The sequence below is a fragment of the Panthera onca genome, chromosome F2 (genome assembly GCF_046562875.1).
Source record: "Panthera onca isolate mPanOnc1 chromosome F2, mPanOnc1 haplotype 2, whole genome shotgun sequence".
Classification (NCBI taxonomy): domain Eukaryota; kingdom Metazoa; phylum Chordata; class Mammalia; order Carnivora; family Felidae; genus Panthera; species Panthera onca.
In genome coordinates, this window is record NC_138356.1 from 65,431,996 (window position 1) to 65,720,353 (window position 288,358).

At 38.5% G+C, this 288,358-nt stretch overlaps 1 long non-coding RNA gene, 1 other non-coding gene and 1 pseudogene across 2 annotated transcripts; all 3 read right to left on the reverse strand.

Moving 5' to 3' along the window:
• Positions 1-78,016: 78,016 nt before the first annotated feature.
• On the reverse strand, positions 78,017-178,239 carry LOC144615076 (uncharacterized). The gene is made up of 4 exons (XR_013553463.1): positions 178,181-178,239; positions 79,050-79,181; positions 78,497-78,590; positions 78,017-78,062 (listed from the first exon to the last, which is right to left on the reverse strand). It is a non-coding gene; the product is annotated as an uncharacterized LOC144615076 (long non-coding RNA).
• LOC132664674 (metalloendopeptidase OMA1, mitochondrial pseudogene) lies at positions 114,720-116,285 on the reverse strand (annotated as a pseudogene).
• A 3,664-nt stretch (positions 178,240-181,903) lies between the features above and the next one.
• LOC132664927 (U6 spliceosomal RNA) lies at positions 181,904-182,010 on the reverse strand. The gene has a single exon (XR_009603916.3). It is a non-coding gene; the product is annotated as a U6 spliceosomal RNA (small nuclear RNA).
• Positions 182,011-288,358: the final 106,348 nt, after the last annotated feature.

The window sequence follows — 288,358 nt, forward strand, 5'->3', positions numbered from 1 at the left end:
CACAGCATCCGCGTGTCAGTGTGTTCACTTTTACTTTACGTTTCTCTTACGTTGCCGTTAACTTTCAGCTGTTAAAATTCAACACACTTTTTATCCATGCATTCCAGCCTTTTTCCAAATATTATCCTTGCTTGTGGGCACTTTGAGAGCGCTGAAAAAGTCCACAGTTCTCTAACTCTGTCCACAGAAACAGCCCAGAATCAATGCATTCCTTTCCATAATGAGAAAAAATAAACGCATAGAATTTCCAGTTCAAATGAAAGATTATATAATCTTTAAGCTCTGCTTCTACATTTGTATCTCTTTTCTCTCCCACTGAAAATCTTTTCTTGATACATTAACTCACTTTTTATGTCTATGTGTGTTTCAAAATAACATTATCTATGTTATTACTAACAATGAGACTACTGAGTACAATGTATGACTCCTTTGTTGTATTTTTCTGTCCTTTAGATATACCTCATCAGAGATGTGCAGTCACATTGTCTTTTTAAATCACTATGATTATTTTTTATTTGGATATATGAGTAATTAGACATAAAATAAGTGGGCTTGCTTTGGGTTTTTTTTCTTTCAGTTTTCAGAGATAGATTTTTTTAATGTAAACTGTCTTTATTTAACTAGTAAAATATACCCATGTTTTCACAGTGAGCTATAAAACCAGATTAATTTAGAGAAGTGTATATTTCTTCCCTAGCCCTTCCTCTCTTTCCTATCTTCTCTAGTAGGTAACCATTTTTATAAAGTTTTGGTTTATTCTTCCATTGTTTCCTTTAAAAAATAAAAACAAATACATATGCATGTATATTTATATGAATATATATTTATGTTATATTTCCCCTTACATAAAAATTACTATATCATACATGCTCTTTGTGCCTTTTGTTTTCCCAAGAATGATATATGTTTGTGAAAATATAATAAAGGTATAATAAAAGGTATAATAAAATTTACCTTTTATTTCTTTATATAACAGAATATTATAGATGGTGGATATAACATAGTATATTCAGTTCGATTCATGATGAACATGTGGGTGATTTCCATTCTTTTGCAATTAGTGCTATAATTGCAACACGTATCCTTGGGCACACATCCTTTCATAGTTTGCCAAGGTATCTTTGGGATAGGTTCCAAGAAATGGAAATTCCCCGTCAGAATTTAAATACATATGGAATTCTTCTCGGCTGCTGGACTTGTGTCATTTTGCAATCCACCAGCAATGCATAAGTGTTCCTGTACTCTACTGCCTTGACAAATATTATATCTTCAAGATTTTAATTTTTTTTTTTGCCAGTGTGATGAGAAACAAATGGTGTCTCTATGTAGTTTTAACTGAATTTCTCTTTTTGTGAATAAAATAGAATTTTTTCAAATATTTGTGACCCACTTAGATGTCTTTCCTGTGAAATGTCTATTTATATCCTTTGCTCATTTTCTATCAGATTTTTGGGGTTTTTTTTCTCCTCAATATTTAGAAATAGCCTTTTATGTATTAGTGAAATAGCATTTTCTGATATGTTGCATATATTTATTCCCCTATTGACATTTTAAAACTTTTTTTAATTCATTTTTTTTCCATACAAAGTTAATTTTTAAATCTTGTGACTCAAATTTATCAAATGTTTCTTTATTATTTTTATTTATTTATTTATTTATTTTTGGGACAGAGAGAGACAGAGCATGAACGGGGATGGGCAGAGAGAGAGGGAGACACAGAATCGGAAACAGGCTCCAGGCTCCGAGCCATCAGCCCAGAGCCTGACGCGGGGCTCGAACTCACGGACCGCGAGATCGTGACCTGGCTGAAGTCGGACGCTTAACCGACTGCGCCACCCAGGCGCCCCTCAAATGTTTCTTTAGGGGAACTAGATTTTGGTCATACTAGATCTTTTTTCTACCTCCCAGATTTAAAGGAAATGATCAATGTTTTATTTGAGTATTTATGTAGCTTTTAGTTTTACATTCAAATATCTAAACCATTTTGAATTTATTCTGTTATATGGTATGAAACATTTACACATTTTTATGTTTATACTTATGGGTAACCAGTTGTCTGCCAAAGTTTTTAAAAGTTCTTATTTTTCCTCATTGGTTTGAAATCCTGTCTTTATCACCTACTAAATTTCCACACGTATTTTTATTCATTTTTGATTTTACATTCCATTTCATTAGTCTCCCTCCTTTTGAAAAATTCTTTTTATTTTAGATAGGGAGCGCACAAGTGGGGAGAGGAGCAGAGAGAGAGAGAGAGAGAGAGAGAGAGAGAGAAGCCCAAGCAGGCTCTGTGCTCAGCACAGAGCGCGATGCGAGGCTCCATCCCACAACCCTGGGATCATGACCTGGGCCGAAATGAAGAGTTGGATGCTCAACTCACTGAGCCACCCAGGCACCCTTCCTTTAATTCTTTCAACTGAATGTTGCAATCAATTTGTCTTTCTCCAGGGAGATAGGAGGGAACGTTATCATCAGGATCATATTACATTAAACAAGTAACATAAAGGGAATTGACATCTTTATTATACTGAGTCAGTCTAACAAAAAATATGAAATATTTTCCCATTTATTCAGCTTACCTCTATGTTTTTAAGCATGTGTGTAGGTGTTCTACTCTTTTTTTTTAAGTTTCTGCATGTGTTCTACTTCACTTTATTTTGCTATTGAAAATTAAGTTTGCTCTTCCATTATTTCCTCTGATTATGTTTGTATATATGTAAGTTATTTCTTTTGGCAAATTTTGTATCCTCTTCTTTACTAAATTGTCTTGTTCGTGACAGCTTTTATATTAAATTATTTAGGTTTTCCAGGTTTATAATTTTATAATTTATAAGCGAAAATGATTTTACCTTTGCTTTCACCTCTATTTGCTTTTTAGACTCTAACCACATTAGCTAAATCCTCCAATAAAATATTAAATAGTAGAGGAGATGATGGGCATTTTGGGCTTGTTCCATGATTTCTTGTGGTTTCATATCTTGTGGCTGCATCCCAACATAGCTTTGGAGGCAGCATGGTGAAACTAAAGGAACACAACATTTGTTGTCAAACAGCCATGGCTCTCACTTAGGCTTTTATCACTCACTGGCTGTGTGACTTTAGGCAAAGAGCTTAACCTTTATGAGTTTTAGTTTTCCCATCATAAAATAGGAATGGTAGCTTATTTTCTGTTATGAGATGAATTGCAACGATCAATATAATGACTGACGTGTGGTAAGAGTCAATAAATGTTTGCTCATTTTTTTCCCTTCTATTTTTAGGCTCTCTCTAAATGAGCACTCGATCACCTGAGGATTCCTTGAAGATGCAAGGACAAGTGGAGGGCCCTAGATGGAAGAAACTGCAGCACTCACAGTCATTGAGACTAGCATGTTGTGCAAATGGAGACCAAACACCCTGAGCTGAAATTTCTGGGTAGCAGGAGACAATTGCTTCAAGCAGCCAATAAATGTATCCAGTTTAGAAGTCTAGCTGTTACCTGTGCAGTGCCCTCTGGTGGTTAGGATATGTTTCTGTAGTTTAAAAAACTAGATCCTAAAACAGAATGTTAAATAAAAAGAGCCAATATTTAATCATCACTTTCCATCTTCCAGGCCCTTTGTCAAATAATTTTACATGTATTCTCTCATTTAATTCTAACAAAAGCCTATGGAGACACACATATGTTTGCCCTTTCTGCAAAGGAGGACACTGATACTTATGGAGGTTAATTAACTTAACCCAGATCACATACCTAGTTACTGGGCATGCTGGGATTCTGTATCAGATATGTTTGGTTCTTATCTGCTATATATACCTACAGTTATACATAAATGTGTAGCATATGAATGAAACATTGACTTATAAGGACCTTAGAGATCATCTAGTGCTCACCTATATTTGACAAATGAATAAGTAAAGACCCAGAGGGAGGGGTGCAAAGTTAGCTACTGAACAATCTCAGCTGAATTCCTGACTCCTAATTTCAGTTCTTTTGATTGCACAGAAGCTGCCTGGCCTTATTTGATTTAATTTGTCTCTCTTGTGATTGTTTGACATCTCCCCAGAATAGTAAGACGGCCCTACCTATCCTCAGAAGACAAAAAAGGGGTGGGTGGGTGGGTGGAGGGGTGGAATAATCTCTACCAAATTTGACAACTCATTAACTACACTTTATTAAAAAGATTTAATTGCTTGCCTTATATCCTGTTTTCGGCTTTCTTCTCCAGTAGCAAATATCAATTAAATTCCAATAACAAAGAGTCTTACTGCAGTTGACAAATAATCCTTTTTAGGAGAATTGCCCTCAGTGACTCTCCACAGGCAAAATTTACAATTCTTTCAACCACAATTCTTTGCTGCTGTTTCCTCTAACATCGGATGTGACAGGCCTGCCAGGACAAGAAACAGGCTTGCCCTTTGAGGGCATTTTCCCATATAATGAGGTGGCCCCTGCAGAAATCACTCTGCCAGCAGTGACAGGCCACTGTAACTCCTGAGGGCTGACCATACGGCTGCCTAGAATTTACTCGGCTGACTAGCATCCTGGGGGACCGATTTCCTAGGATGAGGTTCTGATGTTGCAGTTAAGTTGCTGCCAGTGGAACAGTTTATGAGTGACAAGGAGGAAAACTAGATGCCCTCAACAAAAGTCTCAGGGAAACCATTTTACCTCATTCTTACCACATACCTCATACCCCCACCTCTTTTGTAGTAACCAGAGCATATAAAAATGCTGCACACTTTTCAGAAGGCACTGGCTTCCTCCAATCATGGGGTATGTTCACATAGAATCTGATTTGCTAACTGGTCAGGATATGGTAGAAGTCACTCAATCAGTAAACTGACCAGATAATTTTCAAATTCTTTTTTCAAGCCCTACGGTATGAGCCTCCTTGATTTAATCACGTTTCCCACGAATGCCCTTTGCTCTTAATTTGCTCTTAGCAATAATGTGTGAGAGCTATATAGCCGTGGACCCCCAAAATTAGAAAAACAATGAATCACTGCCATTGAATGGGTAAACATAAACCAGATATGACCATTGGTGTTTGTGTGTGAATCACAAGGTCTTATAATTTTTGATCTTAGGTCAAGGACAGTAGTAGATATCATAGTTCCAGGGAGCTTACCTACATGATTATTAGCCAGACCACACGAGTTTCAGAGTGATATCAGAGACTCAATAGCTCTATGCAGATATTGATATGGAAAAAAGATATGGAAGAAAAGATATGGAAAAAATGTAGATGATTTCCAGTGTCTCTTTCAATTGTAGCCTTCTGGGAGTCTAGAAATGACTTTGAGGAGATCATCACTTGCTACCTAAGTGAACAAAGGTAACAATAAAACCTATACCAGATTAAGAGCTCAGATATCTGTGTTTAGTCTTGTGTTTATCCTATTCTATGTGGATATAAATTTTATATGCCTGTTTGGATTATATATCTAATTTGTTTATATTTGTATTTTTTAAGAGACCTAATTATATCATATGCAGAATAGTGGAATCAGCTGAAAATAAAGAGAAGATATAAGGATTACATAACAGGAGTCTTCAACTATAGAAAGGTCTATAAAGGTCTGTCATGTCAGGGAGACCCCCTTGTTTTATGTGATGCTAATAGATATGCGTTAGGAGAAAAAAAATCATGCCCATGTTACAAGCTCACTACCAAGTTGTTTAAGGACAGAATAATCTACCTCCCTTTTCAGTGAGTTCCATATCCCTGAAAGTTTCAAATGTACTCCTGATGCTGTTTGAACAGGATATTAAATAGGGAATTCAAGCATCATGTCCATTGCCATGTTGCAATTTCGTCATCCTATGAATCCAGTCCTACCATCCCATTCATGAAGTAGTATCGCTAAGTCCTTCTGAGGTCAATCAAATCCTTTCAGAAACATTCATGACTCTTAGAGGATCTCTACAAGCCAAACAGATTGGTCATGGTCTTATCTTTGGTAATTTGTAAACCTTCTTCTAGCTATCCCAGGTTGCAAAGAAAGCAATTTCCCTCAAGAAAGTCCCCTTGCAATTAAGTTCCACAAAACATGAGGCTTCACAGCCCGCAATCTTTAATTCACTCCTCCTGGGTAGAGTCAAACTTCATCATGCCACTAAGTGAAGGGATACCTACCACAGTCAGGAAACTAACTGGGAAAGTATATCTGTCAGAGCCTCTAGCCACCCAGAAGGAGCTCCAAGAATCTTAATCCTTAGTGAACCATGAAACTCTGGGGCAGGCAGCTTACAGCTGGGGATTTGTTTGCCTATGCAAATTCCATCATAAATCACCTCATCCTCGGCTAAAAGGCTAAGGCGAAGGCCAAGGCGCCTGTGCAGCACTATCATTGGGTGACACAGGTTCAGGATTTATGAGGCCAAATAGGCATAGATTGGTTCAGTCTTTCATTAAGTTAGTTACTTTAACTCCCATTTTCCGGATGAAGAAACCATGATCCCCCAGTATAATAGACTTTCCTTAGTCTCAACAGTTTGTTAAGACAGAAATCCTGCCATCTGGTGCTGTATTTCCTCTCCAACCAATCTGCTGAGATCAGTGACTTCAATTCCTGTTAATGTCTCAAAAGCTAACGATGGTGGGAAGCACGGTGACATTAGGTCAGTGGATAACCCATCACTGCCTCTAATCACTGACTGTGTAGTCATGTATGGCAGTTGCTAAACAGTCATAAGGCATTCCTCCACCCACGTCATCAATTCTGCGTTTCCTTGGTGAGGAGTCATAACATGTGTTTCTTGACAAAATGCTTTCAGTTTTCAGAGAATTTAACAGTTTCTCTCTTCTGGCTCTGAACAGTAATTACATTATAAGTGAAGGAAAAGAGATAGGTGATTTGAGCAGGGTTGGGGATAGTCCAAGGGAAGAAAGAGAAGGAAGGAGATAAAATGCAGAAGACACATAACTATAAATCCCAATGGTAACATTACAGCTCCGAATTTGTCTGGATGTGAATACAAATTTATGGGTGGATTTGGAGTTGGAAGGTTTGGGTTCTTTCTCTGTCTGTGATACACATTCACTCATTCAGCGGGTTTGAGAACACATCTGCCCTTCTGGAGGCTGAGTCTTCTTGAGAGCAGAAAAAGGATAACACCCCTGTCCCCCAACACACACACACACACACACACACACACACACACACACACACACACACACACTCTAGGTGCATGTGAAGACTGCATTAAATAAGACAGCATATGGAAAAGTTCTTCTGAAAATTATATAGTAACATATATGTAAAAGAGAAAATTATGTCTTTCTCAAGGCTGACCTTGACGTGGTAACAAATGCTTGGTTACGAGCAGTCACCTAATGGTAATTCTGGGGACTGTCACCACCTCAACCGAGGCCCACTGAGGTTCTAATCTTACCCCATGACTTTCTAGTTAAGTGGCACTGAACAGTTTATTTAAATCCCCCAAGGCTCATTTTCATCTTCTGTAATGGAGACAACAGTCCTTTCTCTATCTCTGTCCCAGGGATTTTGCAAGTCAAGGGTTGTGAAATAAAATGCTTTGAAACTTGAAACCCGTATTATGTCTACAATTAAAGAAATCTTATTACTGAAACTTAGGCTCCCAGGAAAGGCCTCTGGTTGGGGAAGGAAATCTGAAGACTAGGCAGGCCTCCTGAGAACGGCATGTTGTGCTGCATGTAACACAATAGAATGTGGTGATTAAGAGAAGGACCCCAGTGATACACTACTTGGATTTGAATTCTGACCCTGCCATTTGCCAGAGGTAGGACCCTAGGTAAACATTTTACCACTCTATGCCTCAGTTCCTTTGTCTACTACATTAAGATAAAACAAGTAAACTCATAGGGTGATTTTAAAGATTAACTGAGTTACTACATATAAAAAGCTTAGAGATATGCACAGCACATGGAGAGTAAGTACTCTCTAAGTACTAGCTACTGCTTCCCAGGCTCAGCCCAATTTGGACCCCCTTTCTAAGGATTAGCCTGAAAAAAAAAAAAAGATTCGCCTCTGGGACCAGGATATAGAAAGGCAGGTTAATATTTATCTCTTAGTTTGTCTGCCAGAATGTGCCTCATCTAAGGACTCTCCTTGGTCCTGGAAATTCAGAAGCTTATTGTTGCAAATTTTCCTAAGCCAGTTTGGCTGTTCTAAATTCTTGGGTTCTTTTCTTGGTTAGTAGCCTTTGGGGATATTAAGGTTGTGGGCCTTTTCTTCATGCTTTCACTACTAGGTTAAAATGAAAACAATCAAGTATGGGACCAAGTTTAGCTTTACATATTGCTATCTATTACCAAACAGCAGAAAGTTATATAACTTCTTATGAAAGTTCAATGGAATCCCAGTTCTCTGCTGTTTTGGTGTTCCAGCAGCATCTTGAATAAAAGGGTCACCTGAGGCAAGTGTGACCATATTCTCATTAATATATGGCAAGAAGTCTGGCTGGAGTCCCATGAATTGTCAAAACCAGAAGGTGGACAAGAATTTCTTAGAAATTAAACTTATGGTTCTATTCCTACAGGAATAGACATTTGGTTGAACAGATTCCTCACACTTTACCTCTGTATAAGAAGAGAGTGTTTCTATGGTGTTTCTAGCCCATTCACATGTATTCAACCCCATTAATGTTACTAATATTCATTTCTCACATCCATTATGTTTTGGTTTCACCAAATAAAGCTCCCCTTTAACATCTATGAGGTTAATTAATATAATCTTTGGTCTTGAATAGAGATGAAAATAGTTGACACCTTTGTGGGAGCTGCCTCTGAGGTCGAGTTTGTGGTCAAAGTCTGGGGTGTAAATTCCCAATTAGACTGAGTAATCAACCCTAGAGTAGAAATTAGAGAGTAACACACACACACACACAGACACACACACACACACACACACACGCTATTTAGGCTAAATTACAGACCACAAATCATTTATGGTGGGAACAGCTAATATATTTCAGAGATGGTAATGCACTTGAGTCATTCTGTCTAAGAATTTCTCAAAAAGCTTCTTTTGGCTTTTTGGCCTAATCATCATCAAAGAGACGCAGTTTGGAATAGATCCAAATTCCTTAGACAACTTCCTCTCACTCAAGAACTGAAGTCATTGTTCTTCAGGCACCATTAGCTTTAGCCAGACTGTTGCTCATATAAAACTGATGACTTCTCATTTTTTTAAAACTTTATCTTCACTGGTCCTTCTGTCTTGAATGCCCCTTTCCACTCATTAAATATGCTAATATTCATCCGTACTTTTAAGAAGTAATTCAATCCCCCCTTTGACAAAACTTCCCAGATTTTTCCAACATAAAACTCTCACTTCCATATGATGCTTCCTATTCTAATTGTGTATTTGCATCTACTAGACTGTAGATTCTTGAAGACAATAAATGTATCTGCTCCATCTCTATAGTCATCACAGCAAAAATGCCTTTCTTAGGTTGGCCAATCAACAACTACTTATGGAAAGGACCCATTCTCAGTGGAGTTGTAGAAAGAAGACCTGAATTACTAGAGTGCTATCTTGCCCACTTCTCAGATGAGTGACATCGTGAGAACCACTGGCTTTTTATCTATAAAATGCAAATAATTATGACTACCTGACTTATTTCAGGTTGTTTCAAGGATCAAATAAAGATGAAAATTTTTATTGTGAAAAATTACTGATTCATCCATTCAAAGGAGCCTCCATTTCATAGAATTTACAGATTTAAAGGCTATTTAGCAAACCATCACCATTTTACAGATGAAAACAAGGAGGTCCAGGAAAGAGAACTGACTTCAATTAAAACTACCCCACAGATTCCATGTCTCCCTACCTAATGGTATGCTTCCTACATTTTCTTCTTTTGATCTAACATTTCAAAAGTTTTTGGTATCCAGTGAGAGACCCAGAAGTTTCTAAGCAATCAACTAGATATTTTGTTTGTTTGTGGTGAATTTTAAGAAAAACATAGTTCATTCAAAATGAATCACTGAATGTGGGATATTCTGAAAGCTTACTTTCCATATTAAGTATTTTGAAAATGAAAGCGCTAACATAACAGTGGTGAAAAGCTTCCTCTTGATCAGATTATCTCCTTGACCATTTCTTTTCTCTTTCGTTCTAATATCAATGCTTAGGTACCACTGATCTCCACTGGTTTTCTTAGGGAGCTCATTCCAGATCCTTGCCATCCCTTTGGGTAAAGTCATATTCTGTGACTTCAAGAAAGCCAACCCTTTCTCACAGGGTCTCTGTGATAACTGAATGATGCATATAATAATTTTAGCAAGTGTGTGGTTTGGGATGAACATTTAATCAAGTGCCTAATGAAGATTTGTTAGAGCCTGGTGGTGGCTTTTCCAAACCAATAGGTTTTCTTTGTTTGTTAGTTTTTTTAGTGTTTTTTTTAAACATTTATTCATTTTTGAGTGACAGAGAGAAACAGAGTATGAGTGGTGGAGGGCAGAAAGAGAGAGAGAGAGAGAGAGAGAGAGACAGAATCTGAAGCAGGCTCCAGGCTCTGAGCTGTCAGCACAGAGCATGATGCGGGGCTTGAACCTGAGATCATGATCTGAGCTGAAATCAGACGCTTAACCAACTAAACCACCCAGGCACCCCTCCAGTCCAATGGGTTTGATTTGAATCCAGTATTCACCAGCTGTTGGCCTTAGGCAAATTAACTGCCTATTTCTCATCTTCCTCAGCATGAAAGTAGATTCAAAAATAAGACCTAATACTACTGTCTTGAGTACATATATATAGTTTCTAATACAGTTCCCATTGTATAGCAGGGCCTTCATAAATAGCAACTGATTTCATTTTTATTTTTTAAAATTTATTTATGTAAACTCTTCACCTCACATGGGGCTCGAACTCATGACCCTGAAATTAATGGTCACATGCTCTTCTGACTGAACCAGCCAGGTACCCCAAATAGTAACTGCTTTTTTAAAGTGCCATATTCTTGGGGCACCTGGGTGGCTCAGTCAGTTAAGCATCGGACTCTTGATTTTGGCTCAGGTCATGATCTTAGGATTCATGAGTTCGAGACCCTGTCAGGCTCTGTGCATACCATGTGGAGTCTGTGTGGGATTCTCTCTCTCCCTCTCTCTGCCCCTCCCTTGCTCTCTCTCTCTCGTCTCTCTCTCTCTCTCTCTCTAAATAAATAAATAAATAAATAAATAAATAAATAAATAAACATTTAAAAAATATTTATAAAATGCCATACTCTTGTGAGGGTCTTTCATTGCTATGTCTATACCTTGGCCAGCTATGAATGGGAAAAGGGATTTGAGCTCCCACATGTACTGCAGTATCTACATACAGTAGAACAGCATTGATATAACTGTGCTTAACAAATGTTTGGTGAACCAGTGGATGAAAAAGCAGCAGAGAGGCCTCATAAGAGAGGCCTTCTCTAACTCCTAGCCTGGTCTTCACATCTGAAATACATTGGTCCTGTGTGACTTTTCATGATGATAGTCTAGAGAGTGAGGCCATCTAAAATTTGAGCCTCTTTCTCCATCTTTTTTCCGTTTGCAGTGTTTTTATACAGATATTTTCTCATCTTAAATAAGCAGCCATATAAGATGTGATGGCAGTAAAGAAAACTAATATGTGCCTTGATGAACATGGAAATGATAGAGCTGCTATCTGAACCGGGTTGGAAACGGTAATGATGCTCTGAGTGTTACGAGCTGATTCACACAATTCTTATTTTTGCACCTCTTTTTTTTAAAATTTTTTACAATGTTTTTATTTATTTTTGAGACAGAGAGAGACAGAGCATGAGCAGGGGAGGGGCAGAGAGAGAGGCAGACACAGAATCCGAAGCAGGCTCCAGGCTCTGAGCTGTCAGCACAGAGCCCGACGCGGGGCTCGAACTCACGAACTGTGAGATCAAGACCTGAGCCCAAGTCAGACGCTTAACCGACTGAGCCACCCAGGCACCCCTTATTTTTGCACCTCTTAATGATGCCAGCTGTCTTTCTTCTATTTCTTGTCACCCTGAGTGACTCTCTTGTGTGGCCAGTTGGATCCTGAGGTATCAATTTATCTCATTTTAAAACCATAGGGCTCAGGACATTCTGCTCACAGCTAGAGATGGAACCGTCCTCCTCCGCCAGTCACGCTGTTAACCATTCAGGAGGGAGGTGATGATGACTGCATTGATGATTCTAAGGCGTAATCACTCCTAACCTCACCTAATATAAATGGTATCTATTTGTTTTCCATAGAGAAGTTTCCATAGCTTTTACATCAATTCTCCCAGAGTCTATATAACAAACTGTGAAGAGGTAGAAAAAGTATTATGTCATTATTTTAGAGATCAAGGAACTAAAGTCATGTAGGTATTACCATTTCAGAGTGGGCAACTTTATGGTCTCAATAAAACTTGGCCCTAATTCCATCTTTGGAATGAATTTATTGTTTGATGTTATGGCACTCGTGCTGTGTAGGTCTAGATTAGCTCCTCCATAAAGTGATTTTATGCTTAGAAGTCATCTTGGTTTCTTCCCAGATCTAAGATCCAATGATCCCTCATGATTCTTAACATCATTAGGGATAAAGAGTGACAGTGGCAGAACTAGAACCCAGGTCTTGAGTCCTAACCTCGTCTTTTTACAGACAGCTGTCAATGGCCAACATGAAGAGAGTCCTGCGTGTGTCCTTTATGCCAGAGGTTTCCAGGCCTGGATGCTCCTCAGATTCACCTGGCTTTGTTAAAAATGCAAACCATCTCAAAGATTCAGATTGCATAGGTCTGTTTTTCAGCCTGTTTTGGGAGCTAGCAACCTAGGTCGTGAAGTAGGATCCTGAATGTATTGGTTCCATGGCCTTTAGTGACAGCCAACACAGCTGTCTTTCGACTCCAATGCAGACCAGTTCAATGGCTGAAACAGGATATACTGGGGAGATTAGATGTAATCTTCAAATTTCATTTTCCCCCCAGGAAGTCTGACATCTAACTCACAGTTGTTGTCTTTCTCCCATTTAAGGCAAGGTCTTAGGGACAGAGAAAATAGGATGAATGAGTATGATATTTAAGACCCCAGAACCATCTCTAGAGGGGGAAATTTTACTGACTCATCTCCCCCAAGAACATCTTTCAGCAGGAATAAATTAATTTAATTGGCTGCTGGTAGCTAATTTCAAAGAACTGAATTTCAGACAATGACACATCATCTCCTCATTTTTCCCATGGGGAGAATGTGAAGGGTGGCCCCATGGCTCCTGCTGTTAAGTGGAACCTAAGTGGAAGAGAAGAGGGACCTTTGTTTCTGAGCTGATAATCAGCTAAAAGAAAAAAAAAAGCACTTAACAAAGTCTAGAAAGGATCTCAGTTGGGGTTTTTGTTAGGCTTAAAAATGTTCTGTTTCTAGGTCTTTATAGGTTATACACAATAATAAGTAAAGCTTGAGAAAATGAGACCAATCAAAGCCACTCATAGTATAAAATTTGGGATATATATATATATATATATATATATATATATATACGTGTGTGTGTGTGTATATATATATATATATATATATATATATATATATACATATGTGTGTGTATGTATATATATATATCTAAAGTTTATGTATTTATTTTGAGAGAGAGCACATATGCACAAGCAGGGGAGGAGCAGAGAGAGAGAGTCCCAAGTAGGCTTTGTGCTGTCAGCGCAGAGCCCAACACAGGGTTCAATTCCATGAACTGTGAGATCGTGACCCCGGCAGAAATCAAGAGTCTGATGCTTAACTGACTGAACCACCCAGGAGCCCCAGGTAATATTTTTTCATATATTTTAAGTCATATGCTAATGTACTTTTTCTTTAAAAAATATTTTTTTTACAAAATAAGCTAACAGAAAAGTCCAAAATAGCACAAGTCTCAAAGTAACTTTCTGGCCTGGCCACACGTGGAAAGGAAGTCAACAGCATCCATTCATAGTGAACTTTTGGTCATCAGGAAGTAGCATCTAACAGTGGAGAGTCAGGTGCATTAGGTTTGAAGGCTAACTCCGTCACTACTACGTATGTGACTTCGGGCATAATCACTAGCCACTTGAATTATGGTATTAAGATAAGCTTTCTAACAAGTTCCCTGCTTTTGTTGTTGCCCTTCAGTCTATTCTCGGCACAGCAGCCAAAGAGATCCAGTCAAAATGCAAGCCAGATTGTGCCACACTGAGGCCATGACCTCCCGTCTCCCCCAGAGTTAAAGCCAGAGTTCTTACACTGGTTCGCAATGCCCTTCATGATCTGAGGTCCCCCATTGTTTCTCCTAAAACCTCATTTTGTACCTCTCCTCCTTGTTTACTCTGCTCCAGCCTTGCTGGCCTCCACAGCATCCCCAAACATGCCAGGAACCCTCCCCACTTGGAGCTTTACAAGTGTTATTTTTTGCTGCCCAGATCATTCTTTGGCTATCTATGTGGCTCACTTCTTCATGTCCTTTAGGTTTTTACCCAAATGTTGCCTTCTTGGTGAAACATTTCTCAGTCCTTTAAAGATCACAACCTTTCCCCGCCACATGCTCCATCTCGTTCCATATTGACTTTTTCGCTTTCTCATCTTTTTTCACCATCTAACAGGCTATCTATTGCTTATCTAATTTATTATCCATCTCTAACCAGTAGAATATAAGCTTCATCAGGAGATGACAGGGAATTATATCAGTTATGTTCACTGATCAAGTCTTAGTATCTAGAATTAATGCCTAGCACATGGCAAACATTTGGTAAATATATAATGAATGAATGTGGGAGATAACGAATGAATTAAAGATATTAACATTCCCTAAGACTAGGGGTGCCTGGGTGGCTCAGTTGGTTAAGCAGCCGACTTCAGCTCAGGTCATGATCTCACGGCTTGTGTGTCTGAGCCCCACGTCGGGCTCTGTGGTGACAGCTTAGAGCCTGGAGCCTGCTTCGGATTCTGTGTCTCCCTCTCTCTGTGTCCCTCCTGCTCCCCATTTGCATTGTGTGTCTCTCTATCTCAAAAATAAACATTAAAAATTTTTAAAAAAGATTCCCTAAGACTTATTTCCTCATCTATGAAATGGAAATAATATTTCTTCACATAGACCTATTGCATCCTAGGTACATAAATCGTTGCAAATCACTTCTTTACATCTAGGCTTGTATAAAATTATTTTCTATCATTTATACCGCAAAGATAGAATAAAAATAAATTAGTTCTGGGGTGCCTGGGTGGCTCAGTCGGTTAAGTGTAGGACTCGGTTTTGGCTCGGGTCATGATCTCACGGTTTGTGAGTTCAAGCCGCACATTGGGCTCTGTGGTGACAGCTGTGGAGCCTGCTTGGGATTCTCTGTTTCCCTCTCTCTCTGCCCCTCCCCTGCTGTCTCTCTATCTCCCTCTCTCAAAAAGAAATAAACATTAATAAATAAATAAGTGAGTTCTTATAACACCAGAATTCCAATAGCACACTACCTTTATCAAGATTTCATTCCACAAATTAGTTTGACACATAGGTTATTTCCGATTAGTTCACACTCTTTTACAGAGTGGTGCCCAAAAAATATTAGTTTTCTTTTTGGCCCTCTCTGTTCATTTTTATGCACATAAACACTGTCTCAGCTTATTGGCTGACCTTATAAAGATGCTTTGCTTACCTTGGTAAAATGTGAGATACCACAATTCACAAATACTGAGCAGAGACACAGTAAATGTTGGTTTAAGTACCTTACTAACATTTTTCTCCTTCCAGAAATGTATATACTTAGGATTGCTTAGCTGGTCGTTCCCAGGCATGAGTTATTTTCAGGGCAAGTGTGAGCCCTGCTGGAACTACAATGATTTTGCCTTCGATACCTCCAGGTTGCTTACATCCCAGAGAGGCAGTGCACAAAGGCACGGCAGGCCCTGGGGCTGCTTTGGTTAGATTCTGCTTTCCACAGAGATCTTTTGGTGACCACATGCACACTTCAGTTTATTTATCTAAGCGCTCCTCCTGCAGGGCCAGACCAGAGTAAACGGGGAGGGTGCTGCCAGATGTGTTAAGGAAGGCAAGTGCCTGGAAAGCCTTGGATTGAGTTTCAGCTAGCAATTATAAAATGCTAAGTATAATCCAGGGCACTCTAGTTTCCCTTCCCAGACCACAGAGCCCTGGGGGAAAAGATACTATAACAAATAAAGGTGCCCTCTTAGCACATGGGGAAGTAGTCACAGATTTTCAGAGAATTTTTTATTCAAGAATCCAAACTGGAATTGGGTCGTGTGTGTGTGTGTGTGTGTGTGTGTGTGTGTGTGTGTCTGACATAACAATGGGTGATAAATACAATGGTTTATAAGATCCCAAGTTTGAGGCCTGAGTGATATTATCTACACTCTGCTCAGTATGGGGTCCTGTTTCCTTTAAACCCAATAGGGAAATTGTATAACATTGGCTATAAACTTCCTTCCTAAGATGTGATGAGGCTAAAAGCCCAGACTGAGCAGCCCGCAGGGAAAGAAATTTTCAAGGCATTATTAATATATAGAGAAGCAATGATTTGAATGATAACAAAGATAATGGATATTGTGAAGTAATTATTAAAGAAAAAAAAGCCTCGAGACACGTGTAAATAAAAATGAAGAACTAAAGACATGTAAAAATATTGGCAGTATATTACTGAAAAAGAATTAGCATTTTTTGAATCTCTATGTTTACTATATGGCTGGCCCTACATAGGGCATTCTATATACTTATCTCAACTAATCACAACAATAGTATTTTATGGTAGTTATTTTTCTATTTTACAACTGATGAAACTGAAAGCATAGAGGGCAAGTGACTTACCCAAGGTATTATAGTTACAGCTTATGAAACCTGACAATCTAGATTTGTCTGCCTCCAAAGTGCATAATCTATGTACTATGTTACACGGACTTACTAGTTAACAAATCTGAACCTTGAACCACTTAAAACCAGGGATCAGATAATTCTCTGGGGTTTGTTGCAAGAAAAAGCACATTTTATTTTTTTTTTTTTTTCTTTTTTTTTTTTTCTTTTTTTATTTTTTTTATTTTTTAATATATGAAATTTACTGTCAAATTGGTTTCCATACAACACCCAGTGCTCATCCCAAAAGGTGCCCTCCTCAATACCCATCACCCACCCTGCCCTCCCTCCCACTCTGCCCTCCCTCCCACCCCCCATCAACCCTCAGTTTGTTCTCAGTTTTTAACAGTCTCTAATGCTTTGGCTCTCTCCCACTCTAGCCTCTTTTTTTTTTTTTTTTTTTTTTTTTTTTTTTTTTTTCCTTCCCCTCCCCCATGGGTTTCTGTTATGTTTCTCAGGATCCACATAAGAGTGAAACCATATGGTATCTGTCTTTCTCTGTATGGCTTATTTCACTTAGCATCACACTCTCCAGTTCCATCCATGTTGCTACAAAAGGCCATATTTCATTTTTTCTCATTGCCACGTAGTATTCCATTGTGTATATAAACCACAATTTCTTTATCCATTCATCAGTTGATGGACATTTAGGCTCTTTCCATAATTTGGCTATTGTTGAGAGTGCCGCTATAAACATTGGGGTACAGGTGCCCCTATGCATCAGTACTCCTGTATCCCTTGGATAAATTCCTAGCAGTGCTATTGCTGGGTCATAGGGTAGGTCTATTTTTAATTTTCTGAGGAACCTCCACACTGCTTTCCAGAGCGGCTGCACCAATTTGCATTCCCACCAACAGTGCAAGAGGGTTCCTGTTTCTCCACATCCTCTCCAGCATCTATAGTCTCCTGATTTCTTCATTTTGGCCACTCTGACTGGCGTGAGGTGGTATCTGAGTGTGGTTTTGATTTGTATTTCCCTGATAAGGAGCGACGTTGAACATCTTTTCATGTGCCTGTTGGCCATCCGGATGTCTTCTTTAGAGAAGTGTCTATTCATGTTTTCTGCCCATTTCTTCACTGGGTTATTTGTTTTTCGGGTGTGGAGTTTGATGAGCTCTTTATAGATTTTGGATACTAGCCCTTTGTCCGATGTGTCATTTGCAAATATCTTTTCCCATTCCGTTGGTTGCCTTTTAGTTTTGTTGGTTGTTTCCTTTGCCGTGCAGAAGCTGAAAAAGCACATTTTAAATGACTACCAAATGTTAGTGAGTGTGAAATAAAATGAGCTTTCTTTTTTTAATTTTTAATGTTTATTTATTGTTGAGAGACAGAGAGAGACAGAGCATGAGCATGGGAGGGGCAGGAAGAGGGGGAGACACAGAATCTGAAGCAGGCTCCAGGATCTGAGCTGTCAGCACAGAGCCCGACGCGGGTCTCAAACTCACAAACCACAAGATCATGAACTGAGCCAAAGTCGGAGGCTTAACGGACTGAGCCAGCCACCCAGGCGACCCTAAAATGAGATTTCTTTACTGATGACAGTGATACTATTAAAATACCTTTTTGAGACTTCAGATTTGGGAGCAAATTGCCTAGACTCATTTCTCCCTGCTCCTCCTTGAAAAGTACAACTAAAAACATGGTAATGATGCAGCAGACAGCCATAGGAGAACTCGGAAGGTAGACAAGGAAGGTAGGCTGATTGGAGACACCAGGACTTGAGGAAAAGCTCAGTTTGTCTGATGTCTCCTGACTTTCCACCTGGTGGTGAAAGGTGGAACAGGTCTGGTATCTCCTAGTGCTTCACCCAGCGGGAGGAGGTGGCTCAGGTAGATGCCTGCCTCCCCTAACAACACCAGCAGACCAAGAGAGAGCCCTAGCAACACTTGACAGCCTGGAGAGCAAGCCAAGGGAAATGACATCTCAGCCCCCAAACAGCAGCCTAGGAGGTTCCTTCCTCACCCATGGGTGGCCCCAGCAGGGACCAAGCAGGAGCCCCACTAGCACCTGGCAGCCTGAAGAAAAGCTTTCTACTCACACTGGCCCACAGTCCTCTTTCAACCCCCCAAACTTGTGGTACCAGGTCCAAGGAAGCACATTCTATCCCTAGAGGCAACACCAGCAGAAACCAAGCCAGATCCCAAATGTCAGGTAGAAGAGCAGAACAGCACTTCAGGAACTCTGAAAACTAAATTGGCATTGGGACCACAGCCCACTGAAGCAGACAGGGACTTGTGTGCTAGACCTAAACAGAGTGACTGTTAAAATAGAAGATTTAAATAGGGTCCAGGGTCTCCTAGCATAATATCCAAAATGTCTGGGATACAATTAAACATCACTCCTTCTACTAAGAAATAGAAAAGTCACAACTCAAATGAGAAAAAGCAATCAAGAGATGTTGGAATTATTTGACAAGGATTTTAAAGCAACCATCATAAAAGTGCTTCAATGAGCAATTTCAAATACTCTTGGGGGGGAAAAAAGGAAAAAACAAAATCTTTCCAAAGAAGTAATAGGACACACACACACACACACACACACACACACACACACACACACACAAAATGGAAATTATAGAACTGAAAAATAGAATATAAATAAGTTTAAAAAATTTCACTGACTGGGCTTGATAGTAGAATGAATATGACAAAGAAAAGAATCGGTGAATTTGAAGAGAGAACAGTTATAAATTATCCAATCTGAGCAATGGAGAAAAAATGGAATAATAATAAAAATGAATAGAATCTCAGGGATCTGTAGAATGATAACAAATATCTAATATTCATACCATCGGTGTCCCTGAAGGAGGAGGAAGAATGTGGGGCTGAAAATGTATTTAAAAGTAATGATGACTGAAAACTTCCCAAATTTGGTATAAGACACAAGTTTACAGATTCAAAAAGCTGAGCTACCTACAAATAGAATAGACTCTAAAAATTTCTTATCAAGGCTGATCAAAATTAAACTTCTGAAAACTGAAGACAAAGAAAAATCTTTGCAGCCAGAGAAAAATGACTCTTTCTATAGGGAAACCCTAATTTGAATCCATAAATCTATATTTTAATCCACAACCATCATGGGCAGAAGGAAGTGGCGTGTTGAAAGAAAATAATTGTCAATTGAATCCTATATTCGGTGAGAGTATACTGTAAGTATGAGGAAGGAAAAACAATTTCCAGATAATGGAAAACTAAGAGAATTTGTTGTTCACATACATGACTATAAAGAATGGCTAAAGGTAGTTCTCTAAACAGAAAGAATAGTGATTAAAGAAGGCTTGGAATTTTAGAAAGGATAGAACAAAGAGATGGATAAAAATAGGGATAAGTATGATAAACTTTCTCCTCATGAGTTTTTTTTTTAACGTTTATTTATTTTTGAGACAGAGAGAGACAGAGTATGAATGGGGGAGGGGCAGAGAGAGAGAGAGACACAGAATCGGAAGCAGGCTCCAGGCTCTGAGCCATCAGCCCAGAGCCCGATGCGGGGCTCGAACTCACGGACCGTGAGATCGTGACCTGAGCTAAGTCGGACACTTAACTGACTGAGCCACCCAGGAGCCCCACTCCTCATGAGTTTTTAAAATCATATTTGATAATTAAAGCAAAAATTATAATGTGAAATGGTACTCAATGCTCATTGAAGATGTAGTTAAGACAATCGTATTAATTGTATTTTCTTTCTTTCTTTCTTTCTTTCTTTCTTTCTTTCTCTTTTTTTGAGAGTGAGAGAGCATGAGTTGGGGAGAGGGATTGAGGGAGAGAGAGAATCTTAAGCAGGCTCCACACAGCATGGATGGAGCTCGACATGGGGCTTGATCCCACAACCCTGGGATCATGACCTGAGCCAAAATCAAGAGTCGATGCTCAACTGACTGAGCCACCCATGTGCCCCAAGACAATTAGATTTCTTAAATGGAAAAGATAGAAGAACTAAGATGGAAGTAAGTTTTCACTACACTGTAAAATGTCAACACTAGTTGACTGTAATAAAGTATGTATGTATATTGTAATACCAAAAACAATGACTAAGAAAACTATACAAAGTGATATATTTAAAAATACTAAATAAACCAAAGTGGTATTCTAAATAATGTTCTTGTAACTCACAGGAAGCCATTAATAGAGAAACAGAAGAATGAGAAACAGTGAGAACAAACAGAAAACAAAAAAACAAAACAACAAGAGACTTAAGCCCTAAGCATTTCAATAATGACTTTAAATGCAAGTGTTCTGAATGTACCAATAAAAAGAGCTTGGCAGAGAGAATAAGCAAAGCCAAATAAAACAAAACAAGCCATGATCCAAGTGTTATGGATTGATGATTGTTTCCCAGCCAAAATTCATATGTTGAAGCCCTAACCCCAAACTGATAGTATTAGGGGGAACGCCTTTGGGAGAGATTAGGTTTAGATGAGGTTTTAGATGTGGAGCTCCAACATGGGATTAGTGAATTTACATGAAGAGGAAGAGATACCAGAGCTTCTTGTTTCAGTCATGTGAGCATATGAGGATACAGTGGGAAGGCTACCGTCTGCAAGCCATAAAATGAATCATCAAGAATTGAATCTGTGTGCACCTTGATCGTGGATTTCCCAGCCTCTAGAACGCTGAGAAATAAATGTCTGTCTCTTTAGCCACTTGTTGCATAGTATTTTTCTATAGCAGCCTGACCTTACTAAGATACCAACAATATTGTTTGCGTGAGGAATCCATTTCAAATAGAACATGAGAAGTTTAGAATTAAAAGGATGGAAAAAGATACATTGTGCAAACATTATTAAAAAGTAGGCAGAGTGACTACATTTATATCAGATAAACTAGAATGTAGCAAAACAATTACAAGGAACATTACGTAATGATACATTTTAATTCCTGACTTCAAGCAAGGAATCTTCCAATATTTATAGTGACAGTATGTATTAAATGAAATACACAGAACATTTGCTTTGTTATATGCCAGAGGAGTACACAGTTTATCATGAGGCTCTTTATACCACCTAGACACTTACACCAGTACTAATATTATTATTGTTTTTCCCCTGATTACCCCATTAATGCAAAAACAAACAACAATCCCACAAAATGGAGAAGCAACCCAGAGGCCTAGAGACCTAGCAGTCTTAGGTATAGTAAACATAAGTAAAGCCTATATGGCAGGAAGGAAGTTATCTGGATGAGTATTGAGAGAGAAGTTTAGAGCGCCACGCTGAGGCCAGACCAGAGTGGGGTTTGTAGGCCATGGCCAGGAGTTGGGCTTTTTATTCTAAAGGTAATGGGTGGGAGAACCGTAAGTGAAGTAGTGATATGTATGGTCAGTTTCATGATTCCATCACTGTTGGGGAGAAAGAGAACGTGAGTACAGTTTGGACAGTCGTAACTGAGATAAATGTGGAGCATCCAGGTGGAGACGCCTGGTCAAGAGCAGGTCAAGAGCAAAAGAGACTGTTGGAGTTATAGATGTGTGGAGTTATAGATGCCATAGAGTTGGCATCTAGGTGAACCAAAAGAAGACAAAGGAAGTCTCTTTGAAGGGACCAAAACATCAAGAAGAAACTACAGATAATGTTAATGTAGAAAGTGAAGGAGAGAGAGAGAGGATCTGAAGGAAGTCACCAACTGCACATATTTTTACATCTGGTTTTATTTCTAGACCCAGCCGGTCCCCTAATCTTGTGTTGTATCTTTTCCTATCCTGTGGAAATGGACTGAGAAATCCTTTGACCTCTGCAGTGCTTTATTTAATATAGATTTCTTAATCACTTTGTCATATAAAAAGTGGTCCTGGTGCCAGATAAGAGAAGGAACTAGGATTTAAAACATGCGGGGTTGTTTTGTTTGCATGAGTATATGGTGAAGAAAGCAAACTACCCACAGGCCATTTAATCTGGATTTCTATACTCCTGCACCTGTGATTGATAGTACTCATTCCAGAGTTAACACAAAGTCAGCCAAAGAAACGATACATTTTAACAGCCCCTTTCATCTCATATCTTGTTTTCAAATCAATGCATCTCACTTAAGGTTATGATGAGAAAGACCATCCCCTTCTTCTATCTCTGTGTTTCCATCTGTTTTATCTCTTGTTTACCATATTAAGAATAATTTTAAACTTGGAACCACTATTTAATGAAAAAAATGGAAGACTGAAAGTTGGGAATAAAAAAAAGTGCAAAGATAAAGGAAGTAAGATCAAGAGCCCCAGCAAAAGTTTTCTCATTTAATGAGTAGATTAGTGAGCAAATATTTAAGTTGAAGTTTCTCTTAACAAGATGCTGACTCGAATATCAAATTGATACATATACTGTCAACAATGTCTTCTAAGCTGAATGAGAAAAGCTATGGCTTAACGATAAGTATGTTTGTAACAAGAGAGACTCTTGACTTTGGCAAGAGAAAGGTGACTGACTCAGTGGGTCAGAGCCCACCATGAAGAGTGCGTGAAACCTGCAAGGAAACTGAGGCAGATGACCTACCACAATGATGCACATTTCAGGTCCCAGAACACCTGACTCTTAATCCTGCCACAGTTCACTTCTTTGGGTGCGTTCAATCTTAGAACTGTTGGGTTATTCCATTTAGCGCTATCTTAAAATTGAAGGCAGGTATTTTTTAAGTCCTTTACAATCAAATAAAGAGAGGTGACAAGAAACAAGCCCGAAGTCTCAAACAGTAGGCTGGCTCCTCTCTGTGGTGAAGGTGTATTAGAAAAGGTTTGGATTCTACTTCTAGCTATGTGGTCCTTGACCTGCAGTCTCCTTTAATCATGTATGTCATATGAAACAACTTGCCTCCTGTAAGATTTCAGATAATTCACTTAAATCACTTGTATGTAAAAAGTGGGCAAAAATGTTTATAATCATTGTTTATATCACACTTTGAGCAATCTCTTTAAAATCAAGAATAGCTATACATTTCTAAATCTCACCCACAGAATCTCATTACAAAGGTTTCTAATCTGAAAGACAGATTAAGAGGAGAAGAAAGCACAGTAGTCTGGGACCCAGGAGTCATGGGCTTATACTATTTATGCAATGGACTTGGACAGAACTCCCCACTACTCTGGCCTCTAGTTTCATAAGCTGGAAAATTTGTTTACTTGAAAATGTATTTGGTTGTCCCAGTTACCACACATTCAAGAGAAGTTTAGCTTGGCCATGGTAATAATAGTACTAGAATAATAATAATGGTGTTTATCAAATGCCGGGCTCTGTGCTAAGCTCTTTGCACATATCAACTAATGTAACACACGAACTGTATGTGATAAGCATTATTATTACTATTCTCATGTTTTATAGAAAAGGAACCAAGGCACAGAGAGGTTAAGCAATTGTCTTGATGTCACCACACGTGGTAAATTGCAAAAGGAAGGTTCACATGCAGGCACTCTGGAACTGCATTCCAGATCCCCAACCACCATGCATACTGCATGTTATGTGATGGGCACCTTTGGCCTTCTCCACTGTTGACATTTTCGAAGACGAAATTAGGACTCTTAAGACAGGTCTTCATGGATGGAAAGAAAGAGGGCACAAAATAATAGGCTAGAACTGGAGACCTCTACTCCAGTTCTCCAAGTATTAAGTCTTTCACTTTTTCTTTTCTTTTTCCTTTTTTTTTTTTTGAAATTAGTTAACATACAGTGCAATATTGGTTTCAGGAGCAGAATTCGGTGATTCATTAGTTTCATACAACACCCAGTACTCATCACAACAACTGCTCCCTTTAGTACCCATCACCCACCTCGCCCATCTCCCATCCGCCTCCCTCTGTCAACCCACAGTTTTTTCTCTATCATTGATGTGTTTCCCTCTCTCCTCTCCCCCTTACATCCAATATGTTCATCTGTTTTGTTTCTTAAATTCCATACATCAGTGAAATCATATGGTATCTTTCTCTGATTGATTTATTCTGCTTATCGTAATACATTCTAACTCCATCCATGTCATTGCAAATGGCAAGAGTTCATTCTTTTTGATGGCTGAGTATATTCCATGCCACATCTTTATCCATTCGTCATCCAATGGACATGTGGGCTCTCTCCATAGTTTGGCTATTGTTGATAATGCTGCTATAAACATTGGGGCACATGTACCCCTTCAAATATGTATTTTTATATCTTTTGGGTAAGTTCATAATAGTGCAATTGCTGTACCATAGGGTAGTTCTATTTTTAGTTTCTTGAGGAACCTCCATACTGTACAGTGACTGCACCAGTTTGCATTCCCACCAACAGTGCAAGAGGGTTCCCCCTCTCTCCGCATCCTCACCAACACCTGTTGTTTCTTGTGTTGTTAGTTAATGTTAGCCATTCTGACAGGTGTGAGGTGGTAACCCATCATGGTTTTGATTTGTATTTCCTTGATGATGAGTGATGTTGAGCATCTTTTCATGTGTCTGTTAGCCATCCAGATGTCTTCTTTGGAAAAGTGTCTACTCATATCTTTTTCTCATTTCTTAACTGGGTTATTTGTTTTTTGGGTGTTGAGTTTGATAAGTTTTTTATAGGTTTTGAACACTAACCCTTTATCTGATATGTCATTTGCAAATACCTTCTCCTATTCCGTTAGTTGCCTTTTAGTTTTTGTTGATTGTTTTCTTTGTTGTGCGGAAGGCTTTTTATCTTGATGAAGTCCCAATAGTTCACATTTGCTTTTGTTTCTCTTGCCTTTGGTGACGTGTCTAGTAAAAAGTTGCTATCACTGAGGTCAAAGAGGTTGCTGCTTGCTTTCTCCTCTAGGATTTTGATGGTACCTGTCTCACATTTAGGTCTTTTATCCATTTTGAATTTATTTTTGGGTATGGTGTAAGAAAGTGGTCTAGTTTCATTTTTCTGCAGGCTGTTGTCCAGTTTTCCCAAACCATTTGTTGAAGAGACTGTCATTTTTTCCATGGGGTATTCTTTCTTGCTTTGTTGAAGATTAGTTGACCATATAGTCGTGGGGCTTTCACATCTTTTGGGGGCATTGGTGGTTTGGAGAAGCTCCAAAGCTCGTGTCCATGAAACAAGCAAAAAAGGAGTTTGACGCTGAAGGCATGCCTAATATGCATGGCAGTTTCTTGCATATTTTACATTTTATTCCCCACTCCAGTCCTATCTGTGCTCTAATACATGCAACTCGAATTTTCTTCCTGATTCAGCTTGTGCACCACTCATTAACGTTGAACTTTGATGAAAGATGAGAGGCAAACACATCATCTTCCCCTACATGTTGCTCCCTTTTAATTTTCCGTTAAGTCTTCAATAACAGATTTTGCCCCAAGCAGTCAGAAGAGAATAAACAGTAAAGAGAAGGGAAGAGACATGTGATTTGGGCAATAATTCTTCCTTGCTTTACAAGTCCTAATTCATCTCCTAGATATGATATGAAATCCTGCCAGGACAGAGAAGGGAAGTGTTTTGGGGACGGGATTGGGGAGGCAGGGGAGAAGAATGTGTGTGGCCAGATGGGTTGGTGCTGAAGTAATCTTACCTGCTTTTAAAAAAAACATTTCAAATACTTTTTATAATGGTTAAACACTGTCTTAGCAATGGAAACCCTGAAATAAACACCACAGACTTTAATTTTTCTTCCTGGTTCACGCATGTCTAACTATGGGGGAGCTGGCCTTTGTTCACAGACCCAACATTGCCTTTTCTGAATCTCTCTTCTTCCATGTCGCTTGTCTGCTAAGGGATTATGGCCATTTCAGCATATGAAATTTTTCTTGCTCATTATTCCCTAATGGAGTTGTTGAAAACACACACAAGAGGAATTGTATCACTTCTAACTGAAAGGAAAATCCACTGCAGTAGAATCGCATAAATCAGAGAAGGCGTCCAGCTTGCTTTGGCTTTAGGTCTTCAGTGCTCCACTTCCCAGGGTCTTTTTCTTACCAGTGACCCCAGTGATGACTGGGTTTGTAATCCTAGGTTAATGAATGCAACCAAAATTGTGAGTTCAGAGATTAGTGCTTCAATGGTAAGATGAGATACGTATATAAAATTCACCTTTATATATATTTATGCATGTGTATCTATATGTATGTATGTGCATATGTGTGTGTGTGTGTGTGTGTGTGTGTGTGTGTGTGTGTGTGTGTATAATTCTTATTATCTTTAATTCTTAACCCCTCCAAATCCAAGTTTCTTGAGTTGGGTTTATAAGTTTTGAAAACTTCAAGTCTACCTTTTTCGGGGGGCGGGGGTGGTGAGTCTACCTTTTACAGTGAACCCTAAGCACATGTGTTACTTCTTCAAGTGTTCCAGTCCAGGTCACTCAATTGTCTGCTAAGGTTGAAGGTAAGTGTTGCAACTGCCACTTCAGAGGATGGGAAGTAACCAAGGCAAGTTGAAAGATTACTGGCAGTAATTATTATTGGACTAACACTGTCTTTAATTTTAAACTGAGTATAACACATTACTCATGGGGGGGGCAAATTTTCCAGTTATAATATGCCAGAATCAAGGCGCACACCACATAACCCCTCAAGATAAGCAATCTCCCATGTTTGCAAACAGTCCCCCCACCCTGCTCCACTGCCATGGCTTCCTCCTGCCTTTAACACAATGCACAGGCTTCTAAAGAATCCATTAGGATCAAGTCTTTAAAGGGGTTGACAACATTCCTGCCTATTCTGGCTCTTTTCTACCTGCCTACTAACCTGTAGACACGTTGACTTTGTTCATCCAATCCTCAAAACTCTTTCTCTCTTTAGGGCTTTTGGGCATGTTGTTCCTTCTTTGGCATGTTCCCACCCACGCCCACATAAAGCTCAATCTCTGTCTAGTTAATGCCACTAACTCTTAATAGCCTATGAGGTAAGTACTACTCCTCTGTCTTCAAGAGAAGCCCAAAGAAAAATCCCCAAAGCCACAGAAAGGGGCAGCAGGTAATCTGAACTCTGTTTTCTCTCATTTCTTGTTTCTTTTCTTCCTACCAAATAACATTATCTCCCTTTCCAATCCTCATACTCAAAGGCCTGAAATTATAATGAATGTTTTTTTTATTAAGGCTGCTTGTCAGAATGTTAAAAATTCAATTTCAAATTATGATACTCCTGTATGATATTTTGTGCTGTATACTCATTGTCTGAATGCTAGCTGACTCCTCATGGTGGTTTGGCATCGTTTGGTCTTTTGTCCCTTGATGATTCCAGCTTACACTATTCTCTCTCTTTGCTCAAGGTTCTACTCTTTAGCAATTAATCATGCAATGTCTTGCAACATCTTTTGAATCTGTCTGGCATATTTAACTCTTATATTGTTATTAAATTCTTGAATATGTATCTCTGAGTCCTCTAAGTGGGCTGTAAGTTCCTTGAGGTTAAGGGAAAACATTTTACAAATATTTGGTTATCATTATCATTTGTGTGCACATCACAGCATATAAAGTTCTTCAACACAACAGTTTTGTGAGAAGACAAGATAGTCATTCTGTAGGTGAGAACATGGAGATCAGAGACATAATTGACTTTTCTACCATACCATCAGTTTTAAGGAGCAAAACCAGCACTTTGAATTTCTGATTTAACATTTTGTGTTTTAATTTTTCCCACTACACCAAGCCGTCTTTCAAGCAGTGCCTACAATAGGGTCTCATAATAAAATAGATACATAATATTAGTTGCAGGTTGATTTCAGATTTTAAAGGAAACAAAGTAAGAATCATCAGAATCAATTTGCATGACAAACATGTGCATGAAAAGTAAATAAATGAACTCACTGCCTGGATTTTTCCAAAATGTCAGTGTTTCCTGTTGAGGAAACAAATCATTTTGCCTGCATTGACCTAGATTTTCCCTTTCTTCTTGAATATTTATGGTTTTAAGGGTAGAATACGGCTCAAATCTTGCACAAAATACAGAGAGTGCATGTAGGAATTAAAGTAACTTCTATAAGTTTCCATTTTTTCAGGACCGTGCATGCTCTGTGATTGTTGTAAAAGGAGTAAACAGCTCTCCTTGGCCTTCAGCTCATGGCCAGTGAAGGAGACGTGTGGTGTCTGTCTGGGAAGTCAGAAACATGTGGTGGCTCAGGATCTTGGGCAAAATAAGGTAAAAATAATAGTCATTTTTCATTTTCTAGTCCTTGGTGTCTAGAGGACTTCGGGGAATTTAACAAAATATACATAAAGCCCAATTCTGAAAACAAAGCAACACATCCCCCAGCCTCAACAAAGCAGGGCCTTAGGGAAAATAATAATAAACGCCTTCCTTCCTTTGCCTTTGCCACCAACATTACAAACCATCAGCAGTGACACGAGGGACAGAGAAGTCAGAGGTTATGCGAAGGGGAAAGGGCGAAAGTAGAGAAAAAATAGAAAAGAAAGCGAAGGCCGTTGATGTTTCTAGAAATTGCTTCTAGATGTAGGTAGACCACAAATTTGACATAAAAATATCAGCCACTCCATGGCCCCTCACACACACATAAAATATACACACACCCCCATCACCAATCACAAGAAAATCCCTCAAAGGGAGGCCTGTCAACATATAAGAAGAGGAAACAACTGCTATGGTCACAGGAACAGATAGATACTTGACTTGTTTAATAAGTGATGTAACATGTCTTAATAGTTGAAAGATGCTTGCAATGCCTTACTTAAAAAAGCAGATAATAATCAATATGTACACGTTTTTCTAGTTTTGAAGCAAATGTGGATATATATATGTGCAAACATATATATGCAAACATATACATGCAAACATGCGTGTTAGGAATGCATTAAAATACAAGCAATTTTTCCCCTTTTATGATGGTGAGAATATGGACATTTTTTTTTAACTCCATTCTTTAATTCCTTTCCATGCTTATCTGATTTTGATATTTGTCTGCAATGGCCATCTATTGCTTCTGTCATAAAAAGAAATATTTATTGAAAATTTAAAAATACCAGTAGTTAATGGCAAACCACACTCACATAGAAATCCTGAGACAAACGTGCAGAATCACTGTTTAGGAATTGGATGAATTGGGGCCATTGGGATTCATGGCTGAAGAAGAATTTCTAATTTGAAGAAAGGATACTTTATCAGGCATTTCCATAGTATTCTCACTGATGTACAACCCTGTCTCCTCTAACAGTTACTGTCTAATTCTGGCTCTGGATGTACCATCTATTTGACTTGGGCAGTTTGCTTAATCCTTCTCTGCCTATATTTCCTCATCTGCAAAATGGAGCTGGTAGAAACATTACCTTACCTTATTGAGCTTGTTGAGTATTAAATGGAACGGTCCATGTGAAATGCTTGGCACAGTGCCTGGCAAACTGCAGTCACTCATTACGTGTTATCTAATACTGTCGCACTTGTCAGAACCTGCATCCTCATCATCAGGGCCATTACTCTTTCATGAAAGGAACTCAATCTGAGGTGGTATTTCCTCTCTGTCCTCCAAATCCATGTATCTCAACAACTATTCAACATCCTGTTTTGAACATTCAATGGTCTTAAAAAACAGATACTTCAGGTGCACTGGGTAGCTCAGTTGATTAAGCCTCCAACTATTGATTTAGGCTCAGGTTTGTATGAACTCACAGTTGGTGAGATTAAGCCTCACATCAGGCTCTGTGCTGACAGCGTGGAGACTGCTTAGGGTCCTCTCTCTCCCTCTCTTTGCCTCTCCCCCGCTCACACACATGCACACACACACACACACACACACACACACACACACACACTCTCTCTCTCTCTCTCTCTCTCTCTCTCTCTCTCTCTCAAAATAAATAAATAAATAAATAAATAAATAAATAAATAAATAAATATTTCTTTTAAAAAAAGCACTTTAGACACAGTGCTTAACAAGTTTCTCTTCCTTAAACTAAGCTTCATGCAGGCATCTCTGCTTCTGTGAATGATAATACTATCCATCCAGCTGTACTGGCCAGAACCTTGGGAGACATCTTTTTTTGGAAGACATCAAACTCACAAACCATGAGATCATGACTTGAGCCAAAACCAAGAGTCGGATGCTTAAATGACTGAGCCACTCGGATGCCCCTTAGAAGAAGACATCCTTATAATCATCTCTCTCCTCTATCCTATTATCATTTTTTTAAAACCAAATTTTACCAATTTTACCACTGCACTATCCCTCAGTTCTCCAGTTTACCATCATCCTCCTGGATCATTCTAGCATCATCTGTCATGTGGACCACAGCAGGAGATTCCCAACTGGCCTTCCCACATTTCACTGTGCCCTCCCCAACAATGTATTTCTTCCTTGTAGGCAGAGTGATCATTTTAAAATGCATATATGATCATATCACCCTTGTGCCTAAAAACTCTCAATAGCTACTTACTGCTTTAACAGATAATGATCAAAATCCTCAACAGTGACATCCATCGAGTCTGTGCCTACCTTTCCTGCCTTGATTTATATCCTAGTAAGTTGTGCCTGTACCTTGATCAGTTGGGCTTTATTCACATGGGTTCCTCTGGTCTGACCTCTTCCCTCCATTGTGGGTTATTTATAATGTTCTTCTTCTCTCTACTGCCCTCACATGGCCCCAGTTAATTCCTTATTTTCCACCCTTCCACATAAACACTCTTTCTTATACCTTAGGGAGAAAATAAAAGCAAAAAGATGGGCTATATTCCTTCTTTTTTGTAGCCAAATATGCCAACTGGTCCACATCTGTACCTGAAGTCTTCAATTTCCTTCTTATTGCAATGTGTTTGAGACCAGGTCCACTAGGCCTGTGGTCTTTTAACTTCCTCAAGAAATTCCCTACAATTATCCTTCACACTATCAATTTCTCCCTTCATCTGGTTTAACTCAACAGCACACAAACATGCTCTATGGTCTCCTATCTAAACACATAATCTCACATTTTCTTCAGCTGCCACCCTAATTCTTTGTCTCTCTCTCTCTTTAAAATTTTTATTTTATTTTAGAGAAAAAGACCTGGGGACAGGGGCAGAGGGAGAGAGAATCTTTTGTTTTGTTTTTGTTCTTTATAAAATGTGACTTTATTTTGCCTTCATTTTATTTATTTATTTTTAGTTATTTATTTTTTAATTTAAATCCTAGTTAGTTAATGTATAATGTAATAATGATTTCAGGAATAGAATTTGGTGATTTATCACTTACATATAGCACCCAGTGTTCATCCCAACAAGTGCCCTCCTTAATGCCCCTTGCCCATTTAGCCCATCCCCCCACCCAACACCCCTTCAGCAACCCTGTTTGTTCTCTGTATTTAAGAATCTCTAATGGTTTGTCTCCCTCTCTGTTTTTATATTATTTTTGTTTCCCTTCCCTTATGTTCATCTGTTTTGTATCTTAAATTACACATATGGGTGAAATCATATGATACTTGTCTTTCTTTGATGGATTTATTTCACTTAGCATAATATACTCTAGGTCCACCCATTTTGTTGCAAATGGCAAGATTTCATTCTTTTTGATTGCTGAGTAATATTCCATTGTATGTATGTGTGTATGTATGTGTGTATATATATATATATATACATACACACACCACATCTTCTTTATCCATTCATCAGTCAATGGACATGTGGGCTCTTTCCATACTTGGGCTATTGTTGATAGCACTGCTATAAACATTGGGGATTGGGGGCACAGTCCTGTATCCTTTGGATAAATACCCAGTAGTGCAATTGCAGGGTCATAGGGCAGTTCTATTTTTAATTTTTTGTGAAACCTCCACACTGTTTTCCAGAGTGGCTCTACCAGTTTGTGTTCCCACCAGCAGTGTAAGAGGGTTCCTCTTTCTCCGCATCCTCTCCAACATCTGTTGTTGCCTGAGTTGTTCATTTTGGCTATTCTGACTGGTATGAGGTGGTATCTCATTGTGGTTCTGATTTATATCTCCCTGATGATGAGTGGCGTTAAGCATCTTTCCATGGGTCTGTTAGTCATCTTGATGTCTTCTGTGGAAAAGTGTCTATCCATGTCTTTTGCTCATTCTTCACTGGATTATTTGTTTTTTTGGGTGTTGAGTTTGATAAGTTCTTTACAGATTTTGGATACTAACACTTTATCTGATATATCATTTACAAATATCTGAGAGAGAATCTTTTTTTTTCATTTTTATTTTTTTTTATTTCTTATTTTTTAAATATGAAATTTATTGTCAAATTGGTTTCCATACAACACCCAGTGCTCATCCCAACAGGTGCCCTCCTCAATACTCATCATCCACCCTTCCCTCCCTCCCACCCCTCATCAACCCTCAGTTTGTTCTCAGTTTTTTAAGAGCCGAAAGAGAGAATCTTAAGCAGGCTCCATGCTCAGTGTGGAGCCTGACGTGGAGCTTGATCCCACCATCCTGTTATCATGACCTGGGCCAAAATTAAGAGTCAGATGCTCAATCAACTGAGCCAGCCAGATATCCTTATCTTTCTTCTTGAAAAGGAGAGTCTACTCTTTTATATACCACTGTCTAACTTTTTCCCATCCAGCTTCAGTCCCTTACACTCAACAGAAATGACCTGATCAAGTTACTGTGTATCTTCCTAATCTTTTTTGTATCTGTTCTCATCTTACTTGACATCTCAGAAGCAACTGTTATAGACAGATGCTCCCTCTACTCCCTCTGTTTTCTTTTTAATTTTTGTTTATGTTTTTGTTAATATACTGCCTTATTTTTTTTTTTTTCAGTGAATACATTCTGGTTTTTCTCCAAACTTACTGGACAGTCCATCTCAGTTTCCTTTCCCAGATCCTTCTCTCTTCAAATTCCTAGTGATGAAGCATTCCAGAGCTGGTGGTAGACATTCATTCTGTCTTCATTTATATCTAGCTATCCTCATTTTGTCCTATGACACCATGGTTCATGAAAGACATTTGGTGCACACTCAATGATAGTTCTCTTTCCCACTTCCCTTAATGCACATGTAGCTTGACTGATAAAAGCCTCAGAAATTTTGCTTACCAAAGAACTGAGGTGCCTCTAGGATGAGTAAATTGAGGATTGCTGAAAGAAAACCACATGGTTGTATGGGTTGGGAATAAATCTCAATATTCTGAGTTCTTGATTATTGAGTCTTGATTATTCTATCCCATTTTCTCATGAAAATAGACCTGGGATATTGGTCAGATTTTGCAGTCTCCAGTTGAAAGTAGGGACACCGTAACTGATTATGCAACAAGACTAATGAATCTTTATAAGTTTTGTGATAGGAAAGAAGGTGAAAAGTTGGAAGGCTCCTAAGAGAGAGTTGAAAAATTCAGAAATAAACACCGAATTGGCCTAAAATAACTTGGTAACATATTGTAATTTAAATGGTTGAAATATATATCCAGATCAGAACAAAAATGCCTAGAGTCTTTCGTAAAATCCTAAGCATTCAGGAAGGGTTGAGGATTCTCTAAATAGCTAGAAAAGTCAAAGGGTGTAAGAAAATTCTAGAGTTACCTAGTGAGTTATATGGAGCAAACGGATATAGGACTTTCTAACAGAAAAAGTTTATCCACCCAAGATTTACAGGTTATATTGAGACATTCTCCTTCTGGGATGTATAGGATACAAGGATTTCAGGGTCCAGAAGTTGCTGTAGTTTTCTTGGTGAAAAATAAGTAATAAGTGAAACATACTTCTTTTTCTTTTAATAAAATTTCCTTCTGATGCATTATGACTAGTGGGCATTCAAGTGGACAGACTTTCCCAGGTTGCTTGTGTTAGAGCCCAGTCAAATGAGCCATGTTATCACCATGATGTAAAAAAACAAAACAAAAACAAAAAATGAAGGCCTTTGTGCCAAGGACAGCTCTCTCTCTCTTTTTTTAAAAAATATAATTTATTATCAAATTGGTTTCCATTCAACACCCAGTGCTCATCCCAACAAGTATCTTCCTCAATGCCCATCACCCACTTTCCCCTCCCCCCAACCCCCATCAACCCTCAGTTTGTTCTCAGTATTTAAGAGTCTCTTATGGTTTGCCTACCTCCCTCTCTGTAACTTTTTTTCCCTTCCCCTCCCCCATGGTCTTCTGTTAAGTTTCTCAAGATCCACATATGAGTGAAAACATATGGTTTCTGTCTTTCTCTGACTTATTTCACTTAACATAATATCTTCCAGTTCCATCCACATTGCTGCAAATGGCCAGATTTCATCCTTTCTCATTGCTAAGTAGTATTCCATTGTATATAAAAACCACATCTGCTTTATCCATTCATCGGTTGATGGACATTTAGGCTCTTTCCATAAGTTGGCTATTGTTGAAAGTGCTGCTATAAACATTGGGATACACGTGCCCCTATGCATCAGTACTCCTGTATCCCTTGGGTAAATTCCTAGCAGTGCTATAGCTGGGTCATAGGGTAGATCTATTTTTAATTTTTTGAGGAACCTCCATACTGTTTTCCAGAGTGGCTGCACCAGTTTGCATTCCCACCAATAGTGCAAGAGGGTTCCCATTTCTCCACAACCTCACCAGCATCTGTAGTCTCCTGATTTGTTCATTTTAGCCACCTAACCAGCGTAAGGACACCTCAAATACCATGGGGGCTGAGATGTGGTTTGGACCACACAGATAAAGGGAAATGAGACACGTGAGTGTCAAAGGAAGTCCAAGTATCAACAGAACTTCCATCTATAATTTTAAACATGGAACCTACAGTTCAGTTAGTTTATGGGACTCTCATCTTTGCTTTCTTTGCTTGCCAACCTCATTCTTTCCTACTGCAGACAGATTTCTCCTTGTGGCAGGATACATGGCTACTGGCGTCCTCATTTTAGCATCCCTCGTAAAAATCCAGAACATAATTTCACCAGTATCTATATTAATCTCAGAGAAGGAGAATTACCAGCCCAGAATAAGTCAGTTCTACTTGCTTTGGAACCATTGCTGTTGCCAAGTATATCTAATACTATAATTGGGCTAAGCCTGGGACATGAACACAGAGAAGAAAATGGATGTGAAGCTTGCTGGGAAGATTAAAACAGGAATTGCCAACCACCACAGACTACTATATTCTACATAACCCCAAGAATTCTGACTGAAAAACAGGTCAGAAACTAAAGAGAACAAGACTTCAGCACGATGCTGTGTTACATGTCTTTTTTGTAAAAATAGTCAAAACTGTATTAAGACGTTGAAATAAGTGACTTTGTAGTGAGTTGTTTATATCTAAAGGTGTTCAAACAGAAGCCAGAATACAAGTTCGTAGTAACATTAGAAGAATATTTTTCAGTTGTGTTTCATTGAGCCTAGTGAGATATGGAGAAGGCACTCAGGGTTTACACAAGACAGTAGAAAGGGAGAACCTGTCTCTCACTGAGATTCAACTAGGGCATTTCTACTTGATCTATTTCACACGTTAGCCTTCCATATAAAGTTTTAGAAGCGGTTTCATCAACTAAAGATAAAAAGTTGAAATCTACTGTGATAACTGTGCCAGATATTCCTTAAATAGCAGATAAGATAGCCTTTAGGCTCTGAGATTTCCTATAATGCTACACATAAAAAGAGATCAAGAAAGATCATCAAAGTTCATTTTAATGATAAAGTGCTATGATTTTACAAGCCTTTTGAAAGTAAGGTGCTTCAGCCGCAGGGTGCTGGAAAATACAACACAAGTTTCAGAGTCTGGCTAGGATTGAAAGATCAACAAATGAACCTTCTGGAGCCTTCCCATGTTGGGTTCCCATGAAGCTAGCCTAAGCATGCTCCCTTAATAAGTGGTGTCTGGTGTTTCTTTCACATGTTCTGGCCCCACATTCCACTGGGTCCAACCCAAGTCAAGTTATTAAATTTAAACTATTATTTTTAAGAAAGCATGGGAGAGAAGGCATGCTATTCTCATGTATTTCCAAAACATGATTTGTTATCATCGCATCTAGGGAAGTCTGCAGAACAGCGCCTTAGGTTATGTGTTTTGTAGATGAAGACACTGAGTTAATAGGCTTGACTGAAATTTCACAGGCAGTTCGATCTCTGACAATTTAGTTTATTGACAGCTTTTATGGTTGAAGAAAGTCTGGATTTTAGAGGTAGAGAAAGAAATATGACATGGAAAGGGAAGATGAGTCAGTGAGCAGGTAGATCTGGGAGTGCTGAAATTTCATATTCTCAGGGATGGCAGCAAAAGGAGACCAGTTCCATTCATTGGTTCCACTAACACTTATCAAGTGTCTTCTCTGTATCAGACATTCAGTTAGATGCTGGGATACAAACATAAGATGGGCTTCTGTTTCCAGAAAATCATCTAGTGGGGGAGAGATGCTAAACATAAAAATAAATGGTGATATACATGTTCAAGCCTTTTGTGGGGAGGTCCTGGGACATAAAAGACAATTTCTATAATCAGAGAGCTTGAAATATATACAAACATATGTATTTGTGCTGGTAAATGTCTTAATCTTTCTTTAAAAAACACTTTTAATGTTTATTTTTTGAGAGAGAGAGCATGAGCAGGGGAGGGGCAGAGAGAGAGGGGGACACAAAATCTGAAGCAGGCTCCAGGCTCTGAGCTGTCAGCACAGCGCCTGACATAGGGCTCAAACCCACTAATGGTGAGATCATGACCTGAGCTGAAGTCAGATGCTCAATGGACTGAGCCACCCAGACGCCCCATAAATGTCTAAAGGCAAGGCATAAACTTCTAAAGGCAAGCGGTGGTAATGTGAAACAATAGTACTACAAATAGAATGTTCTGTGAGCATAAAGGACAGACTTTTTTCTCCTGGAAGGTCTGCGGAAAAGCCTCAGAAGCAGCAGAAGTGGTAATTAACATGGAGGGGGGAACAGGATTTTGCTGCATCATTTAAGAATGATTCTAGGGGTGCCTGGGTGGCTCAGTCTATTGAGTGTCAACTCTTGATACCGGCTCAAATCATGATCTCAAGATCTTGAGATCAAATTTTGAGCCAGGCTCTGTGACGACAGTGTGGAGCCTGCGTGGGATTCTCTCTCTCCCTCTCTCTCTGCCCCTCCCCTCCCCACTTGTGCTCTCTCTCTGAAAATAAATAAACATTAAAAAAAGAACAACTAGAACTTTTGACTTCCCTCGTTAAAATATCATCACTTAATGATGATCTTAGGCTAAAGTTCAAAGCCTTTCAAAAGCCTACAAGTGTCTGCATTGCCTGCCATCCATTCCTTTTCCTTATAGCCCTCCCTTAGTTACTCATAGTTTTAATAAAAAATGGCATCTGCCCTTTTCTGCCACGAACCTATGCAGGAGCTGCTCTCTACCTTCGGGATAGCCAACAACACATAGTCAGTTTTGAGTCTCAGATACAATGCCCCTGCCTTATGGACGATTTCTGAGTCTCCCTCTCTCCTTTAGCTCATGTGTCCTGTTACCCACTGTCTCTCACAGGAGACCCCAATTTTTCCCATTAGCACTTACAACTGTAAGCAGTTTGTTGTGAGTCTGTCTGTCTCCCTTCAAAAATATAAGGTGACAGGGACCCTGTCTGCTTGTTTACTGCCAAATCCCCAGTGCTCAGCTTCTTAATCCATTAATACCTGATGGCAGAATGGAGGAACGAGTGCAAAAGTAGGAATTTGTTCGAGTCTCAAAATGAGCAGTGGAGATTCTGAAACAATTTTACAGTTCCCTTCCATTTCAATGTTTCCTTTAAAAGAAAGTGTTTTGCATGCATAGTTATTTTGCATAGAGTGTTTAGGGGACGTTAAGGTGTCAAATCTAAAACAGTCATTTTGCTCTTTCTTACATTAGCAGGACAAGCAGGTAAAACAAAGAACTAAACGTATCCTTTAGGAGCATAGCTATGACTAGTACACATTTTATTTTTAAATTATTTTCATTCCTAGAAATCTCCTCTCCCCTACTCCTGCAGTGGTTTGACCAGTGGTATCATCTTTCCTTATGGATTCTGCTCATGCTTGTCTCATCAAATCAATCAGCTGGAGGTCTAAGCTGCTTGAAAACTTTTTACCAGACCTCCTCTTACTTCTCCACATCAAGGAAGAGGTGTGTCGCTGCAGGAGTGGTGCTGGAGGTCGTGTGGGTGTGGAAGTAGGGGGAGGCATTGCAAGTACAGTAGGTTCTTTGAAAGTTCTAAAGGCTTTTAGGGAAACCTGAGTCTCAGGCCCTCAGCTCAAGGTCCTCGGGCAGTTTGCATGGCTGTAGGTCAAACCAAGGAAATACAGAATTCTCCAGGCAGAACATCAAGAGGGTTTTGAGTTTCACATGAACACTTGAGAACCATCTCCCTCAGCACATGTGGATTTCCACACACTTCAGTTCAACACCGTCAGAGGCAAACTGAAATATTTTCTCTATTAACCTCTTCCTCTTCCCCTCTTATGATCTGACATTTCCTTCCCAGGTTGATTTTCTCCTATAGGCTTAGCATTGGGATTTTGAATTTCCAGCGTTGACTCTCGGGACGCACTTTTGCTTTGCTTCAGCTTTGTTTCAGAGCTGTCTCCTGTTTCCCCAACTACGGGGTGCTTCTTCAGGCCACGTGCCGTCCTCTGCCCCTTCACTGTATTTACAGCTTCCTCGGTTCGCTTCCTGTGTCTATAATCTCATTCACCCTTGCAGAGAGTGCCTGAGAGCTGAGCCTCCATTTCCGGAGTTGGGAGTATGGTTTCGATTAGAAAGCTCTGTTTTCCCCCTGGGCTTCACATACTGGCTTCCAGTATCCTTGTCCACTTTTCATTACTGTCTTCCTCTGGCCACAGTTTGCCTTGTTAAAGCATAATGATCTCATCTTCTCTTTAATGACTTGACCTCATTTCTTCCCCTGAACCGTATTACATGATGGGTGACATTATTTACGTTCTCCCTTTCGCCCCTGTGACATGCTTCAGGCTGTCCATTTTCCCCTGTGCTGGGTGAGAAAGCACAGGCCGCACGTTAGCACATCCTAAGTTAAGTCTTTCTTTCAAAATGACCCCTTTCAGGGTTCTACAGAAGCCCTCAAAACCTACATCTATGGAAATCATGAAGGATATCAACCAGGTAGGAAAACCTTGGGTTTGGAATCAAATTCCTATTTTTGGCTTAGAAAGGAAAACAAACTGTGGAGTCTTCTCCTCAGTAAAAGCAGGAGGAAGGGACTGAGGGGGTAGAGTAGGGTGACAGGGAGAAAAGTCTTGAGATAAGAGTCTTGCTTTTGTAATCCCATCTTGGGTCTTGCTTGAGTGACTTCTTCAGTCCTAAAGTTCATGTTTTGTCTTGTTTTTCATTAAAAAACAATGGATCTGATAATATTCCTCCTGTTTGCCACAGAATTAACCAAATAAGTCCAGGGTACTTAAAAATGTTTGGAATCAGGTGAGCCTGGGGTGGCTTAATTGGTTAAGCATCAGGCTACTGGTTGCAGCTCAGGTCATGATCTCATAGTTCATGAGTTCGTGCCCCACATCAGGCTCTGTGCTGACTGTGCGGAGCCTGCTTGGGATTCTCTCTCTCTCTCTCTCTCTCTCTCTCTCGCTCCCCTCTGCCCCATTCCGCCCCTGCTAGTGCTGTCTCTGTCTCTCTCAAAATAAATAAATAAACTTAAAAAAATGTTTGGAATCAGCAAGACAGTAGAGGTAGAGTTTAAGAGCATGGGCTTCTGAGACATACTTGATTACTAGAGTTTAGGTCTTGACCTTGAGTGAATTATTCAACGTCTATAAACCTCCATTTCTTTATCTAGAAAATGGGATGACAAAAGTTTTCACTTCAGAGATTTCTTAGGAGGGATAAAAGACATTAATTATTCTGTATAATTATTTCATGTGCTTAGTAAACATTGGGTGTTATTACTATTAACAATATCCGGTATCTTTACAACTTCTCAAGCAGTCTAAGAGAATGGAATTACATGGGATTACATTTGTTTATACATGTTTACTTCTCTCAGTCTGACTTTAGATTCCTTAGAACAGATATCGTGCCTTAACTTTTTTCCTTAGCACCAACCACAAGGCCTGAGACACAGAAACTCAATAAGGATGTATGAACTTTAACAGGAGAACGGTGACAACATCAGTGTTTCTGCATTTGAGCCTCTTCCTGCACAATCGCTGGGCAATATCAAGTCCCCTGTTTCATTTGCCAGAGTCCAAACATAGCTCATCTGTTATGCCCTGTGTCTCGGGATTAATCTTCCCTTTCTACTCTTAGGAGATTCTGCTGGTTACTTTTCTTCCCCTCCTTATTTTTTCTATAAAGTCCAATAAAAATTCTAACAACAAAAGTAATACACAGTCTCTCTAAAGTTCCAATTCAGGGCACCTGGGTAGCTCAGTCGCTTAAGCGGACGACTTCGGCTCAGGTCATGATCTCGCAGTTTGTGAGTTCGAGCCCCGCGTCGGGCTCTGTGCTGACAGCTCGGAGCCTGGAGCCTGTTTCGGATTCTGTGTCTCCTTCTCTCTGACCCTCCCCCATTCATGCTCTCTGTCTCAAAAATAAATAAACCTTAAAAAAAAATTTAAAGTTCCAATTCAAATGTAAAAAAAAAGTTAAAAATGAAAGTTACTACATCTTTTCTTCCTATTGGCAAATAATGTTGATAATCTGGCATGTACTTTTCCTACTTTTTCTTTGTAGAAACTTTTACATACATATTATATACAGTTTGTTGCTTTGTTTTAAAAATATTATACTATACATATTATTCTTGCCTTTTCCACCTGTATTGATAAATAATTTAATGAAACTACATAATTTGAAGAATATCCTGTACATCTGGGCATTAGGGTTACTGTCTTTTGAGTTCCACACTTCAAATAAGTATTTGATTATTGCCATCTTTTGATTCAGCAACTTTAAATATTAACTACCTCCAACTAAAAAAAGATGAGGTTTTAATTCCTCTCCTTTCTTTCCTGCCATTTTACCAATATGTGCACTTCATTTACTTATTTTAAAGTTTATTTATTTATTTTGAGAGAGAGAGAGAGAGAGAGAGAAAGAGAGAATCCCAAATAGGCTCAGCACCATCAGTATGGACCCTGATGGGCAGCTCACACTCACAAACCATGAGATCATGACCTGAGCCAAAGCAGGACGCTTAACTGACTGAGCCACCCATGTGCCCCAGTATATGCACTTTAAAGTATTGGTTAAATTTGTATTCCATAACTTTGTTACTCTGACTATATAAACATTTGTTTTTCACTGCTGAACCAAGTGGTTCCTAGGATAACATTTTCCCCCTCCTTGAATTGTTTCTCAAACTCCTTCTCCAATATTTATTATTGCATAATTTTCTCATTGTGTGAGCATTTGGCTAGATCTTCCAACATCTAAAATAAGCTCTAAACAGTGTCTCTCAATAGAAGTTGTCACAAAGTGCAAACCAGCTACATAATCTACCGGTTCCTTTTTTTTCCTGGAGGTATCTTCTGGAGTTCCCCTTAATCTGTTCCAAACTGGATTTGGTTTTGTCTATGCCTGCCATACTGCTGCTGTTTTCGGAATTCCCTCGAGTGTTTTAGGAAGAGCTTTCACTTTTAATCTGTTTTGGGTTTCCTGTAGAAACAGGCTCACGTGTTATTTTTTCTTTCTTTCTTGATTTATTCACTTATATATTGAGACATTTTCTTTGAGTAGATTCTTGAGAAAGAGTCAAATACGGTTATATTTTTGATATTTCACTCTTCTGAAAATATTTTTTCTTCTATCTTTACTCTTAGTTGTTAGTTTGGGTGGGTCTAGAATTCTAGGTGGAGATTTATTTTTAATCAGAACTTTGAAAGTATCTGTTCATCACCTTTCAGCTTCTGTTATCCTTCACATGATGCTGTTCTTATACAATATTCTTTGTTAATTCGTCAGACACTTTACATGTGATAAGGTTGTATTTATTTCCTTTCTGGAAGCTTTTGGAATCTCTTCTTTACCTTGTTTTTTAAAGTTCCCAATTAGTTGTCTCGGCCTGTCCTTTTAAAATTTTTATTTTGTTTTGCCTTATTCCCTAAGGTTTGAGTGGTTTCTGTGGGGGCAATCAGCTCCTTTCTCATTGGTATCCTACTCTGTTTCCACTTTCTCTGCTCTGAGTTATTCCCCATTCACGCTTTCAAATTCTGCTGAATCCTACTTAGGGATTCCATTTCATTAACAACTAAAGATGCTTTCTGTTTTCTTTGTAGGCTTAGTGGAGAAAAGGGCAAGAACATTTTTGGTAACTTTAGCTCTATTTTAACTGGTTGAGGTAAGGCGGGGTCATCAGTTTGAAAGTTTTTTATTAGATCTTGATGGCTTTCATTACTTAATTTTATAACCAATGTTACAATTTTTTTCTTCTTTTGTAATTTTTTTAATTGGTTGATTTCCTGACTCCTCTCTCATGTCAACTTTGGTGGAAAATAAGAAAGTAAATAAATAAATAAATAGCATAAAGTTCATGAGTAATATATTATGACCATGAAGAAATAAAAAAAATAACTTGAAATAAAACTAATTTTTTCCATATTTCATGACACTTAAGTTCGTTAAGACTTTTTCTTATTGCAGGATTTTCACTGTTTTTTTCACATTAATATTATAAATAAATTAATGGCATAAGATATTTTATAAAGTAAGAAAATACACAATCAAAACAGTGAAAGTAAAAGGCATAGGCTTAAAAAGTATAAAACTAGAAATAACAACTCCTCCCCCACACACCTATGGACAACAATGTTTTTATAATATATATTCCATTGTAGTCACATATATTAATTTTCATATGCATTTTGTTTGGGGCTTCTGTTGTATGAGTAATGATTCAGTGGATTTTACATTTTAATTGTTATTAAGAAAAAAATTTCAGTGAAAAAAGGCTGAAAAAATAAGATCCTCCACACCCCTACCTCCATTCAATTGCCTCATTCAATTTCATGTTGATACTAAGTGGTTCATACGTATCTCCTAAATAACACTTTTCTACTCATAATGATTCCCTATCCATCTGGAGGTACTCCCTGAGTATTAGGAGGTCTCTCCTACAACCTTACCTACTTGAGATTATTTGTTCCTGGCCTGACCCTGGGTTCCAACCATGTGCAGCTACAATCACTCCCAGATAACTTACAAAGGTATCTGCCAACTGACACCTTAATTTCTAGCCTAGGATATGGGAACTATCTGACGAACAGTTTAAGGACTTTCTCAGGCTTTTGATGACTTACTGATAAGGCTGTGCCACTATGGGGGTATAACCAAAGCAAAAATCCCCTGGATGAGCTATGATAGAGAACAAGGACTGGGAGATGGTTAGAACCTAATTTCACTTCGCGCTGTGCCACTCTCTGGTTAACTGATCTTGGAAAACAAGATCTTTGAGGTTATTTCCATAATCATCAAGATCCAGAGATTTTTCAAATAAGTGTCCAGTTCTTAGGAGGTACTCAGAAAATTGTACTGGTTGCTACTATTACTCTTAGATAAAGCAGAGAACTTCTGCAGAATATCTGCAGGGATATTTATGCAAAGAATAAAAGGAATTCCAAGAGGACTTCTGACCTAAATATTCCTTCCAAGGATTTCCCTTAGTGCTGGAAATACCTAGGGAACATAATTTGTCATACGTCTCAGCAACTGGGAAATCAATATGTGACAGTGATACTATATGATGGTCCTATGATAACTATAGAAAGCATTCTCAGATGCTTTCTGTATGAAACTGAGATATAAATAACTTTAACAAAACTATAGGCATGAGTTAGGGGACATGAAATTCCTGATACACGCATAAACTATTTGGCTATTAACATATTCAATATATTCAATATTAAATTTTAAAATATTTAAGTATATTTTAAATATAAAATTTAAAATATAAATTTTTTCCAAAGTCTATTGATCTGGATAATTATCTAACAAGACACCTCCCAATGCCATGAAGAAAGTAGACACAGAGAAGTCTTATTTTCTTTACTTTTTTAATGTTTATTTTATTTTTGAGAGAGAGAGAGGAAAAAGCATGAGTAGGGGAGGGCAGAGAGAGGGAAACAGAGGATCTGAAGCAGATTTGGTATGACAGTGGAGCTCGAACTCATGAACTGCGAGACCATGACCTGAGCTGAAGTTGGGCGCTTAACCAATTGAGCCACTCAGGTGTCCCAGAAAAGTCTGATTTTTCTAAGGGGTAAGTGGGTAGAAAACATGAAACGCAAAGTAGGCATGTTGAGGTGAGTTTCCTCACCTTCCTGGGACAAGATAAGGACATTCTGTTTCTGGGAGGGGGAGGGGGATTCTAATAGTAGGGTTAGGGGGCATATATCAGAATTTGGATGAGGCATTTAAAAATATTAGGCTAGTTTAAATTGTCATTGGTCAATAATCCAGCCAAGTCCACTTTCTCATGACTCATCCCACATTAGTGTCATATAGGTCACTTGGAAAAAAATCAGCTCTGTACTGAAAGTTATTTCCCCAGTATCTGCGATTACACTATCAAATTTCTCCCTTGAGCCAACTCCCTGTGTCACTTGGTTGAATGCATTTTTTAGGCCTCTCTACAGTGAGGAGAGAATGTTTTAATAGATCTTTTTTTTCCCATCTGGGTTGGCCCTAGAAATAAAGCCTATGTTCCTTGGAGTGATGATAAGGCTTAGGTGAGATCTGCTTGCAGCAACAGCAGAGCTTCTTGGAGGACTCCCACTGTGTCATCTTTGCTTACGTCTTCTGCCAAGAAAAGGACTTTCTTCAAGTTCTGGCTTCAACAGCTCTCACATCTTGGAATCGACTATCAAGTCTTATTGATTATTGCTGCACTGCTCAAAGATGTTTTGCATTTGTCTCTAAACTTTGATTTCAGCCCAAGTGTTTGGATGACTCAGAATTTTAGTTTGATGATAATAAATACTTTTTTGCAGTTTGGAAGGGGGGATGCTTGAATTTATATAGGAACATACTTAACCCAAGGCTTCCTTTAAATTTTTTCCACATACATCTTTGGTAAAATCTTTCAGTACAGAGATTTGGGAAAAACTAAAAAAAAAAACAAAAAACAAAACACAAAAAACCAAACGTGACATCTCTGCATTATTGTCAAGGTAAATTTTCTCCAGTTGTTTCCACTGCTTCATATCATGTTCAAATTAAATGAATTTACAAACTTGCTTTAATAACATTCTTATGCCTGCTTAGTAGGGTTCTTATAATAAAGCATTAAAGAAGAAATTAAACAAGAAAAGAAGAAAAGCGTTACAGAGAATCAAACCTGGGTAAGGTACTTGTTTTAGCACCTTTAAATCATGAAATTGCTTTTGAAGAAAACGAGAAGTTCAGACAGATGGCTCCTTAAAGGATAAGGAAGATTTTAGTGGTATGTACAATAGGAAATAGGCATTCTAGACACAGGAAACTTTATTAACAAAGGTAGGCAAGGTAGGGAAATAATTCAATGCCCTCAGTGATATTGGCTAAAATATCCATTATAATTTATAGACAATAGTAGCAGCATCTGTGAAAATTACTATTTAAGTACTATCATTTACTGACTTCCTGCTATGCATAGTCTTTTATATATTTTAATCTCATCTGACTCTAATTACAACAGCATTTTAGGTAAGTAATATTATGTTTTAATTTGTGAATGAGAAAGCTGAACCTCTCTGAAATTAAGTAATTTGCTAAACTAAGCAGTATAAGTAAAATTTAACTGAGCCAAACATTTCTTATATTTCCACAACACTATGAATTTGGGGACTAAATGTTATCTTCCTATTGGAGAATCATCAGAATCATTCATAATCTGGAGCCCCTCACCCACTGTATTGAAAGAGATAGGATCTTGAAAGGGTGGGGCTTTTCACAAAGAAAGAGGTTTGGTATACAGTGAACAAGAAAAATGGACCTCTTCCATTAAAACCCACCAAGGAAATAGAAATCCAGATCCAGGAGGCACAGAGAGCCCATAACAAAATCAACCCAAGGAAGGCCACACCAAGACACATAGCAATTAAAATGGCAAAAAGTAGTGGGAATTTTAAAAGCAGCAATAGAAAAGAAAATAGTTACATCCACGGGAAACCCCATAAGGCTATCAGCTGATTTTTCAGCAGAAACTTTGCAGGCCAGAAGGTAGTAGCATGATATACTCAAAGAGCTGAAAAAAATTGCAGTGAAGAATATCCAGCAAGGCTATCTATCATTGAGAATAGAAAGAGAGAAAAAGAGTTTCTCAGACGAACAAAAGTTAAAGGAATTCATCACTACTAGACCAGACTTATAAGGAACATTGAAGGGAACTTTTTGAGTGGAAAGGAAAGATCATAAGCAGGAGTAAGAAAAGTAGGAAGAACAAAAGCAGTAAAATTAAGTGTATCTATAAAATTCAGTGAAGGGATTCACAGAATAAAAGGATGTAAAGTATGACGCTATACACTTAAAACATGGCAGGGAGAAGAATAAAAATTTAGTGGTTTAAGAATGGTTTCTAACTTAAGGGGCCATCAAACTAATATAAACTGCTATATGCATAAGATGTTATATATAAGCTAATTGGTAATGACACATCAAAAACTGGTAATAGATATGCAAAAAATAAACAGAAAGGAATCCAAGTATATCACTAAAGAAAGGCAGTAAACTGTGGGAGAAGAGATCAAGACAAGAAAGGAAGAGAGAAGAAATACTAAAATAACCATAAAAAAGTAACAAATGGCAATAAATACATACTTATTAATAGTTACTTTGAATGTGAATGGACTAAACATTCCAATCAAAAGACATAGAGTGACTGAATGGATAAAAAAGCAAGACCCATATATATGCTGCCTATGAGACACTCATTTCAAACCTAAAGACACATGCAGATTGAAAATGAAGGGATAAAAAAAACATTTATCATGCAAATGGAAGTGAAAAGAAAGTTAGGGTGGCAATACTTACATCAGACAAAATAGATGTTAAAACAAAGACTGTAACAAGAGATGATGAAGGACACTATATAATCATAAGGGGAACAATCTCACAAGAAGATACAACAATTGTAAATATTTATGCTCCCAATATGAAAGCGCCCAAATACATAAAGCAGCTATTAACAAACATCAGGGAAGTAGCTGATTGTAATACAATAATAGTAGGGGACTTTAACAACCTACTTATATCAAGGGACAGATCATCCAAACAAAATTAACAAGGAAACAGTAGCTTTGAACGATACATTGGGCCAGATGGATCTAACAGATATATTCAGAACATCTCCTCTCAAAACAGTGGTACACACCATCGTTTCAAGAGCACATGGAATGTTCTCTAGAATTGTTCACATGTTAGGCCATAAAACAAGTCTCAACAAATTAAAAAAGACTGTAGTCATACTGTACATCTTTTCAGATCACAACACCATGAAACTAGAAATCAACTACAAGAAAAAAATCTGGAAAGAACACAAATACATGGAGGTTTATTTAACATAACATTTAACATGTTATTTACATGCTACTAAACAATGAATGGGTGAACCAAGAATCAAAGAGGATATCAAAAGAGACACAGAGACAAATAAAAACAAAAACACAATTGTCCAAAATCTTTGGGTGCAGCAAAAGCTGTTCTAAGAGGGAAGTTTATAGCAATATAGGACTACCTCAAGGAACTAACAAAATCTCAGCTATAACCACCTAACCTTATACCTAAAGGAGCTAGAAAAAGAAGGACAAACAAAACCCAAAACAGTACAAGAAAGGAAATAATAAAAATTAGAGCAGAAATAAATGAAAAAGAAACTAAAAAAACAATAGAACAGATCAATGAAATTATGAGCTGGTTCTTTGAAAAGATCAACAAAATTGATAAACTTTTACCATAGTTATCAAAAACAAACAAACAAAAAGGACTCAAATAAACAAAATCAGAAATGAAATGCAATAACAACCAGTACCACCCAACACCACAGAAGTATAAAGGGTTATAAGAGAATATTATGAACAATTTTATGCCAACAAAATGGACAGCTTAGAAGAAATGGATAAATTCCTAAAAACATGTAACTTCCCAAGATGGAATCAGGAAGAAATAGAAAATTTGAACAGACTAATTATCAGCAATGAAATTGAATCCATAATCAAAAAACTTCCCAACAAACAAAAGTCCAGGACCAGACAGCTTCACAGGTGAATTCTACCAATATTTAAAGCAGATTTAAATTCTTATCAACTATTTCAAAAATATAAGAGGAAGGAAAGCTTCCAAATTTATTCCATGAGACCAATATTAACCTAATATCAAAATCAGATAAACACACTACAAAAAAGAGAACTACAGGCCAATATCTTTGATGACCACATACGCAAAAATCCTCAACAAAATATTAGCAAACTGAGTCCAAGAATACATTCAAAAAAATCATTCACCATGATCAAGTGGGATTTATTCCCCAAAGAGCCAAAGACCTCGAATAACCAAAGGTTTTTTACAGCCTCACAAATAAAGATCAATCTCCCTTCTATGTCACCAATGACTTTCATGATTTTATAGTACAATATGCTTCATACTCTTATTCAAAAAACAAAACTGCTATTTCTTTCTCTAGAACCTGTAGTTTCAGATTTTCTCTTTGAAATTCTCTCAAATACTTTCTGGCATTTATTTCTTTAATCTAATAGGCAGAGTTATACATCTGTATTTTAACACTACTTACATTCTACTAAAATCATGTATTTTTTTCTTCCTCCCCTACTAGAGTATATGCTTCTTAAGGGCAGAAATAGTTGTCTTTTGTATCTTTAACCTCTGACTGAATGACTGTCAGCAAGGTATTTTTAAAGTTTATGTGAAATAAAGATTATGGGTTTTTTTTAAAGTTTGTTTATTCTGAGAAAGAGAGAAAGTGAGTGGGGGAGAAGCAGAGAGAGGGGGAAAGAGAGAGAATCCCAAGCAGGTTCCACACTGTCAGTGTGGCTGAACTTGTGAATGTTGAGATCATGACCTGAGATGATATCAAGAGTTCAGAGGCTTAACTGACTGATCCATCTAGGCAACCCAAGATTAACTTTATAAGCCAATTAAAACAGTATATTTCATTTGTCCATTGTTTCAAAAAAGTGGGAAAATTGTACAATCATGTCGGTTCTATAGAAACAGACCTCACATGATTCTCTTTCCTGCCCTTATCTCTTCATCTAGTACACCCAGTACAATCTCAACTCAGCTTGTATGAAGTCTTCCCTCCTCCAAGAATCGCTCACTGGCTGTCTGAGCCCAGTGATGAGAACACATCTGAAATTCTTCTGTACCTAGTGACTTTGATTTTCATTTTACTGTCAATTTTAAATAACATCCTAGTATCTTCTCACCCTGACTTCTAAATTTAATTCTCCACTATTGTATTGATAGTTTTCCATTTTTCCTTAAGTAGCTATTGGATTTTTTGAGGAAAAGTTGCATAGTCTCATCATTCTTTGTAACTCCCTATTGGGGCTTTTCCACAGCAGGTGCTCAATAAATGCTTCTTGATTATCTATCAGTAAGTGAAACATTCCCAAAGGGGTTGAAACCCAAGATTTAGTGCTTGGTCACTAAGGAGCCATAGTGTTAACTGATGAATTGTGGAGAGACTTCACGCTGAGTAACATGAAGAAAAATATCTTCAACTAAGACAGCAGTTTACCCAACACCCGTACTATGCTAATCAAGCTGTTCTCAATTCCCTTTCTGTGAGCTCCTGAACATATGGAGCTCGTTAAACTGCTGGTGCAGGGCAAGAAGAAACACTGAGCCACTGAGCCGTGCAATAGCCAAAAATCACACAACTCTCAACGCAGGAGCTGACAATGACCCAACTTATCAGGTATGTTTGTATGAGGAACAGCTTACCAGTAATTTTTTCTGCTTGTGGTTGTCAGGGTATCAATATGTGTGTAGAAGTGTTGGAAGATACAGGAGCAATCTAGCACAATAGGAGGCACCGTGATGTTGGAATAAGACATGGGGGTGTAAAATCCTAGTCATATTATTTACTTGCTTTTTGTGGCCTGGGAAAAGTTACTTAAACTGTTTGAGCAGCAACTTCCTTGTCTGGAAAATGGGTATAAGAATATTCAGCTCCTATGATTATTTTTAAAGAGTAGAAAGATATGTCGCACGGCAAGTGTGTTGGTTAGTACATTGGATAGCACATGAAAACATTTGAATTTTTATTGATCATATTGGATGCGGGGGAAAAAAACAGCCAAGAGCATACACATATAAGGAGAGTGGTAATCACTAATAAAAAGCTCCATGGGAGAATTGCTTTTCATGTGGGTGAAGAGCTGCTCCAGCCAAGCTTAGGTCTGGTTAGATGAGAAATGTTATGAATACCTTTTTGGAGTTGCTTTTTGATTTTTCTTAAAAACCAGTGCTACCACAATTCTTTATTTTGCTAACTGTAAGGGAAAACTATTGTGGACGAAAGCTAAGAATATGCCTCTCTTTCTGCCTTCTGGGACTTGGGAGTCTCTGCAGCTTTTTCATGCTTCTTGTCAATTCTTATTTCTTGCCACACATCAAAAATGCTTCATTATAACGGGTGAAACAGTAATAATGCAAGAAAGAGCAGAGCTCAATAAGCATATTGTTAGTTGTTAAGATTTCCAGAACATTTAAAAATATTGTATTACATATTTATTAAGTTTATTTATTTATTTTGAGACAGCAAGAGAGAGAGAGTGCATGCACACACGTGTGCACTAGTTGGGGAGGAGCAGAGAGTGAGAGTGAGAGTGAGAGAGAGAGAGAGAGAGAATCCGAACAAGTCTCCTCACTGCCAGTGCAGAGCTTGATGCGGGGCTTGAACCCATGAACCATGAGATCACGACCTGAGCCTGAGTTGGATAATCAACTGACTGCATCATCCAAGTGCCCCAATATTTGATATATTTAAACACACCCCAGCCACCCTCTCAAAAGTCTCTTCTAGGAGAGATGCAAAGAGACGTTGTCACTGATGATATAGCCCGGTGTTTTTGCACCCTGATGGATATATTCACAGAACCTTCTCATATTCACTCACTCACTCACTCACTCACTCACTCACTCACTCACTCACCCATGTATTCAACAAACATTTGGTTCCTTCTATGAGCTCATGGATATGAAGATATTGCAGTTGGAGATACCTACAGTTCTTCCGGTCTAAATGAATTTAAAGTTTAGCCTGATTCTCGGTACCTAATAGGAACTTAGCACAAAATTGTTGAATGAATAGATGACTTTGTAAGAACAAATGTCTCCTGGCATAGACCAGTAAATAAATGGATGCTGTCTCACCAGTTTGTGTGAATATGCTGGAGATTTGCCTGGATATCTAGCATGGGTTTTTTTGAAAGATGTAAAACTGAGGGCACCTGGGTGGCTCAGTTGGTTCAGTGTTTGACTCTTGATTTCCACTCAGGTCATGATCTCGCAATTCATGCTGGGCTCTGTGCTGACAGCGTGAGCCTGCTTGGGATTCTCTTCCTCTCTGCCGCTCCCCTGCTCGTGCTGTCTCCCTCTCAAAATAAATAAATAAATGTGTCCACAAAGTAAGAAAAAGATATAGAACTGTAATTTGTATTAATTTACTTCTTTTCATCTCATGAAGCCATTATACATTTTTTTCCCCTTAGAGCTGCTATCTCACTTGCTATTTTTTAGTGGATGCAAGTCTTAGAAACAAAAAGTACTTATAAAGCAGGTTATAAAGAAATCCCAAGGTGGATGGTATGTGGTGAGTGTGAAGAAGAAGTAACTCAGTTCCTTCCCTGAGCTACTGTGTGACTTTCACCAAGCCCCTCCCCCTCTGTGGGCATTTCATCTGTGATCTGAATGAGGAAATGAGGTTAGGTCAACTCTTAACGCTTTTATCGGCTCTAATATTTTCAGTGACATTGAAGTTCAAAGAATAGGAATATTGGGAAAGGCAGCCTCGTGTTGAGCAAAAAGCCAGGCAAGCATGGTTCAGAGTCTAGCTGTTGTGACAGCTGTGTGACTGGGGGCCAGTTGCTTAGAGAAACCTTAGAACAACACTGTGGTGTAGCGGATGAGAGCCTGGGCTTAGGCAGAGTTCAGACCCCAGTTTTGCCATTGAGTAACCCTGTGAATTGAGACAATTTATTTAACATCTTTTCACTTCCTTTGTCTCAAATTTAAAAATGCACTTAAGCCGCAAGTTTGGTGCAAAGATTAAATAAATGAACTTTGGAAAGCAGAGCAATATTTGAGTGTATATATATATATATATATATATATATATATACATATGAGCTAGCAGTTATACTATATAAGTATAAATATGTATGTGGATATGATTATTTACATGTACAGTATAATTTCTAAAAATTCTTATTAATATGTCTAGGCTCCACAATTCCTCATGTACAGTTAGGATAACAATGCACATGCTGTCGGTTTATGGTTTTCTGTAGAGTAATCGTGAAGAATGTGTAGGCACTTGTTCATGACCATGGCATCCACTTAACGACAGCTAAGGATATGTTAGACAATAGCCTGGCAACTGTATGGGTCATTATTGTTTCTAGAAAGTGGTGCATTTATAGAAGGCTTTACAGAGATGTGACCAGAACCAGATTGTAGAGGACTGTAAGATTCATAATACCATTCTCACTAGATATTTAGCATATTATTTTTTATCTTTTTAAATTTTTTTAGCATATTATTTTTTTTTTAATTTTTTTAATGTTTATTTATTTTTGAGACAGAGAGAGACAGAGCATGAATGGGGGAGGGGCAGACAGAGAGGGAGACACAGAATCTGAAGCAGGCTCCAGGCTCTGAGCTGTCAGCACAGAGCCCGACGCGGGGCTCGAACTCATGGACCGTGAGATCATGACCTGAGCCAAAGTCGGATGCTTAACCGACTGAGCCACCCAGGCGCCCCAGCATATTATTTTTTAAAAGCAAACTGTATGTGGTAGATACCATTCTAGGAAGGACATGAAGAAGACAAAGTAGCCACCATTTGTTTAGAATATATCCCAGAAAAAGACTTAGCCAATATAAATAGTTTTGTAGCAAACATTTCTATAAGGTAAATGAAGCAATGCTAGGGACTCATCACTGATGGGAGAGGGGATGAAATGCGATTTAGAAAACCGTTAGAGATAACATGTATGGGAACCGAAGATTCTTTTGCTGTTCTTAGCACATTAGTACAAAGATGAATAATACATTTTCTTTGGCTTATATTATTTTATAACCATTTTCCTTTGCTATTTAGCCTGAATCTTAAACGCCTGTGGCCTCTTTCTGCACAAGTTACTTCTCTGCTTCAGGTTCTCTGATAGGTGGATCATCCAAAATGTAATGAATCCACACCGGATTGAGTCTACACCGTGTCAGACAAGGGAGGCATTTGGCAATTTCTATTTGAATCAACAGTTTATTTTAGGTTTATATAGGCAGCACCATGGATGCTCGAAACACTTTTGGTTTTAAACTTCTGGCCAGAATTTGGAAGTCTCAGGTATGGTGCTTAATTCAGGACTTTGGGCAGGTGTGGTTGTAATCCATCCATCTTTTCTTCCATCTGTCTTTGACCACGTGAGCACTGACAAAAGAAATTCTTGTGAATCTTGGGAAGGGAAATTAAACAGCTGGGAAATGAGGCCAGGAGGTTAGCCTTGATGCTGGGCCTATCCCCTTTCTCGTCAAGAAACTTCAGATGGGGTGCATGTGAACACGTGAAGACACAGTATCAAAGTATAAGCGATGTGCAGGAAACCAAGGGACATTCAAGCCAAAACAACTACAGAACATCTGGTACCACTTTTGCATTTTACTTTAATTCTTTATCATTGGGGGTTATGGGAAGAAGAAAATAGATCTATTTAGAAGTCCTTCCCGTGGTGGGGATATGGAGAGAGGAACAGCACTACTTTTTACGGAGGAATGAACAAGAACTCATTTCCCTGGGAATTTCTATGTGCTAGACCTTACACACTCTGACAAGCTTTATCCCAAAATAAAACCGAACAATGGTGCTACTTAAATTCAACCAACAGCTCTCTATGTACAAAGATCATACCTGTTCATCAGTGTAACCCTAACCAATTTGGTTTTTAGGGATATAGTAGTTCCAACGCATGAGTTCTGGATCAGAATTGGTGGCTTCAAATCCTGACTTTGCAACTTTCTTGACATGGATTTTGAGGAATGTCTTTCTCTATATGCCACATTGTTTCCATTTGTAAAATAAGAATGAGGATATAGCATTGACTGCCTGTGAGGATTAAGTAAGTACTATCATAAGTATAAAGCACTGAAGGTAGGCCAGTGGCTGGCACATAGCAAGGATTCAGCAAACGCCACCTAGTATTATTGCTCTAATATTACAGTCTGGGAGGTGATTTTGGAAGATCAAGAATCTTATCCATGAGCATACAGATAGCAAGTGGCAGGATTTGACATTGGATCCTGATTCATTCTCCTATTTTTAAAATACACGTTGCATTTAATGGCCTATGATTAACATGGAGGAGAAAGACGAAAGGCATATTGCCTGCTCTTAAGACAATTTCCTGGTCTCTTCTTTCTTGAAGCAGAAGAGAACCCATGTCCTAAGATGCTATGGAAGAAAGAGTATTGGCCTCTATCTCACCTAGCACTTATTAGCCTTTACCCAAGAAATTCAGAAAGTATTGACTCAATATGTTCAAAAGTATTTAAAGACTTTCACCAGAGCTTCCAAAAGGTTACACTGAACAATGACTAAAATAGCATTAGTTGGTAGGTTTTAATTTGGGGAAATAGCAAATTCCAAAATACCCCATTGTATTGGGATAAGTAAATAATAGAATCATAGGTATTTTTACAAACTGAAGGTCGCTTGGCTACATGAAAGGAAAATAGTAACAGGGAGAGGGGCTAGTTTGGAATGGAGGAACAGTTGCAAGAACAAAGAAAAGGAGGTAAACAGAAATTTTCTCTTTATATAAGTCCGACTACATCACTCTCTCCCCAACACAATTAGGTGATTTCCATTGCCTAAAGGGTAAAATCCAAGATGCTTAAAAGGGACTGAAAGGCCTTCCAGGAAGTGAGCTTGCCTACCTCATTCCTATCTGTCTCCCACTCTTTCCTCTCAATGCTTGAGACACGCTCAACTGCTCAGCCCCACACTCTGATTCCACACGAGTCATTGTTCATCCGTTTCCACCACTTGCTATTCCTTTGAAATCAGTTTTTCTCCAGGCTGAGTTCTACTCATTCTTTAAATCTTAACTCAGGCTCATCCCTTCCAGGAAGACTTGGCCGATGGGGTTAGAAGTTCGTTCTCACCCACATGGCAGCTTCATCCCTGCTCTTATTTCATCATCCAAACGCAACCCTCTGTTTCTCTTTTCCCACACCACCTCTTCATTTGGGTTTTTAGACTCTTTCCTGGCAATTCGTCCTAACTTCCCCTTTTGTGGTAATGATCGGAGACTGCGTCTCTCTTGTTGTAAACAGCAGATCTCCGTGGCAGTGAGCAGAGCTAGGATCTACATTTCCTCACACATGTAGAAACTAATAGAGTGTCCCCTCGTCTCTCCTTATTGCCCCGAACCCCTTACCTGAACACAAGCATTAATCTTGGAAGATGAGATTTAGAAGGCAAGAAACTGCTTCCTTTTTTAAATCATTCAAAATGATGTTCTTTTGTCTTTATTATTATCAGGAAATCTCCAAAAGTCCCTGAAACATGAAGGTGCCGCATACTGAACTAAGCAGGCATCTCACTGTCCTGATTTTGGCTCAGTTTGTCTACGTGCAAACTTTCTAGGGATTCACCATTGAGTTTATTTTCCATAGACAATTCTCCCGTGGGTTAGAAACACACTGATTGCCAATTAATATCCTTAGACTTGGAACAAGAGGTCAATTTTGGGACTCACAGAAATCATAGACTTATTGAGTTTTACATTTGTAAAGTGATGGAGTTGCAAAAGCTTAGAATTTTCCACTTCCAGCCAAATGTAAATTCTCTGTGAGCAACAATGACATCACCTCATTCTCCCTCCTTCTCTTCCTTTCTCCTCCTCTTCCACATACTTCACCTTTTCCTCTTCCTTTGCTTCTCCTTCTCTCCCTCCTCCTCCTCCTCCTCCTCCTCCTCCTCCTCCTCCCTTCTCTTGCTCCTTTTTACATCTCATATTGCCTCTGTGGGTGCCCAAAGGTTTTAGAGATAAAGGATTTTGCCATTCCTTTATCCTTAGGACAGCTTTCATGTACGTGTACTCAAATAACATTCTCATTTCTATGGATTTATTTTCACATAAGAAAGAGGTTTACCTGACCATCTTCTATTCATTGTTAAAAATTCAGGGGCACCTGGGTGGCTCAGTTGGTTAAGTGTCCGTATCTTGATTTTGGCTCAGGTCATGATCTCACAGTTCATGAGTTTGAGCCCTTTGTCAGGCTCTGCACTGGCAGTAGAGAGCTTGCTTGGGATTCTCTCTCTCTCTCTCTCTCTCTCTCTCTCTCTCTCTCTTTCTCTCTCTCTCTCTCTCTCTCTCTCCCTCTCTCTCTGCCTCTCTCCTGCTCATGCTCAATCTCTGTCTCTCTCAAAATAAAATAAACAAAAAAAATTCAACTCATATTTCAGCTACACCAGAAAGCCATTTCTGAAGCCACACTTCAATGAAGTACCCTCATCCATGTTCTTTACAGCGGCATGTGGTGTGGTGATGAAAAGCACAGCTTCCAAATTCTACCTACATGGGTTCGAATCATGGACTTTCCCCTTTGGTCAAGATATTTAACTTCTCTGGCCTTAGTTTGCTTGTCTAAAAAAATAACAGATGAATGATGATAATAATAGTGTAACAGTTCCCTCTTAGGAGATGTATAAATTCAACATGCTTAACAGATATAAATATAATCTCTTATTACATATACCATATTGATGTTTATATAGTAAGTTATGTATTTGTATCAATTTCTTAAATTAGAGCTTCTAGGACAGTGCTAGCCAACTGAAATGTAATGTGAGCCAAAAATTTGAGTCATATATATTAATTTTTTAGTAGCCACTTTTAAAAAAGTAAAATAAAGAGGTAAATTAATTTAACAATCTATTGAAACACAATACACCCAGAATATTATTTCAAAAAGTAATCAAAATAAGCAATTAACATTTAATGTATTCTTTATTCTAGAAATCTGGTGTGTACATTGTACCTTTGGCACATTACAATATGGACCCATCACATTTCAAATGCTAAGTTTTCACATGTGCCTAGTGGCTACTGTATTATGCACATGGTATCTACACATGTGTGCACATGTATGTTTACCCAGGTCTAAAGGACAGGGACCACGCCACTCCATTTCTTTGTACTGCCAGTACAGAAAAAGAGGTCTTGTGGTAGAGAAGTACTTAAATACATATTTTTAATGATATGCTAACAAAACTTGAGAATAGAAGAGAATTTCATAAATATTAAGGATATGGATATATTTAAATAAGGAAACACAGTGATTTGTGATCAACATATTGATTTATGGTTTCCATAAACGTAGAAATAAGAAACATTCTGGTGCATGTATAGTATTTTCCAGTAGAGGGCAGAGATCTAACCTGTAACTAGACAGTGACTGTTTAATGGTATAAGATAGCTTTTTCAGAGTGGTTTATTCATACCTAAACTTTAGAAAGAAAAAAACAGTGTGGTTTCTCACAAGCAAATGATTTCATGGCACTGACTGCCCAGACAACTTAGCCAATGGGTGTACAGGGGAGGGATAGAGCTGTATTTCTTTCTCTTTCTGGTTTAAGCTGTCTTAATAAATATCTAATTATTTAATAGATGGACTACTATACGTAGGGCTCACAAACTCCAATAGGATAAAAGTTCACACAGGAAGTTGGTAAGTCTGCCCACATCCTTTCACTTAGAGATAATTTAAGAGACCATTTCATGTGTTGTTCTCTAAATTCCATAAATATTTTGACATAAACCTCCTTGTCAGTGCCTCGGTATTGGCAAAGGATTTCTCAATTTCCACTGCTTTCTCCTATTTTCTTCTCTCTCTTATTGTTCTTTGGCATTCCTTATAAAAGCACACAGAGGAAAATGAAAAATATATGGTATTCATATTTTATTTTATTTTGTTTTTAAATATTTTATTTATTTTTGAGGGACAGTGCAAGTTGGGAAAGGGAAGAGAGAGGGAGACTGGGGGTCCAAAGCGGCTCTGCGTGGACAGCAGCAAGCATCAGAGCCTGATGCGGGGTTCGAACTAACGAACCTTGAGATCATGACCTGAACCAAAGTTGGATGTTCAACCGACTGAGCCACCCAGGCGCCCCTATGGGATCCATATTTTAAAGTTCCAAGACTTTTCTGGAACAAGCAGGCCAGACCTTATGCATTTACATGAGTGTTGTTTCCCAAATTAGTCCTTCTAGAAAGCATTTTACGTATTTTCACAGTATTGTTGTGATAAAGATATTTTTGTGACTTCTAACGGCATTGATTTCAGTCAGATTTTAAGCAATTCCAAAATACCAGTAATTTCATTCGTACGCCTTATTTTCTTTTCAAAACACTGCATTACTTTGTTAATAACACATATGCATTCACGACACGAAAGTGTGGATAACTTTTGCCTGTTTTCAAAGTAATATTCACCTACAAAGAAAATTATTTTTCAAAGTTTTTAAAGGAAGTTCCTAAAAGACGTTGAGCAATCACAGCATTATTAGAATAAACCTTCAGTCTCCCAAAGGAACTGTTCTGAATATGATCTCTTGCTTATGGTTCATGTGTCACCATACAAAATTTAGACTCACCTCCAAGTAACTTCAAGGTACAAGATACTCTGCAGATAATCTTCTTATTTGCAACTCGATACTGTCTTCTGACAAAACCTGTGAAAAGTATATGACACAGAGAATGGAACCATAGTATTTCATATACTGTTACCACATAATTTCTACACTGCTCATAACAGCAGAACTTGCTAGACTGTGAGGTCTTACATCAAGACTGAGTTCACCTCAATCTACCTGCAAATCCTTTCCTGCCTAACTCTGTGAAGATGGTCTATATGTACCTCTACCCACTCTCTTTCCACCCAAGCTAGAGCTTATTTTTTGTATATTTCTTGTTCAGTTCAGTTCAAAATCCATTGCCTGAGCGCTCACTCTGCCAACTGGGACTCCAAACATGAATGGGATACCGTCCTGGAGCTCATGGAGCTTAAAGTTAGTTAAGGAGCCAGACACTTAAAGGGTTCATTTTAATTTCTCATAGTATTATGGTGGCGGGAGGCAGTGGTTTTTGTGAGAGGAGGTTATTTACTCACCAAATACTGAGTATACATGCACTGTGGGGCAAGTACTGATAACATGGGATGTCTGGATGGAGTTTAGCTCCTAGTTAAGGCTTACAGAGAAGTGGGACATGTAACAGATCTTAGTCACCAAGGAGAAAAGAACTCATATGATTCCCCAGAGTTTTCTCAGTTTGGATTGATGTACATTTTACAAAAAGCCTTGTGTCTCTGAAAATTGCTGTTTCTCTTGGTCCAAAGTTCTTGTGAACAGTTTAAACTGCCAAGTAATTCCATATTGTATTCATTGGATACTGACCTCTTTTGCTCTGCCTGTTCTTTTCCCCCTCATCCTGCTGCACATGGTTCTATTTTCCTCATTTACATACCTGAATCCTACGCTCATCTAGTGCACAAAGATTCTTACAAGTGAGCTTTGACTTTTGTGGACCTTTGACCTTTATAGACTACATGCGTCAGCATACAAATGGCATTCTGTGTGTGGGGAAGGAATATTAAAATTGTTTTCTGGCTGTTTGGCTATGAGTGTATCCCTCACAACCCAGAGATACAAATGGTCCTGTCTATATATGATTTTGCTTTCAAGAAGCACAATTTACATGGGGTGCCTGGGTGGCTCAGTTGGTTGAGCATCTGATTCTTGATTTCAGCTCAGCTCATGACCCCAGGGTCGTAGGATTGAGCCCCATGTCGGGCTCTGCTCTGAGCATGGAACCTGCTTAAGATTCTCTCTCTCTTCTCCCTCCGCCCCTCTACCCTGCTTACACGCACTTTCTCTCTCTCTCTCTCTCAAATAAAAAAAAGCACAATTTATAAGCTAAAACCAAAAAAGGGCAAAAGAAATTCCAAGCACTACTTGTGTTCCTTGTGAGAAATTAAAACATATCTAATCCACAACCTCAGCAATGTTTCTCACATCTTATTTTGTTTTCTATCCACGTTGTCACCCACAACACTTAAGAGACTCTCATTTATGACCCTCCTCACAAAAACTACAGTCAATATTTCTTTTCTAGTAAAAGCAACTTTTATTCTATCTCCAACTCTGGCTGTTCTCCCCTTCCCCCTACATATCACATAGATTGACATAACCTTCCATCCACTGTTTTGCTCATTTTTCAGCCTTGTTTGCTTTTACTCTGACTGCACGCATCATAAAAGAGTAACAGCTTGACTGACCAAGATTGAATCTTCTGGGTTAACAAGAGGGTTTGTGGGTTAGCAATAAGAGAGCTCTCTTTTGAGGGCTAGAGTAGTCAAAAAGTTTGCATATACTCCCATATTATTAATGTTCTTTCTTTATATGTGCATATTTATAGCTCTTACACACAATGAGATGAAACATTTTCTTAATCCAAAGTAAACTGAATCTAAGTTCTTCAAGCAAGCCATTGATTTCATGGTGGTTTTATATTAATAAACTCAGTGTAACTAGGTCTTATACTTTATTTACAGCTCCTATTGCCATAAATTGATGTCCAAAGGCTTAGAATCTTGTTTTTATTAAAATTAAAATCTGATGCTCTAGGAATGGGAGTTGTTAGATGTGGCTTTGCCCCCAACAATGCTTTCCAAATAATCTGTTGCAAATGTTGAAATAGGGTACCAGGGAGTAGTGTTCTGTAAGAATTTGGGCAATACAGATCTGTGTCTTGAATAACAAATCAGGACAATGACATGTACCGCTGGCTCCTATAGTCTTTAAGCTTCCTGATCTTCAGAAAAGGCTCTGGCTGTGTTTCAAGTTGGAAAGAGCCAGAAGGAAGAAAAACAAGTCCTCTTGTTGACTTGAACTTTGGTTTGTTTTCTAGGAAATGTGTTGTGTTATTTCACATTTTTGCTTCATTTTCTCCCCTAATTTCCAAAACAACTATACTATAGTTTAAACCATAATTTGATGATGCTCTTGTGTTTTTTCTTTTTATTTGTATTACCTTTGTGACCCTTAATGGCTTCTAAGATACAGAGAAAGAACTTCATCTCATGCTTGTCAAGTAGAGTTCCTAGATATACAGTGACTCCTCAGAAGATATACAAAGATGGAAAATTCTGAGGGAAGTAAACTAGAATGAATTGAGGGCTTCCTATGTTCCAGGTATTGTGGTTGTTATTTTGATGCATTATTCTTCACTGGAACCTCACAACAATGCACTGAAATCATTTTATTCTTATTTTTTTAATGAAGCTCTTGATATTCAGAGACTATTTTTATTAGTCTGATATTATACTCCTAGTAAGTAGCACATTTGAGACTTTTGCATTTTTTCCTGCTTTACTTTTAATTTCATAAAATACTTTGCCTGTCTTCATGTATTTATTCATGAAAAAATATATTTATTTTAAAATGTTGGAGCAAATAAAATAAAATAAAATAAAATAAAATGTTGGAGTCAGTTGAGTACAGATAGGAACAAATTTTTACAATTACTGCCCTCAGACCTGTTGTGTGAGTTTTCTGCTCCCTGCCTCTGATAGTCACCTGCCTCAGGTAGTCACAGCTAGTCAATCTCATCTTCAGTTTCCAATGAAACTCTGAGTTTCAAACTTTCTCCATCTCCCAGGTCAGACTGACCTTCAACTTCCACAGTTGAACAGTGGGAAAAGGGAATATGGTCTGTGCTTCATCTCCCACCCATCCACTTGCTTGCTCTTCCTGTCCTCCTTCAACCCCAGGGATGCTTCTGGATTCTCCAGGTTTAGGAAAGTCAAAATGGATGGAAGGATTGTACTGGTTTTGTTCTCCCTTAACTATTCAATGTCTTCTGTGTGCCAGATGCCAAAGATTCAGATGGCGGTGAAGACTGCAAAACGGGATAGTTTGTTAGATTCCTTTATTATAAAGAAGGACCTAGTTACTATGACCTTTTATTTAGAAAAGTCTGGAGAATAAATGTGAAATGACCCAGTTGAGAAATGGATTACAGTAGTAAGAAGCGAAAGTAATAAAGGAGGATTTCAATGGAGAAGACATTCAGAGAATTAGAATTGGTGAAAACACTCAAGTGAACTGAAAAAAAAAAGATTTATGAAATCCATGTAAGCATACTGATACAAATAAAATGGAGAAGACATGTGAAGTCAATTCTGGGTTGACAAAAGAGATAAAGGAGATACAGACTGAAAGACCATCTGTCTTTCATTTCCCAAGTACATGTTCATTGAAATTCTCATTCACAACATATGACGATTTGATGCAGGATTCTGTAATTGCTCAGACTCTATAAAGAGTTTTGGAATCAAGAAATAATAGGCAAACTCACAATGGGGCTTGTGTGTTGAAGGGTAAGGAAGGAATATAAAGAAAAATAATGAATATGTGCTTTCATTTAGAAAAAATACATAGTAAGGTTTACAAACCTATGGAAATTTAGTTTCTGAAGAGAGCTTCCCAATTTCCCATCACACTGAAGTTTAGGTAACTTGTCCTTTGAGAGCATCAGCATGTCAATTGCTTATTGTGTTGTGGCTTATTGTGTGGTCTACTTGCCTCTTGGAATCAGACCTGAAAACTTTTATCTCTGATCATATTTATTCAAAAATTATTCTTGAGTGGCTTTAGGTTTCACTGTAAGTGTTCACATAAGGAATGTAAGTGGTATTTTTCTAGTGATTTTAAAGAACATCATGAAAAATTAAATTTCTAAAAAACTGTTTATAACAGAGTATCTGTTTAGGTACAGAGTCTGTGGCAGCAGAAAGGCTCCCAAACTACAGTGTGAATATATTGCACTAATCTTGTTTTTTAAATTATTCAGATTTAAATATATCATAATTTTTAGATATCAATCCTCAGCCTTTGTCCTTTAAGTTTCAATAATAATAATAATAACAATAACAATCAGAATCAGAATCCATTGACTTTTTTCTCCAGTAGTTCAAAGGACATTAGTTGCCTTAAACATGAAATGCTCATTTACAGACATCCTTTCTCTCTCTCTCTCTTTTTCTTTCTCTCTCACACCCACCCCCCCAACACACATACACACACACACACACACACACACACACACTCACACACACTCGCATAACACACTACTGTTCACATCTCTGTAACTGCTATGTAGGGACTGTCTTATCCCACAATATAATAATCTTTAGGACACTTTCTAAATAAGAAAGTCTTTCCAGATGCGTATATTTGAAAACAATTATACATTCTCAACACCTGGCCAGGGACAGAATTAAGTCACAATATGAGGCAGTAGGGGGTGTGTTGGTCCTGTTAAGGGAGGAAGGGGACTGTATACCAAAAGAGTTGCAGAATGTAGCCAGTATGCTCCAGCAGGAGTTGGGAGAGGACAACAGGAGTGATTCTGAGGATGTTTAATCAGGGGCTGGAATGTAAGATTGAATAAGAGAGATTTTATCAATTTGAGAACACTCTCCTGATACGCAGAATTTAACATCTTGGCAAAAATATCAGGAGATGATTCCTGATGACTCCTAGAAGAATGGAGAGAACTATATTCAGAACTGCTGTCGCAGATGATGGAAGATGGTATCGATATTCTCAAAGATGTGGACATGCCAAAGTGGATATTCCATGTAAGGCTGGAGAACTCACCAGAGGACTATGTCCCATGGGAAGACAAAGAGGATACACCATTTACCAAAATAATAAAAAATAAGAAACTGCTGAGTGGGGCACCAAAATAATTTAGAAGTTCAATGGTAGCCCTGGATTGATAATAGGTGATGCTGTTTTAGAACTGGGTTCTGTAATGCAGGGCAGTTGATAGACCCCAAAACGACAGAGGCCAGATGGTTTTGCTTATCTGTCAGAAGCCACGTAGATAATATCATATGGATAGCAGGGATGTCTGACCATGAAGAGCTATAAAAATAGTTTATCGAATTTGGCATCTCCACCATAGATTGGTGGTCAACAAGATTACTACTTAATATGTACAGTCATAAGAAAACAGAGAGGGATGATCAGAATAAGGGCAATGGCCCTAATAAAAACCCAGGCCTTTTGCCCAGTTTTTGGAACTGAGCCTGTTTTTGGACTCAAAACCAAAATTTGATCGAAAGAGAAATAGGATCTATTACTACAGCAGGATTTGGCAAACTCAAGTCTTGATGTAATCCTCATTCCGTTCTTTGGGAGTAGCTCTGATGTTCAGTGTTCTCCCTGGCCCTTGGTTATGCCCTCTGGGAGATTCTTACCAGCCCATTATCCCCCATGATGACATCTGAAGAAGGTGTGGGGATCACGTCCTAATTGAGGGGTATACCACTTCCAAAGTTCATTTCTAATCGGAACAAGTGTGGAGTCTGAAAGTTGATTTAAGGCTTTAAAACATTTTTATCTTTATCCTAAGCTCTTTTTCAGTGGCAGTACAATTTGAAAGTTTATAATAAGTTTCCATTTGTTTATAGACAAATTCATGTGCTAATAACCACACTCATGTTATTGTTATTTTAGATTTATTATTTTATTTGTTCTCGAATCTGCTGTCTTTTCTTCCTTCTCCTTATGATTCTTTTTCAAATTTAATGATGGCTATTTTGAAGTTCCTTGGAATAACATACTTCGGTAGAAAAGCCACATGTCTAAGCTTTTCTTTGTTTCCAGTTTGAATGTTAATGAGAACTTTTGTTCTAAATCCTTTATAGACCTGTATCCGGTCACTTGGTGAGGTAGATAGAAAAATGTTCCCTCCTCCCCAAAGATGCCTGTGTTCCAAAACCTACCAATATGTTATGTGACATAGCAAAAGGGACTTTGAAAGTGTGATTACATTAAGGACTTGAGATGGAGAGATTGTCCTGGATTATCCAGATGGGCCCAATGAAATCAAGGGGTCCTTATAGGAGGAGGCATCAGAATCAGGGTCAGAGAAGATTTGCCATCAGAAGCAGAAGTCAGAGTGATATGAGGACAGGAGTCAAGGGATATGGGCAGCACCTAAATGCTAGAAAATTCGGGGTCTTTTACCCCATTCTTACTTCTTAAACACTTCAGTCTGGAAATGACATATGACATTTCCATTTCCATTCAATAGGTGATACTAGTCCCATGCCATCCAGAGATCTAAGAACAGACTGAGAATTGTAGAACTGTGGCCAGAAAGAAGAGTGAATAGATTTTACTGAACATGTAGAAGAAGTTCCCGTCACAGTCAGGCAAGGTCTTCTTGCGGAAGTGGTTTTCACCCTGCAATCTGAGTAGGAAACAACCAGATAAATAGGAAAGGGGCTGCTTGATTTTGAAGCACTTAATAAATGTAAGTTAAATAAATGCATGGATGGAAGAGAAGACACTGGGCAGAAATGAGTGTAGCGGTTTGAGACACAGAAGATCCTCGTGGGTGAAATTAAGTGAATAAGGTAAAAAGTATTTGATGGTGAGGATTTAAAAAAGGCAGGGGCCAAATCATACCTGATTTTGTAGATGCTGTTAATTTTAAGTTAGTTTATGTGTGATGAGATTCACTGAAGGATATTAAGAGTGGGGGCGGTACCAATGGTTTGCATGATTGGAAGCTGCTTACAGTACAGTGTGAAACAATGAATGGACAGAGGTATAGTGAATACAAGACACATTTGAGATTGTCATAGTAGTTTTGGTAGGAGAAGAGGCAATGACATTTTGATTTAAAGAAACCGAAGTGAAATTTGTGATACATTTTGGAATTGGTTTCTCTCCTTGGAGTCATTCTCTCTTCCAGTTTGAAATCATATACACACACATGCACACACACACAGACAAAGACACACCACAGAACTTTCTTTCTTTTCATCACTATCACTGATAAAATATTACTTAATATTTTTATTCCAAAGGAACACCTGCTGGTGGAAACATAAACGTGGAAAATGTACATTAAATTTAAACTCAGAAGGGTAAAGGGACTGCAAGGAGACTGGGCACCTATTTGAGCTGACTGAATTACAATGTGTTGAGAAGAATTCCACGCCAAATCTGAGTCACAAAGACTGCCATGACTGACCCTCTCTGTTGACTATGGGCACAGAGAAAAAGAAAGGAGAGGTGGCCTATGTGCCATATATTCATGTTAATATACTAGGTATGAGGCAAAAGTCCTATTTCCACTCTGCCTCCATTTTTAGATTGGGGAAGGCGGAAAAGGCACAAAAAGAGAAAGAACATGCCAAGAGGGGCCACTCAGGCCCTTGCAGCAGATGTTCGACAACAGGGAATTATAAAGGAAACATTAGCATAAGAGGGATACAATATATGTCTCGTGATTGCAAAACCATACTGAATTCCCTGTTCGTTTAAGTCATGTTTCACATCTGGTCCATATGTGTAATTGGAAATCTCAGAATTGCATTTTCATGAAGGAAGATAAAGATGCCAAATGCTTTACAGAGAGGATTTATTTGTTTGTGAGTAATACACATGGAAATGTGACAAAGGGAAAGCTATGCCTGGAGCTGGGATTTAGCACTGCGAAGTGAGAGAAACACTTCCTTTGTAAGGAGGTATATGAGCAATTGAAAACTTTGACTCAATTTAGCATAAATTAATAAATGAAGACTGAAACAAAGCATAGATGACATAAAGTCATAGACTCTTCTAGGAACCTTTATTAAGACCACACACACACACACACACACACACACACACACACACACACAACATGAGAGACAGTAAAGATTGAAAATCTAAATTACTAAAAGCACATTGCTCAAATTCAGGAGACAAATGCCTCCTTAACTCAACGCAGAACTTAATTGAATCTACATGATGCCCAAGCATCCCGATAGCCGGATAATTAGAGATAAGGCTAGAGTAACTTGATGAATGGTGGAATTTGTGACTTGTCATTTGGATGTTCTGACCCAATAATGAACAAACATTTTATCGCAGATGATAGTAATTTGGCTTCAACATGTTATGTAAAAAACATCAAAAAGATTACTTTTGTATACACCAAATATATCCTTTTGCAGCCTAGCTTTCATCCTTACGACGGTCAACAGTTCTGACATTTTCCACTACGAACATTTTGTTATCTTCATTGTTTCCTTGCCTTGAACAGGCAGGTGAAGCAAAACCATACTCTTATTCACTGGCCATAGGGTGTTCCTTGTGAGGGTCCCAGAAGAGGCAGGGGCTCTTGTAATGTGCTTCCCCCCAACCAAATATCTATGGCTCTGGCCAAACTGTTTGTTTTCACAGAGCCTCAGTTTTCTTCTCTTACGCATTAAAGGCATTAGAATTAAGAACTACAACAGGAATATTTTGACTGCAAATAAGAGAAACTGAAGTAATAGAAAACTAAGCAAATACGCGTTTATTTTTCTTACATAATAAGTAGTCTGGAGATTAGCGGTCCAACACACGGCTAGTGGTTCCATGACCCTCTCCTAGACTAAGATTTGTGCTCCACTACTCCTAGCTGTTTGCTTTCACATCATGGTCGTAATGGCAGCATTAGTTCCAAACGTTGTGTGTACCCTCAAGGTGGCAACAGGAATGACAAATGGTGTTGCCTTCTGTGGAGGCTCCTTACATTAGGAATACATAACTTTAAAAAAGAAAACCTTATCAGGGACTTTGTCTCACTTGTATCTAACCAAACACACGTCCCATGATCGCCTCTAGCTGAAAAAGGGAATGTAAAAGCAAATACAGATGTGGGTACATTTTCATTCCCAACCCAGAGTTTCCTACTAGCAAGGGGAAAATGGGGAGTGACTAGTTCAGAGGTATCTGTTTGTCTTGTAGGGATTCCTGAGGCCCCTTTCAGATTCAAAACTCTGTGATGGAGAAAGTTAGGATAGATAAGGTTCCATGGAATTGCCAAGCTGCTGTTGGAGATCTTTGTCCAGTTCCTATGACTGTTTGGAGGGTTGCCTGTAACTGAGAAGAACCCTTTGGATCTTCCCATTTATGATTACAAAATCTAACTTCCACCAAAAAAAATATATATTACGTGATTAAAAGAAGTAATTTATAACGAGAAGTACCAGGATGACTTCTAAGTTTTTTGGAAAGATTATCATATTACTTCTAGGATTCATGGGCTTTGTGAGAAAATTCCTGCACAACTTTCAATTAAATTAAGAGTCATCAAGATGTTGCCTTTTTAATATGGTAGCCAGATGAATCATTTTGGTCTGATTTTACTCATTCTTTTCCTGCCTTTCTGAAAATGGATATAAATCTGGGTTTTTATTTCACCAAATTCCCTCAGTCTTCTCTGTGTGTTGTGTGTGTGTATGTGTGTGTCTGATGGCCAAAAATAAAACTCCTTTGCCATAGAATTCTGAAAGATGAGCCCACAGAAACAAAACTTAGCTAGAGATTTGGAAGGGTTCCCATATCTTACCAGCTATTCTCTTTTGCTGAATTAATAGAATGAAAGAAGCTCACATTGATACAGAGAATGTTAGGGCATTCATCCATTCACTAAACAAATATTTATAGAACATTTACTATATGCTATATGACAGGCACTATTCTAGTCTGAGGAGGTAATAGCAATGAACAACGTGGAACAAATTCTTGCCTTCATGAAGTTCTTATTTTAGTGAAGATACAGAAGTGAAAAGTAATGTACATTTCATTCAGATAGAGCAATGGGAGAGGAAGTCATTAGGTGGGGTGGGGTGGGTGCAATTTAAGATAGGGCATTCAGCAAAGGCATTTCCTTTGAACTAAGGACCATTGTTACTTTCCTCTGTTTAATCCCATGTTCTTGACTCATTCTTCAACAAAATCCTTTATATGAGGTATCCCCCTTCAGATAATGGAGTAACTCATCATTTCCTCCATAATTCTTAGTGAATTAAGGGCAAAAAAAATTGTGTGAAATTTGATACATATTGACTTTGAGGGACACTCTTAAGGAAAAAAAATACAATTACAATTAGAAAATTAGATATAAATGCAAATACTTATTTATACTAGGAAAAAATAGAGTAACTTAAAAATTTTAAAAAGCTGACCAATTCCCAAAACATCTCAAAATCCAGAAAAGTAACAATATTTCTATTAACCAATTGATCAATTCCTTCTATAATCATTTCCTCTAAATTGTTATGGCTACATGGTTGTAATTAATTTGACATAACTCAACAACTTTGAAAAAAAATTCTATAAAGAAAATGAGAGAGATAATTTAGCCTTGCCTTTGGCGTAAGAGATTGGTTTTTTTAAATGTATATTTAGAATGCATGGGTCATATAAGCTCTCACAAAATGTATTTTAGTTTCACTTTAAGTTATAAATTGTGCTGCACATATAAAAAATTTTATTATGAACACTAAAAGAGAAGAAGTAGAGTGGAGAGCTTTAACTTGATTAGTTAAGAATTAACTAAATCTTCTCCACACAAATTTATACACTTGATAATTTGAAGAATTTTCTACAGAATACACTTGATATCAATGCTTGATAATTTGAAGAATTTTCCACAGAATAGCTTCTGGATCAGGATATTTCCATTTCTCCTCCCATTCCTAACCCACGTCTGGTGCCTGGTGCCATGGGGCATATTAATATATGTCTATATTAACACATAACCATTATCCATATTAACATTATCTAACAGATAAACATTAGTGGTCCAACTTCTGGCCCTGCACATCTGTGTTATAATGAGCCAATCCCATTCGGGACAGCCAGCAAGAAATATATCTATAAGTGATGTTTCAAAAATCACATAATTCTATTCCACCAAACCCAACTCAGTTTCCCATTAGTGATATCTCACAAATGCTGACTCCCACTCCAATGTCCCTTGAGATAAGGGGAATAGAGGTAGAGGGGAAAAGCAGTAGAGGTCTACTGATCTTACGATTTTTTCACTGAGCAGAGCCTTTCTATTGTGCTTATTTCAGACAGCAGAAAGTGATATCTCCATCTCTTTGGAGAGAGAGAGCTCTGGAAAAACTTAATATATCTGATTTAAATTTTGTAGGGGCTCCACTTGATACATACCTGACTCACTGGCATTCCATGTCACCCTCTTGTGAAGAGATGAACATTCCATCCATATTCTCTTGCCCTGGTAATTGAATAGAAAACAACCAATATCAATAAAGCAAATTACTTTCCATTTTTTATAAATTAGAACATCTAAAGATGTTATAGATTAGAACATCTAAAGATGTTAAAAAACAGAAATTTGAAATCAACTGGCTTAAAATTATAAAGAATTTGATTGGAATATGTATCTGAAAAGTAAGGGCACAAGGTGGCACAGTTTATTTGTACCAACTCCAGTTGTCAGTGACTCTCTTGGCTCTACCCTCTTTTGTATGTGGCTTCAATTTCAGCCAGTATCTTTCATGGTAGGAAAATTATAGAAGCTTCAAGTCTTACATCCCCAGATTGTCTAATCTCAGAGAAGAGATAACTTCTTTTAGGTCTTGTACTTATATTGTCACTGTATCCAGAGAAATATTTTGAATTAATTTTTTTAACTTAAAAATTTTTTTATTTTTGAGAGAGAGAGAGAGGACAAGCAGGGGAGGGGCAAAGAGAGAGGGAGACACAGAATCCGAAGCAGGCTCCAGGCTGTGAGCTGTCAGCCCAGAGCCTGACATGGGGCTCGAACTCACAAACCATGAGATCATGACCTGAGCCGAAGTCAGAAGCTTAACTGACTGAGCCACCCAGGTGCCCTTGAACTAATTTTCATAGGCCTGGGACAGGCTGATTCCCCCAACAGATACTTGAGGAAAGGGGGATTACAATTCAATTCCTCAGCTGGGCCAGGCTGTTTATGTCCCATGTTAGCTTCACAGAAGTGACAACTGGAATTGAATCTGGAGCTGGAAACCAGCCCCTACGTTTTCATAGAGCATTCCCAGGTGACAAGTACTTTCACATATACATACAACTTCCTTGAGGCAAATTTTCTATATGCAATTAAAAAGCTGAAAACTTAGATACTCTAATCTCCCGTAACTATGTGGATCTCTTCATGGAAGATTTAAAATGTTTTCCGGTTATATCAGTTTGAACAATGGACTAAAAGAGAATATGAAATGGCTTAAAAGAGGAAAGCGGAAGCAGGAAATTTATGGCCAAGCCTTGGTTGTATCTCTAGCTGTCTTATCTGCACAAGTCATACAGCTTACCTTCACCATCTTAAAACAAGAAGTAAGAAACTGCACTATGAAGTCTGTAAATTTCTAAAACTGGAGAAACACACATAACAATGTTGACTTCCTTTTTATGAGAATGTAGAGTGTGGTTGAGAAGGAAGGGAATCAGGAAATATAGGAAGGATGATGTATAAATAAGATTTTTAAATCCTTATGTACAACTTCCATTCTCCTCCTGTTTGTGAGGCCCAGGCTGGTAGGCCCCATCAGTATAGATCACCCAGCTCAGAGGTGGTTCTCAGAAAGCCTCACCCGGAGAGTTACTCCACCTGTAGCTAAAAAATGAGAGCAAAATTGCATCCATATGGACTGCCAAGGATTAAAATACGGAGAAGGATACATCAAAATTACAAAGGTTTAGCAACTCCTCATTTCCTGCTCTCCCTAGTCTCTGGCAACACCATTCTGTTCTTTGTTTCTATGAATTTGACTGTCTTAGATACCTCATCTATGTGGACCACAGTATTTGTCTTTCAGTGACAGTCTTTTTTTTTCACCTAGCACAATGGCCTCAAGATTCATCCATATTGTCATATTATAGGATTTCTTTCTTTCCTTTTTTAAGGCTGCATGGTATTTCACTAATATATACCACTGTGCGTATAAACAACAATTCTGTATTGTATGCTTGTACACTTAAAACTCTGTTGAGAGGGCAGATATTACATTGAGCATTCTTATAAAAATTTGTTTTAAGGAAAAAAGTAACATTGTTTTAATGAGACATCATAAGCTGGATAGATGAGGAATGGTAAAGCTGAGCAAAGCTGAGTAAAGCTGAGCTTGGTCAGCTAGGCTGAGCAAATGCAGTGGCATTTTGAATGGGCATTTCAAATCCATTTAGCACCTTGGGACATGGTATTATTTTGTAAATGAGAAAAATAGAGGTGTTAGTGTAGTCAGTGCTTAATTGGAATATTTTAATAGTTTGAATCATATTTTGTTTTTAATAGCATATCTTTCAAGAGGTGTGCAGAGGAATTTTCTACTGATTTTAATAAGGAAATTCATTTATGTTGGGTTTATAATAGGCATGCCTCCCCCCAAATACAGTAAAAAGCAATAATCATCTGTATAATTTTTAGACATTACATTAGAGAAAAACATTTGTTGAGTGATATGCACCGAGTTTAATCTTTGCTAATATTTTTGCTTATGGTAGGAATACAATAGGAAAAGATAGATGTATTTTTAAAAATTTTAACAGAGGCTTTTGCCTGCACACATTAAGCCATTTTAAAAGTGTGAAACCTGGGGTGCCTGGGTGGCTCAGTCAGTTGAGCGTCTCTTGATTTCGGCTCAAGTCAAGACTCCAGGGTCTTGGGATCAAGCCCTAAGTTGGGTCCCATACTGAGCACAGAGCCTGCTTAAGATTCTTTCTCTCTCTCCCTCTGCCCCTCTCCCTTACTTACACACACTCTCTCTCTAAGATAAACTTAAAAAATAAATAAAATTACTCCTACTTTAAAAAAAAGGTAAAAGTGTGAAATCTAATCAATCACTAAATATTTTGCAATCTTCCTAAAAATTACGTTTTGCTGAATTAGGCACATTTCCCCCCAAATTTCAGTTTTTAAAATTAATTTTTAAATATTTATTTATTTATTTATTTATTTATTTATTGTTTATTTATTTATTAATATATGAAATTTATTGTCAAATTGGTTTCCATACAACACCCAGTGCTCATCCCAAAAGATGCCCTCTTCAATGAATTTTTAAATTTTTAAATGGAGCCTTCGGAATCGTACATCAAGAGAGAAACATCACATTTTGCTCAACTTGTACTATTAGTTCATGGAGTGAACATTTTAGATTTAGATATTTGGTTTCTACTTGTCTGGTTGGTAGGGAACTCATTCATTAGCTCCTTTCATGTTTTTTATCAGTTACCTGAACAGCTGAAAAATATGAGAATGGCAGATTTTCTTCTAATTGTAATAGACTAGAATTCAATGAGATAAATTCACATATGATAGCTTGGGGTTATGTGTGTTTAAATCGGTAGTTGTGGAGGATGGAAAGTTAAGTCCAGTTGGGTGAACCTCCAGGCTACCGGAGGCAAGAGGCAGTGGTAGGGAGGCTGACCTGGCAAAGTAGTGTATCTGACACATAGGGAGGAGATCTCTTGTTTGAAAAATTACTTATAGTAGTTAAATATTTTATATTCAGTAAATGAGTAAAAGGTATTATTTTCATAATGAAGATTAAGGGAAAAATTCAACAAAAATGTTTGAGAATTACTAAATAGTCTGTTAAAACCACTCTAGGTTAATAGGCCCAAAAATCAAATATTATTAACAAATTTCTGGTAGCTTTTCCTCAATATCACCATAAAGACATTCCTCTGTCACTTGCCTCAGCATGGAGGGTTTATTTCTTTATTCTACATCTCTCTCCCACCATATTAGCAAGTTGCACTGGATGAAAATTGTGTTGGGCAAGAGAGTCATTAATCTCCTAGGGAGAACAAGTGCCCACCCACAGCAGAGTGGAAAAAAGTCAAATTGTGGAGTTAGAAAACTCTGGGTCAATATCACAAATCCACAATCACAATTTTATTGTGCTATCTTGGGTGAGTTACTGTCTACAAATTTTTAATTCAATATTAAAATAAGTTTGATAACCAAATCAAAGGTAATTTTTTGAGGCTCCATGAGAAAACTACTTGAAAAGAGGTATATGGAAGATCTATTTTCTTTGAAGCTTAAAAACGCATAATTATATTATCAGTAATAACAACAGTAATAGTATTATTACAGTAATAGAATAGCAATAAGTAGTAATGATAATTCTTGTTCTCCATGGTTAAAGTCACCCTTGACAATGACTGTTTGGGAATGGAAAAAATCATAAGAATAAACCAGTTAATCATGAAACTATGAAACAAATATGCAGTCTTTATTCTTGAGGTAGCCTTCAAGCAGCAAAGTAATCCATATTCTGGTACTCTGAAGTGAAATGTTAAATATCCTCTTCAAGAATATAATCTATTTCATTAATGTAAACAGAACCAGGGAGGGTTACAGTTTTTTCCTAAATCTTATTTTCTTTATTATCAAATACTTGTTTTTGTTTGTTTTGGGGGAGAGATGCGTATGTATGTGTAAGAGACAAACTCAGGGCCGGTCTTTCCTTCAAGACAGAAAAAAAAAAAAAAAAAAAAGAATGCTGGAAGGCTCCAGGAACCAGACTGTTATGCCTCACACATATTTAAGATCAAATTGCCCACTCTTTGAGATGTGTAATGGTGGCTCCTCCAATCGACTGTAAGATCCACAAGCACAAAGAACATGTTTGTTCTTATTTAAAAAAAATTTTTTTTAACGTTTATTTATTTTTGAGACAGAGAGAGACAGAGCATGAACGGGGGAGGGGCAGAGAGAGAGGGAGACACAGAATCGGAAGCAGGCTCCAGGCTCTGAGCCATCAGCCCAGAGCCCGACGTGGGGCTCGAACTCACGGACCGTGAGATCGTGACCTGAGCTGAAGTCGGACGCTCAACTGACTGAGCCACCCAGGCACCCCAAGATCATGTTTGTTCTTGTTTCATTTTGTTGTTATTGTTTATAATCTCAGAATACCTGCTATTTGGCACAATGGCTGGTACTGGAAATTATATCTGTTGAATAAATAGATGACATAATTTCAAATGAGTGAATATCCACCGGTGAATATACCTTGAGTAAATTGATGTTGCCTTCTACATTCAGACCTGGGGCAAAACTGAGCTGCTCCTGAGCTTGTGGAAGAAAGTTCTCTCATTTGGGGCTAAGAAGAAGTTGAATCTGGACCCCAACTAATAGAAATGAAAAGTGGCTTTATTACTGGGAATTAGTTTGTCTTTAGCTCACAGAACCAGCAGGGGTTGGGACGGGCCTATGAGGGTGGATTTGGTCTTTATTTCTTAAGAATATTCGTTTGTAATAGCAAAGTGTTCAACTAATGAATTATTCATCTGCTTTATATATGTGTATGAAAGTAGATAACTATATAGTTATATACAGTATATCTACACATAGAGTTATAGAATTATCTATGCTTCAAGCAATAATCTTAAGATTTAAAAAAATACAATAGCCTTGAATTAGTAGCAATTAACTGAAGGTATCAGTTTTTAGGTGCTTTTCAGAGAGTCAGCTCAAAGGAGAATGACCAATTGGAGAGACGAGTGAAATACAGGAAGAAATTACAGAGTGTAAACGTAGTTTTGAGGGGAAATATCAGAAGCTGCTCCGGGAGAGGAGCCTGGAAGAATAGAGGTTTGTATTTACTAAAGTTTAAGTATGTGTGAGAGGAAAATGTCACCTTGTTTCTAAATACAGGCTGGTGAGATCTGAGGATGCATCCATGACATACGTGGTGTTCCTAGAAAGACAGTGCCTGGCATGTAGCAGATCCTTCTATGGTGGTCATCATTGCCACTATTACTTTGTTTGTAATTATTAGTCTGATTGGTGTTATTATTTTTATGACTATTACTCTGATTCACCTTGTGTCTGGCCAGATAATACGTATAAAAGCACTTATTCAATATCCTGCACTTTTGTTGTTGTGATAGATGCTAAAGTTTGATAACACCTACAGTAAAACACGTAAATTCAGCCTTCCAGATAAGATACGTTCAGAAAAGATGTCATCAGCAAGGAAATAAAACAAATAATAAAAGAGAAGTTTATTTACTACTACATGCTAGGGAAGCTCATTCTGTTTCACCTAGTGCTCTTAAGTCATGACAAGTTCTGGAAAGATGCAGTCATGGGCTCCCAGAGAGAAGTCATCTTGTCTCCAGTTGAGGCTAAGACAAAAATCAGAAGATTTATCATAGTAGTTTTGCAGCCCACAGAACCTAAGGTTGAATGGACACTTATAGAGTGAGAAATGAGAGGCAGGATATGGATTTCAGGTCTTACTGTTTTGCCAAAGAAAACAAATGTCATTTCACTTCTTCTTCTTCTTCTGTGTGTGTGTGTGTGTGTGTGTGTGTGTGTGTGTGTGTCTGTCTGTCTGTCTGTGTTTTAACAGAGATATAAACAATTGTAAGGAAGCTGTTATTGCTGCGAAGGGATCCAGATAGTGAAAATTCATGGAAAAATGAGGCATCTTTTTCAAGGTCCATAAATTTCCAATTCCTTCCCCAAGAGTTGAGAACAAGTGTGGTTCTTCAATGTGCAGGGTGTCCTAATTAGGAAATGAGCTAACAATTTCCTTTTGAGTAGCCCTCTGTGTTGCTGACTATCTGAAGCAGAAATGTTCAGAGAGGCCAAATCTGTGTTCATATGCAATGTGGAATGACAACACAGGAGACAATATTTTGGCCAATAAATTCAGGCCAAACCATTTTTTTGGATGAATTATGCAAAGAGAACATAAATCTTCTGTTTTCCTTATATGTCGAGCCAGCATTCCTTGAAGAGAAGTATTTTATATCTTTCTTTTAAATCATAAACTTGTCAATGGAAAGGAGGAAGGGACTCTAGAGATATAAAGCTTAATATCTTTTCTCTCAGAAGATGTAATTAAAGGCTTATTAAGTGGTTTTTCCAAAGTCTTGTTTATGCTTATTACCGTCCTAGTATAAAAGGGAAAGATGAATTGACTTTCATAAGGAATGTTTTAGGAACAGCAAAACCCAAAACTGTAAGCTTTAGTTCATGTTTCCAAATGGAAAATGTATTCTTCTCTGGTTACTGAACAGGTGCTCACCATAAATGCTTACTACAAGCTAAAGAAATTACTTATATGGAACTGGAAATGGAAAAAGTGAGCTTAAGTATAAACTTTCAACTCTGAAGTAATTAAGTGGTGGGAAAAATTTTAAAGGTAATCAAATTAGAAATTTGTATAAGCAATCTGGAGAATAGTGAGCTTCGAAATGGGAAGGGTTTACTTAAGTAGTTAGTATGTGGAAAGTACACAATTTATAAAGAGGTTAATGCAAATATCAAAAAAGGAAAAATGTGGCTTACCATAGGGTAAAGAGAAAACTGAGAGTATATTATTAATTTATTTATTCACTCACCAAATATATCTTGGCACGCATCAGTACTTAAGACTGCCCGAGGTTCTAGAAAAAAAAAATAGTGTGCCAAAATGAAGGAAAATGACATTTAGAATTAACATCTGGGGGAAAATAAGCTTTCATAGACTTCCACATCTACCCAGGACCCCGACTGTGAAAACAAAATCTGATGAACACAAGAAGATGTGTTGTATAAAGGCTGTCTGCCCTTCTCTTTTAAATTGGTGAACTTCAGGATATATTTTATTTGCAGTTTTTAGGGTTTTGTGATTCTAAGGATCTCAGAAGAATGGATAAATCAAAGCTAAAATCTAGACCAGATGCAAAGGACAAGTGCTGTTTTCTCTTGGCCTAATGTATTGAAAGCATGCTATCGGGGATCTTTGACCTATTTCTGTCAATTCAGAGAACACAACTATCATAGAGGAAAACCCTCTATTATGTATCCTTCATAGCTACCCGAATATACTCCACATTACCTTATGGTTACAGGATTCTTGATCTTCTTCTACCGTTGTGTTGATTTTATTGTTACCAGATGTTTGGCCCTGTGCCTCGGGTTACCCAGGTTCACTGGCCCAACAAACAAAACAAAATTGGAATCATATTGAGTACATACATTTGGTGAAATAATGATATGTAAGAGAAATGAGAAGGATAGTGCCAAAGGGAGAAAAATTGAAGTGCTGCCTTATGAGGGCAGAAACACAAATGCCAAGAACATTTAAGAACCAAACTCAGCATTCTAAAGAAAGCTTTAATGTGTGAGCAAATTCCAGTGGCTACCAGGACAAACTATACTTTTTACGTGATTGGCAAAGCTTTGTTTTAAGGCACTGGGAGAAGAACGGACTGCGTAAGCGATGAAATGCGCATTCCCTTCACGTCCAAATACCCATCGCAGTGATATTTGTCCCAGCGCGTCTGCATGAAATTAGATTTTTAATACATTTTTATATTTATGTTAGATTGATCTTGGCAGATGGTTTTTAGTAAGTCATAACATTCAGTAAATCATACCAAACAACTTACCTTGCAGCATAGACTTCACTGTTGCTCAAATAAATGATAGCTGTGTGTTTGGTTACTCAAGAGAAGGATTTTCAGACTGTCCGTGCCAGCCCTACTGACTGCTCTTCATCTGGCCTCTTGAATTCCTACCTCCTGAAAGATGACAGGTAGGAGCCATCAATGACATATGTGGGGTCATGGAAAAGAATGTACCACTTGGAGCCAGAATACTACAGGTAGACTAATAGCTCTGCCATTTCCAAGCCATAGGACTTTAGCCATAGGACTTCCAAGGCATAGGACCAATACCTCCTTAAGTTTCAGTTCTAGTATTTTTATCTATGAAAAGGGGATTGTAATATACTCCTTATCTAACAAGGTAGGTGTGATGACCGAGTGAGAACATGTGTGGAGAAAACTTTGTAAATGAGGAAAGAGCTCACTACTGCAAACTGTTTGCAATGTGCAAAAATAACTTTTAAATTTGAAACTTGAAATCAAGTACCTCTGACAGTGTACTATTAATATTTCAATAAGTGTTTCAGAGACATTTAAACACATCCTGCCACTTGCTTCAATTTATTTTTGATTCCATTTGATTTGAGAGAAACTTGACTACTTGTTGTTATAATGCCCATTGAATTAAATATTCAGAAAATACCAGGGGCTAAGGATAAGTGTGAAGCTGCTCCATGTTTCCACTGAGATGAAATTCTGGGAGATAACAATTTATAACAACAGCCAGAATTATGGCCTTGGACTTCCCAATTACAGAGACAATCTTCTAGAACACAGAAAGGTGTTTAATCATTTGTGTGCATGTGTGTGTGTGTGTGTGTGCACGCACTTGCACTCGTGCGTGTAGCAAAAAACACATTATCTTAAATATACCATTTTAACTATTCTCAAGTATACAATTCAGTAGTGTTAAGTGTTGTCACATTGTCATGCAGATCTCTATAACTTTTTCATCTTGCAAAACTGAAACTGTATGTTTATGAAACACTGATTTTCCTTTTCCTCTCCCCACAGTCCTGTTTCTATGCTTCTGATTACTTTCGATACTTAATATGTGTGGAATCATATAGTATTTGCCCTCTCGTAGCTAGCTTATTTTGTTTAGCATAATGTCCTCAAGGTCCATCCATATGTAACATGGAACAGTATTTCCTTCTATTTTAAAGCTACATAATATACCGTTGAATGTATATTCCACATTTTCTTTATCCATCCGCCAATGAACATTTGGTTTGTTTCAATCTCTTGGCTATTGGAATAATGCAGCAGTGAACGTGGGTTGTGCAAATACCATTTTGACATCCTGCTTTTAGTTCATTGGTTGCATCGTCTGCTATTTCTATTTTTAAAGTTTTCAGGAACCTCCATGATGCTTTTCATAAAGGCTACACCATTTCTTATTCTCACCAATAGTGCACAAGGGTTCCAATTTCTCCACATCCTTGCCAACACATGTTATTTTCTGTTCTTTTGATAGTGGCCCTCCTAATGGATGTAAGGTAATATCTCATTTTGGTTTTGATTTGCATTACTCTTATGATTAGTAATGTTGAGCATCTATTCACATGCTTGTTATCATTTGTATATCTTCTTTGGAGAATTGTCTATTTAAGCCCTTTGCCCATTTTTTAGATTGAGTTATTTAGTTTTTGTTTTTGTGGAGTTTTTGTCTGTTTGGGGTTTTTTGGGGTTTTGTTTTTGTTTTTTGCTTTTGTTTTGTTTTGTTTTTGCTATTGAGTTGTATATGTTCCTTGTATATTTTGCGATATTAATCTGTTATCAAATATAAGATTTGCAAATATTTTCTCCCATTCCATAGGTTTATAGGTTAGCTTTTCACTCTATTGATTGTTTCTTTTTAACAAAATTTTTTTAACGTTTATTTGTTTTTGAGAGACAGAGACAGAGCACGAGTAAGGGAGGGGCAGAAAGAGAGGGAGACACAGAATCTGAAGCAGGTTCTAGGCTCTGAGCTGTCAGCAGACAGCCCAACGCAGGGCTCGAACTCACAAACTGAGAGATCATGACCTGAGCTGAAGTCGGACACCTAACCAACTGAGTCATTCAGGTGCCCTCAATTGTTTCTTTTGATGTACAGATGTTTCTAAGTTTGATATTGTTAAAATATCCATACTACCCAAAGTTACCTACAGATTCAATGCATCCATATCAAAATTTCAATGGTGTTCTTTGCAAAATTAGAAAAAAATATCCTAAAATTCATATGGAATCTCAAGGGAGCCTGAATAGCCAAAATAATCTTGAAAAAGAACAAAGTTGAAGGCCTCACACTTCCTGATTTCAAAACATCTTATACAGTAATCAAGACAGTGTGGTTTTGGCATAAAGACAGATATATAAACCAATGGAACAGAATAGCGAGTCCACAAATAAACTCTTACATATATGGCCAAATGATTTTCGACAGAGTGACAAGACTACACAATGGTGAAAGCATGATCTCTTTGACAAATGGTGTTGAGAAAACTGGATATTCACATGCAAAAGAAAGAAGTTGGACCTTCACTTTATACCATACACAAAAATTAACGCCAAATGCACTAAAACCCTAAATACAAGCCCTAAAACTATAAAAACCCTAGAAGAAAACAGAGGAAAGGTTTAGGACATCAGATTTGGCAATAATTGCTTGGATATGACACCAATAGCACAGGCAACAAAAGCAAAAACAGACAAATGGCACCATATCAAACTAATACACGTTTTAAATTCACAGAAGTACAGTGTCATGAAAATTATGGTATGAAACCTCCTAATATATCAAATAACCACAGTAGAATACACTCTAAGTTACATAGTGGCCTGTTGGCAAAGCACTGGGGGAAATGTTGGCTTTGGCTAAGTGAAGTCAGAAGGGGTGGACATGACCCGGACCCGTGTGTGATGGTGTAGAGACCCGAGACCATAAGATCCAAGTGAGGAGGTTGAAGTAATCGGATTTGGCTGGAGCACAGAAACATGTAAGTGAAAGAGATTGCAACCTGCCCTCCTTTCTAGGGGACGTCATATAGAGTTCTCATACCTTATCTCACAGATCATTACAGCCCAAAGTAAGTACACTTATTTCTGCTTAGTTCCTCTCTATCTTCATTTATGACACATAATATAAAATCTTTATTCATTTCCACATTTCATGAGTACTTGTTATATGGGAGAGGGCTAGGACTACACTGAGATATAAATTTTATAAAATCCATATTCCCTGTTGTCTATATTTTATTATATAAAAGCCTCTTTGAGTTCTTAAATCTAGTTCACTCGTAGATTTAGTGAGTTTCTGGTATCTATCAGGCCACATGAAAGGCACTGGGAGTACAAAGACAAATAAATTGAAGCTCTTTTTATTTCTACAGAAGTAGAATCTACAGATTCTACTTACAATGTTTTATCTTTTCTCTGAGTCAGGCTCCATCCTCCGTTATATGGCTCTGTATGAGATGCAATGCTCTTCTCAGTGTCTTACAAATGGAATTTACTACACATATTTATATGTGTTAAATTCAACAGACACCCACAGAGCAACTCTATGTGTGAGGCCTCAGTGCACACGAGACATGTGAAGGTAAAGAAGGTGTCACCTCTCCCCTTGAAATATGAAAGAATGAAATGATGGCATAGGAGTTTCTAGGGCTTGTCTTCCAAGAAACATCATTTTAAACAGCTACCTGCATGTGAAAATACGATCAGGAGGGCCAAGGATTCCAAATGAGAGATTATGGCACCTGAAAAAAGCATAGAAGTAAGAAAAAAGACCCACTGAAGAGGGTAAGAAAGATAAATTCCCACTAGTCCCGTCACCCCTACCCCAAGCCCAGGCAGCCCAATGCAGAGAGATACTCCCTTCCAGTGGGAGGAGACTGGAACGGGCACCTGACTTTACCATGGATCCCGGAGCTGGCCTGTCCCAGCACCAGGCTAACTCCTGTAGCCCGAGGTGGCTCCCTGCAGACTCCTGCAAAACCAGACTTCCGTCACCCAGTGCTTTCTGTCTCCAGTAGCATCAGGCAGCTTCTGGGACCCCAGTGATTCCCCCAAACGCACGCCCCCAGTTCACACTAGCACCTGCTGTCTCCAGTGGCCCCAGACAACTTTAACAGCCCCGACGGCTCCTATGGCACCAAGCTCCCAGTAGGCTCCTGTGAATCCAGGCTCCCCGGCAGTGACTGCCAACCGCAGTGGTCCCAGGAGGATCCTATAGCTTTCTCAGCAACAGGCTCCCAGAAACCCTCATGAACCTAGGCCCTCAACCCATCAGGGCACCAGACACCTTTAGTAGCCCCAGGAGTCTGGTGAAGCCCCAGGCAGCTTTGTGGGGAATCAGCTTAGAAATTCTCTGAGCTGGCACCAATGGGTTAACAAGGCATGAAGAATTGGAAAGCCATAGGATGAACATACCCAAGTTTGGGTAAAACAAGATTAGGTAAATAAGATTAGATAACCAGGGCAGAGGCCCCCAGTATAGGACAAATGGGGCAAAGGTCCCCGGTATAGGACAAACAGGGGAAAGGCCCCCAGTATAGGACAAAGGTATAGGACAACAGCAGAAAGCTGCTTTCACAGGAAGGAAGGACCAAATTAGGTAAACAGGTAAATAGGGCTATAGACCTCAGCGGGGAGAAGTTGCCCAGAAGGGAGCTAATTAGCAAAAGAAAGATGCCTTGTTGACCCCAATGTAGCATGCTCTCTCCTTCTTGTCCCCTAGACCAGTTTAGGTAAACAGAGGTGGGGCCTCATGTTTGTTGTAAACAACCTTCCACCCAGCACCAGAATATTGTTTTGTATTGACCCAAACCCCTGACACGGCATATCTTCAAAACCCCCTTTTCCCCCCACGCCCACGAGTTAATGTTCACGGTTTCATCGTCTCTGTGCATGCCCATCACACTTGTAAGCCTTCTGATCCTAATAAAAATGGAGCCAGGACCCTTACTCGGGGCTCTTGTCTCCTCCTGGACATTAGCCTCTCTCGCATTTTCAATCTTGTGTTCCGCTCTCTTGCTGGACAAGAGAGAACTCCAGACCCAGAGTCTATGACACAGCTTCCATGGCACCAGTCTCCAGCAGGCTTCCACAAACCCAGTTTCCTGGCCACTCAAGTGCCAGTCGGGCCCCAGGCCTACAGCAGCTTCTGTGATGCCAAGCTCCCAATAAGCCCCCACAAACTCAAGCTCTCAGCCAGGCCCAGCAGTAAGCCAATTACCATGGATAGAAGCTTTCAATGCACCCCAGTGCCAGGCTCACCCCATGGACTTAGATGTCAGACAGGCTCCTGCAGATCCAGGCTCCCACCTGCGTCACTACCACGTGAACCCTGTGGTCACAGCCTTCAGGTTGCCTCCCACAGACACAGGTTTCCACCACCCCAGTGCTAGATCAGCCCCTGCACACACAAGCTCCAGGTCGACCCCTGAGGCCTCAAGTTATAGGCCTCACTCTCATCATCTGTAACAGAAAGACAGTACAGAACATTCTTCTCTCAGATAATCTGGTTGTACAACCAGCTACTACATATAAAGATTGTTGAATGGTGCTTGGCACTGGTAAATGTTCAATAAATGTTGGCTGTTATCATTAATCTATCCTAAACGTGAAATGTGTTTTCTTTTTTTTTTTTTTTTTTTTTTCAAACTTAAACGCTTGCAAATGTGGGAGCGTGATTTGTAAAGAAATACATTTCCACTTTGTTTTTATTGCTGTCAGAGATTTAACAGCTCACCCCATTTTCTCTATGAGAATAATAAACTCTCCTGCTCTGCAGTGTGAGATTCCTTGGCCCAAAGGCAGAGTAATAGAACTTGGTGAAGACTGAATGTGAATGCTGAAACTCATCAGGTGTTGTGAACCATACTGTCTGAGAGGAGAATGTGTGGGCCATGGATATATGCTGATTCACTTAGAGGAGACAGAACCACATTCCCTGAATGAAACAGATGCTTGACCACAAAGGAGACTTTAACTCAAATCACGTGGCATAAGAACACCTGGGCATTGAACAGTTAGGTAGCGGGCCTTGGAAACTTCAAAGAAAGTTGTAATGGCCGAGTGGCATGGAGAAAGTGGCTTCCATGGGAAGCATAAAACTCACACGCTAATCCTGAAGTAGACTCCACAACCTTTGACAACACTGTTTCTATATGACTAGAACTGATAGAAAACTGTAAACTCTTTCCCCCCAAATGTTCTACATCGCATAAACTCCAGCATTTATATGTTCTGCTGTGAATCACAGAGACAGTTTGGATCCCCAACACATGGATGGACTCCTATTTCCTGCCAAATTTGAGAAATATTTATTTTGATAAGAATCAATAATGTGATTATTTTTTATATGAGAATCATAGAGCATAATTATACCCATTATATTTAACAACCTAAAGACCCTGGAAAAATACTCTGTCAGGCCCATGCCAATGTCATGTTATACAGCATGGCCGGCTTCACTTGGTGTGTCTGTTCTTTATTGTGATGTGATGTGTGATGGAAGAGATGAGTGGAAATGACACCAGTAACGTCAAATGTTTTGTTTTCCACAAACACCAAAAACGAAGATTCAGTAGGTTGGGACCACGTTGGGTCCAAGGTCATGCTTAATTAAAATGAAGGGAGCCCTGGAGCATGAGAAAGACCCCTGTTCAGACGACTAACTAAAAAATTAAATGGTCCCATGTGAAAAAAAAAAATGACAACACTAGCAACATGTAGTCATATTGCATCAGGAAAGCTTTACCAGCCAGGCTGAGTGAGAATTCCAGAGGTGACACAGTTACCTCGTGTACTAGTGGAGGATGTGTTGCCAAAAACCAGAATGCCAGCACGTGGTTGAGTTTGAATCCCAATTCTGTCATTTACTAGCTGCACATCTTTGGGTGAAATATTTTGTCATTCAGCTTTCATTTCGTTTATAGTAAAACTTGGGATAATAATGGTCAATTGGGCAGAATTATTATAAGAGTTATATTCATGTAAGAGTTAATTCACATATGAGAGTTCCTCACTCAGTACGTGGCCCATTTTAGGAACTCAAATTAATTTGGTTTCGTTCAGTTGAAAACATGCCAATCAGAAGTAATTTTTTAAAAAATGCTGATAAAACATTTGGTTGCTCTGGTGTTTTCTAGACGTGTTGGATTGACTCTTACTTTCCAACCAGATGTTGGGTGTTATGGATTATATGTTTAAGTGTGAAAGGACATACGAGGATTATATGTCTAACTGTGAAAGGACGGCCAATAATGCACTGTCCAAATAGATACACATGCAAAGACAAAAACAACAAATTGGACCTAAAGCATTATAGAAGCTCTGAATCTTTCTTGTACCTTTTGTTATGTGTTCTAGGAATTTTAGAACTCTGTGGAGAGGCTGAAGAGCATGAGTTTGATTTTTAAAGTTGCTTGTGTAACATGCAACTTGTTACACAGGAGCAATGAGGTCGGGCGGATGATCTGGAGGGAAGGACAAGGTGGAACTACCAAGTGCTAGTTGTGCATGTTAGACTAGTGATTTGAAAGAATAAAAAAACCTATCAGAGAGACTAGTATTTGGATGTGGGCTTCACAGAAGCCATTCAACAGCTGGGACAGAAGTACAAATAGCATCACATAAGTAAAATGTCATTTTATCTTTTCATCTCTTCTTTCTTTTTCCTGCTCCAGACTTAGAAGACCAGGGAAATGGGGTATGGAGAGTATAAAAAGGCCAGAGAAGAAATTAATCACATCCCGCTTTTCCACATCAGGTGACAAAGCTTGGGTCAGACACACACTGGAAGTAAAGGGGTTGAGGGTGGGGAGAACAAGAGGAAAAAAGAAAGGGAAAGAAATAAACTAAATAGGAGATTGAATTATAATGACTAGATCACAGTTTAATAGTAATATATTTCTTTTTTAATATATAAAATGGGGCTGTTATAATAACACAAAGTGCCCCAAATCTTATTACAGCTTCCTGATCTTCTAAACAGTGACAGGGATTAGGTCTGAAGGGCTGTGGTGAAATCTAAAACTATAGCTGATTAAACCTCACTAAGACTTGATACATCAATAAGCCCTTTACAAACATATGCCAGAAAATTTCTGAGAAAATTTCTACTATGTTCATGATTGTTGCCAAAGAACTAACATCTGCTCTCGACAACTTTGACACACAAACACTTACCTCTCTGTACTATGACATTAATTGATACAAGTGCAATGACACCTATAATATTTTTAGTAGTGAGCTGGAGCTGGCCCACATCAACTTGCAGGAACCAACTGTTAAATTTTCTGAAATGTTGTAAGCTAGTAGTTAAATTTAGTAAAAATTAGATTGTGTTAGGTATAAGCTTACAATCAAATAAACTATATTAAAAATAAAGGGGGGCGCCTGGGTGGCGCAGTCGGTTAAGCGTCCGACTTCAGCCAGGTCACGATCTCGCGGTCCGTGAGTTCGAGCCCCGCGTCAGGCTCTGGGCTGATGGCTCGGAGCCTGGAGCCTGTTTCCGATTCTGTGTCTCCCTCTCTCTCTGCCCCTCCCCCGTTCATGCTCTGTCTCTCTCTGTCCCAAAAATAAATAAAAAATGTTGAAAAAAAAATTAAAAAAAAAAATAAATAAATAAAGGTAGTAAACACTCAAAACTCATCACTTTCTACTTATTTTTACTACATATCACTATCATCTATACTCTTGAGTTTATTTACGAGTACTATATTTATACAGTAGAAATAGTTTATAAACACCATTATAATGCATCTCTTTCCAATTCCATGTTCATTGACATCATGTTGGTAGCTTGAAAGCAGTAAGACTATACCACAGATATCAGCAAATGCTAGAAAACAGGTTTCTTCATTTTCTGTTTTGTTTTGTTTGTTTGTTTGTTTTTTCCTGGAAAGCTAGTTTTTACATCACTCGTGATCCCTGATTGATTCTCTTTCAAGAGTTCTTTCATACCTCCACATTATTTTAGGAATTGCCTACACATTTTGTTCATTAAAAATCCTTACGTCTCTTTCCATTTCAACATACTGGATCTCAACATTCCCTCCAAGAAGTAGGTAAATATTCAGAAATTGTACTACCGTGAGGAAGTTTTGTGAACTAGCAATATTGTGCTATTCTAAAAATAGGCTTGAATGGTTCTTAAAAGAAAAAACTGACTTTTAATAAAAAAGGGATCTCTAGCCTATGAAACCTCATTGTGAAACAAAGAAAATGTTTAATGCTAAAGACTTTTGTTCATAATTCACTTGTGAAAATAGAATAGAGCATATATGTATATGTAGTATACATATATATCATTTTTATATTATTGTCAAATGACTTAAAGACAAATATAATTAGACAATCTTGAAGAAACAAGAAAATGATTATCAGAAAAAAATAAATAGCAGGCAAATATTCAATGAAATATTCAAAGTGCTAAAAAATACTATAAATCTAGAATTCTATATCCTGTATAATTATTTATATATTTATATAAATTTACATATATATTCATATATATGAATATAAATATGTATTCATAAATAGTTTCCTTCTTTTAATTTTTAATTTCATAAAGCAAAAATATATAATTTTGTCTGGTTTATTTTATACATAATGTAATATATATAAATACAAGAGCATTAAAGATCAAGGAGTTCGTGGGTTTGAGCCTGGCGCTGGGTTCTGCACTGACAGCTCAGAGCCTGAAACCTGCTTCAGATTCTGTGTCTCCCTCTCTCCCTCCATCCCTCTCTTGCTTGTGCTCTCTCTCTCTCTCAAATAAATAAACGATTTTTTTAAAAGAATGTTTAAATGCAAACAAAACTATGAAAAGGTTAGAGTGGCTATATTGATAACAAATTATATAGCCCTCAAGACTTGTCTATTTAGAGGTAAAAAGAGAACATTCATAATGAAAAAAAAGGGTCAATATACTAGGAAGATATAGCAATTATAAAGATGTGTGAACCTAATAGCAGAGCTTCAAAATACATGAAGCAAAAACTGACAGATAAAATGGGAGAAAGCTATCTCGTTAGCAGAAGACTGAGATTAAAAATCATGTGATTAGGAGACAGGTACAGAGGAACAGGTGCAAATGGGAATGGAGGTGTCACATCAAGTTTTCTGTACAATTGTCACTTTCACAGTGAAAATGATTTGATAATGATCCTGAGAGTCATTGATTTAGCAAATATTTCTTGAGCATTTATGTGTGGGGCAATAAAGTTAGGGTGATTCTATAGTGGGGAATAAAATAGACATAATACCCGCCAACATAGAATTTAATGTTTCTTTTGTAGGAAGTTGATTTATATAACGACTCCTCTTCAGAAAGAGGAATTCAAGTTGTCCTAGCCAAAAGAGAGGAGAAATGGAGGGATTGACACCAGGCTGGATGAGACCCTAAGAAACCACAAATAGGAAGAACATTGGATTATATGTGCCGGAGGACAGGGAGCAGGATAAAAATAAACGAGATATAATCTCGTTTAGCGAGGAAACGGCAATAAGATCAAGAAGACATGTGGTAGCACTATAAAGCCGTAAAAGTGATTGGTGCAATATGAATTACTAAATGGCTATAAAGCAGAGTAGAATTAATAAAAGAAATAGATTCACATAAGTACAAATATGTAATATAATACAGTACATGTAATATAAATGAAATAGCTATGTTTCAGAAATAGGCAAAGTTTTGAAAGCTGCTTAGAAGAAGAGATACAAGGCAGAAAGGCTTTTCTTGGCAAGCGTAGTTAGGTTGAGGGAAGACTATCACAAAGCAAGGCCATATGTAATTTGGGTAGAGCCCTCCCAAGGGGCAATGGTAGCAGATATGTTGGGCAGTGGCTCAGGGAACACAACAGGAAGTGCTGAGAAATGAGGAGAGAGGAGACAGGGGGCTAGGAAAGAATGCTGATGAATGCTTGAGAACCATGTTTTAAATGAAAAGTAGAAATACGAGCAAAAGAATAATTCAAATAAAAATGATATTGGAGAGAAATTATTTTTGCTGCCGTGTCACACATTTGGTAATGGATTATCATATCAATAAAAGTGGATCAAATAACATTTTTGGAGGAGTGAATTTCTCTCCCTTACAATGTTTTCATAGTGAGGGAGCTTCTAGTACTGCAACATTCTGGTCTCCTTATTCACTTTTCATGGAAAAGGAGATGACTTACTTGATCGGTGAGGTTTGTAAAAGTAACTGAGCACGCATGACAGAATTCCTTTCTCTCTTAGGTACCCAACTCCTTATAAGAATCCCCAGTTCATCTCTGATCTTCTATGCTATAAATTTTATGAAAGTATACCTCTAGGAAGGTATTTATGTGTGTGGGTATATGCCTATATTTTGGCTGTAATATCAAACTATTTTTACCATACTCCATCTGCTTGACTCTTGTGTTTCTCAATGTTTTTGAACTTGGATGGGGAAGAGGAGTATTATTTACTATGTCTATCAAGCCTTAGGATAATGAATTAAAAATAAAATACAGACAATTTCTTAAACTATTTCAGTTTTAGCTAAAGTATTGAATGTTTAATTATTAATTAGAGATACTCTGGAAACTGGTGAGCATTAGTTGTATAAATCTGGGATTCACCATTCTAAAGTAATATTTAAAGCTACAAGTGATTAAATTGTCTAGAAAAATAGAATGGAAAGTTAAAAGGGCCAAAGGAAGAACATTGTTGTTGAAGTCACGGACTATGAAAGTGAAGGAAGTGAAGGCAGAAAGGGGTCTATTGATAGAATGGAAGAAAAGTGGGATGCAAAGGTCATGAGTAGGAATAAGGAAGTGAGAGGAAAAAAAAAAAAGAAATATGAATAAGTTAGAAAAAGCAATCTAAGCATTTACATATTTAAGTCCAGAACAATTCAGAGCAATGCTTAGGCCATGGATGTGGACAAAGTAGTCACTAAAGTAGAGGAATGGTGGAAGCCACTAGTGCTGAGAAAGACAAGGAAAAAAAAGGACACTGTATTGACTAGTTATTTCCATCACATGCTACTAATTCAGGATGATGGCAGGTTTTTATGTAGAGTAGTTAGATTTCAGCTATATTCCATGTTCTTAAAGAATGAATACCACTCACCATATTTTACCAGGCACTATCTGAAGGCCCTGTTGATTCAACAAACAGGGTTGACAAGGCTATCGATTTCCTTGAGTTTACATTTTGAAGAAAGGATGAAATAATAAATGAATAAAGAAGAAACACATGGTGATGAGTTCCAAGCAGAGAGTTTAAATAGAGCAATGTGATATAGAATGACAGTCTGGCTTCTTTAAATTGGTTCTCAGAGAGAGGCCTCTGTGCATGTGAGGAAGTCCCTTAGGTTGATAAAAGATAGTGATTGGTTGGGCAGAGTGTGGCATGAGCCACAGAGGAAGCGGGGTTTTGGGTCCTCCAGCCCTGCTGTTCCAGGAATCATTCCAGGAAAAATGATTTGGTTCCTCCTTCTTGAGAAAGGAACCAGCAGATGCCTCTTAATTTGGTCTTACTTAGTTGCAAGATTATATATATGCCATTATGTCCCCAACCTCATGGAACTAGATCAAACACATTTAAGTCAGGAAGAGGCATAATTAATTACTCAATCTCTTTAGAATATTAGATGCCTACATCATAGCAAGTTACATAGCCTGAGTTGACTTTATTTTCCATTAACTTTAAGAAATGAGGAAATTGAGTCCCTGAAAAAAATGAGTCATTTAAAGCTACATGTTGATTCTGGGGCTCAGCCCAGGCCAAGGTTAAGCTTTCAGATTCTAGTTTAAAGCATTGGAATGGTCAAACTCCTCGAACTAAGCAGAAGTGACACTGCTGGCTATTGCATATTGAATGCCCATTTTGTAGTGGCCACTGAGTAGATTGACAAAGAGAAATTTGACAGGCTGTTAGAATATCCAATGACTGACTAACCGCTAAAATAGATTCAAGGAAAACAATGTCAAATACCCAGAAATACACAATTTGTGCTATATTTTAAAGGCACGTTGTGGGCACATCTCACAGAACCAAAATGGCAGTTCATCAAAAGCATACTTATTTGGGCTTTAGCCATTGAGACAATTCTAGATTCCAAAAGCAGTCACTCTAAGCACATATGGTTTTTTGTTTTTGGGGTTTTTTTTTCTCATTTCAAATCCTCTCTGCCTTCTGATTAGTTATCAAAAGTAGTCTCCACCAGCAAAATCAAGGGTGCAAATGTAGCCTTATGTAATAGAAAATGTCAGAATCATATTTTCCAGGTTATTTAGCAATAGTGAAGGCAAAAAATATCTGTTTTACCAAAGGTAATTAGTGCTTCAGCAAAATTCATGATTTTGGCTGGGAAAGTGACTTAATAATAATAATGATCTGAAAGTCTGGCAGAAACTTAGGTAATGATAGAAAGCATGAGCTCTTGATGTTTATTTATGCAGATTTCAAAGGGTCATTGTATGAGGATTTTTTATTTTTTATTTTTAAATGTTAGTTTATTTATTTATTCATTGAGTGAGTTAGTAAGCAGGGGAAAGGCAGAGAAAGGGAAAGAGAGAATCTCAAGCAGCTTTCATGCTGTCAGCACAGAGCCTGATGCAGAGCTTGAACTCACGAACTGTAAGATCATGACCTAAGCAGAAATCAAGAGTCGGATACTTAACTGACTAAGTCACCCAGGTGCCCCTGTATGAGGATTTTTTTTTATGTGCTTGAAACCAAAACAAAAAGTAAAAAACAAAAACAAGAACTTGAGCATTATGAAGAGTGCTTCATTGTTGAAGAGAAAGAATGACAGTTTTATTGATTTATTTTTACAAATGCATTTTCTTTTTATTAAATTTTTAATTTTTAATTCCAGTAGAGCTAACATAGAGTGTTATATTAGTTTCAGGTGTGCAATATAGTAATTCAACAATTCTATACACCATTACTCAGTTCTCAACATGATAAGTGTACTCTTAATCCCTTTCACCTATTTGTACCCATCCCCCCACCACCTCCCCTCTGAGATACTATTTCAACCAGTACCCTCAGTTATAGTTATTGTTTCTTTTTCAACAAGAACATTTTCTACTTGAAACATACTTCAGAATATATGGTTCTAAAAGATATATATATATATATATATATATATATATAACATTCCATCTATGAAATATAGAATACATATTTTCTTCATGTATCCCCTGGTTAATTTACATAGACATATATACAACAAATACTACAAATTTTAGAAGACTGATATCATACCAAGTATATTTTCCAATCACAATGGTACAAAACTAAAGATCAACAATAAATCAAAGCTGGAAAATCTACAATGTAAATATTTAATATGTAAATATTAAATAACACACTATTGCATAAGTAATGGGCCAAATAAGAAATCAAACGTCAAATAAAAATATGTCTCAAAACAAAAGAAAAAGAAAACACAGTATTTCAAAGCCTAGGGGATGCAACTAAAGCAGATGTTAAGTGAAATTTATGCTATAAATGATTGTATTAAGAAAAAAGTTCCTATAAACAATTAACATTACACCACAAGGAACTAGAAAAAGAAGAAACTTAGCTGAAATTTAGCAGAGGAAAGAAATAACAAAGAAAAATCAGAAATAAATAAAATAAAGACTAGAACAAAAAATAATATAACATTGAAAGTAATGACCACCTTCTCCAAGAAAAATAAACAAAATTGACAATGCTTTAACTATATTAACTAAGTTAATAGAAAAAGAAAAAGAAAGAAGTCTCAAAAACCAAAATGAGAAATGGAAGAAAAAAACAATATGACAAATAACCACAGAAATACATAGTGTGATAACAGATTACTATTAATAGTTATATACTAACAAATCAGATAACTTAGAAAAAAAACACAGATAATTCCTAAAAATGCACTAAAAATTTACTAAGATTGAATCATGAATCTTGGATGCAAGAAACAGGAAATCTTCTTAGACCAATAACAAGAATGAAAGTTGAATTAGGAATCAAAAATCTCCCAGCACAGAGAAGCCCACATGATTGCACTGGTGAATTCTACCAAATACTTAATAAAATAATCACAATCTTTATCAAAATCTTACAAATAATGGAATAGAAGGAATATATTCAAAATAATTCCATGAGGCCAGTACTACCCTGATATCAAGCAGGATAAAAACAATACAAGAATTAAAAAGTCTAGTTTATCTGATACACGTATTGCTACTTTTGTTTCTTTCTCAGTGAGGCTATATTTTATTTTATTTTTTAATTTAATTTTTTTAATTTACATCCAAATTAGAATACAGTGCAACAGTGATTTCAGGAGTAGATTCCTTAATGCCCCTTACCCATTTAGCCCATCCCCCCTCCCACAACTCCTCCAGCAACCCTCTGTTTGTTCTCTATATTTAAGAGTCTCTTATGTTTTGTCCCCCTCCCTGTTTTTATATTATTTTTGCTTCTCTTCCCTTATGTTCATCTGTTTTGTATCTTAAAGTCCTCATATGAGAGAAGTCATATGATATTTGTCTTTCTCTGACTTACTTCACTTAGCATAATACCTTCTAGTTCCATCCACGTAGTTGCAAATGGCAAGATTTCATTCTTTTTGATTGCCGGCTACTCTGACTTTCCTTAGACAACCAACCATTTCTGTGATAAGTGTTTCTTCACCCCCTCATTTTCAATCTGCAGGTGTCTTTAGGTCTAAAATGAGCCTCTTGTAGGCAGCATATAGATGGGTCTTATTTTTATATCCATTTTGATACCCTATGTCTTTTGATCGGAACATTTAGTCCATTTACATTCAAAGTAATTATCGATATGTGTTTATTGCCATTTTATTACCTGTTTTGTTGTTGAGAAATCTCCAGATAGCCTTACGGGTTTTCCATTTTAGATTAAGGATTTCTTCTGTCTTGTTGCTTTTAAGATTTTTTATCACTATATTTTGCAAATTTAATTACAATCTGTCTTGGTGTTGACAGGCTTTTGTTGATTCTGATGGGAGCTCTCTGTGCTCCCTGGATCTGGATATCTATTTCCTTCCCAGATTAGGGAAGTTTTCTGCCATTATTTCCCTAGAAATGGCTTTGTCCACTTTTCTCTTTCTTCTTCTTCTGGGACTCCCATAATACAAATGTTCTTATGCTTGATGGAGTCACTGAGTTCCCTAAGTCTATTCCTGTGTTGCATAATTCTTTCTTTGTTCAGCTTCATTATTTTCCATTATTTTGTCTTCTAAGTCACTAATTTGTTCCTTTGCTTCCTCTAGCTTGTTGTTCATTGCATCAAGCCTGTTTCCAATCTTTTTTATTTCATTCTTCATCCCTGATTCTTTTTTTACTCTTTTATCTCCATTGTAAGAGTCTCACTGATACCTTTTATTTTTTACTCAAACCCAGTGAGTATCCTTATGATGGTTGCTTTAAATTCTCCAACAGGCATGTTAGTTATACCTGTTTCTTAGCTCTCTGGGTGTGGTCTTATCTCATTATTTCATTTGGGATAAATTCCTCCATCTTGGCATTTTGTCTAAGTCTCTGCCTTCTTCTGTGTGTTAGAAAAGCCACTTATGTTTCCTGCTCATGAAAGTAATGGCCTTATGAGGAAGAGATCATGTAGTGTCCAGGGCCTGACATTTCGGGGAGTGTCTCCAGTGTGTGCTGAATGCAGCCTGCTATTGTGTTTTGGCTGCTCCATCCTTCAGACCAGTTGTCTGCAGAGGTTCTCCTTGCCTGCTGGGGGCAGTGTTTGGTCACTCACCTGAATATGTTGACTTTTAAGTAGGTGTTCTCTGGTCTGCTTGTGAAATGAGACCTGACATGAACTCCATCAGAACTGAGGTCCCACAGAACTCTCTGGTCAAGAGACATTGTCTTGCTCTTCTAGGGGAGGGGCCTGCCACGGTGGGACTGAGGAAAGTTGGACTGAGAAGGGCATTCCTACCAGGGCTTGGGGGGCTGGGGAGGGCTTGGTGTTAGCAAGTTAGGCAGCCAGTGACCCTGCTGAGAGGCATCTCCAAGAATGTTACTTCTCAGGGACTTGCTCCTAGAATAGGGAATAATCTCCCCACTGGGTGCCCCAGGCATTCTTCAGATCACTGTTTCCACACTGCCCAGGGTTGTTTGCCTGCCTGGAGGGCATTATCCCAGCCAGGCCTGCTGACCTTTAAAGCTCCAGGATTTCAGCCCTGCTGGTTACAAGAACTCATGAAATTCAGCCCCTCTCATTTTCCAAGCCAATGGCCTTTGGCCTTTGGTCATTCCCCTGTAGAATCCTATCTCTTTTGCCCTTCTTTGCTACTATGGCTCCCTCCCCTCCACAGCACCCGTGATCCATTTCTCCCCTAAACCATGTCTCTGCACTTCCTACCTATTTCAGTGTGGCCTTGTCTCTCCCTTTATTGTGGACTTTGCTCTGTCACTATTCAGCTGATTTCTGGGGATATTTAGGATGATTTGATAGTTAGGTAGTTGTGTTCATGAGACAACATAAGCCTAGGGTCTTCCTACTCTGCCCACCTTGGGGAAGCTCAAAGAGTGTGAGTTTTAAACTTAGGATATTGTGCTTGAATCAGAGAAGACATCTGATAACTCCAGCAAGAAGTATGCACATTCCCACTTTAAGCACCTGAAAGGGAAGGACTGGAAGAGGAGGTTGTCAGAAATTGTACAGGTGACCCTTGTTCAACATGGGGGTTAGGGGCACTGACACCTCATACAGTCCGAAATCTGTGTATAACTTTTGACTCCCCCCAAACTTAAATACTAATAGCCTACTACTGACCAGAATCCTTACTGACAACAATTAATATATATTTTGTATTTTATATGTATTATATACTATATTATTATAATAAAGCTAGAGAAAAGAAAATGTTATTAAGAAAAATCATAAGAAGAGTACTGTAAAAAATCTCTGTATAACTGGACCTGAACAATTCAGGTTGTTCACTGGTCATGTTGTTCAATGGTCAACTGTATATCTGGTGTCTACTCTGTGTTTATTTGAGGGCCTATAATAAGCTAAAACAAATTTGACTTGGTCTGTGCCCTTGGGAGGTTATAGCCAAAAGAGAAAGATGGACTCATAAGAAGATATTTTGGGGATGCTTGGGTGGCTCAGTGCAGAGCCTGACAGTATAGGGCCTGCTTGGGACTCTCTGTTTGTCCTCTCTCTGCCCCTCGTGTGCTCTTTCTTTCTCCCTCAAAACAAATCAATAGGAGCACCTATGTGGCTCAGTCGGTTAAGTGTCCAACTTCAGCTCAGGTCATGATTTTACAGTCTACGGGTTCGAGTCCCGAATAGGGCTCTATGCTGACAGCTCAGAGCCTGGAGCCTGCTTCACATTCTGTGTCTCCCTCTCTCTCTGCCCCTCCCCTGTTCACATTCTGTCTTTCTCTGTCTCTCCCTCTCTCTCTCAAAAATGAATAAACATTAAAAATTTTTAAAAATATATTTTTAAAAAAGAAGATATTTGAATCAAAATATGAACATGGGGCTAATAGAGGTTTTCTGGGGTTGTCAATGGAACACTAAGGGGGACACTTAATGCAGAGAAGTCAGGGAAGATTTCCTTGGGAAGCTATATTAGTAAGAGTTTGTTAATTTTTCCTCACTTGTTTTAATATATGTGATATAGTTAAAATGAAATCAATGTACCAATCAGTGTTTAGAATAGGAAAGAATCTTAAAAACCATGTATTATCTCCAGATACAGGCAGGTTTAATTCGTGATCCCAAGAAAGCCAGTGACAATAACCAAAATAAATTGAGGCATTCCATGGCATGTGAGGTTCCAAGCACATTTTCACACGTTCTAGAGGTTAACCAGACTAACTGCTTAGTAATGTATTTTGTTTGATTATTACATCACCATTATGAAAAGCCAGTAAAACTAGTAATGAGAGAACCATTTTTCCCCCAAGGGTTGGGCTTCAAATGTTTACTAGGACACTTTGCCTATTTTGAAAGAGTGTCTCTCTTATCCTCTCAAGACTGTCCCTGTCTGCAGCCCACCAAACTGGTTTCATTCAACTTCATTTATGTTAGTGCCTATTAAACTCTCCCAAGTCTATCAGTCAACAAATAATTCTTTGGCAGAGAAGAAGTGTCCTCAAATGATCTTTAATCTGGATAGAAAGGAAGGCTTTGCATGTTAGCTCCAAATCAATTAAAAATAGATATACATCCACCTACATATTCTCAGTCTATTAGTCCTCAGAGGATTATACAAATGTGTTTGGTACTCACATTCCAGAATGCATCTGGTATCTGTCTCCTCTTTATAGGAATAAATGAGCTCAAATGCTCAGTTACAACAGTTTGGTAAAATGATGTGCACTCAGGTACCTGAGCAGCCTACTTTGATGTCAGAGGTACATTTTTGGATTTTTAGCTAATTTTTGACTTCAGGAACAATCAAAGAAAAAAATCATTTTTACTACATTGTATTAGTTTCATATTGCTGCTGTAATGAATTAACCAAAAACTTAATGGCTTAAATCAACAAATTTATCCCACAGTTTGGAAGTCAGAAATCTGAAATGAGTCTTTCAGGGCTAAAATCAAAGTGTCAGATCAAGGTGTCTTCTGGAGGCTCCAGGAGAAAACAAATTCTCTTGCCTTTCCCACGTCCCGGCCTACATCTTTGACTCATGGCCTTTCTGCACTGCAAACTCTGCTTCAATTGTCACATCTCTGTCTCTGACTCTGCCCATACTACCTTCCTTTTATAAGGACTCTTGTGATTGCATTAAGCCCACCCAGACAATCTGGGATACTCTCCCAATCTCAATATCCTTAAATTAATCACATTTATAAAGTCCTTTTCCTTTTTTTTGCCATGAAATATAAAATATTGATAGGTTTTGGGGATTAGAATGTGGCCTTCTTTGGGGGCCCATTATTCAGACTATCACCCACACCAATAACTAAGTAAGAAAAAAATAAAATAACTTTCAAAAAAGAAATAACTTTGAAAACCATAGCTCTAAAGAATTTCTTCTGTTCCTTTTTTTCTCAAAAAAAAAAAAAAAAAAAAAAAAGAGCAAAGACATGAGTAGCTCTATAACACAATACGAGTTAAATACAAGATTTTAAGTTTCTTCCAGAAAGTAAATGACCTTTTGTCAAGTAAGGCATAGTTTTTAATTTCTTTTTTTTTTTTTTTTTTTTTTTTTTTTTTTTTCAACGTTTATTTTATTTTTGGGACAGAGAGAGACAGAGCATGAACGGGGGAGGGACAGAGAGAGAGGGAGACACAGAATCGGAAACAGGCTCCAGGCTCTGAGCCATCAGCCCAGAGCCCGACGCGGGGCTCGAACTCACGGACCGTGAGATCGTGACCTGGCTGAAGTCGGACGCTTAACCGACTGCGCCACCCAGGCGCCCCTAGTTTTTAATTTCTAGTGTTGTCAAGGACAAACAAAAAGTCGCTTTACTATATGAGAAAACTATTTAATACATACATAGGGAAGAACTTAGAAACACATTATCTGCCAAAATAAAATTGCAATTTTAACCTACCAACCTGAAATTACACAGAAATTCTAAAAGTAATTTAAAATCATAAGCTGGGAAGGATTACAGGCAACATAATATCCTAAATGTGCAAGACAGATGCTTATTTGTGCCAGAGGTCAATGCTCAATTGTACTCTGTGTGTCATCAGCTGAGCCAGACAAAGGGGGGGATGCTCCGGTGGGGAGAAATGGAAGGGAAGAAGAAGATCAGATATTAAGATACACACAAAAAGTGGGGGGGGGGGGGGATCAAATAAATTAAGAGGATCTCTCAAAGAAACCAAAGAGGAAGAGGAAGAAAACAAAACAAACTGCCAATCGTTTTCTACAGGGGCAATTCCTGAGGGTGTAAAAACAGGTAAGAGCCTGACATTTGTTGGGCATTCTACCATGCATGTGACACAAATCCTGCATCATTTGATTTAATTCTTTTGGAAATCCTGCGGGGTAGACCCACACGTACCCATTTTATATAGGAGAATCCTAGAGGACAATATTCTGATGGGATGAAGCTCACATAGCAAATTTGGCAGCACAGAAAAAATTCTAATTCTGGGTCCTTTGCTTCAAGACCACTTCTTTCATGTGCTACATCCTGCTGCCTTAAATTTTCTGGAAAAAAATATACTTCTTTCACATCAGAAGACACAATGAAGACATAATATTTTTCTCAAGGTAACCAAAGTGAATTTTTTGGACTACTGTTAGAGATGATGTTGTAGATATGAGTAGATGGGGTACACTATATGTTTAAAAAGCTGACTTTTTCAGGGTGCGTGGGTGGCTCAGTCGGTTAAGTGTCTGACTCTTGGTTTCATCTCACAGTTCATGGATTGAGCCCTGTGTTGGGCTCCATGCTGACAGTACAGAGCCTGCTTGGGATTCTCTCTCTCTTCCTCCCTCTCTCTCTCTCTCTCTCTCTCTCTCTCTGCCCTTCCCTTGCTCGCACGTGTCTTTGCACACATTCTCTCTCTCTCACAATAAATAAATAAACTGAAAAAAAATCTGACTCTCTTGTCTATATTCTCAGAACAAAACAAAAACTAGTCGGTAATAAAACAAATAAAAAGCCTCTACAAAGTGCTAGGCACTGTTCTAGAAGCTAGAAATCCAATGATGAACACAGTACAGAGTTCCTGCTCATGTGATGCTCATTGTTTAAGTGGGGAGCAAAGGCATTGATTATGTTAGAATTGATAATCAAGAGGGATGATTATTACAATTTTTGAATTGTAGTGGGTATACAGAGCAAGGGCATAGAGCTTAGTTTCTAGGGAATCAGAGATGGCTTCCAGAAGACATGGCATTTGGACTGAGACTCAAAAGATAGGCGTTAGTTAGGAGTCAAGGTACAGGTTTGCTAGGGGATATTATCTACTTAATGCCCATATATCCAAGCATCCTTAGTTGAGTGCCTAAAATATTTAGGTTTAACTTTCTTTTAAGTTTATTCATTTATTCTGAGGGAGACAATGACAGCATGAATGGGGGAGGGGCAGAGGGCTAATCCCAAGCAGGCTCCACGCTGCCGGCACAGGCGTGACTTGGGGCTTAATACCGCGAAATCATGAGATCGTGACCTAAGCCAAAACCAAGAGTTGGATGCTCGACCAAATGAGCCACTCAGGCGCCCCTAAAACGTTTAGTTTTAAATGATGAACACCATTCATGTGGGCAGGTAAGAGGGTATATAGTCACAAGCTACAAGGGTGTTGAAGCTGGGATGGGGGAAAAGCAAGGTTCCTTCCTGTGTCCTTGTATACCAGAGCTGGGGAGAGTGCACTATCAGAAACTCTGGGAAAAAAAACACCTGAAGTTTTTGTTTTTAATAGCATAAAGAAACTATGAACTTTGAGGCTCTCTAGCCCTTCAGCTCCATAAAACATATTTTCTTTCATTTTTATCCCCAGCGTGAAGCTCAGGGCTTAGCTAATGGTGCTATGGCTTTCTTGTAGTGTTCCCCAATTGAACTTGTTGCAACGATGGAAATGTTCTATAAATCTGTGCTGTTCAATAGAGGAGCCTCTGGCCATAGGTGGCAAATTGGACCTTTGAAAAGTGGCCAGTGTAAGAAGCTGGATTTTTATTTTTATTCCATTTTAAGAAATCTAAACAAAAATAGCCTGTGGAGCAGCACCAATCTACATCTACATCCCCACAGGGGATGACAGAACATGTCATTTCCAAGAAGAGGCTTAGGTTGAAACTATACGAGTGTTCAGATGAGTTCATGGTTTTATTATTAACATATTTGTGGTTGAAATGAAAAGAACTATCATGTTCTCTCATAATAGATTTTAAGGTGCTAGAGTCAAGGACAGACTGTTACCTGGGAGACCGAATATATGAGTCTTGTGGTAATTTATGAGGTCTAACACTTATCTAAGTGCCAGCAGCGTGGAGTCATCTTGGATTAATTGCCATCCAGACCCTCCACTTAGTATCCGTACGCTTATGGCAGGTCTTTCCATTTCTTTGTCAGTGCGCTAATCTGAAAGATGGGGATATTAATGAGCACAAAAAATAGCCTGTGTTACTGGATTAGTTCAGTATCTGTCATATACCACATGCTGCGGAGAAAGGAGTTGAGTATCCTTTCCAGAAGCATCTAACTCATTTGGCAGAAGAAGAAGTTGAACTCTGGGCCTCATGACACATTGAGGATTCATTTATGGGTACTCTCTGACAAGTCAATGAAACACACACAGGAGTGACTGTTAAGATCTCGACTGTGAGAAAGAACAAGACAACTGGTTAATTTCATACTGTCCTGAAGAGCCAAAACGGAATAGCTGCATTTATCTATTACACATCATGACGGAAGTTAAGCTGCTGCTAATCCTTGGAACTATTCAGACTTTCCAAAGTGGGTGGGAGAATAAAGAAAGAAAGAGAAAACCCACACGGCTCTAGGTAAATCTTTGCAACTGTTTACAAGACAAAAAGGAACTCTCTATAGAAACCAAATATAAACAGCATATGTTATTAAACTCAAAACACATGAAAGAATAAAAGAAAGTCACATATATTTTTTCAGTGTGACAGAGTCTGAGACAAGTTTTGGGGGAAGTTGAATAAGGCCACAAAAAAGGCCTTTGCTTCTTTCAAACATCATTAAAATACACTTCCCCTGCCGCCCCCAAAAAAGGATTTTGCCTCTTTAGTATGGATGCCACTCAGAAGCCCATAGAATACATTAAATTCTTAGAGCATACATCCATTGTCATGTGGTGGAAGGCAACTAGAGATGTATAATGTAAATTTATAACTGGATAATGAAGGTCTTTCCTGCTGAACCCCTGAAGCAGATGGGGGTTGTTCCCTGAAGTTACTGTTCCTTTTAAAGGTTTCATTACAGTCCCTTCAAAGAGGATAGTGAATTTCATTTATTTTAGAGTTAGTTCTTATAAAAAAAAGTTTGTCGTCCTATCTGTCTGTTTCCTACTGTTGGGTAACAAATCATCACAAATTTAGGGGTTGAAAACACACCCCCTTATTAGCTCACAGTTCGGTAGGGTTCTTTTTGCAATCTCACCAGGCTGCAGTTGGCTGACTGTATTCTCATCCGGGGTTTGAGATCCCCTCCAAGTTTATTGCTATTGTCGACAGAATTCAGCCCACAGCCATGTAGCTATGAGACTGAGTCTATTTGCTTACTGGTTGTCAGCTTAGAGCCTCTCCCAGTTTTTTAAAGTCACCCACATTCTTTCTCATGCGGTGCACTCTCTCCCACTTCCTACCAGCGCTGGTGGGGCGTATTCTTCTCAAGCTCTGAGTCTCTCTGACTTCCTCATTCCACCACTGGCCAGAGAAAACTGTCTGCTTTTAAAGCGGCTTGTATGATTAGATTAGGCCCACCCTCATCTTTAGGTCAGCTCTGCCATGTAACATATCGTCATTACCAGAAAGAGATCTCATCACGTTTATAGGTCCGAGGGATGAAGGCGTTGAACCTAGGGGGCCATTCCTGGAATTCCTCACCGCACTCTGTAAGGGACCCACAGGACATCTTCTGTTTCCTTCAAGTCATATCAGCAGCATTAAAATACTGCTTTTATTTAAATAAGCATTGCTAACATAACCCATTTTCCTGTCCCACACCATTCCCAGGAAGGTGAAGATTGGTTTCTGGGTTAGTTCCTCTGATTCTGAATATCCATTTAATAAAAATGTACTGAGCCACACTAGGTGCCAAGACATGTGCTGGGTTCTTTGGATCCCAGTGTAAAGACGACAAGTTCTACTGCCCATAAAGAAGCTGTATTTGAGGGCAGAGAATGGATAAACAAACCACTATGATGTATGACCACATGTGGTAAGTGTTGTGCTGAGGGCCTGGGTGAAGATCTATCCAGTGCAGCTGCTGGTAGGTAACAGCACCTTTGATGCAATGTGATAGAACGTAAAATGTATACTCCTTGGAGACCACAGAAGAGAGTCATAGATGGGTTTCACCACTTAGTAGTTACTCAACCTTGGGATATTTGCTTAACCTTTTAGAGCATCAATTTATTGAAATATTTAGTGGAAATAACCAAAGATACCTCATGAGTTTGTTGGAAGATTATAGGGAAAACAACATGAAAGCACACAAGTAGCTCTTAACATTTATGTGTCTGTTTCTCTTTCAGAGAAAGTTTTTATAACCTCTAACTCAATGTCAGCCACAGCAGTTCAGGCAGAAGGTGAGCCAAACAAGCAGCTTTATTTTCAGGCTTCTGAGAGTCATGGGGAGGATCTACCCCAGAAACTGTCCTATCACTTGGCCCCTCAGGCTTCCATATGTGGTATTTTGGCTAAGATTTAATGAAAGGTGCTATACGAACTGTTTTGCATATAGGTACAGAACAGTAAATACTCGCATTGTTTTGTCTTTCAGAAGCTTTCAGATTACTCACAGTTAATAAGCACCTAGCATGTGATGACAACAAAGTTGAAATAATAACATACCAATTAACAACACAGATCTCAGAAAAAGGCTTAACAACAGTTGGTCAGTTCTTGTCTGTCAGATATTTCCCTAGAACTCCTATTTGCACTGTTGCTCTGCTTATCAGATTTTTCTTCAAGGGGAGATTTAAAAAGATATGTTTCACACATAATGTCTGAATGACTCCAGATTCTACATTCATGGGGCCTCAATCAATAAGATATTCATCAGTGTACATGTTCTTTCAAGTACTTTTCACTTGGGTTCTTCGGGAAATTGCAGAATTCATTCTACGGAAACAGGTTCCGCGTTAGGCTTAATTCTGAGAATTATGAACTTCCTGTGTTTATAGTAAACACCGGGAATTTGAGACAACTGGGCTCTTTGTCAATCTCATAATGAGTGACTTTGAAAAGGTGAACAGATCCAAATGTAAGATAAAGCCAGAAGAGCTGGATCATGTGTCCCAGTTGCCTAAACTTTGTCAATCTGTAAGAGTTAACTATAAAGGTTATTCACAATTAACCACAGTGGGAAGCTCACAGTAACTTGTTGGTCATGGATTTAAAAACAACCTCAATCAGGGGGGAAAAAATCTAAGATTTCAATGTTTCCACTCTCTTTCTTGATCATATTTTTTAAAAATAGAATTTTTAAAGCACAATACACATTATACGTGAGCTTCACTATACATTTTCAAGGATCCCTGTAACTTCATAGTAATCCCACTGATCTCTTTTATTCTACTTAATAGATGCTGTATAACAGTTTAATAAAGAGCAGTTAAAGTAATCTGCCCTTCGTCTTTCCACAGAGAAGGTAGGATATCTATCTATCTATAATTATATATATATATATATATGCAACATATTTATACATATAATTATATGAGCTTTACCATATATCTAACTCCCTTGGAAATTTGCCCCAGATTATAGAAACACTTGGTTATAGCCACTCTGTTATCCGAGATTGAATATATCATTTGTGGTTTACATAGGTCAAGAACTTCCTACTTCCTTTGTTCAATCTCACAGATTAGAACCACTTCATTGATAGGTAGAACATTTTCCCATAAGTATCAGTACTAACTATGAATGTAAAATGGAAAAAGGTAAAATATTTTAGGAAGACAGTGCATCATACAGCAAAATGTACTAGGTAATTTATCTGTGATACAATTATTTAGCAATATCACAGATTTTTGATACAAACTGTATATGGACAACATTTTTCCTTACCCATAAAATATGCAATGATTGAGTTTTCTAATAGACTTCACATTAACTGCAGTTATATATTTAAATAATTTTCATTTTCAGAAAAAAAAACATGTCACAGCATTACTCTTCATCCTAAATCTTGGCAATTTCAACTCCTGTGTTTTTAAACAGTATCTCATAGCTTTATTTTCTATACTCCAGAAAAAAAAAAACCTATAATTATTCACAAAGCAGTTATAATAATCCTTTAGAGTAATTATTATTAATCTCCATTTTAGAGCTTATGCATGAAAGAAGTGTGATTCAAACATGTCTGTTTTATATTTCTTCCTCCTCTCTTTCCCCTATGCCAGCTAAACATGGCAATAGCTAAGTTACTAAGCTACTCAGAAATTAAGATCCCAGATATTTCAAACTTTGAAACCACATACATACACACTGCACACAAATCTTATTTTAGTTTCTTGGAGGAAGTGATTCCTGAGGTAGTTTTCAAAGTTTATATTCATGTTTAGATGGATTAAACATCTATCCACTAAAACTTTGAACTTTGTAGTTTGTCATATATTACTATGAGCATGTCAACATGTTCCAATTTGAATTCTTAATTTTTTTTAAATGTTTTATTTATTTATTTATTTATTTATTTATTTATTTATTTTTGAGAGAGAGAGAGAGAGAGAGAGAGAGAGAGAGAGAGAACAAGCGAGAGAGGGGCAGAGAGAGAGGGAGACACAGGATTGGAAGAAGGCTCCAGGCTCTGAGCTGTCAGCACAGAGCCCAATGCAGGGCTTGAACTCATGAACCCCGAGATCATCACAAGATCATCACCTGAGCCGAAGTCAGATGCTTAACCCACTGAGCCACCCAGGCGCCCCTGAATTCTTAATTTTTAATTTCCAAACTAATAACCTTTCAGTTACTCAGAGACACTGATGATCTAGAACTCCAAAAGGAAGAACATCAGTCAGTGTGTGCTATGCTTTGAAATGAAATAAACAGAAAAAATTCTTCATCAAAGTACCTGGGTCTTCATAGGGCCTTTTTGTTGCCATAGGACAGGAGACGAATCTTGTGGTTTCAAAGATGTGTGGGAGGTGGACTCATTGACTCCAGAAAGGGAGGTAGTAACGGTAGAGAAAGAACCTCTCCACCTCAAGTGGTTGAATTTTTTTTTAATGTTTTTATTTATTTCTGAGAGAGACACAGAGAGAGAGAGAGAGACAGAGAGACAGAGAGACAGAGAGACAGAGAGACAGAGAGACAGAGAGAAAGAGAGAGAGCATGAGTAGGGCAGGGGCAGAGAGACAGGGAGACAGAATCTGATGCAGACTCCAGGCTCTGAGCTGTGGGCAGCTGTGGGCACAGAGCCGGATGCAGGGCTCGAACCCGTGAACCGTGAGATCATCACCTGAGCTGAAGTCGGATGCTTAACTGATTGAGCCACCCAGACTCCCCTCAAGTGGTTGGCATTTTGTCAGTCCAGGTTGGGACTAGCCAACCTGGCTCTGAGAAGCTTCAGAGATGTGAGCAAGAAGAAATGGGCTTATTTTTAGTGGATAACTGTCCTCCAAGCAAAACAACTCCCCTGCAGGGTTAGGTGGAATAGTGGTTTGTGCCACAGATTTGGAACTTTGGGAACTCTTATTTTTAAATATTTGTGATTTTTATGATATTTATGAAATGAGTTGCCATATTCTTGAATCAATTATATGAGCTTTCTTACACAGCTTGCAGTGATTGAGCGTTGGGGGGGGGGGGGGGGAGGGGCTGCAACTGTTTCTCTCTTAACTCAGCCCAACTTCCCATTACTGATTTTTGAAAATGCCCTATGGACTCTCTAGTCATCAAATATTATTGAAACCCCATGTAAAATAACCAGAACATTTGTATTTACTTTCCATATGGATCATGCAGGGGTTTCCAAAATAATGCAAAATATATTTGGCTCGCTTGTTTTGCACTTTGTGAACCCAACGTTAAAACAAACCAACAAAAACTAACAATTTTTTCATAACATATAAACCTAGGACACAGCTGGCTTTGTCAATTAGGCCACTAATAAAGAAGAGATATGGAACCAAAAGCCCAAAGAACGGCTCTTCTTAGAAAACAAACAAAATGTTCACCGAGCAAGTGGAAAGATGCAGGTCAGCAAAGCACTTGTAAAACAACAGTGTGGTGACCAAGGCCCTGCCTGGGGTCAGACAGACTGGGGCCTCAGAACCGCTCCACCCTATACTAGACGTACCTCTGACAAATGATTTGTCCTTTCCAAGCCCCACTGCTATTTTTTTTCCATGTATAAAACAGTAATAATGGCAATTTTCATCCATTTACATTCCACATGTGTTGAGTGCCTATTATGAGCTACACCCTCTTCTGGTGCCAGGAAAACAGCAACGAATAGACAAGACTGTCTGTCCTTGTGAAAGTTACCTTTGAGTGGGGGTGAAAGAAAGATACACAAAAGAATCAAGTAGATGTATAATGTACTGAAAGATGAAAAAGAGTAAGATAGGGAGGACGAGGTAAAGATATTTTAGGTAATGTGGTCACAAAGAGCCTTAAGATTATGGTAACATTTGAGCAACTATTTTAAAGACCAGGGAGTATGTATACCTTTCCTGGGTGAAGATATTTGAGACAAAGAGAATGTGGATCCACGTTTGTGGCCCCCAGGCTGCTGTTCCTTAAAATAAGAACACTTTGCTCTCAAATGCCAAGTCCCATTAGGGTCAACGCCTCAGGGAGCCTGGATTTGAGGTTGTGTGTCCAGTAAGGGATAGGGCGGGGGGGGGGGGCTCTGTATGTCAAAAAGACAGCATGCGGGAGTTAGAAGAAAAATTCATGGCAGGTGACCAATAGCCATCATAGGCATCATAGCAGAAAAACAGTTTACAAATACTATTTCAGAAATGGAAAAATGGGATTTGAAATTCTCTGATTGGCAGTTCTCCTAAAGGATAAATCAGTCATGAGAACAGGAAAAAGAAGAAAAAAATGTTGTAATGTTATTCTAAATGAGTGTTTAAAATTACACAGAATCACAAACACTGGACACTGGTGATGCTTTTCCCAGGTTATACATATGCTAAGAAAGGTCACATTCTAGAATATCTAGTTTATGACTATTATGTTGAATATTAAGCTGATTATTAAATAGGCCTATATGATCTAGTCATGTTTCATTATTTACCTTCACTTTTAAAAAATGTTTATTTATTTATTTTGAGAGAGAGTGAGCATGAGTGGGGGAGGGGCAGAGAGGGAGAGAGAGAACCCCAAGCAGGCTCCACGTTGTCAGTGCAGAGCCCGATGTGGGGCTCAATCCCACAAACCACGAGATCATGACTTGAGCCAAAATCAAGAGTCAGTCACTCAACTGACTGAGATACCCAGGTGCCCCATACCTCCACTTTTGATATGTAGAGAAAGCTTACGAATTATGCCCTGCCTTACTTATAAGCATCTAATAAACTAATTTGGCTATTTCTCAACTGGTTATTTAATCGGAAACTTCTGTGAATCATTTGATAAAACAAATCAGTCTCAAGTCCTCTGAATACTTAGATATTTGTATATTGGATTTTTTTAGTATAGGGAAAACCTGTTTCTTCTCCAGCAGGAAGGACAACTCAGTGTCGCAGAAAAAGAAAGCTGGTCACTTTATTTCTTCCCTTCACTGTCTCCTGCCCAGCCTAAGCTTGCGTGGCCCATGGAGGAGCTAAGCTGAACGCTGTTAGAACACCTTGAGTATATCACCAGGGAAGTGAGGACTGATCTGCTGACCATTTCAGCCTTGTCACAAAGCCACCCTGCTGACACAGAGAGGATAGATAAGCAGCCCAAACTGACCATGACCCTGGGAACACAGAGGAAGGCTGCCCCACCTCTCCGTCACCCATGAATCTGTAGTTAACCTCTGTATATAAGTGTTGAAAGCTTGTGCTTTATGGAATTCACAGGCATCATTCTCCCAATTTCTCAGCAAATTCACTAGCTTTAGCGGGTGAGCTTTATGGTGAAATTAAGGCATTGGCAGACCATGTCATTACACCGCTGAAATCTTCTAAATATAGCTCTAAGATTTAAGAATAGCATTCATGCATAATTCTTATAACCTGGAATGATATAAATAAACAAAAACCAGAGTAATATCATAAAGACCAGGCTAATGAATGGAAGGTGGCCTCTCCACGGTGGCTCATTTAAGACCCAAAAGTGGCGTGGATGGATGCTATTATTAAATATACAAATCTGCTTATACAAATAATTGTTATCACATCTTTAATAACACCAGTATTATAGTTTTGCCCACGTCCTAAAGATGTGTATACTTATTTTTCCTCACTAACCAATATATGTCCCGATAAAAAATTAGAAACAAGGCCCTAATCCTGAATCTATTCATTGCTCTCAGCTCATCCTAAACATGGCCTCCCAAGGAAAAACTACAAATAATCATGTTGATCCTCAACATCCTCCATTAACATTATTTTCCTTCATTTCCTGTTGGTGCTTATACATATGCCTTTGGTCTTTGCGATGTGTCGTCTATCAAGAGGAATTTGCAAGCCATTCATGAAATTTAGTCAAAGATGTGTTAAAAATGTGACTAGTACCAGAAATAAAGATTTCAGAAAATATTGGGGAAACATAGGATAAAAGAGAGAGCACAGAGAAAAAGGTAGGTATCCACTTTTCTTTGCTTCTCTACATAGTTAGAAGAAACAAGTATTTTCCTGGAGTGACAATAGACAAAAGAACACTTTTCAATTATGTCATTTATGCCTTTTTCATAACTCTATTCATCACTTGGCTTTGTTTGTATGCATATGTGCATGTGTTTTCTCTTTTGAATAAATTAGGCCTAGAAAGCAAGGAGAAAGAGGGAGGCAGTGACACTGCCCAGGAAGGCGCAGAGAAAGTTTAATGGAGTAGGTGATGCTTGGGCTGGAATCTAAAAGACCAGTGCTCTAACCCCTGAGCTATGGCACCAACCACGCTTGGGCTGGAGTCTAAAAGATGATGCTTGTGGTTGGATGAAAATGGGGAAGGAAAATCAAGGCAGATGGAATAGAGGTTGCAGAGGCAAAAAAATATATATATATAGTGACATTCTAGGCTTGCCTCGAAAAGCCATATAAGTGGAGCCTTAAAGTATGGCTTTTAGCTTGGCAGTGAGGAGAGGGATAGCTTTCCATCTTGAGTTCCACCAAAGAAGATTCTGAGGCAAGGATAGTAGTGCATATGGTTTACTGGACAAGAGATCTCAGGAAAGTCATTTAAGGGAAGATGGGAGTAAACAGGGAAGGGGGGGTGGTGCACAGAAAGGTGAGGTATGTAGCCATTTATCGCTGTGGACAACTGGAATCCTGTGAGGGCACTTTGGAAGAGTATGTAGACTATACTTCAGAGTTTCCCAGGGCCTGAGCAAGCCGGGACATTCATTGCCTAATTCCTCTGTCATCATTGGAGGAAAGCACCAACTCCGGCTTGTTTTCTGCATGCGCTAAGTATTGTGCTGCCATCAAAAGAAGCCCTTGGTCGGAGTCATAGGGGCTTGTAGTGAGAAGAAGCTTTCTGTGGTTAGCAGTAACCCTGAGGTGATAAAAGGAGGGCACCAACTTTCTGCCCAGCCTTCTTTCCTACTCTCTTAATGCCATTCTCACATTATCCTCTCCATGCCAGCCTTCTCCATTACTTAGGAATGGCTCCATCAGGGCTCAGTTCTGCATCGTAACCCGAGATAAGAGATGTTCCCCTCAGCTCCTGGAATGAACTAGTCTCTTGGGGGAGAGGTGGAGAAAATAACAGTGTTATTTATATACTCTAAACCCCCAGTCCACAAATTCTTTTGACTTGATATCCTTCTACCAGATCCACCCAAAGATCTGTTGGTTGTTGAAGTATTAAAATATTTAGTGACTTAGAAACAAGTAGAATAAACTCTTCCCTTCCAGAAGAGCCCAGAGTCTGAGAACTTCCTTTCAATGAGGTTTTTGACAATCTTCTTCAAAACAATCGTGGTCAAACTCAGGAGCCCAGGTGTGTGGCCCACCTAAAGATGTAGGTATTTTATACTATTTTTAGATTAGAAAATGGCAGGGAGAATTTACGTTAGCTTCCAACATTTTTAAAAATTCTCCTTCCTAGTTAAAGTGGGTTTGGAAGATCCTGTCTCCATATTCCTTGACTAAAAAAACACTAAGCCTTTTTTTTTTTGCCCTGAGATATTTTTGCTTCAATAAATTACAGTTATTTGTTGAGTACCAATGGCTTCCTGTTACAGTTAAAGAAAATCTAAAATCTGGGGCACCTGGGTGGCTCAGTAGGTTAAGTGTCCAACTTTGGCTCAGCTTATGATCTCACAGTTCATGGGTTTGAGCCCCGTGTCGGGCTCTGTGCTATCAGCTCGGAGCCTATGGCTTGCTTCGGGTTCTGTGTCTTCCTCTCTGCTCCCCACCACCTCATACTCTATCTCTCTCAAAAATAAATAATAAACATTAAAAGAAAGAAAGAAAATCTAAAATCTAAAATGACCTGCAAAGCTCTGGCCCTTCCTGCTTGTCTGGCCTCATCTCAAGTTAGGCCAATATGAGCTTACTCTGGTCTGGCCACGCTGTTCCCTTAACATGGCAAAGTCCTTAGGGATTTAGATGTTCACTTTGCTATACTTGAAATCTCCCCACATTTCCGCTTGTCTAACTTTCTCATTTTATTTACATCTCTGGTTAGATGTTACTTTATCTGAGATGTTTCCTAACCTTCCTTTTTGAAATGTCACCATGCTTTATCTTTATCCCCTTAGACTGCTTCCTGGTTTGGTCACTTTATTTTTGTTCACAGATTCATCCCTAGTGCCTGGTACACAGAAGGTGCTCAATGAACATATGCCAAATGAATAAATGCCTTGGGGTCACAGGATTGTCAGACACTTTTTTTTTTTTTTTTTTGTCCACAATATTTTAATGCTTTTCCACTTTTAAATACTGGTTCCAATTTTGTGATTGTAACATTTGGGATGACAGGCACTTTCATACAAATAAAATTTAAAGGAAAAAAGATCTTAGACGGATTGCAAGGATTATATTCTTATGGAGAAAAAATAGCATAATTTTCCTATCTGCAAGGAGAAAGTTGTTTTCATTAAGGAAGTCGAAATTTATAGGGAAAGGCTAAGGTTGTATTTATTTGAGGACTAGTGATTGACACAGTCATACTTTTCTATGTGCTTATTTTGTTTCCTTTTTTTGTGTTAAGTGTTTCCCTCTCACTCCAAGATATGGTATATAAGGTTATCCTGACTCCTAATGAGGGCAGGGCAAGGTATTAGTTTCACTTTGTTCAAGTTCTTGCCTTCAGGCAAGGATTTGACAGCATTCATTAAGGTAACAATCTTCTGAATCAGTGTGATTCATTTGGTGTTTTATTTGCCTGTTTTGTTTACCTGAACACAGTAAGAGCGGCTGATTAACACACAAAGAACTTTTTAATGTGTGGTTAGTAAGATAGTCTGAAATGATATTAAGACAAAAGAAAAAAAAAGCCTTTATATGGAGATTTTGTATATCCTCAGGGGTTATAATTTCAACTTTTGTGTGCCAGAAATATCAAATTGCCTTTATTAGCTTGCTTAAAGATAGCAAGAACCAATAAATATTGTTTACTTCTCCAGGTTTGGTCTGGCCTTCCTATCACTGCAGAGATACCTGTTTTTGTTTGTTTGTTTCAATTCTGAGATCCCCTAGCTTGTCTATGCTTCTGTCCTGAAAGAAGGAGACTATTTAACTTCCTGTAAAGCTGAGGTCCCTTTAATCATAGACCAGATAACAGACCAGTTACTGTGGAAGACTTTTTAGGTACCAAGTCTCACTTTCAATTTAGCTATGTTATCTAGAATTTCTAAAATAAACACGTTTCTCCTGCACATAGAAAACACACACACATTTATATATATATACAACACACACATATATATTAATTATAATATATATTATATATGTATATATATAATGCATATATATATATATATATATATATATATATATATATATATATATATAAAGAAAAGATGTAGGAATGATGTTTCCCCTTCTGGGCACAGCATTTGAGAGAGAACGGCTACCATCCATTGAAAAGTAATGCAGGAAGAATTGGCAAACAAAAGACATAAGGAAAAACAGGTTCTGTTACGAACTCCAATTAAATGATAAATATGGTGTCTGGAAGTAGTATGGTTTCAACGAGGTGGTCTGATAATTGATTAAAAGACTTGATCATAAATGTTTTCTTCAGTATCAAGCCAGTACCCCAAGGCATCTTCACTTTAATTCCATTTGTGCGCCACGCATATGGCATACTCCCCAGGGAGGCTAAGTGCGGAGCTGTTTGATTTTCACAGCCACTGAGAAACAGGATTTCTGCAAGAATGGGTGGCTTTCTGGTTCACTTTTCCCCACAGACTTAGCAAAATCACTCACACACAGTAGAGATGCAAGAATGATTTTTTTTTAAATGCATAATATGAATGTATTCTGTGATATTTTCCTCATTGAAGATATTTTAAAATGAACTAAAATAGCTGATGTTACATGAAGCAGAAATACCTACCAGAATTTAGATAATGGTCATATACATGATTTGACCCCCAAATATCCATTTTGGCTTTCATTTCAAACATCTGTTTTTTAAAAAAAGTAATATAAAAATGATAGATTGCTGCACTCCTTATATTTCCTTCATCTGAAAAATTTTAATTCAATTTCCAGTTATTTTCTCAACTAAATATGTTAACAGTATTTGCTCTTATTATTTTTTTTTAATTTTTAATGTTTATTTTTGAAAGGCGGTGGGGAAGGGCAGAGAGAGAGAGACAGAATCCGAAGCAGGCTCCAGGCTCCAAGCTGTCAGCACAGAGCCAACGGGGGGTCTCAAACTCATGAACGATGAGAACACGACCTGAGCCAAAGTCAGAGGCTCAAATGACTGAGCCACCTAGGCACCCTTGCTCCTATTTTTGAATGGGAAGAGTATCCATTTTCTGTTTCTTAATGGTAATATTTAGGTCTTCTTTCTCTGATTTTCCAAGAAAATGGTTCATGCTGAGTTCAAATAGTAATTGAGCCCCATCCAGAACGTAATGGGCAATTACAGATCTCTCTAATTTTGAGAGCCTGTGATATGAGTCTATCCAAGTGGTCAGCTCCATACCTACGAGAAGAGCGTGTGGATAACCATTCTGGCCACTTGGGACTACCCTGAAATCTATCTGCAAATTCCATCCCCTGCCCAAACACTAAAATGGCTCTGATGCCCACGTAGGCCTCTGGAGCAAGCTAGAATCCAATCTTGTCAGCTTCAGCCTCTGGTGTTCTGCTGTATGGTCTATCAAGCATACACTCAAGAAATTTAGACTGTCACTACTGTCCCCAATGTGCCAAACTATCTCAAGAACAAATGGCCCAAATCATTGTGAGAAAAATCATACTTAAATCCAGTAAATCAACCAAACGAGGCTTTTCTACAGCATGCCCAAGTACTGCGTGGCTATTTCAGGGCCCAGATGAAAAGCAAGTTGATGAATGTCAGTTACACTATTCAAAAGCCCAATGAAGTTAAACACTCGTCCATTTGGAATCACAAAGGCAATGCCCACTTCGCAGCACATATACTAAAATTGGAATCACAAAGGCATTTATATCCAAGAAATCAACCAGTTGAATAATCCAATAGATCTCAGAGACCCTGGGGTATCTTTATTATGGTCAATTACATAATAAACCACTTCTTTTTAACAGTCTGCCATTGGATATCTTTCTCAGTTTGCATATCATTTAAAAGTTCTTCCATCCATGCTTCGTATTCCAGTTCTGATAAAAGTCTGAAATGTTCTTTTCTCAAAAATAGTAGCTTGCCCTTGTGGACTCACTTCCAGGGGAGTAAAAGAAAACACTACAAATAGCAATCGAAAACTAGTCAACCCAAAGAATAACTTTCATTTTTCCCCCTTCCTTACACTTTCATTAAATAGTTCTTTCTCCTTAGGAGGGAGCGCTTACCACCATTTCCATACGCCCCAGCATGTTACAATGATCTCCAAGTAGTTTCTGCACTGGTTTAAGAATTATCAACAGGAGAGGAACCAGTACCACTGAAACGGTAAAGTGTAGAAACTCCTAATGTCTCTTAAGAGAGAACCCCTAGAGGACTCAACACTGATGAGCAGGAATGACTGAAACTTCTTTGATCAGTAGCTGCCCGGAAAAAGAGTCATTCCATGTTGTATGTTTTTGGGTAAACATCCAAATGTCCTTACTTTTGGTACTCCAGAGGCATCCTGTTCTTTTGTTATTGAAAGCCCTATAAAAATCAAAGTTTCCAGGCAGAAAAGCGAATCTGTCACACTGATTTGCTTCCAGGCCCTGACACTTATTTACTATGTGGTTAATTTGTATTTGATGATAGTCCAGTGAGGTTATGTACAGCTACTGTGTTACATTTTCTCCAGTTGGTCAGTGAGTTATATCAGGAAAAAATGCAATTCAGTAGCGGACTGCAGGCCATAGATGAAGGTCATCTTTGCTCGATTATCTAGTCGTGGCAAATTAAAGATGATTAGATGACTCCTTCCAATTAGTGAATGTGTTTCTTTGCTTGCTTTTCTGAGTTAGTAGGTATTGCAATTGCCTATATCCTTTTTCTTCCCAACTATAAACTCAATGAGAGAAAGGATTATGACTTGTTACTATTAGAACATCAACACCAGGGACAATACCTGCAAATAATAGATGCTCTGTAAATATGCTGAAGGAAAGAATACACGAGCCAGCAAAACTGTTTCTTAAATGCCCACTAGAGGGGCGCCTGGGTGGCGCAGTCGGTTAAGCGTCCGACTTCAGCCAGGTCACGATCTCACGGTCTGTGAGTTCGAGCCCCGCGTCAGGCTCTGGGCCGATGGCTCAGAGCCTGGAGCCTGTTTCCGATTCTGTGTCTCCCTCTCTCTCTGCCCCTCCCCCGTTCATGCTCTGTCTCTCTCTGTCCCAAAAATAAATAAAAAACGTTGAAAAAAAAAAAAAAAAATGCCCACTAGAACACCCTGGTGAAATCAATTAGCCTTGATCCAGAAATCAAAAAGTTCAAGGCACAATGCAGTTCACTTTCATTATCTATCCTTTCATATCTCTTGAACATGCTGAGCCTCAATTTCCCTGTCTGAAGAATGAGCAGAAATTAATCCAACAAGCCCTTCTGAGACTTGTGTGGTTCTCTTAAAATAATGTAGATGAAAGCGCTGTGAGTTATAAGCCGCTGCATAAATGTATGATCAGACATGGCATGTCCCCCTGACACGGATCAGGGAAATACTTTAGGAAGTGAGAGGGGGGTGTAAGAAGGTGGAGAATGCTTAATTTGCCAGAATTCTCTGGGGAGCATGGAATATGGTTGTAAGAAACATTTGATACATTACTTGAGGTACTGAGTGAGATCTTTTACCACTCCTACCCCAAGAGGCATGCTCCACTTTCAAATAATGCTGAATGAAGCTTTCTTCTAAGAATGAGCTCTCCACTTAACTGCAGATTTTTGAATACAGAGTGGGACAGAAGTATGGAGCCAGAGGGGCACTGCTTGAAGCACAGAGGATGATTTCCCTACGCCCAGCAAACTTCCCTGAAAATTAAAGAGACAATCATTTATTTCTTTAAGACTTTGAGATGATGATGCCTATCAAAGATAACAAAGCAAAAGCCTGTCTGGGATGTACACATATTGTACATCCAGCCGCATGTATAATCACATCAGAATCATATTGGACCTAGAGAAACTCCAGACTGTGTATCGTGAAGTCAGAATACATTAATGTAGGAGGGATCAAGCTCAATCTTAGCCAAAAAGTTAATCTCAAATAGCAATGTTGGGACAGACCTGGAGTCAGAACCCAATATTCTACCTCCTGGTGTACTAAACGTTTTACAAGTGATTATATTTTAAGCATTGATTCAAAACCATTGAACAGATTGGTGATTTGTGCCACATTTTCCCATTCTCTCTCTCCAAATGGATGGCCTACATTCAAACCAGGCAGATAAAAACTGGTAACAGCTTGCTAATGGATGTCAGAATCTTAACTCATTTTATTCAAGTGTTCCTTCATTTATTCCTTAATTCATCAAACATGTATTAGATGCCTAAATGGTCCAAGCATCTGGAGTTGCATAGGGAATTATAGTAAATACAAACAAACATTGTGTGTATGTGTGATCTGAAATGTTTACTAGTTGTGGTATGAGAGAAGAAACATACCATTAAAATAAAACATTTGGCTCTTGGGCTAATTGCCAAGATGTTCGAAAAAAAAAAACCAACCATGTCCATTTTCTGTGCTCCTCATCATGACTGTGTTAAATCAAGAATATAAAGCCGCCACCAGAGATTTGACTGCAGTATTTCATTTCTCTTATACAAATTAAATAGAATACTGACATTCAAATTATGCCTATTTTCACCTTAATGCTTTTGCAAGATTACCTGAAAACTTCAAAGCAGTTTGAAATAGACTCACCTATATATTAGTTAATTCGATAAACATGTATAATACGTCTCACGTTCCAGGCACAGTGAACACGTACTGGGGAGTACAGATATAAAACTGCTCCAAAAGAACTCGTCATTTGAAAACAAGTAGCGGTTGAATAAATAGCTTATAATTCAGCACGACAGTACAACTCATGCAAGATACAGAGAATGCACAGAGGTGCATGGAGGAGAGTGAGGTTCATTGGACTTGGGTGTTCAGAGGTTTCCTGGAGAATGCTAAGTTACATTTGGAAGGAAGGATAGGGGGTGAGGGTAGAGATGGGCATGTCAGAATGAAGGATCAACATTTGCTGAGGAACAGAAGCATACAACAAATTGTGTGCCCTGGGAAATACAACCAACTCATGACTACGGGAGCAAAATACACAAAACTAATTATGATAAAGTTGTTTTTTAGATATTACTAACTTCCATAAGACAAACCCTTGGGCTGTATTAGTTGAAATTTTTACAGTCTTCCACATTCTCTGTCTCTCCATCAGATTGTTACTTTTGTGATCATATAGTTATGATATGGAAAAATGGCCAGCCAAATGCACAACTGACTACATGATGGCAAAGACAGAATTGGGATGCCACTCTGAAATACCTTTCTACGGCCACTGAAAGATTTGTCTAAGGTCCGGATCCCTCCTTGCCATCTTCTCCCTAGCATCTTTTATTTTCTAGTAAGTTTTTCATCCCTTCTTCACTCTCCTTCCTTACCCTTCCCCCCTCCCCCTGTCCTCCTTCTCTTCTTCCTCTTCCTCCTCCTTCTATGAGTCTACAACCTCCTATGTCTATGACTGCATCCCAAACCTACACTTCCGTTTATAAAGTGCTTTTAAATCTATGTTTCCAGAATTCTTCAGAACATCCTGTGGAGAATCCTTGCGGAAGTCTGGGCCAGTGGCAATGCGGGCTTACTGTCTTCACAGATCTTTGCCAGATTCACATAGATCTGCTATTTAAATTCGGGCTTTGGGCAAGATTTCAGGTGAAAAAAGAGTTCTTATCCTTCTTTAAATTTTAAAATTACTCCCCTTCTAGTATGACTCTCCTCTTTTGAAGATAAACTGAGGCAAATAGAGGAGTAGTGACAGTATTGATACTGTGCAGCTATCTAGACAGAATGACACTCAAATATGGGTCTTTTATTCTCAGAGGCTCATCACATTAGATGGTTCCAGGCAAGGGGTCTTTTCTACCACCTCACCCACTGTAGGGAAAGAAATCCCTGTCTGGGAACTGTAACAAGAGGGTCACCGTGCTCCGTGTTTCTCCTTAAGTATAGACCTAACTGCCTCCTAACCTCCTTTTACTTTTCATCAGAAACCCTCTGTCCATAACTTTCCACATTTAATTCAGTGTGAAGACGTTAATTATGAATTTACTACATTTATTATGCTCAGTCTTGGAAATACAAGGTTAAAAGTATATGTGTAGTCTTTGAAATGGAGTTTCTCATCAACTTCTCTGGGGATGGGAGACACGGACATGCACACAGCAGAATCCTTCAATGAAGGAGGCATGTTGTTATGGGTTGAATTGTGTCCCTGAAAAGATATGTTGAAGTCCCAGTCCCCAGGGCTCCAGAAAGTGCCTTTGTTTGGAAATGAGATCGTTGCTGATGTGACTCGTTAAATTAACATGGAGTCACACTGGAATAGGGTGGGGCTCTAATCTCACATGATGTGCCCTTAGGAGAAGATGGCCACGTGAAGACACAGAGACACAGGGAAGGAGAGCACCATGTGACATGGAGGAGAGACTGGAGTGGCACATCCACAGCCCAAAGAACACCAAAGATTGCCAGCCATCATTAGTTGCTGGGAAAAAGGTATGGAACAGATTCTCCCTCAGAAACCTAAGGACTCAACCTGATTTCCATTCCCTGATTTCAGACTTTTAGCTTCCAGAACTATGAAACAATAAACTATTGCTTTAAGCCACCCGGCTTGTGGAACTTCATTATAACAGCCACAGGAAACCGATACAGCCGCATAAAGTTCACACGTGAACAAGTCATTTTCCAGTCAGCTGTGTGTGTGGCACACCTGTGGGAGTAGGTGACATTTTAGTTGGATGCTCAGGGGTAAGTTGGACTGGTCCGGAGGGAAAAGGGAGGGTAGGCGTCCACAGCAGAGGAGAAACAGAAGCAAAGGACAAGATTTGGAAAGATCTTTTGGCATCTGAACAACGCTGAGGAGTCCTGCACAGCCCCAGCGTGGAACATGAGGTGCTTTGGGCAAAGCTGTTGCAATGCCCTTTTGCAACAAGAGTTTACTTAAATAAATAAAAAAGAAACTTCAAGTTTTGAAATCACTGTGTGTTTGTGTGTGTGTGTGTGTGTGTGTGTGTGTACACGCGCATGCACGTGTGTGTGTGTTTAAATATGTATCTATCCCCAGATGGTTTTCCTTTCTTTCTTTTAATTTCTTTTTAATTATGGCAGCTATTCTCCAAACATGTTTTTGTTTATCTCAAACTAAGTATACAGTTTCAACATATGGAGCATATTTTGTTTTACTTCAGTTTATCTTAAGAAATCAGCTTTCCTAACTCTTGTTGGCAGTGAACCCAAATGATTTCTTACTTTTTATTTCCCCCTTTACTTTCTCCTCTTCTTTCTTTCCTTTCAATTATGATTTATCTGTATCTCCCTCCCTCTCATTTTCTCTCCCTTCCTCCTTCCCTTTTTTCCTTCCTTCCTTCCTTCCTTCCTTCCTTCCTTCCTTCCTTTTTCCTTCCCTCCTCCTTTCCTTTCCTTTCCTTTCCTTTCCTTTCCTTTCCTTTCCTTTCCTTTCCTTTCCTCCATGCCTCCCTTCCTCCCTTCCTTCCTCCCTCCTTCCCTTCCTTTCTTTTTCCTTCTGGAAAGTCACAAAAGGTATCTGATGTTGACGAACTGGCTCAATTAGTGGCAAAAACCAACTGTTCCTTGGCTTGTGGATATTTAGTCAGCCTAGAACCTACACAAATTAGAAATAATGTGAATAAACAAGCCAGCAGTAATATTTGCTCTTATGTTTATAGTACCATGAACCTGGTAGTCAAGTCTGTTCATAATCTCGACCCAAAGTTTCTTATCTGCCTTGTTGTGCATGATGCTTTTCCAACACTGTGTATTCGCCTTCTTTGTTCTTTCTTTCCTCAGAAAGCTCATTTTCATCTTCTCAGCCTATTGCACTCCACTACACCCTTCAAATTCCAGTGCATGTGTCCCTCCCTTTGACACATTTATGATGCTCCCTGACAGAATTAATCCTATTCTCCCCTGCATGCTCCCAGAGCTCTGTATATCCCTCTATCCTTGCTTTCTTGTGATTGGAATTTATTTTCATACCTGCCTCCTCCACTAAACTGTGATCAAAAAATGGTTTCTCATTGCTCTGAAGTCTTCAATCTAGCAGAGCAGAGGCACAGAGTAAGCACTCCGTAAGTTCTCACTGGAGACATGCTGGAGTGAAAAGGGATTGCAATCCTTCTACAAGGAGTAAAAAGCTTGTCTTTAATATCCTTGCGACTCCTCTGAAACCATCTGCACACTTCCCAATTTGAAGAGTGCTGGGAATGTCAGGAACTGGGCACTTGAGGCAGAAAGCCACCAGGAATGCTGAGCCTAAGACTCTAGGGAAACTGATCCTTTCTTGGTATGTACATTCGTGTAGCAGAAACTGGGCATTAAGTAGACTTCAAATGTAGTGTGGAAGCACAGTGATACAGTCATGAATGTTTCTGCAGTGACACTATACAAAAGAGTCTACCACTTAAGCCAACGCTAAAAACTATTGCTGAGATGGCTTCTGAGGGTAAGTGTGCGGTAATGACTTGTGAGGTCTGCTGGAAGCATGAAAAGAAGAAGTAATGGCACGTGTGAGGCATACTTAGCTTGCCTGTACTCCACTAAAACAAAGCCTATGTCTTTCATCTTAAGACCTCCAGAACCTTATTTGACACATTGAATATGATCTACATGGGGCTGTTGGAAGGAAGGAAGGAAGGAAGGAAGGAAGGAAGGAAGGAAGGAAGGAAGGAAGAGAGGGAGAGAGGGAGGGAGGGAGGGAGGGAGAGAGGGAGGGAGGGAGGGAGGGAGAGAGGGAGATCGTCTAACCTCATAAATAGCACACACAAGAAATTGCCAGCTTCATAGGTACAGGTCTATAATTCCTGCACCCCTCTATTATTATCAAGTCTTTTCAATGGCCTTGTGATATAAGAAACCTTAAAAATTACATTGCATGACCCCTAATTCCAGCAACTTAATTCTAGCAGTGACCTTATAAAAGCCTTTTATGTCCCTCAAGCACTGCTCAATGGAAATCTGTGCACCGAGTAGGGTTAGTGGCCCACGAACTAAGCACTGGTTCTATGTTGCTCACAGTGACTGCGGTCCCCTTTCTCTGACCACCTCCTTCTAACAAGGGGCTTGGAAGTCGCAGTAATATAAGGTGGTAAGGAGAAAAATGCAGAGAGGCTAAAATAGATAAGGTGGGTTGGGAACCCGGGGAGGGAGCTAGAATGCAGGTAGGTAGGGTGCCAAGCAGGTCTGGTCGGGGAGGAGGGGCAGAGGGCTATGGTGCTGTACAGGGACCCACTGTCATCAGGGGTCAGCCTCACTACAGTGCCCCCTTGGACCTAACTGTGTTCCTCCCTGATGTCCTCACCTTCACTTCTTATGGGCAAATCAAACAGCTTCTTGCCCTGTGGTAGTAGGACTTCAACATCTATATGTTCACCGGAGAGCCACAGCACTGGACCCCGGATTAGGGTATGTTTGTGCCACATCAGGACTACGGGACACTGTGACCTGGGAGAAATGCTAACGGGTCGTGTCCATCCGTATTACAAAGATGGTGTGTGAAGGACTGAGATGACAGATGATAATTACAGAACGTTAAATGCTACAGACACATGTCTGGACTATTGTCCTTATATTGTCCTTATGGTAGGATATTCCTTCCCAACTGAGGATACTCAATCCCAGGCCAAAAACCAGAGATTGAAAGAGCACATGGTTTATCAGCGGCAGAGTTCTAGAACCTCACTTTGTGACTTGGTTTTTGTTTCCCTCACCCTCATCTTCAGAAGCCAGGCTGCCTCTGCTAGGAAGTACTTGTGTTTTGTTCATCTGTTTTTTGTTTTGTTTTGTTTTGTTTTCATTACAAAAGGGCGACCTTCCTTATTACATTAGTATCATTTATGTACCTTGTTTCATTTTCATTTAAACTGAAAGTTGAACAATCTAAATAAGGAATTTATATTCATAGTTAGAAGGGAATTTTCTAGCTGAACATCTCACAGGTCTGGATCCTGAGGTTCTGGGAGTTTGATAAATTGCTTGCCTGGTGACAACTGAGCTAGAGTGGCAGAGTGGGAGTGACAGCCCTCACTGGTACATGTCTCCTGGCCCAGCCCTGCCTTTGAGAGCTGAGTGAATGAAGAGATAACGATCTTTCTAAGCAACATTCAGCATTTCAAGTGGTAGGGACAGTGGACTTATACACCACCCATGCCGTCAAGTCTGGGGTCTTAAGAGCTTTGCCACACCTCTGCGGTACCTGTATCTATCAGGCAATTGTTCTCAGGTGTCCTGAGTGAAAGAAGACGGTTTTTGATCCGGAAGGAGATGGGTCCCCATCCCCCGTCCCCTGCCATGTAGACAGGGTGTGGTCTGGTCCTCCTTAGGAAGCAAACCCAGAAGGCAGGTAGGCAGGACTCCCACATGAGAATTTGTAATGTTTTGCCACGGGGTCACCCAACTCCCACCCATCAGTCACCAGCTGACAGGTTTCCCTCTCCTGCTTTCCACTGTGGAAAACCCTCTTCTATTCTCTGTCCTGGGAGACAGCTGGGGTTTCTCAGGTTCTTCCCCTCTTCAGCCAAGAAGCACACACTTATGATTAATCAAACTATGAATGCATACGTCAGTCTGAGGGTGGCTTCTTTAGAAACAGCCAGGGGACTGTGTATTTAATGTTCTGAAGCACATTTTCGCCCCAGGAGTCAGGCTAACTTCTGTTGAGAATTGTCTCCAGCTCTGTCAATGATGAAACAGAAGCTCTTCTGTAAACCCCAATTTCATGCCACGAGAAGATTGCACTCTTCGCTAAGACTTTAAGAATGGTTTTGGGGAAATGTTGTAGACTTTTAAAATAGGAAACCGGCAAAACTCCCACAATCTTCACATTAACATCATGATTTCTAATTTACAAAGCACTTCCCAGTCAGTCTTTGACTTCAAACCACAGAACAACCACACTGGTTAGGAGGAGTTGGTTATGGAAATCTGCGTCCCTATGCTCCATCCAACTCCACTGACAACACTCGGGCCCTTGAAAAAGCCCTTCCCCTCCCGCCTTCAGCATCTGCTCCCACCATTTTCTCTGTCAGAACTTTCCAAGGGAATCCTGCCCATCTTCTCAGGGTCCATTTAGTTAACTTCCTCTTATCCTTCAGTTGTGAGCTCATATTAAGTTTTTCAGGGAAGTCTCCCTTCCCGGACCATCTCTCATCTTTTGTCATCCCAACATTCCTTAATAATCCTATTAGGCTACAGGTCATTTTTATGTTTGGCTTAACTATTTTATCCAGGGCACGTGTTCAGCATGTAACAGCCCCGTAAATACTGGAGAAGGGAGTGAGTGACTGCCACTCACCTTTCTTTTCGGCTGAGAAATCTGAAGCTTAAAGCAGCATGCCAAAGGTCATGTTTCTAATAAGAGTTTGAGGAGTCAGACTTGTAATTCCGAATTTCGGCATTGCCACCTGCTCACTTGGGTGATTTTTCTCTGAGTCTCTGGTTCTCTTTTCCTTTATTTGTTAAATTCAGATAATAGAAACAAAGGGAATAGTTAAGTACTATGTGAGATAAAGTATATACAGGGCTTCTGTACTCAGCATACTCTTAATAAATTCATTCACGTCTTTTAAGTCTGTTAGCTGGACTACTGATCCTAGTCTATAAAATTATCTCTATCTTGTTCAAAAACATCAGTGTCTTGGGGCACCTGGGTGGCTCAGTCAGTTAAGTGTCCGACTCTTGATTTTGGCTCAGGTCATTATCTCACCGTTTGTGAGTTTGAGGCGTGCATTGGGCTCTGCACTGACAGTGTGGAGCCCGCTTGGGACTCTCACTCTCCCCCTCTCTGCCCCTCCCCTACCCATGCTCTCTCTCTCCAAATAAATAAATAAGCTAAAAAAAAATCAGTGTCTCCTCCTATCCATGGGAAATCTGAAGCAAAAGGGAAGGAAGTGCTAAATGCAACTAGTTTTCTCTTTTCTCCTTTAGTTCATAATGCAGTGACAGAAGAGACTGCGGAATAAACTTTCCAAGGCAATATCAACAGGCAAAACTCATATTTATTTAGTTTATTTAACATCTTCCTAAATGCCTGGTATAATGTTTGTTGCCTTCATCTTTATTCCAATTAATAAGGACTGTTCGAAAGACAGGCTCAGGATGGAAATGCAAATGTTCTGGAGTAATTGAAATGAAAGGTTTCTCATGGTGAAACGAGGTTGAACTCATAGTGCTGGTACTGGTGGGTATGCTAAGGGATGGAGCTATGGCAGCAGCCAAGATGGTAGTTAAAGAAGTTGTCTGAAGAGAAGGCTTAAATGGTGAAAGAAAGAAAGAAAGAAAGAAAGAAAGAAAGAAAGAAAGAAGAAAAGAAAAAAAAAGAAAAAAGAAAAGAAAAAAGAAAAGAAATAGAGGAGAGAATAAGCATCAGATATCAAGAGATATTTCACTCAAGCTTCTTGACAATTAATCTTGTGTTTGATCCACCAGGTTACCTGGGGTGTTCTATAATGTTCCTATGTACAATGTATAATTTATATCCTCTGTATCATATTCCTAAGGTATTAAAGGCACAACACAGACCAAAGATATTTATAGAAATTATTGTACTATAATAGCAATGGAATATAAAAATACTATTCTTCAAGGATTCTATTTCAGGCTAAACATTTGAGAAGGATATTGGAAAACCCACACGTATATGACTTAATATGTATTATCTAATTCATTGAGCTTCAAAACTACTTTCAAATAGCTACATTAGAGGCAGTAATTACACATATTTAAAGCTGGCTAGAGAGAGCTGATCGAGAACACTGACATGGATAGCAAGATGTTTGTTTGTGTATGAGAACAGGCAAGGGAACGGCAGTAAAAACCCAGGTTCCAATTCTAGCTATGCCATTGTATGATGTCTGTGACATTAAGGTTTGGAAGTGAAATGTGGGGATAGTAATGCCTGCATCATAGGATAGATATGATTAAATAAGATTGAAAATAATAGGAGTATTGTCCATACACTAATACCTGTAGTATAGTCTACTTCATAAATTCTGTTTTTCTCCCTAAAGGCATTTGTTCTTTCTGACTCTGTTTTTCTTGATAGTTTTCTGCTTTTTAAACAGGAGAGAAAGAGAAAGTACCTTTGGATACTAAATTGTGTATGGTTGCCATACTGCCGGAAACCACAAAGTAACCATGCTTTGCCTACTGCAAGGGTGCCACTCTCACCCACTGTACCTCCTCTACCTTTCTCCTCCTCTACCTTTACCTTGGCTACTTTAAGGAAGAAAAAAACAATTAGGGGTGAGGCCAAGATCTCTCTTATTCTAAAGGGGACCAAAGTTCATACACATACATTTCCTGATCTTCAGGAAAGAAAAAGATTCAAGCCTTTTTTACTCTGCATATATATACAACCAAGTCACTTTCTTTTTCTTGACCTATTACACTGGCTAAACCCTCTAATACAGTATCAAATAAAAGTGATAAGACTGAGTATCCTTGCCTTGGTCCTGACTTTCAGGGGAAAGTATTTGGGTTTTTCACCATTAAAATATGGTGTGAACTGCAGGATTTTCATAAATGCCCTTTTTTAGATTAAGGAATGTGTCTCCTACTTGTAGGTTAATGAGGCTTAAAAACAATTAAAAAAATTTTTTTTAATGTTTATTTATTTTTGAGACAGAGAGACACATGGCATGAGCAGGGAAGGGGCAGAGAGAGAGGGAGACACAGAATGTGAAGCAGGCTCCAGGCTCTGAGCTGTCAGCACAGAGCCTGACGCGGGGCTTGAACTCACGAACTGTGAGATCATGACCTGAGCCGAAGTCGGACGCTTAACCGACTGAGCCACCCAGGCACCCCTAAAAAAATTTTTTTTAATGTCTATTTTTGAGAGAGAGAGACAGAGTGTGAGCAGGGGTGGGGTAGAGAGAGAGGGAGACACAGAATCCAAAGCAGGCTCTGGGCTCTGAACTGTCAGCACAGACCCCCACATGGGGCTTAAAGCCACAAACCATGAGATCATGACCTGAGCTGGTCAGATGCTTAACTGACAGTCACCCAGGTGCCCCGATGAGTCTTTTTATTCGGGAATGGATGTTGGATTTTGACAAATATTTTTCTACATTTTTGAGATGATCTTTTTTTTTTTTTTTAGCTTGTTACTATGGTTAATTAAAGTGATGAAGTTTAAATTGTAAGATAGTAAGCCAATCTTGCATTATTGAGATAAAATTATTTTGATCACGATGTATCATCCTTTTTATATACGATTTGAGTTAGGCAAAATCGTATTACAATTTTTGGATTTATATTTATGGAAGATATAAGGCTCTAGCTTATTTTTCTTCTTATTTCTTCATCTGGTTTTGATATCAGAAGAACACTGGACTCACAGACTGATTTGGGATGAGATCTTTCTTCAAATTTGTGGAAGAAGTTTTGCAAAATTGTGTTATTTCTTTCTTAAATACTCGGTGTAATTCACTATTAAAACAGCTTAACCTGGAGTTTTGTGGGAAAGCTTCTCACTACAACTCAACTTCTTGAATAAAAACAGGCTATACAACTTAACTATGTCTTCTTTCCTGATTGTATTTGTATTTATTGTTTTTCAAATAATTTTTCCATTTCATCTAAGTAGTCGAATTTATTGGCATAAAGTTGTACATAATATTCCATCAAATTTTTTTATATACATAACATCTGTATTGATGTTCCATCTGTCATTGTAATATTGGTAATATGGGTCTTCTCCCTTATATGTAATCTATCTAGCTAGAGATTTATCTAATTTATTGATATCCTTAAAGAACCCATTTTTTATTTTTTATTTGGTTTTGGATTTTTTTTCTATCATTTGCTATTTTTTTTTCTACTTCATTGATTTCCACTGTAGTCTTTATTATTTCCTTTATTGCTAACTTTAGATTTTATTTACTCTTCATTCTAATTCTTTAAAAAAAATTTGTTTAATGTTTTTATTTACTTTTGAGACAGAGAGAGACAGAGCATGAGCAGGGGAGGGGCAGACAGAGAGGGAGACACAGAATCTGAAGCAGGCTCCAGGCTCTGAGCTGTCAGCACAGAGCCCAACATGGGGCTCGAACTCACAGACTGTGAGATCGTGACCTGAGCTGCAGTCGGACGCCCAACCAACTGAGCCACCCAGGGACCCCGACTTCATTCTAATTCTTAAGATGGAAGCTGAGGTCACTGATTTGAGAACGTTTTTTCTTAATAATAGATATTTAAGGCTACAAATTAATCTCTAATTCTGCTTTTGCAATGTCCTGCACACTTTGACATTTGTTTTCACTGAGTTCAAAGTACTGAATTAAAAAAAAAATTCTTTTTTTCATCTTTTTTTGGCCCATAGGTTATTATTTGAAGTATATTATTTAATTTCCCGTGTTTAGAGATTTTTCACATATCTTTGTTATTGATTTCTAATTTGGTTTTATTGTGATGAAATAGCATAATTTTTTACTTGAATCACTTTCCATTTTTTGGGAAGAGGGGCCCAGATTATAGTCTATCTTGGCAAATGTTCCGTGTGCACATAAAAAGAAATTTTATCCTACTGTCATTAAGTAACGTGGTCTGTAAATGCCAATTAAGTTGGTTGATAGTACTGCCCCAGTGTTATGTATTTTACTGATTTGTTGTGTACATTTTCTATCAATTAATAAGGAAGTAATCTTGAAATCTCTGACTCCAATCGTGGATTTGTCTATGTCTTCTTTGAAGATCTGCTAATTTTTCCTTCAATATGTGGAATTTCTGTTGTTTGGGGGCATAAGTTTTAGGATTCTTCTGTCCTCCTGATGAATTGTTCCATTTATCATTATGAAATCCTCCCCCAACCATATCCTTAGCAGGGTTCTTTGTTTTGAAATCTTTTTTGTTTGAAGTTAATTAAGCTGCTCTGCTTCCTTGGATTAGTGTTAACATAATGTTTTCCATCTTTTTTTTTAACGTTTTTATTTATTTTTTTGTTCCTTTGTATATAATGTTTCTTTTTTTCTTTGGCTACATTAAGACTTCTTTTTATCACTGATTTTAAGCAATTTGATTGTAATTGACCACGTTACCATTTTCTTCATGCTTGTGGCATTTGTGTTCATTGAAATTCTTCAATATATAGACTAATTATTTTCAACAAATTTGGAATATTTTCAGCCATTATTTCTTCAAAAATTATTTCTCAGGTCACCAGGGTGGCTCAGTCGGTAAAGTGTCCAACTCTTGATTTGGGCTCGGGTCATGATCTCATAGTTTGTGAGTTTGAGCCCTGCACGAGGCTCTGTGCAGACAGCATGGAGCCTGCTTGGGATTCTCCCTCTCTGCCCCTCCCCAAATAATGTTCTCGCTCTCTCTCAAAGTAAATAAATAAACTTAAAAAATTATTTCTCTCTCCTATTTCCTTTCATTTGAGGACTCCTATTACTCCTATTACTAGGCCTCTTGAAGTTCCACAGTTCATTGATCCTCTCAATTTTTCTAGTCATTTCTTTTCGATGAGTTTCATTTATATAGTTTTTCCTCTTGTACCTCCAAGATCACTAATCTCTTTTCCTGCAGTGTCTAATATGCCATTAATCCCATCCAGGGTGTTCTTCATTTCAGACATTGTACTTTTCATCTATAAAAGTTCAATTTGGGTACTTTTTTGGTATTCTATGTCTCTCTATTATATTTTAAATATTTACTCTGAATTCTTAAACATACAGACTACCATTATAATGTCTTATTTAATGTCCTTGTCTACCAGTTTTATTCTGTGTTCATTTTGTATCAGTTTCAATTGATTGACTTTTTTCCCTCAGTATTGATTGTATTTTCCTGCTGCTTTTGTAAACTTTTAATTTTTTATTGGATGCCACAATTGTGAATTTGTTTTTGAGTATTGGATTTTTGCCTTTCTAAAAATATTCTGGAGCTTTATACTGAGATGTGGTTAGGTTATACAAAAATAACTTGGGGGTGCCTGGGTGGCTCAGTTGGTTAGGCGTCATCTCTTGGTTTCAGCTCAGGTCATGAACTCACAGTTCGTGGGTTCAAGCCCTGCCTGGGGCTCTGTGCTGACGGCTTGTGAAGCCTGCTTGGAATTCTGTCTCCCTCTCTCTCTGCCCCTCCCCCGCTCACTCTTTATCACTCTCTCAGAAATAATAAATAAACAGACATTTAAAAAAAAAAGAATTTGTTTCTTTGACTTTTCCTCTTTAAAGCTTGTTTGGCCAGAATAGGCAGTCTTTAATACAGGATTAATTTTCCCCACTATTGAAGCCTAATTATTCTGAGTATACTACCCAATGTCCAGTTTATTATGAGATTTTCTGCTCTGACTAGTTGGAACATGCACTATTAATGAATGGTACTATGTTACCTCTCAGTATGGTTCCTCCTAATTCTTTTAGTATTTTTTTCCCTCAACTTTGGGTACTTTTCTCGTGTGCTCGTGCTAATCAGTATCCAGCTGTGTACTCAAAGGAGGCTCTTCCCCAATCTCTAAGATTTTCTCTCTGTTAAGCTTTCTCCTCTCTGGTATTCTGCCCTGTGGACTCTTGCTATCTCATCTTTCTTGGACTTCCTGCTTCATTTCCTCAACTCAGGGAGACGGCAAGGCTCTGCCTGGGCCCCCTCTTCCTGCCCTACAGTCTGGAAACTCACTCCAGGTAATAATTTGAGACGATCGTAAGATTCATCACATTTGTTTCCCAGGTTTTGGTTGTCATTGTCCTTCAATGTGTGATGTCCAAAATACTGAGAACTACACTTTCACAAATTTTGACCAGTTTTTAAATTTTTTTTCATGGTGTTAAGGTAAATTACGTCCCTTTTATTCCATTTCTCAAGAGGTGGAAGTCATAAACCAGATCTAGTTTGTGGTTCCAGGTCTCTATACTTTACTTATTCTGAAAAGTCAGTAGCCAGACTAGATGTTTTATTGGTCCACATGGAGATGAAATACCTACTTTACTTTCAAAACTTTTTTTTTCAATCAGATATACCATTAGTGTGAGTGATTGGAACCAGTTGGCAGACAAATAATAATACTGTACTCTGATGATTCAATATATTTATTCTTTCTTCCCTTCTTTAGAAAGTTCAACCGCCTCAGAAAAATCATTTGCAACTTGAAAAAAAATGTACTATGCAAATGGTTTGATTTGAAATTAAAATTTAAATCTATGCTCATTTTTTTTTTGTCTTTATTTTCCTGGAGGGAAATCAGAGCAGCATACGGCGACAAGCCAACGACGGTAAAAAACTCTTTTTCCTGAGTGATGAGTCATGTTTCCTGTAGTTACTGTCCTTCATGTGAGAATCCTTAATTATCAAACATAAAAAGTGACTGTAAGAATCAAACTGAAAGGTTTTGAAGTTTTGCAAAGAAATGGATTATGCGACTTCACTGCCTAAATCATCCTAATACTTCCTATTTGAATTCAAATTTCATATGACTCATGTCATGCAGCCCTATTAATTATCTCCAGTTTGAAGTGCGCATGGTCCTTCATGATCTTATCTCTCTCCCCTTGGCACTTGGGCCTTCTGTTTCTTGTACCTACAAAGCTATCTCCTACAGCAAAGCCTTCATACAAGTTATTTCTTCTGCTGGAATATTTTTTCCATGATTATTATATGGCTGGCTTCTTTTCAACATTCAAGTTTCAACTCAAATATTACTGCCCTAAGAAGTGTTTCTTGACTATGCTAGTTAACGTTGTGGGCTTACCCACTGTGGCAGTGGTCAGAATTCTAAGATGACCCACAATTGCCTATAGCTTTGCATAATCTACTGTCTTTCAGTATGCACAAGACCTGTGAATAGGTTGGGGTATCACTGTTATCATTATGCTATGTTATTTGGCACAAGGAAGTATACAGATGTAATTGTGTCCTGAATAAGTTGACTATAAATTAATCTAAAGGGCAATTATCCTGGGTGGCCCTGAGCTAACCAGGCAAACTCTTTGAAAGCAGAGATATTCTACTGTTGTTGTGGAGGAAATAATTGTTCGGTGAGAGTCTATGGTGGGAGTCACCCGGCATGGACCTGAGGGCAGCCTCAACACATTACTTTCGGCCAAAAGACAACAAGAATATGAGGACCTTAGTCCTACGATTGCAAGGAACTGAATTCGACCACCAAGATGAATGCACTCAGAATAGTATCTCCTGATTGAGCACCACATGAGGCTCTAACTCCAGTTAACATTTTACTATCAGCCTGAGAAGACCTTGAGCAGATGGCTCAGTTAACTCATGCCCAGACTCCTGACCTAGGAAAACTGTGAGTTGATAAATTGCGCTGCTTTAAATTGCTAAATTTCTGGTAATCTGTTATGCAGAAACAGAAAATGAATACACCCAAATCACTTTCTATCACACTGCGCTGTTTTATTTTCTTCGTGGCTGAAAACCCTTTGAAGTTATCTTCTATGTATTTCTTGTTTATTTCAGTTATCTACCCCTAGAATATACATTCTACTAGAAAAGCAATTTTGGTTGTCATACTGCCAGGTTGATTCTGGCTATTCTGGCTATTTGGGAGGTAGATTGGAGAGAACTATAAATCTGTTTCTGTTTTGCTGTTTAAAAAAAGAGAGAGAGAGAGAAGCTAATATATACTGTATAATATTGAAATTTTCTCAGTGGGACAAAATAATCTTTCTTTGGTATTCTTCAATTTACTAAATAATTAAATATGAAAGAAAGACTAAAAATTCTTGAAAATGAGAAAAGCACCAAGCCAAAATTTCGCATAAATCAGAGGCACGCAGCTCTGTTATTTTTCAAATAATACAATTGTTTATGGAAGCCATGCAACATTTCAGCACAGAATCTTATTTTGCATAATGAATAATTTTTTTTTTTTTTTTTGGATTTCACCCTCTGTAGTTATTGTGACCACATGTGGTGCTGGTGCCAGAACATTCTTCCCTTGTGTGTTTCATGCCCAATATGATCCTCATACTCAGGGCTTCCAGCAGATTCTGTCTGTTCTGTGAATTCTTGCTATTGTTATCCTGAAAAGGTAATCAGCAACTGCCTGTGCCAAAGAGGAGGGAGAGAGAGCTACATGATTGTCTTTTGTTCTCCTACAGGAAGAAGAGAACTGTGGGGGCACTCTTTACTTTTTACTTTTATATATATACATACATATATGTACATGTATACATACATACATGTATGTATGTATGTATACATATGAAATTGTTTTTAATCATATTTACAGTAATATATTCCCTTGGGTAAAAATTCTTCAAGTCTAGAACTTTGTGGCCTGTTATACTCATGTTCGAAATCTCAGAACTAAACAAAGAAAGTTTGTTATCACCTTGAATTCAAATGTATTGCAACATCCAGCCTGTGCTCCTCATGACTGTCTAATGTGTGTGGCTGTTAGCAACTGTAAACTGTATAATATGCAGTCTCACCCTCAAACCATAGGTCTTTAAAATGTTACCTATTATTTTGGATTAACATGTTCTGCCTTTAGCTGGTCAGTCTGTTGATGAAAGCCCTAAACCCCAAACTCCTCATTTAAACCAATTTCAATAATATCGTCTGAATCCACTCCAAATTTCAAACCTGGCAAACAGCTTCAGACATATGTGTGGAAGTATTAATCAGTGTCTTTTTCAGATGAGTTAAAGGATTCTAGAAATCACCCTCTTCCAAATAAATATATTTCCCATTGATCTTCACTGGCACCTAAATTTTACCATTAAATTTAAAAAAATGTGCTCCAATTTACTGCTTACAAAATGATGCAGGTAATGTGCAAAATCTCTCATATATTGGATTTTATTCCCTGAAACACAAATCCAGTTTAACCTGGTTGGCAGAAAATCATATTGGGAAGGGAACAGACAGGTAGTCCTGATTTAAGTCTTGCCTCGATCTCTTCTTAAAACAATCTTGACTACTTCAAACTAACATTTGAGGATTCTCAAACGTTAAAACACTTATCTTACTTAGACGATCATGAATATATCAGGTAATATAAGAAAAAGACTAAAACAAAACATGATCATTAGTGCCTATTATTATTTAAAAATATTTATTTATTAATTTTAAGAGAGAGCATGCATGTGAGTGGGAGAGAGGCAGAGAGAGAGGGAGAGAAAATCCCAAGCAGGCTCCATGCTGTGCTGTCAGCACAAGGCCCAATGTGGGGCTTGATCCCACAAACCATCAGATCACGACCTGAGCAAAAATCAAGAGTCAGTCATTAACTGAATGAGCCACCCAGGCACCCCAGTAGCTATTATTGTTACTATTTTAGGTGAACTAAGGCATTTATTGAGTGCCTTCTATATGCAGTTTGCCAAAGATACACGGAAATGCGTTTGTTTTATGTGTCTTCCAGGACAAAATTAAGGATCAAATAAGTAAACTATGGGAAGAGACAAAGTTTGCTTCATTCCAAAGAAAAGAAAAAATAAATTACTATATATCTGTGAAAATTAATTCAGGGAAACCTCACTAAAATGGAGTTGGGAGGCTAGACAGGGGAACTCTCATGTCCTACCACTTGTCAATTGCAGATCTCAACAGGGAAACATACCTTGTAAATTGACACTACTTTACTCCCCCCAGATGGAGGAAGAAAGGTTTTCACTCCTGGCAGCAGTGCAGCTGAAGAGGAACTGTCACAACTCAGCTAAAGAAAAGCCACTACACTTCAAACTCTCATTTGCTTCCATGCCCTTTTTGTTTATAACAGTCACTCCCAAACTCTCTCTTTCCTCTGCAAGAGTGTTGCTCTCCTTTGTTCTTGGATTTCCTGATGGTTTTGCCATAGCTTGCTTATCCTAAACTGCAATTCTCTGCTATTACTGAATAAACTTTTTGCTGGTAAAATAACTGACAGTTTAATTAATTTATTTTAACGTTTATTTTTGAAAGAGAGAGCATGAGCGAGCTTGAGCAGGGGAGGGGCAGAGAAAGGGAGGGATAAATGATCTGAAGTGGGCTCTGTGCTGACAGCAGAGAGCCCGATGTGAGGCTCAAACCCACGAACCGTGAGATCATGGCCTGAGCCAATGTTGGACACTCAACTGACTGAGCAACCCAGGCGTACCGACAATTTTATTTTTAAGGTTCACAAATCACATTAGTATTGTTGTTGCTATTATTTATTGACTACTTCCTATAGGTAAGATATCATGCTACTTGATTTCACGTACTGTCTCATTAAATTTTCACAACCTAATATTCATTACTATTTTATGGCAAAACATACGGACCAAGCTCAAAAAGAGCTAAGAGCTATGATTTGACCTCAGTTATGTCAGATTACAAAAAGCATAACAATGGGACCTATTAGCTTGGCTGACTTGTAAATATGATTCTCAGTTAGATTTCATATCACTTTACTTAAATCGCTAAAGATTTATTAAAATACATAGAGCCTGGATTAGTTATCATGGAGGTCTTACCTGATACCACGACATTTATGCCACACTGACATTTGGAAAACTTTGAGGATGTCATGCTAGTCACATAGTTGTAAAATGTGAAAGTATTTTGGAATCTTATGATTTGTAATAAGAAATATAAATTTAGTTTTTGTCCCTTTTTCTGGCACAGAGCTCCCAAACCCTTAGAATTTCCTAAGTGATAAGAGCAATAAAGTATCTTTTGTTATGTTAATGAGGCGACTTTTGGAAAGCACCTGAGGATTGGGGCTGGTTGTCAGAGGTTCTAACTAAGGTCAGTGATTAAAGGTATGAATTTCCAGTCCCACTCTCTGCCCTCCAGAGAGGGGAGAGGGGCTGGTGATTCAATCAATTGCCATTGGCCTGTGATATAATCAACCCTGCCAGTGTAATGAAGCCTCCATAAAATCCGAAAAGGATGACGTTCAGAGAGCTTGAGTTGGTGAATACATGGAGATGGGAGAGAATATTGTGCCTGGAGAGGGGATGGCAGTTCAGTGCCCTTCCCCACACCTTGCCTTATGCATCTCTTCCAGCTGGCTGTTCCTGAGTTTCTTTCTTTTATAATAAACTGGTAATCTAGTAAATTACCTGTTTCTCTGAGTTCTGTGAGCCCCTCCAGCCAATTAATCCAACCTAAGGTGGGGGTAGGAGGGGGTCTTATAGGACCGAACCCTTAGCCTGTGGAATCTGGTGCCAGGCAGATAGTGTCAGAATTGAGCTGAATTCTCAAAAATGTTGCTGGTTTCTGAGAATTGCTTATTGGAGGTATTGGAAAACTCCCTTCCCTGTGTTGGAACTGGGCCTCAGACATCAAAAGAATTTGCAGAAATAATCAAAGACAATAAGAGAAGGACATAGTTGTGGATTAGAAGAAGACCACAGCACAGTTATGAATACATGTTCAACACCATCTTAAGCATCCCATGAGATTAGTTAAAATGATGTAGAAATGTATGAATGACTTACAAGAATTATACCCTCAATAAGCCTCTAATAGCTGCTGATGGTAGTGATAATGACCAATTTAAATCAGTATGACCCAATGAAATTAAATGTATTTATCTGCAAATCTATCTATCTATTGATCTATCTATCTATCTATCTATCTATCAAACATCTATCTATCCAATCATCATCTCAGGGTGCAGCAATCCTTTATGAATGCCGAAAATTAGGGCTGATACTGTCCAGCAAGTGTTTTAGTTAAGCCTCAGTCAAATTTTATCCACAGAGGCCAAGACATCACCCTGCAAGTTTCTTCTGTTACTCCAAATTTGACCTGCACAGTTCTGGCTATAAAGGTTGAACTTGAGTGACATGGCTTGGGTGCTTCTCTTGGTGGGTCTTGTGAATTTTTGCACACTGGATAGACTGGGCAACTGCTCAAGGTATATGACTTGAAGTACTCCAACATGAACCTATGTCCTGCAGAGAGCCTTCTGGTCTTCTGAAATGGTGGTGCTGGAATTATATCAATGGAACTTTAATTTTAAGGTCAAGGTGCTAATTCTTATAAAGACAGATGGGCTTGATTGTTCTTCTGGTTACAAACAGAGATTTCATTGTGAGTTTTTGTTCCTTTTCTAAAAACAAGTTTTCATGTGAAGAAATCAAAACTCTTTAGTGGGGAGAAGAGAATTGGAAGAAGGAAATTAGCACTTTCAGAATGTAGGTATCAGTTGCAAAACAGGAATGCAGTAGAAAGAAGATATTTGAATCAGGCAGCAATGGATTCAGTAGGGCTCAAATCCCTGAATAAAAAAAAAAAAACTTTTTAAAGTCTATTTATTTATTTTGAAAGAGACAGAGACAGCATGAGTGAGGAAGGGGTAGAGAGAGAAGGAGACAGAGAATCCCAAGCAGTCTTCATGCTGCCGGTGCAGAGCCCAACTCAGGGCTTGAACTCACAAAACTGGGAGATCATGATCTGAGTTGAAACCAGGAGTCAGATGCTTAACCGACTGAGCCACCCAGGTGCCTCTAAATCCCTCAAGTTTCACATTACTTTGAGCTAGATACAATCTACCAAAATGAAAATTTTCATACCTTTAAAATCAGTAATAATAACACACACTTTATTGAATTTGTGGAGATCAAATGAGATAGTTTATTAAAATTGTTTTCTAGAAACGTTGTTTACCCTACATTAACCAAGATAATTTCCTTCTCAAGTTTTTTTTTTAAGTTTATTTATTTATTTTGGGAAAGAGAGAGAGTGCGAGTGAACACAAGTGGGGAAAGGGCAGAGAGTGTAGGAGAGAGTGAATCCCATGTAGGCTTTGCACCATTAGTGCAGAGCCCCATGGGGAGCTCGAACCCATGAACTGTGAGATCATTACCTGAGCCAAAACCAAGAGTTGGACACTCAACCGACTGAGTCACCCAGGGTGCCAAAGTCCCAGAAATTATCTTTGTAGATCTTATATTCTTTTAAATGTAATTAATTTTAATAACATTATTGATTTTGTATTTATCATTGTTATAAATACATTTTCCTATGTTAAAATTATTTTATTTTTATTGCTATTATTTAATTAGTAAGCCTTTGTTGATTCCATTAGGGAGAACCAATAGGTATTATTGTAGTTGTGAGGTTAGACTGTGAGAATAGGACATTAAACAGTTGATGTTTTGGAAAAATGTGTTTTACTGTGATGATCAGATAGTGATAATAAATGAACAATCCTTTGAAAGCTTACATTGGATATTTAATGAAAAATGAATCTAACATGTGTTGTTCTTCCAGTATGACATTTTTTTTGTATGATCTGTGAAAATTAACATCATGTGATTTTAGAATTTAAATCTGAAAGACACTTGAGGAAACATTTAGTATAACCCCTCAATTTATAGGTGAAGAAACCGAGGCCCCATACTTACAGATACTGTCTGTTACCCAAGTTAGAAGACAGAATATGTAGTATGATGTGTACTTATACACAAATAATCATAGATAATAATCAGGAAGACAACACGCAACATGTTAGTTGACTACAAGTTTATCATCTGGAACATTCTTCTCCACTTCCCCCTTGTACTCTTAAACAATAAACCTCTTACTTAAAATTTCTGCTCAGTTGCTTTTCCTTAGAGAAGTTTCCTTGAACCTCCAGTGAATGCCTACTACCTACTCCCCTACATGGTCAAGTGAAATGAAATGTATATAGAATGTTTTTAGTGTTCAGTTCACACTTAAAAAAAATATATAGGGGCACGTGGGTGGCTCAGTTGGTTAACCGTCCGACTTCGGCTCAGGTCGTGATCTCACAGTTCATGGATTCAAGCCCCGCGTGGGGCTCTGTGCTGACAGCTCAGAGCCTGGAGCCTGCTTTGGATTCTGTGTTTTCCTCTCTCTCTCTGCCCCTCCCCCCACTCTCTCTCTCTCTCAAAAATAAACAAAACATATATATACATATACACATATACATATACATATATATATATATACACATATACATATATATATATATATATATATATATATATATATATATATATATAGTGGAAAGTTCATTTAACTGAAATCTACCCTCTTAGCAAATATTTAGGTGTACAATATATTATTATTTACTGTAGGTATAATGTACAGTAGGTCTCTAGAGCTTACTCATTTTTCTTCACTGCAACACTCTGCCCACAGATTACAGTTTCACTTTTGCATGCATTATTCTCTCATTAAAGTGTCTGCATCCTCACTAAGCCATGTATTCCAACAGAGCAAGGACACTCACTGCCAGATGTTTCCCATCACGGAGTTTCCAGTGCTGAACACAAATATTGGCTCATTATAGATGCTCAATAAATATTTATTGAATTAATAGTAAATAACAAGCAAAAGGCAATAAAATGCTATCTTGAAAATAATCCTAAAAAACCTAGAATTTTCAGGGAGAGTTTTCTGACTACATTTGTCATCCTGGTGGTCTTTAGAATCATGTCAGTCTCCAGTTTATTCCTAATCATAAATATTTCTGGAAGAATTCTTAGATACCTATTCTGCCTGTATAACAGAGCAACTCTATGTGTGTGTGTGTGTGTGTGTGTGTGTGTGTGTGTGTGTGTGTGTGTGTTGCATGTTGAGAGAGAAAGAAAGAGGGAGGGAGGGAAGGGAACGGAGAGAAAGAGATGACGGAGACAGGTAAATCATTATGAAAGAGACCAACTTGTTGCAAAGAAGGGGACAAATTCAATAAGAGAGAAAAATGAATATCATGTGCGGTGAAACCCTAATATTAAAGACATTAAAATGTAAAGTATGGGGGATATGCAGATAATAGCCATTTTAGCCTCATACTACATGACTTATATCTCATATGATAGAGAATGATAATACCACTTTTGTTTTTTCTTTTTTTTGAATGTTTATTTTTGAGAGAGAGAGAGAGAGAGAGAGCGAGCATGAACAGGGGAGGGGCAGAGAGAGAGAGGGAGACACAGAATCCGAAGCAGGCTCCAGGCTCTGAGCTGTCAGCACAGAGCCCGATGCGGGTCTCAAACTCACAAGCTGTGAGATCATGACCTGAGCTGAAGTTGGACGTTCAACCGACTGAGCCACCCAGACACCCCAATACCACTTTTCTAAATATAAAATTACAGTAACAACGCTATTCCTTTTTGAAGTTCACTCAGTGATATATGTCCATTCTCTGACTCAAATCTCTTTTCGTATTAACCCTATTTTAAAACAATAAAATGAGGTTAGTGATAACCTCATGTAGTGCTTACTACTTGTCAGGTTCTCTTGCTAAAGTATATATGTATATTAACCTACTCACAAAAAAACTCGTTATGTAGGTATTACTTCTTTTCATTATCCTGAAGTAGGAACTGAGTCTTAAGTCAATTTTTCTTAATGTCACAAAATGACTTAGCTGCTCACCCTAATTTTCCTGTCTGCCTCCCTCCTACCTACTGGGAAATGCAGAATTGGATCAACAGTTGAATCAGCCTCCTCGAATCCAGAAATACAAGCCACATTTCGAGAATGGCAGAGATTCTTTGGATAACCTTGTGGAGTGGATTACCTACATTTGACCAGCCACCTATTTTGGGGCTGTTCCATCTGAGGGAAAGAAATGTAATTAGGGGTGAATTTATTGCAGGACATTACCTTGTGCTCAACAACGAACAAACAAACAAATAAAACAAACATGGCTTCTACCCAGTATTTTGGGGGTAGGTAGAAACCAGGTAGAACTGAACAAAAGTTTCCGATAAAAGAAAAGCGTCATGAGCAATACCATGGTCTTGTCACAATAGCAAAATCATGGCTTATCGTTTCTGCAAAGGAAGAGATATATATTCTATTAAATGCACCATGTCTCAGAATCTCAATGTTGCAGGCCAATATATCTAATATTGTCATCACATGAACAGATCCATCTGCTGAGATAGATTAAAATGGACCAAGATCTTGAGCCCGATGTTTAAAAACAATGCCAATTTTTGAATTTACAATGAGAAATCATTGTCACACGAGCAGAGATAGTCAAGTTCATGTAACCAATTTATTTTCGTCATGTAGTCAAGATGAACGGGATGCCAAATTATAATCAGAAGCTACCGCACAGTTTTATGAGAACTGGATACGCTCAAAGCCTATATAATCAGCCCCCTGCGTCCCTGTAGGCAGATATACACAGGAAGCCAAATCTTAATCAGAGGTTGCTTCATGACCATGGAATCAGATGTGAGGAGTTTGATGATTCAGACGTCACATGGTGCATCTCACAACCGTGATTCTCTTGGCAATGGGAACAGATATGCTATTGTACATCTTTAGCTAAGATCACTGTCATAACGGTCAGTCATCTCTGCATTGCCAGATTTGGAGTGGCTTTATCATGAGGATCAGAGAAACTCAGAGTCGAAATAAACGCTAAGGATTCTGTCCACTTCTATCCTATTTGTTTCCATTTTGTGTGTTTGCCTCATTTGCCTATGATTCCTCTTCTGATCCATTTATTCTATTTTTAGGTGTGACTACACTACTTGGAACGAACTTGCCATACTTTTATTGCAGTCAAATTAGTTGATTTACTGCTCAGTTTTCAAAAGGCAATCTTGTTTCAATCATTTCTGCATTTTGAGGGTCCATAATTAGAGCTCTCAGCTACTATAATTAAAGAAGCTTTTTCTAAAGTTAATTTTTAAAAGAGAAATATTAAGATCAAGTGCTATAGATCACTGAAATTTTATCACTCCTTCTTTACCCTACTCTGAGATTCAACTTTGTCTCTTTTTAGCTTCTTATGGCATTGGACCATGTATTGCTTTATAATTTGATAATTTTTATACCTTTTTACAATTTGCAAAGTGGCTTAAGGGAAATAGCTATTTGCGATTCATCATTGTGGCCATTTCGGTACTTGGGACAATGTCTTACAAAGATAGGTTCAATTAGCCTTCGAATAATTGATTCAGCAAAAAAGTTAATGAGAGCAACTGACATGAAAAGTGGGTTAGGCTTTTCTGTCCATATCCCATAACTAGTGGGATTTGGTGAACACCACGGCGGCATTTCTCAGTCAATACACATCACTTTATATAAAACACTTTACATTCCTCAGAAGATAATAAATTCATGTGGTTATACATGACATCATCATATGCTAACATTACCCTCATGATAATGGCCTAAAATGCGCATTTTTTATTTATTTATTTTTTTAATTTTTTTTTTAGCATTTATTTATTTTTGAGACAGAGACAGAGCATGAACAGGGGAGGGTCAGAGAGAGAGGGAGACACAGAATCCGAAACAGGCTCCAGGCTCTGAGCTGTCAGCACAGAGCCCGACTCGGGGCTCGAACTCACGGACCACGAGATCAAGACCTGAGTTGAAGTCAGACGCTTAGCCGACTGAGCCACCCAGGCGCCCCTAAAATGCGCATTTAAAAGATGCATTATTTCAGTTATTTTCTTCAAATGTTTTGAGGTACTAGTAGTAGTTATTCCTCTTCTCAGAGAAACGAAGGCCTAGAAGTCACTCGCAGTCCCCTGTTATTTCTGAAGTCAAGATTCGTACCCAAACAGATGATAGAGCCTATGCTCCTCAGCCCGTGCTAGCCTGCCTTCTGGCTTTTTAGAGATGATCTAGTTTAATCTCCTCTCCCATAGATAGGAGAGAAATAATGGGAGATTTAAAAAAAAAATGATGGCATTCTCCCATAGTTCCGGTTGAAGTCAGGTATTCGGTGTTTTGTGGGGGTGGGGAGCTATCAGAGATTGGTTACAGGCAGCTCTTCTTTTCAGTCTTTGTATCATATTCCTCTACCTCTGCTCTGTCTGCTCTTTCTTATTCTGTTCTTACTCTGTTCTTTCTTGTAAAATAGCAGCATCCCCCATGGCTCAGTCCCTCATCACACGGGTCTACTTAACACAACTGCTTCTGTCTCACTCACCTGGTTTGTCTCTATAACTTTTTCTCTATTTCACCATCTTCGGTTTATTTAGCTCCTTGCTAGACACACACACGCACTTTCCATTACAAGGCCTTTGTGTAATCTCAATTTAAATTGCATTTTTCTCAGGAAGCTCTTTCTGATCCCTCCGGACCATATGATTGCTCAGCATTTTCTTTTTCACAGCACTTATTTCAATGTAATATAATACGATGTAACTATTTATTTACAGGTAAAAGAGATGCTAATTCCCTGGCACTGCCCAAGTCCTCTGGAATTATGGCATAATTTTCTGTAATATTTAAGTACAAATGGGTTGAATTTCCACTCCATACACATGGAAGTCCAGACTATTCTAAATGTTTTAGGAATGAATAGGGAACTTAAATTTCCCTTGATCACTTTTTTTTTTTTAATTTTTTTAAACGTTTTATTTATTTTTGAGACAGAGAGAGACAGAGCATGAACGGGGGAGGGGCAGAGAGAGAGGGAGACACAGAATTGGAAGCAGGCTCCAGGCTCTGAGCCATCAGCCCAGAGCCCGACGCGGGGCTCGAACTCACGAACCGCGAGATCGTGACCTGAGCCGAAGTCGGACGTTTAACCGACTGAGCCACCCAGGCGGCCCTTCCGTTGATCACTTCTACGTCCAAATCCCTACCACAGGGGCACACCAGTTATTCACATCTTGGACACGTGTTTACACCTCCTTGCTCCTCATACGAAATGACCTCTATTCTTTAACTGAACAGAGTACAAGTGTTTCAAACTTTCCTGAAAAGTTGGGGGGGGGGGTGGGTAGTAGTGGTAGGGTGGAGTGATTTCAGATTCTAGCACAGCAAATTAAACATGCTCTTGGAATCACCTATTAGAAACACTTAGTGAGCATGACAAAGATCCTGTTTGGGTCTCACCCAACGAATCAGAAGTTTTGGCAGTGGAGCTGAAGCATCAGTTTGTTTGTTTGTTAGTTTGTTTGTTTAATTTACCTATGTTATTTTAATATACAGCCAGGTTTGAGAAGCACTGAATAAATCCACTAAATCACTCTAAGCGCCTCATTTTTCATACTAAGAAAGTTCACCAAGACATTTTTCTAAATAAACAATTTCTCCACCAGGCAAATACCCTCTTCTGCTGACTCCTGGCTTTAATATAAAGCATTCTTTCTACCCTACTACGTGGATTCATTGTTTCATTTCTTTTTTTTTTTTTTTTTTTAACTCTAAATTTGTGATTTATTTATTTATTTATTTATTTATTTTTTTTTTTTTAATATATGAAATTTACTGTCAAATTGGTTTCCATACAACACCCAGTGCTCATCCCAAAAGGTGCCCTCCTCAATACCCATCACCCACCCTGCCCTCCCTCCCACCCCCCATCAACCCTCAGTTTGTTCTCAGTTTTTAACAGTCTCTTATGCTTTGGCTCTCTCCCACTCTAGCCTCTTTTTTTTTTTTTTTTTTTTCCTTCCCCTCCCCCATGGGTTTCTGTTATGTTTCTCAGGATCCACCTAAGAGTGAAACCATATGGTATCTGTCTTTCTCTGTATGGCTTATTTCACTTAGCATCACACTCTCCAGTTCCATCCATGTTGCTACAAAAGGCCATATTTCATTTTTTCTCATTGCCACGTAGTATTCCATTGTGTATATAAACCACAATTTCTTTATCCATTCATCAGTTGATGGACATTTAGGCTCTTTCCATAATTTGGCTATTGTTGAGAGTGCCGCTATAAACATTGGGGTACAGGTGCCCCTATGCATCAGTACTCCTGTATCCCTTGGGTAAATTCCTAGCAGTGCTATTGCTGGGTCATAGGGTAGGTCTATTTTTAATTTTCTGAGGAACCTCCACACTGCTTTCCAGAGCGGCTGCACCAATTTGCATTCCCACCAACAGTGCAAGAGGGTTCCTGTTTCTCCACATCCTCTCCAGCATCTGTAGTCTCCTGATTTCTTCATTTTGGCCACTCTGACTGGCGTGAGGTGATATCTGAGTGTGGTTTTGATTTGTATTTCCCTGATAAGGAGCGACGTTGAACATCTTTTCATGTGCCTGTTGGCCATCCGGATGTCTTCTTTAGAGAAGTGTCTATTCATGTTTTCTGCCCATTTCTTCACTGGGTTATTTGTTTTTCGGGTGTGGAGTTTGATGAGCTCTTTATAGATTTTGGATACTAGCCCTTTGTCCGATGTGTCATTTGCAAATATCTTTTCCCATTCCGTTGGTTGCCTTTTAGTTTTGTTGGTTGTTTCCTTTGCTGTGCAGAAGCTTTTTATCTTCATAAGGTCCCAGTAATTCACTTTTGCTTTTAATTCCCTTGCCTTTGGGGATGTGCCGAGTAAGAGATTGCTACGGCTGAGGTCAGAGAGGTCTTTTCCTGCTTTCTCCTCTAAGGTTTTGATGGTTTCCTGTCTCACATTCAGGTCCTTTATCCATTTTGAGTTTATTTTTGTGAATGGTGTGAGAAAGTGGTCTAGTTTCAACCTTCTGCATGTTGCTGTCCAGTTCTCCCAGCACCATTTGTTAAAGAGACTGTCTTTTTTCCATTGGATGTTCTTTCCTGCTTTGTCAAAGATGAGTTGGCCATACGTTTGTGGGTCTAGTTCTGGGGTTTCTATTCTATTCCATTGGTCTATGTGTCTGTTTTTATGCCAATACCATGCTGACTTGATGATGACAGCTTTGTAGTAGAGGCTAAAGTCTGGGATTGTGATGCCTCCTGCTTTGGTCTTCTTCTTCAAAATTACTTTGGCTATTCGGGGCCTTTTGTGGTTCCATATGAATTTTAGGATTGCTTGTTCTAGTTTCGAGAAGAATGCTGGTGCAATTTTGATTGGGATTGCATTGAATGTGTAGATAGCTTTGGGTAGTATTGACATTTTGACAATATTTATTCTTCCAATCCATGAGCAGGGAATGTCTTTCCATTTCTTTATATCTTCTTCAATTACCTGCATAAGCTTTCTATAGTTTTCAGCATACAGATCTTTTACATCTTTGGTTAGATTTATTCCTAGGTATTTTATGCTTCTTGGTGCAATTGTGAATGGGATCAGTTTCTTCATTTGTCTTTCTGTTGCTTCATTGTTAGTGTATAAGAATGCAACTGATTTCTGCACGTTGATTTTGTATCCTGCAACTTTGCTGAATTCATGTATCAGTTCTAGCAGACTTTTGGTGGAGTCTATCGGATTTTCCATGTATAATATCATGTCATCTGCAAAAAGCGAAAGCTTGACTTCATCTTTGCCAATTTTGATGCCTTTGATTTCCTTTTGTTGTCTGATTGCTGATGCTAGAACTTCCAGCACTATGTTAAACAAGAGCGGTGACAGTGGGCATCCCTGTCGTGTTCCTGATCTCAGGGAAAAAGCTCTCAGTTTTTCCCCGTTGAGGATGATGTTAGCTGTGGGCTTTTCATAAATGGCCTTTATGATCTTTAAGTATGTTCCTTCTATCCCGACTTTCTCAAGGGTTTTTATTAAGAAAGGGTGCTGGATTTTGTCAAAGGCCTTTTCTGCATCGATTGACAGGATCATATGGTTCTTCTCTTTTTTTTTGTTAATGTGATGTATCACGTTGATCGATTTGCGAATGTTGAACCAGCCCTGCATCCCAGGAATGAATCCCACTTGATCATGGTGAATAATTCTTTTTATATGCTGTTGAATTCGATTTGCTAGTATCTTATTAAGAATTTTTGCATCCATATTCATCAGGGATATTGGCCTGTAGTTCTCTTTTTTTACTGGGTCTCTGTCTGGTTTAGGAATCAAAGTAATACTGGCTTCATAGAATGAGTCTGGAAGTTTTCCTTCCCTTTCTATTTCTTGGAATAGCTTGAGAAGGATAGGTATTATCTCTGCTTTAAATGTCTCGTAGAACTCCCCTGGGAAGCCATCTGGTCCTGGACTCTTATTTGTTGGGAGATTTTTGATAACCGATTCAATTTCTTCGCTGGTTATGGGTCTGTTCAAGCTTTCTATTTCCTCCTGATTGAGTTTTGGAAGAGTGTGGGTGTTTAGAAATTTGTCCATTTCTTCCAGGTTGTCCAATTTGCTGGCATATAATTTTTCATAGTATTCCCTGATAATTGTTTGTATCTCTGAGGGATTGGTTGTAATCATTCCATTTTCATTCATGATTTTATCTATTTGGGTCATCTCCCTTTTCTTTTTGAGAAGCCTGGCTAGAGGTTTGTCAATTTTGTTTATTTTTTCAAAAAACCAACTCTTGGTTTCGTTGATCTGCTCTACAGTTTTTTTAGATTCTATATTGTTTATTTCTGCTCTGATCTTTATTATTTCTCTTCTTCTGCTGGGTTTAGGCTGCCTTTGCTGTTCTGCTTCTATTTCCTTTAGGTGTGCTGTTAGATTTTGTATTTGGGATTTTTCTTGTTTCTTGAGATAGGCCTGGATTGCAATGTATTTTCCTCTCAGGACTGCCTTCGCTGCATCCCAAAGCGTTTGGATTGTTGTATTTTCATTTTCGTTTGTTTCCATGTATATTTTAATTTCTTCTCTAATTGCCTGGTTGACCCACTCATTCGTTAGTAGGGTGTTCTTTAACCTCCATGCTTTTGGAGGTTTTCCAGACTTTTTCCTGTGGTTGATTTCAAGCTTCATAGCATTGTGGTCTGAAAGTATGCATGGTATAATTTCAATTCTTGTAAACTTATGAAGGGCTGTTTTGTGACCCAGTATATGATCTATCTTGGAGAATGTTCCATGTGCACTCGAGAAGAAAGTATATTCTGTTGCTTTGGGATGCAGAGTTCTAAATATATCTGTCAAGTCCATCTGATCCAATGTATCATTCAGGGCCCTTGTTTCTTTATTGACCGTGTGTCTAGATGATCTATCCATTTCTGTAAGTGGGGTGTTAAAGTCCCCTGCAATGACCACATTCTTATCAATAAGGTTGCTTATGTTTATGAGTAATTGTTTTATATATCTGGGGGCTCGGGTATTTGGCGCATAGACATTTATAATAGTTAGCTCTTCCTGGTGGATAGACCCTGTGATTATTATATAATGCCCTTCTTCATCTCTTGTTACAGCCTTTAATTTAAAGTCTAGTTTGTCTGATATAAGTATGGCTACTCCAGCTTTCTTTTGGCTTCCAGGAGCATGATAAATAGTTCTCCATCCCCTCACTCTCAATCTAAAGGTGTCCTCAGATCTAAAATGAGTCTCTTGTAGACAGCAAATAGATGGGTCTTGTTTTTTTATCCATTCTGATACCCTATGTCTTTTAGTTGGCGCATTTAATCCATTTACATTCAGTGTTATTATAGAAAGATATGGGTTTAGAGTCATTGTGATGTCTGTATGTTTTATGCTTGTAGTGATGTCTCTGATACTTTGTCTCATAGGATCCCCCTTAGGATCTCTTGTAGGGCTGGTTTCGTGGTGACAAATTCCTTCAGTTTTTGTTTGTTTGGGAAGACCTTTATCTCTCCTTCTATTCTAAATGACAGACTTGCTGGATAAAGGATTCTCGGCTGCATATTTTTTCTGTTTAGCACACTGTAGATATCGTGCCAAGCCTTTCTGGCCTGCCAAGTTTCAAAGGAGAGATCAGTCACGAGTCTTATAGGTCTCCCTTTATATGTGAGGGCACGTTTATCCCTTGCTGCTTTCAGAATTTTCTCTTTATCCTTGTATTTTGCCAGTTTCACTATGATATGTCGTGCAGAAGATCAAGTTACGTCTGAAGGGAGTTCTCTGTGCCTCTTGGATTTCAATGCCTTTTTCCTTCCCCAGTTCAGGGAAGTTCTCAGCTATAATTTGTTCAAGTACCCCTTCAGCACCTTTCCCTCTCTCTTCCTCCTCTGGGATACCAATTATGCGTATATTATTTTTTTTTAGTGTATCACTTAGTTCTCTAATTTTCCCCTCATACTCCTGGATTTTTTTATCTCTCTTTCTTTCAGCTTCCTCTTTCTCCATAACTTTATCTTCTAGTTCACCTATTCTCTCCTCTGCCTCTTCAAGCCGAGCCATCGTGGATTCCATTTTGTTTTGCATTTCGTTTAAAGCGTTTTTCAACTCCTCGTGACTGTTCCTTAGTCCCTCGATCTTTGTGGCAAGAGATTCTCTGCTGTCCTGTATACTGTTTTCAAGCCCAGCGATTAATTTTATGACTATTATTCTAAATTCACTTTCTGTTATATTATTTAAATCCTTTTTGATCAGTTCATTAGCTGTTGTTATTTCCTGGAGATTCTTCTGAGGGGAATTCTTCCGTTTGGTCATTTTGGAGAGTCCCTTGCGTGGTGAGGACCTGCAGTGCACTTCCCCTGTGCTGTGGTGTATAACTGGAGTTAGTGGGCGGGGCCGCAGTCCGACCCGATGTCTGCCCCCAGCCCACTGCTGGGGCCACAGTCAGACTGGTGTGTGCCTTCTCTTCCCCTCTCCTAGGGGCGGGATTCACTGTGGGGTGGCGTGTCCCGTCTGGGCTACTTGCACACTGCCAGGCTTGTGTTGCTGGGGATCTGGCGTATTAGCTGGGGTGGGTAGGCAAGGTGCACGGGGGCTGGAGGGGCAGGCTTAGCTCGCTTCTCCTTAGGTGATCCACTTCAGGAGGGGCCCTGTGGCAGCGGGAGGGAGTCAGATCCGCTGCCGGAGGTTTGGCTCCGCAGAAGCACAGAGTTGGGTGTTTGCGCGGAGCGAGCAAGTTCCCTGGCAGGAACCGGTTCCCTTTGGGATTTTGGCTGGGGGATGGGCGGGGGAGATGGCGCTGGCGCCTTTGTTCCCCGCCAAGCTGAGCTCTGCCGTCCGGGGGCTCAGCAGCTCTCCCTCCCTTTGTCCTCCAGCCTTCCCGCTTTCCGAGCAGAGCTGTTAACTTATGACCTCCCAGACGCTAAGTCGCGCTTGCTGTCGGAACACAGTCTGTCCGGCCCCTCCGCTTTTGCCAGCCAGACTCGGGGGCTCCGCTTGGCCGGCGAGCCGCCCCTCCGCCCCGGCTCCCTCCCGCCAGTCCGTGGAGCGCGCACCGCCTCGCCGCCCTTCCTACCCTCTTCCGTGGGCCTCTAGTCTGCGCTTGACTCCGGAGACTCCGTTCTGCTAATCCTCTGGCGGTTTTCTGGGTTCTTTAGGCAGGTGTAGGTGGAATCTAAGTGATCGGCCGGACGCGCTGTGAGCCCCGCGTCCTCCTACGCCGCCATCTTCCGGAACCTCTCTCATTGTTTCATTTCTATTTCTTTTGTTAGATTCTAAACTTAGTGAGGACAGGATTAAGATAATTGTCTTGTTCATTACTATTTCCCAGGGGGAGAAAAAACCTATAGTGCCTGAGACATATTTGTTACTCAGTAAACATTTGTTGAATGAGTCAATGAATTTACAGTTTTAGAAAATTTGTAACAAGAATATTTACGCATTTAAACATTGATGTTGAAAGAATAAGAAAAAGATATTTACTAATATATTAGTTAATATTTTTTATTAGAAAAATGGTTCCGGGGCGCCTGGGTGGCTCAGTTGGTTAAGTGTCCAACTTCGGCTCAGGTCATGATCTCGCGGTCCGTGAGTTTGAGCCCCGCGTTGGGCTCTGTGCTGACAGCTCAGAGCCTGGAGCCTGTTTCAGATTCTGTGTCTCCCTCTCTCTCTGGCCCTCCCCCGTTCATGCTCTGTCTCTCTCTGTCTCAAAAATAAATAGAAACGTTAAAAAAAAAAAAGAAAAATGGTTCCTTACAAATTTAAGAACATAAATTTCCATTATGAGTACCTTTGATTTCTCATAAAATTATCATACTAGATCAATAAATTTAATTGCAGGCAAGGAATCAGAGAAGACATAAACTGCCTTTAATCTTTCAGCCTTTCAAACATTGACTCTAATAGAGACTGGAATAAGAAAAAGAATTTCAGACAGCGGGGATATCATCAAATACATTTTGCCAAAAGGAAACAGGCAAACAGATTTGGGGACTTCAGCAGGAAGCCTCTAGCAGGGATTTGCTGCCATATGAGAACTGAGAAAGAGGGCAGTGGGCTAACCTTTGCCTGATATTTGTGTGGGTGTCCTTAAAAGGGGGAAAGGGAATGAACTTTTCCACAGCTGAATTCCAGATGTATCCAAAGGAATACATTTTATGTTCACTGATGTCAACTGTCTCCTGACTCTTTCACTAATTATTACAGATTGGACATTGTAAACCCATGTCATTTCAGGCAACGATTCTCAATGTTTTTGGTGTTTGGTGCCAGTCTGATCTCTGCTTCATAGCTTGATAATAGCAACAATAAAAAAATAGTGTCATGTAATGAGCACCTACTGTTTGGCATGTCTTTGCATACATTATCTGTTGTAACATCACAGCAAACCTGAAAAGGGCCATTACCATCTAATCTTTACAGATGAAGAAACTAAGGACCAGAAAATAAAAAAAGGCTGCTGGTGTTCAGAGTTAGTAAACAGTTCAATAGCTAGCCTCTCAAACTGAGGTTTTCTTGTAGCAATGTTTCCCGCCAAACCTAAGAAAGAAATCCTTAAAGAATGAAGTTGAGATTAAATGTGAGCAAGTTAATTTCAGCTCTTCTTTCCAGTTCCCGGGTCAACATAATGTCCAAATAAAAGCTCCATTCAGACCAGCCTTTGGACAAGTGAACTGCCCAATTAACTAAGTGAGCAACCCACAAATAAATGAATTGTCAGTTTGATCTTTTAGAATCAAAAACATATGATGTATTAAAAACACATTCACAGTTTTGTTGATCTCAGCATTGCAGTAGAGATACAATTATTAAATAAATTAGAGCTATAATGGCTTTTGTGTCCTCTAGATCTTATTTGGTCTACTTTATGGTATTTCAGAGATTTAACAGTTAAAAAAATATATTTATCTTGTCCAGCCAAAAACGTGTTTCCTAATCTACTATCTAAGAAAGGTTTCAGACATAAGGGGCAGGGAGATGGCCAATTCAAATCTTCTTCCAGATGTTTGGGTTTTGAGACAGCCAGTGCTATTTGCCAGCTGGAATGTAATTGGATTTGGGAAAGGATAATTTCTACCACGAAACTTGAATAACTCATTACTTTAGCCTTCAAGACAAGATCCCTGATAGAGACCTAATCCCAAAACTCCAGAAGAGGGGTGGGGGGACAACCCTCTCCTAAAAGGAAGCTAAGCTATAGAAGCTTTAGTACACTGCAGGTCTGATTTCTCAAAGACAGGATTCCAAAGGATGGAATCCTTATGCTATGATGGCTTATGCTATGATGGCTCTCTAAACAGAAAACGCCTTATGCTATGATGGCTCTCTAAACAGTGATGGACAATTGTTATTTTTTTCCCGTAATATCCACAATATGAATCTCTGCCTGGCCGCTAGTCTTTGCTCACCACTGCATCCCCAAAACACAACAATTTCAGTCTAACTTTCAGGACTGACCTGGGCCTAGTCTAGGGATCTTCCTTACTCAAGAGAGAGGGAATGTAACTAGTATTCTAGGATTCAGCCTCCAGTGCTGATTAGGTATCCAGTCAAATCTATTTCTGAGACATGGAATACATTTGTACCTCTTATTTGGTAATCAGATCCTTGTTTTGTTCCTTTTACTTGGCTTTTTTATTTTGGGTCCCATACCTCTAAAACTGGGATCCTGAATTACTCTTTTCAAGCCAGTTGCTACAAACTAAAGCTCTGGCCTTTATGCTTTGGCATTTTAACTCAATTGCAAAGTTTTGCTAATATCTATTAGCTACCTAGATGCCTATCACTTGCTCTGATTTCCCATCCCCTCCGTAAGCCTCTATATCTACTTCTTCCAACCCCTATCTCGTAATAAATGCTTCTGCAATACCATTTCTCCTCATCCTCCTTCACCTCCTCTCCCTCCTCCTCCTTCTTCTCTTTCTCCTTCTCTTCCTCCTTGTTGTTGTTTTGTATTACTATTATTTGCTTTGGGGGTTATGTAGATGGACTGGACTTATGTCTCGTACCTGTGGCTGCTTGCTCACTCATTTCTCCCAGAACATTTCCGTTTGCCCCATTTCATCGCATCACTAAACTTTGGGCAGACCTATGACATACAGGATCCCATAAATCCTAACTACTGAATATGCAGACTAATAGCCCATTCGGGTCAGTGTGTGGGATTGCATAACCCCACATGCCATATAGCACTGCTGGCACATTTTCTTGCAGGAACAATTCCTCTTCCTGGAAATAATCACAACCAGAAGTATTAAATTTTGCAACACCCTGGGAAACCACTTGAATTCTTCTGTGAGAATGAGGAAGATATCACGTGTCAGTTCTGGAATCAACTTTTGTTAGTACAAGAAAACTGTGTTTGTGCTATCTTGATCACAGCAATTTCTTCCTGAATATTTTGAAAAAAATACATATGCTTATATTGCTTTATACATTTAGGTACATGGTACCAACATTTCCCACTTCAAATTGTGAGAATATTCAAGCAATGGAGGTGCTTCTCCAGAAGTATTTAAAATTAAGATAGGTTCTGGCATCCAACTAGTAAACAGGCCCCACCCTGTTGGTGATGATGAGAAGGGGAACACTTTTACACTTTTGGTGGGAATGCAAACTGGTGTAGCCACTATGGAGAACAGTATGGAGGTTCCTAAAAAAAAAAAATGAGAAAAAAAACTACCCCATGAACCAGCAATTGTACTACTAGGTATTTAACCAAAGGATACAAAAATGCTGATTCCAAGAGACACATACACCCCAATGTTCATAGCAGCACCATCAACAATAGTCAAAGTATGGAAAGAGCCCAAATGTCCATTGACATACATATACATATATATATGCGCATATATATATATGCATATATATACATAAATATATATGCATATATATGTATATATATGCATATATATTTATATATATGCATATATATGCATATATATGTATATATAGGAATATTAGTGATCAAAAGAATGAAATCTTGTCATTTGCAACAATGTGAATGGAACTAGGGTGTCCCATACTAGGTGAAATAAGTCAGAGAAAGACAAATATCATTTGATTTCACTCATATATGGAACACAACAGATGAACACAGGGGAAGGGAAAGAAAAATAAGATAAAAACAGAGAGGGTGGCAAACCATAAGAGAGTCTTAAGTACAGAGAACAGACTGAGGGTTGCTGGAGGGGATTTTGGTGGGGGGATGGGCTAAATGAGTGATGGGCATTAAGGAAGACACTTGCTGGGATGAGCACTGGAGGTTATATGTAAGTGATGAATCACTGGGTTCTACTTCTGAAACAAATACTACACTGTCTGGTAACTAACTTCAATTTAAATTAAAAATTAATTACTTACTTAATTAAAGATAGGTTCTCAGTTATTTGGGATACAGCTCAAAAGCAAAACTCTACCCAAATTTCTGGTTCTATATCAAGCCCTGTATTTCTAGGCTGCATTTTGTGGTGTTCGTTTTGGCTTCTGAAGCCCTATTTTACATATAGTATTCATCATTAAAATTATAAGAATTATAAATAGGTAAATATATGTATATAGAGACACATGTATGTATACATCCATATGTGTATAGTCATGTGACAATTTTACAAAATTCATTTGCATGTAATGTTTCATTAAAAGTCTCAATATACACTGTACATTAAATACTATCTCCATTTTATGGATACAGAAGCATAAATCTTCACTGAGTTGATTAAAACCTCTAGCAAAACCATGAGCTGATTTTAGGTCCTGTGGTTCCAAATCTCCCACTTTTTCACTGGTTCAAATCTCTCACTTAGCAGTCATCACCCCTCCCTGGGTTGGGTGTCAGTATGGAGTATGTTATTCTTTGAAATGTATGCGATAAAAGGAAGACACGGACCACAATTTCAACAAAGCATCCAGTCTGGTAAATTGTAACATTTTATGTCATGTATCCTTGAGAAAAAATTATTGACTCCCTAGATAACCTAGGATGGAAAATTCTGTCATTTCCCATTAGCTAGAATGGGAGAGGAAGGTAGCAGAATCATCAAACATCTGTCCTTGAAAATCAAGCATTGATATTTCATTCCTTTATTCATTTAGTCAAACAACACATTTTGATTGAGCATCTACTAATTATCAGGCACCGTGATAGAAACTGAGAATGCAAAGATAAGAAAAAGAAAAAAAGTCTACTCTGAAGCTGTTCATAGTTTAGTGGTGAAGGCTATAAATAATTTTAACAGAGGTATCTGCAAAAGGTTATGCTGATTTAGAGAGGGAGACTCCGCTCTACTTTTGAAAGCATAAATAGCCTTATTGAGTAAAGAGTCACTTAAAGTAGGTATAGGAGAAAAATATACATCTGCTAAGTGAGGAAGTCAGATTGAGGTAAGTCTTAAGGCTTAAAATAATGAAATTATAAAGAATATTCTGGAATTAATGTGTTTTGGCGAGGGAAGGGTTATACATGAGTCTGGATGTTTAGCTTAGGACCATGCTAAGAAGAATCACATATGTCACTCTGAGATTTTTCTACTTATCCCATAGGCAGTGGGGAGCCCTCCAAGGTTTATGAATGAAAACATTGAAGGAGATCTTGAAACCTCCTGGCGAATTCCCTGAATTTGACTTCTCTCAAGAGCAGAGTCTGAGACAAAAGTTTTGGTGCAAATAAGATTTGGGGTGCAAACTCAGGAACCAAGGTGAGGGAATGGATAGGGGGATAGGGAAGGGAGAAAAGCCAGTAGTGGATGTCAAAATGAGTGGTTTATCACTGTGACGTCTAGGGCTCAAATCTGCTCGATTCACTAGAAGATGCAGAATACACCACAGTATTGCCCTACTGACTGTGGAGAATCTGGGGCATTCATCCACGCACTCTACTCTTCATCCGTGGAGGAGAAATCCTCGGGCAATAACTTCCCAGAACTTCTGGCTTGACCTAGACTGAGCACTCCCATGTGAGGAAAGCCTTTAGGTTGACAGATAAATACTAGCTCTTACGGAAGCCATGTGTAGGTGATCTCATAGGTGGGACTGGTTTTGTAGGACTAGAAAGAAAATCTTTTTTTCTCTACAAAGTTGTGAAACTAGCCTATTTTATCTGGGAGGCATCAGTGGAGACCCCCTTGAGGGGGCTATGAATTTTAAGTCATTAGGATTTTCTTCCCTGTCATCTCCTTCCATGGATCTGCCTCCACGGTAAATCCGAAACATGCCCAAGCTGTATTGCCCATGATAGAATCTCACTGCCTGCTGAGAGGGTTGGCTTTTAGAAGCCGGGGTATCCTAATTGCAGTCAACAGGCTTCTTTTGAATGCCTGTGGGGCTTGGGAAAGCAAACTGTGTGGTTGTTATTTGTCTTCCCTGGGATATACAGTATCAAGAAACAAGGCCTACCTTCCATCTCTTTTGTTGCTCCTGATTGCAAATGACATCCTTATGTGGGATGCATTAAGATCCTTTGTGTCCTGGTATCAGCCGGAGGCCTGCTCAATGTACACCCTGGCAGCTCTCATTATGAGGAATAATAGGCAACATGTTTCCTTAAGATTTGTTATCTTTTCTCACTCAGCCCCAGCCAATGTGTCTGCTGGGCATTTTCTGGGCCCTGCTTTGCTGTAGTCATGTAGAAGGCGAGATAGCAGAGCAGCATTTGTTATGGGATCCCAGCTGTAAGCCTGACATCTGCTGAGTATTCTGTAACTTTCTTTGAACATAATTAAATACAATCACTAGCCTCCCTCTTGGCCTCCCACCATAGACCCCATTAGAAAAGGAGAAGAATCTGACATCAAACCCTGTGTGGAAAATGCTGAACAATGAGACTAATTCAACCTCCATTCATCCATCCATTTTTGCTGAAGCATTTGAATCATGATCATCCTAAAATTTGCTCTGCTTTTCTTCCTTTCTTCCTTCCTTCCTCCTTCCCTCTCTCCTCACTCACCACACCCACACTTTTTCTCTTTCCCTTCCTTCATTTTTGTGGGAGAGGGGAGCTTACATAGTTCAGAAATCCTCAGTTTTTTTTTCTTTTTCATATCCTTTCTTTACATATTTTATTCAGTACATTCCAGTACCTATGCAAGATAGACATCTGCCCTTATGAGTTTAAAATTATCCTTTAAAACAAGTTCACGGGGCGCCTGGGTGGCTCAGTGGGTTAGGCATCCAACTGTGGCTCAGGTCATGATCTTACAGTTCGTGGGTTCGAGCCCTGCAGTGGGCTCTGTGCTGACAGCTCAGAGCCTAGAGCCTATTTCAGATTCTGTGTCTCCCTCTCTCTATGCCCCTCCCCCACTTGTGCTCTGTCTCCCTCTGTCTCAAAAATAAATAAACATTAAAAAAAATTTAAAACAAATTCAGAAACATGGAGCAGATTAGTGGGAAATCATTGGCTGTGGAGTCAGATGTACTTGGGTGTAAATGCTCCTCAACTATTTGCTAACTATGTCACCTCAGGGCCCCTCCTTTCCTTATGTATAAAGTGGTGACTGCAATTTTTTTAACCTCACCCAATTGTTGTGATGTATAAACTAGTTAATATACCCCAGCACATAATGCAACACATTGTAGCTTTCCTTTGCTCTACTTGTCTTGGATAGTCCTTTGAAAAGGGTTTGGTACTCCCTGTGTTTTGAATAAATAAATGTTGAAAGAGAATATAGGGCAGTGTGTGGCCAGGTTAATATATTCCCATACTCACAGAAACAAAACATTTCAGGGTCAGAAGGGACTTGCACTCTATATAGATGAGGAAACAAACCACTTGAAGCAATATGCTCCAAGTCATATAGCTACTTGAGGATCGAGAGCTAGCTGAAGCCCAAGTCTTGTGACTTCTCTTCCAATGTTCTTTCCCTTTCATTGATCTAGATTGAATTTGAGAATATGGACAACCAGTCCAAAGTGGAAGTAGAGACTATGCTCCTCTATTCCAATGTCTCTCACACCAGGATGTATCTGCTACTATTCATTTTCTTTTTACAAAGTGTTTAGAACAGAGTCATTACATTTTTGTGGTAGAGAACATCAATTGCTCACACAGCTGTCACCCTTTCCCTCTTCTTTTTCTGAGAAAGCCTTCGTTCCACATAGAAGCTGAAAATGATCACTGCTTCCTTTTTTAGCCTCTTCTGAAACTTAAGACATGGGTATAGGATTAACACAGGCTGATGGTATATAAGGGGATGTGTTCTGTCACTTTCAGCTTACAAACTTCATTAAAAAAAGTAATTGAAAATAAGAAAAGCAATCAATAACATACTTGTTTGCATGTCTTTGCATATATTCACATTTACATGAGCTCACACATACACACAGATACATGGGCAGTTGTAAGTAATATTTTGAAAACTTTTCCATATGGTATTACTAATTTCCCATACAATTTAAAATTGTCCTACCCCATTACTTTGGCTACATAAGAGTCTAACTTGTGACTAAATGGATGTTTATTTAAGCAATTCCCTATTGTTGATCATTTAGCTGATTTCCAACATTTTATAATATAAATAGCAGTTTCATGACCATCCGTGAAACTAGAGTTGTCTTTCTTTCCCCACAGCATACAAGTTTTTTCAAAACACTGCATTTATAATGGCATTACTTCACTGAAGGGTCTGCTAATAGCAAGTCACTTTTAGGTAGTATTACATAATATGTACGTAATACATAATAGTCCAAAGTATTCTTTATATTCAATATCTCTTTGAATTTCATAAGGATCTTTTGAAGATGACTGGATAGCTATTATTAACTCTATTTTTTCAGATGAATAAACTAAGGATTACAGTTGGATTGGCTGTCTTAAAAGCTAAGCTAGTATATGACACATCAGTGGTGGCTTCTTTTGACTGTAAAGTCTAGTACCTAAATCTTTCTTTTCTTCCTATCTCCCTGTCTTGCCCTATCTCCCATTTTTTTGACAAAAGAAGTCATTATATGTCCTTGAGTTGCTTATAATTCACTGGAGGAGAAAGACAAGTAAATTGACATTCACATTATCTTGTGACAAATGAAGTGATGGTACAATGAAGAAATGGCTCTTCAATCAAAAAGGACTGCTATGAAGAGATTCCTAGGAAAGGTAAAATTTAAGGAGAGATACTCTGTATCAAGCTCATAATTCCCACTTGAGGAGTTTAAAGTTCCTTCTAGCCAATTATGACCTCACTTTACGTCCACTTCTTTGGAATGACATTATTACATTCCAACGAGACAGAGTTCCTCCCTGTCTTTGGCCATCAACCCTTACCCTCCCTTTAACTCCTTGACCATACCCATCCTCCTTCATTAGGGATACAATCTGTGGTCTTAGCATTTATCGAACTTAAAATAATCTTCCAAAACTTTTGTCTAAATCCTATTCATCACATGGAACCCACTTCAAGGTTTATGTCTTGTACGAAACCAGAATCAACTCCTATGGCTAGGCCTGAGAAATACAGAATTCTCAGAGCATCGTGGAGAAGACTATAACCTTCATTCTGTAAACTTTTCCATTCTTTTACCACAATTCAACACTAGACTGCCTACTAGCATCAGTTATTGCGACTTGGATCAGGGCTACAGAGACATTTGGGTATGGCCACTGCCAAGAGAGTTATTATAGTCCAGGGATAGTGTGATGATAACCTTCTTAGAAATGACCTCTAAATGTGTCCCTTTTCTTCCTTCTTACATATTTCCTTTTTTGTAGCTTTCTGAGAAAGGTGAGTTTTAGACTATAATGGTCTTGCAGATTAATAATCTCTTCAGAAGCTTAGAATAGCTTCACAAATGAGACAAAATATCAGAAGGCTGAAGAGATGCCACTCAGCGAGGAGACTGAACAAAGCTGGAGAATGGAAAAATGCCCTTCAAATATACAAAAAAGAGGCAGCCCGAGAAGGTGTTGATTGACAAAGACGTCTACTCAATGGGCTTTGCCTTTGGAAAGCCCTTCCCCTAGATTCTCAGAGATTTCTGATAATGCTTGGCAACACTGTTGCTATTGCAAATGGCATTTAGCTTTATGTCAATAGACTTCACTGTAATTAAAATCAATCAAAGCATTCAGGGGATTTGGGGAACGTTACCATCTTGGCATGAGATCAGTGCAACAGAAAAAAGACATTTTGGTTGATGGCTAAGCCATACTCCTGGAAAGATCACTCAAGAACTCAGAATTTTTGGCACCGAAAACAAAAGTACTTAAAGATACTGCTGAGAGCAATTTCCATAAACTGGATCTGAATTACCAAACCATTATGGGGGGCCCAAAGACAGGCAAGTTATGCAGACCATTAAAGGCTAAGTTGGCAAATATAAATTAAAAAAATCAGCTCCAGAACTATTTTCTTTTCTGGAGAACCTGACTGTCCACACAGAGAAACACATTTAACTTTATCATAAATACTTGTTTTAGCCATTTATTGTTGCATAACAAGTTACCACAAATTTAAAAAATTAGAACAATGCACATTTATTATCCCAAAGCTTCTGTGGATCAGGAGTCTTCTGTGGGTTTCCTGAAAGGCTGTGACCAAGGTGTCAGCTGGCTGCGTTATCATCTGGAGGAACGACCGGTAAGAATCTACTCCCTATCGCTACGTGAACAAGTTCACATAGGTAAAAACCTATGTTCACATAGGCAGAATTTATTTTCTTGTTGGAGGACTGATGGCCCCAGCTTCTTGCTGGCTGTCAGTTTAAGGCTGCCCTCAGTTCCTACAGGCTACCCACAATTCCTTGACATGGGGGTTTTTCCAACATGGCCCCTTAATTTCTCAAGCTAGCAAGAAGAATCTCTAGTGTCAGTTGATTAGCAAGGTGGAGTCTCATATATGTTCACACAATCATGACAGTGATGTCAGATTCATCCTTTTTGCCATATTTTATTGATTAGAAGCAAATCACAGATCCCTCCCACACTCCAGAAGAGGAGATTACACAAAGCTGTAACCACCAGGAGGCAGGGATCTTGGCTATACCTTAGATCTGTCTGTCACTATAAGGAATAAAAAAAACCTAATAGTCACATATGCATACACTGAGCTCTAAACCCAGGAATAATCTTTAGCTCTACATCTTTCCTCTCTGGAGTACTGCCATAGTTTCCAAATTTGTCTTTTAGCCCCTAATTTTACCCCTAAAAAGTCATCCTCCCGAGAACAAAGTTCATTTAAAATCCAATTTTATGGGCGCCTGCATGGCTCAGTTGGCTAAGTGTCTAATTCTTGATTTCAGCTCAGGTCATGATCTCACAGTTTGTGATATTGAGCCCCATATCAGTCTCTGCACTAATGGTGGGGAGCCTGCTTGGAATTTTCTCTCTCAATCTCCATTTCTCCCTGCTCCCTCCTTCAAAATAAATAAATAATCTTAAAAATATCCAATTTTAACATGTCACAGAACTGCTGGTTCCTCGTCCCTCCCCTCTTCTGCCTGTCTCAGGTTATATCCAGAATGGATGGAACTACTGAATGGGTATAATGTCTCATCAGTTTTACCTCTAGCATTTTCAGCTCTGCCTCTTATCACACTTCTTATAGTTCTCTGCATACAGTATGCTACTTCTCTCAATATTTGCCTATGGTCACTGCTTTCCTTCAGATAACTTCCTCCCCTCCCCTGGCACTTTCTTCACCTGGAAAATTTGAACATGCCCTTTAAGAAATTTCTGGCTTCACCTCCTGTAAGAAGGATTCTCTATTATTTACTTGCAGAAAATTTCACACCATTTACTACTCTGCACACCTCAACAGCTCAGTACTCACCCATTATATTATATTATATTATATATTTTATTATATCATATCATATATCATATATTATATTATTAGATAATTTTGTTATTCTGTCTCTTCCACTTGGCTCTGCACTAATTCAGGGAAGATTTGTTTTTCTACCTTTCAAAGTTCCAAGTGGTTACCACCGTACAATGTCATTTGAATCAATGGATAAATTAACAAAATAGTTGTGGTTAGTAAACATATAATGTCAATTTTCGCTTCAAGATTTTTTTGGAATGCACATTCTTCTAATTAGACATCAGTGCGCTCTAACTTTAGTAATAGTATTTTTTCTTCTTTATGGGTATTTGAATTTTACCTATAGTTTTAGAAAAATGTCTAAAAGCTTATGAACATTAAATGCTTGAGATGTAAGTTGCAAATATTCCCCCTTAATTTATCATTTAATTTTGCCTATTATATGTTTGACCAGTTTTTAAATTAAAAGTTCATAAGGCAAATATTTTATCTTGTGTGTTTTTATGATGTTATCTTCTCTGGCTGACATAGAAAATTAAATTGTTCATGTGCCAAAGCGGAAGAGGGAAATTTACTTGTTCTTTGGCTAATACTCATACCATAATCAGAATAGCTACGTAAGATGTAGCTTAAGTAGACACACATCTCACAGTGTCTCACGTACATCAGGTATCCAATAAGTAATAGTTATGACCTACTATTATTTACAGTGTAGCCACACAACACCTATATCTCTATAAACACAAATACAGAAACGCGAACTCACCCATTCATATGTTCCTAATTCAGAAACTGAACATGTTTAGGGTTTTTTCTGAAACAATTATATTTTGGTTGTTTTTTTTTAACATATATGGCTTAAAACAAAAATTACTTATCATGTCTCACCATCAATGAGTTGCTAGGTTTGATGAGTGGTTCCCCTGCTAGGGCCATCTGGGGTCATATACATGACCACAGTCACCTGCTTGTCTACCTGGGGCTGGAGGTTCCCACAGGCTTCACTCCTATGTTTGGTGATGGGTGCTGACTATTGACTGGCCCCTCTCTCCACATGGTCTCAGTGTCCTAAGGATGCAAGTACAGAAGCTTCGAGGCCTCTAGAGGCCCTTCTCAGAAGTCATACGAAATCACCTTCACTGTATTCCACTGGTCAAAGCATATCACAAGGCCAGTTCAAAGTCAAGAGGTGGGAAAACAGACTTCGTGTTAGGAGGAGCTGCAAAGAATTGAGGCCCATTTTAATCCACCAAATTCTTACAGCTGGACATGAGGGCAAGCCCTAATAGGGTTCCATTTGGTCATTTGAGCAAGTATCAGAACATAAGAGGAGCTGAATTATAGCTCTGAGTGAGCCAGGGAAACTTTAAAAAGAGAATATTCTTCTCCTGTTCATTAATCATTACAAAAATATTATGCTTTAATCATTACAAAAATATTACAAAAATAAATAAATTAGGTACCCCCACACATCACAGGGAACACTTGCAATCTTAGCTTTTACATCCCAGCAACCTGGTTTCCTTTTAAACCCCTAATTCTGCTTTATGTATAGATGTGTGTATGTTCATATACGTAGAAATATATAAACATATGTATTATTTACATATAAGCATGCTGTTATTCACAAAGTATATACAAGTATATTTCCATGGTGAAAAATATTTTAAAGTTTCAATCCAACTCTTTTATTGTGATTACATAAGAGAGGAAAGTAATTTATGTAAATATAGCCTGAAAGCCTTTCAAAAATTCTCTATAGCACATTTTTGGCTTCTCCCATCATCTGTTGATATAGTGTGTGTGATAAAGACCACACAAGATTTCTAATTGTATATATATTTTAAAATCATGCACACACAAAAAAGTAAAATAAAAGGCAAGGTTGGAAACATTTTCCTAAAGTGTCACTTTAAGTGATTTTTCACTATGGGGTAGATTAACAAAAATACAAAAGACTCTTTGGGTAAAAATAGCACAGATCAGTACAGGAAGACTTTGAAATTTGTGGTTCTTTTTTTTTTTTTTTTGGAAAATTCAGCATGTGCCTTGCTAACCCTTTATAGTTTCAATTGACCCTAGTCCTATATCTGTCTCATTTCAATCCTGTATCCCTAAGCTTAACCTCAAAATACTTTGATCCACACGTACTTTCTTTCCCAGGAGGCAGGTGAGTAATCCTGTCAGGTCAATGATCATCATAAATTATAATTAGATACAGAATGATGCTAACAGGAGATTAACAAAGAAGAGAGACTATTTTTGTGATGCGATCATAAGGATTAAAAAAACTTTGATACAGAGTTTAAAAGAGTAATGGTGTAAGTAAATCAACGGATTTTGAGTGGTCTATATCACAAATTATATATATCAATATATCCCAGGTTGTTATATAGATTCCTCCAGTCTCTAGGGCTGCGGATGGCAAACCATGGCCTGTGTGTGCCACAAGGCCAGCTCACTCTCTGCGTTTGTAAATCATGTTTTACTAGAACACACTCAATTATCAATGTATTCTCTGCTGCTGCTTTTCCTCCACGGTGGCAGAATTGAGTAGTCATGACAGAGGCCACGTAGTCTGCATAGCCTCAGAAAATTACTACAGTCAAGTTTGCTGATCCCTGCTCTAGAGTCTTCCTCCGGCTAGGTCAAGGAGATTAAAAAGTAGCAAATGAAGGCAGGAGACATCTGGGTTTGCTGGGAATAGTATTTTTATCAGGGTATTGTCAAAAATTTGGGGTTTGAATTTTGGGTTCTAGACAAGCTATTTAACCTTGGATTCTTCCCTTTCCAAAGTCTCTGCTAACCTAAAGTGAAAGTTGATTAACATTCTAGAACAGCTTTGTGAATTATAAATCTGCAGTGCATGTGTGAATTACTATTACTCATAGTAGTCATTTAGTATTGTTGACCAAAATACTTTTATTTCTTTAGCCTTCTATAAGCTCTGTAGAATTGCAGTTCCCTATCTTCTGGGAATATGGTATGACTGCAGAGTTTGCTCTGACCTATGAATTGGGAATCAAAACGATTTGTGTCACTGTGCAAGAAGTCACCGGGTAGGATCTGAGAACATATTAACTAAAAATGAAGAAAATCCAAATTAGGTGTTAACTTTAGTCAATAATAACGTATCAGCACTGGTTCATTAGTTGTTAGAAATGCACCATGGTCGTGTACAATGTTAACAATAGAGAAAACAGGGTGTAGGGTTTATGTAAACTTTGTCCTATCTTCCTAACTTTTCTGTAAATTGGAAACTATTCTAAAGTAAAAAGGGTTTTGTGTTTTTTTTAAAGATTATCTTGACAAGAATTCCTAGGGACTCATACATTTTCTCAATAATCAAGTCTTCAATAATAATCAGGGATTTCGGGGTCACATCAAGGCTTAGAACAAAATGCTTCATTTGCTTTCACATATGTATCAGTTTTATTAATTTATTTAAATGAATATTGCTGAATATCTGCCTTATAACAGATCACATTCCAATCACCATGCTAAATACAGGAGATATGTTGATGAACGGCTTATAGAGTTGAATCAGATTTTATCTTTTCTCATTAATTGAAAAAAAAAATCTTTGGGTCATTCTGAACTGTGGTTGTTTTTCTTCCACTATCGTTACTATAAACTATTTCAGGAGTAAAGTCCTCAGTTTTTAAGGGGTATAACAATTGAGTTCAGGCATCTCTGTAACTGGGGTATTTCTTAGACTTCCTTCTTGCCAAAAGGAATGGATATAAATCTCAACTTGGCCATCTTGGCTCAAAAGCAGAACACAGAGATCATTGTTAAGAGATGAAGTTGTAATGCAGAAGCAGAGAGAACAGAACGGTGCAGCAGGCACAACTCAGTGCAATTCCCTGGGGATAAGTAATTGCCAGCAGATTGTTACTGAATGTATTGAAGACAGAGAGTACCTTCTTAAATTTAGTGAATTTTAAACAAAGACTCTAGAGTAGTTAAAGATAATGAGGACTGAACTTTGTTTGACTGCAAACTAAGGATTGTGCATTCTCCCGGATCCCTGATATGTGCTCTTATACCTAGAAATGCCTACAGCAATGCAGAAAAAAAAACTGAGGCACAGAGGCAAAAAGAAACACAGGAGAATGTGCAAAGTAGATACCAGGGTTTCAATTCTTAGGGCTGAGAAATTTGAAATTGTTATTATTATATATCGTTTATAGTTTGCTTTGTGAACACACACACAAGATTAAGATTCTGGTAGACTGTATAAAATTCTCAAACCACAGTGTGAAGTTCAGTCAGTCTAAAGTAAGAGAATCTCTCCATGAAACATTCTGTATATATACAGGCTAGTTGGAACCAATCTGACAGTTTCTTTAAAGGCTGTCATTTAGGTTTGCCAGATAATCTGCTATGTGGTTTTGTGTGCATTCTCAGAACAGCACAGTCTAGAATTACTATTTGCATTGAAAGGAGGAAACGAGTTCATATGAGTAAATTCAACTGCCAGATATAACATGGCAAATTAGCATTGGACCCAGATTCAAACCCATCTTCCTAACAGGTACAGCCAAGGTTCTGATGATTAGGGTAGGCAAAATTATGATTCCCTTATCTCCTGCAGAAGATAAGCCGGCTTCAGCTAGAACTGAACACATGTGCTATATTGAATGTAAAATACATATATTCTTACCATGAAACTGCTCAAGATGAGCTAGTTAGAAACAGAAGAGTACAGAGTCTGATTATTTGCCATGGTTTCTTGTGAAACACTAATGTCTTTAATCCAGAATGCATGGGGTAGATTTGAGTGGGATAACTGGGTGGCTGGACCAAAAAAAGACTTCCTTGAGAGCCACAAATGAGTTAGCAGAGTGGTGCTGGGGTCATTAAGTAGGCTATAGATAGAGAGATAGATAGATAGAGATATATAAACATACATATATAGATAGATAGATACAGATATATGTATATTCAATCTTGCTTTCCCCATCTACTACTTGTGTTATTCTTTCTCTTCTTCAGCGGACTTTGGGCATTTTTTTATATTGAAATATATCAAACATTATAAAGCATATAGGACACATCCGAATGGCTAAATGATAGTAATAAAACAAAAAATGCCAATAGCCAACCAAAAGTTTTATGGCCATGAATCTATCTTCTGCCATTGCTTTTCCTCCCTGCAAGGGGTAATCCTAATCCTCAATTTTGTCTCAATTATTTCCGTGCTTTTCTCTGTACTTTTACTACCTATTTCTGTATCTGCATTGAATAAATTATTTAGTTTTTGTTTTGATCCTTTATGTAAATAGGGTAATCATTTATGCTTATTTGCCATCATTATGTGTTTGAGATTCATCCCTGTTGATAATGGATGAATTCTTGTTTCCTGTGGTTACTATTTCAGCTCATGAATACTTCAGTTTATTTAGTCATTTAGCTGGGCTGAACATTTAGATGCATTTAGAATTTCCCAGTATTTTGCTGACACTGCTGTGAATATCCTGGTGCCTGGCCCCTATTCCAGAGTACAGGTTCAGTCTACCTAGGATAATCACCTAAGAGAGGAACTGCTGTGTATTATGCCAGGAACTTGTTCAGATTTACTAGGTAATTCCATTTCTCCCCCAAAAGAGTTGTACTAATATGCTCCACTAGCAGGGGATGATAGTCTCCTCTGCCCCACACGCTCATCAACATTTCCTATAATCCAGCTGCATAATTTTATCAAACTGCTCTGTGTGAAATATCAGCTTAGTGGTCTCATTGGTGTTTTTCTGGTAATACAATTGAGCAACATTCTATCGGCTTACGGTCATCTGTGTTTCTATTTCCTGAGAAATGCCTATTTGTGTCTCTTCGTTTTATTTTCATTTCTTTCTTTTTAATAAAGAGGAAGTCTTTATATATTCTGGACGTGGGCTCTCTGTCCACTACATGTGGTAAAAATATCTTCTTCCAATGTGTGGCTTATCTTTTTCACTCTCTTCATGGTATCTTTTAATGATTAAGAGTTTATGTTTTTAATTTTCATGTGGTTACATTTATCAGGCTTTCCCCTTATGTTTTATATATATATTTTTTTCAACATTTTTTATTTTATTTTTGGGACAGAGAGAGACAGAGCATGAACGGGGGAGGGGCAGAGAGAGAGGGAGACACAGAATCGGAAACAGGCTCCAGGCTCCGAGCCGTCAGCCCAGAGCCTGACGCGGGGCTCGCACTCACGGACCGGCGAGATCGTGACCTGGCTGAAGTCGGACGCTTAACCGACTGCGCCACCCAGGCGCCCCTATTTTTAATGTTCATTATAATTTATTTAAATTTCACTTTAGGGGGCTCTTTCTGGCTTGCTGAACTGCGTTCCTCTATTGTGTAGGTCATAGTTATACCACCGAAGCCTCCTTCAGCTCAGCCTTCAAGTTTTTCTTTCAGTTCAGTTATTCTCGAAAGTTGTCTGGCCTTCCCTACTTTCCTGTCTGAACCTCCTTTGTGGGGTACTGCCGTAACTAATTGAAAATTATTCTAAATGCCCCCAAAGTCTAAAGAATTACTGCATATTGGCTTAAATATCAGCCTCTCTCCACCAACGTTACCTCATATCCGGTACACTTCCTGAAAGGTCAGGAACTTGAGGGTTCTCTCTGCGTGTCAACCAATCATAGTCCAAAATCACAGTGATCGGGCGCTGTGAGTACCTTCATCTCATCTGCACAGAAATACTGTATTTTTAAAAAAAGAAAGGAAGATTTTCTTTCTAATCCCACCCAGATCCACATCAAGATGAATCACTTGCTCTGATTTTTAAACACACTTGAATGAATTGTTTACCTTCAAAATGGTACAATTAAAGATCTTTTCAGGTTTCTATTCAGCCATGCAATGTGGCTCTTGGCCCAGGCTTGTTCCTAACCACAAGATCTCCCACCAAACAATAGATGCACAGAATTACTTGCAAGCCTTACAAGAGACATGAATAACCTTCTAAACATTTTTTCCTTGTTATATAAAGGGAAAGGCAGTATTCTGGAGAAATTTTTGGATTATAACTTAGAAGATGTGTACTCTAACCTTAACTCTCATGGTAGAATCATTCCCTGTGCCTCAGTTTCCACATTTGTCAAATGAGGAAGAGTTTCAAAATCTTTTGTTGCTGTTTTTGTTTTAAATACACGTTCAGGGTGCCTGGGTAGCTCAGTCGGTTGAGCGTCCGACTTCGGCTCAGGTCATGATCTCACAGTCCGTGAGTTCGAGCCCCGCGTCGGGCTCTGTGCTGACAGCTCAGAGCCTGGACCTGCTTCGGATTCTGTGTCTCCCTGTCTCTCTGACCCTCCCCCATTCATGCTCTGTCTCTCTCTGTGTCAAAAATAAATAAACATTAAAAAAAATTTTTTTAAATAAAATACATGTTCCATAAGAGACTCTTAAATACAGAGAACAAACTGAGGGTTGATGGGGGTGGGGAAAATAGGTGATTGCCATTGAGGAGGGCACTTGTTGGGATGAGCACTGGGTGTTGTACGTAAGTGATGAATCATGGGAATCTACTCCTGAAGCCAAGAGCACACTGCATACAGTATGTTAGCTAACTTGACAATAAATTTTACAAAAAAAAAAAAAAAGAGGAGTTGGATGCTCAACCAACTGAGCCACCCGGTGCCCGTTGGATTGTAATTTCTGTATGCTATCCCAAAGTCTTTGACATTTATTCAACATTAATAGCCTTTTCATTTTGCATATAGAGGGAAATACAGAATTTCTTTCTCATATATGAGTTCCTCTTTCTCTACATTTTAGGAGATAGATCTGTTTCTATGTATTTTTCTCCTTAGCTTTGGATGTTTAAGTTCTTTTATCAGCTAATTTTGAGTCACTCTTTTTGGGATACACAGAACAAGAGGGACTTAGTGGTAGGGACTATGAAATAGAGGTAAAATGGATGCTTTTCACTCAATAAATATTTTATTGAGTACCTAATATGTGCTAGGTATTCTTTCAGTTGCTGTGGTGCCTCAGTGAATAAAAGATTCCCTGCAAAACAAAATTAAATAAACACATATTCACTGTTTTAACACTGTTTCTGGAAGTAAAGACCTCACAGTTTCAAATGCTAAGTCAGGATATGTCCTCTTTATTGGTTAAGCAGATTAATTGCTGGGTGGGGGGTGGGTAGGAAAGCCCCTCAAACCCTTGATACTTTGGGATAGGGTTGGAGACAGTTCACCAGGTTGACTAAATATGACTGGACATAGTATCTTACTCCAGACACTGACCTCATTTACCACCGTGGAAGGAAACAAACTTAATTCTGTCCAGCTGTATTTTCCAGCTTTTCCACATTTTCATTGTCAGTGAGCTCAGACAAAACTCAGCATTATTTTCAATAGAAGTTGGCCTTGATTATAGACCAGTATACCAAATTTCAGACTCATCCCCAAAGAAGAAAGCATTTTCATTAAAACATGTTTGATTTTAGAGCCTTGCAATAAACCTTTTTTCTTTACTCCCTCCTCCCTCCACAGATATATAAAACAAATTCTGAAATACAAGACAGAAAGACCATAGTAAAGTTCTTCTTGAATGCAGAAAGTACAGTGTGAATGCCCATGTGCATGCTTACGATGGGATAAGAATCTCAATAGCCATTCTAGTCACTCATCTAAAAGTTTTTATTGAAGACCAGTTTATGAAAACGGCATCAGGCTAACTCTTGTCCTGGCTCCCATGAAACTTCTAATGGGAGAGAAAAACTCTAGAAGAGTTTTAAGCAGGCATTGTTGCTCAACCTAGAGATGTCTAAGAAATACACTTTCATTGTCTATAGCTTAATATTTGCTTCCAAGTCCCTACTCTGCTGGAGGAAAATGGCCCCAGTTCTCCTGAGGGTTTTATGCCTCTAGAGTTATGCCACTGGTTGTGGGTCATGTGGGGTCACCACTAAGGTCCTCAGCCCTAGTCTGGGTGAACCTAGGATCACCACTCTCTGAGATTCATGGCCCCTTTGGGTCTTGTAGTTTTCTCTATTGTTTCTGTGTTATGTTTAGAGCAAAGTCATGTTTTATTAGAATTTCTAGTTGTCTAGTCATCTTGTACAACCATGTCTTCCATGGGTCTTTCTTGTTTCAACAACAGAGCAGCCAGGAAGTGGTGCTCTGACCTCTCTGCCCCCCACAGCTCTCTTTACCCGCATAAGGCCTGAGTGGTGGGTTGGGTGGCTGGAGTTTCTTTCTAGTCTTGGATAAATCTTTCTCACTTCCTGATTCCAGCCAGGATACCTGTTCTCTGAAGAGATTACATTTAAAACAGATTTAAAGAGGGGCACTTAGGTTGCTCAGGCGGTTAAGCATCTGACTCCGGCTCAAGTCAGGAACTCACGATTTGTGAGTTCGAGCCCCGCGTCAGGCTCTGTGCTGACAGCTCAGAGCCTGGAGCCTGCTTCAGATTCTGTGTCTCCCTCCCTCTCTGCCCCTTCCCCACTTGCACTCTATCTCTCTCTCAAAAATTAATAAACATTAAAAAAATTTTAATTAAAAATAAAACATCTAAAGAGATACAAGATCCAGTCATTCAGATTGAGAGAAAAGCATGTTTAGTAGATTCAGCAAGATTTGGTTCTGTTTGGAGAACTACTCTAAATATATCACTTCAACTATTCACTGCAATAACTCCATGAGATAAGTACTTCTGACTTTAATAAAAATTGAAGTTCATATTGTAAAGTGATGCCAAAAGTTCACAGCTAATATATACGAAAGTAACTATTTTAATTGGGATACCTCATAGGACTGAAAAGAAAAATATGTGAGAAGGGATAAACCAGGGTACCTGCCTTTGGAATAGAGGAAGAGATTCACTGAGAGGTATATAAATGAGTCCCGAAGAATGAAAAGTTGAAAGACAAGCTTCAGGTTATGAGGATGCTGTGTGTGAAAACCCTTAGATGATAAAAAGGTGAAATGTTTGATGAAGCAAATGAAGACTGGAGTTGTAATATCAGGCATGAAGGCAGCTGTGCCCCAAAGCGAGCCTAAAGAATAAGGGAACAGAGATGCAGCCCAACCTTGAGAACCAGGATGAAGTTTGCAACTTCAGATTGCCTCACGGTGACCTTATTATATGGTTCTAACTCCACCATGAAAAAAAAAAAAAAGAGGAAGAAGAAAAAGAAGGCTCATGTTAGTTTCCTATTGCTGCTGTGACACATTCCCACAAACTCAATGGCTTAAAACAATGCAAATTTATTTTATAGTTTTTTGAGATCAGAAGTCCAAAATTGTGTCTTACGGAATTAAAATCAAGGTGTCGGCAGGACTGCATTCCTTTCGGAGGCTCCAGCAGAGAATCCATTCCTTTTGCTTTCCTGCCTCTAAAGGCTGCCCACATGCCCTGGTCCATGGCCCCCTTCCAGTAATGACATCACTCTGACCTCTGATTGCATCCTCCTGCCATCTCCCTCTCTGACTCTGAGCCCCCTGCCTCTCTTTTATAGGGGCTTTTGTGATTGCATTTGGCCCACCCAAGTAATCCAGAATAACCTCTCCACTTTAAAATCTTTAACTTCTGAAGATCTGCAAAGTCCCTTTTATCATGCAAGGTAACATTCACAGATCCAGCATCATTAACCCACAGACATCTTTGGGGGACCATTAAAATGCTGAAAGAGTTGTACTTTTTATGGAACCAAATAAATTACATTGTATGGGTATAACATTGAATAGTAAACAGATGGAGTATACCAGAACAAAATTCAGGGGTAAAAAAAAAAAAAAAAAAAAAAAAAAAAAAAAAAAAAAAATATATATATATATATATATATATATATATATATATATATATATATATGGACTGGGATAACAATGAACCAGATCCTATTTTGCAAAACAATTAACTATTAATTAACTATATATATGGGTTAAATAACTTGAGGACTGATGATGGACATTTTTTTTTTTCTCCTACAAGAAAAACTATTTAGAGGGATGGCATAGATTCAGATGAGAAATACCTACCCCTTTATTAAAGAAAGAATCCAGATGAAAGAGTGGCAACTGATTCAGCAGATGTGCTGGATATCTTCCCTTTGTCCTTGCACATCTACTTTCTACCTTTTCCCACTCTGGTATCTCTCCCAGAAATCTGTCCTTCATGAACTCCGTCAAAGGGTGCTCTTGCCCCCTGACTTCTGATTGGGCTACTCCAATAGGGATCCTCAGAAAGAAATTTTTCGGGTTAGGGAATCTATTCTCCCTGGCACCTTACTTGTTGGTTTGCTGCAGACTATCTTATCCCTGCATTAAAAGCAACTCTCGTTAAAAACCTCTCTCTTATTGGTTTCTCCTCATTACTGTCTTCCTCCATCCGTTGGGTCTTCCCGGTTTTTTGTGGCTCCCTGGACTCTGCTCACAGCTTTGTTAATTTTATTAAAGCTTCTTCACATAATCTTATTTCGTAAAAAGCCATCTGTTTCTTGCTGGGGCTCTCACTGATGCAGTATGTCAGAGAGAACCATACAACCAAAAACATGTAAGAAAACTATGGGTGGAAGAAGAGGTGATATATGGTGAAGAATGCAGGTGGGGCTCACAACTTGGAAGCAGCAGACAAAATGGAAAATGGAAGTGAGTAGAAACAGAGGTGTCAGATAAAAATTCATATTGGGGAAGAGTTCACCTATTTCTCGCCTCCTCAAACAGGATTCCAGTAGGCAGGCTGCTACTATGCATGTAAGAAAATATATAAGAGCAAAATATAAACTTTTTTTTTCAGGTAAGTACCCATAAGATTTATTTCACTTGTACCTGTTCTAAGTAAGGTACTCTAAGGTGTGCTCCAGCAAAATGAGAGAAGAAGAAATAAACAAATAATAATCAAAGAAGATATGGGATCTGTATAAGAGGGAGAAGAGTAAAAAGATGTCCCAGGATGACATCTTTGCCTCCGGTTGGAAAGCATCTGGTTCAGAGTGGAGTAGGAGAATGGAAGTCTCCAAGAAATAAGAGTTGTTTACATGCTCTTTCAGCCTTACTTAGAAGCTTCGTATGTGTTCCTATTTTAAACCAAATAAAAATTGACAACTATATGTTAAGATACTGATTTGTCATGATTGTGACAAATTATTTTCCCAGTGTATTGTGGACAATGCTTTCATTATTATCTTGATGTGGCATAGAAGTTTGAAGTTTATATGTAGTTAAACACTTGAAATTCTTCCTTATGATTTCTTCTATCATATTTCTACATGGAAATTTTTACTGGTGTAAGGTCTAGTCAAATATGTAACTATTGCTGCAATTATTAGGCTCCTTTCCCAAAGCTTCTCTCAACCCATTGCTGAGGCCTTGTTCCTGCTTCTGATCCATCAGATGGACAGAATGGCACCACCATGAAAGTTTCAACTGATACCAATGTTGAAGTGGGATGAACTGATTGAAACCAAGAGTTTCAGCTCTCAGACACAGAGCAACTATTCTGGTCATCTATTGCTACAGAACGAACCAACCACACAACTCGGTGGCTTAATGTAGCAACTTAGCATTATCTCTCATGGTTCTGGAGGCCGGGAGGCTCAGCAGTGTATTTCTCATTTGGTATTTCTCATAAAATTACAGTGGGGTTGCAGATGGGGCTGGAATCATAGGCAGGCTTCTTCACACCCATGTCTGGAGTCTGAGCTAGCGTGGCTAGCACAGCTGGGACCTGGTGCAGCTCTCTATATATAGCCCCTCCACATGTCTAGCATGATGGTCTCAGGGCTCCAAGAAAGAATGTTCCAAGGAAGTGGAAGCTGCCAATATTGAAGGAGTTGGCCTGGAAATTGGCCTAGTGGCCTGTTGACAATATCCTATTGGTCGTAGCAGTCATGGATCTCACCCAGATTCAGAGTGGGACGTGTTTCACTACAACTGGATTTGCACTGATTCCATCAAAAACTAGGACAATCTGCAAGTGAATCCTTACTCATCATGTGGAGCGTATGTTGGGGAAAGGCAAGAGGCTGACAGTTCCTGATGAGGTTAAGTATTTGTATTTCAATTTGAAAATATCACCTAAGAAACCAGTGTCTTGGTAGATAAATGATCACAATCTGACGAAATTATATTTGAACCTTTGAATTATAAACACAACAGACATTTATATAAGTCTATACTTAGTTGGTTGAGTGGCCTATTCTTGGTTTTGGCTCAAGTCATGACTTCATAGTTTGTGGGTTCGAGCCCTGCATGAGACTCCATGCTGAAGGTGCAGGGTCTGCTTCGGATTTTCTCTCCCTCTCTCTGTGCCCCTCTCCTGCTCATGCTGTCTCCGTTTCTCTCAAAATAAATAAATAAACTTAAAAAATAAGTCTATATGGAAGTCTATATTACTTCAAAATCTGACTTCTAGAGTCTATTAGCTTTTAACAAGGTTAATTTAACAAGGTTAGTTTTCAGGGGCACCCGGGTGGTTCAGTTAGGTGTCCAACTTCAGCTCAGGTCATGATCTCCCAGTTCATGAGTTTGAGCCCCACATCAGGCTCTCCACTGTCAGCACAGAGCCTGCTTTGGATCCTCTGTCTTCTCTCTCTGTCCCTCGCCTATTTGTTCTCCCTCTCTATCAAAATAAATAAACTTAAAAAAAAAGGTTAATTTTCAGAAATGCAATTCTGGCTGATGGATGGTGGAAGAAATAAAATTTAGTGCTTGATTTGAACAGGGTCACTTATCAAATAATCCCACAGAAACAAACAAAAAAAACCCAACAACCAGTATTCTTGAATTATATTCCAACCAGTATAAGGAAACCTCCTACAATCACAACCAAACAGATATTGTACATATGAGAAAACTGAGGAATGCCTATCATGCTGACCCACAGCATTCAATCTCTCCAATAGACACAAAAAATGTAAAGTTATGAAATAAGCTGTGGAAGAAGAGATCCTCTGAATCATTGGCAGTAGTTGAAAGAATTTGTCGACTGGCAATTAGCAGGGAAGTTCCAACCTCCTCACTGCCTAGCAGTTCATGTAATCTAAGAATCAGCTTGGCCCCTGCGAGCTAACCGTACCACTGAGAAGGTGATGGCTCACGATAACTTTGACATCACACCTGGAGGATGTCCCTATTGCCAGCCCTCTACTCCAAATTTCTATGTGCGTCTAAATAATTTGGAGATCCTGGTAAAACATGGACTCTTAGTTAGTAGATCTGGGTTCAGCACAGAGATTCTGCATTTCTAACAAGCTCCTAGGCGATGCTGATATGGCCAGTCGGTGGACCAGCCTTTGAATAGCAGGACTCAGCCAACATATCATTTTAGTGAACTGTTACGACTGTAAATAAACTTGAGACTGAAGTTTTTATGATTCAAAGGCCAGTGAAGTGAGACAGCAAGTCTCATTATGGAAATTAAATAAATTACATATAAAGCTCAAGACTTCTAAAACTGATAGAGACCTTACAAATTGTTTAATAAATTAACTGAAATTAAGGAAGATGACCCAATCAGTAATAAGTCACAGCTGTGCAACGTGTGCTAGTCTGTCTCTGGTGACCACAAGATGGCTACAAACCTCGAGAAGGGATTATCAAATTGTATGAGAAGATCAAAGGTCTGATGACATCCACGACAGTTTTCCACAGAGCTCATCATAAATGTAGTGACAAAAATGTAGAATCACTACAATGATAGGTTTATAACATTATGGCGTATTCCACTGTGATTACAAAGAGCTCACTTGTGTCATTATTATGATAAAGATCTCACTTAAGAGAAGAAATATCACATACCCACTTTCTTGTTTTGGCAAGCCACCCATACGGCTCTCTATTACAGAAGAAAATTTAGCATGAGATAACAAGTCTCCACCCAGCCATGCACATCTGTCAGATCTTTCTCATACACACCCTTTGTGGTGGGTTGAGTGTAACATAGCCTCAGGCTCTATCACTCTGCCCTTAATTAGGTGGGAGAATTGACTAACACATAAGAGATGGTGTAGCATCTAATATTAAGGTGTGTGTGTGTGTGTGTGTGTGTGTGCACACCATGTGTGCACGCTGGCATACCTATCTATGTATTTATTTGTATCTTTCTAGATGTCTGGATAAACAAAACCTTTTTTAAGAAGTCTCTGGAATTTGAATTAGATCAGAATAAGTCAAGAGAAGTGAATGGGAGACTTTTCGGGACTGGCTTAGGGGAAAGGGATTTTTTTTTTTTTCAGAGGAGTTTTATAGGAGAATCAATCGGTCATTTGGTTGAGTCTGTTTTCCCAGAAGGGGCCTGGAGAAATAAAGCTCTAGCTACTCAAGTCTCTCCAGAACGATCCTTAGCTTTGGTTAAAAAAGCTGCAGTGTCTGCTACTTATCAATAGGGATAAGTTGATCTAGGAATCAAGATGTGGTTTAAGAGAGTGTCTAGAATCCAGTGACAGAAGGCTGTGTGTACAGTGGCTATGAGAAGACACTGAAGTTCTATGAACTTCACAGTATTCATTATTCATATAAAATGGGGATACATGACCAGTTGACCATGGGGTATGGCTCACACTGATCATTTAATGAAAGTGTCTGAATACTTAAAGTCATGACAGACTGTCAAAAAACTAACCTGGTTACTAAGTCAGCTGTGCTGGGTTTTCTTCTCACTGGCTCTCCGCAACCTCAGTGTCTGAGAAAAAAACCCATGACTTGTTCTATGAGTGCAATGCTTGGGATAAGTGGGATTGATGTGGGGTTATTGCTTTATGTTTGGAAATTTCCATACAATGGAGGCCTTGTCACTTCTACTACACAAGTGACTTACTCTCCCGAATGGGGAAGTCATTTGTGCCATCGCTGTTGTGGATGAAGGCAGAGTCCTCAAATGTGAAACTTGCTCCTCTAAGATGCCAAGCTATTCTTGGTCACAGGCAGGAAAACAGGAAAACACTGAGGTATTGAAATGTTCTGGAAAGTGTTCCCTTGTCCTAGGGAGTTAGCCTCTGCCATGTGGAAGAGGACCAGGAATTAGAAGGTAGCAATAAATCCAGATGGAAGATGATAGGCCAGAGATTAATGTCAACGTACTTACATTTATAGCACTCTTTGACTTTCCTTGACTACAGTTATCCTCTCTTCCAATGCTTTCCTAACAAAAATAAAGAAGTTTAGTTACAAACATTGGTCTGCAAAGACAGAAGATAAGCTGCAGTAGGATAGACAAATGATGGAGATATACACTCTTTTCCTGCTTCTCTCCACTAAGGACAAGCTGATCTCTTCATGCTGGGGTCAAGTTTATTCGAAGGGGGTAAGTAGCTCTCAGGAAGTAGCTTCTGATAGTGGGAATCAGAAGCCCACTGTGAGTTCTTTCTTTTTCCTTCTGAATAGAAAGACATCCTTCACAGCACCAACTAACCTTTTACAAGTATTTATCTCAAAAAGGCAGTAAAGATATTTGTTTTGGGCTCTTGCCATTGACTAAAACATAATGACCTCACCAGATAAACCACTGTGTACTTTCCAGGAAGTAATATAAAGGATAGCAGTCAAAGAGTAATGAAAGATGAGTCTTATGTTTTCCTCTACGTATAGCAGAGTTGAAAAAGTATCCATCGATGGAAGTCCAGTGGTTGTGAAGTTCTGGTCAGGGCAGCCTGAGGTAAAATTGTGAAATCATGATTCTACTTCATATGCCTGTTATATTTTTGAAATCCACAGGACACTTGTGCAATCCCATCCAAAGTTCCCCACAGCCTGCCATTACTCCCCCTTTTCAGATGAATGAACCGAACCTCAGGATGGGCAACTGACTTGCCAAAGTCCTATAAACTCTTACAGATAGAACCAGAACAAGAGCCTAAGCCCTCTGATTCTTTCTATGACTTTCAAATGTATAACAGCTCTTTCTACAGTAGTAGCTGGGTGAAGGACAAGAGATGGGACAAAAATCTGGGTATCAACTTAGTATATACATTTCCCTGATATGCCTTCAGAGACTCACAAAGGGCATATACTCCAAACAATCTTCCTCCATTGAGTAGAAACTATGTGACAAATGTAAAGAAAATAACAAAGCACAATAGGCCTACGACAGAAGTCCAAACACTGGCATCATACATAGTTGAAAACCTCACCTACAGTAGATAAGAGATACCAGTTCATCACACTGTCCTCTGGTCCTACCCCCAATCAGTGAGAGAGTCCCTTTTCAATCTGGAGTGAACACCTTACAAGTTTGTACTGGATGAGGGTGGGGAAGTGAGAAAGGGATTATTTCCATGTTCTGCTGCAGCAAGTTCCATTGTTGTCTGCCTTCGGTTGGGTCTCTGCTAAAATCCAAGCTGGGCTGATGTGTTGACACAGTGGATGTCTACAAAGCTTTTCCTAACACCTAGCTGAGGATATTGAAAGCATAGCAGAGGAACAAGAATCAGTTCATGAATTAGGTTTGATCCAGTGCCTGACCAAGGCAGTATTTCACAGGAAACACTGTCATGCAAAAGAAGTTTTAAGGGCCTTTGGCTCTGGCTCAAACCCAACAGCAAGGAATGCAAATGTTTTGTGAATAGTTGGAGTAGATAATATCTTTCCGGTAGGGAAAAAAAAAAGCATTTGGCAGATCTAGCACCCACAGAGTCTCAGAAAGCAATGTGCTGTTGACCAGACAATTCCAAAACAGACCCCAACTCTGGCAAGGACTAAAGCCAATGATATCTTGTTCCTCCCATCACCTGTTCAAGTTCCTCACCTGCTCCTGGGGAGTTCACAGAGCATACCTATCTTCTTGTGTTGGGGTTAACTAATTTGCTTTTTTATTTTAAATTTTTTTTTAACATTTATTTATTTTTGAGACAGAGAGAGACAGAGCATGAACGGGGGAGGGTCAGAGAGAGAGGAAGACACAGAATCCGAAGCAGGCTCCAGGCTCTGGGCCATCAGCCCAGAGCCTGAGGCGGGGCTCGAACTCACGGACGGAGAGCTCCTGACCTGAGCCGAAGTTGGACGCTCAACCGACTGAGCCACCCAGGCGCCCCTGCTTTTTTATTTTAATTCTGAAGAAAATCCTACTTGGAACCTAGCATTAAAAATGTAGAAAGTGCAGCACCTGTGTGGCATAGTCGGTTAAGCATCCAACTTCAGCTCAGGTCATGATCTTGCGGTCTGTGAGTTCGAGCCCCATGTCGGGCTCTGTGCTGACAGCTGGGAGCCTAGAGCTTCGGATTCTGTGTCTCCCTGTCTCTCTCTGCCCCTCCCCCACTCATGCGCGCACACAAGCGCACGCGTGTGCACACTCTCTCTCTCCAAAATAAATAAACGTTAAAATTTTTTTTAAAAATATAGAAAGTCATAACTTTAATTTAAAAACTTAAAAAATATAGAAAGTGAAAAGCTACCAACTAATTTTTCAGATAAGGAATTAGAAACTCATAGGTGTCAAAGACTCTTTCCGTGGTCTAGACAATCAGTGGCAAAGCTAACGATAATAAAAGTTTTATGTGTATGGTGTTTGTTACGCACCACACACTGCAAAGCACTTCACACAGTATTTCTTAAAATTCCATCGCAATTCATTTACTTCTGCGAATAAAGAATATGAGAATTTGAGAAGTGAAATCATTTGCCTCAATTACAATAAGTTGCAGTGATGAATTTCAACCCCAAGATAAGATATGAGCAAGCTATGCTTGATGCAGCCTACGTGCTGGGTTACCATTCCAGAGCGCTCAGTTTGCTGACTAGCTCAAGGCCACAGAGCTAGAGAGCTTGTGGTCCCCTAAACAATTGATCATGGGGTAAAATGTGATGTAGCCTATCTCTTTGTACTATTCTCTGTCTCATATTCTCTCTTTCTCTCATATTCCCCCTCTCTCTCTTTTTCCCCACTTCCAGTCGTCCTCAAGCCAGCTGGTCTGGATAATTATTAAGTTCAAAAACAAAAAAGAGGGTGGCCTGGGTGGCTCAGTTGGCTGAGTGACTGACTCTCGATTTCAGCTCAGGTTATGATCTCACAGTTCGTGAGACCAAGCCCTGCGTTGGGCTCTGCATTGACATTCTCTCTTTTCCTCTCTCTCTGCCCCTCCTCCACTCGTTCTCCCTCTCTCCCTCAAAATAAATAAACATTAAAAAAAAAACAAACAAAAAAAGGAATATTCCAGGTATTAAAATTATGTATATTTTCAAACTGCTTCAATACCATTTTCATTTCATTTGGAACTCTTCTAATTTTTGATATCATCTAAGATTATTAAGCACCGTAAAACATCCTCCATTTTAGAGCCCTTCATTATTTTTGCTTCTGGATCATTCATGGAAAACATAGCTTATCTCGCATAACTCCTCCTCTAAAAAAAACCTTCCATGCCTTTTCCTTTGCTCTGGTTTAGTTCGTTACTGTAAGACTGGATTTTAGGACTCTCCATTATAGATACTCATCCTCCTTCTCGTCCTGACTGTGTCCTATGTGTCCTATGAGTGGATCACAGAGCCAGGCTCTCTGCACTTTGCTTTCCAGATTTGCATACTTCTGATCTCTGAGCTTTCACTTATTCTGTTTCCTCTCAATAGAGTAATAAATACCTTCTTTCTCTACTTCCTCTTCCACCATCTCTTTCAGTGAAAGCCCCACACATCTGTCAAACCACATCACACAAAACATCTCCCACATGAAGATTTTTCTGTTCTCATCTTCCCAAAACAGGATTTGCCTCCTTCCTTCTATCAGTTCCCCACAGGACTCTTTTCCCCAGAAGCCAACTCGAAAGACTTTCATGAAGGATTTTTTTTTCTTTCATAATCAAGATTTTATTGGTTGAAAAATGTGGGGTGCTTCACAAATTTGCCTGTCACCCTCCTACAAGGGCCACACTAATCTGCCCTATATAGTTTCAATTTTAGTGTATGTGCTGCCCAAGAGAGTATCGCATGAAGGCATTTTATTGGGGAAGCGAAGGAAGCAGGATTGTGCAAAGAAGAAGCTGGGCTGCAATACTGTCTCTACTGGGCACGCAGTCAATCCCTTGGGGAGCTCTGGAGCTGCGAGCAAGAGAGTCAGGGACTATACCTCCCTCTGCCTCTACAGAGGACAAAATTGAGGCACAGACTGATAATTGGGGTTGGTCAATAACACAGTTAATATTCATTTAAAAGTTTCACTGAAAACACCTAGGTCTCAGGACTTTCAGGCTGATTGTCTTTGCAAAAAAAATTAATTAATTAAAAATTAAAAAAAAATGTACTCCATAAACCAAAGACAAATAGTAGCTCCAAAAAGGGCTACAGTTGGGTCAACAGTTAATAACCTTGCTCCCTAAACCCCTTCTCAAAAATTCCTGCTTCTGGACCTCCCTGAGGTGCCTCAACTTGATAAGTTATTAGACTCCTTTTTGGCACATATTCACATGCAAAGAGCCAGAGCTTTCAACTGAGATTTAAAACAACCTTGGCTCATTGCCCAGGGCTCATACTGTGGCAACAGCAGAAAGCATTCTCCAAGAATCTTTAAAACAATCGCTATGAGGAACATGACCTGAAGTACAATCCCTGAAATCATTTTCAGGAGACTTGCCATGGTCATAAAAACAGGTGAAGTCATAAAGAACCCTTTTTTAAGACAACAATGTCTCTTCCCTCTCCCATTCTCCTTCCCAGCCCCACCCCCCCATAACTACTCTATTAGCTTCACCTGCCCAAAATCATCACCTTAGCAGAGAAAATCAACTGTGATGTGACCTATTTCTAGGAAAACACCAACCCCAGCCCTGTGCGTGAATCTACGTATGTTGCACAGTTGGGGCCTGGTGCTTAGCAGGATTTCTTGCTCACGGCCGCTGCTGAGAACCCCAGAAGACTGGGCCAAGAGCAGGTCTGTTTCTATTCCCTGCAAAATCCAGTTCTGGGCACCATCACCTTGGCTAGTTATCTCCTTTATTCTGGATTCTTGATGTATGGAAAGAGACATGCACATAGAGATCACATGCACATAAGTACTTGGGCCTCATATACTGAGTTACTATAGCAGTGACAGTCTTCCACTCAATGTCAAATCAATTGTTCCTTAAATGTGGCTTTTTGGCCATACTCCTGTTCAAGGGCCACCAAACACTCCTGATCATTAACACTGAATCTTTAGCCTAGATCTGCTGACTCTCTACAAACTAATTTCAAGTGGCTCTTTAAGTTCTATTGCCTTACTTCACCTTGGCACGCATTCTACATTTCAGCAACATTGTCCTGTCAGTTCTTATATTAGAAGCATTTTCCAAGATGGCATGTGAAGGTTCCCTCAAAACACTCTGGCCACTGACAGGAACTTTAGGATTCCCCCAATTCTGGAAATGTGATTACAGAAACCAAAGTTTGTAATCTGCTAATAGAAACTAGCCAATGGATTTCCAACGCTTGAATCTCAGTTTATCCATACGTTTCAGTGACAACGAATTCACCCGCTGGACTGGAGATGCCACTCACGATTTTCACATAGACCATATTCATACTTTATATTTTCATACACACGCAACCACCCCTCTTATATTTTCACACTTGCAAGTTTTTTCCCCGAGAAACCATTTCTTATCTACACTGGTGTTAATCCTACCGAGGTGTCCGTGTCCAACTCAGTCACCATCTCTTTCTTGGAGGCTTCTGGTAGCCCACTGCAGAGCCCATATGTGGTTCACATCATTTTATGCCTTGTATTATTATTTGTGTTCACATCTCGTCCTGTCTCTATTAAACAATAAGCTTAAATGTAGAAATCAGATGCCAACCATTCCTCTGTTCCAACAGTACCTGACACAATACACTGGGACAAAGTCAATGTTCAGTGAAGAATTGAAAAAGCATTAGGCGTATCTTCTCATAGTCAGTGCAGTAGATATAAAACAAATTTGGAAAATACTTCAACGCATTTTTGTTGCCTTTCTATTAAAGTTTGCCATATGCAAAATATGTAACTATTAAGTATATATGTTGAAACTTTATAAAAAGTGGTTAAAGGCATGTAACCGTCTCTAAGAATCTCGAACATTATTTATACTCCAAAGACAACCACATCTCCCTGCTCCACAGTCAACTCCCAAAAGTAATTACTATTCTGATGTCTACCACCTTAAAACACTTTTCATCTCTTTATAAGAATGTAATAGTACGGTATGAACTTCAGCGTGTTCATATTTTATTTTGTTTTGTTTTATTGCTCATTATTATGATCGTAGGTTTATCCATCTGGTTGCTCCATAGCCTTGGTTGATACTTTTCATTGCTAAATAATATCCCATCACATGACTATGTAATAATTTACTAATGATAATGAACATCAGTTCGTATCTAATAACTAACGAACATTAGTTCATATGTAGCATGCTGCTACATATGTAGCAAGAAGGAAGACAGCCAAGCTACCGTGTATGCATACGTTCGACTTTAGTTGTTATTGCCATACAATTTTCGAAGTAGTTTTACCAATGTGAACTACCATCAACATTGTGTGAGGGAGCCTATTGTTTCATTTCTTCACCAGCACCTGGCATTGTCAGATATTTAAAATTTGAGTCATTCAGGTGGGTTTTGGGGGTGAGTATGATCTGAATTTGCATTGCCCTGATGATAAATCATGACAAAAAAACCCCAACACATCTTGTTATGCTTTTTGGCCGCTTTGACAATCTTATTTGTGAAATGACATGTGTTTAAATTGTACTGTTATATTTGTCTTATTAATTTGTATATATTAATGTTTTGTTTATTTTTGAGAGAGCACGAGTGGGGAAAGGGCAGAGAGAGAGAGAGAGAGAGAGAGAGAGAGAGAGAGAGAGAGAGAGAGAAAGAGAGACAGAGAATCCAAAGCAGGCTCTGCACTGACAGCAGAGAGCCCAGTGTGGGGCTCGAACTCATAAACCGCAAGATCATGACCTGAGTGGAAGTCAGACGCTTAACCGACTGAGCCACCCAGGTGCCCCAATCTGTGACATTTTTAATATACAATTATTTTTGGATACAATTTCTTTATCACGTATGCGATTACAAATCTCCTCCTCCACCCTGCAGTTTGCATGACAGCTCTCTTAATGGTGTTTTTTGATAAATAAAAATTATGAATTTTAATTAAATCTAATGCATCAATCTTTCACTTTATGGTTAGCAATTGTGACTGTGTGCATGAGTTTATTCTCGTTTAAGAATCTTTTCTGAATTTAAGATCAAGAGGTTTTCTTTCATATTTGCTTTAGAAGCTTTGTAACTTTGCCTTTCGATTTGAGGTCTTAGGTACACATGGGATAAATTTTGGTGCATGGTATGAGAAAGGTGTCAAATTAATTTTTATAGAATATACAATTAACCTTGAGGCATTTATCTAAAAGATCACATTTTCTCCCACTGCACTGCTGCAATACTTTACTATATATCAATGACAATTTATGCTTGGGTCTAAAACTGGGTATTCTCTTATGTTCTATTTGTCTATATTTCTATCTTTGTGCCAAAATCATAGTTTTTTAATTATTGCTCTATTGTTGTTTTGTTTCTAAATCTGTTAGTTCATGTCTCTCTCTCTCTCTCTCTCAAGTTTATTTTGAGAGAGAGAAAGAGTTGGGGAGGGGCAGAGAGAGAGAGAGAATTTGAAGGAGGCTCTGTGCTGACAGCTGGGCATGGTTCAGAAAGCCTGAGATCGAGACCTGAGCCAAAATCAAGAGTCAGGGGCTTAACTGAACCACCCAGGTGCCCCAGTTCATGTCTTTCAACATTGTTCATCTTTCAGATTTTGATACTTTTACTTGTTTGGATTTCTATATGTATTTTAGGATTTAGCTTGCCAATTTCCATTATATATATATGTACATATATATATGTACATATATATATACACATATATATACATATATATGTATGTGTATTTATATACATATATAGTGCTATATGTGATTTATAATTAGAGTTTTATTGATTCTATAAGTCAGCTTAGGGAGAATTTACATCTTTAAAATATTAAGTCTTCAAATATATCAATCTGGTATATACTTTCATCTCTTTAGACCTTTAAAAAATTTTTCTCCATAATACCTCACAGTTTTCAGTGTAGAAGTGTGGAATGACTTTTGTTCAATTTAGTCTGAGGCATTTGATATTTTTGGTGCTATCACAAATGAAATGTTTTCTAATGTTCACTTTTGGCTTGTTACTAATAACTCAAAGTAGTAATTGAATTTCACATATCACTTTATATCCAGCAATACTATTTTCAGTTATTACAGGTGATTTTTTTAATCTATAGAATTATTTTGCATGTATAATATGCACAAGTTGTGCATGAATGACAGTTATATTTCTTTTTAATTCTTATACCTTTCATTTATTCTTCTTGCCGTGCTGTATTTGAAATGGTATAAAAATATTGAATTGATGTTATATTACTGGGTATCCATATCTCTTACCAGACTTCAATGTGTATCTTTAATATTTGATAATCAAATAAGATTTAGAGGTTTCTTTGGGTAGCTATATCTTCCCAGCTAATTAAGGAAATTTCTTTCTATTTCTATTTCATAATGGATTCATCATTGATGATGAATTTCATTAAAGGCTTTGTATGTATCTTTTGAGGTTTCCATATGGTTTTTATCTTTTATTCTGTTATACTGCAATTTATTTTCAAATATTAAACCGACATTTCATTCCTAAAATAAAATCGCTGTGATTATAATAAAGTATTATTTTTCCATATTTCTGGATTCAATTTTCTAATATGTTCTTTAGATTTTCTTGTGTGCATGTTCATGAGAGATGTTGGCTTATATTTGGTTTTCTCTTTTTCACGTGGTTTTTGTCAAGTTTTGTGTTAAGGTCATGGTAAGCCCATAAAACAAGTTTGCAAATGTTTCTTATTTTTCTATTCTCTGGCAGAGTTTAAGATTGGTGTTTTCTTTTCTTTAAATGTTCAGGAGAATTCACCAATGAAGACATTGGATCCTTTAGATTTATTTGTGGAAATGTTTTCAATTTTGTTCATATTTTCTATTTCTTCGTACGTTTGCTTTAAGTATGTTGCGTTTTCATTTAAGTTGTCAAATGTATTCCAATGAAATTTTCCCAACGTCTTCATATTTTGTTAGTCTGTGATCTATGTAGTGACATGTTCTCTTTCATTTTTTAAATGAATAAACTGTTTTTTACAGTAGTTTTAGGTTTACAACAAAATTGAGCAGAAAGTACATAGAGTCCGTATATCCCTTGGTCCCACATGTATATCTCTTCCACCACCAATGTCCTGTGTCAGGGCAGTACATTTGTTACAGTCTGTGAACGTACATGGACACATTACTATTATTCAAAACATGTAGATTACATAAGGGTTCATTCTAAGTATAATACATTCTAGGGGTTACCACACATCTATAATGACATGTATCCACCACTGTGGAATGGTACAGAACAGTGTCACTGCCCTAAAAGCCCTCTGTGCTCTACTTTTCCCCCTCTCTTGATAACCACTGATCCTTTTCTGTTTGTTGGTTTTTGACAACCAGTGACTTTTTTTACTGCGTCTGTAATTTCGCCTTTTCCGGAATGTCGTATAGTTGGCATCGTACAGTATGTAGCCTTTTCAAATTGACTTCTTCCACTTAGTAGTACACATTTAAGTTTCCTCCATGTGTTTTCACGACTTGATAGCTCATTTCTTTTTAGCGCTGAACAAAACTGCACGTTCTAGTGTACCACAGTGTATTTATCTATTCACCTACTGACTAAGGACTAAGGACTTCTTGGTTGCTTCCAAATCTTCATAATTATAAATACAGCTGCTATAAACATCTGTGTGCAGGTCTTTTTGTGTGGACATGTTTTCAATTCATGTGGGGATAAACAGCAAGGAATGTGATTGCTGGATTGTATGATAAGAACTTATTGAGCTTATTGGGAAACTGTCAAACTGTTTCCCAAAGTCGCTGTGCCATTTTGAATTCCTACCAGCAATGTTGTTCTACACCCATAACAGCATTTGGAGCTGTTAGTATTCTGGATTTTAGCCATTCTAGTAGGTATGTAGCGGTATTTCATTGTTGATTTAATTTGCATTTCCCTGGTGACACATGATATGGAGTATCTTTTCATATGCATATTTACCATCTGGGTATCTTTTCAAAATGAGGTTTCTGTTAAGGTCTTTGGTGCATTTTTAAATCAGGTTGTTTGTTTTCTTATTGTTGAGTTTTAAGAGTTCTTTGTAAATTTTTAGGTAACAGTTGTTTATCAGATGAATCTTCTCCAAATGTTTTCTTCCAGACTGTGGCTTTTCTTCTTGCTTTATTGGAATTGTCTTCTACAGAGCAGAAGTTTTTAAACTTTAATTAAGGCAAGCTTATCAATTCTTTTTTCCCCCATTTATCGTTTGGTTAAATAAATAAGACCAAAGGCAATCCAATTCACAGATTAAGTAGTTGTTTCTCGAAGAAATGACTTTTCTTTTTATTCTTCATTCAGTACATGTAACATACTGTTACATACAGTACAGTAACATACTGTTACTGAGTGCCAACTTATTTTCCAGGTACTAAGTACTAAAGGCACAACAATGAATCAATACAGCTCCTACCATCAAATAATTAAATACATAATTGTGGTGGAATGAGGGGAGATAGGCATGGAACTGATCAACTAAAATCATAAAATGAGGCAGACAAAAAAAAAATGTTAGAATAAGCAACTAAAATCTGGGAGCAGAGAAATGATTATTATAATTACAATCAAAATCATCACTGTCGTCATCATCTCCCTTTATATTTTTATTATGTTTTTCAATGATGTTTATGGAAAAATTGGCATGTCCCTAGCCCCCTGCTAAGTGGTGGCATGCATCCCGTCTTGAACAATAGAGCCAGGCTGATTGCCTCAGATGGCTTCCAAGTTAACAGATGCATTATTTGAACCTTTGGTAAACACTATGTAGAATGTGTAAATGGTGCTGTGTAGAGAAAAACCACGGAGAAACTTTAAAATCTCAAAAGATCTCTGTGGAAGTACATTTTAACTGTGTTCTACAAGATTGGAAGGGCTGGAGGAGGGAAGAGTAAGCTTTCGGCCTTCTTGACAGAGGGAAAAGCATCACATTTTGCAGTTTGTAATGTATTTTTCACTTTATTTTTTTTCCTCTGGCTTACTTTCAAAAATACAGCCTCTGAGATAAATCTGGAAGAGATACCATTATTCCCTTTTTGACAGATTAAAAAATGAAGAATGGAGTATCAGCAACAATAAATGACATAACCAAGCTTCCATGACAAGTCAGTCAGCAGAGAAGGGACTTGAACTTGTCTGTGCTTAGGACTGCTGCCAGAACCTCCATGAAAGTCAAGGAAAGCAGCACTGGTGATGGTCATGAAAAGCAAGGACAAAGTATCTAAAGGTTGTTGAAACCCGAATAAGCAAATCTGAAATTAACAGCGATGAGAAGAGTAGCCCCCTATTCTCGGGGAGGTGTTCCAAGGCCCTCCAGTGGGTGCCTGAAAACTTAAATGGACTCGAATCCTACACAGACTGTTTTTTCCTATACTTACATACCTCTGATGATGTTTAATTTATGAACTAGGCACAGTGAGAGATTATCAATTATAACTAATAATAAATCTCTCAGGACGTCTTCTTGTCCCATACTCACCCTTCTGCTTGGGATGATGTGAGATGATAAAATGCCTAAGTGATGAGATGTAGTGAGGGGAATGACGTAACACTGTGATGTAATTTTGGGCTACTACTGACCTTCTGATGATAGGTCAGATGGAGAACCCCCTGCTTCCAAACAAAGGTTGACTGCGGGTCACTGAAACAACAGAAAAGGGGGGACTGCTGTAAACGGAACGATGAGGGCAATATCAGAGGGTGTGATTTGATGTCAGAAAACTTGGTTTTGGCTGAGTCTGTCATTTGGGGGTTTAGGACCTTAGGCAAGATCATTATACTCCTTCCTCCTCAGTTTCCTCCTTTGTGGAATAGTGACAAATGCCACCACCACCAACAACAACAAAAACAAAAAAATCCATGGATTGTCCTGAGGAAAAAATGCAATTACATATGTAAGGACACTTCAAGATTATGAAAAGTGTCATTCAATTCTTAGCTAGTTTTATAATAATTATGTCTCTCAGCTTTGCCCAAATTTTCATACTTTTAAAATAGTTATTTCTTCTTTCTATAAAATAGATTCCTACATATTATGAGAAGCCTGGTTTTATGTATCACTTTATGTCTCTTCGTTTATTCTCAGTATTAAGTGAGTACATGTGTCCATGGGTCATGGACTGTTAGGATAATGAATCTGGTGCCTGAAGAATTATGATTTCAGGTGGGGAGCATGAAGCAAATTTTCGGACATAAGTCTATGTTCCCCCAAACATCCTAAGTCATAAATATTGTGGTGCTGAAAAGTCAGCAGAGAAATTACATACAGTCTGCACCAAGTTATGGTTCAAAAATCATTTCTCTCTAGAATTACTGGAGGCTTGCAATAGAATGAACTATAATATTCTACTGCTATTGCCATTAAAAAGTGATAGTAATAATGCTAATGCTCATATAATGAATTCACAGGAACTCATTTTATTAGAACTAGTCCTGTTGACAAAGTACATTAAAACAATATTCAATGAGAACTTCAATAAATGGAAACCTAAGTTAATAAAAAATTTTCTTCATATTTTCTACTTCATGGAGTAGAAGAATACCCATATACACCCACTCACACTCACACACACATTTTTGGGCATGCCAGAATGCAAGACATTCCACACTCACAAAGTCTTTCTGAAATACATGTTCGAGAAAAGTATCAGCAAAATGACAAATGAATTCAAGAGAAAGAAAAATGAAAGACTTAAGATGAGGCCATCAGCAAATACGCTGTTCCTTACTACATTTAAATCTAAGTTATATTGGATATATAATGTCAAAAACCAAATAGGTCTCTCCAAATCTAATTCTGAGATAATCTTGAAATGGATGCAGCCATGACAGAGGGATTTGAAATCATGTCATTTCTTGCCTTAATAGTAAATAAGATACAATTGAAAAATGTAAGTTGAAACAAACAAGAGGATACATTTTGTGTAAATACAGGAAAATAGAATAAAGAAAAACTTGAGGTGCCTGGGTGGCTCAGTCAGTTAAACATCTGACTCTTGATTTCAGCTCAGGTTATGATCTCATGGTTTGTGAGATCAAGCCTTGTGTTGGGCTTTGCATTGAGCATCGAGCCTATTGGGATTCTCTCTCTCGTTCTCGTTCTGCCCCCCCGCCCTGTCCCTCTCTCAAAATAAATCAATAAACTTAAAAAAAAAAAAGGAATAAAGAATAACTTTAGTGATCCCAAACAAGGTGAAAAATACATTATACTAGAAAAATGCTAACTAAGAAGCATGTCAAATAAAAACCATTCGATAACATAGTAGGAATCATTTCATCCATATCAATAATCATATTAAATGTGAATGTATTAAATTCATTTAATAAAAATAAGATAATATCCTTTTAGTTAAAGACACAATATTCAACTTTATCCTATAAACAGGAGATAGAAACCAGAGCCTTTGAAGTCCCCACCATTACCTGTATTTTAATCATCGTTCCCACATTTCCTGTTCCCCAGTACATACTGAAACACAGGCCTCTAAGTCAGTCAACTGTGAACTCACCAAGCAAACACAGTCTCAGGTCACATGCTTAGCTTTCCACTTTTAAGCAGCATCTTATTTCCAGTTTCTAGCAATTTTTTTCTTATAAACACAACTACAAATGCTTTCCACCATAGTTTCTTGCTTTTAATAGGACGCCTTACTGTCTACGAATCACACATTCCCCAGTTAATGACATTTATAAAACATGATGATGGGGAGTCCAGATATTCAGCTCAAGTCATACATTTTACCTTAGACAAATCAGTTACCATCTCAGGGACACAAGTGTGTACATACAGAAATAGCAAAATGATTCCTGTCTCCTTTATTCACCAGGTGGCTGCCAATATCAAATGATAAAATATATTTTTTAAAAGTACTTTGGACAGAGCAAGGTGTGACACAAATATAAAGAACTGCTGTAACTATGATTGTTTACTATTAGAAACCTATTGAAAATCCTTATTTCTTCCAGTGTAGTATAGCAGTTATGAGTGTGAACTCTGGATCTTGGGTTCGTAGTCTCCCTATGACCTTGAACTGGGCTAGAAGATCTCTGAGGTTCTTTCCGGCCATGATATTTTATAATTTTATGGAGTTCATAAGGGACTCATAAGCTAATGTCCTCCCACCCATTGGCACCTCTTGACCCTTCTTTAACCATAAGACTATGACCTTTCTCCCAAATAGACATAATCAGAACTGTTTTAGAAAAAAGAAGAGATATGGTAAAGATTTTCTTACACCTTTGCAAGAAAGAGTCCATGATTCAAGGTGTCTCCTATTTGAATAGAGAAACCGGAAAAACTTCTTTTTCTCTACCAGCTTCTGCCTTAAGGATGTCTCCAAATATTTTGCCAATGAATGTGGGAAGCTGTCCATCCCAGTGGCTGAAAGTGTGGGCAGGGTCACCAAAGAGTGAGCACTCAGGGAAGGAACACATGAAAACATTTCTCAGAAAAAAGCAGCACTTCTCCCTTTTCGCTTGAGACAATGTTTTGTTTCTGTTTAGGAATCATAGAAACTGCGAATGAACAAGCTGTATCGGGTCATCTCATCTGCCCTCCAGGGAGGGGACGAGCTGCTGCAACATGTTCATTCAATTCTTTTCCAGTTTCACGTGGAGACTCCAATGGGGGTTTTCGCCACACACTCTGGCCAAGACTCTGTGCTCCAAGTATTACAGGAGTATTGCTGTGACATTGGAAAGGAGAGGAAAAAGAACCTCCAACAAAAACATTTGTTGAGGGGGACGATTAAAACGGGTCAACTCTATACATAAATGTTAAAACTGAACATATGGAAGGGGAGCTCTATTTCTCTATGTTGGAACAAGTAGGGTTTCATAATTTTGATTCACTAAAGATAAAAAGGTAATCATGCTTTTCATTCTTTTTTTTTTTAATTTTTAAAAATGTTTTATTTATTCTTGAGACAGAGAGAGACAGAGCATGAGCGAGGGAGGGGCAGAGAGAGAGCGGGACACAGAATCCGAAAAAGGCTCCAGGCTCTGAGCTGTCAGCACAGAGCCTGACGCGGGGCTTGAACCCACATGTGGTGAGATCATGACCTGAGCTGAAGTCAGACGCTCAACTGACTGAGCCACCCAGGCGCCCCAATCATGCTTTCATTCTTAATTGTGACTGCACTATCTTGTATTTGTCAGACTGTGAGATTAATGTTTTAAGGTTCTTGATTTTTTAAAAAAAATTAGGGTTTAAAAAAACATACTAAATAGTATCCTCAACACTTTAAGCTGGCAAGAAATTCATTGCCATGTGTATGTTCTAAATGGGTACATATATCCATATTTTGAGTTTTGTTTAATCTTTACTGTATGCCAAGCCATTATGTTAAATATTTTACAGGAATTTTCTCTGTCTCTCCCCATAAGACACTGTGATGTATTTTATCCCTTTTCCAGATAAATAATGAAAAATCAAAAACTGAGCTTTGCAAAGGCTAACGAACTTGCTTGATTTCATAACTGTGTGTGGCAGAGTGGAGTTTTGAGGTCATATTTGTCGGCTAGATTCCAAATCTCTAAACCATTATCTTTTATTTTGCATCCCCACCACACCTAGCAATACATTAAACAATTATCAGGTATTTGAAGTATTTTTTTTAATAAACTGTCCTTTTCGATAAGGAAGAGCAGGGGCTTACACTGGATTGCATGAACATAGGGAACTTGCTTCTGTCCACAAATATACAAAGACTGTGTATTACACATTCCAGAACATGACTGGATTTGCTCTATACACCTGATTTGTTGACTCTAGGCATGCTATATAACACTCTTGTGTCTGCCTCAGTTTCTCCATATTTAAAATGGAAGATTTTACCTTCATTTACAAAGTTGTGAGGATTTTTCTTGATTTTTTTTAACGTTTTTATTTTTTAAAGTTTATTTATTTATTTTTGGGAGAGAGAGCACGTGTGTGCAAGCAAGCAGATGAGGGGCAGAGAAAGAGGAAGAGAGAGAATCCCAAGCAGGCTCTGCTCTGTCAGCGGAAGCCCAAAGCAGTGTTCAAAATTAAATATTAAATATAACATAATGTATTATTATATGTTTGTATACTAATATCTTCACTAATGTTTTCATTGTTCAATATACTTATTACTTATACTAGATTTATGTACTTTTATTAATGTTAATGTTTACTATCATTACGTGGTTGTTTGATCTGAAATCTCTCCGTTATATACCTTTTGATCCTAAATCTCTTTAGTTTTGTCTGATCTGCTAATGGAATAGAAATACCTCTGAGAGGAATATTAACTTAGTCCTTACTTGCAACTTGATGGTGAGTTAATATATCAAATTGTGCCCTCCTATCTGGTCTGGAGAAGGAGCCGAACTGATGGGTCTACTGGCATATGGTAAACACCCAGAACAGGCAACGGGAAACAATGGCTACAGTTAGAGTGAATAGGTGCCCAGGACAAACAAGTTGAGTCTGTGCCTTCTCTGGAGCGGCTGGTATTTAACACGCGGGATGGTTTGTCTTTTCATGAATGAAAATATAACTTTCATTCATCCTGAGTGTGATCATGTAAATAAATCAGTTCAGTTCAGTAGATTCCATGTTTCATTTCACCATTTTACTAATTACTGCACATTTATTTTATACATCATTTACATATTATTTTGATTTATTGTACTTATAAATAATACTGTGATGAACATTTTGTGTATAAAGAAATGCATATTAATTTTTTTAATGTTTTATTTTATATTTGAGAGAGAGAGACAGAGACAGAGCATGAGCAGGGGAGGGGCAGAGAGAGAGGGAGACACAGAATCCGAAGCAGGCTCCAGGCTCTGAGCTGTCAGCACAGAGCCCCCAACGTGGGGCTAGAACTCTTGAACCACCAGATCATGACCCGAGCCAAAGTCAGACACTCAACTGACTTAGCCACCCAGGCACCTCAAGCTTCTAGATTTTCAACACCCCAACCTCTTCAATCTGTCTGCAACTCTAGGAAGGATGTTACATCTTTCAGTTCCTTATCTCTGTGTTATAACAGTATCCCCTTTTGATATTTTCCATTCTCCAACTTCTTACATTAAATTTCATATGATAAAAATAACTGGCGTGAGTTCTATCATCCTGGCCAGATCCTGATGGGTACTTTTTAACAGGGTGATGACAATTTCTGTTAGCAGCAATATATTTCTGCATTAATTAAACAAAAGCTTACCACAACAAGTGAGATATTTGTAGATACTATTTTGAAGAAAAAAAATCCTCTTAAGAATTCATATCACATTCCACATTTTCTACTAACCAATACTTAATGATTAATTAAATATCCATTAATTAAATATCTTTACCAATCCATTAACTAGAAAATATTTACACACCCTACCACTTTGAACTGTGATTTACTGATTTTGACTTAATTCTTCCATTTGCATGCAAATCACCCAGGCTTATGAGTCTGTTCACTTGTTTGATTTATTAGTGTTCAAAAATATTTACAAAATCAGGGTTGTTTAGTTTGGGATTTATAACATTAAATTTGTCTTTGGAGAAAATTTAAAGGATAAAAAATTATTTAAACATCTTAATATTATAACAGATTCTGAAACATTATTAAAGGAATGGATACATTTATTTTTTTAGAGAGAGTGTGTGCGTGCACATGCACACATGTGTGCTTGCATGTTAGAGGGGAGGGGCAGAGGGAGAGAGAGCATCCTAAGCAGGCTGCACTCTCAGTGGAGAGCCTGACCAGGGGCTCGATCCTGCCACAGCAAGATCAAGACCTGAGTTGAAATCAAGAGTCCGACGCTCAACTGACTGAGCCACCCAGGCTCCCTGTGAATGGATAAATAAATGAAACAGAAAACTAGGAGGGATATAAATAAGTCCTTATTTAAATACTTAAACTGGTTCCAGAAAATTTTAAGGTAAATTGTAGAGGCCATGGATATCACAGAATAGAAAAGCAGAGGCAGAGGAGACTTGAATGGGAGTTAAGCTATTTTGTCCCCATTTTAACATTTCTTTTTCTAAAAAAACAGATTTCTAGTTTATCTTTTGTTTTTTAAAGTTTATTTATGTGTTTTGAGAGAGAGACCTCGCTCTCTCCATGGGGGGAGGGGCAGAGAGACAGGGAGAGAGAGAATCCCAAGCAGGCTCTGTGCTGTCAACAGGGTTCAGACTCACAAACGGTTAGATCACGACCTGAGCCGGGGCGCCTGGGTGGCTCAGTCGGTTAAGTGTCCGACTTCAGCTCAGGTCATGATCTCATCAGTCCATGAGTTCGAGCCCTGCGTCGGGCTCTGGGTTGATGGCTCAGAGCCTGGAGCCTGCTTCCGATTCTGTGTTTCCCTCTCTCTCTGCCCCTCCCCTGTTCATGCTCTGTCTCTCTCGGTCTCAAAAATAAAACGTTAAAAAAATTGAAGAAAAAAAAAAAAAAAAAAAGATCACGACCTGAGCCAAAATCAAGAGTTGACCTCTGAACCGAATGAACCACCCAGGTGCCCCTTAACATTTCTAGAGTTGGGAAGTGCATTATACTTCATATACTCATTTAATATAGAACTTCTTTATCTCCCCTCAGGGAATATTATTAAATTGTTGGTATATTTTAGCATTTAAAGACATCTTAAAGTGAATGAAATGTGATTATGAGTGTATGCATATACATGTATATTCTATATGCCATCATTTATCCATTACATTTGTATACATTTTATTTTACTTTCTGGGGGTGGCTTAAACTTTTTGTATATATTTTAAATCCTGGCTACCTCCTAACTCTTATTGATTTCACTGATTTATTTATTTAAAAAAATTTTTTTTTTGTAACGTTTATTTATTTTTGAGACAGAGAGAGACAGAGCATGAACAGGGGAGGAGCAGAGAGAGAGGGAGACACAGAATCTGAAACAGGCCCCAGGCTCTGAGCTGTCAGCACAGAGCCCGACGCGGGGCTCGAACTCACGGACAGTGAGATCATGACCTGAGCTGAAGTCGGACGCTTAACCGACCGAGCCACCCAGGCGCCCCAATTTCACTGATTTATTAATTGCATGTTATGTTACCTTTTTTCCTACCTAGATATTCTACAACAAGAACTAACCTAACTCAAGGAAAGGGAGCAGAAACCAAAAAGATAAAAAATAATGTTAAGAAAAGGATATAATTTGGGGGTATGTACATTGGTAACTTTCCATGAATCCTGATATTCTATAAACGTATTTTCCCTTTCCAGCCATTAGGGGCTAAGTTCCTTGACCTAAACATGCTAAGTGAATTCACATTTGAAGAACTGAAGAATTTCTAATGGAAAGTACAAAGAATGAGCCAAAACTGAGTATAAATCGATTTTCTGATATTTTCTTCCTTTTACTTAATGATTCTCAGATTTTCACATGTATCTTGGGATGCATGTACTCCACTTTGGAGAACATTGCATTGCAAAGATCATAAAAAGATTAGTATAATGACTTTTTAAAAAATATTTTTACACTTGCATTCACATTAAGATTTTGAGTTACTTTTTAATAAACTGTGGGACTTTTTTCCTCCCTTAGAACCGATATGGAGGAAATTTTGAGATATAAACAAGTTGGGAAGGATTTAAAAATGAGTAAAAATTGATCTCTGCTTTCTTGAAGCCTAATAAATATCTAATGAGACAAACTGATGCAAATGTTTTGGACTGTCAAAAAGGCTTAACAGGGGCACCTGGGTGGCTCAGTTGGTGAAGAATCTGACTTCGGCTCAGGTCATGATCTCACGGTCTGTGAGTTTGAGCCCCGCGTCGGGCTCTGTGCTGATAGCTCAGAGCCTGGAGCCTGTTTCAGATTCTGTGTCTCCCTCTCTCTCTGCCCCACCCCTGCTCGCTCGCTTGCTCTCTCTCTCTCTCTCTCTCTCAAAAGTAAATACAAATTTTAAAAAGGATTAATAGAATACACAAGAAATATAGTAACAAATAGCTTCCTGTTAAAGTAGGAGAAAACCATTCTCCCTAGAGGCTCAGAACAGATTTCAAAGAGAAGAGCTACATTTTCCCACAAAAGTACCAACCAGGTTTATTTCAATCTATACACTGTTGCAAGTTGCTAACAGTGTATCCCAGGACACTCTTCATCAGACCTATTATATTTTAATATTCTGGAATAATTTAAAAGAAGCCAAATATGACAGAATCACAGAATATTGTTAATTTTATGGATGCCATAATCTCTAAATGAGTCCCATGGGAATAGGGAAGTGGATGGAATCAGCCGAGAGTATTTTTATATGAACTCCTCTCACTGCAGTGTTTCACAAATTCACCTCAACTCCAGACTATTCTGCTCTTCGTGGAACTCAAGACCATCATGATGGGGAAACAATGTATAAAATAAAGCCTAAAAGGATAAATCTCAACGCTTCAGTGTAAGACACTGAGGAAAATCAAAGTTAACTCTAGATCAAAGAGGCTTTTTAACGACTCTGAATTCATACCATGCAGTTAATTGTCAAGCTCATCTAAACATTTCACTATAGAAGGCAATAGACATTTTTAGGTATTTAATAAGAGCATGGTAAATGTCAACTTATTAAATATGTACAGAATCCATAATATGCCAAGAACATTGATTGTAACTATGAAGAAGACCTAACCCTTTAGCCAAGAAGCTTAGAATTGACCCTAAGATGCTCAGCATTGAGAGATCAAGTCAGCCTGTCTTTATATTCCCAGGAAAATTCGGCATGGATACTTGATCTTCCATTTTAACTGTTCTGTAAAATAAGTTGTGCCTCACTACTGACAGTGCCTGCTACAGTAACAGACCCACTCTGGCCAAGAAGAAGAATATTGCCGAAGAGGGAGACTGGGGAGACTGAGTCCAGAGGAGACCAGCCTAATAAAGATGTATTTGGGTCCTAAACAAGTTACAGTTATCCTGAGGTCTAGCTCTTTCGATTTTTTAAAAAAGGTTTCCTATGGTTCTCACCTTTTTCTGTATTCTTGTAGGAAGAATGCTCAGTTTATTGTGAACTCATTCTTGCCGATTAACAGCTTTGCACTTAAGCATTGTCAAATGACTTGCTCCGCTAACCACGCTTACGTTCCTTACAAAATCAGCATCAAAACTGTTCATTTTACTTTTTTGTGATGTGGTTTGCTCTTCTCAACTCCCGCATGTACTAGATTCTATAGAGGAAGATCAGGACAACACATTGTCTTGTCTGCAAGAGAGTGAAGACTTCGAAGGCTCGCATTACTCAGAGGAGAGGTATCAATTGGCTGGTTGCTTCTAGGTCATTTTCAGTTTGAAGTAAGAAATGTTCCTTACAAGTCACTGCAAAAGATTCTTCGGCACAAGGTTACCACTCTCAGTATTTAAATATGCCTCCAAAGCACATCTGTCTGGCTTTCCTCACAGGCCCTATCCCTTCAGTGCTAATGAGAACCTCATGCCTTCCAGTCTGAAAGCAGGACTTGGAACCATTTCTCCCTTGTTAATGTAAAGCATGTCATTCTGGGCCCTACGCAGTATTATTTGTTTTTCTTACTGCTGAATCTTGCCTGTAGGTGGTTTTGTGTCATCCAGAGGGTTTCATATGTTAGCGTCATATTGATTCTTAATTCTCTGGTCTCAGAATCCAGTGAGATATATTGGATTTACTAAGAAACTGAGCCTCGTTTCATATCCTGGTGAGATCTACAAGAGATGGAGGCGAGATTTAAGAGAATAAATGTCCTTTTGGGAAGGCCTATCTTTTCCTCGGTCTTACAAATGATTCTTAGTAAGTGACTAAATCTGGTCTGGACAGTCAGCAAACACAAGAGCAGATTTATAGCCTCTAAAACAATACCTTCAAAGATCTCCACCCAGAAAGCATGGCCCAGAGGCATCCTTTTGATTGATCTAAGTCTCTAAGGAATTGTTCCAGAAGCAAACAAAGACTTATTATGCTTCTTTACTAAGAGACTTTGACATTTTATGGTTTCTGTGAAAATACTGAGCAGGAGTAAATAGTCAAGAATATCCTGTAGCCTTTCTCTGTCTGAATTGTAGGTATGCTTTTTCCCCCAGCAAAATCAGCTACTTTACTCCTGTGACCTTACACAGAGCATTGTCTATCCAGTGTACTGTGTCAACGGTCATTACCCACACACACTCCTGTTCTGGAGTGAAAACGAGGGAAATTACATATGCCCATATTCTGGGAGGTGGTAACTTAACTACAGGGAAAAATGAAACCAGTATTCTACTCTTCACCAAATATCAAGGAGGGTTAAGAAAAAGAAAGATGTCTTTTGCGATAATCTTTTAAGTCTTTGATATTTTAGCACTCTGCATAAAATAATTTTTACTAATTCCATGTAAAATTTTGAACTTTCCTGCAGAAAGAGGTGCTATTTAAAAAAAATGTTTTTTTAATTTTAATTTTTAATTTTTTAATTTTAATATTTATTTTTGAGACCGAGAGAGACAGAGCATGAACGGGGGAGGGTCAGAGAAAGAGGGAGACACAGAATCCGAAGCAGGCTCCAGGCTCTGAGCCATCAGCACAGAGCCCGACGCGGGGCTTGAGCCCACGAACTGCGAGATCATGACCTGAGCCGAAGTCGGACGCCCAACCGACTGAGACACCCAGGTGCCCCTAAAAAAATTTTTTTAATGTTTATTTATTTTTGAGCGAAAGAGAGACAGAGCACATGTGGGGGAAGGGCAGAGAGAGAGGGAGACACAGAATCCAAAGCAGGCTCCAGGCTCTGAGCTGTCAGCACAGAGCCCAACATAGGGCTTGAACTCATTAACCATGAGACCATGACCTGAGCTGAAGTCCAATGCCTAACCAACTGAACCACCCAGTTGCCCCTCAGAGGTACTATTTTTGAAGTGTTCTGGGTTTTTCAGAAAATTCTCATCACGGAAGAAAATTCCTTATGCATCACTACCTCCTACAGTATAGTTTTCTGCTTCACCCTCCAGAATGTGATCTCTTTTATAACAAGAAGCATTTTATTTATTTGGTATTATCCACAGCACCTAACGGAATATGTGCCAAGTAAACAGCAAGTTCAATAAATTCTGGTTGAATGAAAATCCTTCAACTGTTGATTTCATTTTGCAGTATTGAATAAAAGCAACCTCATTTCTTTCTATACAAATGAAGAGTCTAATTCAATACTTTGTGTAACCAGTCACCTTTCTAACCAGAGGTTGAACTCACAGTGACGGGCTCTGCTTTATTGCTACTATCTGTGTTATATCTGTGTCATTTCTACCTCAGACTGTGGTTTTCTGGAGGGCAGGGGCCATGTCTAATGCAACTCTGTGTAGCCAGCATTGCAGATGTCCCTGGAATGATTGTTGGATGAAGGAGTAGAATGATGCATTAAGATAAAACCAAGGTTCTTACACAGGGATTAAACTCCTGACTTACCCATTACCCCGAAACTCTAAATAGTAGACAGACACAGTAACAGAAATGACCGTGATAGTCTGTTGATTTGTATCTTATACAAAATAGGTGCTATCGCGAATCTCTATTGTCCATCCTACAACTAACTGTCCTTCACCAGTGTTTCAATATGAAAATACACTTTGTATTAGTGTCAATTAGCCTCAGCAGCATGAGAAGTACATGGCGCAAGCAAAGAGAAAGGCAGAAAAAATGTTGCCAGTGGCTGCGTGTTTTTTCTAGTTTCTGTTTACCTTTAGTCTTCTGTCATAAGAAAGAGCCTTCGTTTGATAATAATAAAGCTATTATATATCAAGTAATTACACAATGCCTGCTGAAATGTTCAGTACTTCCCATGGACACCCTTGTGTAATTCTCAGCTCAGACTTATAAGTATTATCATAACCCCTATATTAAAGAGAAACAAAACAGAAGCTTTGAGTATTTAAGTACCTTGTCCATTGCACAGCAAAAAGCAGGTTGGAATTGGAACACTTGTCATTTTCTGACATTATAGTGAAAAGCCCTTAGTACTTTGCCATACTGCCTACCCTTAAATTTTGTTGCTGGGAGAGCTAAAGTTTGTACTGGGTGGCCCTAACAAGTATAGGTAGGACCAGTACCTGGAAAACCAGAGAGGGAAGATTTCTACTTCAAAGAAAGAAAGAAAGATATTTCTAAAGATGAGAACTATCCAGACTAGGTTCTCTTCGTAGCACCATGCCTGATGCTTTGTAGGTACTCAACAAAAGATTGATGGCATGGGGGCAGGCTGCCTCCAGACACAGTGAGATGAGTCCCTATAAGTCTTTCAACTGAAGCTGAGCAAAAAATTTTGGAAGATATTGGAGAGGTAGGCCTTGTTTCGTAAGATTAGATTAAGTGATCCCTGCTTTCCAAATCTGTGATATAATTAGTTTACGATTAAATGATAATCTAGATATTAAATTTTTTTTAACTTTTATTCATTTTTGAGAGACAGAGAGAGAAAGAGTGAGCAGGGAGGGGCAGAGAGAGAAAGGGAGACACAGAATCCAAAGCAGGCTCCAGGCTCTGAGCTGTCAGCAGAGACCCCAATGCAGGGCTCGAACTCAGGAACCGCGAGATCATGACCTGCACCTAAGTAGGTTGCTTAACTGACTGAGCCACCCAGGTGCTCCTAGATATTTTAGGAAAAAAACTAGAGGGGAGAAAAAAACTAAAGCAAGGGGGGGGGGGGGGGTGGCACAGGGAGGAAGGGAAAGAGGCAGTGGGACCAGGGTTGGTGGGGTGGGCCAAGACAGTAGAGAACTACAGAACCTAATGTTCAATTATTTCTAGTAGCTGATATTAAACAGCCTCACTTCTTATAGATTTGCTCAATTTGTTTGGTGAGGTCACCCTACCTTGAAGAGAGGTACCAGGGGATATCTCCCCAATCTACAGAAGAAGTTGAAGCAATGACGGAAAAGACCAAGCCTCCCGCAATCCCCCCAAATGGGTCATCATTAGATTCTCCACAAATCCGCCTGTCCCTATTGCCACACGTAAGGCAGTGAAAACCAGCACACAGCCTTCTAACCTCCCAGGGCCAGATTGCCCCATATTCGTGTAAAAGAGCGTTCTCTTGGTAGAGTTCTCTGGAAGTTTCAGAGTTTAGAAACCAAGTCAGCTGTCAGCAAAGTTTCTCAAATAGGGTTGAGGTTATAGTCAATAAGCCAACCATTCGAACAACCAAGAATCAGCGCCCACTTGGCTACTCGTTTGCCAAAACGTGTAACATATACCTGCTTACGTGCTGATCCACGCTGACATTTAGTAGGAGCTTTGGGATGCTCTTCCAACAGAAGAGGGTCTAGACTATTTCAATAAAATGAATTAAGCTGGCTAATTTGACAAAGACTATAAAATATTTTTTCTTGCTTTACCAATTTATTGGCTGCTTTTCTTGTTTTGATTTGATTAAGCTGCTTTGACAAGGGAAAAATATCTTTGATTTAGATTTTTAGAGTTATCATTCCCTCCAACTTGGGCCTAACTCCAAGGAACTCCCAGCTCATTAGCATATGATATCACTTCCCCTTAACTGTTATCTCTGTTGTCAGTCAACTGTGGATGTCTTTATCATGATTGATTTCTTTGGGGCCACGAGTTGATTGAAATTCTGATTGCTGAGTGATATAGGAAGGGAGGACTTGTCCATTGACTAGCACATGCATGATGTGGATATGCATCTTTCCCAACCCTGGGGAGCTTGGTCTCCCCAAAGACAATTATAAATATCAAATAAGCTCAGAGCCAAAGTTATAACGAATCCAGTTATAAAGAATCCAGTGCTCAGGTAAGAATATACATAGCAGTACTGAAAAAATAAAACTTTAGAGTAGTGAATGCTGACATAAAAACTGAACTTCCACCAATAGTTATGGAGCGGCTATCGTTTGCAGGATATGCTGCACAGTAGATGCTGTGATGTGACACCCAGGTCCGCCCTTAGCATGAGGCACTCAGTGCCTAGCTTCTGTGAATTTAGGCGGCTGATAATTCAGAGCTGACTTCTCTGGGAACTGCTTCAGTTGAAGGAAGCTTTCTTGTCCAAGTGTGTAGGCTTCCAACGATCCAGCCCATATCCAATGAATGGTCCAGACAAGGGTACAAAGGCCTCCTCCGTTTGCCTCCAAGTGGGAAAACGCTCAAGAATCTGCTCATCTCCAGGGCTCCCTGTTGGATGAGTGAGGTCTCCATGACAATCATTTGTCACAGTTCATTTTTCCTTTCTGTCCAGTCTTGTTTTTCTACTCCTTTAGAGATCTGGATGCCAAGAACACTGCCCAATAATCTGCTTATAAATCTCCATCTCAGAGTTGTTTCTCAAGTAACTTGATCTGAGAAAACGACTCCTCTTGGTACCGGATGGTGACGCTTGGTTTGGGTTACAAGGATGGATACTTACTGTACCCTCTGCTTACTTAATGAGGTGAATGAGATAAAATGATGAGCAGTTAACTATACTACAAAAAAGAAGACCATCCCTCCCCCTGCAAAGCAGATTGTTGTTCCTTTTCTTTGCTTCCATGGCACTCCCTGCAAACTTCTACTTGGATTATAACGTATTACATTATATAACTTTGTTGTTGTGAGTTTCTTGAAAAAGGTTTTGAGCATTATGGGACAACATTTCATCTTGTTTACCTTTATATCCCTGGCATGCTGCCTGCCATATGGCAAGGGTTAAGTGATTTGTGTTGGCTTGAGAAGTAAATTAATGAACAAAAATAAGTAACACAATTTGGAAGTTTGCTCAAAAAAAAAAAAAGTATGGCTATAGAATAAAAATTCAGAGAAGAGGTAGAATTTGAGTTTGGCCTTGAAGAAAGTTAGTAGACTTAGGGCATATGGGTATTTCAAACTCAGAAACCAACATTGACTGTCTGATGAAGCAGTGATTAATTCATTCATATATTTGTAGTCATAATGAGCACCTATTCAAGCCAATTTAAGAAAGAAGAGACCTTTAGTGAAATGCAACAGTATATTTCTTAAAACCACCAGCCTTGTGGTACCTGGTGACTCAGTTAAGTGTCCGACTCTTGATCTCGGCTCAGGTGGTGATCTCAGAGTTCATGAGTTCAAGTCCCAGGTCAGGCTCTGTGCTGACAGCGTGGAGCCTCCTTAGGAGTCTCTCTGTCTCCCACTGTCTCTCCCCCACCCCCACTTGTGTTCTGTCTCTAAATACATACATACATATATACATACATACATACATACATACATACAAACATTGTTAAAACAACAACAACCACAACAACACTAGTCTCAATTGTACCACCTGAAGGCTTGGAATCAGGAACTCTAATATCAGAGACCACAGTTATTCTGATTGTCTCTCTAGAAAGCAAGCTCCCGTCTCTATTTGTCTGCTCATTCTTTTGTGTCTGTGCGAGCCTTTATCTTCAGGCCACCTTGACCTCTCCACTCAAGAACCGAAAAGAGACTACATGAAGCTGTGAGAACAAGAAGAGAGATAACTGTCCCAGCAGTGGCCAAATATCATTCACAGTTTCATCTTTGAGGTCAACAAGGGGTGGTAGCAGAAACTTCCGAAATGGAGCATGAGCAGGCCTAGGAATGGGGCGGAAGAGTGGATATGAGAGATCAACAACTCTAGGAGGTGTTTGCTAAGGTGAAAACCTCATAGTGGATTAGGAGAATTTCCGTTCTAAATAGTGGAAATTGTTACCAAATTCAACAATGTGTTTTGTCAAATTTTATAATCCAGGGTGCGTGTGTGTGTGTGTGTGTGTGTGTGTGTGTGTGTGCGTGTGTGTAACAAAATGGATTAAGGGATTAATTTTGACAGCAGCCTTCTGTTCAAGATTATATGCGGATTAAACTAACATCATAACCATGCTGAGTTCCTCAAGTGCATTCAGTGCTAGGGAAGAGAAGTGGTATTAAATAGAGAACTTGTTTTGTAAAATTACCTTGTCCAGGCTTCAGACTTGCCATACATAATCCTCAAAATGGACAGATCTCCAAACAAGCAGTGTCTGCAGAAGCTTTATAAGTACCAAAACCCAGTGATAAAATAGTGAATAAAATATCATTCTTGTCTTCAGAAAATCACGGAGTAACATGTGTCAGTGACAAGAGGTGTGGGGAACAGTGACACATGAAACAGTATAATGTCTAAGTGCAGAGAGGGAGGAAAGAGCAAAGTGTTCTGGGGGCATCTCCCCCTGTAGCGGCCACAAACATCTCAACATAGGAAGTGCTATATTTCATTTGGGTTGTCAATACTGAGTGGCACTGGCCAGAAGGAGATGGGGCAAGGAAATTTCAGCAAAAGGAACAGCATGTGCAAAGCCAGAAGATCATGCAACATCATAACATGTTTGAATAAGGGTGAAAAAAACTCAGTAGCAAAAACACAATGGGTTTGTTTTGTAAGCAGGTTAGGGTAACAAGCAGGTAGAAGAACGAGACAAGAAAAAGAATTTTGAGCAAAATTTGGAGGGATTAAAGCATTTCCATATTTTACCAAGGCACTCTGGATGAAGTTTTTTTTAGGCCACTGGAAGCCAGAAAAAGTGAAGAGGCAAGAAATAAGGGACAAGGGAGGAGCAGGGAGAGATTTGCAGATGAAAATTCTTTAAAAGAGGGGTGAAAGTGGAAGATATTTGGAAAAGTCTCTTTGCATAGGGTGACAGGAAAACATCCCTTTTCAGTATGGGAATCTCTTGGCTGCAAATGGAAACATTGGTTCCTTGCTTAATGATCTATAGCGAAGGAAATTTATGTATTGGAAAGTTTATCTGCAGAGTGCCAAATAGCCTGTCACATCTTCTCAGTATCCTCTTCCAGGTCCTCAAAATAAAAATAAAAACAAAAATAAAAAGTTAGCCCAATGTCTCATGTGCTTAATTCACCCCTAACACAATTCTTGTCAGAAAGGGAAAGGTTCAGGTGTACCACCAAGGGCCAACATGGTGCCACGACGAAGAGCTTGGAAGCTAGAGCCGTGGAATCTGGGTTAAACTCCTGGTTCTGCTCCTTTTTTCCTGCGATCTGGGCAATGTCCTCAATCTCCCTATACCTCAGCTTTCTGTTTCTACAGTAGGAATAAGAAAAGCATGGCTTTTATAGGATTGTTGGGAACATTAAATGAGTTAATATGTGTGAAGGGTTCAGAATACAGCCTGGCATATACTATTAGCTAAGTTTTTGTTATTATTATCAGGTGAATTTTAAAATGCTCTTATTTCCTGCCTCCCTGGAAACCTCTCTTGAAGTAGTTATAGTTCTTTTGTTTCTCCCTAATTGCTCTCTTTCAAACAAACTCTCTTTTGGGGAAGGAATAGTCCAGATAAAAGCCTCCTGACTCACTTAAGAATGTCATTTCCTGGGGCGCCTGGGTGGCTCAGTCGGTTGAGCATCCGACTTCAGCCCAGGTCATGATCTCGCGGTCCGTGGGTTTGAGCCCCGCATCGGGCTCTGTGCTGACAGCTCGGAGCCCGGAGCCTGTTTCAGATTCTGTGTCTCCCTCTCTCTCTGACCCTCCCCTGTTCATGCTCTGTCTCTCTCTGTCTCAAAAACAAACATTAAAAAAAAATTAAAAAAAAAAAAGAATGTCATTTCCTGGGGCACCTGGGTGGCTCAGTCTGTTAAGCGTCCGACTCTTGGTTTCTGCTCAGGTCATTATCTCACAGTTCATGGGTTTGAGCCCCACGTTGGGCTCTGTGCTGACAGTGTGAACACTGCTAGGGATTTTCTCTCTCTCCCTCTCTCTCTGCCCCTCCCTTGCACACTCTCTCTCTCTCTCTCTCAAAACAAATAAATAAACATTAAAAAAAAAAAAAAAAAAAAGAATGCCACTTCCTTCTGAGGACACAGACAATTCCCAGGGCTTGGCAGTAGGTAATTCAGGTTTCACTACCCAGTCCTTCACCCCAGTCCTCTCAGGTTGCAGCCAAACCCAGAGCAACAAAAGATTTAGGGTCCGACGTTTGCAAATGCAAATTGTAATCACTAATTTTGGCACCTCCTCCCTTATGGTCTGACGCCCATAGTTAGATGTCACCCATATGTTTGTCTTGCCTCTCCAAAGAATGTCCAATTCTTCCTGGGCAAAGAGTCTTCTCTACTTCTCTATATGTCACAATACCCGGCACACTGTTAGCCTAAAGCAGGTGATGACACCCAGTGGTAAAGCTTTCGAATGGAGAGTTGCTAGCTGGTTGCTTTATACATATACTGGATTTGTATCTTCTGCTGAAATGCCAGTTTCAGAGTTTCAAAGTCCCCCAACCCCCACTCCTGGTGTCCTTTAACCAAGAAATTAAACTTCTGCAGATTTTCCATCATCTGCACAACCAGATTCTACTGCACCAACCAGTTTAATATAATGACAACATAACAGCTAATATTTATTGATGGCTGCCTAGGTGCTGAGCTCCGTTTTAAGAAATTTACTTTAACTGTCTTACTTATTACTACAATAATCTTGTGAGCTAGGTAATGGCATTATCCTCATTTTATGGATGGGGAAACTGCGAGTTTTGGAGGAACATGTTCAGCTATAGTTACCTACCTTAGCAAAGGCTAGAACTGGAACTGGAACTTCCTCGAGGCACAAAGACTGACTCCAATTTTACTTTTTTTGAGGAGGAGAGGGGCAGAGAGAGAGGCGGACAGAGGATGGAGAGCAGGCTCTGTGCCGACAGTAGAAAGCTCAATGTGGGGCTTGAACTCACAAACCGCAAGATCGTGACCTGAGCCGAAGTCGGATGCTTAACTGACTAAGCCACCCAGGCGTCCTACTCCAGATTTTCATACTCAATTACCATCCCAGAGCGTCCATATACAAATCATTATATTTTTGAAATGTACCATTATCATTCCTCTCTCTCTACGTTCCCTCCTGTTTCTGTGACCGTAAGAATCAGGACATCTCTCTGCCTCTCTTTTGACATCTATTACCAAAGACACTGCTCTCCATATTTCATTCATATAGGTTTTCATATTATCTTAAACCCTCTGAACTATATTGTGCTTAAACACTCTCATATATTGCTTCTACATGTTCTACTAACACGCTCATTTGGTAGGCTTATCTTTCCAGAAATATATCCTTTCTTCCTCCCCTCTATAGCACTGAGCCCAGCGCTGAACCCATTTTCCACACTCAGTACAGAGGCAAGAAGTAGTCGGTACCCAGAGTATAATTTTAAGAATTCTGGATCCTGAATTCCTTTATCAAATAGCAACCTGGTGATATGTTTACACTCACTACACGCGAAAACTCTGACACACTAGAATTCCTTTAGCATCTGTGCGTGCAAGTCTCTGTGGCGACAACTGTAGGCACAAAAGTGGACTGCCAGAACTCTGAATTGAGGGAGGCGTACACAAATGATGAGTGTAATTTGGTGAGATTAAACATCGCCTATAACAGAGTGGCAAATTTACATGAGAGTGAATAGAAAAGAAAAATCAGTAATGTTTGGAGAGTCTGTATCTTTTTCAACATCCATTCTAACTTGAAGGGTAGGCAGGCTGGAGATGACATAGCAAAGAACAAGGAGTCACAGTGAGCAAGGTACACACAGCATCCCTAGACTCAGTTTCCCAAAGTTATTTGCCAGCCTTGTCTCGAGTGTTTACTTTCCCTCTCGGCTCCAGTGGTAAAGGTCTGGGTTTCGTAACTGCAATACCACTGCCTCCAGGGTGCCTGTCGGAATTCCCTTGGGTAGCAGTTCACATGTATTTTATGAGCCTTTCTTCTGTTGGGGGAAATTTTGGCTGGAATAAGCTACAGAAGCGAGTGGGGCAAAAATAAATGGATTCAGAGTTGAACAAACAATTAAAATCTACGAAATTGTAAAGCAAACTAATCCCTGGTGAAGATGGTGCTCCAGAAGCTTCCATGACTTCCATATCTGCTGTTTTTAATCTAGACTCAAGGCCAAGACAGAAGGGGGTCTCTGCTGTCCCTACTCGTGGGTTACACCACGTGAAGTAACAAACACACAAAATGAAAATTCAGGGTCTGCTCTGTAACAAAGCTGACATGTAGTTAATCAACTGTAATGTAGATTTTAGTTAAAAGTATATACAACCAGCTCAAAAATAACAAATGAACATATGTCAAGAATCAAACAAAACCAGAATTGCAGAAGAAAAAACTTTAGAGATTCTCTCTTAAGCAAATCTATGATGAAGAGGATTAGGTCAGAAAAAACACTCGTTCTGGTGGGTTTTCAAACACAATGGCGGTTTAGCCCAGAGCCAAGTTCTTCCGTTTGCCTCCTGTAGACTCAGCTCTATCAGTGACTTTATGCCACTTAAATGGAGTTAAAGAACACGTCGGGGCATAGGTTTACCAAAAAAAAAAAAAAAAAGTTAGAGGCTGATCTTAGTAGTTAGAAACCACTGGGGATTAGAACAGGAGTGCGAATGAGCAGGAAATTTAGAAAATGGCCTGTGGGCCTTGTCACTTCACATCACACCTTGATTTGATCTCTTTCTGTGGGTTACCCATTTCCAGGTCCCCTTCCCTCCAAGCATTATTCTGCTCTTTTGTGCTTTCAAATCATTTCTGCTCACATCTTGTACTACATAATTGAGACCACATAGAAACCAAGTAGGGCCGATGCGAAACTCATTAGTAAAAAATTTGTAGGTGACATAAAAAAAAAAAAAAAAGCACTAAGACAAGGATTCAACACTAAAACTCACTGATTCAGATGCCCCGAGGGCAGATGTTGCTTTCTGGGGAAGATACTTTGCTTACTATGATAGGCACTGCCGATTCCTTTATGCCATTAGAAGTGGCCCGTGCCCCAAGAATGTAACTTATCTTTCAGTTGAAAGAGTCATTCTCATTTGTCCCTCTATGTCTTTATTTATGGTACTTCACTCTGCCCGTCTTGATTACCCTTCCTGGGATTCATATTCCATGACTTTGCAAAAGCTCATATGTCACTGGAGTGTTGCTTCCCCTGAAAAGCTACCTTCTACCCCAATCTTGTCAGCCTTTCCCTCTCCTGAAATTCCAAAGCACAAGATTTCCTAGAGAAGCTATTTGCCTTTTTGTGCCATAGACACAACACACTCTAGTGTATAACTCGTGAGCCTCCCCTAGAACAAATGTAAGATGTTTTTTAAGTTCATACAATCACAGACAGAGGATTATAATAGAAAGCAGTGTATGGAAATACAGTTATTTAAATATCAAATTTGTGATATATGATTATTAATGCATTTATAAAATAAGAACTACTAATTACTATAACTTCAATTCTATATACATATATATATATATATACACACACACACACATATATATAGGGGTGACTTGAATAATATTTTGAAACACCTGTAGCACTGAAGTGTGATAAGAAACACTAGAAATCCAGTGACAAATCACAAGAGTTGGTAAAACTACTGTGTGTGTGTGTTTCCTACATTTGTAATTGAAGGAAATGCTAAATTTCAGTCACAGCCTAGTGAAATTTCTGAATTCTACCAGAATTTCTCTTAGAAAATTTCTTAGAGAAATTCCTTATCATCTGTCTTTTTAATGTAACTGACTAGGGGAAATCAGGGCACAAATACACAGCTTCTTCTCTTTCTACTTTTTTCAGAGAATGGACTAGTTCTTAGCCCTGTGTAGTAATAGTGTAACTTATACTTAGTACTTAAGAGTACTTAGCTTAAGAGTACTTAGCTCTTTATAAGTACTATATACTTACTCTATATAGTAGCTATTATAGAATAAGAAGTTATTGAGTATAATGAAATGAAATTAAACAATTTATGCATAACTAAAATGTGCCAAGCCAACCACAAGGATTCCCCAGAGTTGGTTGCTTATATTGTTACTTGACATAAGTTCTATTTTGCCTTGTAATATACTTAATCGTTTGCATTTCTGTCTCTTCCAGTAAACTGCATTCTTAAGAGAAGATTCTGCATCAAGTTATCTGAGTTTAGGTAATGAGAGCTTAAATAAAGTGGCCATCACAGTACATCTGTGGAATAGGTTAATATAATGAGAAGGAAGAATTGATACATTTCCAAGAGAGTAAGAAGAGCCAAAGTTTGATGCAAGATTTTGGACTAGAGATTCTTGGAAAATTAATACAAATAGGAAAGCTAAAGTACCATGAATGTGGCGGGGCTCACACATAATGTTCTTCTATTTCTTTTTATAATAAAATTACTAGGTCTTCCTCCATGAGAATACTACGCAATCTGTAATTGTCTGCAATGTGATAGAACATGAAATATTTCTGAGAAAATGCTGGGAGGAGAATGTTATAACCTAGACAATGATCCTTGTGGAAGAATCCAAGAGTAAGATAAAGGAAAACCAAAGACAAATTGTAGGAGTTACTGGAGAGCATAAATGGGATTATTTAAGTCTCATGGAGACAAAGTTTCAAGAAAAATTGAAGCTGAGAACTTCACTGACTTGAATAATTGGAGGAAGATTAACAGAAATGCAGGTTTACTAGGGATCACAAAACATCATTGAGGAAAATGTAGGAAATAGAAGCAGTAAATATAGAACCTTTTGCCAGGGACTAGAAATAGAAATATTACACAGTAGATTAATGGAGTGGTAGAGTCATGAAAATCTTTTGGTTTTGCTCTTGTTTTTTTATTTTGAGACAAAGCAAAGGCTAGACAAGCCTTTGGAGAAGGCGTGAAGATTACTGAGGATACAAACAAAAGATGAGATCATTGAAAGTCTTAACAGGGATGGGGAAGAAGTGAATTTAGAGGCAAATTGAGGGATGAATTTTAAAAAGGAAGAGAGACACATATTTCCCTGACTCAAAAAGGAAAGACTAAAAAATGGGTGTAGCCAGAGAGCATTAAAGGTCATAAGTTGGTAGATGAAGAGGCTCAGACTCGATGGCCTGGATGTCTTCATTAAGGTATAAGGTGTAAACTGAAGAGAGGAATGTGCTGCTATCCTTCTCAGGCCAAAGCCAAGCTGGAAGGGCAAACCTGAGTATTCTCCACCACAGCAATCCCTGAAGCCAAGGAAGCCAGGCTGGGAAGCAATTCTCCAGCTAAGGATAGTAGCCATGGACAAAAGACAGCGACTGACAGCGAAAGGGACCATGTATGAGGACATACTTCAAGAGCAGAATAACACTCTAAGTGGCAAGCAAATGGTGCATCCACGTGGCACAGTTAAATCAGGTTGGCCCATTCTGCAGTTGAATTAACTTCAAAGAGTTAATAGATACAAACTCTTTGCGGCAGAAAGTTAATTTCATTCGACCAAACGGAGGGATAGTATGATGGAAAAGAGTTACTTTTCTTCTGTTTTGTCATGCAGAAGCCAAGATTTGCACATGCCCCATATGAAATCCAGCTTTTAAAACACTGAGACCCGTTGGACTTCAGTAGAATTCTGACACATACGTGTAGAACAATTCTAATTCCATCCGGTTGCTCACTCCTTCTCTTGCATTATGCAGTGCTGACAGAGCGGCCACATTTCCCAAGAGCTCTCTTTTCTTCAACACAGATGTTGCTCCAGTTGTGATTTTTAAAAACTGAATATTACAAACTTACCCAGTGTTTTCTTTGCATGCTGTGACTAATTCAAACTATGGCCAAAGGTTGACCTGATCTCTAAGAGAAAGAGTCACACATCTGACTTGTTCTCCTGTCCACCATGGAGAACCCAGGGACTCAGACGGACATCCCTGCAAATACCAGATACTCTCCTGTAGCTAACCATGCACCAATTGAGACACGGTTTTTAATACAAGTCTGTTTTCTTGTTTTTATTATTCCTGACCTAGGCACCATTCTTTTCCCTTAGAGGAAGATGCATTCTTTTAGACATGCACTTATTGTAAATTTAGTTTTTCAGAGCATCTTCCTTCTCAGACTGAAAGAATAATTCTAACGTATTTATGATGAATGCTCTTTACATGTAAGTAGGGGCTTTCTTTTTGTTCCTGGCACCTATTTGGGTTAATCAGGTGTATCTCTGATCTCTTTGCAGAATGCAGACCAGAGGTGTGAATATAAAATGCTAAGAGGTATTAACATCCATTCAGATGACTGCTTTTAGGAAAGCATAGATGATAGAATGGGTAAAGGAAATTAAAGGGAAACAAATGCAGACCAGATGTTGGATGGCAAGTTTCCTCTCTGAGAATAATAAATGCAGGCGCTGGACTGCCAGATGAGGTTAAAGAGCACAGATACCAACTTAATTTAATAAAGAAGTAGACACTCTTCGCTCTTCATTGGAAAGACCAGTGCCAGTTGAGACAAATAACGATTATATGAAACTTCATTTTCTTTCCTCTCTATCCCTGCCCCTCATTTTTGTTTGTGGAAAAATACATATGAATAGACAGAATCACCACCCACAATAACTGTGACTCGTGAGACCTTTAAACATCTAAACACTGTAGTAAAGAAGGCCAAATATTCCTATGGTTTTACTCTCTGGAGGTCTTTACAAGGATGGGGGCATGGCTCAGGAGTCCCAGAGGGAAGGGAGAAAATGAGATAAAGGAAGTGACTACATGTCATTAATAGAAGCACTTGGGTTCAGTCCCTGTTCTTCTGAGCTGTGTGCCCAGCAAGTGTTTGACTCAAGCTTGGAGAAACTCTGTGTGTTACCTTCATTCAGGTTCTAGACGGGAATAGCTGGGTGCAGATACGCTCTGTGATTGGAGGAAGGCCATAGTGCTGAGTGGCAGATGAAGATCCTGATGATCCTTCCCCACCTCCGTAATAAGACAAGCCCAATGTCTTATTCTTCTTCCCCATAGTTGCCATATAGCTGATATCAGCACTGTGTTCGTTTCAAGTATCTGTGTGAGTTTAAAAAAAATCACCATAAATGTAGTGGCTTAAAACAGTACGTATTTACTGTCTTTGAGTTCTCTACATTTAAAGTCTGATATGGGTTCCATTGGCCTAAAATTAAGGTGATGGCCATGCTGTCTTTCCTTATGGAGACTCTAGGAGATGATATATTTCCCTGTGTTTGGGTTTTTTATTTCATCTTCATCAGGCCACCCACAGTCCTTGTTTTTTGGCCGCTTTCATCCATATTCAAAGCCAGCAACATTGCACCTCTCGGACCTTTGTATTTTCCTCACCTTTCCCTCTGACTCTACTCACCTGCCTCCCTCTTCCACTTTTAAGAACAGCTGTGATTACATTAGGCTCACCTGAGTAGTCCAGGATTCCCACCCCATCTCAAGGTCCTTCATTGAATCACATCTGCAAAATTCCTTTTGCCATGGAGGGTAACATACTGACAGGTTCCAATAATCAGGACTTAGACATACTAGGACATTATTCTGCCTACCACAAGCATACAGTCTCTCAATGCTCCAGTGAACCTTCTTCGCCACCCCATCTAACACTGTTTCCAGGGCTCATCTTGCTATTGTTTGTGTCTTTTCTTCTTTTCTCGGTTATGCAAACTGAATGCCCCCCCCCCCTTTTTAAAGTTTATTTATTTATTTTGAGAGAGAGAGAGAACTAGCAGGGGAGGAGCAGAGGAAAGACAGAGGATCTGAAGCAGGCTCTGTACTGACAGCTTAAAGCCCAATGCGGGGCTTGAACTCACAGACTGCGAGATCATGACCTGAATTGAAGTCAGACGCTTAACCAACTGAGCCACCCGGGCACCCCTGAATGCTCTTCTTGATCCTTATGTTCTATAATAGATCTATGGTTGATAATAGATCCATGGTTGAGAACGGTTTCTCTTGTTTTATTCTCTGTATGGCTTGCGAGAATGAGTAGTAGGCACACAGAATGCTTTCCTTTCTTTGGATAGCTCCTAATATGGACAAAGTACATGAGCAACAACATGGTAAAAGCATGGGAAAGTAGCCTCTGAAAAGGAATTTAATGCCTAAGGTATTTATTAAAGAGCTGAAATTAACATCTGAGGAAGAGAAGGGAAGGAAACAGAAATGGGCAGAGGGAGAAGCTGAGCAGTGAAGCAGATCTCAAAATGGCCTCGGACAACCCACTGGAGCCATCCAGAGCTGGAAGGATTCTTCAGAGATATCTTGAGATTGGCTGGTAAACTAGGCTTTTACTTCTTCATTGATGTGAGGTTTTGTTTGTTTTTGGTTTTTGTTTCAGGAGGAGAATTTAGTGATTCATCACTGATGTACGACACCAGTGCTCATTGTAATAAGTGCCCAACACCCATTTGGTCCATCTCCACCAACTCCCTCCATCAACCCTCAGTTTGTTCTGTGTCATTAAGAGTCTCCTATGGTTTGTTTCCCTCCCTCTCTCTTTTTTTTTTCCTCTTCTCATATGTTCATCTGTCTTGTTAACTAGATTCCACACATGAGTAAAACCATTTGTTTTTTGGTATTTGTCTTTCTCTGATGGACTCATTTTGCTTAGCATAATACATTCCAGCTCCATCCATATCATTGCAAATGGCAAGATTCCATTGTTTTTGATGACTGAGAAATAGTCCAATAGTCCATACCACATCTTCTTTATTCATTCATCTTTCCATGGACACTTGGGCTCTTTCCATAGTTTGGCTATTGTTGGTAATGCTGCCACATTGATGTGTTTTTGAATAAATGTTGCCTCTATCCACAGCTGAGGTGATCTCTGGCGGGCCTGGCACCTGCAGGCTGCAACCAGCAACCTCCATGGCTGAGGCAAGTCCTTTCCTAAAGGAGGGTCCATGTGACCCACCACTGTGCACACCACAATTCCTTCCTTTCTAATGGCCTCCTGTTCTCTCTTCTTTGTTTCCTTCTCCTTTAATCATCACTTTATTGTTTTGCAGAAGACACGGAACAGCTTTCATAGCTTACACAGTATAGCCTTACTCTGGATGTTATATGAGAGTATACAATCACATCAGAGAACCAGTGGCCAAGAGCACATTTGGTATGGTTTATGGCCCTCCAACAAGTATTTGGGGTTTGAATGAATCTTGTGTTTTAATCTCTTGGATTTTCCTTTGCTGTATTATCACAATCTGGAGTTTTCTCCATATTTTATTCATTTATTTTTCCCTTTTATCAGGATAGCCTTCTACATTTCTCTGTCCTCCCAAAGACAATCATTTTAGTGCGTGTAATGAGTATAGTTTTGTGGAGGTTTTCATGCTGTTTCAAAAACATATTGTTATTTTGTGCACTAACTACATTGACTAATCCTCTTAGATAGCCAAGTAAAACTTTGATTCTTCCACTGGTGTTGCCACGTTTCCCCTAACCCCAACATCCAGCACTTAATCACACAAAGTTAGGAATCAAATACTATAACTGTATGCCTTCAATGTTTCTTGCCTTCAAGTGTGTGTGTGTGTGTGTGTGTGTGTGTGTGTGTGTGTGTGTGTGGTTTAATATATCCCTTGCTAACTTCTAGGTTCAATCTGCAATTCTCTAACTTCAACTGTGGCAACCTCTGTTTATTTCCAGGTTCTGCCTGATGTTTTCTCCAATCATTTCCAGTCTACAAGTTACCAAAAGGACAATCATCCTGTTCCACAGAGCTAAGCATGCTTGAAAATCTTTACTAGTTCTTTGTTGGCTATTTTGTTTCCACAAAATATTTTGTTCCTATCAAATATTCACCAAATATGTGCTCTTGTAAAACATTTGTTTATACTACCCAAATATATCTTTGGTTGTCTTGTTTCCATGTCTTTGTCTATGTGATCCTCTTTGCTTGATGTGTTCTCTCTGAATCTCTGGTGTGTGAATCCTTTTTGTCCTTCAGAATTTGTCTTCATAATCCCTCATCTCTAAATCCTGCTCTTATTTCTCTCCCAGATCTAATTCTCCCCCCACCCACCTCTCTTTCTCTCTGTCTCTGTCTGTCTCTCTGTCTCTCTGTCTCTCTCTCTCTCTCTCTCTCTCTCTCTCTTACATGTTTATGCATGCTTTGTTTTTATTCTTGGTGTTGGGTAGCCCAAAACACATTCGACTTTGTATTATATTAGCTAATCCAAACAGAATATAAACACCTCTCTCCAACGGACACAGAAGCATGAACAAACTCAGCTGAGATCAGCTATGCCTGGCTCAGATGGGCAGAACAACTCAGCTGACTTATAGACTTAGAAGAACTCATAAATAGATGTTTTATGCCACTAAGTTTTTGGGTGGTTTGTTACGTGGCACAATGAATTGTAGCTAGCCGATAGAAAACAGCTGTCCATATAAACACCATGGACTCAATACCTTGTATAGTACATTCTCCACAGCATCTTCTACAGGGCTCTGGGAATATTAGATGTTGGATAAATTATTGTTGTGTTGCATTTGAAATGTAAATACTCCTTGATGAGCAGAACATAATGTACAGAGTTGTTCAATCACTATGTTCAACACTATTCAATCACCTGAATCTAATGTAACCTTGTGTGTCAACTATACTTCAATTCAAAAAAAAAAAAGTAAATACTCTTTCTGATTACATTGAGCTTAGTTTAAAAGAAGTTGGAAATTGTGAAATAAAGAGTCATTAAATATTCAGAAAATCACCAGAGAAAATTCTACAGCCAGAGTATCCATGTTCAGATGCCATATTCAGGAATTACTCAGTTCTTTTCTTAGAATCACTCATTATTTTTACAGCTGGGAAGCCTTGAGAAATGTTCTAGTTTGAGAGATTACCTTTTTCACAGGCTGATGCCAAGCTAAAATAAATTCCATGAGAAAAGAAATATTCCAAAGCGAACCAGGAAATAACAAACAGAAAATGCCTTTTTTTTTTCTTGTGAGTTTATTTTCTTAGCATTGGTCCTTTTCCTTTCCTCTAGTTTGGTGTCTCTTAGGCCCAAATTGTATAGTCCATTTTCTATAGATGCCCATTTTTCTTATGTTGAAGACTCTGTAGTGAGATCACTTAGCACAAACACTTTGCTACAGAAGATCTTTTCTCTCTCTGTTCTTATCCCAATCAAAGTTAGGAAACAACCTCCCTTTCTTACACAACAATATAAGTTGGTGTCTCATGGTATTAATGGTCATATGTTCTTACAGAATATTAATTAGTGACATAAACAAAATTTAGGATGATAATTAGGAATAAACAGTTGAAACTATGGGCATTGTCATATATTGGTATAGCTTACATAAACTATAAAATAGTTTTGCAAAACCCTTTTCTAGAAAACACTCATTCTGACTCACATTCTAATTGCAAACATGGAATGCTATGTCCTTCTTAGCAATTCAATATACTTGTGAGCATTTAAGGTTCTGAGAGGTCCTATATAAAAGAAATCTATTAAAATGTTCTCATAGCCAAGAGTGCCTGGGTGGCTCAGTCAGTTAAGCATCCATCTCTGGATTTCGGCGCAGGTGATGATCTCACAGTTTGTGAGATTAAGCCGCACATTGGGCTCTGTGGGGAAGCCTGCTTGGGATTCTCTATCTCCCTCTCTCTCTGTCCCTCCCTTGCTTGTGTTCTCTCTTTCTCTCAAAAATACATAAATAAGTATTTAAATAATAATAAAATAAAATGTTTTCATAGCCAGGGTTTTACTTTTTACTTTTAGCATTTATATTTGACATCTGCAGATCTACACCAAATTAGACTTAGATAAAAACGAAGTGTTTGGACAAGATTGAAATTTATTTCTTTTTCATGAGAAAACAAGTCCAAAAGTAGGCATTACATAGCTATTATGATGGTTCCATAGTGCTATTGGGGACATAAGCTCCTATTTTTCTACTCTACCATTATTATAGTGGTTTTCCTCTTCATGGTCATTTCATAGGAAAAACTGGTTCATGGTTCTCTAATACCTAAATTGGTGGTAGAACCCAGAAGAAAAAGAAATAACAAGATGACAAAGCCAAGATGAAATCCTTTTTAAGAGATCTTTCTAGAATTACCATTGGTCATTACTACTTACACTACTTTGACTGGTACTTGGTCACATAGTTGCACATAGTTCCAAAGGAGGAAGTATATATGATCTTTAATCCTGTGTGGGCATATTCCCGCTAAAAATAAGACTTCCATTATCCAGGAGAAAGGACTGTTTAAATATCAATCTTCTCAATAATTACTGTAAATCTAAAGTGTTGAAATAAGTTACCATTATGTTAACTGGCCCTAATTTTCCAGCCTTCCTTTTATTTAAGTTTATTTTTATTTATTTTGAGAGAGAGAGAACAAGTAGGGGGCTGTGGGGGGGAGGTACAGAAAGAGAGGGAGACAGAGTCCCAAGCAGGCTCTGTGTTGTCACCACAGAGTGCAGGGCTCAAACTCATGAACCCTGAGATCATTACCTGAGCTGAGATCAAGAGTGGGACATTTAACTGACTGAGCCACCCAGGCTCCCCTTCCAGCCTTCCTGTATTCATGCCTTCTGATAGTTTCTTTCCACAATGATTCTAGGTTGAGCCATGCGAACTGCTTTGGCCATTAGGATAATTACAGACTTGCCATACATAGATAAAACACTTGTGTGTGTCCGTCCACTTCCTCTTCGAACTCCTGCCACACCATGAGAACAATCCCAGAAAAATCTCTTGGGAAAAAGAGAGACTAGTTGAAGATATCCTAGAAGAGTTAACCTCTCTCCAACTGACATAGAAGCATGAACAAACTCAGCTGAGATCAGCTATGCCTGGCTCAGATGGGCAGAACCACTCAGCTGACTCAGAGACTTAGGAGAAATCATAAATAGATGTTGTTTTAAGCCACTAAGTTTTCGGTTAGTTTGTTACATAGCACAACGAATTGTAGCTAGCCGATAGAAAAAAGCGGTCTATGTTACTTCTCTCTGCCAAAGTACCTAGACATGATTAAGTAAGCCATTAAAATAAGCATTTCTTTAGGATATGTTTTAAGCTTAAAATCACTGAGAAGTAATGGAGTTCATAGCAAAAGCAAGGACAACTTGGTAATGGATATCTCTGGTTGTCAACTATCCTCCTTCCTAATCTTTATTACATTCAGTGAGGGTCCCTCTGTACCTGCTGCTCAATGCTGTTAAGCAAGGCTCCCATCTCCATGGATGATCTGCAAGCCCTATGCCCATTCTACAATATTTATTTGAATTTTATCTAACCCTACTTAGTTCCCCTATAGTCCTCCATTAGGTTTGACCTGATTAATTGAATAAAACACTCACTTTGGGGGGGCGCTCGGGTGGCTCAGTCTGTTAAGCATCTGACTTTGGCTCAGGCCATGATCTCATGGCTTTTGAGTTTGAGCCCCACATTGGGCTTTGTGCTTTCAGCTCAGAGCCTGGAGCCCACTTCAGATTCTGTATTTTCCTCCCTTTCCACCCCTCCCTCACTCACACTCTGTTTCTCTGTTTCTCTCTCTCTCTCTCTCTCTTTCAAAAATGAATAAACTTCAAAAAAATTAAAACACTCACTTTGGTATCATGTTATGAAACAGGATTATTTATACATAATCATATAAGATTTGGGCAGTGATTTCTTTTTAATTTTATTTTTTTAATTTACATCTGAATTAGTTAGCATATGGTGCAACAATGATTTCAGGGGTAAATTCCTTAATGCTCCTTACCTTAGCCCATCCCCCTCCCACAACCTCTTCAGTAACCCTCTGTTTGTTCTTCGTATTTAAGAGTCTCTTATGTTTTGCCCCCTCCGTGTTTTTATATTATTTTTGCTTCCCTTCCCTTATGTTCATCTGTTCTGTGTCTTAAAGTCCTCATTTCAGTGAACTCATATGATATTTGTCTTTCTCTGACTAATTTCACTTAGCATAATACCCACTAGTTCCATCCATGAAGTTGCAAATGGCAAGATTTCATTCTTTTTGATTGCCGATTAATACTCCATTGTGTGTGTGTGTGTGTGTGTGTGTGTGTGTGTGTGAGATATTCTTTATCCATTCATCTGTTGATGGACATTTGGGCTCTTTCCATACTTTGGCTATTGTTGATGGTGCTGCTATAAACATTGAGGTGGTGCATGTGTCCCTTTGAAATGGCATGCCCCTATCCCTTGGATAAATACCTAGTAGTGCAATTGCTGGACTGTAGGGTAGTTCTATTTTTAATTTTTGTAGGAACCTCCATACTGCTTTCCAGAGTGGCTGCACTAGCTTGCAACCCCACCAGCAGTGCAAAAGAGATCCTCTCTCTCCGCATCCTCGCCAACATTTGTTGTTGCCTGAGTTGTTAATGTTAGCCATTCTGACAGGTGTGAGGTGGTATCTCACTGTGGTTTTGATTTGTATTTCCCTGATGATGAGTGATGTTGAGCATTTTTTCATATGTCAGTTGGCCATCTGGATGTCTTCTTTGGAGAAGTGTCTATTCATGTCTGTTGTCCATTTCTTCACTGGATTATTTGTTTTTTGGGTATTGAGTTTGATCAGTTCTTTATAGATTTTGGATACTAACCCTTTATCTGCTATGTCATTTGCAAATATCTTCTCCCATTCTGTCGGTTGCCTTTTAGTTTTGCTGATTGTTTCCTTCACTGTGGTGAAGCTTTTTATTTTGGTGAGGTCCCAATAGTTCATTTTTGCTTTTGTTTCCATTGCCTCTGGAGATGTGTTGAGTAAGAAGTTGCTGTGGCCAAGATCAAAGAGGTTTTTGCCTGCTTTCTCCTCGAGGATTTTGATGGCTTTCTTACATTTAGGTCTTTTATCCATTTTGAGTTTATTTTTGTGTATAGTGTAAGAAAGTGGTCCAGGGTCATTCTTCTGCATGTTGCTGTCCAGTTTTCCCAGCACCACTTGCTGAAGAGACTGTCTTTATTACATTGGATAGTATTTCCTGCTTTGTCAAAGATTAGTTGGCCATATGTTTGTGGGTCTATTTCTGGGTTCTCTATTCTGTTCCATTGAGCTGAGTGTTCTTGTGCCAGTACCATACTGTCTTGATGATTACAGCTTTGTAGTATAGCTTGAAGTCTAGGATTGTGATGCCTCCTGCTTTGGTTTTCTTTTTCAAGATTGCTTTGGCTATTTGGGGTCTTTTCTGGTTCCATACAAATTTTAGGATTATTTGTTCTAGCTTTGTGAAGAATGCTGGTGTTATTTTGATAGGGATTGCATTGAATATGTACACTGCTTTGGGTAGTATTGACATTTTAACAATATTTGTTCTTCCTATCCAGGAGCATGGAATCTTTTTCCATTTTTTTGTGTCTTCTTCAATTTCTTTAATAAGCTTTCTATAGTTTTCAGTATATAGATTTTTCACCTCTTTGGTTAGATTTATTCCTAGGTATCTTATGGTTTTTGGTGCAACTGTAAATGGGATCAATTCCTTGATTTCTCCTTCTATTGCTTCACTGTTGGTGTATAGGAATGCAACCGATTTCTGTGCATTGGTTTTATATCCTGCAACATTGCTGAATTCATGAATCAGTTCTAGCAGTTTTTTGGTGGAATCTTTTGGGTTTTCCATTTCGAGTACCATGTCATCTGTGAAGAGTGAAAGTCTGACTTCCTCCTGGCTGATTTGGATGCATTTTATTTCTTTGTGTTGTCTGATTGCAGAGGCTAAGACTTCCAATACTGTGTTGAATAACAGTGGCGAGAGTGGACATCCCTGTCTTGTTCCTGACCTTAGGGGGAATGCTCTCAGTTTTTCCCCATTGAGGGTGATATTAGTGTTAGGTCTTTCATATATGGCTTTTATCATCTTGAGGTTATGATCCTCCTGTCCCTACTTTCTTGAGGGTTTTTATCAAGAAAGGATATTGTATTTTGTCAAATGCTTTCTCTGCATCTATTGAGAGGATCATGTGATTCTTGTCCTTTCTTTTATTGATGTGATGAATCACGTTAATTGTTTTGTGGATATTGAACCAGCCCTGCATCCCAGGTATAAATCCCACTTGGTCGTGGTGAATACTTTTTTTTAATGTATTGTTGGATCCGGTTGGCTAATACCTTGTTGAGGATTTTTGCATCCATGTTCAACAGGGAAATTGGTCTATAGCTGTCCTTTTTAGCGGGGTCTCTGTCTGGTTTTAGAATCAAGGTAATGCTGGCTTCATAGAAAGAGTTTGGAAGTTTTCCTTCTGTTTCTATTTTTTAGATAGAACAGCTTCAAGAGAATAGGTGTTAACTCTTCCTTAAACGTTTGGTAGAATTCCCCTGGAAAGCCATCTGGCCCTGCATTCTTGTTTTTGGGAAGATTTTTGATTACTAATTCGATTTCTTTACTGGTTATGGGTCTGTACAAATTTTCTGTTTCTTTCTGTTTCAGTTCTAGTAGTGTCTATGTTTCTAGGAATTTGTCCATTTCTTCCAGATTGTCCATTTTATTGGCATATGATTGCTCATAATATTCTCTTATTATTGTTTTATTTCTGCTGTGTTGGTTGTGATCTCTCCTCTTTCATTCTTGATTTTACTTTTTGGGTCCTTTCGTTTTTCTTTTTGATAAGACTGGCTAGTGGTTTATCTAGCCAGTTAATTCTTTGGTTCTTTGTTAATTCTTTCAGAGAATCAGCCTCTGGTTTCATTGATCTGTTCTATTGTTTTTGGGTTTCAATAGCATTAATTTCTGCTCTAATCTTTATTACTTCCTATCTTCTGCTGGTTTGGGGTTTTATTTGCTGTTCTTTTCCCAGCTCTTCAAGGCATAAGGGTAGGTTGTGTATCTGAGATCTTTCTTCCTTCTTTAGGAAGGCCTGAATTGCTATATACTTTCCTCTTATGACTGCCTTTCCTGCATCCCAGAGGTCTTGGGTTGTGGTGTTATCATTTTCATTGGCTTCCATGAACTTTTTAATTTCCTCTTTAACTTCTTGGTTAACCCATTCATTCTTTGGTAGGATGCTCTTTAGTCTCCAAGTATTTGTTACCTTTCCAAATTTTTTCTTGTGGCTGATTTTGAGTTTCATAGCATTGTGGCCTGAAAATATGCACAGTATGATCTCGATCTTTTTGTACTTGTTGAGGGCTGATTTGTATCCCAGTATGTGGTCTATTCTGGAGAACAATCCATGTGCACTGGAGAAGAATGAATATTCTGCTGCTTTAGGATGAAATGTTCTGAATATATCTGTTAAGTCCATTTGATCCAGTGTGTCATTCAAAGCCATTGTTTCCTTGTTAATTTTTTTATTAGATTATCTATTGCTGTGAGTGGGCTGTTGAAATCCCCTACTATTATAATATTGCTATCAATGAGTTTCTTTATGTTTGTGATTAAGTGATTTATATATTTGGGTGTTCCACATTTGGCTCATAACTGTTTACAATTGTTAGATCTTCTTGGCAGATAGACCCCTTAGTTATGATATAATGCCCTTCATCTTTTGATACAGTCTTTATTTTAAAGTCTAGATTGTCTAATGTAAGTATGGCTACTCGGCTTTCTTCTGTTGAACATTAGCATGATAGATGTTTCTCCATCCCCTTATTTTCAATCTGAAGGTGTCTTTAGGTCTAAAGTGGGTCTCTTGTAAACAGCATATAGATGGACCTTGTTTTCTTATCCATTCTGTTACCCTATGTATTTTGACTGGAGCATTTAGTCCATTGACGTTTAGTGTGAGTACTGAAAGATTATGAATTTATTGCCATTATGTTGCTTGTAGAGTTGGGAGTTTCTGGTGGTGTTCTCTGGTCCTTTCTAATCTTTGTTGCTTTTGGTATGTATGTATGTATGTATGCATATTTTTATCTTTTCTCCCCTCAGAGAGTCCCCCTTAAAGTTTCTTGCAGGGCTGGTTTAGTGGTCACAAACTCCTTTAATTTTTGTTTGTCTGGGAAACTTTTTATCTCTCCTATTTTGAATGACAGCCTTGCTGGATAAAGAATTCTTACCTGCATATTTTTCTGAATCAGCACACTGAATATATCCTGCCACTCCTTTCTGGCCTGCCAAGTTTCTGTGGAGAGGTCTGTTGCAAACCTGATCTGTCTTCCCTTGTAGGTTAAGGACTTTTTTCCCTTGCTGCTTTCATGATTCTCTACTTTAGGCAGTGATTTCTAAGCTTATAATATATTCCAGAATTGCCCAGGTAGTTAAGTTATATATGAGTTATATATAATGTAATATATATTTATATATATATGTTATATATGGATATCGATACCTATGTAGATATATATCTTACTGAATCTTAATACAGTGAGTATTTATAAGTTTTTATATTTGAAAATTATCCACAGGGAAATTATGAGGAACACTTAAGATGGGAAAACGTTGTCCAAAGGAATATTTTTTATTGACATTCCTATTATGAAATGACAAAAATCAAAAGACGGGACACATTAGTGTACTTTAAATCACTTCAAAAGACAGAGGCTCATTGAATACAAGTAGATTATACCTTGCTAACTGAATAGTTGGAAATAATGCAAATTTATTCCTTTAAATAAAGACTATTCATTAAATGTGATTTTTTTTTAACCTTGACAACTGTTTGATGTTAGAATCCTTTTCGTTTCAAGTCAATCCATCCAACAGTGGCTGAAACAAATAAGGGATTGCTCTTTTATGCCTCTCTCTTCAAATTATAAGGCGTCTGGAGAGAGCTAGCTGCTGGCATTGGTCCAACAGCTCAGCTGCATCAGGATGACCCTCAGATCTCAGTGTTTACTCCTGTGCAGGTGAATATTGCAAATGGAGGCATCCTACCCATGGATTTTAAGGCAGAACGAAAGAGAAGTGGCCTCAGGGAACTCTCTAAAGCAACACTCTTCAAGGAGCCTCTGCTTACATTTCATTTGTCTAATGCTGTGTTAAAAAGCTATCCTAGGATGAAAGAGGGGCTGGGGGATATCATACAAATCCCCAAGGCATTGTAAAGACTGAAATTCCCAAGGGAAATAAAATGCTCTTCAGACTGCCTAATACATAGTAGGCCTACCAAAAGAGGTGTTATAAAACCAAAAATAACAACAGCAACAACAACATTAACAATGACCAAGACTGTGCTCGGGATTTTCAATCGCATAGTAGAAATATCTTTCATTGTATCATCATGCAAATTAAATGAGACAATTTCTAGAGAGAAATTTATTGAGCTCTTATTGGTGTCAGGTAGTGTCCTCTCTGCAGACAAATTAGTATAGTATAGACACAGTTTCTCTATTCACAGAGTTCACTTCCTAACAGGGGAAACTGATAATAAATAAATAGCTTCAAGGACTGATAAATCCATGAAGAAGACAGATGTAGGTTAAGTTGTAAAGAGAGATATGTGGTTTCCAGAGGGAGTGGGATGCAACGGAGTTTAAGGAGGATATCTCTGAGGCAGAGGTAGACCAGATTATCCCAAACAAAAGGCTTAGCTAGGAAAAGGGGCTTGAATTCTGTGTGTGAAAACAGATTTAAGCAAGCACGGCTGAAAACCAATGCATAGAATGTAGCGTGAAGAGAAATAATTGAGCCAGCTCGAGAGAACCCTGCTTACTGTTAGGGCCTTATATTTGGGTACAGTATGATTGAACACCATTGGTTGGCATTTTAACCAGTGGAGTTTATAACTTAATGAATATTTTTAAAAGATAACCATGGCTTCCATGGAGAAGATAGAAAAAAGGAAAGCAATCTTAGAGACACAGAGGCCAATAAGAAGCTTCTGTTCCACTCTAGATGAGAAAGAGAAAAGGCTCAGACTGTGGAAGTGGCAATAAAGAGAAGTGATCAGATTCAGGGTATATTTTGAAGGTACATCCTCCCAGATTTTCTGATTTATTAGATGTACAATATGAAGAAAAGAGATGAATTCAAGATGATTTCTATATTTTAAGACAAAACCGCTAAGTGAAAAAGAGTGTCACGGCGATTAGTGAAAGCTTGTAGGAAGAGTCATTTGGGGGCATGTGGAGGAAAATAGCTCTGTTCTTGCTGAAACAATTTTGACATGCTTCTTGGAGCCCCCAGAGCAAACACATAATACAGTATATTCATTTATCACTATGCAAGTCAGCAGAGATTTTTAGATTAGAGATCTAAATCAAGAGTCAATAGTTTTTATATATTATTTGATGACATATAGTATCCAAGGAGAAAATGTAAATAGAGAAGAAAATACGGCAGACGTCAGAGCCTGGAACATGACCAAATTTGTTGAGGAGGTCAAGGAGTTAGAGATAGAAAAGAATCATGAGAAAGAGCATTATAATGAGATAGAACAAAGTTGGGGTCATGCAAACGAAGAAAGAAAAATATTTTTAGAGCAAAGAATTACCTCCTCAACTCTTACATGAGGGTGAGAGTCTCGGTAAAATGAAGACAACATATTAACCATGGGTTCTGACTACTGGGTTCACCGGTAGCCTAAGTGAGAGGGATTTTGGTGAAAGGCTGGGACTGAAAAACAAACTGGAGTGGTCTGGAAAGGGATTGAATGTCCAGGAAGAGGAGACAGGAAGAGTGGGTGGCATTTTGAAGAGCTTAGCGTTGAAGCATATTGGGGAATTGGAAACCTAGCTAAAGGAATCAGGTGGTCGAGATTTCCTTGCATGTGCATTTTGTTTGTTGGCTTGTTTGTTCATTTGTTTTCACAGGTCTGCTAACGCATGCCTTTATGCCCATAGGAACGACAGATTAGGAAAAGAGTAATTGATGACACACTAGAGGCAAAAATAAATTGGACTAGTGCTAAATGTGTCTTCACAAGACAATGCCAAGGTAAACACAGAATTCTAACCAATCTTTCCAGATGAGTACTGTTTACTTCACATAGCAAAGTAAAATGATAACATAGTTTGGATTTCAGGATCCAGTACAACCATTAAGATTCATTTAGCCCTGTGATGCTCCATAATTAATGACGTGCAGTTGATAAAGATAAAAAAAATATCCTCAAAGAGGTTGAAAGAGTTTTTTTTTACAAAAGTGTCATGCTTCAGCTACTTCTTCCAAAGAAAACTGACAGAATTTACAGAGAAAGAACACAAAAGAGGTTGTGACGTGCTCTCCACTTCTCAAACAACTCTGGCAGGGCACAGAAGTGAAAAGAAGTGTGTGCTTGAAATGGTCTTAATTGTTAATAAAAGATAAACGTAGGCAGGGGCGCCTGGGTGGTGCAGTCGGTTAAGCATCCGACTTCAGCCAGGTCACGATCTCGCGGTCCGTGAGTTCGAGCCCCGCGTCAGGCTCTGGGCTGATGGCTCGGAGCCTGGAGCCTGTTTCCGATTCTGTGTCTCCCTCTCTCTCTGCCCCTCCCCCGTTCATGCTCTGTCTCTCTCTGTCCCAAAAATAAATAAAAAACGTTGAAAAAAAAAATTAAAAAAAAAAAAAAAAAAAAAAAAAGATAAACGTAGGCAAAGATTCACAACTGCAGACAGCCCTTTCCTGAAAATCTGTAGCATGAAACTAATGATGAGGACACAAAGGAGGTCAACCACAGCGAGTCCCATAAAAATAAAATAAAAAAATGTGTGAAATAAATGTGTTGTGTGTAAACACATAAAAAGCCAAGTATAAAGCGTTTTTCCAGTGCCAGTGATAGAAGAGTCTCAAATGAGTTACTTGTGTAATAAAGTCAATGCCTTTATTAAAAGATGAGTTATCTCAGTGCTGGTCCAGGCCTTTCCCCAATTTGAACAGGTAAGACACAAAATTCCCTGGGCAGCTGTCCCATCACATAGGGACACCATTTGACTTGTGGGACATCTATATCACTGAATTAATGAGCCACATCACAGATGCTACTCAGAATGCTTACTCTGATTCCTGCCCTGTAGTTTCTACTTAGAGGCACCTAAGCTGATTCACCATGCAAATTGGTGGGCCACTAAATAATATTTGGGAATGATGTGAAAACTCATCCTGAAACTTATGTTCAAACCAATTTGGTTGATAATTTTATATTCGCAAGCACACAAAGAAGGTTTTCTGGGAGTCATTTCTGTTCACTGTCTGCATTTCCCAACACTTATGGGACTTATGCAATGCTCTTGACTCCCCCTACCCCTCAAAGGACTTTCACATGTGGACTTACTTTAGACTCGGGGCACTTCAGGGAGATGGATAGGATAGCCAGAGTCATCTGCATTTTCTAAGCCAGAAGCTTCTTCAGAATGGGAAATACTTAAACTATAGCCAAAGAAATCTCCATAGATGACCTGTGGAGGACCTCTGGTTTCAGTTGGAACTACCTGCATCTGGTTGTATCTGAACTCTTTAAATGCATGTTCTTTGGCAAAATTACTTCAAATATTATGGATCTGGAATTTCAGCCAGACATTCTTACATATACAAATATACTGATCTGGCAGAGATGTTACAGGAAGGGGGCGAAATGTAAATCTATACAGCAGCTACATAATTTGTGTTTTATGCAAGTTTATGCATTCCAGCATAGGAAACAGGGAAATAATTGTTATTTTATTTTAATTTATTTTATTTTATTTTATTTTATTTTTAACATTTATTTATTTTTGAGACAGAGCATGAACAGGGGAGGGGCTGAGAGAGAGGGAGACACAGAATCTGAAATAGGCTCCAGGCTCTGAGCTGTCAGCACAGAGCCCGACGCGGGGCTTGAGCTCATGGACCGTGAGATCATGACCTGAGCCGAAGTCGGACGCTTAACCGACCAAGCCACCCAGGCGTCCCGAATAATAGTTATTTTAAAATATTCTCAAAGATCACACTTTATTAAAACTAACTGGATTGTTACATTTACAAATATTTTTCTCCTATGTAATTAAAAGCTGCCGCTGCTTCTCAAAAAGAGAGAGAGAGAGAGAAGAGAAGAAGAAAATAAATTTGAAAGGTTTGCCTTCTTTTAGGTACTTTTGTGGTACACCTTTCATTCTGAGTTTTTACTGTTGTGGTCATAAACAAAATCAATTTCTGATGATTTTTCTTCCAAGGTTTAATTTCTTTTTTATTTAATTACAGCTGTAATTTTCATTTTCTTTCACATGAATAGGAAAAAGAAATTTTAAAAGAAATTTTTGAAATCTGGAAGAAAATTTGGAAAGAAATATGAGTACAAAAAAACATCTATTGTCCGTCTTCTTGTAAATCAACATTAAAACAAATTAATCCATAGGCATATAGTTTGAAAAATATCAGATTTGTTTTTTAAGTTTCCTGCATGTGTGGGCCCCGAGGAACGAAGTGCCAGAAGCAGTCAGAGCACACAGTTTGCTATCTAAAAATCTTGACCCCAGGGGAAAAAATGATTCCTTGTCCCCTCTTGCCTCAGTGTGTGTGCAGTTGTGTGTGTGTTTTAATACAGAGCCCACTGTGACAGATTTGTTTTCTTTTATATTCTCCCAACCGGCTGAAAAGTAGTCAGATGAATAATCTGGCATCAGTTTTCTGGTCCCGTCTGAAGGCTGGTATTAGCAGTCGAGCTGATGTAACTCTCTCCTCCGCTCCAGCTTCAAGCTCTCTGTGCGCCCTGCACCTGAGCACCAAGTCCTACTTGGTTGCCTAAAATGCAAAAGCCTCTTTTGTGCAGAAAAATTCCATTTGTCAAAGAAGACACCTAAGTGCCATCATTTCTGATAAAAGCGTCCGTCGGAATCATTCAAGGACCGTGCAGAATTTTTCTGGCAGCAGCTACCCTTGACAAACATACTAGGATGCTGCATGCTGGATGGAGATTCGCTCCAAAGTCCTGACAGTACTGTGTGGTCTGGCCAGTTCCTGAACTAAAGCTTTCAAACTGTGTAGAAATTCGTTACTTCAAAGCACTTTCACAGCTGTTATTTTCTTTTTACCTTAGCTCTATAGGATAAGAGTAAAGCAGACAAATATCATTCCCATTTTACAGACAGAGAGACTGATGCACAGCTCCCACTGTCGATTACCTTATTTCTCCTGATGTCACTAATATCCTCTTGGAAGTTTTTCTGTTCGTTGCTTTTTAATAGAATCCACTGAGCTATTTACTCAGGCTCATCCTTTTCCGTCCATTTCTGGCGTTAACATTCTAGACTACAAACTATTGGTCTAGAATGTAAATCAATGCCTCGATTACTTCTGTAACATGCCTAGATTACTTCCATAACTTTCTAGATGTTCTCCCTAACTACTCTTCTCCTTACAGGTTGTGTTCAGAAGTGACACCGTTATAAAAGATTGGTTAAGTAAAAAAATGTTCCAGAGAAAGGAAACATCAGCTTGGAGTGTTCTTGAGGAGCTATAAGATGTTGAGTGTCCCTGGAGACTGTAATGGAATGTAAGGGGGTTATGTAAGATGAAGCCATCAGATAAAGTGGGGAGCAGGTCATACAGACATTTATAATCCATGACAAGGAAGGTTTATGCTGAAAGCAAGGACATTTTAAGAGCTTTATTTATGAAAACTGCATAATCAAATATAGATGCTTGCAAAATCAACCATGCTCAGGTTATACGATGAAGACAATATATTAGTGTGTAGGGAGGCAGTACACTTTGGTATAGGAGATAATTTGGAAGCCTGTCAGTAATCTAGCCAAGTGATTATGGTATTCTGTATTAAAGTGCTGGAAATGGGGTGAATAAAGATAGATTGCTTTAAAAATATAGAGGAAATAGACTTAAAACACACAGCTAATTATTGGAAGTAGAACTATTTAAAAATAAAAAAATAATTCATAAGTTCTCACTTAAGAACTAGCTTATAAAGGTGCTTTTCCCTGATTAGAAAGCAACATGAATTAAGGTCCAATCTGGAAATGATGAGCTTGAAATGATGGGTATATCCAAATGGGGATGTCTCATGGACAGTTTAATATACATGATTGAGGGCAGGAAAGATATAAACTTAGATGTCATCTATATAAATGGAGCAGCTGTTGAATGAACACATACGTGCTTATAATAGGACCTCGTTCAGGCAGGATGTTGAAAAGGGTGCTGTTTATTTCATCTATATTCTCTACTTTGGGCACCAGTTTGGGGCCAAATATATAAAATAACTCTTTATCCAAAGCGGGTAACGTTAATTTTACTAAAACAATTAGAAGGGTGGTATAAAGCATAAAAATTAAATATACATGGTCATGTACTTACTATGAACAAGACACTATCCTAAATCTTTGTGCCACTTAATCCACTTAGAAACTCAACAGTAGTCTCCACTTTGCACTAGCTCAGAGACATAAAATAAAGGAACGTCACTCACTTAGAAGTCCAGAAATGGAGTCAAGAAACATATACGGTTTCTTGAAACAACAGATTAACTCCCATTTATTAACGATTGTTATATGTCTAGTGCAACACTAGATACTGTGTACTAAAGCCTCTATTTTACATTAGGCTACACCACAGAATTTGCTATAATGAATGGCACAGTTAAATGTAAACATAGACACATATACGCATAGGTACTCAAAGGAAACAATTCATAGACACGTAAGCTCAGTGGTGCCAGTCCCTCTTTTCTGAGAAGCACATAGTAGGGAGAGCCATCCACCTGCTCCAGTGCCCCCAAACCCTGATCCAGAAAGAGCCTGACCTGGTGAGCTATGTATGAAAAGTTAATTCTCTAACAGTGAACAAGGTTTAGAAAGAGCTTAGGTTAACTCCTGAGACTTCCCATCTACATCCCATTTTTAAGGCAGTTCTATTTGAATGACCTTTTCATAATTTAAATTCTCTCTCATGCTACTTCCTCACCTGGCTTGTTTAGCTGCGGTCTCATGGTTCTTGCACGAATTGCCCTCTTCTATTCCCATTTGATAGGTGGCATTTCATTCTCCTTTCAACTAGGCCGAATTATCCTTTGCACTGCTGATCTTTCTGGGTGTGTGTGGGTGTGTGTGTGTGTGTGTGTGTGTGTGTGTGTGTGTTGTTGTTGTTGTTGTTGTTGTTCTGTGCACTCCTCTAGTCTCAGTGTTCTGAGATCCACTCCCCACTCTCCCTGCTTTGCTCTGTGTCATGCAAGTCTGATCGCTGCAAACTGTATTTCTGGATGGTTTTAACTAGCAAATGGGAAGTGCCAGCGGTACTGAGAGGAAGGGACAATCTACAGTATTTGTACCTCTCATTTTGCTTTGGGCACAGGTCCCAGGGGTGGCTGTGTCTCCTCCAGGATTCTAGAGTTTACTGGATGTGCTGGTGGCTCATGGTCTCTGTTCTCTTTACCCCTTTAACTCTCCAGCTCCCGGGGTGTTACCGGCACCTCTGCTTTGTTAATCTCTGGGTTGTTTCACTGTCCTCTGACTGGCTGTCTAGCCTCCACTTTCACAGCTATTCTGCTGTATGTGATGTCTTTCATCAAACTACTGGGTATGAACTGTGTTTTCTTGTTTGGTCCCAGATCAGTAAACCTTTTCATCTACTTCTAGCTGGAGAATCTGGAGAATCTTCCAGTTAAATTTGAATTAGGACATGATAATGATAGTCCAAAAATAAATATTTTCCCATCTTGATTTTTTTCCATCAAACTCTCCTTGATTTTCCTTATTCTTTATACTCCTCTCTTCCAAACTGTATTCTTAGGTTTTCCTCACTACCTTGGATTGCTTTTGCTCATTTACTATTTTTTTTTTTTTTTGTCTGTTCATTTGTTGCCATATTCCATGCTCTTCCATGTTGGGATGAGTACTTTTTTAAACCATTTCTAACACACATTTGCCAAGATTTTTCAGGCCATCTTATAAAAAGCTTAAAACTTAGACTTTTGTATATTCATTTTTCCATAGTAGATGTCAATTTTATCTTGAGTTCAAATATGTTTAATGTGGAAAATACAACTCTTATTTCCATAGCATTCCCTGCAAAATTGTTAGCTACAGCTATCAGCAAATAATCAAGAGTTCAAGAGTAGCTTTTAGATCTCTGCTAAAAGGGTGGCCTTTATTAACATCCTTGGCTTTTGTTGAAGAAAAGAGGTACTTCCAAAGAGTCTTGATTTGTCACACTTGCACAGAGTCATACACACACAGGTTACAAAAAATGGCAAAACAAATTCTTTTCTACTTTACCTTTTGCATTATTTTTTTTTAATTTTTTTTCAACGTTTTTTATTTATTTTTGGGACAGAGAGAGACAGAGCATGAACGGGGGAGGGGCAGAGAGAGAGGGAGACACAGAATCGGAAACAGGCTCATGGCTCCGAGCCATCAGCCCAGAGCCTGACGCGGGGCTCGAACTCACAGACCGCGAGATCGTGACCTGGCTGAAGTCGGACGCTTAACCGACTGCGCCACCCAGGCGCCCCTACCTTTTGCATTATTAATCATGGTCTCTGCCTAGTGCTTGTTTAACAACTTTTGGCGTATCTACATATGAGTTATAGAAACATGTATCACATCCTACCTTTTAATGGAATTTTGTCTCTTATTGCTTTCTTTCCCAATAAACAATGAACTTTTTGAAGATCTTAATCCCATTTGAGTATCTGACAATCCTCCTATAAGATTTTCATGTTGTAAATGTATAATAATTATTAAATAGAACTAGATATAAAAACATTTGTATGTAAAAATGTTTAAAAATCAGAACTAATTTCTTTTCACTTTGGAATATTGTTAGCTATTCATCCTCAGTAGATAATGCTAGTAGGGCCATAAAAGTAACAAATACTTTCATAATATTCCCCTTAAAAAAATGTGTGACCCAGATTCCATAAGATTAGGATGGAAATATCCTCCAGTACAAAATTTGACACCTGGCAGGAGATCAACAAAAGGATGCTGGTTGAAGAAATGAATTGTCAGTCCCTGAGGCTAAGTCTCACTCTTTAAAACTTCTATTTTATTCATATTTTTATCCCTTAGAATTCTTGGGATCAAGTATTTTCTTATTATGATTTTATAAATTGAATGAATAAGATAACTTTTAGAAGCTGATTCCCCCTACTTTGATTGCTTTGGAGTCTAACTACAAATTTTATAGGTGGAAGAATGGAAAATATTAAAGCATTCCCTAGGAAGTGTTATGTGGATCCTATCTTTAAAAAAACTTTTTTTAATCTTTTTATTTATATTTGAGACAGAGAGAGAGAGAGAGCATGAGCAGGGGAGGGGCAGAGAGAGAGGGAGACACAGAATCCAAAGCAGGCTCCAGGCTCTGAGCTGTCAGCACAGAGCCTGACGCGGTGATCAAACTCACAGACTGTGAGATCATGACCTGAGCTGAAGTCGGAGGCTTAACCCACTGAGCCACCCAAGCAACACCCCCACCTTAAAATTTTTTTTTTTTTAATGTTGGATCCTATCTTCTAATAGTGTATTTTATAACAGGCCTCTTAGCATGTCGTTAATAGATGACTCATGATCTAATCCCTATCCTTGGAGCATAGGTAAGGTCCAGTACACTCCACAGTTATATACCTTTTATACATGGTTTATTGTGAGTATGTGAAGGCAGAAATGGTGTCCTATTTATCTTTGTGTTTTAAAGCTTCAAATCGCACCACACTGCCCCACTGGCAGCCTGTCCCTCTGAACGTATATAAGAGTTCCAAGACTATAGTTGATATGTAATAAATGTTTACTAAATGAATAATTGAATAAAATACTAGATTCATGCAACTGCCCTAAAAAGCAGGGGGATGAGGCAGCCAGCAGTACTTCCAGGAAGCAACAGAGAAACACCCTTTGGCATCCACCATTCAATCATCTTAACATCAGTGTTGAAGCTTAAGAAATAAAATTTAGGGCCAAGTAAGCATAGCTCAAGCCAGCTACTTTTTCATTCCCCGGGCCAGTGGTTGCCTCACTAAATCTCTCACTTTGCTGAATATGTGAAATCAATTATTATTATAGGATATCAGAGACAGAAACTTTTTGGAAAATTGTTTTATTCACAAAAGATGACAATGGGAAGGCATGAGTTATCACCATAAACCCCCACAGTTTAGCATTATTTGAATCAGTAGAATAAAGACAGAAGTAGGTTTGTCAAATTACATCTCTAATTGTTTCTTCCATCCATCCCCATCGTGAAATATCTCTATGCGTAAACCAATTTAATGTTCCCAGTAACTGCTTTCTTCCAATAGGGGAAGACTGCAAAGTCTTATAACAATTTCTGACTTTTAGGTACCCACAGATCCTGAGGGAATCGCCCCAGATCTAACCTTCCATTCACCTTTGTATAAACTTCGCTGCCATTTTACTTCTCTGATTTCTGTCCAGTTTCTTGTCCTCTGATTTTGGTCCTTCAGACCGGAACCCTTTGATGCATTGTTCAGACTATCAGTCCTTGACTATGTGCCAACCTTGGATACTGCCTTAAAGATTGTTCTGATTTGATTTCCAGCTTGAGAATTAGTTTAGTGATACTTTGACTGTAGTGCCCATCTCTGGCCCTTCAGAAGCTCAAACTTCAGCCAATGAAAGCCCAGGGCCCTTTTTCTTCCCCAAGAGGAATGTTCAAACAAGCAAACGAATCATCTCATCCTTTTGTAAACAGTGATCTGTGTCCTTTTCCTCATTCTCTTTCTGCATTAAAACCTCTCTCTTTGCATACTTCATTTGTCCAGTTCTTACTTATAGCTTAAGCTTATTTCAACCATCAACTCAGGAAGCTGCCCCATACTAACCTATTTGTAGCTGGGCATTATAAGCATACTTTGTCTATGTCTCCCACTTGCCCCTTTCTCCTTTTACCTCATATTTGAATAATCTTTTAAGGTATAAATATATTACACTTGCAATAACTTTGTGAACTGTTATGATTATTTTTGAAGGTTCTGGAGGAGCTATATTTATATAATTCTTGGTATCACTTAATATACTTGCAAAGATGCTTTGTACAAAAGTGAACTATAGAATGGTATACAAGTGAATATCTAAATGTTTAGCTATTTTTGATCAATTACTCTTAATATTGACTTATAAATTATACTATGACTTACTACCTTGTGAAATATTGCATTAGTTGTATATATAGAAAAGATGACAAATTCAGAGACGCTCCAACATTCCTGTATAATCATTTTTTAAATGTCAATAATTTAAATGGTGCTTATATATAACTAATTACTGATTTGATCTATGGCACAGGTCAAGATGCTTGGGATGCTGACTTTGACACGGAGATTTGGATGCAGGGGCTTCTAGGGGAATAGACTAGGGAACGACACCTGCACTGGTGTGAGAACCGTAGGACTGGGCAGAAAAGGCTGAACTGCAATGCAAGTGAAAATGAACCCATGATGAGCTCTGAGGCTGGAATGACTGTTCAGAGACGTTCTGAGTTGAGGCATAGGAACCACTGAAACCCAACAGCAACCAGCCACTAAGAAGAGAGCTCTGAGGGTGGGAATATACAGTCAAGTGAGGTGGCTCTCTTCAGCTGAGTACATTACATGGAGAGGCCCTTTGCTCTTCTTTAACAGCAGCCTATATTTCTGGCACAGAAGAGAACAATGACCATGGTCCAGAAGAGGAAATCTGGATAGATATGCAGTATCAACAACAGCCAATTGCTGTTAAATCTAGAATAATTTTCACCCATTGTTCCTGTTCTGAGTAAAGTCAAAATCATAAAAAAGTAAATATGAAAGAATCTTAGAGATTATTTAGTTCCATGTTCTCATTTGATTAATGTTAAAAGTCTCTTGTTAAAGGCATAAAATATGCAGAATTACAATCAAAATTATATAGACATTATTTTGACCTCTTTACTCTCAGAAATTACAGTTATTTTCTATTTTCCCCTTCATTAACACTGAACAGTTTTTGAAATTTGGGCTTTAGTCACAGACTTGAGTTTAGAATGAATGTGTACTGTTTACTGCTGAATCAATGAAAAATGTAATAAAAGAATAAATGCATAAATTGCTCTAATGAACAGAGAGGAATGGAACAACCATAAGTACTGGCTATATAAGTGTTGATTTTCTCAAAAGTATAAGTGGAGATAATATTAACCTGTTTTATGATAGGTTTAATAAATTAATCTATGCCAAGTACTTAGTGCAATGCTTATCATGTGGTCACTGCCCATTAAATTGAAGCTGCCTGAATCTAGCTTGGAGGCGGGTGTGAATAAGCCATAAGCTAACAATGAAGTGATCTTTATGGCCCCAGCATTATGGAGTCAAAGTCAATTGTTAGTTTAAATTGGCAGCTCTGGAATATCAGATATCCATGGCCCCTTTATGACCACATTCATGACCAAGTCATCTGGTCTCAACCTTTGAGTTTATGACTCCCTCTTCTACATCTCTTCAACTGTATTGGTCATAATCTTTTCACAGTCCTGTGCCTGTCATACCAGTTCCTTCCCCTTGCTTTGTCTCATGATGTTCTACACTATTTTCTTCTCGAAAGTGAACTGTCCTTCCTCTCTATATAATCACATCTTAAATGCCCTATATCCCAACTGCTCAAGGGAGTCTGTGAATAAGTTTATTCCCTAGACTTCTTTGTCTCCTCTGAAGTCTTTTAGTTACTAATATGTACAACTTTTTTATAAATCAGTATTTTAAAGGGTAATTTAAATACAGTAAAGTTCACCCCTTGAGTTTTGCATTCAGTGAATTTTGTCAAAGGCAGACTATCAGTTAACCAACACTACCATCAAAATGTAGAACATTTCAACTACCACAGAAAGTTCCCTCATGACTATTTGCAGTCAGTCCTATCCTCTTCCACAACCCCCCCATGCCTGGTGAACATGAACTTAGTTTCTGTCTCCATAGCTTAGCCTTTTGCAGAACCTCTTTCAAATGGAGTCATACAATATGTGTTTTCTGCCATAATGCCTTTGAGATCATTCCATATTGTTTCATGTATCAGTAGGTCATTCCTTTTAATGGCTAAGTAGCATTCCATTATATGGATATACCATGATTTGCTTATATATTTACTACATAATATATTTGAGGGGCCTTTGGCTTGATTCCAGTATTTAACTATCATGAATAGGTTTATATAAATATTCACATACAGATCTGTGGGTGGAAAATGTTTCCATTTTTCTTCAGTAATAATGCTGAGTGAAACTGCTGGATTATAAGGCATAATTGTTTACCATTATTTGAAAATACCAACTTCCTTCTGAAGGTGCCTGTACTGGTTTGCATGAAAACTATGAGTTCCATCACGTACTAATCAACCTGGGTTTTATTTTATATTTATATTTTATGTATTTATTATATTATAAATATTATATGTATATTTTATATTTTAACTTTAACATTTTTTAATGTTTTTGTTTTTTTTTTTTTTGAGAGAGAGAGAAAGCACACAGGGGAGGGGCAGAGAGAGGGAGACACAGAATCCGAAGCAGGCTCCAGCTCTGTCAGCACAGAGCCCGATGTGGGGTTTGAACTCATAAACCATGAGATCATGACCTGAGTCAAAGTGAGACACTTAACCAACTGATCCACCCAGGCACCCCTATATGTTTTAACTTTAAATACCTACTGGCTTCGTAGTGACATGTCATTGTGATTTTAATTTACATTTTACTAATGACTAATGATGCTGTGGCTTTGCCTCCTGCCTTCTGTATTTCTCTTTTGGTGGCGTGTCTGTTTGAATCTTTTGCCCATTTTAAAAAGTTGGGTTATCTTATTATTGATTCCTAAGAGTATTCATATATTCATATATCTCTATCACACAGGTGTTTTGGTATATTTTCTCCTTGTCTATAGCTTGTCCTTTCATTCTCTAACAGTTCCTTTGTGAAACAGATTTTAATTTTGATGAAGTCCAGCTTTGTTTTTTTTTCCTGCATTTTCTTTGTTTTAAACATAATTGTCTAATCAAAAGTCACAAAAGTGTTCTCCTACTGTTTCTTCTAGAATTTCTATGGTTTTAACTTTTATATTTTTAAGTCTACAATACATTTAGAGTTACTTCTTCTATAAGGTGTGGGATAAGGTTGGAGGTTCATATTTTGCATGTGGACGTGCCATTGCTTTAGCACTATTTGCTGAAAAGACTATACCTTTCCCTTCAAATCACCTTGGAAGCTTCTTTGTAAATCAACAGAACATATATGTATGGGTGTATACCTTTCCACGAATTATGGATTTGTGAAAAGATCATGATTTTGGAGTTATACTAAAATTTAAATCCTGCCTCGATCATTTCCTGTGTTTTCTAAGTCCATTTATTATGAATCAGTTCCTTAATCTGAAAAAAAGTAATTAGAATATAGTAGTTTTGAGGTTTAAGAACTCTGTAAAATAAGCAAGATACATTAAATTTTTAGTACCAGGAGACACTCAAAAGTGGTATTTGTGTTCACTTGTCTTTAACAATTTTTAAATCTTCCCATTCTAGTTATATTAGTAGTCTCTTAAAGTCAGAGACTGTTTTTTCTATTTCTACAATTAGAGCCACAATCTCCAGCATAGATGTTGTGTTCTATGGAGGATAAGATACTAAGGGTGGTTTGAATTCTCAGAGAAGGTGGTATAGGCATGATCACTGGACATGTAAGCAAATTCTTAAACTAACTGAAGTTCAGAGATCAAGAATGTTGGGATATTGCGAGGCTCCTTAACCATTTACATACTGCTTTGCATTATCCTCTTCCTGTTCAATAGGACAAGAAATCCAACATGAATCTTAGTGGTTTAGACCAAGGATCAATAGCATTTTATTCACTATAAGTTGCTTCATTATTTTGCAGGGTCTCCTATCTCCATTCTGATGCCTAAAATTAAGCGTTTCTTTAAAATTGCCCATATTCCAGACCATAAGTCAAACAAAATTGTTGACTGCTTTAGGAAGGGTTTTATGAAGTTAAGAGGAGGCAGAAATACATTGCTTTCAAGGTATTTGTCATTTAAAATAAATGAAGTTATGTTTGCAGAATAGATTGTTGAACTGGGAGTCAAATTAGTTCAGTTCAAATTCCACTTCTGCCTTTGAATAAACAGCAAGTTGCAGAACTGCCTTCACTGCCAACTTTATTATCCATAAATTGGAGCTAATTCACCTCAAAAGGCCTGTGCATGCATGGATGAGATAATAAATGTGAAAGCACTTTGTAATCACTAACATCCTATACAAATAGAAGTCATTGTTATTACGAAGACTCAAAGCCAACTTTACAAAGAATATGTTATTTGTTCATCAATGAGAATGACCCCTGGAGACCTCCTTCCCCAAGTCAAGGAACACTCTACTAAGATATAATACTACCTGTCATTTCACCATGTGTACTGCAATGCTTTATGTTAAGTAAGCCTTCTCAGATTTCCATTTAAAATGGAAATACCTCCTAAAGAGTAATAATTAAAGTCACAGCTCAGAGTGAATAGGTCTCAAGGATCTTTGGTTAAATACCTGGCACCTGGGTAACATTTACATGTGTCTTTTCCTCTACTCTTTCTGACTAGGGCAGCAAAATATAAAAACACGAGTCCTGGAAGACTTGAAAAAAGTAGACAAGAAAAAAAAACAACCCTAGACACTAGAGAATATGTTGGAGAGAGGTCAAAAAAACCAAAAGTCTACTTTTCCGATTGTTTAGAGTGAGCCTTATAAATAGCAGGCATTAGAGATATATTGCACTGATGATTATAACCAGTCTGTATTTAACCACTTTATTGACATATAATTGACATAAAGGATTGCATATATTTAGGTGCACAGCTTGATTAATTGGGGCATATGTAGACACCCATGAAGTCATCACCACCATTAAGAAAATGAACAAAGCCCTCAACCGTCTGCCCACTGCAAATGTCATCCTTCTTGTCCCTCCTACTCCCTCTCCTCAAGCAAGCACTGGTCTACTGTCTGTCGCTCTGTAGTACTTTGAATTTCTTAGGATTTTATGAAAATGGAATCATATGGTATATGTCCTTTTAAAAATGTGGTTCCTTTCACTCTGCATAGTTATTTTGAGGTTTATCTAGGTTATACCATGTATGGAGTTAATTCCTTTTTAATGTTGCATAGTATTCCATTGTAGGACTACCAGCTTGTCCTTGCACATGGTGATGGATGTTTGGATGATACCAATGTTTAACTCTTATGAATGAAGCTGCTGTGAACACAAGCATCCAAGTCTTTGTAAAAGCAGACACTTGTTTTCATTTATCAGATAACTGTCTAGGAGCAAAATGGCTGAATTATGTGTCAAGTATACATTTAGTTTTGTCAGAACTCTTTTTCAAAGTGGTTGTACCATTTTGCTTGCCCACCAGAAGTTCATTGGAGCTCCAGTTCCTCTGTATGTCTCCAATACTCGCTATGGCTGGTGTTTCTTGTTTTTGTTTTGTTTTGTTTTAACCATTCTAATAGGCATGTAGGGATATCATTGTGATTTTGATTTACATTTCATTAATGACTAATGATATTAAGCATGATTTAATGTGTTTACTTGCCAACTATGTAAATCTCTTTTGGTGAACTTCCCGTTTAGATTTTTGCCTTTTTGTTGTTTTGTTTTTGTATCATGGAACTTTGAAATTTCTTTATATATTTTGAATACAAGTCTATTATTAGTTGTTTTGCAAATATTTTCTCCCAGTCTGTGATTTATCTTTTCCTTCTCTTTACAGACTTTTTAATCTATTTCTGGACTCTCTATTCTGTTCATTAATCTATTTCTCTATCTTTATACCAATACCACATTTTGATTACAATAGCTTTAAAATAAGTCTAGAAATCAGGTAGTAATAGTTCTTCAACATTTTCTCTTTTGTCAAAGTTATTATGGCTATGTTAGGTCCTTTGTATTTCCCTAAGTGTTATAAAGTTTTATTTATTTATCAATCGATTTATTTATTTATTTATTTAGACAGAAAGAGAGAGAGAGACAGAAAGAGTTGGGAGGGGCAGAAGGAAGGAGAGAATCCCAAGCAGGTTCCACACTGTTAGCACGGAGCCCAACACATGGCTCAATCTCACAAACCATGAGATTGTGACCTGAGTCAAAATCAGGAGTCAGATGCTTAACCAACTGAGCCACCCCTTTCCATAAGCATTTTAAGTCAGCTTGTCAACAACAGAAGGAGAGGGAAGAAGAGAATTCTAGTGGAAATTTGGTTGTGGTTTCTTTGAATATTTAGATCAATTTGGGGGATAAATGACAATTCAATGTTATCACTATTTCTGAGAAAGAAGTGAGGCAGCATGTTTTGGTTTGGTTTTCTTGTTTCTTGTGCTGAGGTTCGCTGAGTTTCGCTGAGTTTCTTGTATCTGTGAGTTAATAATTTCCATCAAATTTGGAAAATTTGTAGGCATTATTCTTTCAAATACATTTTCTCCTCTCTCCTTCAAGGGCTCAAATTTCATGTATATTAAACTGTTTGAAATTGTCTCACAACTTGCTGATGACTTACTCATTTTTTTTAATAATTCTTTTTCCTGTGTTTCATTATGGAATTTCCATTGTGTCCTCAAGTTCACTAGTCTTTGCTGCTGCAATGTCTAATCCACTCTTATTCCCATTTAGTGTAGTTTTCATCTCATCAATTTTGATTTTCAACAGTAGAGTTTAAATTTCTTATCTTCCATACCTCTACTTAACTTTTGAACATGTGGAATATGGTTATACTAACATTTTAATGTCTTTACCTGCTAATTCTAACATCTCTGTCTATACTGGGTCATTTCATTTGATTGCCTTTTTTTCTTATTATAGGGTACATTTTTTTGCTTCTTGGCAGGTCTGATTTTGGTTTTGTTTATTTGTTGTAGTCATTGTTGTTATTTTAATGGATGACATATGAATTTTACCTTGTTTGGTGCTCAATTTTGTCCTCTTTTTCCCCTTCTCTTCCTTCCTTCCTTAATTCCTTGTTGCATTTTGTATTTTTCAGTTTTGTTCTGAGATGCATTTAAGTTACTTGGAAATAGTATGACATTTCCAGATCTTGCTTTTAAGATCTGTCAGGGGCAAAAGTTTTTTTTAATGTTTATTTATTTTTGAGAGACAGAATATGAGTGGGGGAGGAGCAGACAGAGAGGGAGACACAGAATCCAAAGAAGGCTCCATCCAGGCTCTGAGCTGTCAGCACAGAGCCCGATGCAGGGCTCGAACTCCTGAACCATAAGATCATGACCTGAGCCAAGTCAGACACTTAACCAACTGAGCCACCCAGGTGCCCCAGGGGCAAAAGATTTTTAAGAGCAATGTTCAGTCTAGGGCTAATTATTCCTTGCTATTGAGGTGTGATCCTTCTGTGTACTTTATTTGGTAGACTACGAATCATGATATTTTTCCAGTCTGGTTGATGGGAGCAGGTACTCTCCCTGGCTCTTTCTGAGCTTTGTTTACCTTTACTTCTAATTCTTTCAGGTGGATCTTTCCCTCCCTTCAGGTAGTTTCCTTGTGCACATGTGGGAAAGTATTCAGCTGAATGTTGCTCTATGTAGATAGAAGAGAACATCCTCTCCAGGTCTTTTGAGTTCTCTTCGCACGCGGCTTCCTCCTTTCTGGAACTCTGCCATATAATTCCACTTGCCTTAGTCCTCCTAGACTCTCACCTCCATTACCTCATCTCAGAGAGTCCAATGTATTCTGCCTGGGTTTGCCTACTACATGTTGGAAATTCTCTCAAGGCCGTATGATGTGGTAACCTTAGGCTTCACTCCATTTCTTTTTTCTCTCTCAGAGATCACTCTCTTCAGCGATTGAAGTCAGATGTCTTGCAAACAATTCTTTCATATATTTTATAAATATTTTGTTGGTTTTTGGAGGGGTTAATCTGTTTCCTGTTGTTTCCTTTTATCTGGAAGCAAAAGTCTATAGACTGTATTAATTAGGTGACTAATTATAGCAAATAAACCCCAACATCTTTTTTAAAAATTAGAAATTACTTCTTTCTTACACAACCCAATGTGGTTCTTGCCTGCCAAGTAGATGCTACTTCTTGGCGTGGTAACTTAGGGATCCAGGTTCTTTGCAGAGAATGGCTCTAGAATGATCTAGGTCCCAGGAGTATTTTGTATTCAGTTGGCAGGCAGGAAAAGTGAGAACAGAGAGGATACATTATTTCTTAATTACCTGGCCTGGAAGTGGTATCGCTTTTGCTCACTTCTCATTGATGAAGGCTTTAAGGTCTCATCTGCAAGCAATGAGGACAAGGAAATGTAGTCACTTCCCACGAGAAACTTGATACTGTGGAAGGATTTGGGGTGGACGATAGTGTGCCTATACTACATGATCCCTTAATTTTTCAAAATACTGACATTTTATAAAATCTTTTATATATGTTACTTCATTTTGTCCTGCCAGTGCTGTTTGAAGTATATGTCATTCATATCTTCATCTTCCCAAATATCCAGTTGTAGGAAATGAGGCTCTGAGACTGAGAGACTTCCTTAAACTCACTTAGCTGGTAGTGACATTATCTGTGACAAAAGCAAAGCCTTCTGATCCCAGTGCAGGCATGGTTTCCTCACATCATGCTATTCTCAGTGGATCCTGGGGAATTCAACTTGATTTAACTGTTTATACTGAAACCAACCCCTCTCTCCTTGAAAAATATTTGAGATGGACTTGTATAAAGTTGTAAGAAAATTAAAACCATACAATTATACAATTTGTTTCTATTTGCTCTTGACTGACTTGGGAAATAAATTGAGCAAAGTGAATATATTTATTTTTGGGTGCTATAAATCTTTTTGCAAGTTCTTAAAATTCTGGGACCATATTATTTATGTCTATTTTCTTAGCACTTTGCACAATGCTTGGAAGAAAACAGTCCATTTATTTTTATTTGAACAGTTATTATTAGGACTAAGATGTGAGGAAAAAGTAAAGGTAGAGAAAGCCAAGCATTTGTTCCTAGAATTAAATGAGAAAAGCTACATTTTTTTTCTTTAACACATTTTGAGCAAAATAACTTCTAATCACTTTATGGTCATGTTTCTGTTCTTGAATATACAGCTTGGATATAGATACTGAAAATTGTTGAACTTAACAAACAGTTATTTAACCAGTTAAGAATCCATGCTCCTCTAAGTGCTCTAAGATGATGTAGGTGAATGAGAGACTATCTCTGTGCTGGTCCAGAAGTTTTTTCAGGGGGATTTTAGTTACTTGGCTGACAGGCAATTTGAATAGTCAACTTTCCTCTGCCTTGGATGCCTTCTTCTCTCATTTAATAGCTTAATTCCCTCTACTAAAGAGAAATACAACTCAAAAACAACCCGGTAACCAAAGAAATATCATGGTGCCCATCCAAGTTCTCAAGTGAGAGTAAGATGTACCAGCATGTCACCACGCTAGGATTTAGGGACAGTTGCACAATACATTTCGTAACATGAAGAGACCCATCAACTGCCAAGATAATTTAATTGGTAAAGCAGTCAAAACCCATCAGCTTGAACTTAATTCAGCCTAAATAATGGGTTCGCTCCCAACAGCTCAAATGGCTGAAAAAAAATGTCCTAAGTTATTATATGCTATACAGAAGCCAAGGTGTACATTTTTTTATTTGTCCAATTAATCTTATGATTCTCTACAGCCCTATGTGCTATTCTTAAATGTGTGTATCCATTAAGTAATTCACACTTTACCTTTTTATTATTCTCTTCAGTTTGGATTTTTTTTTCAATTAGTATTATTGATTGCCTCTGACTGAATGAGAAAATGTGGCTCAGGAACAAAATCAGGCTTCTGGCTAAGTTGAAGTAACAAGCAACGGACTTACTCTGCTATATGAAACAAGAAAACATTCTCAATAAATATGAGACACAAAAGTTTGAAGACACTGTAAATCAGAATACAAAGGATGGTGATCCCTGAGAGATGAGAACCAAATGAACTAAGCCCAGAGATCGCCCCCAGCTTACTGCCTTGAAAGAATCTCCAGGCTTCTGTGCAGGAAGCAGGAACCTGGTAGAACCCAGAGAACTCCCTGAGTTGAAGAGATGGTTCTGAGTTCGGGAAGAACAAAGAGCTAGAATTTCCAGAGAAAACTACTAGAGAGGTGACACCTGCACAGAAATCTCTGGTGATTCTATAGCACTGGTGATGAAGATAAACCAACAAAACAGAAAAGGGAAGTGTAGAAGTAGACTCACACATTTTAACAACATATTTTGAAAAAAGTGCAAAGCCTTCATTAAGAGATTAGTCTTTCTGGCAAATATTTCACAAATGACTAGTCAACCGTATGCAAAATCAGTAACTTTGATCTATACATTGCAACATATACAATAATTAACTCGAAATAAATTACAATATATAATATACAAAGTAAAATACAATAAATACCAATTTTAAAATTCAAAATGACAAAACTTCTAGAAGAAAACATAAGAGAAATTCTTTTTGACCTTAGGTTAAATAAAGATAACTATAGATATAACGCCAACAGCATAGTCCATTAAAAAAAAGATAAATTGGGAATTCATTAAAATTTAAAGTGTCTTTTCTTCAAAAGACACTGTTACAAGATGGAAGAGACTAACCATAGAAAAGGAGAAAATATGCAGGAACCTAATACCTCATGTGTGGCTTGTATCAAGAACTCCTAAAACTCAGTAAGGAAACAAGCCAATAAAAAATGAGCAAAAGATGTGAACAGACCCTTCATCAAAGAACATGTACAGATAGCAATTTAGCATGTGAAAAGATACCCAGTATCATTGGTCATTAGAGAGAAGCAAGTTAAAACCACACTGGGTTACCATTAAACATGTATTAGCATGACAAAAATGTAAACGGGTGAACATGCAAAGGGTGGGCAACAACGTGAAGGAACCAAGATTGCGTAAGCATTCATGGAAACGTGAGATGTAAACTATTTTAGAAATCATTTTGGTAGTTTCTTAAAATGTAAAGGTGTACCTACCATATAGTACAGTCATTTCATCTTATGTATTTACTCAAGAGAAATGAAAGCAAATGCCCGTATAACAACTTGAATATGAATATTTATAATGGTCTCAGAATAGCCTGAAACTGGAAACTCAAATCCTCATCAACAGATAAATAAAGTGCTGTATCCACACAATGGAATACCACTCAGTAGTAACTGGGAACAAATTACTGATACAGATAAAACATTGAAAAATGTTTAATTATGCTCAAAGAAGCCAGAGGGGTAAAAGGGGAGTTCATACTATATGATTACATTTATAAAAATTCTAGATAATGTGAAATAATATATCACGACCAAAAGCAGATCGGTACTTGTCTGGGGAAGGCAGGTGGAGGTGGAGCTGTGAGGAGAGGCAAGAGGAAAACATTAAAAAGAGGCATAAACATTATCGACAATAGCCAAAGTACGGAAAGACCCCAAATGTCCATCGACGGATGAACGGATGAAGAAAATGTAGTATATATATATATATATACAATGGAGTATTACTCGGCAATCACAAAGAATGAAATCTTGCCATTTGCAATCATGTGGATAGAACTAGAGGATATTATGCTAAGTGAAATTAGTCAGAGAAAGACAAATATCGTATGATTTCACTCATTTGTGGAATTTAAGAAACAAAACAGATGAACATAAGGGAAGGGAAGCAAAAATAATATAAAAATGGTGGGGGGGGGGACAAAACATAAGAGACTCTTAAATATAAAGAGCAAACAGAGGGTTGCTGGAGGGGTGGTGGGAGGGGGGATGGGCTAAATGTGGAAGGGGCATTAAGGAAGACACTTGCTGGGATGACCGATGGGTGTTATACATAGGGGATGAATCACTGGAATCTACTCCTGAAATCACTGTTGCACTATATGCTAACTAACTTGGATGTAAATTAAAAAGTAAATTAATTAACTTAAAAAAAGGCATAGGGGTGCCTGGGTGGCTCAGTTGGTTGAGCATCCAACTTTGGCTCAGGTCATGATCTCGAAGTTCATGGGTTCCAGCCTTGCGTTGGGCTCTGTGCTGACAGCTCGGAGCCTAGAGCCTGCTTTGGATTCTGTGTCTCCCTCTCTCGCACTCTGTCTCTCTCTTAAAAAAAAATAAACATTAAAAAATTTTTTAAATAAATAAATAAAAATAAATTTAAAAAAATTTAAAAAGGCATCAATTTTGGGGGATGATGGTTACACCCTGTTTTAATTATGGTGTTTTCATACAAATATTCAAACATGTCAACATAACAAGTTATTCTCTTTCAGTATGTGCAACTTATTGTTATGTTAGTTATACCATAATTTAGTTGTTTAAAAAAAGAAATGTTTTTGCAGATGACATGATATTATACATGGAAAATCCGACAGACTCCACCAAAAGTCTGCTAGAACTGATACATGAATTCAGCAAAGTTGCAGGATACAAAATCAATGTACAGAAATCAGTTGCACTCTTATACACTAACAATGAGGCAACAGAAAGACAAATAAAGAAACTGATCCCATTCACATTTGCACCAAGAAGCATAAAATACCTAGGAATAAATCTAACCAAAGATGTAAAAGATCTGTATGCTGAAAACTATAGAAAGCTTATGCAGGTAATTGAAGAAGATATAAAGAAATGGAAAGACATTCCCTGCTCATGGATTGGAAGAATAAATATTGTCAATATGTCAATACTACCCAAAGCTATCTACACATTCAATGCAATCCCAATCAAAATTGCACCAGCATTCTTCTCGAAACTAGAACAAGCAATCCTAAAATTCATATGGAACCACAAAAGGCCCCGAATAGCCAAAGTAATTTTGAAGAAGACCAAAGCAGGAGGCATCACAATCCCAGACTTTAGCCTCTACTACAAAGCTGTCATCATCAAGACAGCATGGTATTGGCATAAAAACAGACACATAGACCAATGGAATAGAATAGAAACCCCAGAACTAGACCCACAAACGTATGGCCAACTCATCTTTGACAAAGCAGGAAAGAACATCCAATGGAAAAAAGACAGTCTCTTTAACAAATGGTGCTGGGAGAACTGGACAGCAACATGCAGAAGGTTGAAACTAGACCACTTTCTCACACCATTCACAAAAATAAACTCAAAATGGATAAAGGACCTCAATGTGAGACAGAAAACCATTAAAACCTTAGAGGAGAAAGCAGGAAAAGACCTCTCTGGCCTCAGCCGTAGCAATCTCTTACTCAACACATGCCCAAAGGCAAGGGAATTAAAAGCATAAGTGAATTACTGGGACCTTATGAAGATAAAAAGCTTCTGCACAGCAAAGGAAACAACCAACAAAACTAAAAGGCAACCAACGGAATGGGAAAAGATATTTACAAATGACATATCGGACAAAGGGCTAGTATCCAAAATCTATAAAGAGCTCACCAAACTCCACACCCGAAAAACAAATAACCCAGTGAAGAAATGGGCAGAAAACATGAATAGATACTTCTCTAAAGAAGACATCCGGATGGCCAACAGGCACATGAAAAGATGTTCAACGTCGCTCCTTATCAGGGAAATACAAATCAAAACCACACTCAGATATCACCTCATGCCAGTCAGAGTGGCCAAAATGAACAAATCAGGAGACTATAGATGCTGGAGAGGATGTGGAGAAACAGGAACCCTCTTGCACTGTTGGTGGGAATGCAAATTGGTGCAGCCGCTCTGGAAAGCAGTGTGGAGGTTCCTCAGAAAATTAAAAATAGACCTACCCTATGACCCAGCAATAGCACTGCTAGGAATTTATCCAAGGGATACAGGAGTACTGATGCATAGGGGCACTTGTACCCCAATGTTTATAGCAGCACTCTCAACAATAGCCAAATTATGGAAAGAGCCTAAATGTCCATCAACTGATGAATGGATAAAGAAATTGTGGTTTATATACACAATGGAATACTACGTGGCAATGAGAAAAAAATGAAATATGGCCTTTTGTAGCAACGTGGATGGAACTGGAGAGTGTGATGCTAAGTGAAATAAGCCATACAGAGAAAGACAGATACCATATGGTTTCACTCTTATGTGGATCCTGAGAAACGTAACAGAAACCCATGGGGGAGGGGAAGGAAAAAAAAAAAAAAGAGGTTAGAGTGGGAGAGAGCCAAAGCATAAGACTGTTAAAAACTGAGAACTGAGGGTTAATGGGGGGTGGGAGGGAGGGCAGGGTGGGTGATGGGTATTGAGGAGGGCACCTTTTGGGATGAGCACTGGGTGTTGTATGGAAACCAATTTGACAGTAAATTTCATATATTAAAAAATAAAAAATAAAAAATAAATAAAACAAAAAAAGAAATGTCAAATTTCTTCCATTAAATCGACAGGTATTTTACTGAGCAACTACAATGTGCTATGAACTATTTAAGATACCAACAGACTAGTGAAAAACACAGAAGTGGATCTGATGTCACAGAGGTTCAGGTATCAGGGAGAATGTGGGTTCTAAGAAGTCGTTGCATCAAAATGTGGTACATGTTATGCTATGAGTAAGTACAAGTTATTCGAGGAAAGCAGACATAACTATTATAGGCACTGTTGTCAATGCCCAGTCCTGATCCCAGAGGATAGCAAACACTCTAGGTCACCTGTAAATTTGCTGGGCATTTCCTGTACACTCAGTTGGATTTCTACCTCAAGCACCTGCATTTTTCTGCCTGAGGGTTTTCCTTGGTTGCAGGAACATGGCTGATTAGGCCTCAAGTTCCAGGGGGTAAACATCCAAGGCAGGCACTCAAACAATAATCCATGAGAATTGCTTTATAAATTCTCCAGCTTCTTTGTCACTCTGTGGAACAACTCTAAGCTGTGTTCCATATGGTCTCAGACTGGCCCACGGGTTGAGACCTAGTTACACACAGCAGTAAACTGTCCATTAATGTACCACTTACCCACTTTCCTCCCTTTCTGCTTTCACTTCCTTCCTCCTTATGATTTCTGAGATCACCTTCACCGAGCTCCACGTGTACATAAACCTTCGTCTGGGGTTTAATTTTGGAAAAACCCAAATTAAAGGATTTAGTCAGAATTGTATTTAAAAAACTAAGCAAAACACCCTGTCTGCTATGTGGAAAATAGTTCATAGGGGAAGTACCCTACAAACTAGGGGAAAGTAGGGAAAGAGAGACAAATCTCTTTTCTTTATACTACACAGCTTCCCTGGGGCAATATCACTAGGCATACATTAACTAAACTAATGGCCACTGGTGGGCTATGATGTAGGCAATACTTGACTAGGAATAAGTAAACCCACTCTTACTTGGCTTTTGCCACTAACCAGCTGGGACATCCTAGGCAAGGTAATTACTGTCTCTGGGCATCAGCTTCTCCATCTGTAGAATTAGTATGTTGTTTGGGGTGCCTGGGTGGCTCAGTCGGTTAAGCATCCGACTTCAGTTCAAGTCATGATCTTGCGGTTTGTGAGTTCAAGCCCCGTGGTGGGCTCTGTGCTAACGGCTCAGAACCTGGAGCCTGCTTCTGACTTTGTGCCTCCCTCTCTCTCTGCCCCTCCCCTGCTCATGTACATGCTCGCCCGCTCTCTCTCTCTCTCTCAAAAATAAAATAAACATAAAAAAAATTTAAAAAGAATTAGGATGTTGTTCTAGGTATTCCCTAAATACTACTTCTGTCCTAACATCTTATAATTCTATAAACTAAGAAATGATTTTTCAAAAATTCACAGATAGGGGCTTTGGGGAGATATTTACCTGATTCAGAAAACATATTAAACAGGGTTGATCAGACAGTGTGCTTATAACCATTCATGTCTTACATAGAATTCCTAATTTTAGGTTGTTGTTTATGTGTAATAATGAGAGATAATTAAGGTTATAGGAACAATAGTAAAATAAAAAAGTACTTTGATTCAAGTTTAAGTTATGTCACTGCATAGTTGGGATACAGCATGTCTCCTAATATTTTTGTGTATCATGTCCTAAAATTATTAATGGGAACAATAACATCTACTTCTCAGGATTGTTTTAATGATCAAAGATTGACTATAATTTACAACCACTGAAGAATTCCATATACATGAGCTTTGGTTAAAATATGCACATTAATGGCTTTGGTCCTTTGATTAATTTTTGTGTTATGGAAAAATTAGCAAAGATTAAATATAACATGTAGTGAAATGATAATTAAGTTTTAGCTCAGAAAAATAATATAATAGGAATATGAGTCTTTTACTCTGGGAATTCTGTTCCCCCATGTTTGAAAATAATAGATTAAAATTCAAGGTATGATGGGCAATTTGGTAAGAACAGGACATTCCAGTCCTTACCATTCTTCCTATAAAAACCAAGTGTCACTTTGAGTTTAGGTCTGTATCTCTCAACTATCTTTGTAAAAATAAGGAGTGGGTGAGATCAACAAAAATTTGTAAAAGCCAGGTAGTAGGGATATGGCTTAATTTTTACTTAATTCTCACAAAGACTCTGAAGTGGCTGATACTATGTACTTTGCAGGTGAGGAAACTGACGGTGAAATGAGGAAAAATATTTTATTCAGATCCAGCTGATGGAGCCAAAATGCAAACACAGATCGACTTGGCCCTTGCCAAAAATTCATGAAGGTAGAACATTTAACACAATTGTGTATAGAAAATGAACAGACATCACAGTTATACATGGAGAGAACCTCTGAAAATATGTTTTCAGGATTTCCATAAAAATCATCCTAAGCTTCAAACACATGTCTTTTGTGATTCAATAGCAAATAGAGTCAAAGATGAGCAACCTTCCAGAGAAGGGAATAACTAAGCAGGCCAAGGTGGATTTCCCATACCCTTTGTTTTTTAATGTTTTATTTTATTTTTTTGAGAGACAGAGCATGAGCAGAGGAGGGGCAGAGAGAGAGGGAGACACAGAATCCAAAGCAGGCTCCAGGCTCTGAGCTGTCAGCACAGAGCCGGATGCGGGGCTTGAACCCACAAGCACGAGATCATGACCTGAGCCAAAGTCGGACTCTCAATCAACTGAGCCACCCAGGCGCCCCGTTCCATGTTCCTCTACTCACATATCCTCAGGCAGATGTCTCTTCTTTTCCACCCATTGGGCAATGACTTCAAACGGGATATTAGCCTCCTAGCACTATTGGATTCAAAATATTCTTCAACATTTAGAAGACTATAAAATCCAGTGTTCACACCTGAATCTGTTGTTGAGTACAGAATCTTACTTTGTCTCTTTCTGATTGTACAGTTCTATAATTAGCAAACTGATATCAGATATAATCAAGATGCCTAGATATTTGATTTAATTATGAACTCTGGAGCTAGCAGTGACTTCCATAGAACAAAGTAGGAGTACAGTGCCATACCTGTATTGTTCTTGGTTTCTCTTGAGATCTTTTTTTTTGGGGGGGGGGGCGGGTAACTAAAATTCAATTCATGCATACTTTCTTTCATTTTTTAAATGAATATTAACTGAGCATTTGCTATGTTCCAGACAGAGTTCCAGGGCCTGGGATGCAATTTCGAATAGGGGGATAAGGGCAGGTCTCAATCAGAGTGTGATATTTGAACAAATATCTGAAGGAAGTAAGGAAGAGAGTCACGCAGGTGTGTGTGTGTGTGTGTGTGTGTGTGTGTGTGTGTGTGTGTGTGTGTGTGGCAGAGGTTGGGGGAACATTGTAGGCAGAGGAAAGAGCAAGTGTAAAGGCCCTGAGAGTGAAGTGTCACTGCACGGTTTGAAAAAGAGTACTAACAGGTGGCTGTGGCTGGAAGGGTTGAGCTAGTAGTAGAATAATAAGAAATACGGTCAGGTAGTTAACAGGGGCAAGATCATATAAGGCTTGTGATGCACTATGAGGGCTTTGGATTTTATCCTAGGTAACAAGGGGAAAAGGTTTTGCTAAGTTTCAGAGGGTTCACTTGAGCTGCTCTCTTGAGATCAGACTCCGCCTGGGTGGGGTGGGGGGCGGGAGGACAAAAACAAATAGGCTTCATAGGCAGTGTTTGCAGTAATTTAGGGGAGACAGAATGATGATGTGGCCAGAGTAGGAGCATTTTTAATGGTAGAAAGAGGTTAGATTATGGATTTCTTTTGAATGCAGACTTAAGGGGTAATAGATTGGATGTGAGATGTTGGAGGACAAGAATCAATGATGTCATGACTCCAAGTTTTGTGGAAAGATGGACGTACTATAAATTACAATGAGAAATAGAGTGGGGGGGGGTAATTTTCAGTAGGGTAGGAACATGAGAGGAAATCAGGAGTTCAGGAGAGTATGAGATTCTATTAGACATACAAGTGGAAATATTGACTATATATTGAATATATAAATCCTAAGTGTAAGAGAGAGGTCTTGGATAGAAATATACATTTGGAGACTATCAATAAGTAGAAAAATAAAAATATAACATTTGAGGCACGTGGGTGGCTCAGTGCTGTCTGAGTGGCTCAGACTCTTGACTTCTGCTCAGGTCATGATCTCATGGTTCGTGAGTCTGAGCCCTGGGTTGGGCTCTGTGCTGACAATGTGGAGCCTGCTTGGGATTCTCTCTCTCTCCCTCACTCTCTGCCCCTCCTCCACTCATGTGTGTGCATGCGCTTTATCACTCTCTCTCTCCAAATAAATAAATAAAACTTTAAAAGAGATATGATATTTGACGAGACCATCAGGAAAGTGAGTGAAGATAGAGAAGTTAAGAAATGTAAGGAAATGCCTTGGAGCACTCAGTTGTTAAACATCTTAGGAGATGAGAAGGGAAAAGCACAGGACAATCAGAATGGGGGTTGATCCTTTGGGGAGTAAACAAGGAGAGTATGATATCTTGGGCACCATGGAAACAGTCTTTTAGGGAGAAGGAGGTAGTCAACTAAGAAGTGAGAATTGACCATTAAGCTTATCAGTGTGGAGGCCGATGGTGACCATGACAAGGGTCTTTTTTTTTTTTTTTTTTTTTTTTTTTTTTTTGATGGAGTAATAAAGGCAAAATTCCATTTGATGTGGTGGGTTTAGGAGACAATAGGAGATGAGGAACTGTACCTGTCCAGTCCAGACAATCCTTACAAGGAACTTTGCTTTAGGGAGACTAGGGAGTTGGGTAATAACCAGCACACAGAAAGTAAAATCAAGAAATTCTCCCTTGGAAAAAGAGAGAGAGAGAGAGAGAGAGAGAGAGAGAGAGAGAGAGAGAGAGAAATATCAGTATTTGTGCTGACAGGATTAATTCAGAAGGTAGGAAAAAATAATGATACAAGGGAAAGAGGGCATTTAATAGAGCGGCATTCTTAGTAAGTAAAACAACAGGACTTAGCTCACTTCAGCTAGGGCTATGGGCAGCTTGCTGACCATAAAAAGGGAGAAAGCAGAGTATGCAGATATAAATACTGCAAAGTGGATAGATATGAAAACAGGAGTTTATAAAAATTCTATTCTGGATGATTCTTTGAGAGGCAGTGGTGTTTTATGCCTGCTTTTGCCGTACAAAGGCAGGGTTAAATAGTTGTGACAGAGACCATATGACCCACAAAACGAAAATATTTTCTGCATGGTCCTTTTCAGGCAAAGCTAACCAAAGAGATTGGAGCTTCTAAGTTCCAGTTTAGTCATGTATTCAACGTTTTTTTTTTTTTAAGTTTTTGTTTACTTATTTTGAGAGAGAGAGAGAGACAGAGACATAGAGAGGGAACGAATGAACACAGGAGAGACAGAGAGGAAGAGAGAAAATCCCAAGCAGGTTCCACACTCAGCACAGAACCCAATGCGGGGCTCTAACCCACAACTGGTGAGATGATGACCTGAGCTGAAATTAAGAGTCAGATCCTCAACCGACAGAGGCACCCAGATGCCCCATATTCAACAAATTTTTAATAAATGTCTACTATACACCGTGTTCTTTGCAAGGTAGTGGGAGAGAAAGAGCTACTGAAATTGACATTATCTCCCATTATTTCCCCTGCTCATGATGTCTGGTTATTTTCTCAACATACCATTGAAACAGCCACTGCCAAGATCATTGGTAAGAACTTAAATAAGAGTCTCTATCTTATTTGTTCCCTTGGCCAATTCTGAACGTTTTAACACATACATAGATAGACTGGACGGACCCATATTCTCCAGACCCTACGGTCATCCTTCATCCTCCTTACATGGAAAGTTTTAGCTTGTATTTCAAGAAACCAGAGATAATCACAGATGACTTGAAAATCACTGTCGTGGGAGTTTGGAAGGCATTCACCAAAATGAAATAATGGAGGAGGTGTTGGGTCCATAGGAAGAAGTCAGAAATAGTGATTTGGGCCAGAAAGAAATGCAATTTTGAGAATCATTAGCATATAGATGATAGTTGAACCTATGGGAGTAGGAAAAAATGAGAAGCCTATGGGTTATTTAAGGAAGTTAAAAATAACCAGAAGACAACAGAAGAGCGCAAGTCAATTCAATTTAACTGAGTTTTCCCCAGTTCTCACTATTTGCCAGGATGAAAGTGGAATTTGAGCAAAGGAATATAATCAAACATTAAAAAGGGATAAGGTACAAAACCAATCTCAAATTTCCATATTACTTGGCAAAAAAAGGTGTAAGGTGGTATTTCATTGAATGAATTTATAAAATATAATGTACTTAACCATATTTTGAATACATTTCTGCAACTATGAATTATTTAGTGCCTTGTCATTACATTTACACAGAGAAGCCACCCAAGCAGTATTTTCATTTAGATTTCCACACAATATTTTTTTCAATTTTTACAAAATTTATTCAGAATAGTATATTCCTTATCTGCATGCACTACGTCGGAGGTTATTCAAAAGGGGTATCTTGGCATCCTTCTGGCCACTTTTCCCATTAGAACATGTTAAAAGTGGCTGTATTGTTGAATGATGGCCTGAATTTTTTTTTTTAAGTTTACAACTTTCCCACTTTTTTTTTTTAAAGCCTTGAAACATTGTTTCCCATGATGGCTGAATCAAAGCAATGTTGCCCTGTGATAATCTTTCCATCTTTTTGTTTCAATCTGTAATGAGCAATAAAACTGTCAGCTTCCTAATTCTTCCTCTGCCCACCTCTCTTTATGAGCCTGAAGCTCATTTATAAAAGGGGAAGCTGTTAGGTGCTCCGTTGGTGGCCTGGGTTCTCAGAAGGATACAATTTCACAGAGAAAGCAGACTTTGGGTATTTCTCTTCCTTTTTTTTTTATTTTACAAAAGCACTTCTTTTTAAGAAAGGCAAGAGAAGCCAGTCAACGTGTAGCTGATTTGATTAGAAAATTATAAATCACGTGGCACTGATTTCAAAGAATTATGTAAAATAATAAAACTAAAAATTAAGTGTTTATTTTCACTAAATACTTAAGCTTCATTTTTAAAGCAAAGTTTTTTCTAATATATATAAAATGCTTTTATAATATATTATGGTGGCCTTAGTTTCTCAGTTGCAGTTTGAGAGGACAAACAGTTGTTTTACAAAATGCAGTCCCTCTCCGAAGCAATATTCATCTAGATCATGGTTTTTCAATCTTGGCACTAAAGGCATTCTGGATCAGAAATGTTTGTGAGAGCCCGTCGTGGCCCATACCCACCAGATGCGAATAGTATCCGCCAAGTTGTAGCAATCAAAAATGTTTCTAGATATTGTCAAGACGTTTGGGAAAGGAGGAGGGGGAAGAGAAGAAATAACATAAATTTAACAAAACTGATTTTATCTAATGGTAATTATTGAAGGAAGAATTTGATGAAGAGGTTTTGGAATTTTGGGCTTGTTTTACTCTCAGTCTTTGTCCCTCCCTCTCTCCCCGCCTCCCTTCTGGCCAGCCTCCCCCCACCCCACTCCCTGCTCTCCTGTCTCCCTCCCTTCTTTTTCTCCTTCTTTGCTTTAATGGGTGAACCGTAACTCAACAAAAACTTTATATGGAAATCCAAAGTGTAAAAATGTACATGAAAGTCCAAGTGTAAAAGGCCAACAGATGAGCTGCACTCCTTAAAATGTATTTATCGTGATTTTTATTTTCTATGTTTTATGATGTTTTGACATCTTAAAAAGCTTGCTGGCCAAGGAGAGATGGCTCCTCCCAGAGCTAATCCTTTCTAAGTAAAAGGATCGACTGAGAACACTTCTCTCCTAGACAAGCCAACCAATCTGAGTACCTAGCTACAACCTCCTGCTTGTCTAACTGCACACACCAAGCCAGTAAGTACCCCCTTACCCTCTCTTCCATGTATCAGGCAACTAGAGATCACCCCTGGAGCTCAAGCCTGCTGGAAGTTTTCAACCTAGTGAATCCCAAACTCTACCCTCTGCCCAGCTTTGTCTTTCCCCATGGAATCCCCAATAGAGGCTCTCACCCAGGATTTGCCCTTGCTCCTGTCTTCTGCCACCTGACTCAAACCTAGTACTTTGGCCCAGCATGACGTGTGATGACCCCTCTCTGGGACAGGGGAGTAAAATTAACTTCTTCCCCCCAAGGCCCATTTGCATTTCTTCCTATGGCAAAACCAACTTTACCATAAAAGTCAATACTTAACTGTTAAAAGTACATATCTATTTACTTTTCCATAGAAGCCCAATTTGGAAAATGTTACATGGAAGGCTAATGTGTACAAGTCCGATAGAGGGGCTGCTCTCCCTGGGATGGTGTGGTCCTAAGACTGACTGTATTAATCACCTTCCCCCACCCCTGTATTTTGTGATAAGTATGAGTTATAACCAACATTTACATTCTTAGAACATTTACCCCCTTGACTTTGCCTTATCTTCCAACTATCCAGTCAGTGATCACTGAACAGGTGCTGTCTATAGCTTGGCTTCTTTATCCTCATAAATGAACTAAGATATATATTATCACCCCAAAATTAGAGAAGTGGTTAATTAAATGATTTCCCAAATGAAATTGTTATTCTTTTCCATTGCAATATACTTTCTTTTTCTTTTATTTGAGAGAAAGCACAAGTAGGGGCAAGGGGGAGAGGGAGAGGGAGAGGGAGAGGGAGAGGGAGAGGGAGAGGGAGAGGGAGAGGGAGAGGGAGAGGGAGAGGGAGAGGGAGAGGGAGAGGGAGACAGAGAGACAGAGAGAGAGAGAGAATTTTAAGCAGGCTCCATGCTCAGTACAGAGCCCAATGGGAGGCTGGATCCCATGATCCTGGAATCATGACCTGAGCCAAAATCGAGAGTCAGACACTCAACCGACTGAGCTACCCAGGCGCCCTGCAATATACTTTCTTAACTTGAATCTCAAATAAGAATGAGCTACTATGTTTGGTTTATGCCAATTACAGTATATACACCAACATTAAAGGGTAAATGTTGTAAGCCTGAAACTAATGTAACACTGTGTGTCAACTACACTCAAATTACAAAATTAAAACTTAAAAAATGTTTAAAACCACTAACTTGTCATGCTTTATTTTATGGATTAGTTCAACCTCATCCATCGAAGTTTTCCTGGCCTTGGTTTGCTTCCCCACAACTGACTGCCTTCAAACTAAAATGCAGATGTAAATGTGCCACCTTTGCTAGAACTCCATGATGACTTCCCATTATTTGTCATATATGAAGTAAGCTCCTTAAAGGAGCAGACGAGGTTCCCTAAGATACATCTTTTGCCTTCCTCTCCAAGTTTATAACTCATTCATAACTGTTTCTGTGTCTACTCCCACCTTCTCTGTGTTTCTGACCTAAGTGCATGTGTGTCTCCTCTTGGAAGAGACCCTTCCTATTAGCTAATTCCTTTCTCTCTTTTGTGATGCAATTTATGGATTGTCAACCTTGGTAAAAATAATTCTAATCTTAATTCCAGGTTACATACCCTTCCATTCTTAATACTCTACAACAGCCTGTTATCTCTTTCATTATTCTTAATACAGAGCAATATAATTATCTCTTTTGATATGTATCTCCTCTATTATCTGATACCTTTTTTGACAACTAGATTCTGAAATTAATTTTGTTATCAATACATTGAATAGAGGTAGGGATGTAGGGAGCATTGTATAAGTCTTTGTTAGATACATGTATTAATTTTATCTGAATAATCTCAATTTACAACTAGGTTAAATTTCTGTAATGTTACTTAAAAAAAAAACTCCTTTAAATATAGTACAGTCTCCCAGGCTTGCCTAGAAAGTAGTACTGAGTGCAAATCTCAAGATGAGAAGGTGGGGAGAGATGCACAGAAACCTATCACCTTTTTTGAAAAGCAATTATAGGACATATTTTTTTTCTTACTTATTGCCACAGGCAGAATCGTCTTTGAGAATAAAGGATGGCATATGATATTTCGGGGAAATTTAATAATAATCAGAAATAGACCATGACTCACTGAGCCTTTAAGTGAAAGGAAAAATAGTTTCAAGTTACAGTTTCCAATTTAGATAGACATATAAGCCACCTGGAAGGCATATGTGTTTTACACTCTGAAATTAAAGTAAATGAGTACGGGGAGGGGAGTCGGAAGTGAGAGGGGTCAAATGGTCTGTGGACATTTAGGTGATCTTGTTGAAGTCAATTGCATTCTTATAAGACCCAAAATGATGAAGGCCATAGTATATAAAAAAGCTGAGGCTGTCCTTAAATGAGGTTGGTGGTCAGAAGAAAAGTTTTGCAATCAGGTAGGTACAGGTTTCAAGGTGGTGTGCGTTTCATGACAGTACTGTCCCGGGCCAGCTGCTCTGTCCTTTACAAAACCTCAGTGACTCCTCATACCCACCCTCTCATTCGCTAAAACTCTATCTGTCTTTCTTTGCCAATATAGTGAGATTGTACTGGAAGTTCAAAGGAAAATTACGTTCTACTCTAACCAGGTTAACTTCTTTCTTTGACTCTGGAAATGAAGTCTAAAGTCTCACCTGATGATACCTGTAAATTAAGGGTGACATATCACTCATCAGGGATAAATTTAAGTGATCTATTCTCAGGAGGCACCTTTAGGCTAAGACCACAAAAGCCCAGCATGTACACAGTATCCAACAGTGATGTAATGCGTGAACAATTATGAAATGAGTCACTAGGATCCTCTACCTTTACAAAAGCATTTCTTTTGGAAAGCTGTATTTTCCGAAATTATCTTTCCTTCCTCTGCTCAGTAGCCTCGAGGGCTCAGCACTCTACTACTAAACTTTTCCTTGAGGTAAAAGTAAATGCCTGAACTTTCCCAGCTGGTCATGCTTGAACTTCACTGAACCACACCTCAACTCCAATTCTGTGGAACTAGAATTTCTTAAAATCCTACTGACGTGTCAGTGATTATCTAATTATCGTTCGACTATACAGTAGAATTTTTATACCCATTTTACAGATGATAAGAAGAAGTATTCGTACAGTACGTGATACCTTTCCCTACTTCTTAGAATAGCCTATAAAGCTGGCTAAAAGTAAGGAACATTTCAAGGTCAGAGGACAGTTTGCGTTTTGGTTTGGGATACTCAGCAAGGACTGGCAGGGATGTCCAGGGTGCACGGTGGACTCTCAACAGACTCAGAGATCTATTCACAAACCCAAGGTCATACGGTTAATAAGGAATAAAGGAGCCCTTTAAATTTAGGCCAGTTTGAACATAAGATCTCTGTTCTTTCTGCTCCAATGTACTGAATTCGTTTCAGACTCTCCAAAGTAAATTCATACTTGCTTCATGTGATTCCCATTGCAGAGATTTATGGTCCATTGTTTATACCCTGTCTTCCCAAATCTGGCTCAACATTTTCTATTTTCCTTGTGATTCTAATTACATTTTACATGCTGACTACATTTTTTTTTTATTAAATGTCCCCCAATGTCTGCTTTACTAGTTATATGAGGTAGAACCACTGGCTCAGCTTTCTGCTCTGAAATTATTTTTATGGAACATGCTTTAGAAGGAAAAGAAGCTGTTTTTCTCCCCTCAAGCATTTTGAAATCTCACTGGAGAGGCAGAACATAAAAACCTAACCCCTAAGGGAAAATTATTTGTGCATACACACACAAATTAATAGCATGGATTTTGGAGCTTTAGATTATTGGGATTCAGGGTAATTTTGATGGTGCTCTGGGATGATAGTAAATTGAAAAACTTAAAACAAAAGTGATGCCTTGCCAGCTGTCTCCTGAAAGTATATGGACTTTTCTTGAGCAAACTGGATAAAAAGACATTGTGAGGCGCTCTTGCAGTATCCGGGCGGGAACGACCAGACACTTCCGGGCTCAGTGTCATTAATGAGACAGGATTAAGGCCAAGTGAAGACTCCATATATTTTCCCAAGTGTTTACCTCCAGTTCTAATGTCTTCTTTGCTTTCTAGACTTATGCATTCAGCTGTTCAGACGTGGATATTTCATTTTTTCAAAGGAAACTAAATCTCTATGCCTGGGGCTTAACATCTCATTCTCCTTTCCACACCATGAAACTCCCTCTCTCCCAGGGTTCCTTTGTGTTGGTGAAGGAACAGCCTCCACTCTAGTTGAAAAAGCCAGCAGTGAAAGTTAATACTTTTTGCTCCCGTAGTCTCTACAGGCAGCCCCGCAGTATCTAAGGATTGCTAACGTGCTTCAATTTCTTTCTCCCATTCATGCTTCCTGGTTCAAGTCCCAACCAGAGCTTGCACAGAATCCCGAAATCTCCTTCCAGAGGTCCCTCCTGTATTCATACTTGCCTTCCTCTAGAATGTTACAGTGTGACAACATGTGTGTGGGTTTTTTCTTCTTTTTGAAAGTTAAGCATGTTTAACCCTGAAATAACTCTGCTGAAAACACTTCAGCAGCTTCTCAGAGGAAAATGTGAAATGCCTCTGAAGCCACACACAGCTTGGTTAAGCCTCTTTTCCAAACCCAGCTCATACCATGGTCCTTCTGCCTTACAGGATTCATCCTCCCGGGTCTTTCATTTCCTTAGAGGAGACAAGTGGAGTCCCTTCCCGTATAAAAACCACTGAACAGGGGCGTCTGGGTGGCTCAGTCGGTTAAGCGGCCGACTTCGGCTCAGGTCATGATCTCACAGTCCGTGAGTTCGAGCCCTGCGTCGGGCTCTGTGCTGACAGCTCAGAGACTGGAGCCTGCTTCAGATTCTGTGTCTCCCTCTCTCTCTGACCCTCTCTCATTCATACTCTGTCTCTCTCTGTCTCAAAAATAAATAAACATTAAAAAAAAATTAAAAAAAACAAAAACAAAAACCACTGAACATACTGCTGCCTCTGCTTGGGAGAAGGGGGAGGCCTTCCCCTAGAAATCCTTGTATTTTTTTTTATATGTCACTGCAATCATCCCTTACTTTGGTCTATCATCACTTCCTAAGGAAACCCTTCCCAACTCCCTAAATCAACTCAGGTTATTTCTAGAATGAACTGAAGTAAATAACAAAAACAACAACAAACCCAGAAGTATATGGCTGGGAGATCAGTGTCCAGGGCTTAAATTTGATTCAACTATTATAGCCTTATAGAACAGTTTGGAAAACAAACCCTATAAACCTTCTTCCTAGAAAAACAGAATCACAGGCATAAAAATTTGCCTAAGATTGTATAAACCACTTCCTGAAGACCATGTATTTTGTAAGCACACGTTAAAAATTCTCGTGATTCTTCGGATTTCATGGGTAAAATGCATTTTTGCAATCCCTCCCACAGAAACCTAGATTAAAGAGATCTAGAGACCACTTCAGGAATTGTGGGGTTTTTTTCCTTTTTTAAAAACACATATGTGTTCCCAGTATTGGTGATCTTCACACCATTGTGAGAAAAGATACTCTAGAAACATCACCTGATAGCTGAAAGACCAGAGACATTCTTTGAAAATATTCTGGTTATAAGATACATAGGTGCCGGGGACAAAATGTACAACATGATGACTATAGCTAACAATAGTGTTTTGTATATTTCACAGTTGCTGAGACAGTAGATCTTAAAATTCTCATCACAGAGGAAAAGAATTGGGACTGTACAAAATGTTAGATTTTGTTCGTTTGTTTGTTTTGAGGTGATGAATGTCAACCAATCACACTGTGGTAATCCTTTCATAATATGTACAAAGATGAATATTATATTATATATTTTAAACTTACACAGTATTATATGCCAATCACACCTCAAACTGAAAAAAAAAATATTCTGGATCAGGAAAAGATGAGATCAATAAATTTAAGATGTAATGAACTTGGCACACCACATGAATATGTATGCAGACCTATAAACCAGCCTGTGCAGAGCATAAAATATACTTTGTAAAACTGTTCATTATTGTCGCAATTTTCTCTTTCCTTATGGACATCTTCACCGTATGCCATTACAGGTTTGCCTTGACTCAGTTGTTGCCTCAAGTTGGTGCTCTGGGTTCAACTGTCATCAGTAACCTGACCTCTTGGTACTCTGGCATGTTTTATTTCAACTCCAGATAGGGCACCGTTTGTAAGAAATTGGAATCGGCTACTGGAACTCCTATGAAATACGAACCTCAAGGCAGTCCTATATGCCAGACACTGTTCCATCAACTTCAAGTTTTCAATTGAGACATTTAGATGGAAACAAGGAAGTAAATTTACAGATCCTGTGAAACTGTGTTGGCTGAATCTAATGCTGAGATGCTTGAGTCACTGTGTTACATAATCATTGCCTTTGTGTGGGATTACGGTCACCATCACCACCACACGGGCACTGGTCACTTCACACAGCCGTCGTACCCAAGACTTCAACAGAGCAAGTTGTACCCAAGTTTCAAACTTAGAATACCCACTGGGTTCCAACAGCTTAGAGCAGACCTGGCACGTAGTAGGCGTCGCGATGTGTTGAATGAGCAACTATGTGCACACGTTGAATGCACGATGAAGGAATGTAGAAAACGAAGAGCGATTTTTTTTTTTTTTTTTTTTGCTGTGTACCCATACTCTCTTGCTTAGGCATCTGGAAATGAGTGTGGTTTGAGGGCTGTACACTAATATCTGCTCACATTCTGGCTGGGTGATATTAGGAAATAATTTCAGTTGTCTGTGATTTTACTTATTGTAAAATTTCCAACAGAAGTCTGACTAATTGGAAATGTCCTGTGGCTCATTTAACTCACCAAATGAGAATGGCAATATAAAAAGCAGACAAAGATATTTGAAAATAAGCTTCAGTGGTTTGCCATGACTTCTCTACACCTTGAATTCACTTTCCTGTGACTTCAAATCCAGTGGCTTCGGGCCTGTAGGAAGAGCTTTGAGTTCAAAATTGTGACCGGTCCTCCACAAATCACTGTAATAACTCTGCAATCATTCAATACAGGATCACTTCTAGTCACCACACTCTGCCTATTAAGGCTAGAAAGTGGCTGGTGTATTTTAGAAGATTTTTTATCAGGTAAAAAAAAAAAAAAAGTGCTCGGTAGTCCCTTATCTACAATTCTTGAGTCCACTAACTGTGAATTAGTTTATCTTTTGTCTCCTGCAATTTGATATGTATTTGTCCTCACACTGTTTTCTATTCATGTTTGTATCCTTAGAGGAGTTTTTGCTTCTCTACTTTGATTCCCACACACTTCCCCTTTTCTCTTCTCTACCCAATGTCATCCCCGATCTTCTTGCCTTGATTACTCCCATTGCACAGCCTCATTCCACCCCACCTTGGAATATGCACACATACCTCCTATGCTAAATGAATGGTGACAGCTATTAGAAAAAACTTACTGCTCTCCCGCTCTTTTCAAGTATGGCTTAAATTTTGCTTTCTTCACCACCATTAAACACAAACTCTGAGGTCTATTCCCATCTTTTGTTTTCCATCATTTATTTTGTTCCTTTAAACTCTGTACTCAAATTTCTTGGCAAAATAGCATAATGCTTCAAAGTGTAAATTCTGGTGCCAGATTGCTGGACTTCCCATTACATCCTCAGTTCTTTATAGTTGAATGATATTGGGCACCAGATATAAAATCGTAATGCTTCACTTTTTGCCTCTGTAAAACAGGGATTTAATACACACACCTCAAAGAGTAATTATGGGATTGAGTTAAAATAGATCGTACAGGGGCGCCTGGGTGGCTCAGTCGGTTGAGCGGCCGACTTCGGCTCAGGTCATGATCTCGCGGTCCATGAGTTCGAGCCCCGCGTCGGGCTCTGTGCTGACAGCTCAGAGCCTGGAGCCTGTTTCAGATTCTGTGTCTCCCTCTATCTCTGCCCCTCCCCTGTTCATGCTCTGTCTCTCTCTGTCTCAAAAATAAATAAACGTTAAAAAATTAAAAAAAAATAGACCATACAATTAGAAGAGTACTTGTCACACAATGGGCACTCTAATGATGTTAATGTCTTCATCATCATCATCACCATTCTCAGTAATATTTAGGTCACTCAACTTTTATTTTTATTTTTACTTTTCATTCAATTTATTTTTTTATTTTTTCAGAGAGAGGGAGAGTGCAAGCCAGGAAGAGGGGCAGTGGGAGAGAGAGAGAGAGAATCCCAACACATGGCTTGATCCCATGACCCTGGGATCATGACCTGACCTGAAATCAAGAGCTGGACGCTCAACCAACTGAGCCACCCAGGTGCCCAGGTCACTCTTTTAAAATCAGATTTTCATCAAGCATTGTTCTTCCTGATTTACATTTGCAAAATGTGGCCCTGTTGACTATTTGTGTCAGTGAAAGTCCAGTGCAGAAGCCAACCACTCTACCTATTTCAAGCAGTATGGAACTGAATATTGGGAATTCGTTGCTTCCAGCATTGTTTGATGGTTAGGAGGAGGAGAAGTCAGAAAGGACACCACTGCTCTACTGAATCCAAGAGCAAGCTGTCATTGATATGACTCAGAGGTCAGGATGCTGTTTCTGCTCTTGCTGCTTCCATCACCACACATACCATTCTACTCGTGAAGCCAGGGTCTAGCTACTAGAAACCAAATCCTATGACTAAACAGTTTCTACAGAGTCATATTTCACCCTATTGCTGGTTAACAGAAACTGCAGTAGGAAGGAAATCTATATCTCCTTCAAATTTTAGGCAAAAGAGTTTTGGACATGTAGTTTTAGCTTCTTTTTTTCTTCTGTTTTGTCCTAAAACTTCTATCCTCATAACTTCAACTGTCACTTCTGTACAGCTATTTACCAAACCCCCATTCACAGCTCTGACTTCCTTTCTCTAATTTCAAATATGTAACTGCAAGAAATATTGGAAACTTCCTCATGTGTATTATACCATAGCCTCAAACTCGATATACTTATAGAACTAAACAACCAAATACAAAACTGAACCCAACTAACTCTCTGTGTATATGATTTATAATTAGCGATCCATTTTTCTCCCAAGTGCTCAGGTGCAAAATCTGTGTTTATCACAAGCTCAGATTTCTCTTACTCTTTCTTGGTACATGGTTACATAATAGAAAATCTAAAACAATGAAGAGACTGCATGATCTCCAAATGATCTTCCATACATATCAAATCTCTGATTTTGGCTTTTCTTAAAAATGATCACAGTAACAGCTGGAATTTACATTCCTTATCATGGCATGATATTACAGTGAATTTCTTTAGCTCTGCATTACAGTGGATGTTTATATTTAACCACATAGAAGTGGGAATACTGACATCCCACTGTGGAAATTCAGCAGTCTAACAAAGAGACTCACTGGATAGAAAAATTGTTACAGCATATAACCTACTGGCTAGGAATTAGATAAAATCAGACAGATTCAAACTTTGTCTTCTTTCCTTGTTTCAAGTTTTTACTTAAATTCTAGTTAGTTAACATATAGGGTAATCAGGTTTCGGAGAATTCAGTGATTCAGCACTTACATATAACACCCAGTGCTCATCACAAGTGCCCTTCTTTTTTTTTTTTTAAACGTTTATTTATTTTTGAGACAGAGAGAGACAGAGCATGAACGGGGGAGGGTCAGAGAGAGAGGGAGACACAGAATCCAAAACAGGCTCCAGGCTCTGAGCCATCAGCACAGAGCCCGACACGGAGCTTGAACTCACGAACCGCGAGATCATGACCTGAGCTGAAGTCGGACGCTTAACCGACTGAGCCTCCCAGGCGCCCCACAAGTGCCCTTCTTAATACCCATCACCCATCTAGCACATCTCCCACCTACCTCCATCAACCCTCAATTTGTCTCTATAGTTTAGAGTCTCTTATGGTTTGCTTCTCTCTCTCCCTCACATTTTTTCCCCTTCTCATTTTTTTAATCTGTTTTATTTCTTAAAGTCCACATATGAGTGAAATCATACAGTATTTGCCTTTTTCTGACTTATCTCACTTAGCATAATACACTCTAGCTCCATCCATATCATTGCAAATGGCAAGAATTTCATTCTTTCTTATGACTAATATTCAATTGCATATATATATATATATATATACACATACATACACACACATATGAACACCACATCTTCTTTAGCCATTCATCAGTTGATGGACATTTGGGCTCTTTCCATAATCCAGCTATCGTTGATAGTGCTACTATAAACAAGGGGCTGCATGTGCCCCTTCAAATCAGTATTTTTGTATCTTTTGGGTAAATACCTAGTAGTGCAATTTCTGGGTCATAGGATGGTTCTGTCTCTAACTTTTGGACAAACCTCCATACTGTTTTCCAGAGTGGCTACACCAAGTTTGCATTCCCTTTCTCTGCATCCTCACCAACATCTGTTGTTTCCTGAGTTGTTAATTTTAGCCATTCTGACAGGTGTGATGTGATATCTCACTGTGATTTTTATTTGTATTTCACTGACAATGAGTGATGTTGAGCATCTTGTCATGTGTCTGTTAGCCATATGTATGTCTTCTTTGGGAAAATGTCTGTTCATGTCTTCTGCTCATTTCTTAACTGGATTATTTATTTTGGGGGTGTTGAGTTTGGTTAATATCAATATTATTGCTGATATTGATGCCATACTCCCTTCTTTAGAATATGTCTTAGGATAATGCTGCAGTTGGTATAATTTGATATTCATTATTACACTTTATACATCCACAGCTATAAAACTTATTGGAACCACTCAGGGACCTACGGTACAATTCAATGTCAAGTCCTAGGGTTTTGTGTAGGTAGCAGATGAACTATGTTTCACAGTTTGGAAGATGAGAGGAAATATGGAGGTCTGGCTCAAGTCCCCACAATCAATTTATAAATATTGGTATTTAAAGTGATTACCTTGGGGTGCCTGGGTGGCTCAGTCAGTTGAACATCTGACTTCAGCTCAGGTCATGATCTCGCAGTCCGTGAGCTCGAGCCCCGCGTCGGGGCTCTGTGCTGACAGCTCAGAGCCTGGAGCCTGCTTCGGATTCTATGTCTTCCTCTCTCTCTGCCCCTCCCCTGCTCATGCTCTGTCTCTCTGTCAAAAATAAATAAACATTAAAAAAATTAAAAAAAAAATAAAGTGATTACCTTTGTGCATGGTGGGGGGAGATTTAGGTGCTACCAGAATTTGAGACCCATTAGCCTGAGTCACATTAAAACTGTTCTCTCCTACTAAATATAATGATAGGCGGTGTTGATATTTACTAACAAAATGTGAGGTTTTTTTACATTAGCTACACACTACAAATATGCTAAAGTGAACAATGTAAGACAAGTCTTACAATACTAAAGAAAATGTGAACACTCTCACTATGCCTCTATTTCTTTGTTTCTATAGTGGCTTAGATTGTGGGGCTGAAGGCCCACTATAATATTTTATTGTAAATCACCAGGGATCATGCACTTTGGGTCAGAAACTGTCTTACAAAGACATTGCAACTGATAAAATAAGGAGTTCCCCAAACTCTGTACATGGAGCTGGCTTAGTAATAATGATAATAAAAAAAAAGAACTCCTTCAATACATGAATGAAGGAATTTATTAATTAACTACTTAATTAGTGAGCTTGATTTGCCATTACACTTTTCTCCTCTAAGTTCAATTCCAAAATTAAAAAAGCCTTTATTTTTTACATGAGATTTCAAATAACTGAACTGTGTCAAATGTGGACAAGTTTTTCCCGTGCCTAAATCAGCAGCTTTTAGAACCATTTGTCATTATCAGCAGCTCCTAGATGTACCCAAGCAAATTTGAGAGTCCTCAAGAGAACAGGGTCAAAGAATTGAGAGCATCCTAGGGAGGAGGAAGCATCACCAAGGCATGAGCACATGTTGTTCCTCACCACACCGAGCACACCAGTGCACAGAGCACACCCTGGGACATCCCACCCTACACGTATTTCTGGCTTCATCTGGGAGAAGCAACAAATTCAGTCTCTGCTTCCTCATGGCAGCAAGAGACTTGCCGAAAACTGATATGATTTGGGCTTGTCTCCCTTCAAGTCATAAAACATAGCATCCAAGAGAGTCAAACACGTCCTCTCCACTGTGACAGGGGGTGGCGGTGGGGAAGCTCTGCCTGCTTGGCGCAGCCAGCTCTTTAACGGGAAGGCAGCAAGGAGTTTTGCAAGGCAAGGGAGCCGGGGGAATGCTCTGAAAGCCACACCTCTGCCTTTTGGCACTTTAAATCAACTGAAACCATTCTTTGGGGACTGGGTTTTGGAAAACTTTCATGCTCATGACGAAAGCACAAGTTCTAAAAGAAGGTCTGTCGCAGAGCTAGGAAGTAAACTGCAAGAGGACCTTCTCAAAGAAAAGCCAATGTTCTCAAGAGATGGCAGCCCACTTGGGACAGATGTTGAAGGCTACCTTGGGAACACAGACCCTGCCATTACGGAGTCTGCAGTAGAGTAGGAAAGTAACATGCACAGAAATACAACCTTGGTAGAAAGTAGTATGTGCTAAAAGAAAGGTACAGATAAATTGCTCATGGGATCAAAGAATGGAAGAACAATTACTCCCATTTGGGAGAAATTATCAAAAGGTTTACAGAAGATGTGCAACCTACAAATAGGATACAGTAAAACATAAAGTTGCAGTTAAAAAAATACTGGAAAATAATTTGAAGCCTTCACATCTCAAGGAAAACCATCGTGTGTCATGTTATTTTACCTTTATTGAATTAAAAGTAATTAGAATCCATTCAGCTAAAACACCCTATTGAAATTTTAAATGGGATTGTATTACATTTATAAATTAACTTGGAGAGAATGGATATCTTACAAATATTTAGTCTTAGTCTACAGGCTTATCTCACTGAATTAACCCACTTTTTTCTTTATTTGACCAAGACAAGTATGTTGGATTTTTTTGCTCACATAATATCCATTTCCATTGTTCCATTATGCACTCTGTTTTGTCTTGGTAAGTGTTTGGATTTCTCGTCATTAAAATATTATTGGTATTGGAGTGTGGGATAAGATCATAGAATGACCCTGTCCAAAAATAATGTCTGCCCCTGAGGTGGGTGTAATAAAGACTATGTGGCCTCAAGACAGAAAATGTATTTTCCAGTGAGATTCACTCTTGTTGTGTGTTTTCTTAACCTTTGCCACACTCATCTTTCAATACACACTATGCCTTCTAAAGTGTGAAAACAAAAAGCTAAGACTCCTTGATTTAGAATGGATTAAAGGAATGAATTCATGTTCAGAAATGTATTCCCTGCTGAGAGAACATGTTTCTACCCATCTCACAGGAGCACAACCTTTGAGACTAGCCATTTCTGTGGGAAATAGCAATTATAATCAATTTTTAAATTTCAACTAAAATATACTTAAGAGATCATTTTTTGGGGAACTTACATCTCTGAACTTAGGCACCAACATCAAAGCATTATGGTCTCTAGAAAAAGAATGATTATTATTGCTTAACTTTTGAATTAATATATACATCCTCACTGATTATTGTTTCATAAACACTTAAGAAATAAGCACAGACATATGTGGTTTGGGATTCAGTTTGAAGGAATTTACTGAAAAGTAGATGTCTGTTCTTGGACCAAGCATCAATGGATGTCAGGTCAGGAAACTACGATCTGTCTTATTTAAGATTACTTTTAAAAGTATTAGCTGCAGGTACATATGGTGGAGATAAGCCCAACCCCAGTGTGGGATGATCACAGCATCTGTTGAAAACTGGAGAGGGTCTAGAGATGAAGAGTACCTATGATTAAGAACTCAAAAGATAGTATTCTCCTGCAAAAAGAAAGAAAATGTTTTTAAACAAATTATTTAAGCCTTAGTCACATGCTCTGAAAATGAGCACTTATAAAATAAGAACTTTTGTGAAACCAGCTATTTTATATCATGTGTTCAAACCTGTCTAATTAGAGACCAATGCTAATTTTAACTGAAAATAATCAAAATTTTATTCTACAATTTCAACATTATTCATTATATTGATCATATCTTGCCCAAATAAAAGCTGATCTCAGTGTAGAGCTGCTTTAAAAATATCTGATACAAATTATTAATTTTATTAACATAAAAAAAATCCATCTGTTTTGAGATTTTAGATCAACTTTCAACATTACTGTTATAATCAGTGCTATGCTTTTAAGTGAAAATGACTATATGCCCTAGTGATAAGTGACAGGGGAAATTGTTGGGACAGAAAATAGAGCTTCTGAGAACAAACAGTGTTGAAAGAGAGATTTGGCTGAAAGCTATGGTATCTTATATGGAGTAAGATCAATGCTCGGAGAACCACTTTCAAGTCTTGCTCTCACACCCCTAAGGTCAGAGGAAAGTTACTGGAAACAATTCTTTGGTGTACAGGCCAATTTTCTTCACATCCTATCAACGTGCTCCAGCATGGTGATGAGGCTAGAGAATTTTGAGGCTGAAAACTTAGAAATCCTGATAATGAGGAACCCCAGTATTTCTGTCCCAGAAAATAATGAAAGTCTTGGAGGAACAGCAATCCAAACCTAATGAAAGAAACTAAGCTTTCACCCAAAACTTTGATCAAATTACAGGAAAAAAATCAATGGAATAAAATTAATGCTGGCTCTCACTTAGAGCCAATGCCCAATTTGCACCGAGAATAGGGCCAATATGAAAAAACCCAAAACAATGAAGAACACCAGAGGCAGATCAAGGTTTTGTGTGGCCTGAAACTTATATAATTTGTGGGTCCCTCCCTTAGAAAATTAATTTTAAATTCCATACTCTGTCAAGTTTACAACCAAGCCCACAGTGCTATGGTCCCCGCAAGAGTCTTGGGAAGAGCCCATACAAGTTATAGGACTGAAGCTTAGGCTTCTTTGCCTTCATAGTAACTACCTCTGAGATACCTACAGAACGAAGGAAGCAATATAAAAGTTTAATATCTACTCCATGCAGCTGTTACAAAATTGTATGTGATAATATATCACCTAGAATATAATTAGCACACATTTCAATAAATTTTCATTTCTTCTCCCACCCTTCCTTTTCTATTTTACACAGATAGCAACAATTGATTTCAAAAGATAACAATACATCAGGAGGACACTTTGAGGTAGTTCTTAAAGAAAAAAGTCCATAATATTTTCATATAGGTATTTCGAAATAGCATATATTTTAATATACTTATTTCAAAGCTGGCATTCTCCAGCAGGCTGTGAATTTTGACATGTTTTTAAAAAACACTTAAACTTGGATGGATGGATGGATGGATGGAAGGAAGGAAGGAAGGAAGGAAGGAAGGAAGGAAGGAAGGAAGATTACTATTGCAGATCTGGTTCCTGGAGAAGCAGACTCCAAGATGGAGATTAGCATGCAGAAACTCTATCACAGAGTGCTCACAGGATTCAGCCTGGGAAAGGGAAGGTAGCAAACTGGGAAGAGGGAGAGGTTGGACAATGATGCAGTCACACTGATGGCCTCAGCCAAAACCATAAGGGGCTCTAAAAATGAAATTGTATGGTTAATCCTCCTGAGTTGGGGCACCTGGGTGGCTCAATCGATTAAATGTCCAACTCTTGATTTCAGCTCCGCTCATGATCTCACAGCTAGCGGGATCAAGCTCCACATCTGCCATTAGAACAAAGCCTGCTTGGGATTCTCTCTTCTCTGTCCCCCCACCCCCACCCTCAGTCCCTCCACCTCTCAAAATAAATTTTAAAAATCTTCTTGAGTTGCGTGAGGGAGCAGTGTTTTATAGCCCTACATTAATGACAACGATATACAGGCTACCTCTGGGAAGCAGATGGGACCTTGATGAGGTGGCTCTTTTTAAGCGAGAACAACTTCCAGAGAGAGTTAACAGATTAAAAGGGTTGTTATTCAGCTACCCTCCCAACATTTGGGGGAATAGGTCCTTTTGATCCTGCAAGTTGGATGTGGGACACATGGCACGCAGTCCACTATACTCCACTCTTTGCACCATCTAGATTCTCCTCTTAAAAAAGTTCTAGAGCATCTCCTTCAGGATACTGGTTAGTCTCTCAGTTGAGGGAGGGTATAAAAACAAGTTTAGTAGGGCCAACTACAGCTCTCTTCTCCCAATAATCTCCCTTGTCCTACTGATACTAGCATTGTGATGCTCATTATCTCCTTCCTCTTCCATCAATTATAAATTCATCTTCCACTCAACCAGCACCTGTACAGGTCTAGGTGGCTTGCCTGGAGGTGTGACACAGATTCTTATACCTGAAAGGTAGAAGCCTTTAGTCATCATGTCATTCTCAGGCTATCTCTACTGTCCTTTTTCATTTGTCATAAAAACTGGCCAGGGGTATAATAAGAGATAATGAAATGGGTCATTTCTCTGCCAAACATCTCCTTGCTAGGACGGTGACTTCTTTTCTTGTGTGCAATTCACATAGGGTAAGGAGCCCAAAAGGCACATGGGCAGCAGCTATAGTTTAAATATAAATAGGACTTTTGCTGTTTAACCTAGTGGAAATATTCATCCTTTAGGAACCAAGACCTCTAAACCCAGAAAGACTAGAAAGCCCACATTCGTGAGCATGGAAAGCACAAATTACTTCTTAAGCAAGCCATGAGAATGATGATAAATGAGCCCATTCCTACTTTTACACTTGGTAACTGGGCCTTTGCACTGTATATGTTGGGGACATAGTGTCATATAAACTTTAGTGTATATACTGAATCCAGGAGGGTGGCTCTTAATCCTCACAAGTCATTATTTTTGGTACCTCATCTGTGCCTTCAATGGGCCATTCCACTACACTATCAGGCCAAAAATGTAGTCAGATAGGAATATTGGGTCCTATTTTAAATGCTCATTGCCTCTCCTTTTTGTTGTAAAATCGATTCTATGGTCTGTTACGATCATTTGTAGGAATCTTATGTTAGTAGTTTAAATACTTTGCAAGTCCTGAAACAATGTTAGTTGAAGCTCTGAGGGTAGCAAAGGTAAACTAAGCTTAGGAAAGGCAACCCAATATCTGGAATATGTACCTTTTCCAGACGGTGGGATAAATCATTGTTACTTTGTAGTGGAAGAGACCCACTGTAGTCAACTTGCCCTCAAATGGGGGATTTGTCTTCTGAAGGGATGACACTGTGTTGGACAGTCTGCATTGGTCTCTGCTGCTAACAGTTTGTGTATCTGCCAAGAACAACAGCTGAATCAACTTTTTGTGAGTGGGAGCTTATGTTTTGGGTCACATGCATAGCCTCCATCCCGGCCCAAATAGCTACTCCTTTCATATGCCCATCGTGCCAGCACCAGGGTGGTCAGTGACAGAAGATGGCAGTTTTAGTCATCAACAGATTCAGTCCCTTTATCTAGTTGGTTGTTTCTGTTTAATAGTACTTGCTCTCTGGTGGCATTAACTTGTGATACAAAGACCCCTACACATGGTGACTGCTCCCGTGGATACACCCAAGTGCCTCTACTCCAAACCTCCTTTTCCCTGATCTTCCAATTATTCTCCTCCTAGTCCTCCTGAAAAACTGACCAAGACATTTGCCATCACCCACAAGTGTACATATATACTAACTATGGGCCATTTCTCTATACACAGAAAGTAGATGACCAAGCATACCTCTCAGAGCTCTGTACATCAAGATGTTTTAGGCTCACTAGACTATTTCTTTAAAGATCACTCATTATTGGGAGCTACAGTATGTGATGCTTACTTTCACTTTGCCCACACATATAAAGCCAATATATTAGTAAGTCAATGTTGCTGTTTTTCTCCTCTGTCAGATGGTCTTAAGGACCATCCCCAACTGGCCATAGATAGCAGTTGAGGTATAGGTATTGATATAACAGTGTTGGATATCATGGGGCTCTGGGCCATCAGCTCATGAAGCTAACCTCTACCTTCTAGCCTTGTTTGTGCCCAATCCCTGATTTACCACTTCAGTCTTAATTTGTATTGATTCTGAGCTGGTTTGAATTTATAATTTGGTGGGTCTGACATAACTCAGCCCTTGATAGGCCATTGTGGCACTTACACTTGGGCATTAATGTTAATATCAGGGAATAATGCACCCTGAGGGATAGTTTTTAAAAGCAGTAGTTTTTAAAAGTCCTGGACTACAGATGGAATAGCTTTGCTCCAGAAAAATAGGGATCTACACTGTGATTCCTCTAGAAGGGTGTGTTTTTTTGTTTGTTTGTTTTTTGGATTTTTTTTAAAGCAGTACAGATATGTTCAATCCTATAGTATTTGCTGGACTGATGGCACTACACCTTGGACATGATACTGAGCCCATTTCTGCTCTGGATCCCATTTAATCTTGAAAATGTAATTAACCATATACACTTTCAAGATGTTTCAGGATTCTGCCTCTTTGGGGAACTAGCCTATTCGATCAGTGGATTTTAAATCTGAAAATTGGTTCAGGTCTGGAAAACAAAAAAGGACTATGATATTTTGCTGGAGACGGACTTCAATTTCTTAATCATCCATCTATGATATATTTTGGTTTTTTAAATTAAGCACTGGGCATACTGAATGTGCATTAGTCTTGTCCCTAAGGATGCCATATTTCATTAACATCTGAAATATCATTCTGAGGATCAATAACTGATGATTGAAATGTTGACCTTGCTACTTACTACAATAATTGCATCTTCCTTCTACTGTTTACATACTATCACATAGTTTCTTTATCCTGAGGCTCTCATCCTTCTCATTATTATGAGTGAGGCAGTTCAGTATTGATATCAATTACCATCACCCCTCTATTGCAGAGCAGAGCCACTACGGAATTTTTCAGTGAAGAAAGTGCCCCTCTCCCCAGTAAATTACTTAGTTGCTTTGGTAAACAGGATATTCTATAGGTGTTCCTGCAGGATTTAGTAATCTGGAAGTTTAGTCATCCTTAAATAGAATATGCACTCCAGCATGTCTATTCTGATCATTTATTCCATCATTTCCCATGGCAGTTCTGACATTTCCACTTAGTTTACCCTAAGTTGTTATTTTCACCAACTTTTAAGACCCTTCTTAACAATGTGCAAACCCCATCTTAACGGGTTTTCACTAGGAATTAAATAGTATTGTTCTCATATCATTACATTCTTCCTTATCAAGTTTTGTGTTCTGTCTCTCTTGATGGTATCCTTAAAATCCAGACCTGTATGTACTCTCTAAGTTCCCACTGCACAGTATGGCTAGTTTTTGAGGATCCTTTAGATATACTTCTTTATATCCTTGGTAGTCTCAGCACTTTTTTGGACAAGTTATATTGTGATTTAACCTTAATTTTTGGTTGAGTAGCCAGAAATAAGAGGTGGGGGAATTTTCTGGAGACAGCTCATAGTCTTTTGCAAAAAAGTCGTGCCTGCATCATCTTCATGCAAAATCGGGAGCGATGGCCTCTAACAGGGAGGGGCGGACCACATTTGCCCACCCAGAATATTTACAAAAGAAATAGTACCAAGTCCTACTACAACTCTTTCAGAAAATAAAGGAGAAACAAATACTTCACTCATCACACAAAACCAAAGACATCACAAGAAATGGAAACCACAGCTCCATATCTCCCATAAACACAGACACATTCCGGTCCGTTAATCTATAAGTATATAAACCACTGCTGAAGGAGATTGTTTCCTCTATAAAAAACTGAGCCCAAAAGCATGAATATGTTTACAATGTTGTGAGTTAGAATTAATATTAAAGTCATACAAATCTAAGGAAAAATGCATCATCGTTACCCCAAGTACTCTCACTTATTTTGTATGTTTTAGTTGATTTCTCATACAATTTTAGGCTTTACGCTATTTTAATCAGAATAAAGATCCTTTGGCCATTCTTCATTTTCCCTGAATCCGAAACAGAACTAATAAGAAATCAGCAATACAGAACCTGCAGTTTGTGAAAATGTGAAATAGCTGTTGCTTTCGGTGAAGGGAATGTACAGTATGTTCTATTAAATACAACAGGAAAACAGCTATTATTGCCAGACCTACCTTCAGAAGAGACAAACACTGAGTTGGAAGACTTCAGTTCAAATCTCAGCTTCTTTGGATGGAGTACTGGGAATATTAAGCAAGTTACCTATTTAGTTAGGAGTATCCCTAACTCAAGGTAAATGTTCCACACCTCTCTCTTTTTTATTCAACTATCACATAATATTTGTTACTTCCTTCTAAAAACATACCTTCAGAAAAAGATCTGTGGTGTTTTGAAAGAACACAAATCAACAGTAAGGTGGTCTTTAACAATATCATGGAAGGATCTTTGCAGTATTTAAATTCTGAAATAGCTTTGGTCCATTGTCACCTACCACCTGCATATCTGAGCAGTTATCAGACTGATGGCTTCCAGGATCATTGTATTCGTGCATTTTTTGGATTTATGGGTTTTCTCTGGGTATATTGCAGCTGTGGCTTTTAGACACAGACAAAAAGGGAGCCCAAAATAAAATTCTTGACTGAATGAGTTTTCCAATTAATACTATTGAATGTGTTTCCTTTTATTCGTTCATTCTGTCTGGGGCAATAGGGCCAGATGTCTAGACTCTGTATTCGCTGAGTCCTTCACTTTAATTGAAAAAGTATCTCTCTCTTCCACACTCCCTCTCTCCCTTCCTCCCTCCCCCTTCCCTCTTTCCATCTCATAGCTAAAGCTCTATTTAGATATATGGAAGAACAAACTTTAGGATTTGCCAATCAAAAGTTTTAGGTTTGTCTTATTTTGTTTGGGGGGATACATTTCTCATTTAGATCTCACCTAAAACTTTTAATCTGGTGAATATAAATTTGAAATCTGTCATTTCTCACACATAGCATGTCCCTCCTTTGTATGCTCCTGAAACCACAGGTGCCTGTGCTTGCCTATCTCTCCTACTTGCCTCTGGCATCAAATTTGCAAATAAGATCAGCTGGGCTTCAGTTCCAATTCTGACAGTTGGTTATAGTAACACTTGGGTCTTTCTCTTGGTTTCTGAGTCTTATTTTCCTCTGGAATTTACACTTTCCAGGGCCAGCCTCAGGCTAAGAGATAATGAGTCCTTTCTTGTAAGATAAAAATTTGGTATTCTAGGCAGATATCTCTGTTAATGAATTCTACGGCTCCAATGGGGAGGGGCTCTAGAGAACATATACTTTGTGACAAAATACTTAACCGTTTTATTCCAACATAGTTTAATTTTCTTTGTATGTATGTTTTCTTTATCAGTGCACACTTGTTTCATCTCTTTGGTACACTTACACATTCTGCTAATAGTTATTTTTATCTTTATTAAAATAAGCTGGTATTCTTACAATTATCTAATTTCCAACATAATCCTCTTCTATAGGTCTATTCTTACTTGCTTTTCCTAATCTTTCCTTTATGTTGTTGAGGACTCTACCGTTTGCTTTACTTTTCCTAAAGTTCATTCTCCTTTGTCACTTTTTAAATAGGTTTGTTTACCTTTCTCAAGAAATCCACCACTAATTAATCCTCCCTTCCTGGTTTTTACCGAACATCTTTTTGGAATCAATACAGCATGTAAGAGAGATGCCGTTATCCTCTGTCATATCAATTACATACGACATTACAAAGAACCAAATTTAAGAAAACCTCAAATGGAAGTCAAAGAAACTACATTTATTAGAAACAAAATTGTCTTCCTTAAATTTTTTCAATTTTATTTGAGAGAGAGAGAGAGAGAAAGAGAGAATATGTGAGCGAAGGAGGTGCAGAGAGAGAGGGAGAGAGAATCCGCAACTGATAGAGCAAGCCTGACATGGGGCTTGAACTCACAAACCCTGAGATCACGACCTGAGCCAAAACCAAGAGTTGACATTTAACCAATGGGGCCACCTGGGCACCATTCCAAAATTGTCTTTAAAAAAACCTTCTAGGGGCACCTGGGTGGCTCAGTCAGTTGGGCGTCCGACTTTGGCTCAGGTCATGATCTCGCAGCCTGTGAGGTCAGGCCTGCGTCAGTCTCTGTGCTGACAGCTCAGAGCCTGGAGCCTGTTTTGGATTCTGTGTCTCCCTCTCTCTCTGCCCCTCCCCTGCTCATGCTCTGTCTCTCAAAAATAAATAAAACATTAAAAAATGTTTAAAAAACTTCTAAAAATATACCAACCCATATTTCTCACAGTTGATTGTACAATGGCAGCCTATGTGTACACATACATGTATATTTACACACGGCAGGTCAACATGTCCCAGAAGGAATGGACATAACTCTTGTCCCTGTATCCTCTATTTTGTATGTTTTATATTAAACCAACTGAACAATTAATTTATACACTTGAGCTCTTAATTATATATTTTTGCAATGATAAAATTCATTCAAAAGGGGTTAGTAGTAAAAAAAAGTGTTGCCTATGTTTATGTTTGTGTGTCTGCTTCTGTGTGTATGAAGATGCACACTCTCAGTCAGCGGCTGTGTCTTTCTTTTGTTTCCTCCCCACTGATAACTTCTCTTTATATTTGGCTCCCTTTCTATAAATCCAGTTTTCTCTTTTGCATGTCCCTTGCCGAACTTGACACTGACATCCTACATCTCCTTAATTCATAAGTCTTCCCCCAAAGTCACAATGCTGATAGACGCTAATTAAAACTAGTATGTCTCGATTCTATACTCCTAGGGCAAAATCTAATTAATTTCATTTGTTTTGAGGAAACTGTGAACTCAAATCCTTTCAACCCAGCTCTCCCAAGCTTATACACAACCATTAGTGGCTCTCCTTGTAGATAATCCTCTAACTACCAGCTACAATAGAAGCTGATCAGCATACTCTATTAGGTATTGTAGGTGTGACTTTTTAATATTCACCATGAAGAGGAGTGTGAAATTTAGGCTCTATTAAGTAGCAATTGTTAGGAACACAGCTACACTAAGGTAGTCTCAGAAGAAGAAAAAACACTACATTTACTCTCTGGGACAACTCTATGCAGCAGATACTGCTCTTGCCATGCTGATACTGCTGCACATGCTCAGAAGTGGTTTCTGTCTCCTACCCGGAAGAAGAGGAAGAGAGTTCCCCATGAGAACCGGATGCTGCTGAGATAGACTCAGGCACTCTTTCCCCTGTGTTCATCTGTGCCAGCTACTGAGAGAAGGGGAGCTTCTGGGGCTGGCCTCTTGCTAGTGAGTACTCCTTCATGTCCAAAGTCTGAAGTCTGACTATAGACTTTTGGCCATTACTGAGAGACTTTGCTTAGATTATGCATCCACACCTTGTCCGGTCAGTAAGAGCCAGAGGGGCAACACCAATTACTGTACACAGCAGGCCTTCTGGATGGCTGGGCTTCTGTGAGTACACACGTTACTTCTCAGAAAAGTGGGGCATGGATTAGCAAGACAACCAAGAAAAGCACGCCTACTACAAACCCATATTTGATACTAAATCATAGCTCTTTCGTGTACTGAAAATAAATCCCTAGCAGAAATGTTAAGAAATCAACAGCATATAAAATAGTGGGTCCAAATGGCAATGGACCTCTGTGAAATTTGAACTTTTTGCCAGAGTACTCCAAAGAGTTGGCTCGGAAAGGCTAACTTTCCCAGAGTATTGGCATCCTTTCCCCGTACTAAATTCTAATCAAGTACAAATTCTAATCTAATATATTTCAGATTGAAGTGTTTTACCTCTCAATCACATGTGTCCTTTCAAATACATTTATGGGCCTCCACTAAATTCTAGGCATTGTGCTGGGAGGAAGGGAGGCCGCAGTGAAAAAAAATGAGAGTAAAATATAATTTTTCCACAATTATAAAAATAATTATTTTCCACAAAAATAAAATTTTGCCAAAGGGCAAAAATTTCAATGCTTAATATTTTCCAGGAACTTGGGAAGACAAGTCCTCTCTCGCACTGTCGGTGGCAGTATAAATTTTGGCAATAAAATTGGTAAACAATGTGGCCAAAGTTAGTGTAAATCAATATAAGCCCTGAAGCCCAGTGATAATCCTTCTGACTCAAAGACACAAGTCTTTAAAGGGAAATGGACACACATGTTCACCATGGCATTAGTTGTGTAGTGTAGACTTATAGGCAAACTAGAATTGTATTAGTAGGCAAATATGCAGTGGCGGGAGATACGAGCTATACATAGAGTGATAAATCTAAAAACTATAATGCTGACCGAAAAACAAGTGAGAGATGTATACCACAATAATATTCATGTATATTAATTAAAAGTTATATATATATATATATATACATATATATATATATATATATATGTATATATAATACCAAAAATTATTATCCAGGTATATAATACACATACATTATATGTACATAACATATGCACACATGTATACATAGAAAACATTTGAGTAGTTATCTCTTAGAAGGAAATGGTACTAAGGATTAGGAACAAAGTAGGAAAACCAAACCAAAACAAACTAAAAGAAAAGGGTGTCCTTGTACAGACCAAAACACCAAAAGCTAAGTAGACTTTCTGTGCCTGTGCAACCTCCCCTCTCCCCCCACACACACCAAATAAATTTTTTTTTAAGTGAGAAACATGGCATAATCATGACCTTCCTGGAGTTCTCATTCTAGAAAGGTAAATTCATTGACTCAGGGGTCGGGGGTGGTGTTGGAAGAATAATGTCACATTGCCAATATAATGCTTACCCATTCCACCTGGAATCTTCTTGAAATGTGTTAGTCAAGAACCTCAAACTAGAAGAATTGGGTATATCAGTGTACCCTGCATTTGTAACACTTTTTGTGGGGTGAGAGAGATTCTTTTCAAGTTCTCCTCAGCAGTTCTCTCCGGCTCTTTCTTCTTTTTCTTCCTGTTCCCTTCAAATACTCCTTCTTACACCACCTGATCTTAGATACATCCACTACTCATGGCCCCAGGGGCACTTGGATAGGCATACTTGGGAGCAACTTTGTTTATCTGGTTTAATGGCAAGACAGAGCAGTTTTTACTTACAAACTAGAACTGTTTTCTGGACTGTCAAGGTGTGCCCCTGGGGAGAGGTGACAAATAGCCTCAGGCACTCCCCTTTGTGCCCTCATACTTTGAATATGCTCCACCAGTTTGTACTGCAGTCATTGGCCGAGAGCCCCACTAATGCTTGAAGATCTGATAAAAATCGCCCAAACGTCAGCTTCAGATTCCATGGCAGCTGGAGAGTCTTCTCATGAATTCCACAGTTCCTCACGCTTCTTTCAGCTTCCGTGTTCTTGCACCCTTGCTTTCTGTCTTGCCTGAGTCCCAAGTCAGTGACAGACAGACTTGACCCCTTCACCTCCATTCATTGGAAATCAGACATGTCTTTTTACTAGTTCAGCAACTTTACCGCATATTTCAGGATTACCAGGGCAAGATCACGTTAATAGTCCCTCAACATTTTGCTGACCCTCAATTTACCCTTTTCCAAAACCCAAGCTCCCAAAGCCTAGCTTTCACGTTCTCCATTCAACACCCAGAAACCTTATCCCTTTCTTCAAACTCCTTTTCACATACCACTGATGTACGGTCAATAAAAATTGTTTTTATCTTACAACAACTATAATTACTTATTAACATGTTGATCCTCTGCATTACACTGGGCACACTCTGGGAGCAGAGATCTTCATATATCCATCTCTGTAAACCCAACCCAGAATAATAGGTACCCATAAAGATTTTGTTGTATTAATAAATGTATTAATTAATAGAAAGGTGACCGTCAATAGAAAAAGGAAACCAAGAACATTTAAGTATCTCTAACATGAGGCACGATAGCCACACAGTCTTTTGAAAATTCTGTGAATTAAATTGAAAACAGTATGATAAGTGAAATGAAAGGAAAGGTGTTCCAGTGAACTATAAAAAGCAGTTTAATGAAGTACAAGGAGTAGTGTGGTAGCTGGTCTCTGAAGGTGGTCTCCAACAAACCCTGCTGTATCTGTATCCCTATGTAGTGTCCTCCCCTTGAATCTAGACTGGCCCTTTGATTCTCTGTTGAGAAATGGAATGGAGTGGAATTGATAAGGTATGATTTCTGGGACCAGGTCCTGTGATGCCTTGCAACTTAAGCCAGACCTCTTGGAACGCATGCTCTGGGGACAACTACCACGTCAGAATTCTAACCACCTTGAGACTGCCATGTTCTGAAGAAACCCAACTCAGCCACATGCAGAAGCCATCTGAAGAGAAAGATGAGTGACTAGGTTCCAGCTCATTCCAAATGAGGTGCCACATGTGAATGAAGGAACTATCTTGGACGTGGTGTCCAGTATAGACTTCAAAGGACTCTGACTCAGTCATGGGTACTGGCAGACTCTCTTGGATGACTGGTATTCTAAATGCATCAGAGTGTCAGTCATCTTGAAACAATAGTGTTTTGGGGCAATAAAACCTCTGATAAACTTCCTGATTTTAACTTGTCTTGTATGTGATTGAATTTCTCATTTTTGTCCTACATAATGTTCAGTTTTTCTCACTTTCAGTCTAGATCATTTCTTAGGAGATTTTCATCTCTAAAATTGTGTGATTTTTTTTTTGCCTTAATAGGCAAATTTATAATATCATGCTATCCTTATCTCCTAAATTAAAATGCATTGTAGAATTATATTTCAGTAGGATTTATTTTCAAATTCAGTTCTATTGTCAGTAAAGTCACCTACTTAACTAGGCCTTTTGTAACAAAATTTATTTATTATTAATAAATCCCTCTTCACTACAATCATCTTTATCACATTTCCAAAGCCTAAGAAATAAAAACATAGTTAGGAAAAATTATTTAAGATAAAAAAGATTTAAAAATCAATTTATGCAAATTGACTTTTCAATAGAGAATAGGCTGGTGGTTACTAGTGGGGAGGTGGGCGATATAGGTGATGGGGATTAAAGAGTGTACTTATCGTGATGGGCATAGAGTATAGAATTGTTGAATCACTATATGTTGTACACCTGAAACTAATATAACACTATGGTAAAAAGTCAATTTATGCACATAATAAATATTTTAAATAATTAAGAGTATGGGAAATTATTGATAAACTTAAATTTTGAATTCAGTGTTTGCCTGAATCTGCTTTTTTGTTTCAGCTCTTGACTTTTTTTTTAAGTTTTAGAGAAAACTGGATAATTTCAGCCATTCCTCAGTTAGGATCTTGAGGTGATCATGGCTCCATTTTCTGATCAGTAACTTTCTGATCAGCACAGGACTCTGGCTTCAGATGAAGGGTATCTGATTTTATTAGGCAAATTTCATTATCATTAAATAATTTCCTGACAGTCTATTTTATACTATACATATACATTTTTTCCTCCTAAAATGAAGTGCATAAGAAAAAAAATTTTCTGCTGATTTGGGAGTTTGGTTATTTCAGCAAATATTACTACAATGATAACGCTTCTTGGCTAAATATGCTATAATCAGACATATATGCAGGCATTTGTACAATCCCTGCTTACAAAGTGATGGGAATTTGACCCATATCTTATATTTCCATCTGTTAATGGTTTCCCAAGCAACAGTCTCTTGTTATTCACTAATTCTGCTGGATACATGTGTCTCTGTACTCTAATTCTGGCTTGAGTCCCTAATATTTGGACTTATTTTTTGGAGGCAGCATCTTATAAGTGCCATATCAAAAATAATATTGTGCCCACTTATATCTACTCTATATTATGCTTCCTTTTATGGCACCCAGTCTGGAAAGCAATAATAACAGGGCTTTTATAATGTTTTTAAAAATAAAACATTAAATCTGCTACCTCATTTTTTTCTCTCATAATCTGGAGGGCTGGGGTTTAGTCTTAGTGACTTTAATCTTTCAAAGCCAGTCACTAGCATAATGGGAACTTTTTTCCTAAGTATCATGCATGCCCTATCCAGGCGAATCTTTTTTTCTAGCCACGAATTCCTAAAGTAAGATTCCCTGACACATGTCCACTAGGAAAATTTAATTTCATAGGTCTATTAGACTGAAGTGTTCAAGAGAATTTTCTTCTCATTGACCTTGGTGTGTGTGTGTGTGTGTGTGTGTGTGTGTGTGTGTTTCAAAATTTTCAATCTAACAACAATAAAACATATGCCCTTTACTGCCTGTCTTCTTTCCTACTTTCCATCTGCCTTTTAGTTTCTGTATTACTCTTTCCCTCCATTCATGGATTTTCCCCCCATGCTTATCTGGAATCACAGCACTTCTCTTATCGGTGAGGCAGCTTTTTCCAACTAGGTGAGCTCATGCTACTCCCTGGATACTGAAAATAGCCCAGTGTGACAGGAGGATCACGTCTACTCTGAATGCTTTACTAATTCTACAATCTGCCACATTTCTTCCTGTGAGTCCTTTGGGAAAGGAGGGGACTTTCTTTGTATTCACAAGGTGACTGAGTCTTAGACTAAAACAGACCCTAAAAAGAGATGCATGTATTCACTGACTCTCACATGCTAGGTTAGTTATTCTTCCCTTGGGTTCCTGGAGCACCTTCCACTTACACCTATTATATTCTATTTATCACGTTGCA